Source organism: Heterocephalus glaber, unplaced genomic scaffold (genome assembly GCF_053883595.1).
Source record: "Heterocephalus glaber isolate CG9 unplaced genomic scaffold, H.glaber_assembly_v1.0 deba00001497, whole genome shotgun sequence".
Taxonomy (NCBI): domain Eukaryota; kingdom Metazoa; phylum Chordata; class Mammalia; order Rodentia; family Bathyergidae; genus Heterocephalus; species Heterocephalus glaber.
The window spans coordinates 8,677,680-8,966,037 of record NW_028258320.1 but is presented as its reverse complement, the minus strand read 5'-3'; the positions used below and the strand labels follow the sequence as shown (position 1 = coordinate 8,966,037).

The following is a 288,358-nucleotide window of genomic DNA, read 5'->3' as shown; positions in this document are numbered from 1 at the left end:
AAAATACTGAGAGAGACATACTTTAAAGAAGATAGTGTACAGAGGATATTTTCCCCCTTTGGCCTCCTAGCTAGATTTGGAGAGAAAAGTATCTAGTATATCCAAAATAGCCTGATTGCATAGTTAGATTCTCAAATTCAACAGAGAGTTACAGGATACAATTCCTTTCTGAGGATGATTTTAATGATGAACTGTTTTTCTATGTCAGGAGGTTATATGAACCCAAGATCCTGATATACGTAACTGCAGGATAGGGCAGAAAAAAATGTAAAGGGAAAGACACCTACATAGATATCCTTGCTCTACCAGTAGACAAAGCCTTAAAACAATGAGTCCCATAGTCATGAGCACATCTCACATCTTGATCGTGGCTCCACACACCACCCCCCAATAAAAGGAGCCAGAAAGTGTCAGAGAATGGCTCAATCTGGAGCTGCACCATGAATGCACAAAAGGATGCAAATAATTCCTTTCACAATAGCATCCAAAAAATTGAAATACCTAGGAATCATCCTAACGAAAGAAATCAAAGACCTCTTCTCTGAAAACTATGGCACTCTGAAAAGAGAGATTGAAGATGATATCAGAAAATGGACAGACATCCCCTGCTCCTGGGTAGGAAGGACTAATATAGCGAAAATGGCAATACTTCCAAAACTGCTATATAGATTCAATGCAATTCCAATTGAGATCCCAGGAGCATACTTCATGGTCCTTGAGAAAACAATCCAAAAATTCATTTGGAACAAGAAGAGATCCAGAATAGCAAAAGCAATTCTAGGTAACAGAGACATGGCAGGGGGTATCACAGTACCCAACTTGCAAATATACTACAAAGCTCCTGTGATAAAAACAGCATGGTACTGCCAAAGAAACAGACCTGAGGACCAGTGGAACAGATTAGAAGATGCAGAAACAATGCCAGACACACTCAGCCATCTCATTTTTGATAAAGGAGCCAAACACCCTCACTGCGTCTTTAAAACATGGTGCTGGAAAATCTGGGTTTCAACTTGCCAAAGATTAAAACTAGACTTATATCTCTTGTGATGCACTAAACTAAAATCAAACTGGATCAATGATCTAAATATTAAAATAGAAAAGCTGAACCGGCTGAAACAGAGGTTGGTAGAAGTCTTGAAGACATTGGTGTAGGAAAAGATTTTATGAACAAAACCTCAGTTGCCGGTGAACTAGCACAAACAATCAACAAGTGGGATCTCTTCTTATTAAAAAGCTTCTGCACAGCAAGAAAAACCACCAGCAGTGTAAAGAGACAACCCACAATGTAGGAAAAAATCTTCACCTGCTCTTCCTCAGACAAAGGTCTACTATCTCGAATCTATAAAGAAATTAAAAAGATCAGACCTCCCAAATTTAAAGACCCAATCTGAAAATGGGGATCTGAAATGAACAGACATTTCTCACACAAAGAAGTAGAAATAGCAAATAAGTACTTGAAAAACTGTTCAACATCGCTGGTCATTCAAGAGTTGCAAATGAAAACAACACTGAGATTCCACCTCACTCCACAAAGAATGGCTGCTATCATGAAATCAACCAATAACAAATGCTGGCGGGGCTGTGGGGAAAGAGGAACCCTGCTCCACTGCTGGTGGGAGTGTAGACTGGTGCAAGCACTGTGGAAATCAGTATGGAGATACCTCAAAGAACTAGGACTGAAAGTCCCATTTGACCCCGTTATTCCCCTGCTGGGGATCTTACCCCAAAGAATTAGAAGAATCATACCACAGTGATATATGTGCACCCATGTTCATAGCAGCACAGTTTGTGATAGCTAAAACTTGGAAACAGCCCAAATGCCCATCAACTGGAGACTGGATAAAGAAAATGTGGGGTTTTTTAATAATAAAATGGAATACTATTCAGCCATAAAAATGAGAAATTAGAGACATTTGTAGCTACATGGATGTACATTGAAGTGATACTCTTAAGTGAAATAAGTAGGACACGTGTGTAAATACTGAATAGTTTCTCTGGTGTGAGAAACTGAAAGTGTAAATAAGGACTAAAAGGTATAATAGATAATGTGAAATAGGAAGAAAATGGGCAAAGAGGATGGGGTAGTGGGAGGGGTAGGGGAAAGGAAAGAAGGGAAAGCAATTAATGTGAGAAAATGAAAAAATGGAAACAAAGTCTTTGTAAATAGGGAGGGATGGAGGGATTGAAGGAAGGGCAGGGGAAGGGGGAAAAATAAGAACCAAGAGAGGTTATGTAAAGGTGCAAATTTCCTGTGATGAATGTCATTATATTGTACACCAAAAATGTACCAATAAAATTAATTTTAAAAAAGAATGAGAAATTAGAGACGTTTATAGCTAAATGTATGCACATTGAAGTGATACTCTTAAGTGAAATAAATAGGACATGTGTAAATACCAAATAGTTTCTCTGGTGTGAGAAACTGAAAGTGTAAATAAGGACTAAAATGTATAATAGGTAATGTGAAATAGGAAGAAAAGGGGCAAAGGGAAAGGAAGTGGGAGGGGTAGGGGAAAGGAAAGAAGGGAATGGGATTAATATGAGAAAATGGAAACAAAGTCATAAATAGAGAGGGGTGAGGGGTTGAAGGGAGGAAAGGGGAATGGGGAAAAAATAAGCATCAAGATATATTATATAAATGTACACATCTGTAATGATGAATGTCATTATATTGTATACCTAAAGTATACCAATAAAATTAATTTTAAATAAATGAAAAAGGAAGTCCGTGCTAGTTCTCCTGTTGTATCTCAACAGTTACAGTCACAATGTGTGGTAACTGATCAGTTACAATAATAAGGGCATTAAATGTGTGCACAGAAAAATATGTCACATAGGGTTTGGTATTATCTGTAGTTTCAGTTGTCTATTGGGCATTTTGATACATATCCCCTGTGACTAATGGGGACCACTATAGTTCACTCCTTTTTATTAGCCAGTCCTTGCTATATATTTTAAACTCATTAGTGTGTAGTAAATTAGCTGGTATTTTTATGAAATTTTCACAAAAGTATTTACTATGTTGTGGATGTTGTACAAAGTAGCAGTGGCTCACTTGTGTTATCACTTTCTGTGATACTCTGAACTGTTTTTTGATTTACTATACCAATTTTTTCTAGTTCAGGACTTATTCTGGACTGAGACACTCCTTTGACATGAGGTAAAGAAAGCATAAACCACTGGAATCCCCAAATTACTTCTGAAAAGTGCTCAAAAGTTAAATCTGCACATATCTTTGAGCAGCATGAAGAGCATGCTGGCCTACAGCATCTCCTTCCCCACCTTTCCCATCCCTTCCCCAACTTGGACTCCACCTAGAGTACATGGTGGTTTTAAAATCCATTTTAGGAGATATGGCTGGACAGGATTAGGCACTACATTAAAATGCATTTTTCTTAAAAGTTTGATATTTCCTCCACAACCTATGCTTTCACATATTTGGATGTAATGAGAACATTTGAAATTAATGAATTGAGAAATGAAAGTATTAACATTTTAGGTTCAATCAATCAGAAAGACATTTTCCCCATACTAAATAGTTTTATGTGTGAATTTCCAGGCAAATGCTGGGAACGTTGGCCCAGTGGTATTGAAGTTCAATGGCTTTAGATTTTAGGACCTGAAAGAACCCCCAAGATGATATTTTGAAGGTAGATAGAGGTTGGCCAGTTCCCTTGCACTGGCAGCTTTGTCTCTGAGGAAAAACCTCCCTTTGTTTCTGTCTACTTTCCCTTTGGGTTTCTATGAGCTACTACTGAGCCACCAAAAATTTCAGGGAACCCTGTTGCCTGAGTCTATCAAGATACCAGCTTTGTTTGATTGTTAGGAAGTATGTTATCTTTGGCTATTGACTCGATTTTCCCTGTGGAACATTCTCATTTTAATCCTCTTCTGCCAGAACTACACATTTCAAGCTGCTGTGACACACAATGTTACCATAGTTTTATTTCAGAAGATTTGTTCCCTTCATATCAGGGAAGGGTTGCTACCATGGACAAGTAAACTCAAATACAAAAATGCATTAAAAGTGAGCTATTCGGACTATTTTAAGCCCTGACTCTAAAATGTCATGAAGTTATAGTGAGAAATATAAATAAAGGAAGCAAGCTCTGGAAAGAGAGTCTGGGCTAATCTGGATAGTTTTTGCTCTGCCTGCCTGGTTTCAAAATAAACAAATCTAAACAACTGAGCCATTTAAGAAAAACTCTGTTGTGCATAAATTGAGAGATACTTCCCATATTTGTAGCCCCCTGGGAAGGATGGAGGGGGCCCTCTTTTCTGTGGCTTCTCCATTACTCAGAAACAGAGAATTCAACTTGAGGACTAACAGCCTTGAGCAGCCCCACCCAGGGCTTCCTTCACAGCTCAGGACACTAATGCAGAAAGCCCATAGCTCTGAAGAATATGAGAGTTCAAAAAGGTAACAGGCAAGTGAGGGCCCTAATCAGGATTAATTTGCTATGTTCAAATTATTTCAGTACAAATCAAGAGCCTTTCTGTCTCAATAATAAGAGAATATAATTTTCAATCAACAGTATCATTAGCTTTTCGATACCAACTGTAGCTAGCTCCAGTCATCTCCTAGACACTTGACTGAAGATTAGGGTTGGATAAACATTAGAATTATTTCTCTCTGGTGTTAATTGTATAAATCCAGCCTTTATAAAATCATGGTGCCTTATAGCTATAAGAAGGTTACTAAACACACTGCTGCACTATCATTTTATATGTGAAAACTCCATCTGTTTAAGTAGTAAAGAGAATTCCTTAGAGACAAAAAGAATTCCTTAAAGTTGTTTTTGGGGGGAATGATCACAATGTACATTAAAATACACCAATAATGGACATTTTAAGAAAGAAATTATAAAAATGATCCCATTTAGGATAGTTACAAAAGTTAGCTAGGAATAAATTTAACTAAGAAAGTGAATGATCTGACAGAAAATTACAAAACACCAATAAAAGAAATGGAAGGTGAATTGAAAGTGATATTTTTGTGGGTTGAAAGAATTAATATTGTTAAAGGGACTACCAAAAGTGATTTACAAATTGAATTCAGTCATCATGAACATGGCAATGGCATTCTTCACAGACCTAGATAAAATAACCCTAAACTTCATATAGAAGCACAAGAGGCCCTGAATAGGTACAGCAAACTTCAACAAGAACAAAACTGGAGTCATCACAATACCTCATTTCAAGACAGGCATCAGAGCTGTAGTCTTCAAAACAGCAAGGTATTGTCATAGAAATAGACACAGACTGATGGAGCAGAATATAGATACTTGAAATAAACCCATTCATTTACAAATAACTGATTTTTGACAAAGGTGTCGAAACCTACATGGGAATAATTGTTGCTGGAAAAACTGGATATGCACAGACAAATTACTGAAACTTGAGCTTTATTCTTCTTCACACTGTACACAAAGCAACTCAAATGAACCAAACACTTACATGTGAGAACTGAACTATAAAACTACTAGAAGAAAACAAGAGAAACATTTCAAGACACCAGCATAGGCAATGATTTTTTTCCCTATGACCCCATAACTACAAGCAATAGAAGCCAAAACAAACAAATTGAATCACATCAAACTAAAAAGTGTATGCACAGCAAAGGAAATAATCAACAGAGTAAAGAGACAGCTTCCAGAATGGGAGGCAATATTTGCTTCTATTCATCTGATAAAGGATGCATGTCTAGAATATCTAGAATACATAAGGAACTTAACAAAAAATACAAGAAATCTGATTTTAAAATGGGATCTGAATAGACATATCTTAAAACCAGAAATGCAAAAAAACCCCAGAAATGCAGGTCAACAAATATATTTTTTTAATTAAATATCATTAGCCATCAGGAAAAGAGAAATCAAAACAACAATGACATATCATCTAACTTCAATAAGAATGGCTATTGCTAAAATATAAAAACAAAATTCTGGTGTTATACAACACATCAGAATGACTATAGTTAACAATAACCTATTATATACTTCATGAAAATCTAGGAGAGGAGTTCAAAGGTTCTGAATGTAGTGAAATGAGTGAAAGGGAAATGCTAATTATACTGAGTGGATCAGTAAATGAAAATGTCACACTGAACCCCATCAATATGTACAGTTAATACATGTCCTTAACAGTCTTGAAATTAGCAGATAAAAATCACAAATCATATAAATTCATTTAGTCCTGTAAACTAGAAAAGGAATTGGTTTTGAGTTAGTGGAGGTGATTTGACAAACAAAACTATTTCTGCCTATCTTTTTCAGCATTTTGGGGGTCACAGCATCAGTTACATTGAATTTCATTAAACAAACAAGATTAACACCGTCTGTTGTCCCTGGCAGTGCATTAAACGTGACATTGTACCATGGGAAAAGTGGACACAATCCTTATCTTATAGAGTTTATAATTTAGAAGCAAAACTAAGAGATCAAATACATTTTGCCAAAACTCAAACCTCAGATTTATTACACAACAAAAATGTGATAATGATTGTTTTGTCTCTTGAAAACATAAAAGCATCAATACTTTTTAAGTTCAACAATCAGCTCAGACCTTTTTAAACTTTCACTGTTGTTGGTCTGGGGAAGAAGTCCACCTCTTCCTAACTAACCACACAAATAGAGTATGACTTAAGGTACAAAATACTGTGTCTTTGTCAGGAAGCAGGTAGAAAACACACATCTACTATAGTGGAGAGAGCTGGTCACCTTTGTCATTCAGTGAAAGCAGTTAAAAATTGCCAGCTCTGGTTGGCATGGCAGACACACATTCCTGGCTTGTTGGAACACATAGCAGGTGGATAGTGTTGTATACATGAGAGCCAAATTCTAAGTTGAGCTAATTAGTCTATTATCAAAGTTGGAAGAGAATAAAGTTCCAAGAAAAGAAATGCTGTACTTGACACCTGTGATCTGGGCTTCCATCAGTTTGGGGTCTTCTGGGCAGAAGCCAGCTGTTGCTACCAAGCAGGAGCCAGAGCATAATGAAGACCATGGGTCTCTCCTTTGCTGGTTCACTCTACAAACACCGCTGAGTGTGGGGGAAGCCTGGGGTGGAAACTGGATTGGGGGCTTCCTTCCCCCACACAGCCAGCTGTCATGGTGAGGGGCACTGCGAAACCATGGAGACCTTCAAGGGAGAGAAGGAGACTTCCACCTTATTAATCCCGTCTTCAAAAGAGAAACCATTCTTCATGACTTGAAAAGCAGCCTATTTCTAAACCCCTTGTGGCTCAAGTTCTAAAGAGTTGTCAAAACACTTTCTTCATCAGGCTATAAATGCAAAATAGCCATGACACCCTCCTACTGCCTGTTAAACCAACAGAATTAAGCAATTAATCTCAGAGTCCTCCAAATGGCACTTGTTTTTCCTAAAAAGAAAGAAGTAACATCATCAACTCAATGTATACTACAAAGCTAGAGTAAATTGAAGGGTGAAATGACTAGAGGAGAAATACCAGCACCTTCTGGTTTATTTTCAATTAATAAATTAGTGATGGCATGGCTCACATGTTACTTCCCAATCAACCATATTTGGCAGAGCCCTCTTTGTTCCTCTGAAGGTTAAATATCTATGCCTTTGTGTAGTGGGCAAGGTGATGCATTCCTCTCTACATTTATGTTAACTTCATTGCATCTCAATTATCACAAAAAGGTTTTCCCATAAGTTTTTTGTTTTTTCTCCAACTTCTAATCAATTAAGAAACCTAATGAGAAATAATAATATGAAAACACTTCATGATCAGTTTAAACTTCATGGCCTGTGGTTTCCTTTTTAGTTCAGTCTTCCTTAGTAACAAATGATATTGACAATAATGGTCATTTTCCTTTTTATTCAGGCTCCCTGGGCTCTCTACAATAGTGTCAAATATAAACAAGACTGGTAGAAAACAAAATCTATTTATGTACTTGCTGCCATAAAATAATAAGTTTAAAGTCAAATCAAATTAAAGTCAAGTGATTGATCTACATAGATCAGTTTCACAACATTTTTATGATTGGCCCTCAGGCATACTTTTCAATATATTTTTTCTAATCTCTTCCAGTCACTTTTAATAACACAGATACACTGTGCATGTGTTTATGTATTTTGGTCCTTTTGGGGCACCGTGAACCATCTTTATTCAGCTGCCCAGGCTGGCTGTCTGTGATGGCAGCCTGAGCACATTAATACACTTACTCACTGTTCTTTGGGATCATTTATTCTTCTTTAACAAACGTCTTTTAATAAATATGTTCCTATCATTACTTAAATGGAGTAAACACGTATTTATTTCAATTAAGGGAGCAAAATTGTACCTTTAGTGTACAGGAATTAAAAGAAAGCCTGATGAAATGAAATTGGGTCCTCTTATGACTGATTCTTTAGTTGGATACTCTTTAATGGCTGGATTCCAGTTCGCTATGCTACTTATCTGTGTATGATTCATTAATTACTTAATTAACCTGAGGTATCATTCCTGCTTAAGTGGTAGCTGTAAAGAATACTCTTGGTCTTCCACAGTCTTCTTCCTCATAACTATTTAACATGTGGATGGATATTTTGTCTGCTTTAGACTTCACAATGAAGAGTTCAAGGGCCACATCTGATATATCCTGGGACACAGTGAGACAGAATTTCTAGCCGAACTAAGTATGGAAGGAGAAACACCACTCTGGCTTGATGCCTCTCTTATGCACCATGTTTTACTCAGAATTTTATATTTATGTTCAAGCGATGACTAAGGCTAACTATTTGGGCTCTTAAAATGGAAATGTGTAGAAATTTGCATTAAATTTTCATAAATGTTTACCTTTAAAGATTGGTATTAAGGAATGCCCAATCATATGTGCAAGCTCATAAATATATGGGCAGAAGTTGAGTTTCTAGAGGTTATTTTTTTTCTTTTATTTTATTGGTACATTTTAGGTATACAATATAATGACATTCATCATTGGAAATTTGCACCTTTACACAGTCTCTCTTGGTTCTTATTTTTCCCCATTCTCCTGCCCTCCCTTCAACCCCTCCATCCCTCCCTATTTACAAAGACTTTGTTTCCATTTCTTCATTTTCTCATATTAATTCCATTCCCTTCTTGCCTGTCCCCTACCCCTCCTACTTCCCCTTCCCCTTTGCCCCTTTTCTTCCTATTTCACATTATCTAATATATCTTTCAGTCCTTATTTACACTTTCAGTTTCTCACACCAGAGAAACTATTTGGTATATACACGTGTGTCCTATTTATTTCACTTAGGAGTATCGCCTCAATGTGCATCCACTTAGCTATAAATGTCTCTAATTTTGCATTTTTGATGGCTCAGTAGTACTCCATTTTATAAAAAAAAAACCCCACATTTTCTTTATCCAGTCTCCAGTTGATGGGCATTTGGGCTGCTTCCAAGTTTTAGCTATTACAAACTGTCCTGCTATGAACATGAGTGCACATATATCACTGTGGTGTGATTCTTTTAATTCTTTGGGGAAGACACCCAGCAGTGGAATAGCGGAGTCAAATGGAACTTCCAGTCCTAGTTCTTTGAGGTATCTCCATACTGATTTCCACAGTGCTTGCACCAGTCTACACTCCCACCAGCAGTGGAGCAGGGTTCCTCTTTCCCCACAGCCCCGCCAGCATTTGTTATTGGTTGATTTCATGATAGCAGCCATTCTTTTTGGAGTAAGGTGGAATCTCTGCGCTGTTTTCATTTACATCTCTTGAATGATCATTGATGGTGAACATTTTTTCGTATGTTTATTTGCCATTTCTACTTCTTTGTGTGAGAAATGTCTGTTCATTTCAGATGCCCATTTTTGGTTTGGATCTTTAAATTTGTGAGGTCTGATTTTTTAAAGTTCTTTATAGATTTTAGATAGTAGATCTTTGTCTGAGGAATAGCTGGTGAAAATTTTTTCCCACATTGTGGGTTGTCTCTTCACACTGCTGGTGTTTTCTCTTGCTGTGAAGAAGATTTTTAACAAGAAGAGACCCCACTTGTTGATTGTGCTGGTTCATGGGCAACTGAGGTTTTGTTCATAAAATCTTTTTCTACACCAATGTCTTCAAGAGTTCTACCTAACTTCCATTCTAGTTGGATCAGTGTTTCTGTTTTAACATTTAGATCTTTAATCCATTTAGTTAAGTGCATGGTGAGAGATATAAGTTTAGTTTTAGTCTTTGGCAAGTTGAAACCCAATTTCACCAGCACCATTTATTAAAGAGGCTATCTTTCCTTCAGTGAGGGTGTTTGGCTCCTTTGTTGAAGATGAGATGGCTGAATGTGTCTGGAATTGTTTCTGCATCTTCAGATCAGTTCCACTGGTCCTCATATCTGTTCCTTTGCCAGTACTATGCTGTTTTTTATCACAGTAGCTCTGTAGTATAGTTTCAAGTTGGGGGTTGTGATACCCCTGCCATGTCTCTGTTGCCTAGAATTGCTTTTGCTATTCTGGATCTCTTCTTGTTCCAAATGAATTTTTGGATTGTTTTCTCAAGGTCCTTGAAATATGCTGCTGGGATTTCAATTGGGATTGCATCGAATCTATAGAGCAGTTTTGGAAGTATGGCCATGTTCATTATGTTGATTTTTCCTACCCGGGAGCAAGGGATGTCTTTCCATTTTCTGATATCCTCTTCAGTCTCTCTTTTCAAAATGCTATAGTTTTAAGAAAAGAGGTCCTTGATTTCTTTCATTAGGTTGATTCCTAGGTATGTCAGTATTTTGGATGCTAATGTGAAAGGAATTGTTTGCCCTATTTCTCTCTCAGTGAGTCTGTTGTTCATGTAGAGGAAAACTATTGATTTTTGTGTGTTGACTTTGTACCCAGCTACTCTACTGAATTTGGTTAATAAGTCTAGAAGACTTTTTGTGGTGTTATTGAGGTCTTCTATATGGAGTATTGTGTCATCCGCAAATAATGACAATTTGACTTCTTCATTTCTTATCTTTATTCCTTTTATTTCTTTCTCTTGTCTAATTGCTGTGGCTAATGTTTCCAAAACTATACTGAATAGGAGTGATGATAGTGGACATCCTTGTCTTGTTCCTGATTTAAGTGTAAAGGATTTCAGTTTTTGACCATTTAGTATGATATTGGCTGTTGGTTTTTCATAGATGGCTTTTAACAGATTGACATAAAGACCGTGTATTCCAATTTTTTGTAGGTTTTTTATCATAAATGCATGTTGGATTTTGTCAAATGCTTTTTCTGTATCTATTGAGAGGATCATATGGTTTATGTCCTTGGCTTTATTGATATAGTGTATTACATTGATTGATTTGTGTATGTTGAATGATTCCTGCATCCCTGGGATGAATCCCACTTGGTCAAGGTCTATGGTCTTCATGATGATCTTCTGCATTCTATTTGCCAGTATCTTATTAAGGATTTTTGCATCTGTGTTCATTAGTGAGATTGGCCTAGAGTTCTCATTTTCAGTTGGGTCTTTCTTTGCTTGGGGATCAAAGTAATGCTTGCTTCCAGGAATGAATTCGGGAGTATTGTTTCCCTTTCAATTTCATTGAAGAGTTTAAATAGTAGTGGCTGTAGTTCCTCTCTAAATGTCTTGTAGAATTCAGCAGTGAAGTCATCAGGACCAGGGCTTTTCTTAGTTGGTAAGCTTTTAACTATGTTTTTAATTTCATTGATTGATATTATGTTGTTTATAATTTTTAGGTCTTCTTCATCAACTTTGGTAATTCATATGTATTTAGAAATCTGTCCATTTCTTCTGTGTTATCCATCTCATTGGTGTATAGGATCTTGAAGTAGGTATTGATGATCTTCTGGATTTCTGCTGGGTCTGTTGTAATTTCACCCTTTTCGTTTCTAATTGCATGGATTTGGGCCTTTTCTTTCCTTTTTCTGATAAGGCAGGCTGAGGGTTTGTCAATTTTGTTTACTCTTTCAAAGAACCAAGTCTTGGCTTCATTGATTTTTTGTATCATTCTCTTAGTCTCCATTGCATTGATTTCTGCTCTGATCTTTATAATTTCCTCCTTTGTATGAGCTGTGGGTTTGTCCTGCTCTTCTTTTCCTAGAAGCTTGAGGTTCAGCATCAGGTTGTTTAATTGGGCTCACTCTGTTTTCCTAATATGAATATTCACTGCTATGACTTTCCCTTGTAAGACTGCTTTTATTGTGTCCCAAAGATTCTGATATGTTGTATTGTCATTGTGATTTAATTGTAGAAACTGTCTGATCTCTTCTTTAATTTCCTCTGTGACCCATTGGTTATTCAGAAGTATGTTGTTCAATTTCCACGGGTTTATGAAATTTTTGTGATTTCTTTTGATATTGATCCCCAATTTCACTGCACTATGGTCTGATAATATACAGGGGATAATGTCCATTCCTTTGTACTTACTTAAACATGTTCTATGAGTGAATATGTGCTCTATTTTGGAGCACGACCCATGTGCAGCTGAAAAGAATGTGTATTCTGATTTGGTGAGGTGAATCACTCTGTAAACATCTGCTAAGTTCATTTGTTCAAGATTTTGATTGCATTCTAGTATTTTCTTGTTTATTTTTTGTCTAGTTAATGTATCTATTTGTGACAGTGGGGTATTGAGATCCCCCACTATTATTGTATTAGTGCATATATGACTTTTCCTGTCTATTATTATTTGTTTTATATAGTTGGGTGCACTAGTGTTTTCTACATATATATTTATGATTGTCATCTCTTCTCCTTGGATTGTTCCTTTTACAAGGATGTAGTGTTCTTCTTTGTCTCTCTTGAACAGTGTGGGTTTGAAATCCGCTTGCTCTACAAACAGGATAGCTACTCCTGCTTTTTTTTTTAGTTCCCATCACATGGAGTATTGTTTTCCACCCTTTAACTTTCAGTCTATGAGTTTCTTTTTGAATTAAGTGTGTTTCTTAAGAACAACTTTTTTTTTTTGTACCAGGGATCAAACTTGGGTCCTTGTGCTTGCGAGGCAGGTGGTGAAACCACTGAGCTAAATCTCCAGCCTCCGAGTGTGTTTCTTCTATGCAGCATATTGTTGGATCTTGCTTCTTGACCCATTCTGGCAGTCTATTTCTTTTGATTGGTGAATTGAGATCATGAACATTGATGATTATAAATGATATGTATTGACTTATCATTGTCATGACTTTTTCTTTTTGTTGGATTCTCTCCCTTTTCTTTTAATTTCTTGATGTGCCCAACAGATTCATTCTGCTAGGCTTCCTGGGGTTGTGATCCTCATTGTCTTTTCCTAGGATTTTGTCTAAAATTTTTTGGAGTGCTGGTTTGGTATTCATGAAGTTCCTAAGGTGCTCTTTGTCACGAAAGTATCTTATTTCTCCATCCATTTTGAAAGATAGTTTTTCAGGGTACATCAATCTGGGTTGGAGGCTGTTTTCCTTTAGGGCTTGTAATATGTCACTCCAAGCTCTTGTTGCCTTGAGGGTTTGCACTGAGAAGTCTGCTGTGATTCTGATGGGCTTTCCTTTATATGTGATGTGTTTCTTTTCTCTAAGTGCTTGTAGAACTTTGCTCTTCTCTTGGGTTTCTGGAATCTTAACTATTATATGCCTATGTGCAGATTTTTTTTGAGCAAGGCTAGTTGGAGTCCTGTATGCCTCGTTTGTCTGTATGTCAAGTTCTTTTCCCCTGCTTGGGAAGTTTTCTGCCATCACTTCTGTGAAGAGTATTTTTATGTCATCTGCACTCTCTCCTGTTTCTTCATTGACTCCAATCAGTCTTATGTTAATTTTCTTTGCATCATCTAGCAGCTGCTGGATTGATTTCTCATGGTCCCTTAGTATTTTAAAGAAATTTTTCTTTTCCTGGTCACAAATTGCAATCTTATCTTCTATATCTGAAATTCTGTCCTCACATTGGCTCATTCTGCTGTGTAGACTTTCAATGGAGTTTTTAATATACTGGAAATCTGTTTGCATCTGTTTTATGGATTCTATTTGTTTCCTCTGTTGGGATTCCATCACGTTCCTCAGCTCCTCTCTAGATGTATTAATCATGTCTTGCACTATGGACACAATTTCTTCTGTTATCTGAGAAATTATTTCTGATTTCAATTTTTCCAGATCCTCTTTTGTTGCCAGTTCGGGGAGTCCAGGTGGTTGAGTATCAGTGTTCCATCTCATTTCCCTTTGAAGTTGCTGCTGGTGATCTGGAAGTCTGGTTTGGAGACTTGTTTATGTGTCTTCTTATTTCGATCAGGAGTGGGGTGGTGTTGTGGGGGGGTGCTTCTGGTGCCTGTGCAGCTCACCTCCTCCACACTGGGAGCAGTGATACGGCAGCCCAGAAGCTTCCTCTGTGCTGGGAGTGGTCTCTAGTGCTTATTACAGCACTGGAATCATGTAAGATTGTCCCTGGTCTTTGAGAAATAGCATAACCCTCATACCAATTCAGCAGCTGCTGGACACAGCACAGAGTCATGATGACTCTCCAGACCTTTGAGCTGATGAGACTCCTCACACGCTGAGTTCTCCATGGTCCTCAGAGGTAAAGCAAGGAGATGTACTCACCACTCATTCTTTATTCTAACCATCACAGTATGTAACTTTCAGAATGAACATTGTTCCTTTTTTTTTTTGGTACTGGGGATCCAACTCGGGTCCTTGCACTTGTGAGGCAGGCAGCATAGCTGCCGAGCTAAATCCCTGGCCCCGTACATTGTTCTTATTCCCAGAATGCTACTCATGTTACTAATGTTCATACAGTAATATGCAAAATCTTGATTTATAACAATGCAAAAACCCCTTGAGTAAGTCTATTTAATGTTTGCATTTCCTTTAAAAACATTAAGTGAATTTAAAGTCAACATCTCTACTAGTTCCTTTTCGAATTCCCACAGGCTTACTCATATGCATACCAATACCATTAATATTTATTAAAAATAAATGTGAGAGATTTTATTAATTTAATATAGAATAATCTCCATAGGGCCATTGCCATTTCTTCCCAAACTGAACCCTGTAGAGGATGCCAGGCAGTGCTGTGAATGAGGAGTTTGTGTTTTTATGTCCCTAATCTTGATGTTAAACATCACATTTACTGGAAGAGGATCTGACTTTTTGGAGCATCTCTTAACTAGATCCATTCTCCCTCTGACTTTCATTAGAATTAATTACTTGCCTCACTTCAAAGTGGCATGCATTCTCCCTCCAAAACTGCATAAAATATTTTTTCTGATATTTATAAGATTCTCTAAGAGGTAAATTACTCCAATAAAGCTGAAATCCAGGGATTTTCCCCCAGGTAAGTAGACTAAATTTGTATTGTTGTAATGTTAACAAATGCCATTCCTCAGGTCCTTCCACCTTTGGCTTTTCCCTCTTAATTCATCCCAATTTACTTATTTCTTGCCATATTACTCAGACACACATGCCCACATCCATGCACACATATATCCACACACATTCACACACACACACCCACACACAAAGAGTGACCCTTACCTCTCCAACAAATTCTAGTGGACTGGGAGGGCATAAAAAGAGAAGCTGAATTTAAGTACAGCTGGGAGACACATAGAGACTTTTGTCAAATGTTTATGTGGCACAGTCTCCCCACAAATAGAGACAACTAGCCTCTAAATACACTAGTGATTTTTTTCATTGTGTCCAGCTTGAGATTTGTTAAGTTTGTTGTATATATAGATTTATGTGTTTTATTAAAATCAAAACATTTTCAGAGGCATGCAAATGGGTATGTTCCCCTGGGACAGGGACCGTGAACCTTTTAGAAATGAGTGCCCAAATTGCAACCCAAAACCCACTTATTTATCACAAAATGTCAACATTGCAATTAAATCTGAATACTGAGATTTTAATGTAGATTTTTTAAAAACTCATCAATTAACATATTTTGTTTTAAAAGAAAAACAAATAACATGAATACCATAATTTTGCCATCATTGCCCCAGGAAAAAATGACTTCAGCCTCAATTTATCATGCCCTCTAACAGCTTTCACTTTTTACCTTTCATTTATTTAGAACCCCGCCTCTGGAAGGTTTTTCCTGTTAAGCACCTTGAAACTGCAAGTGTTCCTGATATGTTCTAAGGAGGATGTCACAAGTTAAGGTTCTCCAGAGAGACAGACTAACTGGATGGATGGATGGATAGGTGGGTGGATGGATGAGTGAGTGGATAGATGGGTGGGTGATAGAGGATGGGCTGCTGTGATTATGGAAACTGCTGAATGGCCCTACCACTGAACATCTGTAAGTTAGAGACCATAGGGTGCCAGTAATATATTTCAGTCCAACTCCAACTCCAAGGCCTCGTCACCAGGGAGGTTGATAGCATAATTCATTGAGGCAAACCCTGAGAAGAGGACAATGGGGGCCACTGGGGCAACTCTTGCATCCCAAGAGCAGAGAGCCTGGAGTTCTGATGCCAAAGAACAGCAGGAGGAAAGAGTCTCAGCTTCAGAAGAGACCGACAGGAAATCTTTCCCTCTCTTTTCTTCAGTCCAGCCTCAGCTGTCTGGACCTTTACACTGACAGTAAGTCTTTGTTCAGTTGCTCACTCATGCACCAACCCACCCAGCATTCATGCTCTATCAGTCTCTAGGTTTTCCTCAGTGTGCTCAAGTTGACACCTGAATCAACCATCACAAGCACCTTGAGTCTGCAAGAATTTCTATTCTGTTTTTAAGGAAACAGGAATTTCTATTCTGTTTTTAAGGAAATAGCTCTCTAGTCTCTGTAGCTTGGGAATTCAGCAAAGGTACTGAAGTGTATATTAGCCAAGGACTGAGATTCCTTAAATATCTAGGTATTTTGTTTGTTTCTCTTGTTAGTTTTGGTCCATTGTGACTGCTTCTGAGTTCTCTGTTTCCTTTGTATCCCATCACGGACTCTCTGTTCCAACGAACCCAGATTCTTAAACATTAGTCTGCCGCCCAAGCTGGCAAATCCTCCATTGAGGAGTGGGTCCAGGTTTCCAGTTCCATTCTGAAAGATCTCCCTCTGTAATTTCAGTACTTCTAGGACTCCTTGCTGCTATAGCTCCTCGTAGTTTTCAAAACTGTAATGTTTATAACTTATTTTAATTTCCTAGTTTGTTTGTTTAAATCAAAGAAAATATTGGAATGGCAGAAACTACTCCAAACTATTCCAAGACAGAAATCTATGGTATAGTTACCACTGTCAAAAAAGTCCCAATTGACTTAATTCTGCATAAAATTCCCAAGTCAAGAGTGACTACAAAGTGAGTGAACATTTTTTAAACATACAAATGTATGAATTAGTGAAGCAGAAATAATTCATAACTTTTAAAAATCCTTAATTTGACCAAATAACATTCTTCATCAGCTAACACTACACTTAAGGAGAGGGTATTGAAAGAAGCATGAGTAAGAAAAGATGCATTTTAGTAAGACAACTATTAGAGGAATTAAGGTTATCTCAGTAGTTCTAGTCAACCACAAGACAGAAGAAAAATCTTTGCCCAAAGAGAGTAAGTATGAAGAATTACACACCTCAAAGGGAAAAAAATGTGTTTTGATTCTTTCCTAGTCATCTTGTAGAATGTAACAAGGTCCATAGAGAAAAGATTATCTTATCCTTTCTTCATTCTCAATAAGAGAGTCATAATATTTAAAAATTGACCAAGAGTGGAGGTTTTTCAGGAGTGTCCTTTGGACTTGTAAGAATTATTTTTGAGGAGATGTGGAGGAAGCCAGATGCTGCATGGCCCCAAAGTGGCTCTGCCACCTGATTTCTACACCTTTTTCCTCAGAGGTTTACCAAATAAACAATGAGGCTTGACAGAAGTGGAGTGGGCTGTTTCAAAGCCCAGTCAAAAGGACAAGACAACACCCCCTTGTTGTCTCTTAGATTAATCTCTGTGTGGGAAGCACCTGTTCCTCATGAGACATGTGACATAATGAAGGCACACCTGTGAGTTCGTGGAGCCTCATGTCAAACCCCAGCAGAAACCTGCTAGCTACCAGCCCAGGAGCTGCCGACAAACTGGGTCCCTTGGCCTCAGGCAGCATTCAGATGACTGTGGCACTCGCTGACACTGGAAGTCTTAATGAGACATCAGCTAGAACCACAGAGCTTTACCATTTCTGACCCTCGGATCTGTGTGAGATAATAAATGTTTATTGTAAAAGAACTATTTTGAGAAAGGACAATTTGTTACACAGCAAGAGACTAATAATACAAATAACTAACGTGGGTATTGCAGGGCAATTCAGGAGAGGAAGATAAGAGGCAAATCCATAGATTACTGGGGCTCTTTTTCATCTTAACATTATTTCCAACAGCCCTCAGAAGTAGTCCTACTATCTACATTCTAGATAACTGATCATTGGTTTAGAGTTCTCAAACAAATCCATAAAGATGTTATGATCTCCTTTTCTACCCTTTAAAAATGCCTTTGGCACTACTCCACATATTTCTTCAGCTTTTGGCATGTCATCCTTCTTAACACCCTCTTAACCCAATAAACTTTTTAAAAATTTATATATTAATTGATACATTTTAGGTATACAATATGTTTACATTTATCATTGGGTGCTTGTACCTGAACATGATGTATCTTAGTTCTTATTTTTTCCCCATTACCTGTGCGCCCTTCACCAGCTCCACCCTTCCTTATTTACATAGACTTTGATTCCATTTTTTTTCTTTCACATAATTTTTCCTTTCCTTTCTTCCCTTTCCCCTTCCCCTCCCACCACCCCTCCACCTTTGGACCTTGAACAGCCCAAGTGCCCATCAACTGGAAACTGGATAAAGAAGATGTGGTTTTTTTTATAAAATGGAGTACTACTCAGCCATAAAGAATGAGAAACTAGAGTCATTTATACTTAACCCAATAAACTTTAATGGTAAGGACCAATCCTATGACTTTCAAAATAATTTTCTATTATAGTAAAAAACAAAGTTGTCAATAAAATTACTACATAGGTCATTGTGAAATATAGAATCCAAGGAAATGCAGAGAGCAAAGGAAAAATAACACTCTGGTGTCTAAGTTGTCATATCTGTAAAATGCGCAATTTCTCATGCAACCATTTAGGTCAATATGAGTGTTCAGGACACGCCTGCTGACACTGGATTCGAGTTAAGACCTTCAGAGGTTATGGCTAATTTCAAGGTCCACTCTGAGAAAGAGAGTTTTAGGTGTGGCTTTAGCAAATGTGTTATTGAACTAAAATCAGTAAATAATCTTAAGTACTGGAGGTATCTCTGAAATAAAATTATAAATAGCCAGAGTCATGCATAGCCATTTGATAGATCCTATAGGAAAGTTGAGTTCCTTAACTCTCCTCTGGCCTTGAATTTCTCCTCTGTCTGTCACAGATCAATGGGACATTTGAACAGATGGCCAAAAGCTATACAGCCCCACACAACACTTCCTCGAGACATGGAAAGCATTTCCAGAAGGTCACAAAAGTTTTAGGGGGGATAGTTGCATAACGGATCATCCTAACAATCTACAGTTGAGGTTAGGGGACACAGGGAAGAGCAAAATAAAACTCAGAGGCAGACCGGAGAATGCAGGAGAAACTTGGTTTTTGTTATTTTTTAAAATTATTTTTATTTCCTTTGCCCAAAGCCTTGTGATACAATTTTTTATTAATGATATGTCCTTGAACCACACAATGTCTTTGGCACAGTCCTATTGAGTACCATTGTAGAAATATAGAAACTGAGTTATGGAAGTTTACTTAGGGCTTATAGAAGAGAAAATGTGAATGAATGTCTAATATTCTGCATACATTTTCCTCTAAAGAAAAATTCACCATTTACTGTTTTTTTGTTGTTGTTGTTTTTGTTGTTGTTGTTACCAGGGATCAAACTCGGGACCTTGTGCTTGCGAGGAAGGCAATGGCATCACTGAGCTAAATCCTCAGCCCTCACCATTTACTTTTTAATGTACATTTTCCTAAGATTATTAGTAGACTAGATGAAAGCTGATAAAATTTTATTGATTCTAAAAAGATTCTTTTACCTTTTTCCAAAAAGATAACCACAGGACATGTCTCAATTAGGACTTCTATTCTTTTGATTTAAAAGCTATTTAAATTGGAATTAAAATGCAAACACGGATAAACTAACAAAAAATATGTGCCTCATATGCTGAAATTGACCTTCAATCTGTCCTCTTGAATAACAGAAACATAAAAAGAAAATCATCAATTGTTAGACGCTTGGGAAACACCTAACATATACATTATAATTAAGATGTAAATAGATTGTTGATGGTTAAAATGTTACGATGGAATGAGTTTTTCATATTAACTGGATTAAAAAGTGTTTAGTCAAAATATAAGCCGATGATTAGGAATCTCATTCATCAGCAAACTCTTTGAGTCACTTGCTGTATTCATGAAATAATGGAGCATAGCAGACCACCTACCTATCCTTAATGAATACATTAGACTCTAGATCTCTGAGGAAGGGGAGATGGAGCCATCAAAGGGTCTTGGAGAATAGAATTTTCCAGTCAATTCATCCAATAAAAAAGACAACATCAAAATCCTCATGATTAGAAAGAACGAGAATCAGCTGTGTGCCCTTGGTTCTTTCTTAGTCTCCTTAAATTGTGTTATATATTTAGAATTCTCAAAGCATTTCACAGATGGACTCTGCCATAGCTCTTTCCATTAACTCCTTGCCAAAGGTCTTTAGATGATCTATGACCTCCAAATCACCACCATCAGTCACAATCATTTTTCTAAGTCCAAACACGTACATCCAATCAGCTAGTGACTGTCCAGATGGGATGTCCTAAAAGAAATTCAAACTCAGTAGGTCCAAAGGTGAATTCACCACCTTTTCTTCAAAACTGCTTCTTAGCCAGGGCTCCCTTGTCTCAGCACATGACAGAACTATCTCCTCGTTTGTAAAGATGGAACCATTGTAGTTAACCTTGAAATAGATTGTTTTACACCCATACAACAACTTTTCCATTGCTTTTGACTTTGTTTCTTAAATCTTGCTATGTTGCCCTCTTCTTTCCATCTATAATACTTCCACCACCCTTGTCCAAGTTAATTGCACACCCCACTGAGCTGCCATAGCAGCCTACAGACTGCTTTCTACTCTTCACAAATGCTCCAGCAATCCATTCTCCAAAAACTGTGCAGAAGAAGCTTTTGAGAATGAAGACCTTATTATCCTGCAACCCTAACAACAATCTTACCAAGATACTTCATTGTTACTGACACAAAGGGCAAAGTTCTTAAAATAACTGAATGGCCTGTCTCTTCCTCATCCCTACCTTCCCCTCAGCCTCATCTTCCTCTCCCTGGTCCAGTGGGGCTATCTTTCCTACTATTCCAAGTCCCTGCCCATCTATGTTCCATCTTCTGTCAGTCACCAAAGTGCCCCTCAGAACCACTTTGCCCTGCCAACCCCCACCCATCTGTGAGATCTCCATCCCTAATGGCCCTTCTTTCCTGAGCCCTGGGATTAGATGAATTCCCTCCTCTGTTACTCTGGTGTTATTTTTTTTTTTCAATCATGGTGTTTATCACATTTCCCTATTAGGCATTTGTGGGATTATTCGCTTAGTGTCTGTTTGTCCACCCCCTTCCCATTCTCCTAGTCCCCAAAGACAGGGCCGTGTTTGATCTGATGACCTTGTTCTTGACAAAAGTAGTTGAAAGAGGACAAAAATAAATGAAAAGAAAAGATACAAATCAGTGTATGCATGGTCATCTACAAATGTCAAGTCAAGCCTTGTGAAATTTACAATATGACTACTTAATTCTACTAGAAGTCAACTGAAAGGATTACCCTGAGTTGTAATGCAAATAGAGAATAGATTAATTTGGAAAATAACATGCATTCAATGAGAAAGAGTTAAAGGAAGAAGAAATAAAAGCAAGACTATTTTAAACAGTCTTAAAAATTATATCAGATTCAATTTTGAAAATTCAGTGATATTTACTCCAGGTTATACCTGATTTTAAAGTCATCTTAAGGGCTACTGGGTCACATCAGCTGGACATCCACTTACATGATATTTGTAAGTAAGGTTTTTGTGTAGTATTCCCTTGACCACTATAAGGGAGGACATTCGTTTTCTGTTCATCATTATGACAAATACTACAATTTGCACAACATGATTCTCTTTTTATCTAGAACTACAATGAGACAAAGTCAAGTAAATTATTAACTATGAACCCTTGTCATTCCAAAGCTCTGTCTGATTCTTGATATTTTCTGTGACTTTTCAATAAGATAAACAACATAATTTGGCAAGCAGAAAGGTCATCATGGATATCCAAAGGTGAAATCATTGACACCAGTGCTGAGAGGAGGGAGAACATAGAGTTATTGTTAAGTAAATACAGAGTTTCAGCTTTCCCCGGAGAAAAAGTTCTAATCTGTTAGCATAATGTGCATACAGTTTAGAGTACTGTATTAGACACTTTAAAATGACTATGATGAAAAATTTTGTTATGGGCTTTGTTTTTTTCTTTTAGCATATGTTTGGGATTCATAATGAGTTCACTCATCATGAGGAATGGACACATATACATATCACATCTTAATGCTTTTTATGTTCCTTTCCCCTCCCTTCCCTCCCTTTGTCCTTCATCCCTAGAAACCCTTCTCATTTGCAAGAGATCCACCTCTCTGTTTCTTATCATCTATCTTTTATTTTGCTCTTTAAATTATTTATAATTTGAGTTTCTCATATAAGAGAAACCATGCAATATTTAATCTTCTGTGTCTGATTTAGTTTGCTTAGCCTTGTGTTCTCCAGATGCATCCATTTTTCCTTCAAGTGATTCAGATTTATCCTTCTTTATAGCAGAGTAGTACTCCACTGTGCATATATACCACATTTTTATCTATTCATCTGTTAATAGACATATAGGCCATTTCCAAGATTTAGTTATTGTGAGTTGTGCAGCTATACACATATGTATGTATGTGCTAAGATAATATGATATCTTTAACTCCTTCAGGGAATAGCAGGGTCAAATGGAATTTGTATTTTTAATTTTTATTTTTTTGAACACTCTGCAAACTGATTCCATAGTAGTTGCACTAGTTTACATTCCTACCAACAATAAAAAATAATTCCTTTTCCCCCACAGCCTCTCAACCATTTTTTTTTTAATTCATGATCATAGCCATTTTTTCGGGAGTAAGATGGAATCTCAGTGTTGTTTTGATTTGTATTTCTTTAATGGCCAAAGATGTTGACCATATTTTCATGTATTTATTGGTCATTTACTTTTACTTCTAAGAAGTGTCTATTTATTTCTATTGCCCCTTTTTGATTGGGTCTTTTATTTTGCAGTGTCTAAGTTTTTTGAGTTCTTTATATATTCTAGATATTAGAACTTGCCCAAGGAGCACTTGACAATTTTTTTCTCATTTTTAGGTTGGCTCTTCACTTTGTTGGTTGTTTTCTTTCTTGTACAGATGCTTTTAAATTTGGTATAACCCCATTTGTTGATTTGTCATGTTATTCCTTGTGCAATTGGTGTTCTGTTCAGAAAGTCCTTGCCTATACCTGTGCCTTCCAAAGTTTTGCCTAATTTATCTTCCTGGAGATTCAGTGCTTCTGTTTTAATATATAAATCCTTGATTCATTTTGATTTTATTTTAGTATAGTGTGGAGATATTGGTCTAAACTTCTCTTTCTCCTTCTCCTTCTCTTTCTCCTTCTCCTTCTCCTTCTCCTTCTCCTTCTTCTTCTCCTTCTTCTTCTCCTTCTCCTTCTCCTCCTCCTCCTTCTTCTCTTTTTTTTTTTTTGGTACCAGGGATCAAACTCAGAACCTTGTGCTTGCAAAGCAGATGCAGTGCCACTGAGCTAAATCCCTGGCCAATTTGTTCTTATTTATGTGGATTACCAGTTTTCGCAGTACAACTTACTAAAGAGGCTATTTTTGCTCCAGTGTATGTTTTTGGTCCCTTTGTTAAAGATCAGATGGCTGAATGTGCCTGGGGTTATTTCTGCATGCTCTATTCTGCATGTATGTTTTTGTGCCAGTACCACAATTTTAAACATTCAAAGTATGGGATTCACAATGATAAACTGACATATTTATGTCTGTAGAAATGTTTATATGGTTTAGCTTAAAATCTGCATGTGAACTGCTTCCTAAGAAGGAACTATTAATTTAAATATATTTATTTATTTTAGCCAACATCATAAAGACTTGTCTCATTTGTTACCAATGTGCAGATATGATCATCAAGAATAAAAGGTCAAGGTTTGGACATTTTTGCTTAAGGAAGCCCAATAAAAAATATATTCCAGAAACATTTGCATATGTAAAGCTAGAATTTAGGTCAGAGCTACTGATTAACATATATAGACACGAGGAAGCTGTGGCAGTAATGTACAAACATAAAGAAGAGCAGAAGATAAAGGATCCTTGAAAGGCATTAGCAACGTGTGGTCCTAATAAAACAAGAACTAGTGCAAGAGGAGGAAAGTTTAAAAGGTCATGGAGGCAATTCAGTCACAAATTCAGCTTAGCTAAAAGATCCAAGTCTATTCCAAGAGGCACTGAAGGAGAAATAATTTCTCCACCACAACAACTGGTTTGGTTTTCTTGTTGCTTTCTTATTTTAATCTAAAATAGATAATTCCCTCAAGAGACCTTATCTCCTGAATTTCGGAAAGCATCACTGAAGTTCAACAAATAATACTGCAGGGGGAATGAAACTACATTCAGTTCTAAAGCACAGCTTGGTAAGAAACTATTTCTGAAAAAAAATGGAATTAAAACAAAACTGGTTGCTAAAAATCACACACGACCTGAAATGCAAAGAAAGGGAAAAGTATTAAGAAAATTGAAGAGACATTATTCATGTTTTAGGAAAAAATGGATAAAGAAATTTCCATCTAACTGCTGTATAGTTATTTTTCTAATGATGGCAACCAGTTTTCATTTTTAACGGAAAGGAAATAGCAAACATCTGTATGGAAATAAATGTTTTAGGTTGTTCCTTTTAATAGTCAAGTAGAAGAGTTGCATAAAATCAAGCATTTAACACAGAACAGAGCTATCAACACTCAATTTAACACTGAGCCTGTTATTGTGGTAGTTGTCTTTAAAGATGCATATATATATACACAAATACTTTTTCAAAGGCAATACAATATGTCATGTCTGGGGGAGAATGAAAACTTAAGGCTGTAATTATAAACCCAACTGTCTGACCATTTTGAATGAAGTTTTATTTTAGCCAAAATGTTCTTGTTCTTAACTGCTTAGTTAAAAAAGATAACCAACTGAATATGCATCAATGTTTAACTGTAACGCAAAAAAAGAAAGAACAATTGGTATAAGAATCGGAAACTCAACTTAAAATAATTGAGATTGCTTTGGATTGGACAATTCCCAAAAGAAATAACTTAGTGACAAGTTAGAAACTTCTGTTCTTCTGTCCCCCCAAGATTTCTGATCAAATTTCCCACTAAAATGCAGTAATTGCTCTGCCAGGTGAGAATTTGGGGAGGGAAAATACTTTTAATGAAGTGTGGAGATGCAAGCATAAAATATATAAAGTAGAGAGATGGAGCTGGGTTTGAGAGAGAGGAGTTTGGTCTCTGGCCCTTGGTCTCCAGGTCTCTCATTCTGCATCCTGGACTGGGACATTCCAGCCTTGCCCTCCCATGGAGCCACACAGTGGGCCAGCCTGGGGCTTCCCATCATACTCTGCGCTTACCTACCTGCCCTGTGTTTGTCCTGTTCTAATTATCTACTTGTCTGTTCTTGCTGCTCAAAAGTAAGTTTCTAAAAGACAGGGGCTGTTTTAATTTTTCACCATGCCAAGTAATAAGTAACTTTTTTTTTTTTACTAAATTACTAACTTCATACCATTCTTTCCCCAGCCTAGGAAGTTCTAGGTCAATTTGTTTCCTTCCCAGTCATGCCTATATCCATTTTGGAGATAACTAGCTTCCACACTGATAATGTAATACTTAGCTATACAAGGGCCTACACCTCTAACTTTGCCCTCCAGTGAAAGAATGACCTCCATCCTGTGGCTGTGGTCTGATTATAATGTAGGAAATCAAGATCAACCCACTTTATTGTCATTCCCATAGGACATGACTCTGTGTATTTTTAATCACATTGAAAAGAATCCAATTTTTATATCACAATGACTCTGTATTAAACAATTGACTCATTGGATCCACAACAATCCTTCAATCAGATCCATCATTGGCATCACATTTAGACAGGGAAAAACAGAGAAAAAGAACCAGTTGGCAAACAATTTCACCTGGGTCTATGCTCTCAGTCCCTGCCCTTTTAGGTACGTTTCTCCACAAGAGGAGAATTGCAGCTGCCGCTTGCCCACAAGCCTCTTAGGGGAGAAGCCTCAGTGAATTTGAAAGAAACAGTGGATTTTTGAGTTTAAAGATAGAGTCCTCTAACACAAGCAACTGAACTTTGCTAGATCAGTTACCCACTCCAGGTTGATTATAATATTTGCGGATTCCCAAGGGCTGTTCTTCAATATCTATTCACAACACATGTGATACTCTTTCATGGGGTGCTTCTGAGACTCTGCTTGTCCCACTTTCAAACTGAAACTTTCCGTTATCCTCACAGCCCCAGGTGTAGAGCAGTAAAATAGGTCTTAATAAATACAAGCTAGCTGGTGAATAGCAAATGAAACATAAGGTGCTAAGAATGAGTGGGCCAGCCCACACTTTTGATGTACTTGAAGTCTGGGGTTTGGTTTATATTGTTGTATTTTCCATGCCTGAGGTGATTGATTCCATGAGCATTGTAGATGATCAGTAAATATTTCTTGAATGAATGAACAAAAGGTAAAATGAAGACTGATTTTCTAAAGCTGTCTTCAACAATTGCTAATTTTCATCATGTAAGTAATCAGACAAACATTTAGAAGACAAAGGATTATGAAAAAGAGGAACTACAAAACAAGGGAAAAAGTAGGGTAGGATACTAAAAGCATACACCAGAAAAATTCAATTACATTTTTAATAAAGGTACATGTAAATAGCATAAAAATGAGTGCTTTCTTATAAATATACTTGACCATTTTATGAAGCAGTTAATATTTAACTACAAAATGTACATTCAAAATTACTTTCCATTTTCCATTCCTTTGAATATAAACATGTTCATGTTCATAGATGCAATGCAAGGTGGTCAAAATATTTTTGTAAGATATACCAGGAGCTAGTGAAGGCCAAGTTACAGAAAGAATTCCAAGTATTGATCTGCAGATGAGAAGCGACTCATTGTAAAATTATCTAATGTTCCAAGAAGTGTGGTTCTATTTAGTTTTTAGTAATACATGAATAATGACACTATCTCTCTCAAAATGTAGTTATGAGATTCTCACGAGGTAAACTATGTAAAATATCTAGGACAAGACAGGCCATAGTGGGAGCTCAACATATACAATTGTTACAATATTAACTGATGGGTTAAGGGTACTGTGACCAAGATGAAAAAGTAGATCTCTTTGGAGTGTCACAAATAATACACTCACGAGAAAAATCCATCTCCTAATGTCATGGCAGAATGTCATGGCTGGAAAGCTACGAAGACTATTTGATGGGAAAAATAAATTATATAAAATGGACTTCAAAAGACCTAGAATACTGTCACTGACCAGTTTAGAATTTGAGGTGTTATTAATGAAGAAGCATTTCAATAAGATAGAGCAAACAAAGCAAGGGAAAAGGGGAATACAACTTTTTGCCATTCACAACAGATTTTCTTGTCCTCAGACAAGGGATGAAGAAGACCTCTATTTACTAAAAGATTAAATGGGGCTTCATATTTCCTAGACAGAACAGTAGGAGCAAGATGACTCCACTCTGTGCTGACAGTAAAGGTGAGAACTGATGGCATCTTCTCTACATTCATTAAGTAGGTAGCTTTGGAATAGTTATTTAAACTCTCTAGCCATCAGCTCCTGGATGGATACAATGGTGATTGTAGTAGTAACATTAATGTATAAACACATTAAGGGACAGTAGCTATAATTAGAGATACTGTCAATAAGGCACCTACAAAATGCAAGGACTCTGATAAATGGTCATGATTGCATTATATTGAAGGAAAAACTGCAGTTGAAATTCTGAAATGAGTGCACAGTGTTGGGAGAGTTGCATCACCTCTATAAGCCCTCAGTTTAGTCCTACGACGATGAAGCCTGCAACTGGGCATGCAGAGTCATTTTATTTATAAATGTTCAGGTGCTCCTTCCTCTGCAGAGGAGAGAACTGGGTGAAGCAGCTGCTATCTCTCTATTTAAGAGAAATTTCGTGTTCCTCAGTGACACAAAGATATGAATTCTCGTTTTGACTGTCTTTCCCTCAAACTTTCAAATTCTATCCAAGCATGCATCACTAAGTGTCCATGTATGCCCGCCTTTAATCAGTGTATAGTTGAGCATGTTGTCACTCTTGGAGAGGTTCATAAACAAGAATAATAGAAACATTTAATCTTTAGAGTGACTCAAGGATTTTACTCTGAATGAAAACTTTGTAATATATACCAATTATGATTGTTGATATATGGAAATTTTGAGTGTCTCAATCTTTGCTCAGTAAAGATGTGCAATTAATATGTAACTTGTGAAGTTTTAATATATTAGCAGCTCTTCTATTTAAATTTCATGGCAGAAGATACTAAATAAGATAATTACTAGAATTATCAGGGATAAATATGACCCAAAACTAGTTCACTTTCTCCCTTCAAAGTCTAGCTCAAGTGTGCTTCTGTAGGATTTCTCCTTTCTAATTACCCAGAGTAGTGGGTTTCATTTTTGGCATATTTGTACATGGATAAAACATATTTTGGTCATTGCTCCTCCATTACATATTTTTACTTTTCTCTTCCTCCCCTAATCCCATTCCTCTTCTCAAATAATGCTTCTCGGAGAAAAATCTATTTTAAAGTTTGTGGAGCGCAGTATTTGCTTTTGTAAGTAATAGTGTTTTAAACATGTTCTTCAAAAGTAAAGAATATTTAAAATTGGTTAATTAAACATTTTTTCAATCTTGTATCTTGCTTGATTCTGAAAGATCTTGACAACGACAAAGATGAAGTCACAGTTCATAGGTGAAGATGCTGGTTAAGGTCTAGTACACTCAGGAATTCAGTGAAGATTAGAAGTAGAGTTTGTATCTCCTGTAATGAGTTTCTCTTTACCACCTTGCTTTGGGGAAATCTACTCCAAGACTACTCTCATATACCAGGTAGAAAAAGAGGCTCTATTTTTAGAATGAAAGCAACTGAATTTATTTTCTCATGTAGTTATTAAGCCAACAGACACTGACAACCTTTAGTTCACATAATAAATGTTTTATTGAGTTTAACTTCTTGGGAGTAGGAAAGTAGATATTAAATGAAGTATATTTTCTTCTCTGGAAAAAAAGAACTTATAAAACATGCTGCCCAAAGAAAGCTGTTGGTTTAGAATACTACTGTTTTTTGAAGAACTAGATGGGACCTTAGTGCCACAGTCAGAGTCTTAAGCATCCCCTTTGCTGGTCCCCAGGCGATGAGGCTGAGAGTGGATGGGACTTCTAACGTCACTGAGGCTGCCCTGGAAGGGGGCAGCTTTCCTTGGCTCCTACCTTTGAGCAGATGGTTTTGCTTTGCGTGCCCTTCTGCAACAAAGACTATTATGGACTGCAACCTCCAAAACTGTGACCCCCAAATACCCACCCCACCCCTGCTGCTGCATGCACCCAGCACTGGGGACGGAGCCCCAGCCTCATACATGCTGAGCACACACTCTGCTATGGAGCTACATCCCCAGTTCACACCTTTTCTTTGTATGAGTCAATTGCCTCAGCTATTGGTTATTGTGACAACAAGCTGATTAATATGCTTAAATATCCAATTATCTAGTTTTATAAGACAAGAAAAGCAAGAAAAATAAAATAACTTTTTTCCAAATTACACTACTAATTAGATGCAGAGCTGGCAAGAGAAAATACGTAATTCTTTTTTCTGAGGTATATTCCTGTAACAGGCCTATGACTGTATTATCTCCAATTTCTCTTTAAGGAAGACCAGAAACTCTGCCATCTGAAGAGTAAGCAGACAAGCAGTTTAGTCAAGGGTTAATACAATTTGCTGTTTTAAATTGTAAAGTCAGATTGAAACGTAGGTGTATCTTTTAAAAGAATCACTTCCTCTCAGTACACACACTGAAATAGAGGTGGATTCTGTATCCTCTTTTCTCTTGCAGTTTAATGAACTGATATACTAATTTGTATTTAAGCAAAATAATTACTGAAAATTTCCTTTAAACATGCAAATGTTATGGCCTATTTCTATAGTGCATGAAAGAAAACTCTTGGTAGAATTATATTAGTGCATTTGAAGTTGCCTTGAAGGGGTATGCAATCTGCCTTCTACTTGGAAAAAGAAAAGCATTAATTTTGAGCCTGCTGCAACTGAAATAAGCCACTTTCCCCTCTCAAATATTATCCCTGTGCTCTCTCACACTCTCAACACAAACACACACACACACATCTAAAGGCCTTGGTTTTCCGCACAGATGCCTTTATTTAGTGACTGTGAACTGGAAACAGACTTGGCCTTTTGGGGGTTGTGCAGGGCTGTGAATTAAAGTAAAAAAAAAAAAGATAATGAAAGATGGAAGGAAAGTTCAGCTTACTCCATATTGATCTCTCAGATGGGTTTTGAACTGACAGGGAAACAGCATTGAGAAGCAGAGGCTGGAGATGGGATTTTGGAGGATTCTGGACATGCAGAAGCTTCTTTGGGGGCCAGGACATGAAGGATATGGTGGAGAATGTGGACGTTATTGCTTCTGCAAACAGCCCAGCGTCACAGAACCAGTGTCAGGAGTGTCCAGATGTAACCTCATCCTGGGCACAGTGTCCTCGTGGTGGGGCTGGCTACCATTAGATGGCCCTTGTTTGTTCCCCAGGGGTGTTCAGAAGCCAGGCAAGAAGGGTAGGAACAGAGCAAGAGACTGGTGGTCAAAGTACTGATGGTTTGCTGAGTTGCAAGTGAGATATACTGTTTGTCCCTTGTGGATGTAACTGGAGATGCTCTGAGACAGGGCATTTTCTATGCTATGCTCTTTCTCACTCTGAAAACTTTGAGATATTGTACTAATACTGTTAGATACTATTATTGCTTATTCTATTACTTACTCTTCTCACACTGAGATAACCATACACTGGAGGTGCATCAGAGGTGTGTTCTAAGCATTAGCCTAAGCATAGGCCACAAATGAGAAGATCTGAAGAGGAAAAATTAATTAGCTAATCTGTAAATTATTTAAAAGCTTGCTTTTATATTAAAATAATCAAAAAATATTTTATAAAATAAAAATCACCATATTTTTAGGACATTATATGAAAAAAGATGAAATAGCATTAAACTGTAATGAGGAACAGTGTGTCCCTGTGAGGGGCAGGTGTTGATGGGAGCACACATGGCTGGCAAATGGTTGAGAACTAAACATTCATTCACTGCTGACCAGGCTCTTCTGAGCATATCCACGACTTCTCATAGGGTGACCGAAAGACAGCTTGTGACCCCCATGTACAACTTCACTTCCTGCTAGACCTCAACTTGCCAGAAGATTCTCTGAAATGTGACATGCACTACCAGGACAGGAAGCCAGTCTTCAGCTGAGGGGATGTCACTGGTGGTGGATGGCAGGCATGCCCTCATGGGGATGTCTCACAGGGCGTTTGCCTCTCCCAGGCAGTCCTGGCTGATGCTGGTTCACATGAGGACATCAAGGTTCAAGCCTCCTGCCTAGAGAGCTTCTAATGTGTGAGGACTCCATGCATCCCATAGTGGGCCAGCTCCTCCCTAGGTCCATGCTACACTCATGCTTCCTTATTTATTTATCATGAGAGCACACTCCCCCGACCTCTGCATGCTACTCCATGTCTTAGAGATGTTTCCAGAGAGCCTAAATTAAGACAACTGCTGTATTCATTAGGGTTCACTAGAGGGACAGATTTAGTATAAAATATACTTTTGATTGTAGGAAGTATTTACTAGGTATGCTTCCAGTGACCACCTGTGGAAGGGGGGTGGAGAATACAGAACACCATCTGGATCTAAGAGAGCTGGAGGATCTGGTGGCAAGAAATTCAAAGGGATGGAGCTCACTGCAGAGTCTGCTGTGAGTCCCTGTCTGAAGGTGAAGGGTCTGTGTTGGAAGGCTAAAGAATCTTGGCTGAAGCCTGAAGGAACAGAGACAAAAATTCAAAAGCAGTGGCAAAGACCAGAGCTTCTCCAAAGAAGAAAAAGGAGAGACTTCCTTCCTCTTCCCTTTATAGTCTATCCAGGCTACAAGATTATTGGTTGGTGCCTCCCATATCTGGGCGGGTCTTCCCTCCTCAGTTGGAGTCCTACATGTCAATCCTCCACAGACATGCTCAGAACTGTGCTAATCTGCTGGGTGGTTCTTACTCAAATTGACGTCACAATCAATGACCACAAGTGCCATCTAGATTCTCCCCTCTTGAGGTATGGGTTTCATCATGGATTAAAAAAATAAAAAAAGCCAGACTGCTGAAGGGCAGAGTTAAATTACAGTATACAGACAGGCTCAAGAATAAAATAACAATATTCCAGTTCAATAAACCAAAGGAAAAGTACCCTAATCCATTGCTGAACTATTCGTGACATTGTCTTCACTTTGCATCTCACTATAGATTAATTGTTGCCTGTGTAGTTCCATTCTCACCATTCTCACCCCCATCCCTCAGGATTCCTTTATCTATACCTAATAATAAAAACCTCAGCATTTCCTACAAATCCTTCCCATGTGATAGCAACACTAGAGCATGAAGTGTGAAGCCCAAGTTCCCATCAGAGACAACCATGACTCCAAGACCGGTTCATCTCCATGTGGCCCTAACATGAAGACAGAAATAATGCCCAGCAGCGTAGACTTACAGCCAACCTCGAAGGAGTTACAACACATGAAAATCATCTCTGTATTCTCACATGGGATAAAAGTATTTATTTTGAAATCATTAAAAGAGATGTTTGTAAAGAATACTAAAGATCCAAGACTGATTTTAATTCATGCCTCTAGAAAATTAGGAGTAACTACCACACTGAAAACAATTGTAGATAAAACATGAAAGTCACCTTCATGAATAGTGCACAGAAGGAGGAACCACAAGGCCAGTGCAGATGGGAAAGTGAAAAAAGCAGAAAGTGAATGAATAGAGATGCAGACTGAGGCACATTTGAATTTCTGTTTTAGTGCCCAATCAGAGCAAGACAGACAGAGATCCAAACTGAGGAGTACAGAGGTGGGAACTCTTATGGGACAGGCTGCCTCATGACCTGGAGCAGGAGAGGCTACATCTTCAGAGCAGAGCCAAGTCTTGCAGTCCAAGAAAATGGGTGCATCTAGAGGCCATGATGCTGAGTGAAATAAATCAGACACAGAAGCTTATGAGAAACCCAAAGGATCAATAATTTAAAGAGAAAAATAAGAGAGATGGTGGGAAACAAGGAGGTAGACTCTGGGAAATTGGGAAGGGGATGTGAGGAAAGGATGACAGGGGATGGGAGGAGTAAAAGGGATTAGAATGTAATATACATATGCACCGAGTCTCCGAGAGAAATGCAATTATTATGTATTACAAACATACATTACTAAGAAAATAATTTAAAAAGAACTCCAGACTTTGAACAGGCTTAAGAGGGCTCTGAACAGGTGGCCTCCTGGGCACCCAGGAATGGCTACAACCAGCCTCTCTCAAGACCTTTCATGCAGCCGGAGGTCCAGCGTGTGCACTGTACAAACCCAGGGCAGCCCAGGAGGAAATGAAGACAAGATAGACACAGGAATAGGCTCCAAGGCCTTCAAGTATGAAAATAATCAGGTAAGGACTGCAGATCAACAGTGTTTACTGGACTTAGAAATATAATGAAAAGTGTAAAATATCTCAGGAAACAGGCAACTATAAATAAGAAAATTATCCTGCATTTCAAAAGGAGCTAAATGAACTCCTAATAAATGAAAAATACAGTACCTAAAAGAGACCTTCCCAAAGGTCTCTATTTTAGGATTAGGATTTCAACACACACATTTTGGAAAGACACAAGCATTCAGAGTGTAGCTAGTACACTGGGAAAACATGCATCAAAAGAATGGACTGTATGCACTTTTTTGATTTGTCTTTTTATTTGCATATTAATGTAATGTACTTACAAAATGTATTGCTTTTTTTACACCCACTACAATATTTATGTAAATTTATTTTAAGATTGTATTATACTAATGCTAAAGATCATTTATGAGGTGCTTCAATGTGACCAACATTATTTTAGACTTTTTAAAAATGCACAATTCTACTTAATTATGACAAAGTAGATGTCATTAAGCCCATTTAAAGATAAGGAGGGAGACTTAGGCCAAATACCACACTTCTAGATAATAACAGAGCTAGGATTAAAATTCTGTGTCCTTTACCTTCAAAATGCATCCTTCAAACTAATCTTTAGGCCCTGGGTTTATATTTTTTAATTCATTCCTTTCATGCTTCAGAAACCATAGATGCTACATAGAAAAAGAAGTTAAAATATCTGAAGCAAATTACTAGTCATATTTACAAAGCAGAGAGTTATTTCTGTAAATTATCCTAATTTTTCAAAAATAACAATTTGTAATTTGTTAATATTAAATCAATTTTAAATAAGTAGTCAATTTGCATTCATTGATTAAGATGAGTTTGTTTAATTTAATTTTTTAATAGACACAACTAACTGCTTCACACATCTCCCTATTAGAAAGATAATAAATACTGACATTGACAATATTGGTATTTACTTTTACATTTTTGAAAAGTTACATTTGCACTCTGGAAATCTGGAGAGGCTGTGATTGCCACTGTAATAGTTCCTCATGCACATCACCCCTGGACGGGGTAGGCGTTTCCCTTCGCCAGTCCAGGCCCAAGGACAGAATGATGCCGACAAAGCTGTCCTCAGGAAAGGCCCTGAGAACTGGGAATCGTGGCGATCACGTCCTCCCTTGGCCTCTTCTTGGTATAATGAAATGAGAAAATTTCATAAATTTGAAAAATGTTGCAAATTAGGAGAAACACTTCCACAGACAGTTCTTATCTGAAAAATAAATTTAGGAGTCAGGGATTTTGACCTCTAGGCCCACATCTCTATAGGAAATACATTTTCAATTTATGATCAGTAGAGTGCCCTTCAATTTAAGTGTAACCCAGAACTCTGATCTTAGTACCATACTGAGATGAGGTGAGGCTGCCAATTTTAGACCTCAAGCCAAATCCCAGGCATAGTTGGGATCAAAACAGATCCCAGTTCTTGACCATTAAGGGCCCAGCCCTGGAAAGAGACAGCATGCAAACAGGAGGAAAGTTTGAAGAAACCTGGTCACCTTGTTGTAAGGGTTGTAGAAAGTCCCAGAATGAAGATTTGTCAGTTCTCAAGTTGATCCTTCTGGCAGGTCTACGGAAGGACACCATAAGTCTGAAGGGCCAGCGAAGCTCAGGAAGATTTTGTAGACTGTGGAGGGAACATAGAATGGAAGAGATCATCCACAGTGGTGGTTCCTCTAAAGTCATGAGAAGCTCCTTTGCTGAGATGGATCATCTTGGCTTTGTCAGGCTGAGCAGGCCTTCTTTGCTTTCTTATTAGTTCCTAGGGACCTCGGGATGATGAGAGCGGGTGACATCAGCTCCTGGGAGGGGAGCAGAGTGTTCCTCCAGCCTCCTGCTCCTGTGTGACTTCTCCTCACCTCTGGAATGGTGGGGCCCTAACAGAGGATCCCCAGCTTCATTATCTTAACCTCTCCCATTTCAGCCATGACCTTCACGCCTGACCACATTCTGAGCTGGAAAGCACTGCAGATGAGAAAACCATTGCTTCACAATGTGTATTTTTATTCTTCCATTTGTGCTTCCTAACAGATGCTTAATGCTCCCTGGCATGATTAAAAATACAATGAGGTATAGCGACAATTGATTGGGCATTTCACCATTTAAGAAGTTTGCATGGTCTAATCAATCAGATACTCATCACAGTAAATCTCAGTTACATATGGAAATACTGACAGAATTAAAGAGGAAGACAAAAGATCACTGCACACACAGAGTAGATCTTATTAATATAAATTAAAGTTACATGAGACTTTAGAATACATATGTCCTTATTTTAAAATATTTGGACATCAGTTCATTGCCTTAATCTCCTCCTATCTCCAAAGATTACCAATTCTGTCCTTGACCATGTTTTTAAATTCCTTTATTACACTAGCACATTATCTCTTAGTGAGTGAAACCCCACTCAATTTAAAGGGTCTAGGAAAATATTTACATCTTCTCTCCTGCATTGTTTCAACATCTCTTCTCCCTTTCTCTATATCCCCTTGCTAAGAGAAAATAATAATAATAAAATAGTATTTGAGTTTTGCATTGTTTCTGTCAGGTTATCAAAAGTCTAGGTTTTTCTTAAACAGTCACCTCTTTTGTTCAGCTCATGTTCTTGTGTGCTCTTAGCAAATACAGTTTCTTTCATTGTCACAGGCTGTATACATAGCCCTCAGCACCATCTGAATTTGGCCAACCCCCACCTGGTAGCCCTGATTGAGGGATTCTACTCACACTGACTATTTAGTGACCCTAGCAATCATTATTGAGTGAGAGCTGGGTCACCACAACTGGAAGAGATTCCTTTAATAGAAAAACACTTCCATGAGGCCTCAGTCACACCAAGATATTTTTCTCCAACGGTTTAGACATTTTGCAATCCATATACACTATCTGAGTGAGTTGTCTTACAATGTAATACATATTTGAATTTTTTACTTATGTCTAGATTTCCCGGTGTCTGTGCCCAATTCCAAATGGAGAAGCCTTGACAGCTTCATGTCCTCTCATCTACCTGCCACGTTTCTTCTAGATGCATAAAAGCTTCAGATCATCTTCAATTTTATGAGCTATATGCTAGCCTTAATTTATTTGCCTTAATTATGCTCTTTTTGGCCCATTTATTCTCAATGCCAGCAATTTTGTCCAGATTTACCTTGCTGTTGAGAAGCATCAACGTGGCAGTGCTGTTGAGCTTCCTTAATACGGGAAGTAACAGAAGTTCTTTGGGGAATGTCCAAAGAGGTTGTTAGGAGAAAATCTACCTCTTGTAGACACTTGTTTGCACAATAAACATGCTCTAGAGACTTGGGGGCACATCAGTTCCGTGTGTGAGCAAACTATATAATCAGTTCTGCAACAGAGCAGCAGTCAGGAAGCTGTTTCCAGCATCACCTAGAAGCTCAGGGATAGCACAAGGCTGCCAGAGAAAAGACCCTAGAGACCTGTCCTCGATTTCACATTGTCATGATGCTCTCTGTTGAGAATCTGTAAGTGCCTGGCTTTACTACAGTCAGAAGAACATTGTTGAATGTAAATCATTTGGTTTGGGTCTGAGATAACTGGTATGGATCATGCTCAAGATTCATTATCCACTTCTCTGCTCCAGTGGCTTCCATTTCAGTTCACCTGCCTCTCTGTGGATCTCATGTTACCATCATCCTGTGGAATTGATGTCCTCTATCCAGGGCATAAAACAGAAAAGCAGCAAGCACAGTTGAGTTACCATCAGAAAGCAGAAAATACAAACAGGCATTCTGCAAGTTTCAGAAAAGCAGAAATTCCCAGAGCATTTCGAAAGCTTGCCTTTTTGGAGACTGCACAAGTCCAGCTATGCCAGTGGCACTGACTTTGGAAGCAGATATCCCTTTAAGAATTGAAGCTGCACAGGCTGGCAAGGGACCTGGAGAACGTGCAATTTCCAAAGCCCTGTCCAACTGCGCATTAGAAATTTGGACCAGGTCTGTGCCTGGGATGCCAACCTCATTACTGCCAGGAAGGAAGTAGCTGCTCAAATGAAAAGGAGATAAATAAGCTTCTTTGTCATACTTGTTCCAGCAAAAATATCTGAAATTCTATTTAGCATGAAGCAAATTGCTGCAAGGGTTCAGAGTTTGTTGTCCTTTTAAGGAGTCTGTGTCCAGCTACATAAGTCTCTACAAAGAACACAAGATACTGGATGTTGTTTGGTGAGCAATTTCATTGGCACCATTTTGGGATATCATCCAACTCTATTTTCAATCTTTTGGTGTAGCTTAGATTTGTTGGTAGTTCTTATTTCTATTATTTGAATCTTGTTTTCCTTGTAGCCACTCAAGTGGAATGGAGACAGCACTAGAGCTAGACCCAGAAAAGACATGTGTTGAAAAGATTTCTGCAAGCACCAGGTGGCAATTGATAGTATCCGGCGTGAAGGCAATTATGACAAGGGAAACACTGCTTCCATAGTCATGAAATTCCAGTAACTCCTCCCACCATCCACATTCAGCTGGATGTTTTCCACCCTTTTCCTTAGAAGCTAAAGTAACTCCTTGGATGGTTATTTTGTACCTAGTAGCAGAATTTCAGTCCTTCCTGCAGTAGTGTTTTGTTGGGAAACAGTGATATTAATGACACACGGCCTTCAGAGATGTTTCCCCCTGGGTCTTTTCTGATTCTGAGCATGTTCTTTGGGTAATTTTGGCTGGCAACTTTGAAAAGGCACATGAGCCATCCTTACAGAGGCCATATGACCTGACCAATAATATACAGCAACTCAGCTACTCATCAAGGACTTCAGTGATTAAAGGAACTGATTCTCTGTTCCCTCATTCCTTCTCCTTCTGAGACTGGTGCTAAAGGACCCCTGTGCCTTCTCATCCCTGCTGCAGGGCTTGGCTACAACCACCGTATTTCATGTATATCCAGAAAGGTGAGCTGTTGTTACTTACAGATGAACTGAGTTTCCTTATTGATAATCTCTTTCATTTTTCCCCCTCAGCAAACCTAACTGTAGCATATCCTTCTATTTGCTACCATTGAATCCTTTCTTCTTAGATAGACTGTAAGTCTTCAAAAGGCAAAAGGCTCTGAACTGCTTATTTCAAAATTGTAATTAAAGTTTGATTCTAAGCCCAGGTTGAGGTGTAAAAACCATTGAATATATCTTTCATCAGCAAGGGAGAAGTACTGCACAATTCTAAAAGGCTTGTCATCTTCCCAAAAGAATTTAAAGCATCATACCACAGTGATATATGCGCTCCCATGTTTATAGCAGCACAGTTTGTAATAGCTAAATCTCGGAAACAGCCCAAATGACCATCCACTGGTGACTGGATAAAGAAGATTTTTTTTTTTATAAAATGGAATACTACTCAGCCATAAAGAATGATAAACCAGAGACATTTATAGCTAAATGAATGCATATTGAGGCCATACTCTTAAGTGAAATAAATAGGACACTCGTGTAAATACTGAATAGTCTCTCTGGTGTGAGAAACTGAAAGTATAAATGAGGTCCAAAATATACAATAGATAATGTGAAATAGGAAGCAAAGTTTCAAAGGGGAAGAGGAAGGGGGGCGTGGAAAGGGAAGAAGGGAAAGAAAAAAAATATGAGAACAGAAGAAAAAACAGAAACAGAGCTTTTGTAAATAGGGAGGGGTGAGGGGAGAAATGGAGGGAAGGGGAGAAAAAACAAGAACTAAGATATATGATGTACAGGTACAAATTCTCAGTGATGGATGTGATCATAATGTATACCTAAAATGTACCATTAAATTTAATTTAAAAAATAAAGAAACAATATGGGTAAAATAGCTACCACGGAAGGCTATTTAAAAAAAAAAACTCTTGTCCAATTTTGCTGCTATTTAAGAAGTTATTTTGGGATTAAAATCCATTGATAATCATTACTTTTGAACCTGTACTCACATTTTTCAAATACATTTAAATGTTACATCTTTATTTCCCAGGAGGAAGCTAAATTTAGTCAATATTTTTCTAAGAAAACTTTTTGATCTACAATACTATACTATTAGTAAAACTTTAAATTATATAACAATGAAGTATAATCATGAGATAACTAATTGCCAAAAGTTTATCTAGATTTACACAGCAAAAATCATTTTAATAAGAAATAAATTTATGGGTGTTTTTATTTCCACTCCTCTATCAATTTTGGTTTATATAACTTCAAATTTTTCAGTTGTACAAATCAAATATTTTCACAGAAGTAGAGAATAGAATAGTGGCCACTGGATCCTGGGAAGGGAGTGGAGAGTGGAGAGATGAGAGGTGAGGTAGAATGGGCATGGGGTGAAATTGGATAGTGAGAGAAATAAAATGAGAAGAAACACAAACACCCAAAGCAGGACTTTCATTAAGGGACAGAGCTGCCGGGCTGTCTGGAACAATGGTGAGAACAGCAACCAGGGTTTGGCTGGATGAGGTTTATAAGGGCTGGGGGAGTGTGGTGGAGGCAGATGATTGGCTACAACTGGGGGAGAGGTGGGAAAAACCAGGTCTTTGTTCTCTCTGGAGTGACTCATTTTCTGTAGGCCAGGGCCATTTTAGGATGCAGGGTTGTCAGGGCCATTTTATCTACCAGAGAACTCTATCATCCCAGACTCTTGATATTATTGTGTAATAGGGGCAGAGGTCTCTTTTCTGTACCTGCTTCCTGCTGGCACAGGGGCAGCGATAAAGGGTAACAGGTCTGGGTCCTATGTGATGGTGGTGTGATCTCCCTTGGCGAGAGGTTGATAACCAGCCATAATGAGTTCACCCACTGTCTGATTGGTAAAGGCCCCCAACTGCTCCTGCAAAAACTTTTGAAAACAATGAAACAGGCAGGGTCCAAAAGGTAGGATTATGCAGAGGATAGTGAGGGGTCCCAGGAAAGGAAGAAACCAGGGAAGTCATTGGTTGAAGTAACCTGGTAGAGAGTGTAGCTGGTCTAGGTCTCGTCTACAATTTTCTATATGCTCCCTGAGCTCCTTCACCTTGTTTCCAACAATGCCAGACTGACTGACAAAATTACAGCACTCTTCCCCTAGAAGGAGGCATGGTCACCCTCTTTCTGCTGTTATTGTATCTAGAGCTCGTCTATTTTGGAGTACCACAGCTGCCAGGGAATTGATTTGGGACTGCCAGGTGACCAGAGAGTCAGCTACCTTTTATATCCTCATTTAGCTCTTGAGATAGGGAGTAATAGAAATGTGTTGATGTTGAGATTCCTGTGATCCCTGTGCCTATTCCTGCCAGAACTCCAGCTCCCATTAGGGAAGGGACTACAGGAAGGGCATGCTTGTTAAGATGGTGGATATTGGTTAAAAAAAAAACAATCTAGCACATTTGTTGTCGATATTATCTGTATGACCACTTTAAATTTGGCAGACTATAGGCAAGAATAAACAAGATTTTTAAAGAAATTAGAGCATGGAAAATCTAAGCATGAGCACACTAGAATGGAAGGGCAGGTTGGGGAGAACATCACACTTAGATACTGAAATAGTGAGTGATTGTAACCTGTTGGCTCTTAGATTTTTTATTAATAAAGGTTATCTATAAGCCTGATGCTTTGTTGTAAGTCTCTCTAGTTGTAAAAAGAGACAATTTGAAGAAAAAATCTCACTAAGAAATTTGAAACTCTACCTGAGCTCTTATAGATTTTACCATAGTTTTTAATGATGTATAACTGCAGTCAGCTACCAGTGCAACTGGAAACTGCCAGAAGGCCTCAGTGATTGGAGCCCCCTATTTGTATCTAGCTTTATTATGATGTCATTATTTTTATACCTCTTTTGGTTATTTTGTTGTTGTTGTTGTTGTTGTTGTTGTTGGGTGTTTAAGACCAAGTTAAAGTGAGACCTGTGTCAATTAATGTGAACCTCTTGTTATCTATCAAAGTCAGGTAAGCCTCCTCAGGCCATTATTTTGGAACCATGTGTAGAGCCTCTCTGCTCCTCTGTCAGTGTCAGCCGTCAGGATGGGTCATGGCCTTGGTTGACCATGTAGAGATTTTCTTTCTTGGTGACCCTCCTTTGGCACACAGTACTTTTGTCCTCTGGTGTCCAGCAATCTCACTGCTCAGGAGGTTGAGTGACTTAGGTTCCCTTATGCCTTGGATCTTTGTTGACCTTGAGGGGCTAGGGCCATAATATTGGCTGTCCTCATAGCCCAGTTACCTTTCTAGTTTTGGTCTCCAAACTTTAGCTGTTGAACACCCAGAAGAGAAGATCAATAACATTAGCATTGCAATAGGAGTACTGCACTCAACTGTTATAATCTTATCTGGATATCAACACTTTGAAATATAAAATATAGTTAGAAGACATTGTTATCAATCATGATTGTTGTCGTAGTTGAATTTTTGTAAAATGTTAACAGAGAAAAAAAAGAACTTTAAATCAAGAGCCATAAATAGTATTTTAACATGACAGTCATGATGACCTGATCTTTGTATCACATTTAAATGTCCATCTTGGTATGAAATAGCCATTGTTAAACATACTCTTTAAAAAAAAAAACACCAAAAATTTTTATCTCAATTGTTACCTTTGATAGGATATCATGTAAAGAAAATATCTCAGCCCATAAATGTACCTGTTATCATAAATAGCTGGAGTGTATGAAAAAGGCAAATACCTGAATCAAAAAGAGGTTATACAACATACTAGAGTACAGTCAGAAAGCAAAAATACATTTAGTACACCAGAAAATTAACAATAATAATTATCATAATTATATATATGAGACCTTATGCCCTTTAATTTAGTTTAGTATAAAAGCATCTTTTTAATAAAACCTTGTTATTGTTCTTTTTGTTTGTTTGTTTTATAGGAAATTTAATCTTTTGAAAATGACCAGTGTAAACATATAATAACAACATATTTAGAATTTATCTCTTTGATGACAACTAATGTAAATGTAGTATAATAACATATTTAAGTAATATTTATTGATGTAAGTCTTTTATAAGGCTATGAAAACTATTGGGTCAGTCTGTTGTAAGACAGAAAACTGTTGAGGTCCCCCTAGTGAACAAAGACTGGAAAATCTTTCCATGTGGCCGCTCCTTTGTTCACCAAGGGGAGCATGCCTTGAACTTAATAACCTTTATCTATAAACAAAATAGCTGTACAATTGGACAAACAAACATATAAGGCAATTTATAAAACTAGAATGTGCTCAAATATATTTAGCTCAATTGAATTATAATATCTCTTTATAATTTTTAAGTTTATAACTAAGACTAGTCAAAACTTTTTGTAAGTCAATTAACAGAGATTTCTCGTAGAATTAGAATCAGAAGGAATGAAAGCTCTTTATGCCTGTAAACCTTTTATAACAAACTTGAAACCAATAAGCAAACATACATATTTCGTTGATAAATCACTTCCACACAACTTCTCGACATACCTAGGCTTTTTGGTCCTGTCTCTTTATCCTTTTAAGAAGACAAACATACAAAATCCTTTCATATCAAAAGTATATCTCTTCTACTTATAGCTTTTTAAATATTTTTCCTCCATCTCACTTACTATAAACCTTCTATAACAAACTTGTCTTCAGCTGTTAAAATTTTAAAGTGTCCCTTTTTTCTTGTTCAAATGGTTACATTTTAAAATTTGACTAGCTGCCAACAGTAGTAACCTTGAGCTCTTCAACAACAAAGTACAGAAAAGAGCAAGTTAACCCTATAAGTACAATACAAGAATTTACAATGCACAAGAAATGTTTTAAGCACACCAATTAAACATTAACTCAAATTGAAACAGATACATTTATCAATTAGCTAAAATGTGTAACTTGATTTTTCTTGTAAAATCTCTTTATGTCTGGTAGAGCACAGTTACAATTTGTCTGGCTTTGTTTTGGATTCCAGAACTTTGCAGGCAGCATCAGGCTGATAACATAGCAGTGGCCTTGGCTCTCAAAGCCAGGAGTGTTTTTTCTCATTATTTTGCTTTCTTAAAAGCTATATTGAGGGGATCATGTTGGCTTGCCTGAGGACCCTCTTCAACTTTTTTTTAGCTTTTTTTTTTAATATCAGGGGCTGACTGAGAGATAAAGTGAGTGTTGATGATGATCATGCCAGGCTGGGAGGTAGGATCAACTTTGGTGTATTTCTGAAGGACCTCAGTGAGGTGCTACAGGAACTGTGCTGGCTTTTTTCATGGGTCTGAGTTATTTTTCTAATCTTATCAAAGTTAACAGACTTGTGAGCTGACTTTTTAAAATCTTCTATGAGGCAGAAAGTCATATGGTCTCTGTATCTGTACCCTCTCTCTGCCTGGCCTAGCTGAGAGTCCCATTGTGGATCTCCTCCGGGGCGGCCTGTGTTCCCACTGGCTTGGTGTTATCAGCAGCATGAAATTTACCTGCTGTGGTCTGGGCCACCATCCAAACTCTTTCCTTGTCCTCAATGGGAAGGGTAGAAGTGAGTATCATATAGATACTGCGTCAAGTCAGGTCATAGGACAGAGTTAAGTAATGAAATTCTTTGATATAGGAGCCAGGGTCAGAGGAAAAAGAGCCATGACGGGCTTCAATTTGAGAAAGATCTATGAGTGACAAAGGGACAGGGACTCCGATAATATCTTCTGTTCCTGCCACCTCCCGTGAGGGGGCCGCTGAGGGCACCAAGGACAATGAGCAGAAGGATTGGGCGGGTGGGGCAGGGGGCTTGGTTGGCCCAGTCAAAGTGAGTTGTATCTGGTTCTGAGCTGAGATTGGAAGTGGGGGGTGAAACCGCGTGAGCGAGGAGAATTTGGAGGGGGGAGCAGGACTGACAAAGAGACGGGCAGGTGCAGAGGTGGATGAAAGCCTGCACGTGGGGGATTTCATACCATTTGCCACTGCGATAACAGAAATGGTGGAGGTCCCGAAGAACATTCGGGTAGAACATTTCATTTTCTGACCATAGGGACCCATTATCTAATTTATATAGGGGCCATGTTTGGTTGCTGTAAAAGATGAGCCGTTTGGGCTTAATGTTGCCAGCGAGCCCCAGGGTTTTCAGGTTGGTTAACAGACATCGTAGAGGAGTTGAGCATCGGGGTTTGATTGAGCGGTTCCCATACTGGGAGGAGGCCAGATAGGTAGAGTGAGTATCAGAAAAGCTCCCAAGGAAGAGGGAGAAGCATCCTCATCCCCTTTGACACTCTCTGGAGAGAGAGAGAGCGAGCAAGAGGATCCGAGTCAATGGGGAGTTCCCCAGGGGCAGCGGTCCTGGCCACGGGCTGAGAAGAGTCGGTCTGACTTAGTGCTAAGATTTTTTTGAGTGAGAACACTGAGATTTTTTTGAGTGAGAGGCAGAGGACCAAGAGAGAGAGGCTAATCTGAGTACTCACCCAGGAACTGAAGGCCAGCGTGGATGTTAAGAGTCAGCAAGGGCAGGAGTGAAGGCTCCTGGTAGGGTGTTGGCTTGGCAGGGTCCGACAAGGGCAGTCAGGAGGCCAATCAACCTTGGCCAGTGGGGGGACCCTCGCAAAATCCCAATCACATCCCTCCCCGCTGTTCAGCACCAATAATGAGAGAAATAAAATGAGCTGAAACACGAACACCCAAAGCAGAGCTTTTATTAAGGGACAGAGCTGCCAGGCTGTCTCGAACAATGGCGAGAGCAGCAACCAGGGCTTGGCTGGGTGAGGTTTATAAGGGCTGGAGGAGTGTGATGGAGGCAGATGACTGGCTATGACTGAGGGCGAGACAGGAAAGAGCAGGTCTTTGTTCTCTCTGGAGTGACTGGTTTCCTGTAGGCAGGGGCCATTTTAGGATGCAGGGTTGTCCAGGGCCATGTTATCTAGCAGAGAATTCTATCAGCTAGGAGATGACTTTGCATGGTGTACTGCACAGTAGAATAACTATGACCGACTGCTTCACGCTAGCTAGTAGGGGAGATGGTAAGTGCTCTTAACACAAAGAAATTACAAATGTCTAAAATGATGGATATGCCGATTACCTCAGTCTGATCATTACAAATAGTGTACAGGTACTGAAATAGCACACTGTACCCTATAAATATCCACAATTATTATGTGCCTATTAAACACTAGAAATATATTTTACCAGTCAAATATTTAATCAATGCATTTTTACACTGATGTTAGTGTGTTCATTAATTTTTACTTTTCCAGTGCAGTAATATATTTATGGTAGTTTTACATCGATTACATACTTGCACATTCTCCCAATCCCTTGGCTCAGGTTCTTTGGGACAGTACCCAGGCCCATCCCAGGACTTTCTGCAGTGTCTCCTGCTTCCTCTTATACTCACTGTTTCCAAGAAGTGTGATACATTTCAAAGCATCCCCCAGACACTGTTCCCTTGTATCTCTGGGCTTTTCCACATTTCCTCCAGGGTTAATCTCCATGGTTCTTCTCTGTGTGCTGAAATATTTTCTTTCAAAAAGCAAATAAATGTAATTTATTCTACCCCCAGATAGCTCCTTGTCCTTTGTGCTACTACTCTATATATTCATAACATTACTGGTATTATAAAACTCATGTTGTAACTGATTTGTCTATTGTCTGTCTATCTCTCATTTAACTACCCTCCTATTCATCTATATCTATCATAAGCTTCTAGAGAGAAGCGGCCATATCCTGTTTGAATCCTCATAGTCTTGCATGGTACCAACAAAAGTATAACTATTTCTCAGTAAGGACATCTATTTTAAGTCTGAGAAGTGTGGCACAGATATTTCAACCCCCATCTTTCAGGTGATAATATGAGGGCTGGTTCCTCACCCACAGAGTGAATCCAAACCACCTTTGGCATCAGACAGAAGGCATCTTGGCAGCAGAAGAGAACCTGTCCTATGCCACCAATGCAATGCAGAGGCACTGTGTTTCACAGAGAGGCAATGGTTGTGCTTTATTTTAAGCATTACTATGGAATAAGTGCCTTTGTTCCACAGGAAGTAAAGGTATCCACTGTCCAATGAGCCTGTCTTCTTAAGTACTGTCCAAGGAAGTATTTGTCAAGATTACTGCACAATCTGGGTGCAAATAGACTTTCTGTAATCTACATTTATCTCCTTTAAGAAACTGTTTTAATGAAGTATGGTTGCCACACAAGAAAATGGTGTCATATAACATGTACAATTTGGTAAGTTTTGATGCATATATATCTCCATGAAGCTACCAAGACGTCAAGATGATGAGCATGTGCTTAATCTCCAGAGGTTTCTTCATGCTCCTTTATAAAACACCCTACCCTGAACCCATCTCCAAGCACTCACTCATGTGGGTTCTGTCGCTGTAAGTTAGTTTACCTTTTCTAGGGCTTTGTACAAATGCAATCATGCGTGCGTATTTTTGCTTGGCTTCTTTCACTTGGCATAATCATTTTGAGACTCATTTTTGCTGCTGTATATATCAATAATCATCTCTAAGGTCTTTTCCTCTTCTGTCCCAACATGATATCAGGAATGAGAGGCCACATGTTCTGTATCTGTTATCTTAAAACATCACCATCATCTACTCACATTTATATCGTTATCCTAACTCCCCCTTGTTGTCTTTGGGCATCAATCAAAATCAGTTTTTTGACTGTGTTGTCTTTTGAGATATAAATTTCTGGATTCAGTCATATCTCCTGGAAAAGAAGAATTTGAAAAGTGAGCCCCAAGTACCTGTGGAAGGAAAGTCATTGTAGGATTTGTTCAGATCCATGTGTCTTCCAGTGTTCTTAGTGGATTGTAACACACAATGTTTAGTGGGGCTTTCATAGGCTTCTCAGTCCTCTAATTCACCTCAGCTGAAAATTTTCCCCAAATGCTTCAAATAAATTTCCTCAGTGGAATCTTGTCACTACTCATGATTCATATTTTCATTTATTTGCATTATTTCTTCACATATTAGTCCTTAGGCTTCACCATAACATTGTCATTCATCCCTGGAACCAAAGAGAATGTAATGAATGCTTCAAGTAGAATGTATTCTACTTCATCTCAAATGCCCTTTCCCTTTTGACCTAATTTTGACAACTATTTACTTTCTGAATCTTCTCAAATCCATAAATTTTGAATTCAGCTCTTCTTTTCAAGAGCACTTCTTTATATGCTCTTGTTCCTGGCACTATTTTATACTCAGTACCACTAACTTGAAAATAAATAAGTAGAAGTAGAAGTAGCATTGCTTTTTCTTATCAATGGTATACAACTTTGATCCATTTTAAATTATCTCTCATTATCAATAATACTAACTCACTTGTGATCAGTGCATTGTTTTACAAAACTAGCCTCTGGATATCTGCCAGCCCTTCTTTCTCTTTATAAGAAGGGTAACGAATCTCTCTCTTGAGGCTAGGAAATGGAATTTAAAGTTTCATTTCTGTAATAATTAAAATATATTTCATGGCTTGGAGTAATTCCCCTGTGACCTCACACTTTTAAAAATAGAACGGCTTGGGCAAGTCACTTCACCTTCTGGGATTTTAATTTTTCATCCAAAAAATGAAGGGATTTGAAGTCAGTGATCTCCAAGTTCCCTTTATCTCCAAGTCTCCATGAATCTGTGACTCTATAACATGTGCCTTGCAGGAATTCTGCAAGAATTAATGTTTTTGAAATAATTTAAGAGTCAAGGATGAAAGGTTTTATGCTAGTGCCAAAATCTATTTTTATTAAATGAAGCATGCCAGGGAAGCCTGCTATGCCCAGTGACAGCTGCTATCAGTGGCATCCCCGGCACTGCCTGTGCCCAGCAGAGCTCCAGAAAGGGAAGATGGAGCCAGAATCATGGTGAGTAGGAACACAAACAGCCCTGAAGGCCAAACAGGAGGGAAACGATAGGGATACGCAGGCACAAGTGCTCGCAGAAAAGTCTGTGACAGGCTCCAACCTCGGTGGTCATCCTTGAGGAAAGGGGAGCTGGTGGCTCCCTGTTACCCACTGGCACGGGCAGCCCCTGTGACTGTCCTTTGCTCTGAACCCTTTCTTACCTGTTCTTTCTGCCTGGTTTGTACCAAACTCATCAGTGCACCCGATTTGGCTATCTGTGCACCTGAAATGGGGGCCCAACCATTGATGTTGATTAAAAGAAAACTTATGCATTATTCATTTGATTTTTCTTATTCTTGCTTCAGTTAACAGACTCGCAAAAGTATAGTAAATACATAATTAGCCCAGACTGAATCACTTACAAGCAATGGTTTTTTTCACCTGAGTTTATTATCTTACTAGTCTCTTAGTACCCCTCCGCACTGACTGGTTCAGGTGCAGGGGGTCCTCTAGCTGCATTGACCAAAAGCTTCAATACTTTAGCTCAAAATATTGAAGTGCATCATGCAGGGTTTAGGCATATTCCACCATGCCACCTGGGTGATGAAAGGGCTTCAGCCAGTCCCAGCCCCCTGCACCGGGGCAAGCAGCAGTCACCCCAACGCTGCTGCTTCTTCCTGGGTCATGGGCTGCGAGGCCATGTGTGTGATTCTGGCTGCCTGCTCCCCAACCTTGAAAACAAACAAGCAAAATGCCTCAGGCCATCAGACCATTTCCATGAGGGTAGGTACACATCAGCAATGTTAGGACAGGAGGCAAATGTAGGGTGTAGTCATTTACCCTGCGAGATCTTATCTAGGTCTTCCTTCTCTGTGTGTACTGTTAACCCGGAGATCTTGGCAAACAGGAGTTGTGCTTCGATGGGCCTGGGGTGAGTCTGAGGGGCTGGGCTGGGGTTTGCAGACCTGGTCTTAGGCAGCAGAGCTCTAGGACAAAGTTCTTCAAACCCCAGCACATAGCAGAGTCAGCAGAGAGCTTTGAAAGCACAGGCGGTAAGAACCCCACCACCACCCTGTCTCTAACAGACTTTCAGTGATGCTTGGTTGACTGACTGACTGAAGTCTTTGTTTTGAATACCACTGCTGTACACTCTCAGGTGCCTTGTATTTCATTTTTATTATGATCATCACCAAATACTGCATAAGGAAAATAATAATACTTCTGTTTCAGGTTAAGGATGCTAAAAGCTATAAAAATGGAATACATGAAAGTAACTGAAATATAGATATTTATCTATATTGCCTCTCTATTCAGTTATTCTAAATCAAATTCCTTTAATTTTGCCCAGAATTACCCTGCTCTTGGAGACCACCCCCCAGGAGATGTCAAGCTTTCCAAAAACAGGCACTCTCAGAAATTGTTTACTGTGTGATTTTCAAGGAAAAGCAAACAGACAAGGTAGTTAGGCCAGACACTTGTTACAACTGTGAACCTGGAAATATTGTTGTTACATTAAAGCTGTGGCAAAATGTGCATTGAAATATTATGGAAGCAAAAGATGACTGAACATGCAATTGTGACTTTACTCTGCCAAGAACGAGACGGCTGACCCAGGATTGGGGGGACAGTTGATGCACACTGCCTGTGACTTCTCTTAGTGACTTGGACCAAATATGGTGCCCGAGGCCTGCGGATGCTCACCCCACCACAGAATACTGCTGCACCTCTGACAGGCAGGCTGGGCACCCACTGCAACTTTATTTCCCCAGGAAATAATTATTTCCGCTTTTGGAGAACTTTTCCAGCATAGCATAGCAAAATTGTAAGCACTGGAATAGGTAGGTCTCAGTTCAAATTCGGGCCCGGGTCAGTATCACCAAGAGAATTGCAATGAGCCTGCAAAAAATGGCACCAAATATTCGTGCTCAACAGAGGAGCTATAAGACTTAGAGACCAAATAAGCTAAGTTCCCTTTACTTCAGCAACTTGCCCAGCTGGTGGCAGGTAGCAACATTTTCACAAGCTTCCCTGGGAATCGCTTTTCCTCCAGACAAACATCCAATGATCAAGTGAAAATAACAACTGTTAATTTATTATAAATATTGACAAACAGATAATAGAAAGTAGAGACTAAAAGAACTGTGTGCATTTCTAAATGCATATTTACTTGCTATTTTTCATATTTAAGTTTGAGCAATCTCCCCCCGCCTCTTTCTGCCTTGTTTAATGGTACTGGTAATGGAACCCAGGACCTTCACATTGATCTGCATCCCCAACCCTTTTTAAAAAATAGTTTTAGTTTGAGACAGAGTCTTGGTAAGTTTTCTAGGCTATGTTCCAACTTGTGATCTTCCTACCTCAGCCTCTGAGAATGCTGAGATAACAGCAGCACTGTGCTGCTACTACACCTGACTTCAGTTTGGAATTTATAACATAGAATGTACTACCCAGTCTAAAATTTAAACAGACAACAATGAACTTTTATAATAGCATAGATGCTGAATTAGCCAGTACACAGGTTTAATATATTAAGAAGTAACATATACTGAGCTGGACTGCACGTGGTGAAGCTGACATGAGAAGCCATGGAGAGTAATGACAGACATTAAAGAGTGCAGATCAGTGGAGTCCTCAGCCATGGGAAGATTCTCCATCAAGAAGGCAGATGGAGAAAACAGTGGTGCCTTAGTTCCCAACATCAATTGGTTCTGCACAGTGTGAAGAGTACCAAAACCCTGAGTATCAGACAAATTGTTTGGGCTGAAAAGGGCAGCAAGGCACAAGGCAGTTGATACTGACAGGTTCTAGATGGCTCATAGAATACCAAACAACAAGCACAAGGACAAAATTTTCATGTCAAACTGCACTGAGTACCAAATTTGATGAATTTGAAAGCTGTGAAGTGCCAAGGTATGGCTGTGAAAAAGAAAGAACACATAGCAATAAAAAAAGAGGACCACCAAATCACATGGTGGTTCAGAATGTGGGCAAGCCATAGTCAATGCAGAAGACAGAGATGTGAACATGTGAGACACAAAATTCCCATCAAGAGACAGGGGGAAGAATGTCAAATGCAACTGATATCTGTGCTGAATGCTGCCATGATGAAAAGGTTTTTCTCAACCTGCTCTGTGGAATTTCTGTTTTATTTATATGACTGAGGAAGGGAATTGACACTTAAGAACAAAAGCACCTATAAAATATTGAACAAGAGAGCAATTCAGCAGACAGTTGTGCTGATGAGTGCCAGAATTAAGCCAATAATCTACATGTTTACTTCCCAAAAATGTTTAGTACAGTCCAATGATAACTTATATGAATACAGTTGTCAGCTGTCTACAATGACCATATGGCTAAATGCATCAAAGTGTGTTAATGTTTTTTCCCCACTCACTGGACTCTGTTAGAACAACAATTTTGGTGGATATGGCCAGAAGGCTCTCCACTCTCTGGATACAGACTAACAGGCTTTGTACCTGGGCCACCACTTCATTCGTGATCATAACTTTCTAGGATTTCAGAGTCCAATATTACAGAATGTATTGAATAAACAATATTCAAGACATCCTTTTAGTGTATGTCCTGGTATTAGGACATTGTGAATTCTGCTATTATTGTATTTACTTCCTATTAGTGTTTTGGGGATTTCTAGCCTTGGTACAATTAATATCACTCCATGTGGTATCAGGATTTTATCTTCACCATGGGCAAGTTTTCATCAGAGTGATGATTACCCATGTTATTTAAACCAGAGATGTGAGCAAAGATTATATGTTGGTGAAAAAATATACAATTTCAACTTTGAGAAATTTCTAGTGACTAAGCTAGCAATCTTTTAGTCTCTCAAACACTTACTGGTGTTCTTACAGTATATGGTGAACTTAGTTGGATGTCTGCTGATTTTCAGATCACAGCTTTTAGAAGTCACCTTCCACAACTTAGATTCATATTTACACAGTCATCCAAGCTTGTCAGCGCTCATTTTAAACACTGCTTTTGTTGGTCTATTCCACAGCCACCCTCACACAATCAAGGAACTGTCATTAGAAAGAGAGCAAAAGGTCAATTGTTTTTAATAGAAAAAGGAAGCATCTTAAACTATAAATCACTAGCTCATTTCAGAAATTGGAATTTTCATGAAATAGATTTTCTTAATTCCAATCAAAATATTTGTTGCACAGCTAAGAGGGACAAATTAATCAGTACTGAGGAGACTCATCCTTCCAGATGGGGTGCATGAATGGGTATCTGTGATGACCTCTAAGAAATACAACAGGAATACTTTGTTTTATGAGCTCAGCTAAGCATAGCTGTTACCCCATGAGGCTCCATAAAGGAAATGTCAAGGCAATAATTACCTTGAAGCTTTCTATGTTGATGGTTTTGTAACCTAACATGCCCACTCAAAAATTTATTTCAATTTTTGAAATAAAATACAATTATTGGTTGTAAGCACAATTTGTGTAGCCAAGTGGGCAATATATTATAAAATAAAGCTAATATTGTTACTGATAACTCACTTGTCTTGATATCAATATGTCCTATATGTTGCATGCTTTATCTGAAATGTAACTGCTTAAATACTAATGTAGAATAACTCCACTGGGAATAGAGATGTAGAAACGCTGTAATTGACCCTTGTCTTAGCTGCTTAATTCATAATGACTGAGAGATGAAGGAAATGCTAGGTCACATGACAGCAGGCTTTTTTTGGACAGCAATGGCTTTTCTTCATTTACCTTATCTGCTTTCTCTTTTAAATCAATATGTATGCTTTGAAAGAGATACACCTGGATTTGAATCCAGGCTCTGCCATCTAGTGGTTACAAGACCTTAGGAAAATTATTTACCCTCTTGAAGTCCCAATTAATTCTTCTGGAGCATGATACAATTAACATTTTCTACCTAGGGCTTCTGTGAGGAGCAATAAGAGAGTGTATGCAAAAGTCCTGGCTCTTAGTAAGGGTTGCATAAATGTTAATTATTATGATTAACACTATTGACATTACAATTGCTTTACAACAGCATTGTAATAGACAACTTTGCTTTAGTAAATTTGTTATTTTATTGCTGAAAAATATGAAAGAACTGATTTGAGTACATGTCATACAGGGAAAAATAATGAGTGCTAAATATCAGGCTTGGATTCAGACTGCGGATGGTATTGTATAGACTCTAGGAGGAAACACTGAAAGGAGTTCCAGAAGCTGACACCAAGTCCCATTTTACTTTTTCTAGACTGAGCCCAGTCCCGTCCTGATTGCTGTGCCAATCCCTGCATGAGTGAGGACATGGCATGGGAGGGAGAGGAAGACACACAGGGAGTGGAGCGGGCAGCAGCTGCCCGGCTCCCAGGCCAGGGTTTTAAATGCTAGAGTGGTTCCATCTCTGCTGAAGTCTGCTCTAGAACCCTCAGGGGTTTTTTGTTGGGTTTTTTTTTTTTTTGTATTTAAGATGTAATTTTGAAACTGTATATAAGGCATGATCGAAATATATAGTAAATGTTTCAATTAAAAATTATTACAATAAAAGACACATTGCCATGAATCACCCACAAAATCCTCTCCTCCTACTTCAACCACACTTATTCCAAAGTCCTTACCACTTTTAGGAGCAGATCTGGAATTCCTTGTTCCATAATGTGTTCACAGGTAAAATCAAAAATATGGCTAATGTGCTACTGAGTGCCATCCAATGGACAGGCAGGCTCATAAAAACATAACCATGTGTCTCCATCCATCTTATTCACCAGATACGGAACTGTGCAACTTTTGACTCTTGTGCAAAGTCAAATGACCATGAAAGGTAAACCTTTCGAATAAATTCAGGACAATGAGGGAGCCACAACAGGGCAACTAAAAATACAAATGAGGACTTCCAGACCTGCCTCAGAAAATGGCAAGAATGATGGAATGTATTCAGATCAAGATGGAGTACTTTGAGGGGGATTTATGGCAGTGTTTCTCTTGCTGTAACTTTTTAAGAAAATTAAAGTCACTTTTTTATTATACCTCATAGCAACTAAAGATTTATACTACTAAAGTTTAGTTACTGCATAACTAAAGAGATTCTTCTTATTTGCTCTTAGAAAAGAATAAGAAAGCTGGGTGCAATGGTGTGTACATGTAGTCTGAGTTATGTGAGAGGTTGAGGCGGGGGGATCGCCTGAGCTCAAGAGTTTGAGGCCAGCCTGAGCAATACAGTAAGACCACCATCTTAAAAACCAAACGAACAATAACAAAAATGCTAGGGCACATTTTAACACTTGCAGGATGATTAAAACAGTGTTTCATACCAAAAAGAGTCACAGTGGAAATATTTCATCACCAAATGTGATGTTTTTCTCCACATTCTCACTTTATGAATCAAACTCCTGCCCAAATAAAATAAGAAAAGTTAAAGGGAAATCATACAAATATTATTTTTCATTTGCATTATTCTACGCTCCCCCACTCACAGTGGACATGGAATTCTGAGCTCATTTGTAAGCAGATTTGCTCTGAGACATACATGAATATGTCTTTTGCTTTCCACTTCCACAGTCCTCATTCTGTCCTACCATTCCCTCTGAGGATAGCAGAGCAAAAGCAAAATGGTAAATAGTTGACAGTTTAAGTTTCTTAAAATTATTTTTCAATGAAGGACACATTTCTAGATTTGGAGCTCTACAACCTACAGCCCACAGGCTAAATTCATCCTGCTATCTGTTTTCATATAAATTATAAGCTGTGCAGGATTTTCCTTTTTTAAATAGCTGAAGTAAAATCAAAATAAAATAGTAATTCATGTAATGGGAAAATTCAGGTGAAATTCCAATCTTAGCATGCATGATTAAAGTTTTATGAGAGTGCAGCACTGCTGATTCATCTGCACGCCATAGCTGCTCCTGTGTCCCTGTCACTGCGGGGCTCAGCAGCCACCACAAAGCTTGTGTTCTGCATTCTCCTGACTTTGCTCTGCTGCATGGTCCATGGCAAGTCGCATCACACCGTTGTTGTTCCACTGCATTCCACATGCCATGAATAACACCATCCCATAGCATTTTTATGACTGTTGTAAATCGTATCAAAATTGAAAAATGTGGACCCTGAATTTTGCAGTTACATGGGATAATGGAGTACAGATTATCTCACTGACAAATTAAATGACAAAATAAAATGTTTTAAACAATGACACCATAGCTATGTTAAAAAATAAAATGCTGGCAATGCCAAAATTAAGCACTCATCACATCTTTAACTCAGACAACAGCAACATTTGGAAGAAGTAGATGAGAATATTAAAAGAACCAAGAAAATACTAGTTTAATACTAGCTGAAGTAGAATCTGCTAGGATGTGATTCCACTGATGATGGTGAAAAATATGTGAGGGATAGAAAGAGATTACTTTTTATAAATTTACAGTTTGTGAAAATATCAGGTGTCTAAAGCCTGAGGTCATTCATCAACAGACTCTTCACAGAAAACATCTGAAACTGTGGTGTGTTCCCTTCACTCCTGTGAACTTAACCGTCAGTTGAATTTGAGCTCAGAGCCCAGAGTGAATGTTTTCTGAATGAGTTCATTCAACCACTGTCATCAAACACTGAGCAGTTTTGAAATTAGCTTTTCCTAAGGAGCTGATAGTGTGACCAACTAATGCCCATATTGAAATGTATGCGTCCGTAGTCTCTTTCACAACAAGGGAATTTGTTTCAATCAAATGTATGTCAAATGCTCTAGATGCGTTGCACTGTCAAAAGTGAAAATATTTAGCTAGATCTTCATTCTTATGCAAACTGATGAACTACAGTTCTGAGAGAAAACACACCTACTGCAGCATTTTCCTGGTTGTGATGTGTGTATTCACATTTCAGTATCCATTGAGCCACATTAAAAGCAAAGAATCAAAAGGCCCATTCATCTAGGAGAATACAGAGATGCTTCCAAGATATGAATATGCTCAACTAAATCCTATGCCTATATTGTTATCAGTTCTTAGCAATGCCTGTATAACAAAAACCTTTCATAGATGAAATATGAAAAATATCATTCCAGATCACATTAAGAGATGAACATTTGCCATTTGATACCAGAGGAGACTACATTTCAACCTAATGCATATTTTTTATCATTACTATAACAAATTGCCACAAATTTAGTGAGTAAAGACAACTCTTAACTTATCTCACCGTTTGGTAGGTCAGAAGCCTAAAGCACAAAATGCTTACCTGAGTCCTCTGGGTTGTCTACAAGGACAAAAGTAAGGTCTTAGCAAAGCTGGCTTCATCTCCAGAGGCTCTGGGACTGATTTTCCTTCTAAACTAAGATTTTGGACAAACCTGATAGTCTTCTCGACTACCATTATCAATGTGATGAGTGCTTAATTTTGGCATTGCCAGCATTTTATTTTTTAACATAGCTATGGAGTCATTGTTCAAAAAATTTTATTTTGTCATTTAATTTGTCAGTGAGATAATTTGTACTCCATTATCCCATGTAACTGCAAAGTTCAGGGTCCACATTTTTCACATTTTTTAGTCTTCTCGACTTACATTATCATCCTCATAAAACCTACATCTATGTAGGAAGCAGAAGAGATTACCTCCATGCAAAAAGATAAAAACAGCACTAAACTTCACTGCTGTTTGGCAAAGGAGTGGAGCACGGAAAAGATGTGATCCCACAGAGGGAGATTTCACCTCCACTTCTGTAGGTGTCTACTGGTTGTGCCTGTGTTGACGAAAGAACTAAGTATCTAGATGTTTACATGTTTTCTGGACATGTACGGTGTGTTACTGCATGCAAACAGTCAGGTGGAACTTATTTTTGAAATGTTTCTACTTGAACATTAACTCATTTTGCTTACATTCCTTTTCCTGTCTGAAAGGCTATTTCCCAAAGGTCACAGCAGAATTATTCGCTTTGTTTGACAGGCTGAAGACCAAATTTTTGAATGTCAAACGGTCTGAGTTTGTTTGTTGTCTAATGACATTTCACTTGTTTTTTTTTTTCTGAAGATATCTTTTTTCCCTAGCAAGAAAACTATATATGAATTAATCATATGCAGGTTCTATGGCACCAGGAGTTCTTTCACATCTTCCCTCTCTCTTTCTGTACCATTCCAAAAGGAAGAAAAATCATCAGGACAGGTTGGGGGGAAAACTATGAGATCATTTTTATTCTCTCCCCCTTCTCTTTCTCAACCCCCTTCCCATCAACGTACATGTAGCAATTCCCCAAAATGAATATAATCATGTGGTACACATGTATACTAATTTTTAAAAATGAGTACAGCCATCAATCCTTTATTATTATTGTCTCACATTGACTATGAATCTCTCTCCACCTTCATCCATGTGATCTACCGCAGTGCCAACATGAAGAAACCAGCAACAGGAGAGCACAGCTCCTGGCTCTGGTATGGCAGCCTCATCAGGTAGGGTGGGGAGGGAGAGAGATGCAACCCATGGAGGGGCCTTTGGGCAGGGGGGAACTCACAGATGGATGGCCTAAACCAGGCGGGAGGAGGGCTGGACCACTAATACTTTTAGAAAGAAAAAACGTGCCTCCTTCATGGGTGGGTTTCTCCTTGGGTGCAGAAATAACACTAAAAAACTACGCTTGCTAATCCTCAACCTGAGCTGAATACAAGCACAAGCTTGCTGGAAAATATGTATAAATTTCCAAAACACAGTATGAGAGAAATATATTATATATATTTAAATAAAGCTTTGTTAGACACATTTCAGAAAAAAATAGAATTCCTAGAGGAAGGAAGGTAAGAATGGAGGAAAAAAGAGAAGGAAGAAGGGAAGGAAAATTGTATAGAAAAACCTTCCGTTATTTGGTAGGACAAAACTGATTAACCTGTATTACGTTTGGATTTAAAACAAAAGATTTACAGAGTTTGGGTGAATGATCATGCGACTGCATTGAACAAGTGCATTAATGTCATCTAAGTGTGTAAGTCAGGAAACTGAGGCTCAGAGAACTAAGCATCTGACCCAAAAAAACCCAGGAACTGAACTGTATCTAGCCTAGAATTCCCCCCTCCTGTGTCCAGGCAGTGGTCACTTGGGGTCCCACCCTGCAGAAGGAAGAGTAAATAAATCCAAACTTCTTCCCAAGTCTTGGAAGCTGATATTGACCAAGACATGCACAAAAGATGAATCTGGTATGAACTAGGGAGCACTAATAATTGTGTTGCTACGAATTGGCCCCTAAATGCAATGCTTTGGGCTCTACATTCAGCTTCATTGTAAATTGGACTTGCAAGAAGTAGCATGTGGTTGATATCCACTTATGTTTTGGTGAAAAGTTAAGTTTCTGTACATTGATCTGGAATATTGCTAGCAGATGCCTTCTCAGTGTACAATTGTTCTTTCTAATGGTTCCTTAATAGTATTTAACAGTTTTTCACATGATCAAAATTAAGCAATGATGCTTGTCTTCCTTCATTTAAACCATCTAAAAAAATTTTTTTAAAAATAATAATAAACAAAAATTAGTATGTTTTTGCTATTGAAGAGCAATTTAAAAATTAGCCATTAAGCCAGATTTCCCACTTGTTAAAATGTGAAGCTAAGTTACAGGGACTATAGTGAACTGTGAGGTAAGACATTAGAGTAATAGGCGTCAATATAAACTTTGTTCAGTTTATGATAGCCGTGAATGAACTTCGATGAACTTCTTGTAAAACATGTGTACACACTGATTTGAACACATCCTACTCTGTCAATTGGGAGGGGTTAAAGCAAAGACAGCCCAAAAGCAACCAGGAACTTTAGCCCCCAAATATTTGTTTCTAATATTGTTCTCAAGCATCCAAGACTCCTTGGGAAAATGGTTCCTCCTAGCTGATCCTAGAAAGACACAAGATGAGCCTGGAGTATAGGAAGAAAAGGACCAAAGGGGTAGGGGTAGTGGGAGGGGCAGGGGAAAGGAAAGAAGGGAAAGGAAAAATGATGAGAAATGGAAAAAATGGAAATAAAGTCTTTGTAAATAGAGAAGGGTGGAGGGGGTGAAGGGAGGGCTAGGAATGGGGAAAAAATAAGAAAAAAAAAGAAAAAAGATGAGCCTGGAGTATCTTGTAATACCAGAAATCAAAGAATAATTTTTAAAAATTAGAAAAATAGCCATAATAGTCGAGTATGTTGAATGAACACAGAAGCCCACTGCAAGAGCTCCCAATGGCTAAAACTGAAAACATGTGAACAATAAAAATAGTATTGAATTATAAACCAAGGTAAAAAAGAAATATCTAAAAGACATTTATGAGTCTATATCAGTATAAGGATGAATTAACAGAGCTAAATGTGGTGCCCCATGCCTACAATCCCAGCACTCTGGGAAGCTGAGGCAGAAGGTTCAAGTCTAGCCTGGGCAACACAGTGACTTAATAACACTCTATGTCAACATAAAAAAAAAAATCAAAAAAGGGAAGGGGAGGTAGCTCACCATGAAGGCCTTGGGTTCCATACCGAGTATAACAACAACAAAAAGAATGAATAGAATAGACAAATCGTTGTGCAGAATTAAGAATCACATACTAGACTTCAACCTGAAGGAGGAAGGGGTGGACCCAGCATCCACTCATTGGGCATAAGCTGTGTACCATGATTCCCTCCAAAGAACACAGTAGGAAAGGGGATAAAACCATTCTCTTCAGGGAGAAGCCTGAGGAGCACTACTTCAGGACAGTGGCTGGGTTTACAGAAGGAACACATCAACAGTGTATCCTTGATGTAATGAAATTGACCCTTTAAAATCTGGCTCTTCCCCTCTAAACTCCTACACCCAGTCTAACCCTGAGAGACATATCTTGTAATTCTTAATCAAGGGAAACGCTACAAAAAAATAATACTCCTCAAAACTGTTCAACTAATCAAAGATAAGGAAAATTTGGGACACTGTCCCACTCAAAAGTGGTGGAAGGACACGCGACAGCTGTATGTGATGTGTTGTTCTGGATGGGACCCCCTGTTGGGAAGAGGACAGAAATAGATGCTGAGGAAACATGAGCAAAGTGTTAAAGACAGTGAACAAATGCTGCTTCATGGACGATAACAAATGGACCACACTAAGGGAAGATTCACAATAGGGGAAATTGGATCGGGGTAGAACAGAACTTGCTGTTCTGTCTATAAATTTTCTACAATCTAAAACTGTTCTAATATTGAGCAGTTTTTTTTAAAAATCACCATCAATCCAATCAACTAGTGATAAACAAATATTTTCATGTAGGCTGCATCTTTTGTTTTGATGTGTATAATTTTGTTTTTCAGAGTGGTTTCATACTGTATACAATAATTTTTAACTTGACATTTAGTGAATGTATTTCCATGCACTGAAATTCTGCAACACTATTTCTTCAATTCTACAACACTACGCCTTCAATTATGTATTGGTCTCTCTGTTTTCCCCCAATTTCACTGAATTTGCTGGGGAAAGACCTGTCGGACATGGAAAGAATACAATGAAATGATTCTGACATTATCTATTGGAAAGAGGAGGAGTAGGCCTAGCCACCCTTAACGGGAAACATAAGAGCTGAGAAAGGAAACAGCCAAAGGAATCCACTTCAGCTCTCCAACACTTGGTGTCCTTTTCATAAAAGGGACTAGATGACTTATTCAAGTATCCATTCCTAAAATCTTTTACTGTGTATTTTATAAAGACTATTTCTTTAAAAATTTCATGTAGAGGTTAGGACCTAGCGTAGTTAATATAATAAAGAGGGGATGGAGAGGTTTCCTTTTTGCTAGATAGCCCAAATTCCCAGCTCGTGGAGCACTAATGGAAGGCGTGATATGAAACGACCAGGGGACCTGGCAGTTGGATTGGAAGGGCACCCCCCGACGGAGAGAAGGCTGTGAATGTGGCCAGGAGACCGAGCTCAGCGGAACAGGAGAAGCAGGATAGCAAGAGAACATCTTTCTAAAAAAAAATCCGGTAGATTCCTAGGGGTGGAGAATGCTGCGGCCTCGGCCAGATGGAGACCCAGCAAGGACGTCTTGGAAGCGGCTCTGCACTAATTGAATGGTCACCAATGTGACTTTCGATTTAGTAGGCTGTATGTTTTGCTGAATCTTACTGATAACAGCGTCCTCCAGATTCTGGTCCTCAAGTATCGTCCCCAACTCTGAGCCGGCTGCTCTCTCACGGAAGAATGAATTCCCCCACGGAGAAGCAGCGTCTGAGTGTGGATGAATCCTTCCGCTGACGTGCACAGAGATGCACTGCTCCTTGCTAAGTCTTACGGACGCAGATCCTTCCGCAGTCACTAGTAAAGTCATTCCAAAAGGAAGGGAAACTTGGAAAAGCAGGTCTCCTGCTCACAATCACACTTCAGGACTGGTTCGCATGATTTCTTCATATTTTCTCCACGACGTGAACTTGAGGATGCCCCAACAGGTAAATAAATAAAACACACAAAGACACACTTACAATATGAACGTTTTACAAGCCGATCTGGTCTGCAGGCGAGTTCTGGCCGTCACATGGGGTGAGGCGGTCTGGCAGCTTTCCTCCTGGGTGGTGTGTAAACCCTGGCGCCCCCAGCCCCGATCTTCACCCGGGAGGACCAGGTGTGTGTTCGAAGTGCTGGATTCTGGAATTCCTCCTAGGAGAAAATGAGCCTACAGAGAAGGCTGGAAAGGTCCACAGGGGAGGCAGGAAAGGTGAGTGGTGGTTGGGGTGAGACCCACATTAAGGGCGCCTGTCCTGAAAAGCTCAGAAAACAGCTGAGGTGTTCACGGGACCACACCTTGACGCGGGTCTCCACGTTGTGACACGCACCGTAGCGCGCACACACCCGAGCATACACGCGCACCCACACACGCATGCACAAGCACATACCCTCGCGTACACAGGTGTGCACACACGCGCACACCTAGGCACCCAGCCTCCGCGAGGCGCCCCATGGACCTGGTCCTGGGAGGCCAGGACGCCCGTGCTGTGGTGTAGAGAAGCGTCACCTTTCCCCTTCGTCTCTGGCCGACAGCTGAATGCGGACCGGGGCTGCAGCCCAGTCGGTGCTCTGTCCCCAGCTCCTGTCTGGCGCCCCGGAGGGAGGGAACCCGACCGGAGGACAGCCTCGGCCTCCTGTCCCGGGTCACCGCAGCCGCCCTTCGTGGCCACGTGTGCGCCTCGCGCGGGACAGAACGGCCGAGTCCGGACCCGAAAGTGTACTGCACAGCTACAGTGCATCGAGGTGAGGAGGGCAGGCCAGGGCTGGGGTTTGGAGTTAAAGGTCAGAGGTTGGTGGGGCGGGGCGACCAGGGTTCTGCTGAGCCCCCGGCCGGCCGCGTGGGGCGCCCTGGCCAGATGGGAGGTGGGATATGGAGCAGGGCGCTTAGGACCCGGGAGGTTAGGAGGGGAGACGTGGGCAGGAACCACGTGGAGTGTTAGAGTTTGAGGTTTTAGGAGGGTGGGGTAGGAGTGGGCGGGGTGTCCGAGGTTCAGGGGGTGGGGGTGGGGTGACTTGGAGTGCCCGTGGTCTGGGTGTGGGGATCTGGGAGGCGAGGTCTTAGGGGTGGGAAGGGGGTATGGAGATTGGGGGGCGGAGTGCTTTGGTGCGGAAGGGAGGGAGGGTGTTTTGGGGGGGCGGAGATAGCGGGGCGCCAGGGCCGGGGGGGCGGGGCGTCTCGGTGTCGGGGCGGGGTGTCGGGGTGCCGTGGGCGGGCTGTCTTGGTGTCGGGGGGCGGGGTGTCGGCGTGCCGGGGGCGGGGTGTTTTGGTGCCGGAGGCTCCGCCGGCCGCATGGGTGCCTCGTGGAGTGAAGCGGTGCGGGGCCCGCGGGGCTCGCGGGGGCGCGCGGGGAGCGGCGCAGGCACACGCGCTAGTCCCGGGCGGCCCCGCGGTCCGCACCTGAGAATGCTGCGGCAGGCGCTCCGCGGAGGGCTGCGGGCGTGCGGCCGCGGGCTGGGCGTGTGCGTGGGCCGCCACCCCGTCCTCTTCCTCACCGTGCCCGCCGTGCTGACCATCGCCTGCGGCCTCAGTGCGCTGCGCCGCTTCCAGCCCGAGGGCGACCTGGAGCGCCTGGTGGCCCCTAGCCACAGCCTGGCCAAGATCGAGCGCAGCCTGGCCGACAGCCTCTTCCCGCTGGAGCAGTCCAAAAGCCAGCTCTATTCGGACTTGCACACCCCTGGGAGGTACGGCAGGGTGATCCTCCTCTCGCCACTCGGGGACAATGTTTTGCTCCAGGCCGAGGGGATCCTGCAGACCCACCGAGCCGTGCTGGAAATGAAGGTGAACCACAGGGGCTATAATTATACTTTTTCCCATCTGTGTGTGTTGAGAAATCAGGATAAGAAATGCGTGCTGGATGATATTATTTCAGTACTAGAGGATCTCAGGCAGGCTGCCGTCTCCAATAAGACAACAGCCAGGGTGCAAGTGAGGTATCCCAACACTAAATTAAAGGTATGCTCCGCCTGCATGCTCCTGCCGATTAAAGAGGCAGCACTTCATTTCTTGCCCTAAACAAGCAAAGAAAATGCAGAGGTCTCATCCTTAAGACTCAGAAGCGGATGCTTCTTTCATTTCTGGGGGGAAAAGATGGGCAACTGAGTGAAGAAAACAGGCAATGAATGGCACATCCAGATATTAAGAAATTCGAAGCCAAATCGAACAAATGCAAAAAAAAAAAAAAAAAAAAAAAAGAAAAAAAAAAAGAAAAGAAAAAAAAGTTTCTGAGACCCTGCAATTACATCTTTGTTCAGGGTTAATAAATCAGTGAATGGAAGGGGGTGGGGGAGTCCTGAACAATTGGGGGATTTCTTTTCATTCTGGGGCTCACTGTATTTCTTATTACTGATTACACATCCATCCGGTGCCATGTCCCATGTGTACCTCTCCAGCCTGGCTCGATTGTGACATGCAGGGAGTTTGTGTTCGCTGACCGTGAATGTGTGTGTGCAATCACCGGGTTATGAATGCAGCAGGGATTCCAGGAATTGTGTGTGTGTGTGTGTGTGTACAGCAAAAGCAGCAGAAGGCTGTGTGTGAAAACAGAGGTGTGCACCTAACTGATGGGTTGGCTTGCTGAGTCCTTTCCCATAAAAAAACCAACCCAAGCAAGATATTTGTAACAGGCCAATAACAGAAGGAAAGAAAAACAAATTCCACAATCAGCAAAAATTGCAAAGAAGGATTTGTTCCAGCCTTCGGTGTATGGAGCTGTTTAGTTTTCATTCAAATCTTGTCCCCCAGATGCATTTTCTAAATTCATTTTACACTGTCAGGATGGAGCTGCTGCGGGCAATGAGGCATGCAGTCTCCAGGTGACTGAAGTTTCAGGGACAAATGTGACTTCCAAAAGAGTCACTGCACCATTTGTGTGTTTGACCCTGTGCATGCTTAGAAGCTGCACAGCCACGAGCTCTAAGACAGGTGTTTCCCAAGAAGGAGGAGGAAGAGGAGGAAGAGGAGGAGGAGGAGGACTCTTCCTCCTGGTGTGGGAGAGAACATGGTGTCTTTCAGGGCAGAACTGGACTAGGAGAACCCCAGGCTCAGTAAATGAAGGGCCTAACTTGAAAATGCACCCGTTGCTTATTTATTTATTTAACATAGTCACTGTCCATATTAAATAACTTTTTCAGGATTTTTGAGAGAAAACACCCCTTTTTTTCCTCTGAATTAAAGGAGGATTTGGTGCACTTAGGGGATCTTATAAACTGCCTCTTTTTAAATGTAGTGTCCTTGATTGAATGGATCCAGGGCTAATGAAGATCTGGACTTCAGCTGTGGAGTGAGACAGGGCTTGCCTTCTTCACACTGAATGATGGGCGCATGACGGCTCTGTGTGCTTGGGCAGCATGCTTCTCACCTCCCGAATCCTTTACCGTGACCATTACTGCTTGCTCAAGAAAGGATGTGGTGGAGAGGTAATCTTCCTAGCCTGCAGTCTTTCACTGGGTTCTTTCCTATGCCAATAATCTGGAGTAAAGATTGGAAACCATGTCATGTTTAAACCTCAGTGTGCTTTCCCCATTGAGTCAAGCGTGCAGTTCATTATTACGCATGATGGACTGGATCTCAACCACCTTTATTCAGCAGCACTCTGCAGCTGAAAGAGCTGTGTTCAATCAGTGTTGTCATTCTGATAATCTGGAAAAACCATTTTAACGTGTATAGTACACATACCCGAGGTATTCATTTTACTCATTTCCTACTCATTGGTTGTGTTCAGATGACTTACTGTGTGCTCTTCTAGGCATATGAGACAGAAATTGAGGCAAGAAAAGCAAGGTTCTGGCTTCCATGGGGTCTAAAAGTAGATGCCAGCACCCTCACCCAGAGTTACCTGGAGGCAGGAACTCTGCCATCCGGGATCAACAGCCTGCTGCTGGGCCTGTGACAGGTGCCCCATCCAAACTTTCTGACTGGTTGGTTGGCTGATACACATCTTGGTAGAAGTCAGTGGATAATCACAGAAGAAGATTGGTCTATTAAATGAATACAGGTATTATACATGGGCTGAAAGTCCCTATTCTGCTACCTGCTTACATCAGGGTTTCCTCCAGTGTGTTGGTTTCAGTGCATAGTGGTGGTCTTAAGGTATGTGGAATAAATGAGCCGTTGAGACCCTCTAAGAACAGTGGGCCTCTCAAGTGCAGACACAATCTCACACGTGCTCGTGCAGTGTAAAATGTGATTGAGTAAGGACCATGGATGCTTAGAATTCTGCCAAAGGGATTCTGAGGGGTCCTAGGATCAGAGCTTCCTGGCAGGGAGCAAGTGAGATGGCCTCTTGTTGTGATGGTGTATCATTCAGAAACATCTTAATTCATGAGTGGCAGCAGTGCTCAGGGTCCCCATGATGCTGATGTCTGTTGGTGTCTGATAACTGCTGGTATACGGGCTGTGAGGGAGACTTTATATGTCTAATTTTAGCCCTCTAATTCACTTTGCTTTCCTCCACTGTACATTGGCCACCATTCTTTCCAATTCTGCTCAATATGGAAAATTATAGTGCCAGAAAATTCTATTGGTGGACAAGGGTTGTGAGTTGAGGGAAAATAGAATGAACAGCGGTGGTGGGATGGTGTGGGAAGGGATTCATAATCAGGTCATGAGAGAAGCAGGAGGTCAGTGCTGTGAAGATGTGCAAGCCTGATTGACAGAAGTGGGCACAAACCGGAGTTGTGACAGTCAGAGGTCATCTTCCAAGTACCATTAAGGCATCCAAGTAGTTCTCAGTACAGATAGGTTTAGAACTTCTGATAAACTTGGTATCTTGGCAAGGTGATCCAGACAAGCAGGGACAAAGGAAATTGCCTTCTGTAGGATCTAAACAGAGGCTTAGATAAATCTGGTAAAAAAAAAAAAAAAAAAAAAAAAAAAAAAAAAGCAGCAGGGAGCTTATACTACAGAAAAAAGAATCCTATACAAGTTTTCAAAAGCCTTGTAGAAAAGATGCCAAAATCTGAAGTCCCTACACCTGTATACAATATGTATCCTACAATCTGCCCTTCATTATAATCTGTGTAATAGCATTGATTAAACACAAGGGTTATGTCACATATTGCTTTTGTAGTAATCATTTCCCCCACCCCAACTTTGTCCAGGTCTAGAGTGTTCACAATAGATGCTCATTGATGGGTTTATTGATTAATTTGTGCATTTTTTCTGTAACATCACAAAATCATCACCTTTTCAAACTCTGTGGAATACTTTCATTTAAAGGTATTCTCTGTATCCCAGACTTCTGTGAAGTTCTTTTCACTAAGAAAAATATATATTTTTCTTCTTAATAGGTTAAAAAGGAGTGCCCAAATATATATGCATATATTTTTCACATAAACAACTGCAATGTGGCCAGACTGAATTTTTAAGTAAAATATTTAACATACTGTTGAAATTAGTCTCATTGTTAAACTGAAACAGGCACTCAAGATCCTTAAGCAAGGACTGTTCTAGATTCCAGTGAAGGTTTCCATTGTAACATTCAGGGAGCTCCGGTGGTTCTGGGTGACCTTGCCCTGCTTCTTAGGCTGGCTAGGAACCTCACTTTTCAACTGGCAGGTTCCATGCAAGTAACACTTCCCATATAGTACTTTCTAGTCAAAGACATAAGTGAAAATGCAGCAGACATATGTCTGCCCTTGGAAATGGATTTGATCCCAAGTCTAGATCACAGCATTCTGGCAAACAGGAAGGAAGCAGATTGATTGCCCTGTCAACTGTCCTTCCTACTGAACCCCATCAGTAATGGCACCTCCAAGCAGATGTTCAGGGAAAATCAGCATGGACGTCAGTACACCACACCTGAGGACAGGAACAAAGAGAGACTCCTTCTTCTTAAGAGGAGAATGTTCCTTTGAGAGCATCCTCCATGTTGGAAGATGTAGTAAATCTTCTAATCTCAGTTGAAGGACAACTTCAGTCAACATGAAAGGTGAGCACTGGTATTATTTTTAGAGATTCACAAGAAAAGTTATTCATTTTTCCCTAATTCATTCTAAAAACTCTTAAAATACACATGTCGAGATCTTCTCTTATATTTTGATTTATGATTACCTTTCTGATTCTGCCTCTTAATATGGAAAAACATGAACTTATTGAACATTCAGTATGTAGCATAAGTAAGTCCAGGGATTTTGTATACAGCATGTCATCTAATTTTTATAAGTTTGTGAGTCAAAGGGAGTATTTTTGTTTCCATTTTATACATGAAGACGAAAGACCTTAAGTAACTTCTGTGAGGTCCCCACCAACACATGCTAGAGCTGGAACTCAAATCCAGGACTAGCTGGATCCCAAAACATATTCTTAACCACAGTATGGTATTAAGTGCTATCACCTCCTATGCTGCTCCCCTTAACACCAACCCTTTGTACTAAGAAAGAAATAGGGCCATAGCTAAGCCACCTCAAACCCATGCTAGAAAAGCAGGGCACTACTAATCTACACAGGAGGACTGGCTGGTAGAAAGGGCACGGAGCAGAGCATCGGTCTAGGCAAACTACCATCTGCCCAATGTAGAACCTGCAGAAAGAGTTTAGCAAACTCCTCATTGGCAAACTGTTTCTCCTTTTACATCATTTACCATCGAGCTGAACAAGCTAGGGTAAGGCTCCAGGTTCAGCTGTCCTCTGACCCAAGTTATGTCCCACACACCCTTGGACATCTCTAGCTGAAACTGGTATTAAGAGGAAGGAATTGGTGAGACAGTGTGAGATGGGATGATGCACTTTAAATTCAGAAATGCTCAGGAGACCTGGGCTCTAACCCAGATTTTTAAAGACTAGTTGTGTGACATTATACAGACCTGGTCACCAATTTAAATGTCAGTATTTTCCTCTTGGAAAATGACAGAGCCAGGCCAGGAAATTGCAGGAATTCTTACTGGACAGTGAGATTATCATTCATTCATATGTCACATTCTACCGTGTAATACTCAGATCTATGTATAATGATGGTGAATACAGAGATAATATTCTAGAATAGTTTTCCACTGAGGTAAAGTAGATGTGCATTAGATCTGAACGATACTGTTGAAAAGTGTTAACCACACTGTCCTTAACTGAGTCACTGCACATGTTTCCTGGCCCCCACATCAGGATCTGTTTGTTCCCTAACCTTTTCTGAGTCCCTCAAGTGGATGAAACTTTCTTGGTAATGGACTTTAGCTCCTGCTCTTTGACTTCAGCAAAGACCTACTTTAACTCAAATTAATGTTTGTAATTAAGTATGTTTCTTTCCATTTTTTTGGAATTCAGGGATTAGGGAGAACTTAAAAAAAAAAAAAGAACAGAAATTTTCTATATTCCTGTTCCAATTTCCTTACCCTCAGTGGTTCAGGACTTCAGGGGTTTGGGATTGAAGTGAGGAGAAGTCAGAGCCCTGGGTAATGCAAGTGTGTGGAAGGACAAAGACCACCCCTTCCTCCCTGAGGACAACGCTCCTTTACCTCTCCCTGCCATCTTAGGCAAGAATTCACAGGTGTTTTTCATCTTTTCCACTTAAAAATTATCATAACTGAAGCGTTTATATAATGTTTTTCAAAATATATTGTGTTTAGAGGATGTTTTGCATTTTAATCTGTTAGCTGTGACACCATGACTGGACCACTTTGCTTTTAATTCTGTCTCAGAGTTGATCAGCATATGCTCAGGCCTATTTCACATATGTCCAGGCCTTTCTGCCTGTGCTCAATATAAATTTTTTCAAAGAAGAAACATGAAAATTTCAAGCTTCTAGACTGGTCCAAGACACCTTTAGATTGAACAGCAGGTCAATTTCTTCCTTGACTTAGTCAAACAAATCATCCAGGCCCCCTCGCTAGGATGAAAACATAGGGGTGACTCATTTCTGTGGGTTGTCACTGTGAGGGAGCTGGTGGAAAAGGTTGCATTTGTAAGAGCCCCAGGAGAAAGAAATATTCAGGCAGGGCTCTGACTTAACTCAAAAGCATGCCACATTGCATCATAAACCACAAAATTAACTCTATTTTTGTTTTCTAAGACTTCCTCCTCAAAATGTTGACTGGGCTTGTGGAGTCAGCCTAAGTTGGTGGATTGTTAGAAATTAACACTCCCTCGGCCTCCCCAGCATCCTCATGGAAACCAGCCTCTGTGACACTCACAGCCACCTCAGCACTAGGGAGGCTCAGATTTTAGACTCCAGGTTGAACTCAGTCCTCCTGATCCCTGATTTGAGTTTAAAGAGAGTGCATTGATTCAGGTGTAAAATTCCACGAGAAAAGCAGCGTAGTGGAGCCTCTCTGTGGAGCCATGTGATGGAAACATGAGTCGCGTGTCAGATTATGGAAAGGGTGATCCACATGGAAACTCCTCATGCTGTCCTCCATGGAGGACCTGTCCCCTGGGTAAACTTACAAATGATTACTGTTGTTTGATATTTTCTGAAAAGGTTGAAACTAAACCTAACCATCTCTTGAAGAAGAAAAAAAAAATCAGGATTTTTCTCAAGGTTTTTTGCAGTTATTCCACGACAGTAGCAACATTAAGCCCTAGTTAGCCCAATTATGTTAGCATTATATGTGAACACCAGGTATAGGAATCACACAGAGGAACCAGAAAACTTGGGGGGAAATGGAACACACAGTCACAGTGGAGGGCACCTTTACATTGGCATTGTAACCCATGCTTCCTTCAGATAAGATCGTTAGAGCAAGTTGTTCATTGAAATCAAGGCTCATTCTCTGTCACTCAGACAAATTCGGGGGCTGTGAAAGCTGCTTGATGAACGTCACTTAGCCCTGAGTGGTCTGTGTTTAGTCACAGGATCTGTGTTGGAACTGTCAGCATTTCCTCTTTGAAACCCCGCTTCGGACACAGAGGGCTCAGCTGGGATCCCCGGCATCACTGCTGTCTCCAGAGCTATAGGGCACAGTGCAGTTGGACCTCAGTACCTCTGATCTCCACAACCACAGATTGAACCAGCTGTGGATGGAAAACATTTGAGCAAAATGCATCACTGCTAAATGTATGCATCCTTTTTTCTCATCATTCCCTAAATAATACAGTATAGATACTACGTACATAGCATTTACCTTTTGTTAGATATTACACCTAATGTAGAGATGATTTAGGTCACAGGAAGATATCTGTAGATTATATGCATATATGCTGTTTTACATTGGGGACCTGAGCATTCATGCACTTGGGTATTGGCAGAAGGTTCTGGAACCAGTATCCTGCAGATCCTGTGGGAAAACTGTGTAGACTCTTGAGTTACAGGGAGTCAGAGAGGTGTTGTAAGCATTGTTGTAGCTTTTGGAGATTCTGAAAGCAGACTCAACGGTCCATGGCAGGTGCATGTTTGAATGAATGTGCAGGGGCAGCCCCAGTGTTTACTCCTCATTTTGAAGTATGAGGTTTCTTGTTACATGGAGAAAGAGAATGCTCAGTTCTAACTTCTTTGTAGGCTCTACCTATGTGGGTAAGATGCAGTACTGCTCTGTTGGGTGGGTGAGATTCCAGCCTCCCACACACACTTCCATGCAGGTAACCTTTGTATCCACTGCGTGTCAGGCATGGTCTTAGTGTGGCCATAGAGGTTCCATTATAAACAAAACCCATGTAGCCTTACCCCCATGGAGCTTGGATCTAGTTTTCAAAAATGACAGAAAAATCCATAGTTGCAAATTACTGTGGATGAAAAACGCACAGTACTGTGAGTAGGACATCAAGTCTTGCGGTTTTAAAAGCTGCTGTCCTGAGGAAGTCAGTGTAAGCTGAGGGCCAAAGGATGCCAGGCAAGACCTGGTGGGGAGGACCTGGCACCTGGGCAGCACTGACCTGGAGCTACTCTGGGCAGAAGTTAGAGTGACCGGATGAGGGCTGTGTTGAGAATGTCTTAAGAGTCATTGTATATGGCATAATTTAGATCACTTTTATGGATCCACACTGTCCAAATTTACATCTTAATACTGCCCTCATTAGCTGTATGACGTTGCGTTCATTTCTAACTCCTTTGCAACTCATTTCTCTGATAATGGCCTCCATCTCTTAGTACTGTATTAAATGGGCCTATAACACCTAAAGCAATGCTCTCAGGCCCTGATTGTCACCTGGGGACCCTGTTAAAAGATGCAGTTGTCTCCAGGGTCCAGAGGAGATTGAGATTCTGCCTTTCTAGCATGCTTCAAGTGATGCTAATGTTTCTGTTTCAAGCCCCACACACTGTGGTGGAAGGAAACCGGAGGCTAAGAACAGCACTTGCTTCACTGTAAATCCGTAAGTGCTAGTGGTTAACTCCTTGAGCACTGCCATTCTCCCTTATCCGAAGAATTGGCATTAAACTGGCTTTCTTATGAGCTTACAAACAGATATTTTAAAAATCCCTTCTATTTCAACTCTAAAAGCTGAAACTCCCTCTACAGAACAGTAGTCCTCATGATTTCCTGAGTAAGGGCAGAGTGATGGACACAGACTGCCGGGATCACCATCCTGTTTCCTTTACTAAGAACAGGAAAGAGGAGAAAAAGAAGGGAGCAGCCCTGAGTCTGTGCAGGCACTGGGTCTGGAATTCCTTGGAGGGTGTGTTTTCATTATATGCTCTGTGCATTGAGCTTCCTCGACTCTTGCCTTCTGTGATGTCCTGGTTCTCCTCTCACCTCTCTGGTGGTTCTCTGCAACTTGCCAGCTCTATTTTCATATGTATGATTTCTTTCCCCATAAAATGGTTTTTTTCATTATCTGTTCTCTCAATATTCTCATCCAGCCAAACATTGGCTGTTTTGTCCACATCTGTAAGCCATCTGTGGTGGCAGGGATATGCACAGAGTAATATCACATCCCTATCATGGTGCAGCACAGGTTGCAAGTGGACTCCTTGGACCAAAGCCTTGACTTCAGCTGGAAACTTGTGAGAAAGGCAGATCTGCTGCAACTCTGGAGTTGGGGCCTGGTGTGCCATGCAGGTGACTGGTTTCTGCTGATGTGTGAGAACCCTTGTTCCAGATGCTCAGTCTTAGCCAAGTGTAGGAAACACTGGCAGAGCTTGAAAACACTGATTCATGGGTCCCCTCTTCCAAGATTCTGGTGTAATTAATTGAGGAGCAGCTTGGCATTGTGGTCTTCAGATCTCTGGTGCAGGTTATGATGGATTACCAAGGTTGAGGGCCAAAGCCTTCTCTTCTTTCTATCTCCATTCTCTCAGCCTCTGGCTTGGGCTCATTCTGTCTTACCTATCCCATTTATACCTAGGCTTACAAATTCCAATTTCTCACAAAACCTAGCCTATATAGAAGATCATATACATCTCTTGGTATATTTCTCCTAGCCAGTACTTATAAGAGCTTCCTGAAAAAATGACAATCTCCTTACCAAGACCACTAAGGACTTTCCTTGGCTAAGCGCCCAACCTCACTTCTAGTTTCAGATCATATTAAATCAAATGCTGCAATGAACCAAAGGAAACACATTCTAAACGCTCCTCTTTTCATAACTTCATTCATTCCTTTTGCTTAGAGCATCTTTTACATTGTCAAACCCATCCCCATCCCCAAAAGCCACTTTCTCCAAGGGAGCTTCTTCTCTCCAGAAAGAGAAAGCACTTTCATGTACTTTGGGTAGTTCTCTTAATCTCAGTGTGACGTGCATTATAGATATGTGGGAAGTCTCTGCTAAAATACCACTCTATATGCCTAATTAACTAATAGAGTAGGTAGATTTCCCTGCATAAATTAATTTGCCTGGAGGATCTAGCTGACCGGAAGCAGTATATTGGGCAAACCCTTGAGAAACACTGCAAAGAAACAAGACCAAGGCCCAGTGCAGTCTAACCTCTGAAACTGTGTCTGAGTTCTAGAGTGTTGGCCACAAAAAAAGGCCATGAAAGCTGTTTTCACGATTGGTCCTAAGACCCAGGAGTCACAAGCAACATAACTTTGGATTCAGAGAGCAAAAGGCCACCAGGAGAGTGGGGAGAGCACTTTGCCCACATGGTGCCAGCTCAGGAGGGGCTGCAAGGGAGCGTGACGTCCCTCAGACACCAGCAGGGCTGTCAGAATTAGCAAATGAAATCACAGGACACCTAATGAAACTGAATTCCAGATAGAAGTATATTTTTAATATAAGTATGTAAAAATATTGCATTCTTTGCTTATCTGAAATTCAGGTTTAATTTGTTGTTCTGTACATGACCTAGTAATTCCAGCACAGACTCACATCTGGAGATGTCAGCACAGGCTTCAGAGTGTCGGGGGCAGCCAGTACCTGCTCTCACTTACGGTCAGCACCATCGTCGGAGCCTGAAGAAGGAGGCCAGGAAATACCTAGTTGGAAGCTGGTAAAACATATGCTCAGGACTCCTAGAAAGGCTCAGGGAAAGTCTGCTCTGCCTGGAGTCCTGTTGCAGCAAGGATGCCAACAAAGGGAGCTTTAGTTAATCGTCATCTGACTTAATTGTATACTTTGGACTAAGAAACCCTACTTGCATTTATTGTTTTAATGATATCAAGACTACCAAGGTTATCCTGGATAAAGACTGCACTGATCCCAAATGCCTTTTGTTTCATATTTTAACTAAGAGAATATGAAAACTTTATATGCATATGTAAACTATATAAATATATATAATGAGAATATTGAAACTATACACATATGTACACATGTACAAGAAAATTTTGATTAATATAAACAGATGCTGAGTGTATATAAATAAAAATGGGTAGGGTGGAAATATTAACAATCAAAAACTTCAAAACCTTGGAAGAATAGATTACTCATTTCTTGCATTAAACATAAAGACAAAACAAGCTGCTGAGACTTGTGTAAAGGTATCTATGGGGTCTTTAGAACCTGTCTCACTTTCCTTCAAGATTGTAAAGTTTATGAGGGTGGATGTCATATCTTATTCACATGTTTAGCCTTCTCCACATAATTTAAAGCCACAATCTTGCATGTATGTAAAAAAAGCCTGCAGTAAAATGAAGTAAGCATAGAAGTACTTGTTCAGGATGGGGACCCCCATCAAGTGCTGGCTTGGGATGCCTGGGTCTGGTTGATTCGGTATTTACCACACTTTTCCACTGAGAATGGAGAGCACTGGACACCACCTAAACATCGCTACACAGCTCTCATGTAACTCTCCGTTCTTGTGGGAGAAGCCTGGTATGTCTCCTCTCCCTTCCTTTCCATGAAGGGGACAGCCACTGTGGGGGGACCTTGGGCAAGTGAGGAAGAGCCTGAGGCGCCAGCATGAGGACAGGCTGGCTGGGCACCATAGAGTGTCCTAGAGAAGACACTGGCTCCCCGGAGAGCCAGAGGAGCTTGGGTCTGAACTAGTTTACTGACCCCCTTTTGTAGATAGCACTTGCCTCTCTGAGGGAATGGCACATGAAGCCAGTATTCTAGCGTGGCTCTAATTTTCATCTCGCTCTTTTCAACCGTTGTTTACCTTGGGGATGATTTTTAAGGAACTGACTTCTTTCTAGGCTGTGAAGCTTTGTACATTTTTTATTAACAAATCACATCTTATCAGAGTGACTCTTCGTAGAAAATGTTCACATTTTATATTTTTAGAGTTATCTTTAAAAAGTGTTTACACAAAGATATTATCTTTTCCATATTCCTCGTGCTTCTCTGTCTTTCTCTTGGTTGGTTTTTGATAGAATTAATGGTATTAAAGTTGCCAGTGTTCATGGCATCTGGCCACTGAGCCTGAAGCAACAACTGTTTTTATTGAGGGGGCTGTTTATCTCTATGCCTTGAGATTGGACAGCCAATTACTGAGTCCCTTTTTTAAATTCTTAAGATAATGATGAAGAATGTAGTAAACAGGAAACAGACAAATATACTTTAATTACATTTTTCTATTCACTTGTATGATTTCAAATATGTTGCTTAACATTTTTATCCTTCAACTTTTCTGTAAAAAATAGTTTTGTCAATACTTACCCTGCACATTTTCAAAACACCTAGTACTTGGTTATTTCATAACAACTTGTAGCCTTTTTATTCATTTATTTAATTTTTTTTTTTTTTTTTGGATACCAGGGATCAAACTTAGGACTTTGTGTTTACGAGGCAGGAGGTGGCACCACTGAGCTAAATCCCTGGCCCTGTAGCCTTTTTAAATTAAACTAAACTCAAAATCATGACAATACCACAAAAAGATTAGAAAACCAAAAATCACTCACCATTCCACTCAACAACTCTCTCTCCATTATATAAATTTCCAGTCTTTAACTATAAAATGCACAGTTGTCATCAGAGGGTGCATATCTTTTTTTAATAGTATTTTCATTATTTCTTAAGCATATTCATAATTATTTTACTGGTTCCACAATAGTTCAGGAAGTAGCTATGACACTGTTTATACCAGCCTTCGTTTAATGTTATTTTTAGACTACTTCTGGAGCAATGTTTGGGGGCTGACTTTCACATCCTTAACAAGCATAAGAAAGAAAATAAATCTGTCTTGTCAATAGGATCTAGAGGAAAAGAACATTTTCTTGTGAAGTATACCCATTTGTGAAAGTAAAGTACAAATGTAGATCAACAGGCATTCCAAGAAAACCCTTAGCTAGAAATTAGGAGGACCTGAGTTATTTGTAAATGAATTCCCACATGCTATACTTTGCTTTGTAAAGGACCACACTCAAAAGTATGTTCATAAAGTGTAATGAATATTGAAGCTTCTAAGAGTACTTTGTGGCTTATCATATTAAGAAGTAAAGTTTACTGCTTTCACTAGGTCGGGATCAGTGATTCCCCAAAGAAACACTTCAGGAACTTTTGTGTTACGTGATGGCCAGGGCTCCTCCCCAGACCAATGAAATAAGAAGCTCCTTGAATGATTCCAGTGGAGAACAAGACTGAGAAACAAGGAGGACCTTGGATCTGGAGGAGATCCCCTGTCCCACCTAGCTCTTTTGCAGACAAGGTGAGAGGATAAAGAAAAGCCCTGGTCAGGACCCATGCTGCTGCTTCGCCAGAAACTCAACTTCGCACAGCTTGGGCCCTCAGATGATAGAACAAATGCTCTGACACTGGGGACCACAATCCCATTTCCCCCAGGATGAGCTCCCTCTGTAGGAACTCTGTGGCAAAGGAAGTGTTTCTCTTCTTCCTCATCTTTAATCGACTGCCCGGAGAAATGATGCCTTCATGTATTTGTTATGCTCCAAAGATGTCCTGAATTGCTCATTATGGGGAAAATATACCCCTTGACACATTTAAAGGCATCCTCACTGAATGCATTTCTGTAAGGAGATTAATGAAGAAAAAGCCTGTAGGCACATGGTAAATATTTATTATTATGTGATAGGGTCAAGTGTAATAAATTTCAGTAGCTCAAGGAAGTGAAATAGACTTTCAATTTCTATTAAATTTATTAGGACTCTAATTTTCATCAAGATAACTTAAATTCCAACACATCCAAAGATGGCCAGTGCTTGCTACTGTAAAACCAACTCACTAAGGCTATCCATTGTGAGTTTATACTTTTGATAAGCATGTAGAAGGAGATAAAAGAGTATGTGTCCAAAGAAAGATCGGGTTAATTAATTCTCGCTTTTTAACTGTCACACATTGAGTATGAAAAGCGTGATGTCGAAGAATTTTAAAATACTCTTAAAACTAACTTGGAAGTCTTCAGTCAGACTGAATGTCTTTTGTCCCATCACCTGTGAAAATGATAATATAATTCTTTTCTAGATGCATCTACTGGTTTTAGCAAGCTTGTGATCTCTAACTTCTTTGTAAATAGATTCTGGTTTCCCCCAATCAGTGTGGCAAGTCACTCATATTAAAACAGTATTAACAGAATGTCTCATTAAAGAAAAAGTATGTTCATTAAAGTGTAATGAATATTTAAAGTAGTTCCAGCTAGATAGGAGCCGTAACAATCTAAGTGGCCATCTTGGGTCACTGGAAAGCTTTTCCATTAGCTATCCATTCACAAATCATATACTCTTCTTATTGTTCTTAAATGGGAATTATATATCACTTGATACAGTATATGAAGTAAAAGGATGTTTCTCAGTGAATATGGGCAATGGAGTATGCACCACTGGCTCCTGGTGACTGGAAGTTATTATGCATTACAGAATGAGCACTAACCTTCTAGTACCCCACCAGCATCTTTACATTAAATATCTTTGGCTAGAAAGTGAGAGCACTTTACAAAGTTGAATCAATACCCACCTTATATTGTTAAGTGGTTGTGGCTACCTTAAAGGAATTCAAAGTATTTTGTGCATGTACTTTTATAAGACTCTTACCGAGAGAGACTTTTGGAAGGTTATCTAACCAACACACTTCAGAAAGCTTCGTTATATATAAAAATCTCTCGGTAACCTACCCACTGTTTAATGTCTCTCTAGAAGACAATTGTTCCTGGTATATATTTAAAACAAGATAGTTCTCTTTGTTCTTCCTCCAATAAAGAAAGAGAACTCTGATCTTGCATTTATTGAACCCTCCTCTACCTGTGATCTTAAAAATGGTAAATATATCCTCTTAGCCTTCTCTCTGGCTGAACAATCTCTTACACATAGACTTCATTCTTGACCTTTTACCTTTTTGCTTTTAGTAGCTGAAACAAGAAACTTTTAAATTTAGGGTATTGATGTGTCTCCTAAGTCTCAAACACTTATACGATGTGTCGTTTATAAAGACACCAAGTGTCTTCTTAGCCCAGCTTCCCCTCCCCTGCCTTAACCCATCTCAATGAACAGCTTTTCTCAATAGAGATTTATTCCATGCCTGTTTTAGACTCTGTGCTAGGCTCTAAGGGTCTAGCTTACAGACATAAGGCACAGGCCCTTTGCAGAAATCTAAAGGTAGTGGGAAAGGGAAACAGGTTAATAGGAAGTTAACAGCACATCCTGAAAATGAATCCTAGAGGTTATCCAAGGTGTTCCAAAATTCTGAATAATCTAGAATTGGCACTTTATCAAATTCAGCTTCCTCAAGAGTTCCCTTATAAAATAATTTTTTAAAAACTGCATTACTGATGAGGAGGAATCTTTGAGACATGTGTATTTCAATTGGTAATAAATGTTTTCTTTTCAAAGTGTATTCATTAAATGAGGTCAGTGGAAAGCTGCTCTCTGTAGGCAGGGAAATATTTTGCTATGATCAGTTACTCTGAAGGTTATGAAGTCAGCATAGAATCCCCAATAATGCTATAGACTTAAAAAATGAATGCAAAGCAGAAAAATTTTATGGGTATGAACCAAGAAATATCAAGATGAAAAAACATAAGGGATATTAATCATCCTCAGGACCTAGCTAGAAGATTATTGGACAGTGGAACTTTCCATGACCCCAAAAATCATCCACCCTTCTTTTTTCTTCCATAATGTGTAGTAAATGCTAAGATGTTTGTAGGATTATCTAGTCAGGAAGTAGGAAAGTGTGAACAAGTACAAGACATCTTTATGAATCAAGAAACATCCACGAAGTAGACCACTAAGCTGTTGAGCATTTTTAAGGAGGACAAGGAATACTTAATTTATACCTTTGTGTTGGGCAATATCTGGTTTAATAAAAATCTTTGACTTAGTGCCCACTTAAGTGGTAAATCGGTATTCGTAGTTCCATTAAATGAGTCATTTTTATATCTTTAGCAAAAGGCCACATTAAATCTTTCTGGAATAGGATAAATGAAAGTAGTCAACAAAAATGTCTCACATTTTACTGATCCGCGGATTAGATGATGCATATTCCTGAGAATTAATGTTTATCTACAAATTGTTAAGACTCCAGGTCTTTGTGTTACAAAACTTGCCCTAGAAATGTGCACTTTTTCTTGAGGATTCTGCACTCCAACCCACTTTAGTGCAGCATTAAATGGCTGCCCAATGTATTTAATCATCATGGACAGAAAATCTAGATATTGTTACCTGAATGTTCTGTGACTACACTTCTACTTGACGTATCTCGGTAATTATTTCAGTTCTCTGTTTCGTTGTCATTATTTGCTTTCTTTAATGTAGCCATGGTAAGACTGCAGACTGGGAGATGTGTTTCTCTAAATATTTTGGAGGCAGAGGCAGAGTGAGCCATGTCTTATGTGGACCTGAGAGCAGCAGTTCTACCATGTAATGGAGATGGGGCTCACCTGGACCAAGGGCCCCCATCACTTGGAGCTGGCTCTGCTCCTGGTAACATGCAGGAGCTTATTTGGTTGTCACTAATAACAACCAGTGAGGACACTACTTTATATTGCTCTCATTTTTAACAGCAAAGAAACTGAGGTACAGATAGTTTGTAGAAAATTGTCAAAGCCCACTCCAGTTAAATGGAGCCTGTATTCTTACTGCAGCTCTACATTCTTTATTATTGCACCATGGACCAGCCAATTAGGTCTCTCAGTTTTTAGCTTGGTTGCATATACTATATTTAAAGCTATTCCTAATGATTTTCATGGGGGAAACTCAAGATTAAAAGTGGAAAAAGATTCACTGGATCATCAAATTCATCCTCCTCCAGAACTAATAAAAGTATACTCCCTATAGCATCTTTCTCCGGAAGCAATTTAGTCAGTTTTATTAAGTTCAATTTATGTGCACCTCACTTAATTGATGGAATTTCTGCCACTTTTCTCAGAATACTCCTTCAAAGCCCTAATAAACCTAACTAATAACATGACATGTCTCTATTATAAAACTATTTATTATGATAGTCTATTGTTCTTTTTTCTAATAGCAGTATAGAATAACCTTAAATAATTCATTTTATTCTAATAATTCACACTGATACCTCATTTTTATGAAGGCCAAAAATCAAAGAGCACACCTTGTCTTTGTAGAGCAGAAACCATTGTAAATAGGAACATCTTTGATGTATTTTACAATGCAGTCTTTCTGCCACTAATTTAGACTGGGGGACTTTGGCATCCAAAGCCCTTCTGAAACCACTACTCTGAGGGTACCTAGAATATCTGAGGATATAGTGAATAAACATTTATGGGGTGCTTACTTTGAGCAAAATAATAATGGAGTGTGTTGTTTTCAAAGCTGTATGAAAAGATGTCCCAGCCAGCAAGGAATTTACAACTGAATTGTTATGTCACATATATACAGTGAGTCTACTCGGCAATAAATGTGTGCTGCGGGATGCAGACATCACTGTCCCATCTGCTGCTGCAGTCAGGCATGCAGAGGACTGACTGGTCACCTTCACAGTCCCCTAAAACTATTTGGATGAAGCAGGGTGTGAGCTAGTTCCAAATGCAAAGGTTGGGATCGAGATGGAGAAATGCAAGGGGTGCACTTTGGGCAAAAGAAGAACCAGTCTTTAAAGGGTCTTTACAGCACTTGTAAATCAGTATTTTCATCCTCAGTAAAGAAACAGGAGAAAGAATCTATTTCCTAGATGAGGCCAGATGGACTAATTACAGCCATAGGAAGCACTTTAGAAACAGTTCTTCATGGGACCATCAAGACTGCTGTGATTTAAGTAAACTCAAAAAATGTGCAAGTTCTCCAGAGAGAGTTTCTTAACCTTGCTGCTGTTGATATTTGGGGTCAGATAATTCTTTCTTCCGGGGGCTGCCCTGTGTATGGTTGGATGTTTAGCAGCATCCTTGGCCTCTACACACCAGCGCACGGCAGCATGTCTCTCCTTGCCCAGTTGTGAAAAGCCAGAAGTGTTCCATCTCCAGGTTTGAAACAGATGTCTCCAGAGTGGGACCAGATTCCCACTGAGAACCACTAGCACTTGGAGGGTACAGCTTCACTCAGAGGCCTCTCCTTCTGTCCCCCAGGCCATCAGGAATGTTATCTTTGCACCGAAATCCCTCCTAACATAAGTTGTCATCATCCTCTGCAGAGGCCTCAGTGTGTGCTGTTTACCTCCGGAGCATTCAGCCTGCCTGGCCGAAAGCCAGATACGAATCTCTGGAGTTTCCAGGGTGGCCAGTGAAAGCCACCATGAGATGCTTACTGGGGTTTCTTCTCGAGAGAGGAAACCTCTCCAGGCTTGTTCACTTGTCAAAACTGCGGTCCTATTTAGGTTGCAAACCTATTTCAATTGTAAATCCTGTTCATGGAGAACACTGGGTGTTCAGGAGAGAACACAGCTGGCGCTTCCTGGATGCTAAATAATTCATTTCCCTATTTTGGAGTCAGAAACAGCAAGCTGAAATGCCACATCCTCACGGTAATATTGTGTAACTCTGACAGTGGCACTAAGAAGTTGTGGCATTAGAAATCACCAGGGCATCCTCCCCAGCTTCAGGAAGAGCCACGGAGAAAACCTTCGTTGCCTGCTTGAATTTTTCCCATTATGATAACATGGAGAAGACAGCTTATCCTGGAGAACCTTATGAATCTCAGCCAAGAAAAATCATCCTTTTCATTTTACATAAGGTGACTGACAACTGTCTCACTCATGCACGTAGTACAATTCTCAAATGAAATATTTTGACCTTTCCAAAATATTTTTTACTTAGAAATCAGAAATCATGAAAATAACCATCTGTTCAGTTGCAGTTTGTAGAAAACAGATGACATTTGATCGACTGCTTGATATTTTTCATTTTACTTTCTAGTGTCATACTTTGGTACGTATTGCATGATCCATTTTCATCCAGATTGCCGTAGTAACTGTTCTAGGTTCATCTTGTATTTCTTTATTCCTCTGGAAACTGCACTAAGTTCTCCACAATGCTCACAATGCTTAGCTCCATAAGTGTTCTAGACTAGTTCATGGACACCTTCTTAAATAACAGCTTTTATCTGTGTCTGTGCCTTGGAAGGAGATGACAGCCCTCTCACAGTGCACAATGAGACATGCCCTTATCCATAGCTGACAGCCATATGTGTGCTGTAATATATATGTGCACATGTCTCAGCACTGCAGTCTGCTGTAAAGAAAATATCCGTAGAGTGACATAAACAACAAATCTTCACTTCACACAGTCCTGAAGGTTGGCAAGGCCAAGATCAAGGCTCTGACAGCTAGAATCTGACCAGGGCCTGCTGTCTGGTGCTCCCCTCTCCCCCATGGTCTCTGTTATAAAGGCACTGATCATCTGCCTTCATGACCCAATCACCTCCAAAGACCCTCCCAAGGAGTTTGGGGTCTCAACACAGAGTCCACTGAGGCACAGCAGAAGTAAGTCCTTAGCTGTGGGCAACAAGAACTTACAAGGCCGCAGAACCACTGAGCTAAATCCCCAGACCCTAACAAGAACTTACAATGGTGAGTGATCTCAGAAACCTTTACATTGTAATCTGTACTATATGAGTGGTCAACTCCCTGTGATATAAACAATCAAATGCTTCCATTGGCTAAGCCCAGTATATTTGTTGGGCTCTACTGAGAGTAAATGGAGAAAGGGGGAAACAATAATGAAAGTCTGCTGGCAACAATTACTATTTTCAAAGCAAGGCAAGCTTTTAACCTAAATGATAAAGTAGTTCTGTACCCAGAGGAATTTTCTGAAGGTATATCTACAGACAGAAATTGAATTCCCTAACTGGAAACTGACCAGAAAAGGTTGGTAACAGCTATAGTCTTTCAGGGAAAAAAGCAAAAATATTGTAGCCATCAGGGCAAGGCATAGGGGAGGGAGGGAGAATTCTAGCAAACAAAATCTCAATTTTAGTTCACTTATTAAACTCTTTCACCATCTTATGAAAATAAAGGGGGAAAAACACCTTGGCAATTGGACCTATTGGCCGAACAACCCAATATCCAGGCTCCAACAGTGAATCCGACATCACAAGCAATACTGACTCATGGTAATGGTGCCGGAGGAGGAGGCTCTGGTCACCCACACTTTTGTCTTGCAGGATACTGTCTTCGTAAGTCAAGGATGCTACCTGAGCTACTGTATTTTCTTAACAGTGAAGCTTCCTGTAACATATCCCAAAGGATGACACTTCACTCAGCCTCCATTTTGTTGTGTTCCAAAGATGTCTTCCTTGGGGAATTGCATTTTAAGTGAATTTTCTTTTACTTGAAAAATTGCCAAGTTGCACCATAAATTACATGCCATAATGCATTATGGTATGCATTACTGAATAAATTACAGGGACTTTTACAAGTCAAAACGACTGAGAAAGCATTCCAGCAAGATATTAGTAAATTTAGAAGTCTTTGATGGAATGAAAATAGAAATTGCTGATCTAAATATTAAAATAGAAATGCTGAACCAGTTGGAACACAGGTTAGGTAGAACTCTTGAAGACATCGGTGTAGGAAAATATTTTATGAACAAAACCTCAGTTGCCCGTGAACTAGCACAAACAATCAACAAGTGGGATCTCTTCTTATTAAAAAGCTTCTGCATAGCAAGAGAAACCACCAGCAGTGTGAAGAGACAACCCGCAATGTGGGAAAAAATCTTCACCTGCTGTTCCTCAGACAAAGGTCTACTATCTCGAATCTCTATAAAGAACTTAAAAAGATCAGACCTCCTAAATTTAAAGACCCAATCCGAAAATGGGCATCTGAAATGAACAGACATTTCTCAGACAAAGAAGTAGAAATAGCAAATAATTACATGAAAAAATGTTCAACATCACTGGTCATTTGAGAGATGCAAATGAAAACAATGCTGAGATTCCACCTCGCTCCAGAAAGAATGGCTGCTATCATGAAATCAACCAATAACAAATTCTGGAGGGGCTGTGGGGAAAGAGGAACCCTGCTCCATTGCTGGTGGGAGTGTAGACTGGCGCAAGCACTGTGGAAATCAATACGGAGATACCTCAAAGAACTAGGACTGGAAGTCCCATTTGACCCCACTATTCCCCTGCTGGGGATCTTCCCCAAAGAATTAAAAGAATCATACCACAGTGATATATGTGCACCCATGTTCATAGCAGCACAGTTTGTGATACCTAAAACTTGGAAACAGCCCAAATGCCCATCAACTGGAGACTGGATAAAGAAAATGTGGTTTCTTTATAAAACGGAGTACTACTCAGCCATAAAAAATGAGAAATTAGAGACATTTATAGCTAAGTGGATGCACATTAAGGAGACACTCTTAAGTGAAATAAATAGGATACACATGTATAAATACCGAATAGTTTCTTTAGTGTGAGAAACTGAAAGTGTAAATAAGGACTAAATGTATAATAGGTAATGTGAAATAGGAAGAAAAGGGGCAAAGGGGAAGGAAGTGGGAGGACTAGGGGAAAGGAAAGAAGGGAATGGAATTAATATGAGAAAATGAAAAAATAGGAACAAAATCTTTGTAAATAGGGAGGAATGGAGGGGTTGAAGGGAGGGCTGGGCAAGGGTGAAAAATAAGAACCAAGAGAGATTATGTAAAGATGCAAATTTCCAATGATGAATGTCATTATATTGTGTACTTAAAATGTACCAATGATCAGAATGAATAATCGATAATGCAAAATAGGAAGAAAAGGTCCAAAGGGGTAGGGGTAGTGGGAGGGGCAGTGGAAAGGAAAGCAGGGAAAGGAAAAATGCTGAGAAATGGAAAAAATGGAAATAAAGTCTTTGTAAATAGGGAAGGGTGGAGGGGGTGAAGGGAGGGCTAGGAATGGGGAACAAATAAGAACCAAGATGCATCATGTAAAGGTACAAGTTCCCAATGAGAAATGTAATTGTGTTGTATGCCTAAAATGTACCAATAAAAGAATTTAAGAAAAAAAAAAAAAGAAATTGCCACAGACATTTAAAGGTCCCTGGAAATAATATAGTTAATACAGTTAACTATATAACTTTATTTAACATTTAATATTATAACTCATAAGATAAACTATATCAGTACATCCCACTGATAAAATATGTATTTATTTAAAACAGATTCATGGTGCTGGGCATGTAGCTGACATTTTAATCTGTCAGAATTCCCATCGAAGGAGACAGAATGGTTCACTCCAAAAGCTGGACAGGAACATGGCTGCTCAGCTCAATTCTTTCCTCCTGAATTTTATTCTATACAGGTTAAAGGAGCAGCTTCAGGGAAAATGCACGAGATTGGAGATTTGAACACCAGTGAATGTCTGGGAGTCACTGACCCAACACAATGGCATGAAAGGTTTCACCATGAGGGAAAGACACTGAAAAGTTATTTAAGCTGGTTCAGTGAGGGCAAATGTTAGGATGGTTTTCTGATTTGTCCTGCCACCTAACTTATGTTCATTCATTTCCCTGGAGCCCTTTCATTTACCAGGATATGTCTTCCTCCGTTTTCCACTGTACCGGTTGAATTGTACTGTTTGTGCTGGTTGAATGTCCAGTTCAAATGCATTTTGAAATAGTGATGGCGGGTCAGCTGCAGCTTAGTGAGGACATAGCTCCTATTTGGCATAAGCTCTAACCAACTCATTAAGACGTTAGCCATTTATCCATTCCCTCAACATTCATTTTAATGAGAATCTCCTGTAATCCTGTACCTATGCTTGACCCTAAGGAAACAAGGGTACCTTAAGCCCTGTCTCCCTCTCTCAGATGCAGAGAATTAGTTTGCAGAAAGCTTAGCAAGGGTTTCAGCAGACCAAGGATTGTACCTAGCCTTGTCCCTTCCCAGCTGTGAGGTACTAGATGGGTAAAATCTCTTGAAGATGTGGCTTCCTCATTTGAAAACTGTGATGCTAGAAACTTTTCTATAGATCACCAAAAGGATGGAAATGAGACGCATTTTTCAGTGAATACAACAAAATACACAATGAGCAAATACTAGCTTTTATGCTTGAAGGGAAGAAAAATAATAAATGCAGTAAATTCACTTAGGTCTCCAAGGTGGGAGCACTTAAAATCTCTTGTCACTTAGAGGCAAGAAGAATGAAAATGAACTGATTATTCCATGAATCCTAGATTGAGCTGAGGGATTGCTGGAATAATTAAAACCTGAGATTTAGATAATTACAACTCACACATTTTAAAGTGGAATTAATGAACTACGTTGTTTCTCATTCCTGGTGAGGTAGAAGAGGGAATTATAGCATAGTAAGGCATTAGGCTTAAGGAGAACTTTCTAACTCTAAAGGTTGTTAGTAAAATTTATCACCCTGAAAAGGTATTTTTAGAAATGTGACCTGCAGTTGTCTCCTTGGGTGATTTGGAGGCAGGAACCAGAGGGGTGAGATCGTTTTTTGTTCTTCCTCTCCTCCCATGATTGATCCAGGAATGATATGCAGAGTTGACAAGTCATAATAAAACATGGCAGCAGAGATGGAAAGAGGGTAGGGAAAGGTCAGGAGAAATAGGTGGCAGCTCCTTTTCTATAAGGAATGGGACATGTTCTATAATGTGTGGCATTGCATAGGCTTGAAGCCTTGATGCGGAAACACAGATAAAATTCAGTTTGCAAATTCTGCTCAAAATTGTAGCCTCCAAGTCTTACAGTGCATTGCATTGATGCCCCATAGCACTTCCATTAATAAGGTGCTGTTTGACAGGATTGGGAGAACATCACTTAGAAGACATGGCAAAAATATTTGGAGGTGGAAACATCTAAATTCCTACTTTCTTTCACTTTCAAAATTCATATGATACTTATTGAAATAAAAGAGGATGCTAAGAATAATAAAAAGTAGGAGTAAATAAAATTGAAGCATACAGAGACCTGTTTTCCAGCTGAAGACTAGGTGTCAGTAAACTTCTCTGTAAAGACATTCCCTGAACAAATGGACCTGGCTGTGTACCATTAAGACTATAAGTGTTAATTTGGTAGGGGATGGCTATACATTGCTAACCCCTGCTTTAGGTTGTTTTTTTAATAACTTTTTTTTCAAAATGATAAATGGTACTTTTCCTCTACTGGGTGTCATGTATCCTTGGCCCCAAATTTGGGCTATCTCTTTTCTCTTTGTCTTCAGAATGTATCAGCTAAAACCACAGTTCCATGAGGAAGACCTTGCTCTACAAAGAAATTAGACAAATGCACATCAGGTTCCTATTACATGGATGCATTCCATTTGGAAGTCATTTGCAGTCCATGCAAGGATGGGTGAAAAGATTATAGTCTCAGGTGAAATGAAAGTACCCTCGTGGTGTGTAAAAGCTTTCTGGGGGCTGGGGATTTACCTCAGCGGCACCGAGTCTGCCTTGCAAGCAAAAGGTCCTGAGTTGGATCCCCCATACAAAAAGAAAAAAAAGAAAAAAAACTTTCTGGCAACAGGAAGTAGAAAATGTCAGATTTTTCCTTTTCTGTGAAAAAAAAAAATGTCTCCTTCATGAAACTGCCTCAGGATGTAAGTGAAAAATTAAAATATTAAGCAAAATGCATAAAACAGCAACATTCAGCTCCCCCTAGGAGAGGGCTCATAAAACAAAACTTTCCCTGGGCCCATAATGAGGCTTAGTAGAGAAAAGTGAGATTCCTATTCTAATTACTTTCCCCTATCCTTCTCCTCAAATGTCTACACTTTTACATTCTAATTCTCATATACTGTAGGCAATTTTACCGTAGATTTTGGTTCAAGCGGTTAAACCTGGAAACTCTGCTTCTTGCCTCTGGGTTAAGTAGCTTCTCTTCTGTAGAGCCACTAGAGCTCTTCTGACAGTTACCCTGCATCTGATGAGCTTTATCCCTCCAGGAGGAGACAGCATCACTTTTAAAAATATTTGGCATCTGGGAGCACACTTTCATTTTTGAGTATTGTTATGAGTTGGCACCTATTTTGAGTCACTGTACATAAAATAGCAAGCACAGGCCATAGAATACAAGGAGTGATGATTTTTGGGGTGTCAGAAATGTTAGCCATAGTTTACTGCTGTAAAGAATGTCTTGCCAGGCGTGGTGGCAGCACTCTAGGAGCTTGAGGCAGGAAGATCGCAATTTGAACCTAGCCTGGGGTAAATTAGCAACTTAGAGAGCCCCTGTCTCAAAATAAAAAATAAAAGGGGGGCTGGGAACATAGCTCAGGGCAAAGGCCCTGGTTTCAGTCCCCAGTACTGAAAAAAAATGCTGTATGATAAAACTATGATATAAACTATCGCTCTAATAAAAACTAAGGAAATGATGAGAACATGCAAATATGCACAAGGTAGTGCTTGGAATTAGAATTTTTTAAAAGTCAGAAAATAGAATCTTAACATCCCAAGTTGTAGTCTCCTGATTTTGAAAGTCGAATAATGCTACTTCTCAAAATATGAAGAATAAATTCTTTACAGAGAATGGATAATGAACATCTCATAATTCTAGGAGGCATATTTTTCAGAATGGCCTCTGAAAATTATAAATATTGTTGTGGATATGAGAAAGAACAGTTTGGACCAGAAAGCTATAGTTATTGGATATCCACTTTGGGAAGCCTTAAAGCTAACATGGAAAAGTATTAAAATGCTTTGTGTATTTGTCTATATTAAAGGTCCATGCTGCCCTAGCAGTGAGGACCTTTATCATATGGGTTTGCTTGTATTCTTGGGTCTTTAAAAAGTGTGTGGTGTTTCTCTAATTTGTCCCCACTCTCTCTAATATTTGGTCTCCTATATTGTCAATTTTCCCACTAATACTTCCTGTTCAGTGGACAATCAACAAAGACTTGCTAACATCACTGAGGAACTAGACTCATGTCCACTCACATCTGTCAGATCCCAGGATAGGCAGTGTTTCTTTCAGGCCAATATTTCTTGGGGAAAAAATTAAACCAATGGGTGAAGTCAGGCAGCTGTTTAAAGTACTGGATTTTCTTGGCAGTTGTTTCTGATTAACCACTGCGTTGTTTGATATGATATTTTGAAGTTCCCAGTGTCAGATGTCTGCCTATTGTTTTGACGAAAGCAAGAACTAGAAATTGCCGAACAGATCTGCAGGGTAGAAAAACAAGAGGGTGGAACCTGCAATGTGGTGTTCTGGAGAAGTGGTGTGAAACAGCTGCTGGCAAACAGCCTCTGGTGTAGAGAGACAGGTCAGGGACTTGGCTGGGAAGGGCGGCTGTCCCCCACCCCCACCCCCATTGCTCTGTCCAGAGTGCTGAGCTGACATTGCTGTCCACCTTTCAGCCTCTGGAGGACTGGCTCTGTGGGGAGTAGGGACCTCTGCCTAGACATAAGCTGGACCTTCCATTTTGATTCATTTGGCATGGAGATGGGTGGTGCTGCATTGCAGCACCCTGTATTAGTGCCCTTCTTTTGCAGACTGAAAGATGTCCCTGGAAGGAAGTGATTTCTTCAAGGACACAGGGCTAGGAAGGAGTGAGTGGAACACAAGCGTGCCTCTGTGTTCTGATGTTCACTTCCTGCACATGCCAAGGGAAGCTTTGTGGGTGATTGTCATACCCCAGTGTAGGAATTCCCCTATTTGGAAACTTGAATTTGGATCAAAACTGTTCGACATTCATGGTGATAGTATGAAAACAGATCAAAGAAAGGTTGAAAAGTGCCACATCTTTTATTCTCTTGGAGTCAATCAAGGAGAGTGAAGTCTTTATGCCTAACAATAGATCTTTGGCCCCTGTTAAGAGCCCCAGTGAGCACAGATTGTAGACTTTGAAGGAGCAAAGTCCAGGCTGCCTGCTTCCTACAATCATAACCTTGAGCACCATGATCCTAATTCATCTGTCAATGTTTGTCTGCATGTCTTAAACTCTCCCAGTCAGCAGAGGAATGCTGCCATGTGTAGCCATTTCTTCCAGCACACTGAACACCTTGTGTCTTACTAGTTACATAAATATCTACAAATAATTTCAGATAGATACAAAAGGTAAGAAAAGGGATTGAGTGAAAGAAGAGAATAGGAATGGGGTCATTTGCTGGTAATAATGCTAAGTTTCATCCTTAAATTCAGACCAGTTTTCTGGATAACTGATAAGACTAAAAAGAAAGTCTGACCTTCTCATTAGAAATTAGGGGAGCTACCAGCTTTTCCTATCAGTGAATCATAAAAGTGGATATGCTAGACAGTAATTACAATGGCACTTTAGTAAGCAGAGAGGGAAATTTTATGGAGCTTATATGATGGAATTGGAAAGCTCACATTGAAGGAATTTAATGTTGAATTCTGTGAGAAGGCTAAACTGGTATCGCCAGGTGTATAGACTTCTCACATCCATTGGTGCCAAGCAGGGATCTTAACATATCCTGTGGAGTGAGTGGGCACTGTGTCCTTTAGGATCCTTTACCAAGGTTGCTTTATTTAGCTAAATGTTTGGTAAGAGTTGGATTTCAGAGTGTTTGAAGTTGGGCTCTTTCATAAGGTACCAAGAGCGGTGTCCTACATAAGAGGAGGTGAGTGTGGTCAGAACCAGCAGAAGGAGGAGCAGGATCGGTATTCTGTAGTGAAACTGGGAGTCAAACTTGAGTCTCACCTGGGTGAAAGGTTGCCCCCTCTCTACTGAGTGGCAGGAATTGGTTGACCCACTAAATTGAGCTTGTTACTGCTAAGTTCCCAGGAATCACTCTTCAAAACAAAGCTCATCTCATCAAAAAGAAACTAGTAATCAAAAAAAACTAGTAATTTGCGAATGATGAGTTGGTATTTGGAGTCTAATTAAAACATAATATATTCAGATTGATACCAGCCTTATCACCACAGATTTTCATGTGTATCAAATATACAGAGTTCTCTTTTATTTTGCTTTTGCTTTTGCTTTTGTATTTTTGCAGTGAGAGGGATCAAACTCACAGCTGCACACATGCTAGGTGATCGTTCTGCCCCTGAACTATATCCTAAAGATGTAGTTTTAAAAGACATCTGAATGCCCTAAAATGCCTGGTGCTTCACCAAGATGAGACTTTGCCTCTTTCTAGCTGTGTGGTGAGGGGATGTTGGGGTCCCTAAAGGGGCACTAGTTCTTGAAGTCAAACTTCTGAACTGGACTCTAAGCTTGACTCTGTCTAGCAGGTGGTGTAGTTTCTTGGCCAAGCCCCTTGACCTGTCTCTGAACATTTTGAGTGATAATCATGCCCATTCCACAGAGTCATTGAGGCAATTAAAACATTTGGAAAGTGCCAAAGTATCTGACATACATTAGACAATCATTAGGGTTTTTTTCATTGTTACTTACTCTGTTCAGTGATATAAAGTTGCTGATAAAACACCCCATGCTCATTAAGCCAATGGGTGAAATCAGACAGCTGTTTAAAACACTGGATTTTCTTAGAACCATCCTGATGAGCTTCAAACTGATCATTATGACTCAGGCATCACAGGGACCACAAAACAAGCCAGGTTTTTCCCTCCTTTCCTGAATCCTCTGAGACAAAACTAACTTACAGTATAGGTGTCACTGAAGGAAGAGGAAACTTCCTGTGACCATCAGGGCCGTACTTTCTGCTACTCTGCTACAAGGAAAAAGTTAGGATATATACTTTACAAGGATCCATTCCTGCATTTCAGAATGGAAGAAAATAAAGTCACTATAAATAAAGATGGAAAAGTGTAAATTAGGATGTAAAGGACGGTGGAATAAAAGGACTAGTAGATCATCCTTATTAACCTGACCTCCAAAGTAGGACACTGACTCATGCATGCCACTGAATTAAGAATTGGAACCTTAAAACCATTAAGTTTTAGGATCAGGAAAGGCCTTAAAGACTGCCTCTTCCTTTTCTACCCAAAGGCATATCCACTTATCTGCAACTTCAGTGTCACCTAGGGTGAGTTAACAAATGCAGCATCTCAGTCCCCAAACCAAACCCACTGAATCAGAGTTTGCACCTCCACAAGCTCCCTAGTCTGCACTTCTTCGGTACCTCAGCCTCCTGCTGGCCTCCCTCCCCAGCTACACCCCTTTCCTTCCCTCTAATGGGAAAAACCAAGAAAGCAGATCTTTTGTGATCACTTCTCCTTTGTTTTCTCTCCTAAGCACACATCCCTACACAAGACGATGTTATTTCACCTATTTTTGAACGTTACATGAGTGGCTTGCTTTGCTCTTCATGCTTGTCTGGGTGATGGATCCATGTTGATTCATTTGGCTTTGTTGACCCCTTTGCTGTGTTGCCGCAAAATTTCATTGAGTGCTAGTCGGAGTGTGTCTCTTCTTATGTTCACGGGCAACAGTGTTTGGTCTTTGAGGCTATTAAAGATTGCACTCCCATAAATCCCAGAGCCATAGAATCCCTGCACCTTCCATTTTTCTTGATAATGCTAGAGGTTTTCTGAAATAGTTTTACCAGTTTACATTCACTGCCCAAGAGATGTTTTGGAATATGGCCCTGAAGAAGTCCAATGTGATCCTTTGGCATATCAGTCTGTGGCCTTATTTAAAATCAAAACCAAAAAACACAGCTAAAACTATATTTTCATTATCCCTACATCCTATCTTAATTTCTCACCCAACAGTCCTTAAAATATCACTCCTCAAATCAACATGAATCCTTACAAGGCTAAATAAGAAATTCACTTTCTTCTTTTGTTTTGAAGAATCCAAATTGCATTTGCTGGTCCCAGGCTTCCCATGCCCTCCCTGCTCTCTGTGGTTCCACCAGAATCGTGTGGGCAGCTTAGGGATTTTGTGTTCCCTGAGAACCGTGGGTGGCAACTGACTCAGGTCAAAAGACAGAGATGATCCAAAGGCAATGTTCACTAGAGTTTTCCTCAGCTTCCATTTCTTCTTCAGCTTCCATTGTGTTTTCCCTCTATTCCTCCTGCCCCTTTGTTCTTATTGAAAGAGAAATCAGAGATTGAGACACAGTTTTAGCCTCTATATTTTTTTCTTTCTGTTAACTACCAAAAAAGCAATGGATTTACCTTTTCTCTGTTCTTACTCTGACTAAGGAAAAACAAAACAAATCAAACCTTAATAACAACAAACAAACTTTTTTCTTACTTTTAGCAGTTGGTGGCTCATTTTAAATTTAGCTTTCTGAACACTAGTTTTATAGACCCATTATGACATTTTAAATTGTGTCTTTCTGTTATTTTGGACCTATCCTTTTAACAGTTAAGCTCACTGGACTCATTACCTGCCACTTCATTTTCTATAGATTTTTCTATTTTTCTTTCTATAGTGGAAAAGCATCTGTTTCCATAGATGGAACCATATTTTTGAGACACTGCCAATGTGTGATCTTCTTTTTCTGTTAAGGACTTACATGTCATAGAATCTGTCAACTTTTTTCTTTTAAACCTCTGAAATAGTCTTTTCTAAAGTTCGTAATGCATGTCTAAGCCTAGATTTGATCCAAATGAGGTTTTAAAAGAAGACAAGACACAAATCTGTCTAAACTTACTTTACAACAAAAAGGATTCTTGACTTCTAGAGTTTACACACCTTTACATTTCTTCTGGAGAACATGTCATCTTTAACTACTTTCCAGCCTCCTCACCCATGGCTTTTCCCTCTTCTCCAAGCCACCAATGACCCTGAGTCTACTGCTCTTTGTTCATCACATTACTCCATGCCCTCTTTTCTTAATCTCTTCTGCTTGCATGCTCATCCTTAACTTCTTAGGAACAACAACAAAAGTTCTACTGTGTTTCTGGTGTGGCATTTGACTCATTACCATCAAGCTGACATTGCAAGCACTCAAGAAAGAACTTAGAGGCCAGTGATTCTCAAATCCAAGGGTGCATCTGCTAGAAGGAAAGTGTACTCCATGCACTGCTAAAGAATGACAAGGCAGACTTTTTCAGGGGGGACTATCATGGCAGGAGCAAGCATCACAGTAGTGGAGTTTGGCAGAGAGGGAGATAGAGTGGCCTCAATTCTGAATGCAAGAAGGAAGCATGGAGATTTATAGCTGTACTGGTGAGCTTTCCCATTCCCGGGACAAAAATACTTGCCACTTGAAACTGAGCACAGGTTTACTTGGCACAAGGTTTCAGATCTGTTAGTCCATGTTTGGCTGGCTCCAAGGCAGAAACATCATAGCAAAAGAGCCTGGAAGAACAAAGCTGCTCACTCCATGTGTCCAGGAAGCAGAAAATAGGAGAAAAGCACCAGGAAGAGACCTCCAAAGGCAGTGCCCCCGGTAACCACCTCCTCCAACTGGGCCATACTCCTAGCAGCACACTCAGATGGGAAGGAACTTCAGTCAACTCTACAATGAAGCTTTGCTGGGATAATAGCCAAGGAGCAGGAGGGTGCTGATAAGAATTACTAAAAGGAAACCAGAAACTTGGGAGTCTGGCTAACCAGACCCCGCAGGATTCCTGCTGATGGCAGAAGAGGAGGAACATCAGGTAGCCAGGATGATCGTATAACCAGGTGGGAGATTCTAGCTCAAATGACTTAGGAGGATCCTTAATAAAATTGGACAAATTCATACATAAAAATGTAAGCCAGAGGTTAAAGCCTTCTGAAAATGAGCTTAGTCTAGACAGGTTTAGTCAAGGAGGGGCTCTTTGCCACCTTGAACTCACCTGAGAGCTTATTAACATAGATTGGAATGAGGCCCCACTCTTTGTGTTTCTGACTCAGAGACTCAGGGTTCAAAGAATGTGAAGTTCTGCCAAATTGCCAAGTGCAGTTAAGTGTTTTGGCCCAGGGAACACACTTTGAAAACCATGGTAATAGAGCAAATATCAGCATTTCTTGGAAGATCCATATTCCTTATTTGGAGTAGCCCAACACATCCTCATATTTTATTACAAATGATACAGTTTGAGCCATTTCTGTAAGTACCAGAGTTATCATCTTCTACATGAACATTTCAATGGTATATGTATTAGGAGAAATCATAGCACCTCTGCAATGCATGTCTCTGATTGCAAAACGAAGTCCTGTCACACAAATAATAAGGGCCAAAGATGATTTATGGAAAGAGTGATGTACATTCTCATGTACATTCTGCATTTGAAATACATTTTAATAAACAAGAGAGATCATCGCCATGATGTAGTTTGACCCTTGTGAGAAGTGAGTTTCCTTTTCCTCGTTGGGGTGATGGTGAATGTGGGCTGAAGAACAGCACGTGATCCTGTAACGACAGCTCATGTCCAGATACCTTTAGCCAGCATTTTACTATTACTAACTTCTTGAAGACATTGTTTCTCTTAATCATTGATTGAGGAGTAAGACCATTAAGGAGTGAAAAATGAAATTTTCAATGACTAGGAAGAGAGTTTCCTCTGATAAGAGACGGGACTCCAGTAAGGGGGTCAGGGAGATGGGGCTGCTGCTCAGCTGGGAGATTGTGGGGTCCCTGTCTCAGAGTGAATGACATGGAGATGGGACAGATGTGAAGACTCCAGGACACCCTTTCTCCCACCTCACATCCTCCCTGGACACTGCTCAGTTTCTTTCTATTTTTAAAAAGACTTCCAACTTCCTTTCAAATATCAACAATACTGTGAATCTCTGAGCTTCTAAAATACATACATTTGAATGTTCTCCCACTGTCAGCTTAATCAGAAGGTCCTTAGATAATCTCTGTTTTTTCCAAGGAAATCAGAAAAATGCAGTTAGCAGTCAACTACTAATCTTCTCCTCCAGCCCCTCCTATCCCGGTGGATAGAAGGCCCGCCCATACACCAGCTCTATATCATCTACCAGGTTCCACCTAGGCATCATGTGTGACCTCCCAGTAATGGTTGTCCTGAGACACCACTCCTTCTTCAAGTGAGGCATTGGTGAGACCTCACCTCCATGGTGAAGCCAGGCATTTTAGACTGTGCATACGCATGTGGAATATGCAGTTGTCACATAGAAGAAGTAGCACGGCTAATTTTAGTCAGGTACAAAATGCTTAAGCTCCAGTTTTTTTCCTCCAGCATCCACTGACTTCAGGTTCCCTAAAATATATAGTGCCCAAGATTTTTCAAGAGAAGCCTCACCTGTCTCTCTAGCACTTTATAGGATGGCTACTTCATCTGCATTTTAATGGATGGCTACTTCAGGGTCTCACTCTGTGCTTTCCAAAGAAGCAGTTTTCTCAGGGCTGCTCCCTAATGAGAAAGAAGCAGCATCCAGGTTAGTTTATCCAACTACCCACTTCCACCCGCGTTATAATCCTCAGAGTAGTTTTCCAAGGAATGCTACCCCTCACCTTGTTGTCTAACACAAGATAGTAGTACGTAATATTACAGATTTCAGACCCAAATTAGAGGTGAATTCGAAGCTGTGGAAGCCAATAAAGAAGATGTTTCAAAGAAGGAAGAAACCATATAAACACAGTTGGTGGTGTTCTAGTTACCATTCTGATATAAAAAAGAAAACTTTTGCTGCAATGTGAGGCCACAAGTCTCCACATGTCTGTGGGTCGAGTTTTCAGTAGATGCACCATTTCCTAGCACCTGGCTTCACCACCTTCACAGCACCATGAGAAAGGCTGTGCATAGGGCTGGGTGTTGTTTATGAGGGCGCAGTGCAAACCCTACAGGAAGCAATAGAGAAAGGGCGGGGACTCAGCACCTGGAGGACAGAGGCTTCCAGGACAGAGCTCCTAGGAATGTTGGTGATGGAGGCAGATCTCACAGGACTGGGCTTGAAAGACAGGGGCAGAGGAAGGTACTGACCAGAGAGGGTGAGAAGAATACAAAGCATTCCAGATTCAGAGGCCCTTGGGCTTGTCCCTCCCAGCTTCCTGAAATCAACACAAAAATGAATGAGGCAGATTCCCCCAATTACAGCATTCCACATCCACATAGTTCAGGTAAATGGGGTTTCCATGATACTAGGAAAGAGTATGACTAAGTAATATCTGAGAGATGGTTTGCTACAGTGACTGAAAGCTGATTTCAAACTAGGAAATCTGACATGAAGATTAGAAGGCCAGTTGGTTTCTTTGTATAATCACCACTTTGCTTTTTTTTTTTGTTTAGAAATGGCACATATCACAAAAAGAAAAGATTTTAGCTGATGAGGTCCATACCACTCTGTTCAATAAATACTTGTTGAGAAGATACTCCATTCAAGGCAGTTCCACAATGAAACAAAAACATTTTTCCTGCCTTTCAGAAGTTTCCAGTAAAGAAAAAGAGAAACAAAAGCAAATTCCCTAATACAATTATAAATGTCACATGAATAATCCAGAAAATACCTCAAGACTTCATAACACAGAGATTTCTTCCAGCTTAAGATCCTTGAAAAAATATTTTATGCCAGTTTTTTATTTACACAAATAGGAAATTACTTTGCAAATAAATTGACTTATCTCATAGAATTCTGAAATTTCTTCAGAAATATTGTCCTAGTTGGTTCTACTTGAAAATTTGTCAATTTTGTTATAGCAAGCAAATATATTAAAGTATCAAAATTATTCTTAATGCAATATACTATTATTTCATGAATAGGAGCTTATTTCTTATTAACTCTTTACTATTCAATTTTGGAAACATTCACTCCCATCACACACACACACACACACACACACACACACACACACAATGCTCCCTGTTAAAAATACTCAGCTGAATACTGTTCCCTGTTAAAAATACTCAGCTGAATTCAGTCTGGACCTGAATAATCAATCTCCCCTTAATATATAATTCTTAGTACATTCAATAACCTAGTCTAATACCAGTAGTGTGAATGAATAGTTCCACCCTTGCAGACACCTAGTATGAAACGGGAAATCTGTGAGGTCACCTCCAAGGGTTTTCTGTTATCGCCAACAGAGAAGAGGACGGTTTTTTTTCATGTTCACTTTCTTTAAGCTATTTTCTTAATGCCTGAGATGTTTTCTAGAATCTGTCATTGCTATACATGCTGAGCACATGGTCCAAAGAAGTCTCTGCTTCTATGGAGATTTAATACCCAAGGCAAGGACAGAGGGTACATCATTATAATGAAATGCAAGTTTCTCATTAAAAGGCAAATCCTTCATCTCAAAAGGTTGAACAGGATGCAACTTCAGCTTGACTGGTGGGAATTCTCTATTAAAGAACTGAAAAGAATGTTCCAGCTAAAGACATTTCTTAAGATCTAAATTGCTTTCATTTTAATGCATTAGAAAATTTGAATGCCTTTTAAGCCCATGTCCTAAAAATTATTTTAAGATAGCTAAACAAATATCAGAAAATGGGTTGACATCCATTACAATGTCTCCTTTATTTAACATGTTTTCCCAACCTTTGCTTAATATATTTTTGGTGACTATACATGAGGTGCTTCCATTTTGCAGCGTTTTTTTTGTTTGTTTGGTTTTTTTTTTAGCTTTTTGCTTTTTCATGAATTTTCAGAGCTTATTTTCCTTGTTTTGTGATTTCTCACAAGACTCTCCTCTGCTTGGATTACTCTTTCTCCCTGCACGAATGTGGTCTTAGTCAAGTCTGCAAAGTGATGGTCCTGTAGCTTTTATCTTCTTTTTAAAGTCAAGTTATTCGTGGCACTTTCGAGACACTAAGTGAGACCTTACCCAAGAGGGCTATCATCGTAGGCATAAGGACGACTGCAAAGACATTTCCTGGGGGAGGGGGGACAGGTTAGATAAAGTCTGAGTAAAACAAGGGAAAGTGGGGGTTTATAGCCAAGAAGCAGGTTGGAGTCCAGTGGATGAAAAATTACTAAGAGTAAACCTTAGGTGTAAGGGAGAATTCCACCTAAACTTATGAAACAGGATTCTTGCTGAGGACATGCCAGGGCGATCAGACCTCACCTCAGGGATGGCAAAGATGAGGAACACAGTTAGACACTAAGAGCCAGAGGTTCTTGCTAAATCATCTTGGCAAGATTCTTCCTAAAATTGGATTTCATGAAGAAAGCAACAGATGGCTCTCAAAGAAAATTCAAAAGCCTGACAAAGTTTTGTTGGAGAGAAGAATCTTTGCCACTTTGCAGGCTCATTTTCTCATTCATTCACCTTTTGTTCATTAAGGACCAGCTGTCAGGACTTGGGAGAAAGGAGATGTACTGGATGGAGCAAGCCACCAGGCACCTGGCGAGGAGAATTTCTATGAAAATAAAGAAGGCCAAGACTAGCAGCTGGAAACTCAGCTTTTAAGTCCAAGGGCACTCGGTGGGGAACAGTTCTAGGTGTTAGGCTTGAAGCATCCCTTTGGCTGCTGGATGGAGTAAGAATGGTGGTAACAATCTGATTTCTGATTTGCAGTTGGGATGTCTTTGATGAGGTTAGCAGGTGTTTTGGTGCATGTTTTCAGTATCCACACCACAGAGACATCAAGGTCACCCGGACCTGATTTTTTCTGAAGATGTCCTCGTACTTAACATCAAATTGTCCAATGTCATCTTGCAGGGCTTTGGAGAAAGGAACATTTTACTTTTTAGCAAGCCAAGTCAGGAAGGCGGGAGAAAAATTGAATATATTCGTTTTGAGGTTTGTACCAGTTATTGGTGGAAACTAGAATTTAAATCCTCTCCAGTTTATAGACAAGTAACAAAATTTTAGAGACAACAAGCAGGACTAGAATTTCACATCAACAAAAGAGTTTTCCATTGAAATATAATTTTCTTATTTCTATAGTCACTCCCTTTTCTTTCAAATATAGTTATAGTAATAGTGATTTGTTTGTAAAATAAATATAGCCTCATTAAATGTGTCCTGATTACTTATAGAAGTGCAGTACAAATGCTCACTGACTACACAGGTGCAAGTTTGCTATGTAGTTTAGTTTGCTATGTGAAACTTGACGTAAGAGATCTCAAATTAGACTTAAACCAAGACAGGAATTTCTTAACAGATTTCCTATAGATTTGGGAAGATTCTTATATTCCTGATACTCCTGAGAACCTGACCTGTACACACCTGTAATGCTAGGAACGCTGTAAACCAAACACCAGGCCAATTTTTCCCAGAGACTTTGCAAGTATCAGCTCTACAAGGCCAACCTTAGTTGCTTTAAATTGGGCATATCTGATTTCGTGTATCATAGTCAAATATGACCAGCAAAGTCTTGGTAATATAACGAAAGTTTTCAATTATAACCTGTTATGAGGAGCGCAGAATATTATTGAATTTAGTTAAATAAGTATATTGCCATGAAAATAAGAGCACAGGAAAAGAATTCTAAATTCTATAAGGATGAGGTAAGATGAAAAAGTAATTGTTTCACCTTTGTATTCTCTTCCTAAATGCCATAAGTTATAGGTAGTGTATGAGAAAAAGAAAAATTTCTTTAAATCTGTTAAATAAACCATCAAAGAGCTTCCAATGTTTCAAGCAGAAAAGCCATAAAAATTACAATCAACCTCATCAGTTGAGTCAGTCTCATGTAATTAATCATTGCTTTGCTTGAACTTGGGCTAGCAATTTTATGAGTGCATCAGTTTTTCTATTAGTTCTGGAAATTCTCATGCAGTACATTGGCTTGATCTTCAGGCTATGAGGTTTACATTTCAGAGTACCTGTCAGAGTCTCTTCCGTAAATCCTTTGAGGATAAAACATTTGCCTTAGAGTTGATTGCAAATGCTCCAAGGACAGACTAAGTAAAAAACTACCTGTGCATGACAGATTTAAAATGGCCAAGGTCAAAGATCTGATGAGGTTCATTTGGTGAGGAAGTTTGGTCCCTTCTCTGGTGTACAGCGTTTAAAATAATAACTGGAATTATGATGGATGAAAGTATACCAGGACATATTATATTTCTAGCAATTTCATACAATTTCAGGAACATTTTTGTCCAAAACATACTCAGATAAAATGAAAGTAAAGTTTAAAATCACTTCTTTCATAATGCTTCCCATGGAAATTAACATAAGCCCAATTATTTTTTAATATTAAAATTCAATAAGTTTTATTAATTTCCTGTGGTATCCTTATTTATATAAAGCTTAAGAACCAAGATACATCATGTAAAGGTACAAGATCCCAATGATGAATGAAACCCAATTATTTTTAACATCTTTTCTTCCTAAATGAAGCAACAAATCCTCAGAGACGTTCTAGGAGTCATCCCAGAAGTCTCAAAGTTAGTGGAAGTTAAAAAGACTTCATTTAGAACTTGATTTTGAGAGATTCATCAAAAAATGTAAAAGAATGAGAAACTTCAAACAGGAGCCCAGATCACTGTGAAACAATCCTTAGGATCTCTGAAGTAATCAAGAGTCTGATAAAGTTTAGCATAAGACACAGAAAATTATTTTTCCTTTGGAAAAATAATCACATTGTTTTTAGTTTCACATTGACACTTAACGGTGTCCTGCGATGTCTTGCTCTGTGCTCTTGTGACGATGTTTTTCTTTTTTGCTATTAATGTAAATTTGCAGTACATGATAGTGATGTTCATTTGGGGAACTGGGACATACATATAACATATCGTTATCATTTTCAATCCTTTTAACCTCCTCTCCTTTCTCTCCCTCCTCACACTGGTCCCTTCCCTTACCCATTTCCAAAAAAAAGTCTACTTTCTTATTTCCTACTATCTCTCCTTTATTTTACTCATTTTATGTATTTATATTTTAGGTTTCTCATACAAGAGAAACCATGAAGTACTTAACTTTTGAGACATCATACACAGAGACACCAGCATACCCATGTTTAGAAGCAGTGAAATTCACAATAGCTACACTATGTGATGCCTGTTAGCAGACAAATGGATAAAGAAAAATGTGGAATATATGCACAATGGAATATCATTCAGCCATAAAGAAGCAGGAAACTATGCCAGTTGTAGGGAAAAGGATGGAACGTGAAACCATAATATTAATAAAATAAGTCAGACAAGTAATTTTTTTGGAAAAAACATATGATTCTTATTTCCTAGGAAAATTACTTCAAAGGTAAAAGAGTTTATAGTTTCTTAGTAAGAACAAGTAATCCAAAACTTGTTATTTTAACAGAGAAAAGGCTAAACACTTGCTTTCTTTAGTGGGCTTTGTCCTGACTCTTTAAAAAGAAATTATAAATAAATCCGCTCAAATCTTTGCCAGCTTGACCACACAAAGAATTCCTTTCTTAGGATTTCCTTTGCAAAAACATTCTACAATTTTCTTGTATTCATTCCAGTTTTGTCCTACATTTTTTTCGTCTTTTCTCATTCTCAAACCACAAGTCATTTTACGTTGGGACAAAATTATTGTCTTCTAACATTATCAAAAACATACCCTTTGTATTTCATAAATTTTCTTATTTTAAAAAACCCTACTCTCTTTGTCTGCTTTTCATACACAGGGTTTTCCTTCACTCTAGAATCTCTAGTAGTTGTGATTACATTTGTTGAGAGAAGATTAAAAAGTACACAAATGTGAACTATCTGTCACACAACAGGGCTCCATAGCAAAATAGAAAATTTTGTGAATGGAGAACCTCACATTTTTATAGGCATGCGATTCCTCACAATATAATGTCTCTGATTTATTAGGAGACCAAATATATTTAGCTTTTCTGTACCATATGAAAACAAATGCCACAAGCATAGACATTGAACTTACCATCAGTAATGACTGAGTTTATTTTATTCAGTGATGGTCTATATTTTTAGTGAATAATCATTATTAACTTAACATAACTCTAAATGTACAAGTTACCAAAAATATTTTGGAACTGTATTCAGGCAGACATATTATAACATTAACAAAGCTAGCCATCATTGGAAGTTATTTTCCTGTTATCTATTTTAACTTTATTTGACTAGCACACCCAAGTAGAATAAAAATCTATGTTCATATTATTCTTAATGCTGACAACACTGAAGTCATAGTTGTTTTTATGGGATCAGCAGTGATAAACTAGTCTCATTTATCAGAGATGTTTCCAAGTCAAACAGACTTGAAAAAAATCCTTTGGGGTCATTTACATTTTCATGGGAATTAGGTATATTTAATTTATGTAAGCATTCATTTATCTCTAAGTCAATTTTGCATAGAATTCCTATGAGATTTTATAAACTAATTTGGTGTTTTCATCTACATGTAGAAAAATACTGCATACACATATATATATACACACACGCATATATATATAAACATACACAAACTTACAGACAGATGTGAGTGAATATATGCTTTCATTCTGAAACTTTAGTCATAAATTGAGAAAAACACAGCAAACTTACTGGCTATATGAAATGACTATATTTTATCTCATCTTTTCTTTATGCCGTGTTTGGTTTTGAATTGTATTTCTGACAAAAATGGGCAAGTTGAGCTAAGCTGCTCAGGAGGGGCTGAAGCTCTTCCCCGGCATTTTTGGAGAAGACTTTTCAAATTTCCTGTTGATCTGATATTTGTATGATCCAGTGGAGGTTGTGTGGTATCTTTTTGGCTAAGGATCTACCTAGCAGCTGGCTGGATCCAAGTGGATCCTCCTATCCAAGTGGATAACACAGCCAGTGTATTTCCAATTAGCCTGTTTTGTCTTTCTGCCTCAATGGCTGCTTCTGAGAGGCCTGGAGCACCTTGAGTGGCTCCAGTGAAGGGCAGGAGCTTGAAGGTTAAGCAACTGTAGGGGCTGAGGGATGAAATGAGAAGGGAAAGACTGGCCAGAAGGCACAGCAGGATGAAGGGGACAGGACCTCAAGGGGGACTCATCAAAGCATTAAGAGTTGGGAGTATGAGTGTGGGTAATGGGAAGGGAGAGATCTAGGGCAGGGAGTTTGAGGAGATCTTAAGTCTCCAAAAGAGTCACTGAAGTTCCAAATTATCGTCACCAAAATTATGCCAACAGGAAGGAAGAGGACAGAGCTGGTGGATGGTTGAAAAAGAGAAGATTCTATTGGCTCAGAAGTCTCTGGAGGGAAGCAGGATCAAATAGAGGGAACACAGAGAGCTCACAGAGAGCCCAGGAAGGTGACTTCCAGTTCCAAGGTTCATGGCATAACCTGTCTTCAAAGAAAGCCAAGAAAAGGAGCCAGGGATTCACTCCTACTCAGAACAAAAAGATCAAGCTCAGGAGGAGGGAGCCTTGGGCTTTAACCTAGCCTCTTGGAGCAGCTCACTTCAGGAGCTACACTTGTCCTGACCAGCCTCAACAGGCATCTGTTGAGAACAAGGGTTTGAGTTCACCTTTGGTCCCTGATGAGTCAGTCAAGAGGGAAAACAGAGATTTCAAAGGTTCACCATTAGAGGCCTGGGTGAGAGGGCTGAGAATCCACTAAAAACCCCATCCTACCTCAGTCTTGACACAATAACTGTCAAATGATTCATGATATAGTTCATGTGGTAAAGAAGATTCTACTCAAGGGGGTGCTATTGTGGTAGGGATTCAAACTGCTGCAGTGGAGAAGTTTGTACTCATCTCTGAAGACATCTGAGGCAAGTGGGAATTTATAGCCAAGGATTTGGGTGCAGATAAGTGGATGGAGAATCATCAGGAGGAAACATCAGGACTAGGAAGGAATTCTGCCTAAAGGATCCCAAAGGGATTCTTGCTGAAGAAAGGCCAGGGTGATCAGAAATCACCTGGGGCGTGGTGGAGGCTGAGGACTCCAATGAGATATTGAGCCTGAGAGGGGCATTCTTACTAAAATGTCTTAGCAGGGTTCTTGCTAAAACTGCTATAGCAAAGTGTGCAACTGAGCTAGAAGATTCAAGAGCCTGACTAAAGTTTGGTGAACCACAGAACCTCTCCATCTTTAGCTTCTGTCTTTAGCAAACTATTCCTACTATTACTCATTTGTAAGTTTCTCCACCTTGATGTTTTTAAGGTACCTAAAACTCAATATATAGAGCTCAATCCCAGTTCCCCTAATCCCACACAAATGTAGTCTTCAGCTCGGTGAGTGCCACTGTTGTCCACCAGGTCCCTGAGCCACGACTGTGGAGTCTTGTCCTACCTCCCTCCTGTCCTTCATTTCCCACTTTCACTCACCAGATTCTACCCACTGCACTTAATTATCTCTTTATTAATCCATTTTCTCCTCTGTCTGTTGTCACATGATTAATTCAGGGAGTACCTCACAACTCAGATATCTAATGGAGTCTATGATAAAATCCTGACACATCCATACACATGCATTTCAGATCCTTCTTCACATTGCTACCAGAAGGAACTTGCAGCACATCCATTTCATCAGATAGTTTTAAAGGTTTTCAATTGCAACTGTCACAAATTCCCTAAGAGGGTAACACGGACCCTCTGGAGTCTCCCTTGGGTCTGTCCTTATTCTCCATTCTGGATGCACAATAGCTGTCAGGTCACTTCTCAAACTGCTGATGGAGGGTGTGGGGTGACCCACTGCAAGTCTACATCTCCAGTCCAGAGTTTATCCAACCCCTGTACCCCTGTCTGGAGTGCAATTCCATTCCCTCAGCCTCACTCAGGACTTCTCCATAAACAGATCTGATGAGATTCAGGCAGCTGCCAGATCTAGTTCCAACGGAGTATTGTTTTGGTGTGTGTTATTATTGGTGTTTTTAACAATGCATGAACATAGCAATCAGCATTTGAAGAGCCTTCCCCTAAATACCTGCTTATGTAACTAGTTGCAGTGGCTTCAAATAGCCCTGAGATTCCAGTCAAAGCAGACTCCCACTTACCAAACTAAAGTACCTCTGCATAAATGAAGGATGTTAGTTTATTTTCTTTACATAATCTCTCTAAAGAAGTGAGCCTCTCACCTTGTTCACAAGGCATGACATAGTCACCCTGAATTCTCTACTTGCAAAATTGTAGGAAACCAATTGTATTGCTCTAAGGGAGAGTGACAGAGACTGCTTTTAAGAACAATGGAGCAGGTTTTTATATTTTTGTGCCTGTAAAATGGTTTTGTTTGTAGCAAGTGCTCTCAAAAACCATTTCTTTTTCAAACATGTTAAGTTGGGTGCAGCATAGATTTGTATTTTTTTGTATTTCCATTTCTCCCTGTGTACTTCTTTCAGCTCTTCACTTTAACATAAACAAGTTGTTTGAGTTAAGATAACAGTTGTGGATGGGGACATGGAAGCACCTAGACACAGTGTCCTTGGAACTCTTCAGCAATGGCCATGACACATTGCAGAATACTGGAGAGACATTTAACATCAATAGCAAGCATAAAATATCGTACCAAAACAAATGTTCGGGTCAAACTGATGGCCTCGATGAAATTAAATTCCTACAAAAAGTCCAGTATGGTGTTCAAATAATGGAGCAGTGAGCACAAAATAAAAGAGTAGACTCATTTCACACTTTCATTTTATTTATGAAATTTAAAGCCAAGTGATTTTTTTAAAAAAAGAAGGGGTGAGAGGCCCCTTCATGCCTCACCAAGTGCGTTTTGTTACAGAGGGGCTTTCAGCTGGGGAACCCATGTACTGTGGACTGGGAGGTCTGGTCCTTTTGCCCATCTCCCAGTCTTGCCTGCAGAGAGAGACTCTTTCCACTATGGAGTTTGTCACCACCCAAAGTCACATCTGTTCGCTGCCTGGAATAAAAGCAGATGGCAGCGCTGCAGACCTGACTGGGTGGCAAGGGATCCTGGGTAGAAGCAAAATAAATTCTGTGTGCTCAGTTGCCCCAGCAAGTTTGCCCTTAGGAGAAATTGTTTGCCAGATTCGAGAAAACCCATGGCTAGGGGTTCATTTGGAATATATTAGAGGGAAACTTGAACCAACTCGTTAAGCTTTCCCCTAAAGATACAAGATACACAAAGTCTGTTTCTGGAACTGGCATCTACCCGGAAACAAGCTGTGGGTCATAGGAGACTGGACTTCCAGGAGTAGAACAGGAAAAGTTAGGAGCTTTGCTTCCAACATTTAGCTAAATGTACCCTCCTGAGAGAGTCCTGGGGATGTTCTGTGTCTGTAATATAACCTGTGGGCTGATGGAATGTTTTTGGTGTCAAGAACTATGGTCTGTTTTATCTATTTTATTAAAAATCAAGAATCATGCAACTATTGTTTTGCACTTAAGTAATAATTCTTCATAGAACACTTACAAAATAACACAGGTGCCATTCTTCTGCAAATATCATCAAACAATTCTCATAAGAAAGCTTATGAGCTAGACATTCCCATTTTATAGCTAAATAAAAGGGCTTGAAGAATGGGAGTCCTTGTACAAATCACAGTACTAATAAGTGGCCAACTCAGCATCCATCTGAACCTTGAAGCCAAATCACTGTGGCCAGGAATGTTGCCCAGGGTCCCAAGTGGTCCTGCCATCACTGCCATGTTCCCAGGTCCTGTGACTTCTAGTAACATTTCATACTAAAGACCAGCGAAGAGATCTCAGTCCATTTCTTAACACACCTTAAAAGGAAGGTAGTGATTTGTTTCAGAAAACTGTTGTTGTCAAATTATGAGAAACTGGGCTGGTAAAATTAAAACCAAACTGAAAAAAAGAGTGCAATTTTGATGAGAAGTCTTGTCCCCAAATCCCTGAAACAAGACTGGGTGGTACTAGCATTGGCACAGCTTAAAGGAGATCCATGTGCCACCCTAAGACCCAGCAGTTATATTTGTGTGGTGTAGAGAACTGAGATTCCCTGGCTGGGTTGAGGAGTGCTGCTTAATCCTAGCCTCACTGTGAATAGCACATCCACAGGGATGATTGCTTTCATCATGAGATCGTTTGTCTTAATATTTTTCTCTATTGCATAAAAATCTAAATAAACTAATTGTCATAACCTTTTGGGATTATCTATTTACGCTTTTACTCATGGAATTCACTACCTTATGACGATCAAATGAAGGGATTTAATCTGTGAATATTATTAATAGAAAAGCCTCACAAAGGTATGAAATTAAAAACACCATGTTACACAAATCGGTCTCATTTAAACAATAACATGACATGAAATTCTACCTTCCTACTGAGACTGGCTGTAGTCATTAAGTGTAGTCCATGTGCTGCTGGCTGATGGCTTTGCTTACAGCATACCAGCTTGGCAGAGCCTCTTCTCCCCTATATCAGTGCCAGGCAAGGAAACTTCAGTATTAGCCTCAAATAAAAACAGCCAGAAGGACCCTTTTCCCTCTCAAGAAATAAAAGCATATAGCTATTTTCTAAATATTTATAGTGAATTTTGGTTACCTTTGCAATAGAGCAAATCATCATGCAAAAAAAACTTGCAATTTGCTTTTGAATTAATTTTTTATTCAAGTATCTTACAAGTTTTTTTAAAATATTACTATTCAAAGGGCATCTAGGTGTTTCTTTTCTAGATATCCAGCAGTATAAAATTTTAATACAAGAACTACCCTGTGCTGTCTAAAATACAGCAAAGCAGCTCATAAAATGTTCACATACTTAGAAAGTTGAGCCATTGACCCCTTCTTTACCATGCTGAGAAAATGAATATCTAACTCCCACACCGAGCTGTAAGAAAGGATAGTATTTACTTCCTTGGCTTTATCAAAAGGCTTTCAGTTACTTTGATAATCAGACTGAATATTTTGATCATAGTAAAGAAAGGTTATATAGACTGCATTAGGATGCATATCACAAAGTATATTTTCAAAGCATGCCTGTTCCTTAGGGGATTACAAAGAAGAGGTAATTTAGTGAAGACAAAGTGGACGTAATCAAGTGTGGTTTACCTGGAATTTCACTTCCGTAGTTCAATAATTATCCTTCAGTGAGGCTTCAAGGAAGTTGTCTTTCAAATAAAGGGAGGACAGAAATGAAAAAGGAAGAGGTGGCTTATGGAGTGAGGAGGGACATGGGGAGAGAGGGAAGGAAAGAGAGCTTGGTAAAGAGAGCTTGGATAGAGAGAGGGAAAGGGAAGGGAAAGAAAGAAGAACTAAAGAAGAGGTAGGGAGAATGTGCATATAAAGCAATGAGATCTGAATTATCCTCAGTTACAGATACAAGGGAGGCATTTTTAGCAAAGGATAAAGACTCAGCTAAACTCAGAACTACACATAAAGACTCTCACAATACACTATGGATTTCACATTGTTTCCTAACATTTCCATTCCTCTGCATTTCCCATATTCACTTCCTTTATCGTGAAAAAGATACCATCTTCATTCCTCATCATTAATGAACTTAGTAGTTGGGATTTAAAACAGGCACTTAGATAACAATGATAAAAGACAGCATGTATTAATTATCAGAAGAGGTCCCTTTGAGTGAAAGTTTGATATAATCTTAGAAAGCAAAGCAAAATAAGAATTAGAAAAATGAAATTCAAAAATGTAAGTGCTACTTCCAAATGACATAAATCAGTGGCACGTTTCCTGGAATTTTATTCAACTTTATAATCTATACTTCTGTGATTACAGCTATCCGGATAATTCCAGAAAAAAAATGTATTTCACGTAGTGTAGTGCTATATGCATAGCAAATTCTGTACTTAAAAAAAGATATCAATTGGCCATATGCTTTGACCTTTGTTAATCAAATTAAAGAATAAAATGCCTAGGATAGAAAGATACAAAGGCAAAAGTTAGAACAGCAGGAGGGCCTATTCAGAACTCCAGCTCAAAACAGAGACTGATACTGACCCACCAACTTCCCATCCTCTTTTCTTCGAGAGGTAAACACCATTTATCGCACAGCAAGATTGGATCAGCTGATGGGTTGAGTTAGTATTTTACCTTGTTCTTAGCAAGCCAGCAATCTGCTGTGACTTTACATTGAATACCTCATTATGTCTCAGTGGGGAAAACCACACAATCTATGGTGGAGAAGGTCAGACTGTCATAATTTAGCAGCAGATTGCTTAGAACTTGAGCCTGAGAATAAGGTAGTCCTGTTCTTGATCCCTCCCCCTGCCCCACCGCCTGCTAAGTGAAATTAGGTTAGATATCATCACTAATTCATCCCTCCTATATCCTACCCTCTGTCCATTCCACAAACACACTTACTATATTATTTTCTTTAATGAGATAATAGTGATTTATTTCTACAACAGAAGTATAAAATCTTCCTTAGAAGAAATTTTCTTCCCTTTATTTGTCTTTGTCTTCTTTTCTACAATGAGACTAGCAATCCACCTCTGCAGATACTCAATGCAGATATTTGTTGTCATTTATTAGAATGGTGGCAGTCATTGGAATGAGCCCTCTCACCTCCAGCAACTCTCACCCCTCTGAGAAGAAATTTTTTCCCAAGATGCCTCTAGCACCCCAGAAGAAGCACTACTTTGGAAAAAGCCCAGGTGTGGGGAAATTTTATTTTCAGAATAGTGTGCATTCCACAAGATATGAAAATATCTTTTTAATGCTCATACACTGTTAGGTAAAACTTGCTTTGGAGAAATCTGTGCAAAAGGTTACGTGTATGTATACACATTACAAAGAACCACATGAGGACCCATGTACTTGTGTGAATATGTACATATATGTGAATATATGTCTGTATATATATATATATGTATATATGTATGTGGCATGCCCTTCTCTAGCGCCCATTTCCATCCTCAAGGTCTACCAGAAGTTCAATTTTCACACTACAGCCAAAGAGCACTTTTGAATAAATGAATCTTCACACACAAGACCCATTCCAATCCCTACACCAACACCACCCGAAACACTAGTCTCCACTTATGCTCAAAGTCCCAGGAGGACAACACATCCACTCTCTCAGCCAGGCCTGTGCAAGGTATTCCCTTCCGGGGACCCTTCCTCTTCCTGTGCACCCACCAAGCCCTCCTCTTCCCTTGAATAACCCTGGACTCATGCTCCAGGGCCTTCTTAGCCCCTCATAAGAAGGTGACTCCTTCTCAGTGCTCCCTTGGCATCTTGCCAAGTCTTGGCACCCAGCTGGCCATATATGTTAAAAAAAAAAAAAAAAAGTCCAACCACGTCTCAGTTCATTGATTTGCTGAAGTGCTTTGTTAAGCTCATTTCATATTCTGGTTGACGAAAGTTTTTATTTCATTTCAGTAGCACAGAAGCTTTGTGTTTTTTAACCATTCTCTTTGGGAAAAAACCCTCTGAAATATACCACCACACTTTCCCAGCTTAGTAATATGACAAAAGAAATTCAATTCATACTTTATTTAAGGGCATTTTAATGCTTTAAAGTCTTCATTTTGAAAATGAATTCTGATTTGTTTTAAATGAATACCATGTAGGAACTTGCTTTTTCATTATTTGGTTATTTCTACTACATAAAAAACCCTGGGATAAAAAATCAAGAAAACTGATGGTTGCATTTAATCCTAGTTTGTGTATCTGCCCAACACTGGGAATGAAACAAAGAGATGTCAGTTAGGAAACAAATACAACGAAAAATCTTGTTCAAACAAACAAAACTTTACTGTTCCTTTAGAAATGTCACCATCTGTTATACAGAAAACATTTTATTTTTCAGTAATAAAAGACAACTGACCATCTAAAAGTTCCCAATAAGGGCTGGGGACTTAGCTCAGTGGTTTCACCGCCTGCTGCACAAGAGCAAGGACCCAAGTTTGATCCCCGGTACCAAAATAAATAAATAAATAAAAATAAAAAAAATAAAAGTTCCCGATATCCTTGTAGTACCTACCTCACAAAATCAATGAAATCCGAATTACAATTGCCTTGGATAGCTGTGCTGCCAAATGTCTTGCAGCCATAGAAAAATACCCAAATTTTAATCTAGCCTCTATATTGAGCAGATATTAGACTTGCATCTTATAATGTCAAGCATCATCAGGCAATTTTTTTCTGCACAGTTATCCATTATATTAATGTATCCATCCTCTCCTATCTTTAAAATTTTATTCTTTGATCTTATCTCTGAGAGTTTAATTTTCTTTTCACTGTTTAGGTGTGGACTGGATGAGAGTAACTGTAAAAGCTACAAAGTAATGACACAAAATAGTAACCTCAGACTAAATAAAAGCTGGAGAACCCAAGACTGTTTTTGCAGCATTACTACTGCTGGAGCGAAAACGTAGTGAGATGCTTTATGGCCATGAGATAGCATCATGACCTGCAGTTTTATTGATTCACCTTGAAACAATTTGCCTACCAGAGACTGCCGCTCTGACAGTTTCTTATGCTGCATCAAGAACCTGAAATACTGCAGGGGCTTTCTCACGAAGCCCTTTATTTTGGAGGGACCCCTTCTCCCTAAATCTGTTTTCCCAGTTCAATGTGAGCAAGCACTCCAAAAAGGAAATCAAGTATTTCTCCCCTGAGCCCACCAGTGATTTTTGTGTTGAGGACAAAGAAGCCCCAGAACTTACCAGGGCATTCTTGTTCCTGAACAGCCCCACCCCCCTCAGCCCCACGCCCCAGCCCTCCCCTTAGCTCCGTGAACCTCATCTCCCATGCTAGGTCCTGGGGCCACGAGCAATGCACTTCCTTTCTCCATCACATCCCGTGTCCCCCTCTGTCAAATGCCTTGCTGCACATGTCTGGTACATGGTGAAAATGGAACAGGAACATGTTTTGGGGAAATGTTACATGAGACTAAGCAGATTGAAAAATAGGTAAACGTATGTCTTACATTTCCTGATCTTAGTGAAGCTGTCCCTTAAAAACACCAATGATTAGTAATTTACATTTAAGGTAATTCACTCAGCTAACAAAGATGAAGTGTTTATTATAGAGCAGGCTTGTTCCAGGTACCATACAGGGAAGTTATTAGCAAAACAGGGAAGGCTGGCTCTCAATACTGCAGTCTCTAACCCCCACCTGCCCAGTGTGTGATGCAGGCCTGAGAAAAAAATACACTAAGAGACACAACTAAGAGAGAGAAAGTGGGTGCCAGGATGACCAACTCTGGTATAACCGACAAAGGCTCTGGTCAGTCCTAGGCACTGACTTTTATTGGCAATCAATTGGGGTAAAGGTGATGTGTGGTTTCTATGGAAATTAATGTAAACAAGGCTCAGAAAGGACAAGAGAAAGCATTCTCAAACTAGGAACAGAATAGACAAAATATATGGTTGTAATTAGAACATGGTCTTCTAGTCAGGAGGTTTTAGTCGTGGGAACAGAATTTGGGTGCAAGTGACTCTGACCTTGGCACGTAGGCTTCAGCCGAACTCATTTCTATAAACAAGCCAATTGTGGGGTTAACTCTTCACAGCCTGCTTTGGGCGTAATCAATAGTACGGTCCTCTGCACTGCATGTTCCAGCAAAGACAAAGAGAAGTGGTTAAATTATTAAGTAAGACCATTTCAGATAAAAAATCATTAACAAGGAGAACACAAAATAGAACTGAGAAGTAGAAAGGTTGCAGGGAAGCAGTGGTCTGGTTTAGATTGTATGGTGCCAATGGTTTCTTTAAAGCTGAGACCTCCATGGAAGGAAGTGGTGCTGGCCATAGAAGAGTGTAGGAAATTATTCCAGCAGAAGGAGCCACAGACTCAGAGACCTTGAGATGGAAATCAACTCGATGTTCAAAGAATAGGAACAGAGCCCAGAAGAGGTGGAGCAGAGGGGGAGAGGAAGAGACAAAAATTATACCAAGCTTCAAATAAAAATAAACAAGCCTGAGGAGGGAGCAGTGTGGGTCCACTGGTCAAGAACAATGTGTACTGCACGATCTCTCTCTCTCAGCTCTGGGCAGGATTCCCACCTCCTCCCCAAAGTGTACCTCCTTCCCTTGGGAGCTCATTGGAGCATCCTCAGGGCTTCAGTAAGAGAGAACACTGGGAACGTGGAACCAAACTTTGTTTGATTTTTATAAGAGAGATGAGATTACAAAGATCCCATGAAAGTGGAGGGTAACATCAAGGGGGGAGGATCCTTAAATCAGATTCTTCTTAAGAAAGATATTGTTCATTGGCAATTGGTCAGGTTGAGTTAATTAGAATGACTGCAATTATTTAACATCTAGAGACAAATGAGTATTAGGGCATAAAATTTCTTTTTTTCAATTCTTGATGATTCTAGTAACAGCATTTGCACTCTCCATAAACTTTAAACTTTTTTGTATTTGCAACACATTCAAATATTAGGATGCTTTGGTGGATATCAAGAATACATATAGTTTCTGTGGTGTGAGAAAGTAAAAATGTAACTAAGGATCAAAATGTATAATTGATAATGTGAAATAGGAAGAAAAGGTCTAAGGGGGTAGGGGAAGTGAGAGAGGTAGGGGAAAGGAAAGAATGGAAAGGTAAAAATATGAGAAAAGAAAAAAATAGAAACAAAAGTCTTTGTAAATAGGGAAGGGCAGAGATTGTAGGGAGGGCAGGGGAATGGGAAAAAAAATAAGAACCAAGATACATCACTTACATCATGTAAAGGTACAAGCTCCCAGTGATGAATGTAACTGTATTGTATACCTAAAATGTACCAATAAACTTACTTAATGGGAAAAAAAGAAACAAATATAAATACCTCAGACTTAGGTGTCTGGATTAAGCAAGCCCACAATTACTTCATGTATTTACCATATGCCTGATGGTCCCATGAAACTCCCCCTGCAGTTACCCTTGTCCACTGCTCTGTCCAGAAAGTTTAACATACATTTATAGAAAAGAATTATTTAGTCATTTTAATTTTTTTCCTTAAATTCTTTAATGGTACATTTTAGGTATGCAATACATTTACATTTATCATTGGGTGCTTGTACCTGTACATGATGTATCTTGGTTCTTATTTTTTCCCCATTACCTGTGGGCCCCTCACCCTCTCCACCCTTCCCTATTTACATAGACTTCATTTCCATTTTTTCCTTTTCTTATAATTTTTCCTTTCCCCTTCCCCTCCCACTTCCCCTACCCCTTTGGACCTTTTCTTCCTATTTCAAATTATCAATTATTCATTTTAATCATTTTAATCCTTATTTACACTTTCAGGTTCTTACACTAGAGAAACTATTCAGTATTTACACATGAGTGTCCTATTTATTTCACTTAAGAGTGTGGCCTCAGTGTGCATCCATTTAGCTATAAATGTCTCTAGTTTCTCATTCTTTATGGCTGAGTAGTACTCCATTTTATTTTTTTTTAAAAAACCACATCTTCTTTATCCAGTTAGTCACTTTAATTTTTGAAGTGATGTTAGGTCACACCATGCTTCCCTGAATCATAAGCTTGACCTGTATTTAAGAGCTGTAATAGATTGGTACAGAAGGAAATGGTTGCAGTGAGGGTGTTTGGAGAACACAAAATAGTTGTGAACGTTTGCCTATGCATGCGGTGAGTCTCGTGTAGCTCTTTGGTACTCTTTGCACCTTTTCTAACCCAGATTATCATACATGGTGACCCATATTGCTGTGCCAGGTTGATTATATGAACTCCTGATTTGCCTCTCCACCCACATCAGTTCTGAGTTTCTGGCATCCACCTTTGCCTTTCTTGTGCTCCTTTACTTAGAGTAAGAAACTGCTCCTGGAATGTGCATCCTTCTGGTAACTTAAGTCTCCCCTTTTCATGTTTTCAAGGATGGGAGGAACAGTTTCATTGGACATCAGCTGGGCGGGGTAGTGGAAGTGCCCAACAGCAAAGACCAGCGGGTCAAGTCTGCCAGAGCCATTCAAATCACCTACTACCTCCAGACCTATAGCTCTGCCACCCAAGACCTCATAGGGGAGAAGTGGGAGAATGAGTTCTGTAAGCTCGTGAGGAAGCTCCAGGAGGAGCACCAAGACCTCCAGCTCTACCCTCTCGCATCCTTCAGCCTCTGGAGAGACTTCCATAAGACCAGCATCCTCGCCAGAAGCAAGGTGCTGGTGAGCCTCGTGTTAATCCTGACCACAGCCACGCTGTCCAGCTCCATGAAGGACTGTTTGCGCAGCAAGCCCTTCCTGGGCCTGCTGGGGGTGCTCACCGTGTGCATCTCCCTGGTCACGGCAGCCGGGATCTTCTTCATCACGGACGGGAAGTACAACTCCACCCTGCTGGGAATCCCGTTCTTCGCCATGGGTAACTATCCATCCTTGTGGTAATCGGATTCTTGCAGTTTGGGGGCAAGGTAGTATATTTCTTGAATTCTCAGGTGGAAATTGGTTTTAATTTTGCACTGGCATGTCTGTGTGATGATGTAAAATGTTTCTTGGGACTGTGTCTGTTTTGCCATATTGTGCCTTTCCGGGAATTATGGAAAGACCACACCATTTTCCCCTTTCATTTAACTCTGGCAAATGATTTTAAATTTATACAACATTGGAGTTCTTTACACAGTTTCCTCAAAAATTGTAGGCCAGGGACCATGGGAGACAGAATTGAGGAGATACCAGACCTGTTTCAAATATAACTTGGTGTCTCATATTAATGGCACCCTCATTGGTGGCAGTGAAGAACGATTGTCCTGGGAAGCCATTTCTTAGAACCCTTGATATATCCTGGTCTCAAAGAACTTCCCAAGTCTGCCCTGAATGTTTCATCTCAAAGCTTTTGCACGGGATGCTCTCCATTCCCCTGCTTCTACGTGAGGTGCAATCTCCCTGCTGCCACTTACATATAACCTCCAATTTTATTCACCTCTCAGGAAAATAGCTCATGATCATCCCCGGTGAAAATTACTCACTCTTGTGGATTTTCTCCCAGTCGTACATCAATGACCTCCCAAGAATACATAAAGACTGTGTATGTGTCCTGTGTGTGTGTGTTCTTGTGAAACAGAAGATGAAGTCTGAGAACAGAAGTGAGTGAGGACTCAGCAGGGACATGGAGGAGGTCATGCTGACATCAATGGTGCTTCAGAGGTGCTGTGTGGTGTGGTGTGAGAGCCATTTGCTGACTTGGAAATGAGCAGGTGGTGAGCAGAAACAAGCAAGGGAGTTTCGGTAATCACCGTGACTGCTCAGCTTCACATTAGTTGTAAATTAGTTTTTATTATTAAATGAAGAAAAGATGCTGGCCTGTGGTCAGAAGAGTCTAGGTGATGCAGGCCCCCTCCCCTCTCTTTTAATCACCTTCTCAAACATTTTGGGGAATGAAAGCACAGAGAGGGTTTGTCCAGTGGGTGCTGGGGTAGGCTTCTTTCTCTGAAACATCGTGGCCCAATTATTAAGTTAATTTTTGTCAGCTGGGTGCCGTGGCACAAGCCTGAAAAGAGGAGACAGGATTTGAACCATTTATACTTGTTATGTTTTTTAGATTCAGACTCATAACTTGAGATGATAAGAGTTGTAAGAATTGCAGTGTGATCACAAAGGAAATGTGGTTTCTCAAGGTTCACAAACTGAACTCTAGGAGCCCATTGGGGATCCTTCTAAAACTAATGAAGTAAAGGGCAGATTTTTCAGGAAAAGAATTATATATTCTGTGCAAATTAGTAAAAACACTACTCTACCAGTGCTGGGTTGATACACTGCCTCCACAGGTCACAGTGTTGTTCTTACTCTATAAACAAAGAACAAGAACACCTAACACCACAGTGAATAAAAAATCCCTGACCCTGCAACACGCACTTTGCTCCTCTCCCACGGCCCTTTACAATCCATAGTCCACCCTGGACAGGGTAGGAAGCCTGACTCATGGTTACTCCTCAGTGTGCCTGCCATTCTGAAAGGAACGTTTCTGTTACGTCCTGAAATCATCACAATGAAAGATCCTTAAGATTTTTGATCTACCAACAGGGAGTTTGTTTTGTGCTTTGTTTTGTCTACAAAATGGTTCCAGTAGTAAAGATCAGGAGCCTGAGAACTGGTGAGGTAGAAGGAATGCTCCCAGGGTTAGAAAGCCTGGGTTTTAATCTCAGTTTTTATTGCAACTTTGTGTTGCACTGAGCAGTTGTGTATTGTTCCTTTGCTCAGCTCTTCATATACAAAATGGAGACTATGGACTGCTCACCCTGACATTTTGAATTTAAATGAATTGTATTCATTTCATGGTTTTATTGAAGTTAGAATTTAATCATTTCTTTATAAAAATTGTTAGGGTGTATATTAGCCTCAAACCTCTAATCTCTAAATTCTTTTGTTGCCTTCTAATCTGAAAGAAACAAAGACATTAGGAAAAAACCAAAGCCTTGCACTCAGAGCCTCAGACACACAAGCTCAGTGAAGACAGGGAGACAGAATGTGATGAAAAACACAAACAAATTGAGCTTGAAAAATGTGTGTCTGCCGTAACTGCAGGTGGTACCCGTGACACGGTTGAGACCAGTCCTTTGGTGAATTGGCATCTGTGTCATGATAAGCTACATAAAGTCAGCTCGATGTAAAGGAAGCTCTTTGTGTTAACCTGTTTCAATCCTCCATTCCTATGAAGATGTTGCTGAGGGGGTGAACGTGTGCTATGCCGTGTGCCAGGACTGGAACCCTTCACCCTCATTAGCACAAACTGAACCAGCACAGCTGCCTTGCCTTAGCCCCTGTCTACCCTCCCCACTCACTCCCTGCTCTGCTCTCGGGCCACTCATCCAGTTAATATTTTAACGCCATTTCAGAGACGTATACACTGTGAATAAATAGCCTACATTTTTAATGCCAGGGCCAATTTTTAGACTTTGTCCCAGTGTTCCCTGAAGTAAATTTATATTTGTCAAAGTATATATTCTAGGTTTGGGTTTAGGAAAGAAGGTGATTATAGGTATACATAGTCTCTCTAGAAAATTAGTTAGAGTTAAATCTAGAATTAGAATAAAAATTTCAAATGACTTGAAATGACTTCTTTTAGCTCCAGCCTAACCTCCTTTCTTTATTGGAACATAAAGCAAGGAGAATGCCACTAATTTAATTTCCAGCTCATTGCCAGCCTTTTTAATTCTCACCTCATGTGCCCTCGGTGGATGTGCTTCCTGTATGCAGGAGGAATTCGGGCTAAGAGTGCACACAGGGACCAGGCTGACCCACGCTGCACCATACAGTCTTCTGTAGGTAGCAGCCAGAGCACTGGGAACCAGGGCCCCCTCTTGTTCTTCTCTGTCCATTCTGAGCTTGCATTGCATGCTGTGAGTCTCATCCCGGGCACACACAGATGACTGGCTTTGCAGGTGATCTCAGAGTTTCCAGATAGAGTTTCACTCCTCTTTACCCGAACCCCATCTTCATGTACTTATTAACTGATTCACATATTTATTAAACACCAACTCTGTTCAAGGAATTCTGGGTTTTGGACCAAGCTAATCAAGTTGCTTTCATGGTTGTTTACAATTTGGGACTGAAGAGGGAGGAGTAAGACGCTAACATACAAATAGAATTAAACCATGTTCTATTGTTGCTGTGTGATGGGAAGCATAAGACAAAAGCAGGATAGGAGATCAAGAGCAAAACATTAGCCTTTCAGAAAAATAAAATTGAAGCAGAGAGCTGAATAAGGGGAAAGAGGAGCGGTGGAGCAATCTGAAGAAAGACTCTCTGGCCGCAGAAAGTACACATGCAAAGACTGAGATGGAGATCCCCAGGGAAACTGAGGAGGAAAAGAGAGCAGGGCTACAGTAGACTGGGCAACTGTCTGAGGGTTGGAAGTAGAATGGGGCCAGGCATGTGGGTTGCAAGAAATGAGAGCTTCAGGTGTCCATCTGGATGAGACAGAAAACTATCAGAAGCACGGTGAGACAGGAAAGTGTATTCTGACTTCTACTTTAAAGGCATCTTTGGTTACATTATGTTAATTAGTCTGCAATAGGGAAAGAATGTTTTATAGGGTGACTAAGAAATTATTGCCCTAGATGTCCGCTGACACATGAATGGATAAAGAAACTGTGGTATGTACACACAATAGAATATTAGCACTAAAGGATGAAATCATGCATTTGCAGGAAAGTGGATGGAATTAGAAACCATCAGGTTAAGTGAAATTAAGCAGATTCAGAAAGGTAAATATTGCATGTTTTCTCATATATGAGAAATTTAAAAATAAATTAATAAGTCATTAAAATAAAGAGGAGAGGATGGGAAACCAGGAGGTAGACTTCTGACAAGGATGGGGAGAAGTAGAGTAAAAAAGAAAAGGAAAAGGGAGAGATGGAATTGAAATGGGCTAAGATAGTTTAAATGCATGAATCAACTTTCCAAAATAAGCTCCAACATCACATAATATTAACATGCAGTAGTAAAATATAGCAAAAAAGAAATGATTGCAAATTCTGCTAGGCTATAATGATGGCATAACAGCATGGGAGCAGTGAAGGTGGAGAAAAGAGATTAGACTGAGGATGTATATATGGAAATAGACTTGACAGGATTTGCTGAAGGCCTGGATATGGTGTGTAGGAGAAAGTGGAGTCACAGATAACGTAGCTCGGGGAATCCAGTGCCTGGTGGAGCACAGTTGCTATTTCTGGTAGCAGACAGGGCATGGGAGGAAGGAACTGTGTTGGGCAGGAGAGGGAATTCCAAAGTTCAGTTTTGGGTCTGCTAAGTTAAAGGAACCTGTTTGGCATCAAAATATAGAAATGTGGAGTGAGCTAAGTAAGATAGTATGTAAATCAGTTTCAGAGGGAAAATCTACAAGTCAGAGCTGGAGGTAGAAATCTGAGACTCACATCTGCTCAGCTGAGATTGAGAGCCATGGAATCTCATCAGAACAACCAGAAAGATTAACATAGATGGGAAATTGAAGTCTGCAATTTGAGCCCTGGAGCATTCCAGTACTCAGAAGCTAGGAAGATGAAAATGATTCGGAAAGTAACACTAAGCGGAATCAGGCAACCAGGGAGCGCATGAACCAGAAGAGGCTAATGTTCCCAAGCAAACCCAGCTGATTCACAGAAGAGCGGGAGATCATTTGTCCCAAAGACTGCTAATAAATTGTCTCCAATGAGAACTGCCGAGTGGCCATTTGATTTAGCAGTATAAAGGTCAACAGTGACTTCAATGAGAGATACTTGGGGGAATGTGGAGAGCAAGAGGGTCATTGCAAAAGGGTCAGTGGAGCTTGGAGGAGAGGAAGTAGAGAGTAAAGATAATTCCTACAAGGAGTGTTGCATCGAAGAGAAATTAATAATACTTGTATGATGGTAGAAATGTACAGGGAAAGAGAAACTTTGTAGTAAAGGAGAGAGGGGGCAGAAGTGAAATCATGGAGTAGAAATGGCAGAAGTGACATCATGGAGTAGAAGGGACTGTTAGAGAACAAGAGGGATTGTTGGCTTTACATAAGAGCAGACGGTTCACCTGCCACAAGGAAAGGAAAGGCAGATGGGGACAGATTGGTGCATGGAGGCGTGGGGCATGTAGAAACTGCTGTGGCTTCAGCTTTGCCAGTAAAATACAAAACAACACAACAGCTGAGAATAAACCTAGGGAAAGTGTTAATTTTGGGAGAATAAAGGAAGTGTGAAAGAGTCCCTTGGAAATTGGAGACTGGATAGAACAAGAAAATTTAGAATAACCGGAAAGCACTAATGATCCACTTGCAGTTTGTGTTTATGAGTTAAAAAAAATAAATCAGCAAGCAAAGTTACTATTTATTTTAAAATCTCAAGCCACAAATAGCTAGGTGGAGGAGTTGAGTAGGCATTAAGTTAAATTTAATTAGGGAAAAAACTGGAAAAAAATGAGTTTACAAAATATGCAAAAGAATGACTGTAATAATAGATCATGAAAATTGTACTAGTCAGGGTCAGCAAGAGTATTTTGCGGCAACAATTAATGCCATAAATCTAATTAACACAATAATGATGCATTTCTTGCTCACTCTGCAGTTGGTATGGGGCAGGATAGGATGCTGTCCTCCATAACTCTCTTCAGGCAGAGATGCAGACAGCCAGCAGGCTCCATCTTACATCTGTGCCTCCTTCGAGTCTGTTCTTGTGTCATATACACGGAAGAGAGCAATTAGAGGACGCACATCTGCTCATAACTACCTTGGTCTAGAAGCATCATAGCATTCTACTGGTTCTAACTAGTCACATGGGCATAAGTGACAGAAAGGAAATGTAGAACATTTAAGAGAAAAAGAGATTATTTTATGAGCATTGATGGTCTGTTCCACATAAATGAAGCAAAGTAATACATGAAATGATAAGCTTGCCCCCATCATCACCACGGTAGAAAACTGATGCCAAGCATGATTCTTTGTGGGGCCAAGGATTGGCATCTGTTCTAGTCATTTATGGTGTATGGCAAGTATCACAAAGCCTAGTCGTAACAGCCACTTCACTATGTACATGGATTCTGTGCCTCAGTAATTGAGAAAAGGCACAGTAGCACCCACTCGTCTCACTTCTAAGCCTAACCTCTATGATGCCTGAAATCTCAGCAGAGACCACTGTAGTGGCCAAAGGTGACTTGAATGTTAGGGCTGGACAGCAGGGGCTACAGAAACCACTTTCACAGTGGCTTCTTTGCTCCCATGACTGGTGCCAAGGCTGGGATCTCTGAGGGACAGTAACAGTTTGCACTGTAGAACAGAGTAGCTAATGTGGCCGTGGTGGTCACAGAGAAGTCAGGTGGTTTATATAGTGGCTCTGGGTGCCACAGGAAGGTAGTAAGCAGAGGTTTCCAGGCTCGCCCAGACAAAGGCATCCCACAGCAATGAGCAGCCATGTTCTGCTGGCTGTGTACCAGGTTCTAGGAGTAGACAGCAGGGCTCCACCTCTTGATAGGAGCATGGCAGGGTTCCACTGCAGAGGAGCATGTGGAAGGGAGCCACCACCCTGGCTGTCTCTGGAGATGTAGTTGGCTGTACAGTGAGTGAGCTAGAAAGACAAGTTGGGGTCTAGATGTGCCTCATCTACAGGTTGAGAAGGGATTGTTCTAGTCAAGAAGGCTATAATTTGATATTGGTGTGAGACACAAATGGAAAGTTTGAGAACATTAGAATTTCAAAAGTCCAGGAGGCCTGAGTAGAGAATGAATTTTCCACGTGGAATTTGAAATCGTCAAAACTCATGAGTGTTGTTGTGACAGCCACAGACATAGTGAATTGCATGTTAAATCTTGAGAAAATGGAGAAACTGACCCTGAAGTCTGTCTATGAATGCAGAAGGAAGAGGAGCCATTTGCACAGTTTGTGATTAACACTTCGAAGTGTGGGTGTTAAAGAAATGGGTGATAAAGAAATAATATCTGTGACCTCCTGTGAGAATCAAACACAACATCTATAACACTCTCAGTTCCGTAGAATGAGAACGTTGGGAGAATAATATAACCTCCACTGGAGAGGACTCGAGTGCAGAGTATGCAAGGAGCAGCAAGTTTTCGTTAGAGCAAAAAGGTAAAGATGACACTTGGAGAGAGATTTTGGAAGCAGGGAACCTTGATGATGACAGAATGACTCCCAGAGGACACTAGTTTAGGAGGTTAGAAGGATGAGAAAATGTATAGATCTGTACAGGAACTAGAGTCCCGTGTAAAGTCCTGGATCTCAGGGGCCTTTACCACTGCTCTTTGAGGAGAGATGTATGACAGTAGGAAGAATGGTCCCATCAAGGGCTTCCCCCTCTAAAGAAAAGGAAGAGACATGAAGATTCAGTGACTCCAAGGCCCACCCATCCCACCCTCAGGTTTACCGCTCTCTCTTTCTGACTTGGCTCTTTACCTCCCCCAGGTCTTCACATATGTCACCTTGGTAGTGGGGATGTCCCTGGACAACTTCTCAAACCCCAAGTGCTTCACCGGCACCTCCTTTCTCCCTCCCTGCTTCAGATTTCTCCTGAGAGCTCATGATTGTCTAAGATACATTTCACTTTTCAACTTGCCCTTTATGTGCCTCCCCTCGATAGAACGCAAATGCCACAAGAACACACATTTACTGTTGCCTTCACCACAGTTTCCAGTACTTCAAACAGTACCCATACAGAGTAAACACTCAATGAATGCATGTGTGATTAAGTTTCTCAAGAGGGTTGTGACCTATTAGAGAATTACTGAGTCAATATAATGTGTCATAGCCAGCATTTATATAAGAAAAAGAAAAAAGAATAGATGGGAGTGGGAAATATCAGGAGGGGTTGCACACAGTAAAGTGTTGTGTTCAACTCTGCCTCAGTTTAATAAATAGCAGTACAATAGATCAAGATGTTAAATATGTTTCCTAACATGGGCCACAGTCAATATTTTTTAAAACTCTGTTGAGAAATTTCCTTGGACTGATGTCTTAAAGATGTAACGGGGTCAGGTAGGGATTTATTGATAAGGAAGGCAGCTGAAGAAACCCTCAGAAGCACTGGTAGGTTCCCCTCCACCCTTCTGGGAGTGAAGTTAAGAAAGGGCTCTGTTGCCAGGGACATAGAAAAAAAGTTTTGCTTCTTATACACTTTTATTTCCCTAACAATGTTTTGCACATAGTGGAATCTCTAAGACTCGATTGACTAAAGGTTTTTAATGATTATGTTATTGTACTGGAAAATTTCCCAGTAAGTTGATGTTGCAACAGGGCCTGTTTTACTTAGGGTCATTAAATGCATCCAAATTCTTCCCAAAATAACTCCATTGCTAGAGGGAGAGAGAGGACCTTATTACAGCAAGAAGAGTGTTTAGTTGAAGCTATTTCTCAGCCATGTTAATTGCAGTCATGCTGCTTCTCGTGGTATGCAATTATCTCCTCTGAGAGATGCTGGCTGATGATGTGAAAATGTCCCTATGCTTAGGGGCTTGGAGCCAGAAGACATGGAGTCCAACCAGGTTCCACCTATTAGCTGCTAGATGACTTGTTTCGAGGCCTCCTTTTCCTCACTTGGCCATTAGATGAAGAAATTGGACTGATTGTGCCATGCCATCTCTTCCATTTTTATTCTTTAACCATTGCATCATGCATTTGAAACTTGTGCTACAGAGCGCCTGGTCTATATTTCAACTCTTCATGGGCTAGAATATAGTCTCCTTGGTATCTCTTCAATTGTCTAAAACCACCCTGGTAATAAGCATTTATCAAACATAACTTCTCCATAGCTTTCATATTGATAGAGTTCTTAGGACAAGAAAAGTCCTGTCTTTCATTGTTTTTCAGTGAGATGTTTTAATATTCCCTATTTGTTTCTTCTATTTTGATTTCCTTATATTGATCTGTGTTCTTCTTTTGTAGCTTTGACATAGACTTCCAGAGTCAGAGCTTTTAAACGAGTTAAGGCATTGTCTCACTAATTTTTTTGGTACACCTTTTGAAGGAAGTAAAAAAGGAAGAGAACTTGGCAGAATGAGTAAGATGTTGAAGTTCATGTTGAACATTTGTGGTAGCATTTACTAGTATGTACTTTTTGTTGTATAGCGCTGCCCAACATTAGTATAGGTTCGGCATTATCTATGAAATCTGCCTCTATCTCTCACATATTTGACTGGTAGTGAGCATCCTTAAGTGCTGAATAGAGTTTAGAAATGAGAACAACTACTGTTACATAACATGATTTTACTCAGAGTGAGAAGCATATGGATTTATTTTGGTGATCATGTTTATCTCAAGAGTAGTTGATATGTCAGCTTAGACTTTTTAAATAGAAAGATGTGTAAATATGCTGTATGCCATTCAATATATGCTGTCTTTTGGTTTACATCTTGAATCAGATGGTAAATCAGGATTGAATGCTAAGCAAGCAGGGAAATGAGTTCATCCTCCATTTAATAGTCCACAGCAGTGCCATTTAGGGTGGGTGTTTCTATTTAAAGTATAACATCCTAAACTTAATACTATGTTTAATAATATGTCAGTACTGTATTAGTTAAGAATATTCACCAATAGTATTTGAGATAACATAAGGAAAGATATCAGTAGAGGATAGCCATATTAGTGAATGACAAGAACCATGGCAGGAAAGAAAAGAATGTAATTTTACCAGAAAGAATGGGGTATGATATTGGATCAGACTGCTTTTAAGCAGAACAAAAATAAAATATGTGTGGGAGGACACAAAGAACATGACTCTCTTCATCAACCAAAAACTAGAAACTATCTCAAAAAGATCTCAAAGAAAGAGATGCCTGAAACCTGCGTCACTTGTGGGTTCTGGAGAGAGACTGGGATGAACCTAAGAAAGACTCGTTGTAATGCATAATGGCAACTGACAGATGATGCCCTTTCTGTGATTCTGTCCTGTCCTCTCCTGTTCCTATTATGGTCAAGTGTCAAGGCAAGGTTATATACATTACTGTAGTGTCACAGTGCTTGGCAAATAATATTGATGTGCTTAATGATTTAATGATGGTGAAATATTATTTATTTCCCGAATAAGTATAATTAAAGCTTAATTAGCATGAAATAATAGCTTATCATTTACTAGTTCACAGCAAGGTTTCTTTATGTAGTGAATATAAATCTGAGTACGAAATTGTACATACTCTTTCAAGAACTTCAGAGCAGTGGCTTTTCCACAAAGACTTTGAAAGTGATCAGGTGAGGAGTGAATTTTTTGATTTTCAAATATGAGTGTTTAAAAGTTGTATCTTCTCTTTGCTGCTTTCTTGTGTACTTGGAAGTATTTAAATGGCCACTTCATCATGAGAATTGATTCCTTACTAACCAATAAGTAAATAGGGCAGCTGTTTCCATTACTTGAGCAAGTAGTTATCAGAACCGTATTTCCAAGGCTGTTCTGAACCAGGATCAGAGTCTGTATTTCTTGACTTTTCCTCGAAGGTACCTTGAGCTGTTCTCAGACTCTGCCCTGGGGGTTCTTTGGGATGTGCAGTGGCTCTGCAAGGTCTGAGAAGGGTTGAGGTAGCAGGGGTACTAGATGTTCTCTCAGCTGCTGACCAAAGGATCACCCTGATTTTTTTACATGACAATTTCCCATAAAGATTTAGTTCAAAGAAAAATTGGCATGGATTTTTTTAAAGTGTAAAAACCATCACTCCTCTACCATTTTATACTGCCTCCTTTAGAACAAAATGGAAGGGAGAGGTATCTCCATAGTGACTTCCACAGTGGTTGCACCAGTCTGCACTCCCACCAGCAATGGAGAAGGGTTCCTTTCTCCCCACACCCCCACCAGCATTTGTTATTGGTTGATTTCTTGATAGCAGCCATTCTTTCTGGGGTGAAGTGGAATCTCAGGGTTGTTTTCATCTGCATCTCTCGAATGACGAGTGATGTTGAACATTTTTTCATATATTTGTTTGCTGCTTTTACTTCCTTGTCTGAGAAATGTCTGTTCATTTCAGATGCCCATTTTTGAATTGGGTCTTTGAATTTGGGGCGTCTGATGTTTTTTCAATTCTTTATATATTCTAGATCATAGTCCTTCGTCTGAGGTACAGCTGCTAAAAATTTTTTCCCACATTGTAGGTTGTCTCTTAGCTCTGTTGGTGGTTTCTTTTGCAGTGCAGAAGCTTTTTAATAAGATGAGATTCCAGTTGTTGATTCTTTCTGCTAGTTCCCGTGCTGCTGAGGTTTTGTTTATGAAGTCTTTGCCTATGCCAGTGTCTTCAAGAGTTCTACCTAACTTATCTTCCAGCAAGTTTAGTGTTCCTGTCTTAATATTTATATCTTTAATCCACTTTGATCTTAGCTTAGTGCATAGTGATAGGTATGGGTCTAGTTTTAATCTTTGGCAGGTTGAAATCCAGTTTTTCCAGCACCATTTATTAAATAGGCTATCTTTCCTCCAATGATGGTGGTTGGCTCCTTTGTCAAAGATGAGGTGGCTGAGCATGTCTGGAGTTGTTTCTGCATCTTCTAATCTAGTACTAGAGGTCCCATTTGACCCAGCTATTCCCCTGGTGGGTATCTTCCCAAAAGAATTGAAAGAATCATACCACAATGATATATGTGCACCCATGTTCATAGCGGCACAGTTTGTAATAGCTAAAGCTTGGAAGCAGCCCAAGTGCCCATCAACTGGAAACTGGATAAAGAAAATATGGTTTTTTTAATAAAATGGAGTACTACTCAGCCATAAAGAATGAATAACTAGAGTCATTTATAGCTAAATGGATGTATATCGAGGCCATACTCTTAAGTGAAATAAATAGGACACACATGTGTAAACACCAAAAAGTTTCACTAGTGTGAGAAACTGATAGTGTAAACAAGGGTTAAAATGATTAAAATGAATAATTGATAATTTGAAATACGAAAAAAGGTCCAAAGACGAAGGAGTGAAGGGAGGGGAAGGGTAAAGGAAAAGAGGGAAAGGAAAAACTATGAGAAAAGAAAAAAAATGAAAATGAAATCTATGTAAATAGGGAAGGGTGGAGGGGGTGAAGGGTGCACAGATAATGAGGAAAAAAAATAAGAACCAAGATATTTCATGTACAGGTACAAACACCCAATGATAAATGTAAATGAATTGTATACCTAAAATGTACCAATAAAAGAACTAAAAGAAAAATGAAAAATGGAAGGGAGAGACTAAGTTTGGGAGGAACTAAAAGTGTCTTCTAGCTGGGTGGCTGTGTTTTAATCAACCATTATATCTACATACTTCTTGTAGGCAGTGTTTGAAGTGCTCTAGAGGTGTCATTTTTACTTGACACCTTCATTTTCTCTCCAGTAGACAAGTTAATCTAATTCAAAGGCTTGGAGACAGTGAGGGCTTGTTGTTGCTGGGGAAATCTGAGTAAGATTCAATTACAGAACTACCTGCTCCCTCATTGTAGTACAGATTTAGCAAGTCTGGCTCACAGGTCAAAAAACTGTATTATAAAGGCACAGTGGCAAAAGCCAATTCCCAATGTAAGCATCCCATTAACCTAGTTGACAAATCTGGTAACCTCTCCACAAAGTGGCTTACATAGACCCTCTAACTTGGCTTCAGTTTCTCAAGACATGCAAAGTAACCAATTATTCCTCAGAAGGCCTGTGATGAGCATGAATGAAGGTGAAGCGGTCATGAAGCTCCTGTTGCCTTCAGGAGAACAGAAAGTGCTGACAGAATTCTCACCTGACCTCCCAGACTCCGTCCCTTTCTTCCCTGGGAAGTTCCATGCCCAAGACCCTGTAGCTCACCTCTCTGTGCACCATCCTGTGGAAGCCCCTCCTCTTGAAGATAAACTTTCTCCAAGACAAGTCAGATGAGCAAATAAACTAAGCAAGTAATGCTTTTGTTGGGACCAAGAGGCATTCTTACTCCTTCTGATGACATGAGTTTTATCCTCAAACGGTGATCATTTTTTCAAGATTTCCAAATGTTTGAGGTTCTTCCCATTTGTTCCTCCTGGTGAGCTTTCTAAGATACCTTTCTTTCTGTGTGTGTGTGTGTGTGTGTGTGTGTGTGTGTGTGTGTGTCATTTGTTTCAGCCTTATATCCTATATCCCTTCTCCTATTCTAATTTTTCTTAATCTCATCCTAAAAGTGAAACCCCTGAAACAGTAGCACAGGTATGAGATTCCCACACTGCTCTCACCCTATCTGAATGCCGTCACCAACATGCAGTTACCACACAGCCCAGCAGTCCTCTGCTTTACAGTAGTCCACCCAAGTGAGAGAGGCTCATCTACATACCCACACCTCTGCGAGATAGCACCGAATTCCAATCTCCTCCACACTGTGTTCTTACCAAAATAAATGTGATCTGTGTCCCGATACACAAAGCTATTTCCTGTCTCCCTATGCTCCTGTTTCCTGAAATTCCCTTGAATGTTTCCTTTGTTCTAGTTTCCAAGGCTAAAATGTCCTTTGTTCAATGTCATCTCTTTACTGACCTCCAACATCATGAATGACTGATACAGTTCCTTTTTGGCTGACCGTGTTTACATGTCTTTTGTCCTCTGCCATGCAGGGAAGCAAAGCCTTTATTAAAGAATCAAGACTTACTGTTTTTGTATCCTCAGGCATTAGTAGAGGACTGGCACAATGAGGAAGGCATTTTAGAATTACTTTTGGAATGACAGAGGGGAGGACTGCTCTGTCATTGGCACGCCATGCATGATGGGCCTCTATCTTGGGTCCCTGGCCCAGAAACTGTGTTGGGAACCCTCCATTTACCCACCTCATCACCCCTAGAGTCTTCTCTTCCCTTCACCCTAGAGGACTGACTCCTATTACCTGTACGCCAAGTCTCTCTTGTCATCTGGCTTTTTGTCAAATTTGCCCAAAAGTGTCACTCCCAGAAGAAAGCAGGGCAGAGGGAGACAGAGGTCAAAGCGTTCCCTCCCTAGGGTGCCTGCTCTGACACTACTTCTTTACCAACATTCTGCTCTGACAGGCAGCCCTTCTTCCATATCCACAGAATATTCTACTTTGGTGTTGTTCGTTCCTTCAGAATTAAAACTGGTAACCATTTCTTGCTCTTGACACCCTCTAGGTATCCCATCATCCTTTGTTCCATCATATTTCTCCCTCAGCTCTGCTCACATTGGTAGGAATGGTGCCTTGATACCTGGGTTCTTGTGATATTTGGACCATCTGAGGGATGTCTATGTCTTGCCAAGAATCTCAGTGTTGTACTAGTGCCGAGGGTCCTCTTGGATCAGAAGGCTTGCCCTGACTCTCACCAACCACCCTTTCTCCACGGCAGTGGATCCTGCCCTCTGCCAACCCTACCTCAGCCACCTGGGGACCTGAGAGAGGTCTGCATTGCTTGCCTGATCTCAGATATCAACTGACACCGAGATATATCTGCCCCCATATGTGCCTGTCATTTGGATGTCTCAAGTTCACAATGTCCTCAATACATCATGCATCTTACCTCCTGTCAGAGGCCAGTTTCATGTTGGGATCTACAACACCACTTTTATAATTCTTGGAGTCTGTTCACTCCAGTAAGTTGAATTCTAGAGGGGAAAAGCTGTTGGCTATTGTGATAAATGTCTGCTTTGAGAAAGAGCCTTATGGAAATTTCTCAAAAATGAGTGCTTTTACCATCAACCTTGGAGAAAGCTGAGATGAGTATTAATGGAGACCACCCTCTCTACGAAGTAAGGATTTGAAAATTATCTCATTGGAGAATTCCATTTCCCTACAGTCATTTTTAGGTCATCATGGCTATTTTCTTCCTCTTACCTAGTTTAAGCTAAAAGTAGCTCGACATAAAATTGTTGCCTTTCAGTCAGACTTTCCAATTATATATAAAAGAAGCTGCCTGTCCTTGTTTTGTGCCATAGTTCCTGTGCTTTGCAGCTAAAAATAGCATTGGCACTCGTTTCTGGCACACACATGGAGAGCTTCTAACTAATGTGCTGTCCCTCACCCTGCTGTCCTTCCAGCCTCACTGCTTTCCAAGTATTTCCTTCTCACTGAGTATCTGTGCTTTGCTCCAAACAAAGCTGCTCATCTGCCATGTTCAGGGTTGACAGATATCCTTCCAAAAATCTCTTTTTCTAGAAACCTAATTTCTATTCCTGGAGAGTAGTTGTGGGGTTTTTTCCTTCCTTATTTAAAAAACAATGCATATTCATGCTAGCAAAACATTCAGACAAGTATAAGACCATTTGAGACAAGAGATGACAAAATTTTTATGTATGTTTCTTGAGTACATGTATAAACACTTAGATAGATATGTACATATATAGAAATATAAGACAAAAATGAAGTCACTCTTCATAGATACCATCTTGGAACCTGCTCCTCCATTTAATGGTAAATCAAGAACTTCCATACAAGCAGAAAATTTATAAAACCTCTGTGCATACTGTTTTTACTCACAGCTTCCTGTCAGCACACGTGTGACTACTTTTCTCAGATGAAGGAATAGAACATTGCCAGCATTCAGCAGCCTCCTGAGTTTCTCTTCCTAACCAAAGCCCCCTCTCTTGTGACCACTAGGATCCTGAATTTTGTACTAATCAGCTGTTAGTTTTCCTTTATTCACTACCTGCACAGTGTAGTTAACAATGTTATGAATGCTTACATTTTAAAAATTATTATAGGAAAAGACATATTACCATCAATCCTTCTTGAAACACTTCCACTCCCTTCAAACACACTTATCCCATCATTCTTGCCACTTTCTAGAGCAGTTCTGAGGTCCTCTTTCTGGAGTGTCTTGAGCTGTGCTATCCTAGCTGCCTTGACATCTTTAATGGATTCAAAACTTGACATTTCATGGTCATTTTGACTTGGCGGAGATCTGGAAGTCACATGGTGCCAGATTCAGTGAAGGCGGTGCATGAGGACACACCGTGTTTTTAGGAGGCTGCTCTTCTGTTGGATCACACTCAGCAGCTGCATTCACTGCATCTTTTTATCACACCTTATAAAAACAAGCCAGACCTGCTTCAGACAGTGGCAACAGTGATGAGATGCGTGTGTTCAAAGTAAGGGGAGAATTTTGAGGGAGATTAACGGCAATGTGTCTAACTGTAATAAATACTTTTATTTAAGCACTCACTATATATTTTTTCACTCCTTATATATTACTATGTGCATGCTTTTGTGTGTAAGTGAATGATGGTTTCTTGATGAATTTAAATATTTGATCAGTATAAACTCACTATCTGTAAAAATGGCTTTATTTTAAAGTAAATTTATCAGAATATATTCATCACAGATGTTAAGTATATGTTTGCTATTCTTTCAAGATTAACTTGTTTTCTCAGATGTTACATATAAACTTATAAATTGTGTACAACTGAATGTGGAGGTTTTCCAGGCTAAAGACTTTTGCTTCTCTGCTGAAGAATTTAGTCCTTTTAGCTCTTTCAATATAATTTTGGACGTCTTTGGATTTAAATCCACCAGCTTATTTTTCTGCATTCTATTGTCTCAAAATCAAGATATGTTGACTTCAAGTGATGTTCTTCATCTCTCTTTTTTTGGTCCACTTTTTGGATTGAATTAATATACTTTTAATTCCATTTTTTCCTCTTACCAGTTTCAAAGTTAAAATTTGGTTTTGGTTTTGAGATTGCTTTACAAATTACAGTGAACATACTTAACTGACCAAAATTCAAAATTATGCAAAAACTTCATTTTTCTACCTCATATCAGAAATACTTACTGAATGATTGAACTCCATTTAGACTCCTCCTGACTACATGTTGTTGTCTAGCACTCTAATTCTAGTCTTTTTTTTAACCTCATTAGACAGCACCATTTCTACCTCTACTCATATTTACCACACTTACACTTCCTCGCACATCTCAGTTCTCTCATCTGAGGTCACTTTCTTCTCTAAAGGACGGTATTTAGTACCTTTATGAATGTTTTGCTGTTAATTAACTCAGTTGTTTTGTTTCTTTGTTTGTTTAACTGTAAAGTTCTCTGTCTTTTGCTGTTTTTTTGTTTGTTGTTTTTTGGTGCCAGGGATCGAACTTGGGTCCTTGCGCTTGCGCAGCAGGCAATGAAACCACTGAGCTAAATCCCCAGCCCAAGATCTCTGTCCTTATACTTGAAAATTATTTTTTCTCAGTAGAGAATTCTTTAATTACACTGAAAATAATTCTCTGTCATCTTTATTCCATTATCTTTTTCCTGTGACTAAGATTTCTCTCTCTAGATTTCTAGTTTCACTATGCTATATCTAGATGGGGCTTCTCTTTGTATTAAAGAGGACTTTGCATAATGCCACTGAAGATTCACTGGTCCTGCTGTTTTCTTGGATTGTTGTATTTTACAAATTCTAAAAATTATCTGCTTCATAGAGTCAGACATTATTTCCACCTTATTTTTCCCTTCCCTCTTGGATTCCAATCAAACAATATTACAGCCTCTCCTCTCTCTTACACTCCATTCCGAATTTCCCCTGGTCTCTGTGCTGCCTTCCATTCCTTCAATTCCATAGAATAATTCAGTGATCTTCTCTTTCACTGTATCTACACTATTACAAACATCATCATTAAAATTTTAACTTTTATTAATAGATTTTTCTATTTCTACTAACCTTCTTTAGGTCTTTTTTGAGTCATATCTTTCCTCTACTATTTGCAGACACTTTGAAGGTTAGACATATTTTCTGGCCTACAAGCAGTTTCCTGAGCTTTGTGTAATTACTGTGTCACCTGAGGTCTCCGAGGCTTTGCTGCTGCCTGTGCTGTGTAGATCTGAACCTGCCCACCTTGCTTCCTCATGTGCTCGAGTTCCTATCAGTGAGTGGTAGTCTTTATGCTTGGACAAAAAAATGTGTGAGTGTTTCACATTCCCAGGATAGTATTTTCTTTTCCATGGGCTCTGTATTTGTATCTGTCTGTAACCTAGAGGCCACTACCCATTAGAAACATCTGAAATCTAGCTCAGAACTTAAGGCTTTGTTTAGTGAGTAAATGCACACAAAAACCAATTTATAAATGCAAACTTTCAAATATTTTTTCTCCTTCCAGCCTTTCTTTTCCTGCTCTGCTCAGTATGCAGACAAGCCTCTCTGAGGAGCTCTGTGATTGAGGTGAGGGTAGGTACCAGCTATAGTGTGTCATGCTCCAAAGCCATGACTTTCAGCTGCCAACTTGATGTACAGAAGGTGTCACAACAAAATTTCTCACTTTGGTCAGCCCTTGGAACTGAATGTATGGGTTCTGTCACCCCTTAACGTGACTGATTTGAAGCCTAGTGGTGCAGTATTACAAACACCACTCAGAGAACAAAATATAGTTGCTGGCTGTGAAATTCCAAATAACCCCCCAGATTTGATTCCCCCTCTAAATTTAGTCTTTAAATTCTCTGTTATATTTGCAGCTCTTTGATGATTTCCAGATGATAAAATTAGTGTGCTTGTGTTTATTTTTCACCAGCATTTTTCCTGTTCTGAGCTAACGGGTTGATGTAAATAATAAAATCTCATAATATCAAGCATCAGAAGCAGCTGAGATGACCCTTTGAATGGCTAAATATTGATCTAAGCCTTGTTTTCAAACCATCACTATTTTTAGTCTCTTTCAGAAGTATATGTGTTCTGTCCTTACAATAATAATGTCTTCTAACACAGTTTGTTAATTATCTTTAGTTTTGATACATTAGATAATATTCAAATACAAAATTTTCAAAATTGAAAAATTTTCACGATTGCTTTTACTATAGACCAGTTACTGCTTTCCTTTGATGCCCTGGTATCCTCTCTGCCACTATAAAAATTTTAATCTGAATGTACAAACAAAATGCTTCAAAACATAAGACACAATAAAATGACTTTATGATCAACACTATGATACCACCTATGTGGGGATATTTTACTCAGGTCTTTTGCCATGCAATGACCTTCACATCCATGATCATAAGGTTGAGAAGATGCCAATCTGTACATCAATAGACTGTATCATTGGTAACGCTCTCTTACAACTTGAGATACATTAGGAGAGAAAACAAAAAAAAAGTCCATGGTGACTCTTAGAGCACACAGTTCAAAAGGGTGATTATTTGAAGAATTCTGTGTTGGAGTTCAATAAGAACATACAAATAGAAAACATAATATGGCTCTGACAGAGCCAATGATTTGATGACAGTAAGATATGAAGCATTTCTTGAAAAGCAGATGAAGACAGATAAAAGAAGTTTATATACATCTCCATATTAGTCTCCATATTAGGAGGTTCTGAAATGAAATGGCCCACTAGGCAGGCAGCTGAAATTGATACAGCTGATACTGGTGCATCCAATGGACTCTTACAGGACAAGAGAGAATGGGGATGTTTATGCACTGAAGAGTATGCATATCACAGAAAGCATTTAGATTTAACTTTCATGAATGGATCACTGTAGCAGATACTTCTCCAAGCCAGACTTTGTGGTCAGAGATCCTGAGTAAATAACTGACAGAGGAGTTTTAATAATAAATAAAATTCATCAAGTACTTGCAAGGTACCAATAAGGAGCACTTTACAGATTATTAATCGACTTAATCCTCACAATTATCTAATATATAGGAACGACTGCTGTAAATTGGGACAGTGGTATGCAGAGAATTTTAATAACTAGCTGAAAGATGTATCATATCATCTGTGACACAGTTCTGGCTCCATCTAAGATCTCCCTCCTAAGCATGTTGTCTCTCCATGTCTTCCTAAATAGCTAATTCTTTAGGCTAATTAAAGTTCTATAAACAAAGCTCATGCCATCTACCAGATGCTCTCAAACCTCAAACATATTTCTCACCTCAATTTTTAAAATGGCAGCAAGGTTTTATTAAAGGTAGAAAAAGAAACAGGCTCTGCACAGTGAATTTGGACCAAGTAAAACAGTAGGAAAATCAGTACAACCTACAGTGTGAGGGTGGGCCACCATGCAAAAGTGAACACATCAGCCTTCTCATCTTGTAAAAAGGGAAGTCATACGTGTGTGTGTGTATATATATATATATAATATTGTATTAATATTATGTACATTAATAATGATAGTATGTATATACACTTACATATGCAATTACTCAGCTCAGTATACATTGAAACTTATTATGATGCAAGTCTGCATTAGCCTTCATTCAAAAATAATTTAAATACTGAAAAACCAAACAGGCCAAAAAGACCAAAATTTTTTTTAAAACCCTCATCCCAGTGTAAGATAATATCACTGCCAGATTTTCTAACCTTCCTGGAGATACAGCTTTTGAAAAAAATGTTCAAATGAAAATCTTCATCCTAAAATGATAATCTTCTTTCTTTCTAAAATGAACAATGAAAAATAGGGCACAGCCATAAAAAACTATGTGAATACGGATATAATACATAAATAGCAATTGAATCAGCATGGATTTTATTTACTTGAAAGTAGTTCACCTCTCACTAAATGAAGGATTTCTTCTAAGTGGAGAAAATTAAATGAGGATATCTACATCATAAGTTGTTCTTCCTCTAGTTCTTTTATTATTTCCAAGCAATAATGTTAACATATTTCAAGGCTAAATGAATGGCTTTTATACAGCGTTGTCCTATCTACACTTACGGTTTGTTACTGCAAATAATTTTATTGCCATGTGAAAATATTAGCCCAGTCTAGCTAGTTACTTCACAAAATTCCCTCTATGTCTTAACATCTGTCCTTGTGCCATTTATAGGTTTTAACATGTTTTCTCTATTTTGTGCTGTGTGGCCCTTTTTCAATATTTATTTATGGCACGGAAAACCAGTCCTCTCTTCATGATAATTTTTGTTTAACTGTGTCAGCTCAGAGCAGCAGTAAGACTGAAGCCATGCACTAGGAAGGCGAGACTCAGAAGTTAGCTTCTCAGAATAGTCCCAAGAAAGCACATGACAAGATATGTTATGTTTGATGAATAAAGATTAGTGAAAAGTGAATACAAGTGCAACTGAATGGTCAAATACATTTAAATTCCCATATTATGTATTTCACTGCCGAGCACTAAGCTGACCTTATATTCATATTAATGTCATACAGAAAATCCTAAGATATAACATTCTGTCTTCAGAATTTAAGTAAAATTCTGACATAAATTATCTAATTGTTTTTTCCCTACCTTTGAAACTCTTCTTATTGAAGTTATATTGCATACCTATTTTACTTTAAATCTTAGGCGAAATTATGACAAATTATCTGTGCATGAAAAATTAAGTTTAAAGCAATTTATTAACACTTATTTTCCTTTGTGATGCATAACTATTGGTAAATATCTTCTGAAGCTGTACTCATATAACTATTTTAAATATTCCTCAAATATTTATTGATCTGAACTGAATATTTATATGAAATGGAGGTTTTTTTATTTAAAAGAAGCATTTTAATGTAATCATGCTTAAATCACTGTTTTAAGATTTAGTTGAATATATGGCAAAGTAGAGAATCCTTGTATTTTTGTGTAGTTTAATTATGAAGTGAGTGATAAATGTCAATTTGTAAATATATTTATTATAGAAACATTGCTAAAACAAATATATTTTAAGACACTTATTGACAGTAGTTGTTGCTATTTATTTAAAGGTTGTCATTTACATTCAAATATACTGCATTACCAGGGAAAGGAAATAAATCCTTTTTTGCTTAAATATTACATATGTGATACAGTCACAAATTTACATCGGAATTGGATTAAATGTTATTCCATTTACTGATAAATGTTTGATATTTATGATTTACAGTATTTTATACATGAAAAACTGGAATTATTCTGTTTTACTACATTCGAATGTAGGCCTATATTGCCAGAAAATTCAGTTTTTTAATTTGAACTTCACATGATTTAAGCTGTTAGTATATTTTGCTGAGTTTATTGGTAATTTATTATTCTTATCCTTTTCAAGTATGCTAAAGTAAGTTTAGGCATTTTCCAGTATTTTATCCTGTCATACGCACAGAGACAGGATTTTATCATATGGTTGGCGTATACAGAGCTAAACTTGGAAATCTTAGTTATTTGCCCTTCAAATCTTGAAATACCAACTGTGCCTTCCTAAAGAGAAAAAAAATAACTTCTTTCAAAACCATTTTAATGTCATGCTTTTAAGTTGTTCTCTGAATGTTTGTCTGAACATTAAAAAAACTAAATATATAAACCACCAAGAACTAAGCCTTCTCTTTTGAAATTCAAAAATATGGCTTGAATTGTGCATAAATCTAACACTAGCATTACAAAAGCATCATTAAAACTTCCCTCAATCATATTTTTAATGTAATGAAAACTCACCTTTCTTCTGCAGAATCAAAGAACAAATTAAAAACTTCATATACTTTAGTATGCAAACAATGTTTTCTCTTTCCTCCATTTGTATCTATCATCGTTCTCTTGCCTATATCTTCTTCTTTGATTTTTGATGTCTACATTTTTTTCAGTTTTATCCTACATTTCAGAAACATATATATAGTCTATATAAGAAAAAGTGTTTCTTTATTTATCAGTTTATTTCAATTCATTTATCAAAGCATTAAGAGTTTATTTAGTTCCTATTTGCCATACACATAACATATATAATTTTATTGTCTTTAAGACACATTAAAATCATTGATTTTGATATACATTGGAAGCCTTCCAAGATAATGTAGTCTTGTTTGGGAGTCAGTTTGTGGTGCATTCATGACTTAGTTCATCCTTTCACCCAATATTCTTATTGAGCACTATGCTAGCACATTAAAAGGTAAGCCCTTTGTTGATGGAGAATAAGTACTAATGTTTATATATATATGAAAAATTAGTATGATTTAGGACATAATTAGATACAGAGATCAAATATTAAACATCATGAAGCAGCCAGAAATGTGCTAAGTCAGGTTACAGTTGATTTAGGTGAGAAAAAAATTCAAAGAAAGACAAGACTGGATGTCAGCCTGACAAGTCAGGAATGCATCCAATTAGAGGTGTGGCTAGGGATGTTTTTCATAGCTCCTGTCCTTTCCACACCACTGAAAACCAAAGAAAGACTCACGATCCAAACTATTATGTGGAGAATAGCTGCCATAGTGGTCTAAGATAAAAGAATGAAAGCAGTCAGCATATGTCCATCTCCTTGGATTTACATCAGGCTGGAAATCTCCTGAAAAGTAAATGTGACTGTTAGGGGAAGTACACAAATCATCTTTTAATAGGTAGAGGGATGCGATGTGGAAGCTGGGACAAGCCTTGGGAGAGACAGCAAGAGGACCCAGAAGAACCTGGCCTAAGACTATAAAATGTTAGGGAAAACGGAGATGAGAAGCAGGCTTCACTACTAAAGGTGAGCTGGGGGAGAGCTGGCAGGAAAACAGCATGGACTACATCCTGACTTAAGGAACCCATTACATAGTGCATGTGCACATAGTAATGAATATAAAAATGTGGTGTTTTTTGACCTAAAGATTATGAATTGATCATTTTTCTATATAAGTTCCTGGAAAATCATCTTCCGTCATATTTTAATGTCCCTATACATAACAATAGAATCACTTCCCTTCCGGTATTTGACAATAACATTGTTGGGAAACATTTTGTGATCTGTGCATGAAATAAATTGAATACGAACAAATATTTTTATCGGTCATATTTATCAGGCATATTGGTGTGTCTGTGATGTGGAATGCTAAAGATATAGTTTATTTAAAAAACAAAGTAGAAATAATATTAACATTAGTAAAAGAAATTACTATCTAGCAAAAATCAGATTTTCTAGAGATACATTTGCTAGGTAATAAAAAAATGAACAGTTTTTTGTCATTTAAGAGCTTATTTTTTCCTATGCATTTATTATAAATAATTTAAAACATATCAAAAAAGCTGAAGGAACTGTATCTCCCACCTAGATTTTACAATCCAATATGTACTATATGTCATTGTCCCATGGCTATTCATCGATCAATTCTCTATGGATCAACCATCTTACTTTGATGGATTTTACTCTTCACTCCAAATGTATCAGTGTATATATCGTTTACTAGAGTTCAATGTTGGTTTTCAGTTCTTTTTTGTTTAATGTAAAATATACATACAATAAATGCACATCTTAAGTATACTGTTCATTGACTTTCAAGAAAAAATAATGTATGTATGTAACCCAGAGCTCATGAAGCTACAGAGCATTCCATTACCTCTTCCCGATCAATCCCTACCACTGCCCCTCAGAAGCAACCATGGTCTAGAACATACCTCACCACTGATAAGTTTTGTCTTTTCTAGAATTTTATAGACATAGATTCATATGCTAGGCTTTGGCAGAAGGCTTCTTTCATTGGGTGATAATTTTTTAACTAATATCATTGAATTCATTTTAAAAGCTATAAACTAAGTGCTAATATTTTAATGAAAATATTAAAATGAGTAAAATTTGCTGGTTATCTCTAAGTTTATAAGAATCTTGACACAGCATAAGAACAGATGAGTCCATACACTTCCTAAAATTTTTTGACCCGTGCTATAAATCCCACACTCAAAACATGGAACACTCCACTATTGAATCTGGCTTTATTGTGCCACTGTTGTACTGCAAGATGAATAAGCTAACTTTAACTGCCCTCAGTTTGCTTAATCATCATTGGTGCAATATCCATCTCACAGGGTTATTGTGAAAAATAAGAAAGTGTATGTAAAGTACCTCCAAGGCAGGAAGGATAAATAATTGGTATGGTTAGCATGATTAGAAACCTGTCAATGATTAACATGGATAGTAATGTAGTGTTAACATTTATTGAGTCCTTTAGTACCAGAGTTCTAAGTGAATAAACCCATTTACTTCTCAAGAAAATTTAAAGTGGGCCCTGGTATTGTCTCCACCTTTGCAGAAGAGCTGAGGCACACAGATGTTAAGTTACTTTTCCAGAAAAAACCCTAAGTGATGGAGCAAAATTTTACACTCAGGCAGAATGCCCTTGACCACTGAGGCATACCACCTCTTGGCTGTCCGGTGGTGCAATGTAGCAATAGCTATGGAAAGTGGTCGCAGAGTAAAAACTATGAAAACAGTTAAAAGTAAGAGTGATGGGCTAATGTTAGGAAAAATGGAAAGAAGCGTAAGGATGCCCAATGTCAGAGTGCAGTAAGAAGAAGACTCTAAAACCCGTAAGGAGAACCCAAAAAAATAATAAGAGGGAGAAGACAAAAAAGGAAGAAGCAACTCATTATGTCTAGTCACACTTGAAGACAGTGAGTTACACAACAATGTCAATTCTAGGAGGTAGAGATCATTAGAAATTTCACCTTACAAATGTGCCTACTGTTGTACATATAACTTAATTTCTACAAAATTGTTATCAGACTATAAAATTGTCTTGAAAGTCTTTTTTCATTGACTCACAAATATTTTATAAAATTTTCCATTGTACTTTATTATTTAAAATTATTTAAGAGCCTATGTAAAATGTTATCATTTGGATAAGTGATAAAATGGTCAGCCCGCTATAGTCTTGGTGATTACAAACACAGGAACTTAAAGATAGATTTTCTGAATACCAAATAGTTTCTCTAGTGTGAGAAACTGAAAGTGTAAATAAGGATTAAAAGGTATAATAGATCATGTGAAATAGGAAGAAAAGGAGCAAAAGGGAAGGGGAAGTGGGAGGGGTAGGGGAAAGGAAAGAAGAATGCAATTAATATGAGAAAACAAAAAAAATGGAAACAAAGTCTTTGTAAATAGGGAGGGATGGAGGGGTTGAAGGGAGGGCAGAGGAAGGGGAAAAAATAAGAACCAAGAGAGATTATGTAGAGGTGCAAATTTCCAATGATGAATGTCATTACATTGTATACCTAAAATGTACCAATAAAATTAATTTTTTTAAAAAGATAGATTCTCTGAGTTAAAATCTTGATTCCATTGTTTAATATATCTAAGACCTAGAAATAACTACTTCACTTCTTAGTTTCTTTATTGGTGAAATTGGGCTAGTAATACTTGCCTTGTAGAGTTGAGATCAGTTCATGACACATAGTGAAAACTGAATGAATGTTATTTTCATTATTTTCACCATCATCATTATCACTATTAAAATGATAATGTTAGTAAAACACCGCTGTGACCATCATTGGGTATGTGATTTTACTCACTTCTTTAATTCCTTATGACAGATTCATAAAATTAATATTGCTAGGTCAAATGAATATATGCACCTTTAATACTGTCAAATTACTTTTCAATAAAGTTAAGTCACCTTATCTTCTCGGCAGGGTAGAGCAATGGCTGCTCCACAAGTTCTAGCCAGATCTTGAGAATTTCATCTTCATAAGTGATGATAACTTGATAATCCAGAAACATTATTGAATTTTCATTTTAACATGTATGCCTTTATTATTGAGGATGAACTTTTTAGATTTTATTGGCAATATAAATTTCTTCTTTTGTCATTGACCCATTCATGTTGCTTCCCATTTTAAATGGAATATGTTGTTTGAATTATTAACTTGTAATTATATACTTCTGTAGAATAAGTGCCTCTGGAAATATTGATGCACTGATATTTTAACAGACTTTCAGCAGCACAAGAGAGATCATTTTCTGTAGGGAGCAGAGAACTGAGAAGACAGCTATGGAATTTAGCCTTTTATTCTGGGAAGGTAGAAATGTGACTTTTACCCCACTCATGAAAGACAGATAGGAAAGTACTGGCTTTCTACCTGCTCACCCAAACCTAATGAGGGCTTTTCAAATATTTAGAGGGTCAAGCAACAAACAAGCTGGTGAAGGGAATTAATAGGAAAGCAGTCTCGAGAGTACTTTATTAAAGCAGAGATCTAAAAAATCAGAAAATGATGTGGTCTACAAAAGCATTCATACAGTATTGGCAACCTGGAAAGACTGAATGGCTGAGGCTCTGAGAGAGAGTCTCCTGATGACTGAAAAGAGGCAGACATGACATCAAGGAACAGAGGGATGAAAACTTGGTTGAAGACTAACTTCGATATGACTCACCACATTGACGCTTCTCTTGTGTAGAGATGGCCTGAAATGTGTACACAGAGCTGAAGGAGCACATGGCACACTGTGAATTTCCCAAAGGCAGAGCCTTCCCTGATTGTCTCTGTAGGCAGGGTGCTGAGCACAGTTCCAAACTCACTAAAAGGCCCTGAAGGAAAACTGATTCAACCCAAGCATGCAAGTGGGAGCACAGTCCAGAAAAGGCTTAAGTGGGTGCAGCAGTGATACATGGATGTATGCAAAAAAGGAGACAGCCTGATGATCGATGGTAGAGCAGTATCAAGGTCAGCTTCAGACGATGAAATTGATATGCCAAAGGCCAGGCAAAATTGGTAGCTAGCAAACTGTCAGGAATTGAGAAAGCCAAGGTATTAGGAATACCAGTGTTAGAAAACAATAAAGCAAAACCTTAATATTTGGGCAAAACCCTGCCTCAACCAAAAGAGACCATAAATGTTAGAATGCATAACAGTCATTCATTTCCTTTTTCAATAACTAGACAGCCCTCAGTGTGACAAGTATGCCCTTCACTGGATTAATGATGTGAGCAAGATGTACCCTGTGACTTCAAGAAGAGCATAAAAGCCACATGCAAGGAGGAAGTTTTAAAGAATCCCATGGGGAAGCCTAATCATGCAGGGGATGGAGGCTCCTGAAAATAATTCAACTGTCCCTCTCCCCATTGAGTCCCAATATCTGGAATGGTGCTATATGAATAACAATTCATGAGAGTAGATGAGAAGGTGCTGCTCCATAGCTTGATTATGCAAGTGTGGTTAGTGTGAATTGTTTTAAATTCCAGATTCATTTCTGACTGATATTTTCATATCTATTAGCCAGCTTCTGTGTTTGTCAATAATTTTTGGTTAGCAAATAAAAATCTATGTTGATATTAGCTTACATTAAACAGAATTAAAATGGCAATCTGCAAGGACAAAATGATAAGCCTTCCAAAATCAGATATTTTTCATAGATTCTTACAGTGTCCTCAACTAGAGGTAATTTTGCTCCCTCAGGGATATTCAGCAGTATCTGGAAACATCTGCAACTGTCAGGACAGAAGGAATGCTACTAGAGGGTAAAGGCCAAAAAATCTTTCAACGTGAATGCACGGCCCCACAACAAGGAAATAAACAGCCTGATTATCAATAGTGTTAGGGCTGAGAGAACCCGGATTTTCAGAATCAAGCTCTCTGCTTGCTTGGCACAGGTCCTCAAAAGATAGTTTTAACTTTGAACTCCCAGATCTCTTTTAGGTCTCAAAGTCCATGTTTAATTACAATTAATGCACTTCGCTCCTTAATAGAGCAAGATAGAGTAGGAGGTGTGAGGAGTGGCTCTGAAGCGAAGGATACAAGAAAGATTTGCCATTTGCTGGCTGCTAACATGGCATGAAATATTTGAGCCAACATTTCTCTTACTTTCTGTCCAGAATGGAGTCTGGGGAAAATTAGCAAGAAAAAAATGGTTGCCTCTGGCATTTTTCCTAACTCATTTCTGATTGTTGGTACTCATTTTCCTCCACGTCTCTGTCTTGTCTCTCCATATGCTATCAGCCCATCCATCAAGGGCCCCATTGCCTATACTGTCCCCCTCACCTCCTTCTGTCTTAGTGTCGTGTTCCGAACCGCTTGAGAGAGCCCCGCACCAGTGTCAAGAGCTGACAATAGCTTTGATTTTACTATTTGGTAAATGATTTCATTTTTAAAAGATGGTAATGCTTAACCCAAAATAATTGACCAAGGATGGTGAAATTTCAAATAGTGATTTAAAAGAGCTCTTCAAATCATGGCTTAAAATTTGCCTTTGTTTTTTAGGTTTGAATTTATATGTAATGTCTAGGGGTAAGATACCATGACCAAGGTTGGTCTTCATCCTTGGGATGGTGCTAGATGTGGTCAACCAGTGGTAAGACAGTTCCATGCTAAGGGATTCACAACTGCTGCCCTAGGCTTTCTGAATGCCCAAGAGCATCTCCGTGTGCAGATCCTTCTCCAGCTCCCCAAGGTTCAGCAGCTTCTGCTCTGATTGGCTGATTCCAACTGCCCCCTCCCCTGCTTGTTAAATAACTTGAATAGTGCTTTAATTACATCCCCAACTATAACCATTACCACAGTATTCTTAATGTTATTATCCTTGGTCAAGGTGGAGCTGTCTTCTTGGATTCCAAAAAGTAAAAATAGGTAAATCTCCTTGATAATTGGCTACTTGTTCGGTTGTTTTCAAGGAAAACAGGAAATTCTACATATGAACCAAAATTTGGCTTTCCACAACAACACCTCCGAAAGTGCAATAAATAAATAATTAAATACACACGGAAGTGCACACACAGGCACATGCATTCCTTTTGCTCAAGAAAGTCAATTATGAGAAAATATCCACTGCAAAAACAGGACCATTCTGCCGATGTCCACTTTAAATGTGAAATATGTAGAGGGTTATAAATAACAGCATAGGTTGAGAATAATTTTCTGACTCAGAGGCACATGAAACATAATGTAATGATGTTTACAGGGACAAAAAATAGTAAGTGAGGAAATGAGCCACATGAAACAAGTGGTTTGATTGTAAGCACTAAAAGCATATAATGAGAGATTACAATATAGAAGCATGATAAAAGGGAAATGATATCATTTAACTTGCCAGCCTTAAAATTACTTAAAAGCCATCATTTTAATTTTGTCTCCAAGGTGGTTTAATACTGATACCATGATAATAAAAATTCCAATGAATAAAAAAATGAAAAGACAGGAGTTAAAAATAATTATAAGTCTCACCACTCAGAACAACTGTCATTTACATTTGATGAACCTCATTCTGGATGCTTCTCAATTAGTTTTTATGCCGTAATGGCATGGATGCAAAGACGGATGCATGGATGGATGCATGCATGGGTGGATGAATAGATGGTTGAATGCATAGATGAAAGGATGGGAGCATGCATGAATGGAAGCATGGAGGGTGGATGGATTGATGTTTAGACAGGTAGGATAGGTAATAGTTTCTGGGGGGGAAAGATGACATGAAAGTAGAAGACAGACTATTAGAAAAGAGAAAGGCCTTTCCGCGGAATCCATACAAAATTATTCTAGTTTTTCATGATTGACTTCACAATTGTACCCCATCTACTCATTTCCTACACAGGAATGTGAAGATCGGACCACTTATACCACCTCTACCACACATGTGTGCATGTCCACATCCTCTCATTATGGGTACATCATCATTTTTTAAAAATATATATTAAAAGTTAAGTTACTCTATGTAAGTATCTTTCTAAACTGAGCTATGATTACATTTCTCTGTTGTTCAGTTTTTCAGTTGAGTTAGTAGTTGCCTTGTTTTTATGTTGCTCCCACTAACTCTCCCCAGATCCAGTATTACTTCCCACACAAGTAGTGGGTCGGGTCTATTTTTCCTTCCTGGAGTCGCCTGTTCTCTTGAGCCCTCTTCTGATTGCTGTAAATCTTCACTCTTTCGTCACTTTGAGGGCCCTCTTCTTCTAGGTCCTGGAATGGTGGTTCCCTTTCCCAAATCTCCTGTCCTCTCATTTATATGGAGTGCCTTTTGAGTAACAGAGCTGGGAAAGTACATTTCTGTGGTCCTGTGTATCTGAAAATGTTTTCTTTTTCTATCCCCACATCTTAAAGAAAGTTTGGCTGGGCCTTAGTCAGAAACTTCTGACTGAAATTAGAAGCATTTTCCTGCTGTCTCCTAGGAGCCACATTGTGGCTGCTGGAGTCCCAGGTGACACCGAGATTCCCTGGGCTTTATATATAACTTTTCCTACCTCTCTTAAGCTTCATAGTTCTAAAATTTCAGGACGTGAATAGTGTTGCACCCAGCGAGAAAGAACCGAGACCGATATTAAATCCACACAGGAGTTTATTACCAGCCGGGACCCTAGCCGAGCATCGGACTTGAGTCTCGACTGGGGGGAGATTAATATATTTTATACACGGTCGAGGCCAGCAGTTTCTAGGCCCCCCTATGGGATGGACCTAGTAAAGCAAGCAAAAGGTACAGAAGTGGAACATACTGCTGTTAGAACATTTGTAAAACAATAGTTGATTAATTGTTGTTTCTAAGAGACTCTAAGGGGAGGAGGTTTCTAAGCTTCCTCCTTTTGAGTTCATCTAAAGGGCAGGCAGGTGGGTCTTTCAGCAGCAATATGGAGTCTGTCTTGCTAACTAGGGTCCTTCAAATAGTGCAGGTATTATGTTTTTATTTTCATGTTGCATACATAGGGGTCATTCCAGTTTGGCTGACCTTCAGGCATAATTTTCTCTCGGAGGATTTTCTCTTATAATTTCAGCTATTATAGTTTCAATACCAAAAGAGCTCCTCCTTGTCTTATTGCTGTTCCTTTTTTCTTTGCTCTTGTCAGTGGCACGCTTCTTCTGTTTGGGTTTGTGTATTCCCATGGTTTTCTTCAATGTCGTGTGATCCCTCATGCTACAGGTGTGCACATGGCATGCTGGAAGTTCCATGTGTGCGCATGGGGTTTAGCAGCTGGCAGGCTTCATGGTTGAGTGAGGGCCAATGCAAGATCTCTTAAGCCAATCAGCTTGGCGAGGCCACATTGAGTGCAAAGGAATTGTATTGGATCTCATACAAAACATACCGTAGTTCATCCAGGTAAGTAACGAAATACCCTTTATATTTTTTATTATAACACCGGCAAGTCTGACCTGTGGGCTGCAGGATGGACACACCTATTGCAGCCCTGCTGCTCAAACCTGCGCTTGAGACTGAAACTTGAACATACCAAATCACTCAGAGGGTTTACAAAACAAAACCCCATATTTTGATTCATAAGCAGAGCCTCAGAATCTGCATTTTAATAAAGGTCCAAATGATGCTACTGTGACTGGTCCACAATTTAATAAGCATTGGTTTTGCGAAAACCCAGATTTCATCCTTCCCTGCAAGCGGTCGTTCACCATTCTTCCACCTACTTTCTATTTCTCCTCTTTGTTAATGTTTCATTCATTCTTATTTCTATTTTTCTTTTCTTTCTTTCCAAATTTCATACCTTAATAAAACAATTATGTAATTTTAATGAGGCGCTAGGAGGGAAAAAACATCAATGCATGTGAGCGATCTGCTCTGTCATGTTAGAAACCTCCTCTTTCTTCATTTTTTTCCTCTACCTGCTGGTGACTTCCTAAAATTAGAAGAAAGCTCAGTCATAGGGGTGGACACGAGGTGTCTTTTTATGGGAGTAGTCCTCTCTCACATTCTGTTCCACTCTTCATTCAAGATGTATTTAAACCATAGGGTCCAGCGTTCCCACTTGAGATTTTGGACAGAATTTTGTGCCAACATCCTCAGAGTCTTCATTTACTTTGGTTTCTAAGTGACAAAGTTTTCTGCACAATTAGTTATGTTGTAGATATGCTCATATTTCATTGAGGATAAATTTTTCTCTAATTTTAATTTGCTGTGAAATTGTATTTATTATATTGTATTAGTAAACTTCAGAGAGGAAGATTAGAGTAGAAAATTGCATTATGTCATCTTTAACTGAAATTTCCATTTCTGAGGATTCTTAAATGCCGAGTTTTTATTTAAACTAGCTTGAGGTAAAAATGAAAATTACCTGCTAGGTAATTCTTCAAATTCCCTGAAAAAAAAATCTCTCCTAATAGTTATGTAAATTTCTTGTTTTTTAAAAAATTTCATGCTCTTGAAATTTGAATGACTTAATATATTACTTTAACATTCACACTTACTAATTCTTGAGTTTTAAATAGTAATTTATCTTTACATATACACTTATGATAGTAGTAGGTATAAATTTTTTAATCCTTATAAGGATAGGTAGATAATCATGTAACAAATATGTTTGGCAGATTTTTTTGGTGTGACACCTGCAAGTGTTAGATGCTCAAAAATGTTACCTAGATAGTGAATGCAAAATGTATCCTGTCAAAATGCAATGTCTTGTTTGTACCTCTATCACCATTAGCAGATCACTAATAGTAGTATTCTTTTTCATTACTGGTATATGTCTGTGATTTTTGGATAATTTGTACAGATATATGTCCTATTCTGATCATTTTCAATCCCCTTTTCCTCCCTCCTTCCCTAATCCTTCTTTCCCTCCTGTCTACCCTCTCTCCTTCTGTTCCTCCACTCTCTCCCTAAAAGTATTCAAGAAGAAAGTGAAAGTCTGGAAAAAACTTACTTCTTCTACACTCCAGAATCCCAAAGTTTAGGGGCTGAATAGTTTGATAATCAGTTACCTTGGTTTCTTTTAGTTTGATTAGATTTAATCTGTAGCCTTGCCTATTTTATGTAGTTTTTCTCAAGAGCCAATGAAGTTTTATGAAATAAGAAATCTTACTAATGTCAAGTACAACTCATCTCATGAGAAATAAACATTTCTGGATGGTTATGAGGTTTATGGAATGCCTTTCACTGTTAATTAAAATCATCAAGTGCCTATTAAAATAAAGAACTTACTATGTAATAGTTGGGGTTTTTCTGAGATTGTTTTAAAATAATATGGAAATCCTTCTTTCTCCATATCCTTCAAAAAGTGCCTAGTTGCTTTTAAAATGACAAGACAACGGGCCTATGGAGAATAATGTCAGAACTGCATACTATTTACCTTTGCAACTGATGTTCAGGAAAAATTATTTACCTTCAAACATTCTAATAGGTTTCAGTTAAAACTCAACCTAATTTAATACATGTTCAGAGGATTTACAGTTCCTTATTGCAGCACTCAGTGGAAGAAAATTATACCACAGGGTCTTTTTTCCATTTAAAAAATATTTCTGATTAGTGCCCCATGAAAAAGGTACAAAGCAGTAACAAGAAGAACACAGAGTGCCTGCAATTTCTGAGAGCCCTGAACAGAAACCAGAGCCAAGCATTTTCCAACTGATGACTGGCAGGAACTCCTACAGAGACGGAAATATGCACTGGTACTTATCAATACCTCAGAAGGTACTTCATTACAAAAAAAATAGGCACTTGAATGTGCTATTTTTAAATTTTTGCAATATTCTCCAACACTGCAATGCCACACTCCGTAGGAAATAAAATGTTACTTCCACTGAACTTCAGTGTTGGAGCAGAGCATATTCTGCTAATTATTGCAAAGTTATTGCAGCTCTCAAGCAATCAAATAAACTATTAAACAGAATGTGGGACTTATGGTGTTGACATAACTGTGGTAGGATTAAACCACTCATTTCCAAGATTAAACTACTTTGTGTAAAAGTGCTGTTGTAGGTCCTGAAAATTACATGACTTATGTATGATCCACAAGTGTATTTGAGATAGTTAGAATTGTCAATCTGCCTTTTCTCCAAAATAAAACAAAAGTCTTCCAAGTAGTGGCATTGAATATATTGTTATCCATCTATAGCAGAGACATTTATGCCACTCACTGTGTAGTTTCTAGTCCTAGTAGGGAAGCAGATTCATGTTGTTAGATGTATCCCATAAATGTGAGCACAGTGAGGTGTGTGGTACTTCCGGGCTGGGGTGTGGGACCCCCCGGTGATTCTCCACCCCAATTCTTCCTCAGCCACAGCAGATGTGTGGTCCATAATGCCTCTATGCCACTTTCCTTTTTATCATGGTAAGAACATCACATACAAGTGCAAAAGACAGGATTGCTAACTTTAGGCACAATAGTATAGGATAGATCTCTAGAAATAATGCATCTGTCACCAATGGAATTTTATCCCTATTGAACAACATTTCCCTGCCTGTTTCTGATACCCACCTTTCTATTCTCTGCTTCCAGGAGTCTCTTAGCTAGTGCATTTTGGTGGAATTGTGCAGTTTTTGTCTTTCAGTGGCTGGGTTAGTTCATTTAGATAATGTGCTCTAGTTTCATCCATGTTGTCAAACACAGGGAAGTTTCCTTATTTTTAAAGGCCAATTAGTATTCCATTGCATATATATGCCATATTTTTTTACTCAGTTAAACACATATTGCTTTCACTTCCTGGTTTTTGTGAATAATGCTGTGATAAACATGAGAGTCAGTTATGCCTCTGAAATACTATTGGTTACTTTCTTTGACTATATTACTGAATTACATGGTAGTACTGTTTTAAGTTTTTTTGGAACTTCCATCAGTTGTGCCTACTGGCTAGCATTTTACTTTTCCACCACCAGTGTACAAGAAATTTCAATTCTCCACATCCTCGCTAACACTTACTACTTGTTTTGGTTTTTTTGTTTTTTTTCCCTTAAATTCTTTTATTGGTGCATTTTAGGTATACAATACATTAACATTTCTCATTGGGAATTTGTACCTTTACATGATGCTTCTTGGTTCTTATTTTCTCCCCATTCCCTGCCCTCCCTTCACTCCCTCCACCCTTCCCTATTTACAAAGACTTTGTTTCCATTTCACATAATTTTTCCTTTCCTTTCTTTCCTTTCCCTTACCCCTCCCACTTCCCCTACCCCTTGGACCTTTTCTTCCTATTTTGCATTATCAGTTATTCATTTAATCATTGGTACATTTTAGGTATACAATGTAATGACATTCATCATTGGAAAATTGCACCTTTACATAATGTCTCTTGATTCTTATTTTTCCCTGTTCCCCCGCTCTCCCTTCAACCCCTCCATCCCTGCCTATTTACAAAGACTTTGTTTCCATTTTTCGATTTTCTCATATTAATTCCATTCCCTTCATTCCTTTCCCCACCCCTCCCACTTCCCCTTCCCCTTTGCCCCTTTTCTTCCCATTTCACACTATCCATCATACCTCTTTTAGTCCTCATTTACACTTTCAGTTACTCACACTAGAGAAACTACTTGGTATTTACACGTGTGTCCTATTTAGCTATAAATGTCTCTAATTTCTCCTTCTTTATGGCTGAGTAGTACTCCACCTTATTTAAAAAACCACATTTTCTTTATCCATGCTACCTGCATCCATAGGAGGACAGAAAAAACAAGAAGCCAGCAGCCGCCCTGCTGCTCTCAACACAGCCCTGCTTATCAGCCAGCCCCAGGCTCACCACCCATGGGACTCTAAAATTGATGGGCATCTGGGCTGCTTACAAGTGTTAGCTATTGCAAACTTTGCTGCTATGAACATGGGTCCACATATATCACTGTGGTATGATTCTTTTAATTCTTGGGGGAAGATGCTCAGCAGGGGAACAGCTGGGTCAAATGGGACTTCCAGTCCTAGTTCTTTGAGGTATCTCCATACTGATTTCCACAGTGGTTGCACCAGTCTACACTCCCACCAGCAGTGGACCAGGGTTCCTCTTTCCCCACAGCCCTGCCAGCATATGTTATTGGTTGATTTCATGATAGCAGCCATTCTTTCTGGAGTGAGGTGGAATCTCAGCATTGTTTTCATTTGCAACTCTCCAATGACCAGTGATGTTGAACATTTTTTCATATGTTTATTTGCTATTTCTACTTCTTTGACTGAAAAATGTCTGTATTTCAGATGCCCATTTTTGGATTGAGTCTTTAAATTTGGGAGGTCTGATTTTTTAAAGTTCTTTATAGATTCAAGATAGTAGGCCTTTGTCTGAGGAACAGCAGGTGAAGACTTTTTCCTACATTGTGGGTTGTCTCTTCACACTGCTGGTGATTTCTCTTGCTGTGCAGAAGCTTTTTAATAAGACGAGATCCCACTTATTGATTGTTTGTGCTAGTTTATGGGCAACTGAGGTTTTGTTCATAAAGTCTTTTCCTACACAAATGTCTTCAAGAGTTCTGCCTAACTTCTGTTCCAGCCTGTACAGCATTTCTATTTTAATATTTAGGACTTTAATCTATTTTGATTTTATTTAGTGTACAGAGAGAGATATAGCTCTAGTTTTAATTTTGGGCAAGTGGAAACCCAGTGTTTCCAGTACCACTTATTAAAGAGGCTATCTTTCATTTAGTGAGGATCTTTGGGTCCTTTATCAGAGACGAGATGGCTGGGGGTGTCTGGCGTTGTTTCTGCATCTTCTAATCTGTTCCACTGGTCCTCAGGTCTGTTTCTTTGCCAGTACCATGCTGTTTTTATCACAATAGCTTTGTAGCATAGTGTCAAGTTGGGGATTGTGATACCCCCTGCCATATCTCTGTTACCTAGAATTGCTTTTGCTATTCTGGCTCTCTTCTTGCTCTAAATGAATTTTTGGATTGTTTTCTCAAGGTCCATGAAGTATGCTGCTGGGATCTCAATTGGAATTGCATTGAATTTATATAGCAGTTTTGGAAGTATAACCATTTTCACTATATTGATCCTTCCTCGCCAAGAGCAGGGGATATCTTTCCATTTTCTGATATCATCTTCAATCTCTCTTTTCAGAGTGCTATAGTTTCCAGAAAAGAGGTCTTTGATTTCTTTGGTTAGGTTGATTCCTAAGTATTTCATTTTTTTGGATGGTATTGTGAAAGGAATTGTTTGTCCTATTTCTCTCTCAGTGAGTCTGTTGTTTGTGTAGAGGAAAGCTATTGATTTTTGTGTGTTGACCTTGTATCTAGCTACTCTACTGAATTTGGTTTTTAAGTCTAGATGACTTTTGGAGGAGTTCTTGGGGTCTTCTATATAGAGTATCATGTCATCTGCAAATAATGACAATTTGACTCCTTCATTTCCTATTCTTATTACTTTTATTTCTTTCTCTTGCCTAATTGCCATGGCTAACGTTTCTAAAACTATATTGAACAGGAGTGGTGATAGTGGGCATCCTTGTCTGTTTCCTGATTTTAGTGTGAAGGATTTCAGCTTTTGACCATTTAGTATGATACTGGCTGTTGGTTTTTCATAGATGGCTTTTATCAGATTGAGGTAGAGACCATCTATTCCAATATTTTGTAGGGTTTTTATCATAAATGCATGTTGGATTTTGTCAAATGCTTTTTCTGCATCTATGGAGATAATCATATGGTTTTTGTCCTTGGCTCTATTGATATAGTGTATTACATTGATTGATTTGTGTATGTTGAACCATCCCTGCATCCCTGGGATGAATCCCACTTGAGCAGGATGTATGATCTTCTTGATGATCTTCTGCATTCTATTTGCCAGTATCTTATTAAGGATTTTTGCATCTATGTTCATTAGTGAGATAGGCCTATAGTTCTGTTTTTCAGTTTGGTCTTTCTCTGCTTTGGGGATCAAGGTGATGCTTGCTTCCAGCAATGAATTTGGGAGTTTTGCTTCCCTTTCAATTTCATTAAAGAGTTTAAACAGTATTGGCAGTATTTCCTCTCTAAATGTCTTGTAGAATTCAGCAATGAAGCCATCAGGACCTGGACTCTTCTTAGTTGGTAAGTTTTTAATTACATTTTCAATTTCATTGATTGAAATTGGGTTGTTTAGAATTTTTAGGTCTTCTCCGTTCAACTTTCATAATTCATACATGTCTCGGAATCTGTCCATTTCTTCTGTGTTTTCCATCTTATTGGTGTATAGGTTCTTGAAGTAGATATTGATGATCCTCTGGATTTCTGCTTGGTCTGTTGTCATTTCACCCTTTTCATTCCTAATTGCATGGATTTGGGCCTTTTCTTTCCTTTTTCTGACAAGGTTGGCTAAGGGTTTGTCAATTTTGTTTATTCTTTCGAAGAACCAACTCTTGGCTTCATTGATTTTTTTTTTGTATCATTCTCTTAGTCTCCATTGAATTGATTTCTGCTCTGATCTTTATAATTTCCTCCCTTGTATGAGCTTTGGATTTGTCCTGCTCTTCTTTTTCTTGAAGCTTGAGGTTCAGCAACAGGTTGTTTAATTGGGCTCGTTCTGTTTTCCTAATATGTGTATTCATTGCTATGAATTTCCCTCATAAGACTGCTTTCATCGTGTCCCATAGATTCCGATATGTTATATTGTCATTGTCATTGAATTGAAGGAACTGATTTCTTCTTTAATTTCCTCTGCGACTCAGTGGTTATTCAGAAATGTGTTGTTCAATTTCCACATGTTTATGAAATTTTTCAAGCTTCTTTTGCTACGGATCTCCAGTTTCATCACACTATGGCCTGATAATATACAGGGGATAACTTCAGTTCCTTTGCACTTACTTAAACATGTTCCATGAGTGAGTATATGGTCTATTTTGGAGAACAACCCATGTGCACCTGAAAAGAATGTGTATTCTGATTGTGTGTCATGGAACACTCTGTAAACATCTGTTAAGTTCATTTGTTCAAGAGTTCGATTGAGTTCTAATATTTCATTACCTATTTTTTGTCTAGTTGATTTATCTATTTGTAACAGTGGGGTATTGAGTTCCCCCACTACTATTGTATTAGTGCATATATGACTTTTCATGTCTGTTAGTATTTGTATTTTATATTTGGGTGCACTAATGTTTGGTGCATAGATATTTATGATTGTCATCTCTTCCTCTTGGATTGTTCCCTTTACAAGGATGTAGTGTCCTTCTTTGTCTCTCTTAATCAGTGTTTGTTTGAAATCTATTTGATCTGCAAAGAGGATAGCTACTCCTGCTTTCTTTCTGGTTCCCATCACATGGAGTATTGTTTTCCACCCTTTAACTTTCAGTCCATGAGTTTCTATTTAAATTAAGTGTGTTTCTTATATGCAGCATATTGTTGGATTTTCCTTCTTGACCCATTCTGCCAGTCTGTTTCTTTTGATTGGTGAATTGAGATCATTAACATTGATGGTTATAACTGATACATATTGACTTATCATTGTTATGAATTTTTCTTTTTGTTGAATTCTCCCCCTTTACATTTAATTTCTTGTTGCTCCTGATGGGTTCATTCTGCTTTGCTTCCTGGGGTTGTGATACTCATTAAATGTTCCTAGGATATTGTCAAAAAATTTTTGGAGTACTGGTTGGGTATTCATGAAGTTCCTAAGGTGCTCTTTGTCATAAAAATATCTTATTTCTCCATCAATTTTGAAAGATCGTTTTTCAGGGTACATAAGTCTTGGTTGGAGGCTGTTTTCCTTTAGGGCTTAAAATACATCACTCCAAGCTCTTCTTGCCTTGAGGGTTTGCATTGAGAAGTGTGCTGTGATTCTGATGGGCTTTGCTTTGTATGTGATTTGTTACTTTTCTCTAACTGCTTGTAGAACTTTATTCTTCTGTTGGGCTTCTGGAATCTTAACAATTATATGCCTATGTGTAGATTTTTTTTGATCAAGGCTATTTGGAGTCCTATATGCCTCACTTATCTGTATGTCAAGTTCTTTTCCCCTGCTTGGGAAGTTTTCTGCCATTACTTCTGTGAACAGTTTTTTATGCCATCTGCACTCTCTCCTGTTTCTTCCTTGACTCCAATTAGTCTTATGTTATTCTTCTTCGCATCGTCTAGCAACTGCTGGATTGATTTCTCATGGTCCCTTACAATTTTGAATCAATTTTTCTTTTCCTGATCACTAATTGCAATCTAATCTTCTATATCTGAAATTGTGCCCTCACATTGGCTCATTCTGCTGTTTAGACTTTCAATGGAGTTTTTAATCTCCTGGAAATCTGTTTTCATCTGTTTTATAGATTCTATTTGTTTCCTATGTTGGGACTCCATCATGTTCCTCAGCTCTTCTCTATATTTATTGATCATGTCTTGCACTACAGCATAATCTCTGCTGTTATCTGAGAAAGTATTTCTGATTTCACTTTTTCCTGATCCCCTTTTGTTGCCAGTTCAGTGGGTCCAGTTTGTTGAATATCAGAGTGCTCCATCTTATTTCCCTTTTGGGTTGCTGTAGGTGATCTGGAAGTTTGGTTTTGAGACTTGCTTATGTGTCTTCTCATTTTGACTGGGGTGGGGATGCTGTTGGGGCCCATGCGGCTCACCTCCTCTAACCTGCAGCAGTGGAATGGCAGCCTGGAAGCCCCTACCTCTGGGCTGGGAGTGGTGGAATGATGGCCTAAAAGCCCCTTCCTCTGGGCTAGGAGCACTGGAAAGATGGCCCGGAAGCCCCTTCCTCTGGACTCGGAGTGGTGGAACTGGTTTTTTTGATTTTTGATGGTAGCCATCCTAACAGCTGCGAAGTGATAGCTCATTGTGGGTTTCATTAGTGATGTTCACCATATTTCCATGTACTCAGTCATTTGGATAAATGTTTAGTATTTGCCCTTTCATTAGGTTATTTAATTTTTTACTATTGAGTTGTAGGCATTCCTCATATATTTTGGTGTTAACTCCATGTCAGATATGTTGTTGGAGAGGTTTTCTCTCACTCCACATGTTACCTTCTAACCGCTGACTGATTCCACAGCCTAAATGTGCCAAAGTCTCCCTTCCCCTGCAAAAAGTATCTGTCATGAACAGGGATGGAATCCTGTCTCTTTTGAGTGACTGGGAAGTACTTTTGGTCATTCATATCATTTAAGAACATTTCCATTTTATCTAAAGTGGCTGACTTACAGGCATGAGTTTTGCATAATGTACCCCTTTGTGTACTTGTCTGTGGAATCCTTAGTAAGATCACTGCAGCCCTGATGCTGCTGGTAACTTTTCCCCTTCTCTCTTTTTCCCCTACTACATCTGCATGGAGATTGTTTGAGTTTTTTTAATCTTCTCAATAAAGAGTTTTTGTTTTCATTGATAGTTCACAAATTTTATATTCTATTTTCTTGATTTCCACTCTTTTATTGTTTTCTTTCTTTTATTTATTTTAAGTCTAATTTCATATTTTAAAATTTGCTAGGGTGGAAACTGAGATAACTAATTTGAGATTTTGTTTGTTTTCTAACATAAACATTTAGTGTAGTACATTCCTATATATTGCCTTAGGAGCATGTGTTTTGATAGTACATTTTGTTTTTATTCAGTTCAAAATACTTTGTGATTTATTTTTGTTTCTTTCACAAAGAAGTACATCAGCCCAGAAATAGCTGACAAATGACCTTCATTAATCCGTATACTTTTCTTTACACTAAAATTTACATTGTTGAATATTAAGATGATCATTCCAACTTTCATAAGGATATTATTCATAAGTGTAATATTTATTTAGCTTTCAATGCTGGGGATTGAACCTGGGCCCTTGTCCATGTTGGGCAAATGATCTACCATTGAACTCCACCCCTACCCCAGTTATATTTTTGTGACTGGGCTTCACTATGCTTCCCAGGTAAACCAAGAATTCTTGGTTTGAGCAATTCTCCTGCCTCAGCCTCTGGAGTAGCTGGGATAGGCTGAGCAACACTACCTGGATGTTGAAAAATTGACACTTAAAAGATTTTTCTGCTATTGATTTCCTAACTAAACAATATTTTAGTTACAGCACACACTTTGTAAGCATGGAGCCATTTTAAATTTAATGAGAGTTATTTGATGCCCCACAGTGTGCTGTCTTGGTATATATTCCCTGTAGATTCTGCTGTTGGCTATTCCATACATATCAGCTACTTCAAGATAGTTGGTAGCATTTTTCCAGTCATCTATCACCTTGCCAACTTTTTGTCTATTTGTTCTATCAAAAATTGAGAGAAGGGCACTGAAATCTCTGATTGTAATTATGACCTTGTCTCTATCTCTTTGCAGTTCACTTTTTCCTTCATATATTGTAAAGCTCTGATATTAGTACATAAACATTCAGGGTTATTACATCTTTCTTTTTTTATTTATTTTTTTTTAATTTTTTTTTTTTGGTACCAGGGATTGAACTCTGGTCCTTGCACTTGCAAGGCAGGTGGCAGAACCACTGAGCTAAATCCCTGGCCCCTATTACATCTTTCTGATGTATTGTTCCAGGAATAACTATGAGGTGGCTCTCATTATCTCCACCACTTACATTGAAATTCACTTTGTTAGAAATTAGTGTAGTCACTCTACCTATCACCAGTGGGCTGATGTCAGTATAGTGTATTTTTCTACCTGTTTTCTTTTAACATATGTGTTTGCTTGAATTTAAAGCTATGAGCTTCTCATAGACATCATATAGCTTCTTAGTTTTGCTTTTTTAATCCAACATGATGATCTCTGCCCTTTAACTGGGGCAGAGTGCTTACATTTAATGGTATTTTGATAGGTTAAGTCTGTTATCTGCCTATTTGTATCATCTTTCCTTTGTCCTTTTTTCACCTTCATCAACTTACATGTGTGTGTTTTTTATAATTCCATCTTATCTCCTTAGCATATTAGTTATAATTCTTTGGGGTTTCTTTAGTATTAAGTGGTTACTTCAGAATTTATAGCATAGATTTCTAACTTACCACAGTCTGCCATCAAGTGAGCTTATCCTACTTTGCTTATATTAGAACATTCAATAGGGTATGTCCATCTCACCCACCTGGGCCCTATTATCATTACCATATATTATCGTCATGTATTTTACACACATTATGAACCCCACCTGTGTTATTATTATTTTTAACAGATAATTCTCTTCTAAAATATTTAAATAATGAGAAAAATCTTTTCTATATTTGCCCATTTACTCCTATTTACAGACTTGTATTTCAATCCTATTTCTAGACCTATATTTCCATCTGCTATCCTTTTTCTTCTATCTGAAGAACTTCTGTGGTATACATTGTAAAATCTGTACTTTTCATTATTCTATTTCCTCAAGATATAGAACTTTAGACTGACAGATTTTCTTCTTTATGTCCTTTTAAAATGTTCCATTGTCTTTTCATTTGCACTTTTCCCCAAGAGAGCTCATGTGCCATCTTTATCTCTTTGTACTACATCCTTTTTTTCTGGGTGCTTTCAAGATTTTTCTCTTTATTCCTGGCTTTGAGCACTTTGATGATGACATGCCTTCGTGTAGTTTTATTCACGTTTTTTCCATTTGAATATCTTGGGTCTATGAGTTTAGAGTTTTCATCTACTTTGAGAAACTTTTTCTTTTTTGAGTGGCAACATCCCGACTTTTATTTGTGGTGCCTGTGCTTTGTCTCGAAAATACCTTCTCCCCTTCCTCACACAACAGTCAGTGAGGAGGCAGCAAAAAATAGAAGACGTCCCTCCTATTGCACATGAACTCTATATACAGGCTCACCTGGGGACCGGTGTGACTCTTGGCACATTCCTGGACCCTCCTCAGGAGGGGAGGTTGCTGGGGTGGCATCACTACTTTGAGAAACTTTTGACCATCATGTCTTCAAATAATTTTGTTTCCCTTGATCATCCAAGAACTCCAGTTTCACCTACATCTGGCTGCTTTCTGTGGTCCCACTGCTCACTAATATTCCATGTGTTCTAATGTTTTTTTCTCAATTTGATTCACTGTGGATGGTTTCTATTATATGTCTTCAAGCATACTAATCTTTTCTTCTGCAATGTCTAATCTTCCCTTGATAATATACAGTACATTTTATATTTCAGAAATTTTAATTTTGGTTTCTAGAAGTTGAGTTTTGCTCATTTTTATATCGTTTCTCTGCTTAATTTCTCAAGTATATAAAATACAGTCATAATAACCCTTTTAATGTTTTTGGCTGCCAAATCCAACATCTGTGTCATTCTGGCTTAGCTTCAAGTCATTCATTTTGATGCTCATAATAGGTCGTATTTTTCTGGTTCTTTTAATGCTTGGTAATTTTTATTAGATCCCAAAGACTGCAAATTTTATCTTGGTGGAATCTATGTATTTTTATATCCCTATAATTGTTGACCTTTGCATTAGGACACAGTTTACTTGCTTAAAAATTGTTTGATATTTTTAGTTTTGCATTGGTTTTGTTAGATGAGATCAGGACACTGTTAATCCAGCATGAGTCTCTACACACTACAGATGTAGGCCTTTCTATCAAGAAGAGCTTGTCCAGTGTGGCCTGGAGAAATAAGTACTGCTCCAGGCCTTGTTTGAACACAAGGCTGTTTCCTCTTCCTTTTGAATGTTTTCCCCCAATCTGGTATAATCTCCTTACACACAAGTGCTGGTCAGTGCTTTGCTGAGTTCTTGAAGAAAACCTTTGTGGATCTGCAGATTTCTCCCCATTGCAGCTGTTGCCTCTCCAGGACTCAGATCTGCAAACTCTGGCCACCTTGGTCTTCCAAGGCTCTGAGCCCATCTCAATTGAGGGGTGTGCAAGCATCTTCCTGGGGTTCTCTTCCCTGATAATGGCCTGGAAATTCTCTGCAGGCAGTGAGCTACAAATAACAGCAGAACTCACTGTCTGTATCTCCATCCCTTGAGGATCACTGCATTTTATCATTTGATGGTCACACCTCGAAAGCCATTGTTTCATGTAGCTTTCCAGTTTAGGGTAGCTTTTTGGGGGTTGAGGAGAATGGTAAATCTGGTTATTATATCTTGACTAGAAGGAAAAGTCCAAGTCATTGGGATTTTGAAATTAATTTGTTACCATAACAAAACCTAGACTCTCTTGACTGATACATATATATTGCCCTCAAATCAGAAACACTATAAACAAAGTGTACATGCTTGATTTTAAATAAAAACAAAATCCACCATAATTTATGACTAAAATTTCCAGACTTGTTATACTAAGACATCAAATTTCCTACTAGTGGTTAGAGAGAGGGCTATCTTAAGTACTAAGAATTCTACATTTGGAAACATAATGTGGAGTTGGTTCTCTTGAGCCCCGGTGGACAGACTTGCTCAGCACTGATATAGGTCTAGTCTTAAATTTGAGTGGTAAAAACCCATTGACAGTATTCCTTGGGTGTCCCGGCCCGCGGGTAAGTCAACGGAGACCCTAGAGGGGGAGCGAGGATGAGAGGGGACAGGGGACACGAGAGATGGAGACAAGACAGGTTTCTGATCAAGTCTCGTTTATTGCAGAAGCTGTTACAACATATATACCGTAGGGCTAGAGGGGAGGAGCAAGAGGAGGGTACTGGGGCTACTTCCTTGTTGCCGGGTAGATTTGCAGCAGGCCCGGATATGTCCGTAAAAGGCACTCAAGAGTTCTAGCGGGGGGGCAAGGCCCCCCACAGGTCCTCCCTTTAAAATTATAATTTTAGAAAGGCGTCAGGAGAGCCAAGCCTGCGGGGGCTGAGCCTGTCTTGGGTCAGAGCAACACACGTGTCTGTACCGTGCACCTTACCCGTCATCGGTTAACCAGAGAATCAAGGCTCTGGCACCTGTCTTAGGCGGCACACGAGGGCTCTCTCATTGCATGGCACGCTTGCTCAGTTGCCCGTCATTGGCTTGCCAGCCCACTCACCAGGTGGGGCGAGAACACTTCGCCACGGCAAGGACCTAATCGATGGTCCGACATTCGTCCTGGTCAGCCATTGCCAATCTATTATAGTAGACCTGTATGGGCGCTGTTTTTATTGCCTCTATCTGGGCTCTAAGAAAGGCCATGATTTTGTTATAAAGTACGGGCCCTAAAGAAATGAGCAAGAGTAGACCCAATAAGGGTCCCAGCAAAGGGAGGAGATAAGGGAGGAAACCATTGAGGCCAGTCCAGAGGGGATTTTGAGTGAATTTTTGTCGTCATCTGTTTAAATCTTCCTGAAGTTCGCGAATTTTTCCCCTGACGATCCCAGATTTGTTGGCATAAAAACAGCAATGTTCATTTAAGGCTAGACTGTGAATAAGAGAGTTAAGCTACCCTGATTAAGCTTTTGAAGATAACCAATGTGGACATGCTACAATAACATATTTAGAACTTAACCAATATGAACGTTTTGTAACAACATATTTAGTGCTTAAATATCAAGGACAACCAATACAATCAATTTATAACATATTTAGATAATATTTATTGTGATATGTCTCCCATAAGATTATATAATATAAAATTTACTAGGGGGTCCCTTTAATGAATTAAGACCAGAATAATCATTTTCTGGGTGGCCACTTCTATATTCATCAAAGGGAGTTCCCATCTATAATCGTTTTGACAAACAATTAAGAATATATATCTTTTTATTTTATAACTGTTAATTGTAATTTGATTGTTGCGTGTGGGTAACAATGCACGTCACTTTCATAAAATAAATTTCAGTGGTACTTTGATCAATTAACAACCTGGGAAGAAAAGCATGTCTTTAGTTTAATAATATTATCTATAAGTCAATTTAACAATAGGCGAATATCCTTTGAAGAGGAAGGAACATATTGAGCTCAACTGTACAAACACAAACAACAGACAATAGACAAACATATAAGACAGTGTGTAAAATTAGGGTGCACCCAAATATAACTAGCCAAATTGAATTATACTATACTCTTGATGATTATTAGATTGTAATTGTAGGTGCCATTGTTAACTGGTTAAGATTGGACAACGTCAGGTCATCGGCATCATCAGCACACCTATCAACTTGTTTTACTAGGCGTTCTGGGAGCCACCTGGCTGACTTCATTTCCTTGGAGTAAATACACACCGATCCTCAGCCCCAGATAAGTACAGGATCCGGCCCGTGCCATGAGTGGTCCAGGGGGTCTTTCCACATCACCGAGGCAAATTGTCGTTGCGTCTCTGGTTGCCAGAAACGATTGGCTGCAGATAAACCTTTGGCATCCAAATTTAAGAAGTTAAGAATAAATAGTGCATGTGATATCAGATTTCTAGGAGACCCCTTAGTAGGATACCATTCCCCCTTTTTTATTTTGTCTAAAGTAATTTTAAGTGTGAGATTAGCCCTTTCTATAATGCCTTGTCCCTGTGGATTATATGGGATTCCCGTTATATGTGTTATTGTAAATTGTTTGTAAAATTTGGAGAAGCCAGAGCTGATATAGCCAGGACCATTATCTGTTTTAATTTGTTGTGGGCAGCCAAGCACTGAGAAGGCAGTGAGGAGATGAGCAATGACGTGTTTAGTAGCTTCCCCAGATTGCAGGGTGGCAAATATGAATCCACTATATGTATTAATGTTGACATGTATATATTTAAGATTTCCAAATTTAGGGTAATGTGTGATGTCCATTTGCCATAGGGCATTTGGAATCAAGCCACGAGGATTAACTCCCAGATGAGGTGTAGGAAGGTGCAGAGTGCACGTAGGGCAGGCCTTAACAATCTGTCTAGCTTGTTTTCTAGTAAGCTTATACATAAGGCGAAGCGTGTGAGCATTAAGATGATGGAATTGGTGTGCCTTCTGTGCTTGGTCAATCGGACTGGGGGCATCAGTATTTATTGAATAGGCAAAAGCCTGAGGTCTTGTGGCTAGGTCTGCTAAGCGGTTGCCCTCTGCAAGTGGGCCGGGTAGGTTAGAGTGGGCTCGAAGGTGCCCAATGAAAAAGGATTTGGATCGTTTTCTGATTAGATCTTGTAATTGGAGGAAAAGACCACCAGTCTGAGAGGCAAGTTTGATCAGTCCACATGTTTCTAATAAGGGAACAGATTGGGCAATGTAAGCACTGTCAGTAAAGAGATTAAAAGCTCAGGCAGGAAATGCGGTAAAGACCGCTATGACTGCCTGGAGCTCGGTTAACTGGGCCGAAGAGTGGGCGGTTTGGAACTGGACAATGTTATCATCCCACACATAGGCAGCCATTCCAGTGGAAGAACCGTCTGTAAAAACGGGTAGAGCCTCTGGCAGAGGAAAGCAAGAAGTGATCTTCGGGAAAATGAAGTCATGTCTGTTGGCAAAGTCAATAAGTTTGCTGGGAGGATAGTGGTTGTCCAATAACCCTGAATAAGAAGCAAGAGCAATTGGGCAGGAATCGGTGGTTTGTATAAGCCAATCGACCTGGTCCTTAGGGTAGGGTTGGATAATGACATCAGGTTCTTTTCCAAAGTACATCTTTCCATGGTCTCTGCCCAAGATAACTAGGTCTGCAACTGCAACATAATAGGGGTAAAAGACCCGCTTAGGGGAAACTGGGAGATGAACCCACAAAAGGGGAGCGGTTTGCCAAAAGACAGCAGTGGGAGAGAGGGAGGTTTTGCAGATGATATACTGTAAAGGAGAGTTATAATCCATAAAATTAATTGTTTGATTTTGAATGGCTTGTTCCACTGTACTGATGGCTTTGCGCCCCTCGGCAGTGAGCTGTCGAGGTGAAGTAGGGTGGTTATCACCTTGTAGGGTATCACAGAGAGGCTTCAGGTCATGTTTAGTGAGCTTTAAATAGGGCATAAGCCAATTAATGTCTCCTAGCAATTTTTGGAAGTCATTTAAAGTCTTAAGACCGTCCAGCCGCAAGGTAAGCTTTTGGGAGGAAATGTGACGTCCCTTTATCTGAAATCCAAGGTAGTTATAAGGGTCTTTTAGTTGAACCTTATCAGGGGCAATCTGGAGGCCATGAGATTCAAGTGCCCGTCGAAGGTCAGCATAACAAGCTAAAACCTCACTTCCTAATTGCCCCGCTACAAGGATATCATCCATGTAATGGATAATATACATTTGAGGCCAATTGTCTCGGGTGGATTGGAGTGCCGCGGCTACAAATGACTGGCACAGGGTGGGACTATTGACCATGCCTTGGGGCAGAACCAGCCACTGAAAGCGCTGTATTGGGGTACAGAAATTGGTCGCTGGAAGGCTAAATGCGAAGCGTTTTTGATCAGCAGGATGTAAGGGAATGGTGAAAAAGCAATCCTTTAAATCAATAATAATCTTGTAATACCCAAGGGGAATGGCTACCGGCGAAGGGAGACCAGGTTGTAAAGCTCCCATGAGTACCATGGTTTTATTAACTGTTCTAAGATCTTGTAAGAGTCTCCATTTTTCCGACCGTTTTTTAATGACAAAAATGGGAGTATTCCAAGGGGAGTGGCTAGGAATAATATGGCCAGCATGAAGCTGTTCCTGCACCAACTGTTGAGCTGCTGACAATTTCTCCTTAGAGAGGGGCCACTGATCGACCCACACTGGATCATCTGAGAGCCAGGTAATCTTTTCAGCATGGGCCGCAGGAGTGTCAATGGCCCCTATGGAAAATGGCCTAGCCCTGCCCGAGGGGGCCGAGGGACAGGCTCAATGGGGTGAGTAAGGTTTGTAGGGTGTTTCCCCAGTCCCGTTCCTGGAATGTACCCATTTTTAAACATCTGTATAGTGACAATTTCATTGGGGCTGGAAATAATTATCCCCATTTGTGATAGTAAGTCTCTTCCCCATAGATTAATAGGTAACCCTGAAATGATATAAGGTTGAATGGTGCCCTGATTACCATCTTGGTCTCTCCAGGTCAGATCTTTGGCACTTTGTTTAGGATTTTCACTCTGACCTATACCCCCGAGATGGGTGAGGGTGTCTTTTAATGGCCATGCCTGAGGCCAATCCTCTCCCTTTATGATAGTTACATCGGCACCAGTGTCAACCAGCCCAGAAAATTGTCTCCCATCTAACCACAAGGTCACGAGAGGCTTTTGTGCTGAAAGTATCTCTGACCAGTAAACATCAGATGAGCCGAATCCCTGGCTGCCTCGGGCGTTGTTTAGAGCTTTATTAGAGGTAGAGAGAAGGGGAAGGAGTAGCAATTGAGCAAATCTTTGGCCTGATTGAATGGTATTAATAACTTTGGGAGAAGAAACCATAACTTTAATTTCCCCAGAGTAGTCATTATCTATCACTCCTGGGTAAACCAACAGCCCATTTATGGTACTACTGCTTCGGCCTATTACGAGGCCAAAAGTGTCTCTAGGTAAGGGTCCAAAGACTCCTGTGGCGAGGGCCTGGACTCCCATTTCTGGGGTCAATACTGTGTGGGTGGTGGCACTGAGGTCCAATCCGGCACTTCCTTTTGTGGCTCTGATGAGGTCTGAAATGGATTGCTGTTTATTGGAGCAAAATTGAGCGCCCCGTAAATTTGTTTGGAGTTGGGGGCCTGGGGCTGGCCCCCTTTCCCGTTTCCCGAATTCGAATCCTTAAGAGGGGGAAGGGGTCGGCCCTGGGCATCAGTTTTGGATCGGCACTCACTCGCCCAATGCCTCCCCCGATTACATCGGGGGCAGGGCCCGGGGGGCGGAGCATTGGGGCCCTGCATTTTAGTGGTCGGGCATTTTCTAGCAAAATGGCCGGTGGCCCCACACCGGAAACACTTATTGCCGACGTGGCGTTGCAAAAATTGTTTGACTGTGAAGCCTTGCATGGCGGCCGCCATGGCAAGGCCCTGTTGGTAGGCGGCCCCAATCTCAGAACAAAGGCGAATGTAGCCGGAAAGGTCAGTTTTCTTTTTATAGGGGCGGATAGCGGCCTGACAGGCGGCATTGGCGTTCTCAAAAGCAAGCTGTTTAACAAAATCTGTCCCTGTCTCCGCGCTCCCAAAAATCCGGCCTGCCGCCGTGAGAAGGCGGTGGACAAAGTCCGCAAATGGCTCGTCTGGGCCCTGCCGAATGTTAGTGAGGGAGGCACTCACGTCTCCTTTGGAGGGGAGCTTTTTCCAGGCCCTAGTGGCGGCGGTCTGAATCTGGGCATATAACCCCGCATCAAATTGTATTTGTTGGTCGTTGGCGGCGTAGGCCCCCTCCCCAAGGAGCATGTCAAGCACCCATCCATTCCCCGCCTGAGCATTGCGCCTAGCAGTTTTTCGGCAATTTTTAACATATTTAGATTTCCATAATAAATAATCACCTCCTGTAAGGGTGGCGCGGGCCAGAGTCTGCCAATCAATTGGGGTGAGCCAATTTTCTGCCACCGATTCTAAAATAGCCATGGTGTAAGGTGCAGTGGCCCCATATTGAGCTGCAGCCGTTTTAAATTTTTTAATGACCTTAAAATCAAAACCACTGTGGTGTCTTCACGCCTGTCTCTGTGCGTCAGTAGTTTTAGTTACGGGAAAGGCTTCCGCATTTTTAAGTTTCAGGGATACTCCCGACCCGGATGGCACCCTAGGGGCCGCCCCTCTAACGGGGGGTCGTGGCTTAAGTTTGTCTTCTCTACGGACATTTTTATGGGCTTTGCCTGTTCTTAAGCCTTCAAGCTGGGTAATAAGTTCTTGGTGTTCCTTTTCTAACCTTATCTGTTTTTTTAGAAATTCTATTTTGTCCCGGAGTTCCTTTTGGGGATCAACAACAGGACATGCCAGAGTGGGAGTGTCGGGGCCTGAAGAGATATAAGGAGGGGGATATCCGGAGTCGCCCCACAATGCTCCCCCCGCGGGCTCCTCCGACCCGGAGCCCTCTTGGGGCGGATCTGGGGGCGGAGGCGGGCCACGATAGGCTTGAAGGGAGGGATATAGGGGCGGAACCTTCCGCGAGGGTGGGGCTGTCCTAGAGGCGGTGGCGGAAAGCAAGGAAGCAGGGGTTCGGCGAGGCCCTGCCCTACAGGGCTTGGCAGGGTTCGTGGCCGTTTGGGGTTGGTCCGAAGGGACGTCATGTCCGTCGGGGGCGGGATCGTCGTCACTGTCAAAGGACATCAAGTCCTCTTCTTTGTCTGACAAAGAAGTCGTGGTCTCAACGGGCCTGGGCCCCGGCGCCATATTGGCCCGGGAGACTGCGTCAGAATCACTGGCGGGTGTCAGCCCCTTACCATCTCGGAGAGCTACCTCCCCAGCCTGTATAGCCTGCGCCACCAGTGGATCCCTCGCTTTATGAGAAATAATATCATTAATCAAATTCCAATATGAGAACGCCGCAATAGGGACCTTCCCGGGTCCGCAAGTGGCATAATAATCCTGGAGAGCTTCCCCCACCTTTTTCCATCTCTGTTCGTCAATGGTTCCCTCAGCAGGGAACCAGGGACAGAGATCTTTAATATAATCAAAAAATCTTAACAACTGTTTGACTGTAACCTTTACCCCTCGTGCCTGTAATGTCTTCTTGAGACCTTGCACAAACAATTCGTGCTGACTAATGCCCTGTCCCATAATCGCTGCTCAACTTACCGAGGTGCAAAAAGACGGCAGGTCCACGTCAATTGCAAGCCTCTCCCGTGTCGAGTGTGCTCTTTGTTCCTCAATCTTAATCTTAGGGCCCCTGAGCAGCGTCCTTCACTGGATCCCCCGTTCTCTGGCCGCACGTTGGGCGCCACTTGTCCCGGCCCGCGGGTAAGTCAACGGAGACCCTAGAGGGGGAGCGAGGATGAGAGGGGACAGGGGACACGAGAGATGGAGACAAGACAGGTTTCTGATCAAGTCTCGTTTATTGCAGAAGCTGTTACAACATATATACCGTAGGGCTAGAGGGGAGGAGCAAGAGGAGGGTACTGGGGCTACTTCCTTGTTGCCGGGTAGATTTGCAGCAGGCCCGGATATGTCCGTAAAAGGCACTCAAGAGTTCTAGCGGGGGGGCAAGGCCCCCCACACTTGGGTTGGAGGAAGTAGGACTCAAATGTTTTCAGATTAAACTTCACAATTCATATTAAATGTTGTGAAAGATGCACTGTATGTTCATTGCCCTAAAAACCACAACAGGAATAGAATGTACAGCTTTAGCAATAGGATTTCTATATGAAAATCTGACCTTCAGCAACAGATGTAGCTTAGGCAATAAGCTTCTGCGTAGGATTTGAGAAACTATGTTCTGTGCAACCAGCTAGAATCTTTCTGTTGAAAAATATTTACTATATTAATGGCTCTTTGGAAAAATGATGCAAACCACTAATATTCTACCACCTTAATCACTTCCAAATGTTTTTAATCTTCTAATCCTTATTGGAGGGTCCTAGTTTGAACCAAAAAATACCTAGAATTGTGCTGTAGCTTGGACCTCCATTGTCCCTCCATGCCCACTGCTGAAGACTTGGTTCCTAAAACAGTATCTTGGATGGTTGTGGAACCTTTAAGAGGTGAGGCAAGGTGGAAGGCCCTCGGGTGACTTTGAAGAGGGTAGTGAGACTGCAGTCTCCTATCTCTATCTCTCTATCTCTATCTCTATCATCTCTATCTCTCTCCTTCCCACCACAAAATGAGCAGTTTTGCTCCTCCAACCATAATATGACACCACAGGCCCAGCCAGCCATGGGCTGATACCTCTAACATTGTGAACCCAAATAAATCTTTTGTTTTTAAAATGATTGTCTCAGGGGTTTGTTACAGCACTGGAAAGCTGACTAACACAAACAGTGTTAATGAGTTTGAGTTCCATGCCACACACCCTGGCTTCAAATTCATAACCTGTCGTTGCCTAGCTCTTTTGCCTAGCTCTTGGGAAAGGTTCTATGTCTTTGTGCCTCATCCATATTGTATGGAAAATAATTAGTGCTTGCCTCATGAGGAGGTTTTGAGGATCTAATAGAATAATATTTCTAAAGTGCTTAGACAGGTTGGCACATAATATGCCTTCACTTACACGAGCTACTTATCTCCAGAGAAACGAAACCAGTAGTGGGTACAGAAAAACAGCAAGACTACAAGTGAAGCATCTCATGAATCATGGAGGCTCAGAAATCCCACAGTCACCCATCTGCAAGCTGGAGACCCGCAAAAGCCTGTGGTGTGACTCAGGACGGGTGCAAAAGTCTTGGAACCAAGGGAGTCAGTGGTGTAAACCCCAGGACACAGAGATAGGAGATGAGAGCTCTGCTCACCCAGTGGAGCCAAAATGGGGGCAAATTCCTCCGTTGTCTGATTTGGCTCTATTCAGACTCAGAGGGTGGGGTCACACACCTGCCTTTGGGAAGGGCAGCTGCTGAGTTCCCTGATTTGAAGACTCCTTTCCTCCACCTCCTGGAAGCCTCCTCACTGGCACACCAGACACAATGTGTGCTCTGCCAGCCCAAGGCCTGTCAACTGGACACATAAAAATTAATCATCACAATGTTTGTACATTTCTACCCATTCTTCCCAATTATTTATTTTATTAGTATGTTCTATCATCTTAAGTGTCTGCACAGTAATTTACTGAATTAATCACTAATTTTTATCCAAATCATTTACAAATGTTACTATATATAATATTGCAAGGAACATCTTCACGTGCATATCTCTGCTTTTGTTGAATTATGTAGCAGACTGAGGTTATTGTGTAAAAGACATTATATTGTGGTTCTCTTTTCCAAAAGGACTATAGCAATGTGCAAAGGTCTCTTACACTCTCACATTGTTTTCTTGCATTATTAATTAGTTTAAGGAAAGAACTGATTTTTTTTCAACAGGGTAGATTGAAAATCTCTTCATAATCTTAAATGCTTAACTGCTCAAAATGGTTTAACCTACAAATCTGGATATTAACTTTTTTAAAAAGTAACCACTATGACCAAAATAACCAAATAGACCATTATGAAATGTTAACTAAAAGATATAGATTGCTAAATTTACTCTGCACTCATGTGTAATAATATCTTTCAATGAAAAGAATATCTTGCTGAATGGAAAGAATATCCTGATTCTGTGCTCATTTTTTCTAGAAATAACAGAAATGGGGCTAGAAATAACACAAAAAGGACTAGATACACATTCTCAGATGTCAAGGAGTAACATAGGACAAAAGTTTCATTACGTATTCATTAAAATAAGTGTGCCCTCCTAAGTAAAAGTACTTCATAAACCAATTATACAGAACTTAGGTTCTCATAGAGATGACTCTAGAACCATGGACTTGGGAAGGGTCAGGAAAGTCTCTGGCTACCAATCCAGGTTTATCCCTGTGGCTTTCCAACATATGCACACCACCATGATTCTCAGGCATTTTTTTAACTGAACCACAGTCAGTTATGTCATTGTCCGGGTCACACATTTTTTAATCCCAAGTAAAAATTTTACAACATAACCCGTACTCTTTCAAGATGCAATGCATTCTCTTCTCCTCTCCTCCTTTTCATTACATTCTGGTTCAATTTGTTTAAATGTTAGCTAATGCTCTAAAATAACTTCATGATGCCCTAGTGGTTTTCTGCTTCCACTCGGGAAGTCTTCCTAACCTCAGGAAAGCTGGACCACTCCTCACCCACACCCAGCCCTTATGCCCAGTTACCCCTCATTTCCTTAAACCACACCTGTGTTGCAAATGTCCTTACTCTTCTCCTCTCCACATGCCAGCCCCACCCTCATCAATTTACATGGTCTCCTTTTCATTCAGTCCTACTCATAATTCAAGAGCCTTTAACAGTAAGAATTTAGCTCCATTTTTCTCTCTCTGATCTCAGCTGTGTCTCTGCAGCCATGTTATTTATTCCTCGGTGATATATCTGCATATTATATTAGTGTGTTTCTTCTTTACATGGCAAGTTTCTAACCTGCTATCACATACTACTACTGCCTTACTAAATGCTCCTATTGTTGTGATTGTCTGCTGCACAATGATAAACCATCTTAAAACTTAGCAACTTCAAACTTGTTTACTCACAGCTCTGCAGTGTGGGCAGAGCTCTGTAGAGCTAATTTGTCTCTGCTCCTACAACAAGCAGCTCAAAGGTGAGAGTGAGAACTGTATGAAGGAACGCACTCTTGTGTGTGGCGTCATCCCCTCCACTGGCTCAGGTTTCTCCCCACAGAACAGCGAGGGCAGCACCACTGACTTATGTCCTGGCCTTGAATATTGCACACTGCTGCTTCTTCTGCTTTCTGCACTTTGAACCATCACAGAGGCCTCTTTAAAGTCCAGGAAGGGGAAGGAGACTTCACCAGTGGATAAAGGACTGGCAAGGCTCTGCCAATACCTGTAGAGGATAGCCTGTGGCCACATTTGGGGTCTACAAGGCTAGCACTGCTGTAGTACTGCTAATACCATAACACACTAACAATGCCAACTATTAGACATACAAGATCAATGCTGCAATCAAAGCATTCCTCTGCTGGTGGCTGCTGAAGATTAATGTACCACTTGATGTTCATGTCCCTCCCTTTCACTGGACACAGTTTTCCTGAGGACAGAATTTGTGTCTTAGTCATTTTATTTTGAAACCTTAGAAAAATATTTAGCATGGAATAGGCCAACATATTTGTAATATGAATGAAAAGTCTGAATCATCGAATCATCTCAAGTTTTAAAAAAAGACAATGCATATCTATCTTCCTCAAACAATTCTGATTCATTAGCAAATTTCTAATGACTATCTTTTAACTGTAAAAAGGAAAAGATTATATCAAAAGAAACATTTAAGGAGTTAAGATACATAGCTCTTCTTCAGTGTTGAATTAAAATATAAACACTTTCCAACAGAAAATGTTAGGAAAAAAATTATACATTCAGAAGATACTATGATGCTTGGTGTCTGCTCCTGCAATTCATTTTGGCAGACAGCGTTCAAAGCTTACCGAAGATTCCAACTTAGATCAACATGACAGTGCTTTTTGTAGCTCAGTCATGTAAGCAGTCAGTGTTTTCCTGGGAAATTATGTCATAGTCGTCAGTCACATTCATGCATTACCCACAGCCTCTTTTTCTTAATGGAAGACTTTTGCAGGCAAAGCACATTGGGAAAGATAGGCATAGAGTTGCTCTGCTTCTCTATTAATGCATTTTTATGTGCTTTACGCTTTACCCTCTGAATTCGACTTTTCAATGTCTACCCTGATTTTAATCTAAATCAGTAATACCATCTTGTGTTCGTACTACTGTCTTTTCTGCAAGAATATCTCAGCATTTAGTCTAATGGAATTTCTTCAGAGATGGAGAGTGCAGGGATGGTTTTAGTTATATCAAAAGTAGCACAATAAAGCATAAAGAGATTACTTCTCCATCAAAATCTCATCCAAACTCAGAAACAAATTCCGCACTTGCATACAGATAGTTTCTCAAAATAGCTTTATTCACAAGGCAGCACTGTTAACTTTTTTAAAGGATCTAGACCATTATGAAGTACTTCTTAATCAAAAAAGACCTCACCCTCAGGTTAAAAGCAAACACATGGACATCGGTCTCACAGTCACACATTTTCTGCACAAAGTTGCCAAAAGTTGTAGCATGCCAGGAGAACATACATTATCAAAAATGTAAAGAGGAGTGTAGAGGTAGAGTCCTTTATTCTGTGGGGTATATTTTATCATTTACTTCATCATCCCAATCATTGGATGTTGTTTCTTTAGTAGTTTAGAATTTTCAATGTACTGAGTAAATCTCCATCATTTGTTTTTGAAGAATAACTTTCCATATGTGCATATATAACCATGTACATGTGTTTGTACTTATTCCACAGTTAGTTTAACAAACATTCACCATTGAGTCTCTACTGGGTCCCAGGTAGTCTTGTAGAAGCTAATAATAAAAGAGATAAAATGTATCCTTGAGGACACAATGTCTGATATTGACAGGCTCACAACAAATAATTACAGAGTAATTGGAGCCCTAGGACAAGAGAATTGTAGCAGTGATAGACAAGAAACTGTCACAGCAGCAGAGCCCAGGAGACAATGAATTCTTCCCAAGCAGACTGTATTATGAAAGCTCAATCCAATGAGCAGGAAACAGCAGTATTTTGTCCATGAAATAAGCTGAACGACCTTACCCCACAACCAGACATTTTCACTGTCCTCCTTGCTGGAAGACTTTAATTCTGTCTACTTCATTCTAATTTTTTCTAATCCATTGATACAATTAAGTGTCTCTTTGACCCATATTTGTATAATAAGAACAGTTTTGCTGTAGCACAAATCAAGGCTTTGCTTTGTCCCAATTCTAAACATCTTTCTGAACATAGTGTATATTTTCTACCCTAGAATGTTGTGGTAACTTTAGTCATTGGTACATTATCATGATATGTTATATAATATCACAGTTTGTTTGTCTTTTTTGATTTTGGGCTACTTTTCAAATATTACTGTAATATATTCCTATGCAAATTAATGCTTTTTTGTTTGTACATTTGTGTCTTTGACATTTGTGTCCTTAATAATCTTCTGCAGTTTTCTGCAGACTGATACCTGGACAAACAATATTCTAGAATAAAAAGAAGCATTTTCCAAGGAAGTAGAAGGGCCACCTTAGAAGGAAAAGGACATAGAAAAAATATCCAGCCTTCCTTGTTTCTTCAGTTACTCAACAAATAATTCCTCGGTGCATAACTAGCCACATAACTTACAGAGTTTGGTACTAAGTAAAACTCTGAGGCCCAGCCACATTTTTATGGAACATGACAAGTGCATGCATAAAACTGTCTAAAACATTAAAATTTCACATTATAGCAAGTGTGAGGTGCTTCTAAGAATGAAGTCCTGCATAGCTGCATGAATAGAGCTCTATCTTACACAATGTTAAGTGCTAGTCATTAGGAAGTGTCCAGACCATCAGAAAAATCAGGAAGAGCTCACCACATGCCAAGAAGACAGATGAGTAAACAAAGAACTGCACTAATAATAATTTAGAGCTAATAAATCTGGACTTCACAGCATCACAATCAATAGAACTATTACCTAAACTGGCATCTAAACTTCTTCTGCATCTGCCATCCAAAAAGCACTGCAGAGCAATTTAAGTATCTCCTGAAATCTCTAAAATGCCAAAGGGAAATCGCAGAGACAAAAGTTACGTACCCTGTTTTATTTTGTGTTTGGTATTACAAACTGGATGAGATCTGCTTTAAATTTTCCATGTTAGTACCCAATCTCTCAGAGTCTGAAATCTCAGAACTCTTCAGAACAGCATCTCCAAACTCACTCAGAAAGATGGTACTGAGTGATATTTCCAGTGAACATCAATCTTCTCCCTCTTGCATTGGCCAAAGATGTAGGAGTCCTTCTTGAGCACCTGAGAGGAAAAAAAGACATCATCTTCCCTCTTTCTCCTTGGATGGAATCTGCTGGTAACAAGAAGTGTGCTTCCCCTTGCAAAACAGTGCAACCTCTGCAAAAGAAAACATAAATGTGAAACACTAGTTTGCTAGGAAGTTAAGAGACCTGCTTGGTACAACTAGATGTTTCTCAAGCATGCACTATCAGATGTGAGTCTGTGTTTAACCTTGGGGCACAGCTGGGGCAAAGCAACAGAAAAAGACATCGCCACACTTTCTGTCCTTGAAGCTAGGGTGTGTGAGTGTGTGTTTTCATTGTGTTTTGTTTTGCTCTTCTCTATTCTCACAGAAGCCCTGAGAATTTCTGATGGACAGCCCCCACATATTTATGGGTTATTATAAGCTAGAAAAAATATTGTTCTTGAAATGCATTAACCAAGAGTTCTGTCTTTTACAAGATAGTTCTCCTGAGGCCACATAGGCTCTTGCCAGTGAAAGTTCCATGGTCTAAAAGACATCTGCAGCTCTGCAACACTATTTTGAACACCTTTGAGGGTGGTGATGCTTCATCCTTTGAGACTGTGTTTGATTCTATGTAAACAGCTCTTCATCATTGAGACCACAGCAGATGCGCATGGTGAACAGCCATGTTGGGTAATACAGTGGGCCACCCACAGCTGCAGTGTGTGCTAGAAGGAGACACTTGGGCCTAGGACAGAGAATAGTCCATAGTCTACCATCTGCAATGGCGACTTTTCTCCTGTGACTATTAGATAGGGCAGCATCGCAACACCAAAAATGTCCACCTTCCAGAAATGTTGGCCTACTGGGAATTAGTGTCTAGCTTCCCAAGACACTGATTTTAAGAAAATATCAGTCTGGGTTTTTATTCATATTTTTATTTTTATTTACCTTTTATCATAAATTTATTTTAATTAATACATTAAAACATAAAAACTGTGCATATCTATGGGATATTATGTGATGCTTTAATATATGTATGCATTGTGTTGTGTCTAAATCAGGGTAAACTTTACCAGCTTTTTGAAATACACAGTGCACTGTCGATTTCTGCAGTCACCCTGCACACCACAGCTTCTTACTCCTAAGTATAACTCAGTGCTCCCTGAGCAGATTTTCTTTATCTCTCCCTCTTCTTTCCTCTCCCAGTCCCTGGGAACCACAATGTCTATAAGATCAGCCTTTTATATATTGCACACCTGAGTGAGATCATGTGGTACTTGTCTTCCTATGCATGGTTGATTTCACTTAACATAGTAACCTCCAGATGCATGTCTTCTCAAATGACAAGACTCTGTGGTTTTTGGGGGCCGAGTTCTATTCCACTGTGCACCCATATCACCTTTTCTTTACCCACTCACCAGATGGTGGATGCTGGGTTTTTTCCACTTCTTGTCTACTGTGAACAGTGCTGCAACCATGGAAGTGCAGACATCTCTTCCACGTGCTGATTTCTTATGTATATTTTAATATTTTTGAAAATCATGGTGTGCTAAACTTGTATGAGTTCCTATCCTATATTTTGCAGCTATTAGATCATTAAAACACCTACCAACCCTATGAGGTGTGCACTGTTGCTATCATCACCTTATAGAAGAGCAAGATAAAGTCAAGTAACTTCTCCAAGGACAAACAGCCACGTGTTACATTCCAAGTACTCCCACTCATTCAACTCAAGAGTGCTTAGTGTCTTACCTCTTTGTGGCTCTGCCTCCCAACACACCAACCTATTCAACATGGTCCCCATAAGGAACCTCAGTCTCCCAATTCATCTCTTGCTGCCTAATCTAGATGCACCTGACAGTGTATATTACGGAGAAGAGGCATCTTATCTAGAATACACCTCATAGATGGGGAATTAAGAATGTCAAAACCACTAGAATGACTAAGGGATGAAGGATAAGAAATGTTTCCACACACTTCCAGAAAGTCGGAGATGCCAGCCTGCAGGATGTGCCCACAGTGCCCCACTACCTCTGTTCAAAGGGGCTTTTCCACCAGAGTACACAGCTCTGCTTCCTCTAGAAGAACACATGTATGTCACTTGCCTTTCTTCTCCCTCCCAGGAGTCTCGGCAGTGTCTGTCCTTGGTGGACTTAATCAGCAAGCCAGCCAGCAAGGATTCTGGAGAATGGATTCCCATGTGTAGCCTCATAAGGGAGAGAATAAACACACACAAAAAATGCCATGCTGACAGCAGTCAGGCTCACTGGAAGTCAAGAAGGAAGGTTTGTTCCAAAATTGTTGGCATTGTGGCCATGTCCTCACCAGATGATGAAAGGCCTGTGAGTTAGCCTTAGTGTCAGGGAGTCAATATTTATCACCAATCTGCTATAGGCCAGGGCTTGGAAAGATGCTACAGGAGCTATTAGCCTCACTGCAAGTTCCGTATTGCAATATTAACTTGACTATTAGCTTGGGGTGGCCAATTTCTCCCTCCTGAAATTGGACAGAGAATCATAGGATTCCTCATATTAAGCATGAGTGAAAAGAGAAGGGAAAGAAAAATAGTAACACGAAAGTTGGTTTTTCTCTTGGCTTAGTCTCTGGGTGACTCTGCTTTTAGGCCACATTTTTCAAAATGCTGTTTCGCAAATAAATAAGCATAGCAAAATAGCTGAGGAAAATGTCTATTTTACTAGCTTTTAAAGGGTTGTGGAAGCTAAGGCTTTAAGTATTTTTTGGTTTTAATTTTAGGCTCAGATGGAATACAGTGACCTAGAAAGCTTTGTGATGCAAAGTTTGAAAATATTCAGCTGAGTGACTCTGGGGAAGTCCCTTTGGAAATGGAGGGGGAAAGTCATTTGTTAAATTGCTTCTCTTTCTTTCTCTCTCCACATCTCCCATCTCCACTGCTCCCATGCAGATCCAAGTCAACACCGTCTTTCTTGGGATCCTTCAGGACGTTCCTAATAGTTTCCCTACACCTACCAATGCCGTATACAGTCCATTATGAAAAACCAGACAGAGTCCTCAGAAAACATCAGCATGTTTTGCTGTTCTTTGGCTCAAAACACAACAGTGGGTTCTGATTTTACCCAGAGGGAAGTCTGAGGTTCTCACAGAGGCCTTCATGATATTCTGTGACCTTGCCCCCTTGTCACTCTGACTTTTCTGAGACCAGTCTTGCTCACTCCTCCTCAATGGATTGGGGTCTCTTACTATTCTGGGAATCACTAGACTCACTACCTGGAGCCTTCCCCTCCCATATTTGCTCCACTTATTATCCTTCTCATCCTGCTGGAATGGAATCTGTAAAATAGCTTGAGTTGTTGGTTGCCAGATGTGTCCCAACAACTTAGAACAGTGCCTGGTGCATGACAATCTATTTTTAATGAATGAATGTCTGAGTAAACGAGTGACAAATTGTGTGCTTGTCCCTTGTGGGTACACCTTGACTGGAATTTAGGAGAAAAAAACATTGGGCTGTAACCCAAAAGACCGGGTCTGAAACTCTGGATTTGCCATTACTGTCTGTGGCTTTGGAAAAAATTACTTAAACTTTCTTGGCTTCAGAGTCTTTGTCTATCAAGGGAGAATCATCATGTCTATCTTATCAGAGGTTTTTGAAACTGTGTTGGAGGAAATATTTTTGAGAGTACAGAGTGTTTATAAACAGGGGAATGTGAAATTTAGTCTCCAAATAGAACATTTTTGAGAGTAGAAGAGGGTACTCTTAATAACTATGAATGTCCAGTGAAACCCAGGACAAAAGGTCACCCTATATGCACCAAGTCCTGTTGGAGGCACCTTCTAAGTATATATCTAGAACCTCACGATTCTCATTTCTTCCACCACCACTGTCTAGCCCCAGCCACTGTCTTCTGGCAGTGGTCAAGAACAGTAGCCTCCTTATTCCCTCTCTTGTTCCCTATGGCTCGTGATGGCCACCTCACCCTGAGTGTTGTCCTTAAATGACAATCATATCTAGTCATTTTTCTGCTTCAAATGATTATGGAGCTTTGTCTTTCACTCAGAGCAAGGTTTCAACTACTTAGCATGATGAATGAGGCCCATTACATCTCTGACCTTTTCTCCTCTGTCTTCCCCCAGTGGTTGCTCTACAAAAGTCCCTAGTTGTTCCCCCAATGACCTGCACAAGTTCCTATCTCAGGGCCTTTCTGCTTACTATTTTCTCTACCTGAAATACTTTCCCTTGCATATTCACATGTCTCGAGGTCTCTTGCTTCTCTGCTTACATGTCACCTCACCTCCCTATGTAATAAATGGCAAGTCCACCCTCTTAACGATGCCTCTATCACTCAGTACCCTCTTCACTTGCTGTGTTTGTTGCCTTTCCCCTGCAGCCTTTATCTTCACCTAACACTATATGATTTGCCTGTGCTCACTTGTTGGTCTCACCTATCAGAATGCAATATCAATGACAGCGAGAATGCATCCTTTTCTATTGCTATATCTCAGCATCTAAAACAATGTTCTATCGCTGACAATCTAAAAATTTGTTGAATGAAGAAAACTTGAAGGCATGACTCCATGGAGATGAGATACAAATGAACACGTTCAAGCAATAACCACCAAGCTAGGCCACACAGTGCACTGGTGCTGATGACTCCTCTCACCATGCTTTCTGAGGTCTGAGCCTCCCATGCTGTGCTCTGGTTGGTGAGGAGGGGAAGTGCAAGTCAGCCTTCCCACTGATGTAAACACAACCCGCCAGAAAGTGGTGCTACTACTGTGGAGCTCGTGCAGATGCCCAGGCAATGCAGCATGTTTCTGACAAAGACACCGACATAGCAAGTCCTCCTGATTCACCCTCATCAGGAAGGCAAATCTCTACATACAATTTAAATACACAAGTGGACAGATTGCATAGGGACCACATACTTCCTCAATGTTGATTTGATGGTTTATTTATTTAATCTAGAGCAGAATTGAAAATGAGCCATAAGGCTGTATGCAATATCCAAGAACAGCATAAGAAAAAATGACTTTATTCTATGACAAAACTCCTTCAAAAGATCTCATTTTTAAATCTGTGACTCTATCACATGAAAACAACTTACTAGACATGCAGTACTCACTCTAAACAACACCAAAGAAGTAATTAGATGAGATTTTTCAATTGGATTTATTTTTATTTGAACACAGATTTATTTAATTTTAGACAGAAGTGAGATAAAATATTTTAAATCTTAATTTAATAATACTGTGCATATCCAGTAATTTTAATGGTTTTATAAAGTCCCAAATATTTGAAAATTTATTGAAAATATTTCTTCTGAAAATTGACAGAGGTTTTATAGTCAAATATGAATGAAAATCTTCACCAAGAAATTAAGAAAACAGAATCAGAGTGTGTGAAGTGAGTAAATACATAAATTTACAGTTCTGTAGGGGGAGATTCACTGAAGAGCTGCCATTTCCATTCAATCCCAAACTCTTTATGAAGAAGGTGCAGTTTTAGAAGTTAAAAAAAGATATTTAAAAAGAAAGAAGTTTGAAAAATGAGCCAAATGTCATACTAGCCAAGTTTAACAGTTCATATGTGCTTTTGCAAATAAGTTGTATATGGGAACAAGAAGGAACTCTGGAGGGAGAAGTTCAGCACTTGAGCAGGAACTGGGATCCCTGTCAACTTTGACCTCCATTGCATGGGAGGGTGAGGAGCATGCTGGGTTCTAGTCCTCCATGTGAACTTCAGCAAGTAAGAGATGAAATTTCCATGAGAAATGTGTCCTCCTGATCCCAGAAGGAAAGAGACTTTTATCACCAAGGAAGGCAGAGAGAAATCTGCTTAAGTAACCATTAGACTGACAGCTCCCAGCGCACAGGAGGCTTCCAGGTCAATGTACCACAGCTCCCAGCGCAGAGGAGGCTTTTTGATCAGTGTTCCACAGCTCCCAGCACAGAGGAGGCTTCCGGGTAGGTGTGCCACAGCTCTGAGCACAGAAGAGGCTTCCAGGTCATCATGCCACAGCTCCCAGTGCAGAGTAGGAGGCTTCCAGCCCAACCTACCACCGGTCCCAGCACAGAGCAGCAAGCCATGTGGGCACCAGCAGCAACCTCCCCCCCTCCCCCATTGAAATGAGAAGACACATAAACAAGCCTCATAACCAGACTTCCAGATCACCTACAGCAACCTCAAAGGAAAACGAGATGGAACACTTTGATACTCAACCACCTGGACTCCCTGAACTAGCAACGAAAGAGGATCTGGAAAAAATGAAATCAGAAATAATTTCACACATAACAGCAGAGATTGTGCCCATAGTGCAAGACATGATTAATAAATCTAGAGAGGACACAGATAAAAAAATAGAGGGGCTGAGGAATATGATGGAATCCCAACATAGGAAACAAATGGAATCCATAAAACAGATGCAAACAGATTTCCAGGAGATTAAAAACACCATTGAAAGCTTACACAGCAGAATGAGCCAATGTGAGGACAGAATTTCAGATATAGAAGATAAGATTACAATTAGTGACCAGGAAAAGAAAAATTTCTTTAAAATAGTAAGGGACCATGAGAAATCAATCCAGCAGCTGCTAGATGATGCAAAGAAGAATAACATAAGACTGATTGGAGTCAATGAAGAAAGAGGACAGAGTGCAGATGACATAAAAAAACTGCTCACAGAAGTGATGGCAGAAAACTTCCCAAGCAGGGAAAAAGAATTTGACGTACAGATAAGTGAAGCATATAGGACTCCAACGAGCCTTGATCAAAAAAAATCTACACATAGGCATATAATTGTTAAGCTTCCAGAAACCCAACAGAAGAACAAAGCTCTACAAGCAGTTAGAGAAAAGAAACAAATCACAGACAGTTGGCAGCCCATGCCTCCATGCTCAAGTGACAGAACTGCATGCTTGAGGACTGCCTGCTACTCGAGACAGCTGGAGAAGCATGACTGGAGCATGGTGGGCACATGCTCACACACTCCCAAGTCTCACGAGAACTAACTTGAGCTGAACATTGGTCTTACGCTTGTGCATAGTGGGCCTCGTGCCTTCCGATGTTTTTCTAGACTGTTCTGCCACTGAAAAGGAAGTGATGGGTTCCTGTGCAGGAGTTGGATCAGCATGCCTACCTTAAAGTCCTCAAGGTCTTCCTCCCAGCTGCATAGCTCTTCCTCCCCAAGTAGTGTGACCTATTCACTACAAAGAACTGTGGGAGTTGCTCAGAAGGCCTTGTCAGCTTTTTCTAGTTCTATCAATCTACCCCATGAAGATATGGACTCAGAGCTGGCTTTTGAGGAGGCTAGTCCCTCTTTGTTGGGTGATGAAGGCAATGACATTGAAGACAGCCTGAGGCAGAATGTGAAGAAGAGAAGAGCAAGCTGACCACACAAAACAACCCCAGTGGCAAAACATCCAAAGAAGGGGTCCCAAATTATATGTCGAAAGGTCCAGAAAAAGTCAGAGCTACCAGCCTGTGATCTCTTTGCTGCTGTGAAAGCTGCCAAAAGTGATATGCAGTCTTTGGTGGATGAGTGGCTTGAAAGCTACAAGCAAGATGAGGACACCAGATTCCTAGAACTTGTTAACTTTTTCATTTGATCTTGTGGATGTAAAGGCACTGTGACCCCTGAGATGTTCAAGAAGATGTCCAACTCAGAGATTATCTGGCACCTGACAGAACAGTTTAATGAAGACTCAGGGGACTATCTCCTGACAGTATCGGGTCCATCCTGGAAGAAGTTCTAGGGCAGCTTTTGTGAGTTTGTGAAGATGTTGGTCTATCAGTGCCAGTACAGCCTCCTCTATGACAGCTTTCCTATGGATAACCTCATCTCTCTGCTCATTGGCCTTTTGGATTCCCAATTCCATGGCTTCTTTCACACTAGCACCCTGGCTGCCATGAAGCTGATGACTTCCTTGGTAAGAGTTGCCCTCCAATTGAGTCTGCACAAAGACAACAATCAGCATCAGTATGACTGAAAGAAACAAAGGACCAGGGCACAGATCACCTGAGAGGTTGGAGAGCATCCTAGAGAAACGAAAAGAGCTCCAAGAGCATCAAGAGGAGATTGAGAGGATGATGAACACCATCTTCAGGGGTGTCTTTGTCCATCGGTACAGGGACATCCTTCCTGAGATACATGCTATCTGCATTGAGGAGATTGGTTATTGGATGCAAAGCTACAGTACCTCTTTCCTTACTGACAGCTATTTAAAATATATTGGCTGGACCCTGCCTGATAAGCACTGGAATGTCCGTTTGACATGCCTGAAAGCTCTGCAAGGGCTATACAGCAACCGGGAGCTGACTGCTCACCTGGAGCAGTTCACCAGCCACTTCAAGGACCAGATGGTTTCCATGGTCGTGGACAGAGAGTACGATGTGGCAGTGGAGGCCATCAGGTTGCTGATCTTGATCCTGAAGAACATGGAAGGCATGCTGACCAGTGTGGACTGGGAGAGTGTCTACCCTGTTGTCTATGCTTCTCATCGCACCCTAGTGATGATCCTCCTACTGCTGCAGGGGAGTTTCTGTACTGGAAGCTCTTCCACCCTGAGTTCGAGATGAAAGCAGTTTGTGGCAGAGAGGAACACTGAAGTCTACACGCCCAGAGGACTTTCTTCCACCTTCTGCTGTACTTTTTTATAGAGTGAGCTCCATGACCATGCCATTTACTTAGTAGACAGCCTGTGGGATTGTGCAAGGCCTCATCTCAAGGACTGGGAGAGTCTCACAAGCCTGCTGCTGGAGAAGGACCAGAAGCTGAGTGACGTGCAGGAGAACACAGTGATAGAAATCCTTGTGTCCAGTGCCCGACAAGCTGTGGAGAGTCACCTGCCTGTGGGGCGGGTCAATGGGAGGAAGGGCCTATCTGCTAAAGAATGCAAGGTCCAAGCTGATGACAAGGTGAAGCTGACTGAGCATCTCATACGCCTGTTGCTTCAGCTCCTGGCCAAGTTCTCAGCTGATGCAGAGAAGGTTGCTCCCTTGCTCCAGCTCCTCAACTACTTTGACTTCAGCATCTACTGCACTGGGCTCTTGGAGAAGCACCTTGAGCTGCTCTTGCAGGAACTCCAAGAAGTGGTGGTGAAGCACACAGAGCCCCCAGTGCTTGAGGCTGGTGCACAAGCCCTCTATCTGCTCTGTAAGTCTGAGTTCACATTCTTCAGTCAGGTTGACTTTGCCCGCAGCCAACTAGTGGACTTGTTGACCAACCGCTTCCAGCAGAAGCTTGAGGAGCTGCTGCATCATCCTTCCTAGATGAGGATGAGGTATACAGTCTGACAGCTACTCTGAAATGTCTCTCTGACTTTTACAATGCTCATGATCTGACTTGCTGGGAGCTCTATGACCCGTGCTACTGTCTCCTCTGGAAGGCTGTGGACATGGGAGAGGTTCAACATCAGGTGATTCTACCAGCTTTGATTCTTGTCTATTTTTCCATCCTCTGGACACCAACCCACATTTCTGGGTCAGGTGGTTCCCAGAAGCAGTTGTTGAGTCTGAAGGGCAGAATGGTGGCCATCTGTGAACTCTGCCAGAACTACCTCTCTGATGTGGATCTACAGATTCAGGAGCAAGCTTTTGTTTTATTGAGCAATCTGCTTCTCATCTTCAGCCCTCAGATGAATGCAGGGGGATGAGATTTCCTTAGGCCCCTCATCTTTTTTCCAAAAGCTACTCTCCAATCTGAATTAGCCAGCTTCCTCATGGACCACGTCTTCCTTCAGTATGTAGACCTGGGCAGTGGTCAGACCCAGGATTATCACAAGCAGATAGAGCAGCTGCACCAGCAGCACCGCCTCCTTGCTGGGCTCTGCAAGCTGTTGCTCTATGGGGTACTGGAGCTGCATGCAGCCTCAGATGTTTTCAAACACTACAACAAGTTTTATAATGACTATGGTGACATTATCAGGGAAACACTGACTTGAGCAAGGCAGATTGACCGAAGCCATTGTTCCCAAATCCTGCTACTGAGTCTCAAGCAGCTATACACAGAACTGCTTCAGGAGCAGGGACTCCAAGGTCTAAGTGAATTGCCAGCATTCATGGAGATGAGGGACCTGGCCCAGAAGTTTGCCTTGAGCTTTGGACCCCAGCAACTGTACAAAGAAGGCATCAAGTTCTCGTTGTCTGAGCTTCCTCCATCTGCCTCCTCTGATGAACCCCCAAGTCTGGTATTCCTGGAGCTCCTTTCAGAGTTCTCTCCTGCCTTTTCCATCAAGACAAGCATCTGCTACTGTCCCACCTGGAAAAGTGTCTGCAGCATGTCCCCAAAATGCCTGGCTGTCCCTGGGGTCCAGTCACTACCTACAGCCACTTCCTCAACCCTGTAGAGAGCACAGCAGAGGCCAGCCCTCAGGGCCACTCCCGCTCCAAGAAGAGGCACATTGAAGGCCCCAGCAAGCATCAGGGAGCAGACCAAGAAGAAAACTTGCAGCTCAACAGTATCCCACCCACACCCACCCTCACTTCCACTGCTGTGAAGAATAAGCAGCCCCTGGGGATGTTGAGAGAATCCGAAGAAGAAGATGTCTTGGAATCAGAGTTCAGCCAAAGCCAGCTCCTCTCAGGTACCCAGAGGCTGAGGTTCTCAGGTGCACAGTATTTTCAGACTCCATGCAGCCCTTCAGGGCCTGGTCTGGACAACAAGCTGACCCAACTCAGCCTTATGGAAGAGGATGAAGATGAGCTAGAAAGTCTGGATGAATCAAGTGAAGAATGGCAGAATACAAAGAAGCAACCTGGTAGCCAATCTTCCCTCAGTGAACATGGACTGGACCTATTGGATATTACAGAGCTGAAGATAGAGGATTTCTGACCGGACCCTGTGCCCCCCCCACTTCACCATTCCCCACCTCAAGGACATGACCACTTGGAAAAGACAAAGAGGAGGAAGAAGCAAGATGAAGAGTTCCTTGAGGCCTCAGCTCTTGCCTCTGAGGAGGAGAGATGGCTTTGCCTTTCTAACCAACCATTCTCTCCAGAGGTGTAGAGAAACTGAGTGTCCCCGTCCTCCCTGATGTGCCATGGTGCTGACATCTGTTTTTCTGCTGTGTTTGGAGTGAGGTGGGGCTTTGCTTCCACGTTGGAGAAGGAGGACACCAGCTCCTTGAGTTAAATGAGCCCCTGGTTTCCTGTCTGTTTGGGACTTCTTCCCCAGTTTCCTCCAAGCCCAAGTGTTAGCTCAGTAAATGTGTTTGAATCAGCCAAAAAACAAACAAAAAAAATTAACAAATCACATACAAAGGAAAGTCCATCAGAATCACAGCAGATTTCTCAACACAAACCCTCAAGGCAAGAAGAGGTTGGAATGATGTATTTCAAGCCTGAAAGGAAAACAAACTCCAACCCAGATTGATGTACCCTGCAAAACTATCTTTCAAAATTGATGGTGAAATAAGATACTTTCATGACAAAGTGCACCTTAGGAGTTTCATGAATACCAAACCAGCACTCTAAAAATTTTTTTTAAATCCTAGGAAAAGATAAAGAGGATCACAACCTCAGGAAACCCAGAAGAATGAATCTGTTGGGCTCAACAAGAAATTAATGCAAAGGGAGAGAATCCAACAAAAAGAAAACGTCATGACACTGACAAGTCAATACCTATCAGTTATAACAATCAATGTTAATGGTTTCAATTCACCAATCAAAAGAAACAGACTGGCAGAATGGGTCAAGAAGCAAGATCCAACAATATGCTGCATACAAGAAACACACTTAATTCAAAAATAAACTCACAGACTGAAAGTTAAAAGGTGGAAAACAACACTCCATGCAACAAGAAACCAAAAAAAAGCAGGAGTAGCTATCCTCTTTGCAGATCAAGTAAATTTCAAACCAACACTGATTAAGAAAGACAAAGAAGGACACTACATCCTTGTAAAGGGAGCAATCCAAGAGGAAGAGATGACAATCATAGATATCTATGCACCAAACACTAGTGCGCCCAACTATATAAAACAAATACTAATGGACATGAAAAATCATATAAGCACTAATACAATAGTAGTGGGGGACCTCAATACCCCACTGTCACAAATAGAGAGGTCAACTATATATAAAACAATCAATGAAATACTAGAACTCAAACAAACTCTTGAACAAATGAACTTAACAGATGTTACAGAGTGTTCCACCCCACAAAATCAGAATACACATTCTTTTCAGCTGCACATGGATTGTTCTCCAAAATAGACCACATACTCACTCATAGAACATATTTAGGTAAGTGCAAAGGAATTGAAGTTATCCCTTGTATATTATCGGACCATAGTGCAATGAAATTGGAGAACAATAGCAAAAGAAACCACAAAAATTTCATAAAAACATGGAAATTAAACAAAACACTTCTGAATAATCAATGTGTCATAGAGGAATTTAAAGAAGAAATCAGACAGTTCCTTCAATTAAATGACAATGACAATACCACATATCGGAATCTATGGGACACGATGAAAGCAGTCTTATGAGGCAAATTCATAGCAGTGAATATTCATATTAGGAAAATAGAGCAACTTCAATTATACAACCTGATGCTGAACCTCAAGCTTCTAGAAAAAGAAGATCAGGACAAACCCAAAGCCCACAGAAAGGAGGAAACTGTAAAGATCAGGGCAGAAATCAATGCAATGGAGACTAAGAGAACACTACAAAAAAATCAATGAAGCCAAGAGTTGGTTCTTTGAAAGAATAAACAAATTGACAAACCCTTAGCCAACCTTATCAGAAAAAGGAAAGAAAAGGCCCAAATCCAAGCAATTAGGAATGAAAAGGATGAAATTACAACAGACCCACCAGAAATCCAGAGGACCATCAATACCTACTTCCAGAACCTATACACCAATAAGATGGACAACACAGAAGAAATGGACAGATTCCTAGATACATATAAATTACCAAAGTTGAATGAAGAAGACCTAAAAATTCTAAACAGCCCACTATCAATCAATGAAATTGAAAATGTAATTAAAAACTTACCAACAAAGAAGAGTCCAGGTCCTGATGGCTTCATTGCTGAATTCTACAAGACATTTAGAGAGGAAATACTGCCAATACTGTTTAAACTCTGTAATGAAATTGAAAGAGAAGCAAAACTCCCAAATTCATTGCTGGAAGCAAGCATCACCTTGATCCCCAAAGCAGAGAAAGACCAAACTGAAAAACAGAACTATAGGCCTATCTCACTAATGAACATAGATGCAAAAATCCTTAATAAGATACTGGCAAACAGAATGCAGAAGATCATCAAGAAGATCATACATCCTGCTCAAGTGGGATTCATCCCAGGGATGCAGGGATGGTTCAACATACACAAATCAATCAATGTAATACACTATATCAATAGAGCCAAGGACAAAAACCATATGATTATCTCCATAGATGCAGAAAAAGCATTTGACAAAATCCAACATGCATTTATGATGAAAACCCTACAAAAAAATGGAATAGATGGTCTCTACCTCAATCTGATAAAAGCCATCTATGAAAAACCAACAGCCAGGATCATACTAAATGGTCAAAAACTGAAATCCTTCACACTAAAATCAGGAACAAGACAAGGATGTCCACTATCACCACTCCTCTTCAATATAGTTTTGGAAACATTAGCCATGGCAATTAGACAAGAGAAAGAAATAAAAGGAATAAAAATAGGAAATGAAGAAGTCAAATTGTCATTATTTGCAGATGACATGAAACTCTATATAGAAGACCTCAAGAACTCCTCCAAAAGTCTTCTAGACTTAATAACCAAATTCAGTCAAGTACCTAGATACAAGGTCAACACACAAAAATCAATAGCTTTCCTCTATGCAAACAACAGACTCACTGAGAAAGAAATAGGGCAAATAATTCCTTTCACAATAGAATCCAAAAAACTGAAATACCTAGGAATCAACCTAATAAAAGAAATCAAAGACCTCTTTTCTGGAAACTATAGCACTTTGAAAAGAGAGATTGAAGATGATATCAGAAAATGGAAAGACATCCCTTGCTCATGGGTAGGAAGGATCAACATAGTGAAAATGGCCATACTTCCACAACTGCTATATAGATTCAATGCAATCCCAATTGAAATCCCAGAAGCATACTTCATGGACCTTGAGAAAACAATCTAAAAATTCATTTGGAACAAAAAGAGAGCCAGAATAGCAAAACCAATTCTAGGTAACAGAGACATGGCAGGGGCTATCACAATCCCCAACTTGAAACTATACTACAAAGCCACTGTGATAAAAACAGCGTGGGACTGGCAAAAAAAAGAAGACCTGAGGACCAGTGGAAAAGATTAGAAGATGCAGAAATAACACCAGACACACTCAGCCATCTCATCTTCGACATAGAAGCCAAACACCCTCACTGGAGGAAAGATAGACTCTTTAATAAATGGTGCTGGATAAATTGGGTCTCAACTTGCCAAAGACTAAAACTAGACCTATATCTCTCAGCATGCACTACACTAAAATCCAAATGGATTAAAGATCTAAATATTAAAACAGAAATGCTGAACCGGCTGGAGCAGAGGTTAGGTAGAACTCTTGAAGACATTGGGGTAGGAAAAGACTTTATGAACAAAACCTCAGTTGCCCGTGAACTAGCACAAACAATCAACAAGTGGGATCTCTTCTTACTAAAAAGCTTCTGCACAGCAAGAGAAACCACCAGCAGTGTGAAGAGACAACCCACAAAGTGGGAAAAAATTTTCACCAGTGCTCCCTCAGACAAAGGTCTACTATCTCGAATCTATAAAGAACTTAAAAAAAATCAGACCTCCCAAATTTAAAGACCCAATCCAAAAAAAGGGCATCTGAAATGAACAGACATTTCTCACACAAAGAAGTAGAAATGGCAAATAAACATATGAAAAAATGTTCAACATCACTGATCATTCGAGAGGTGCAGATGAAAACAACACTGAGATTCCACCTCACTCCAGAAAGAATGGCTGCTATCAAGAAATCAACCAATAACAAATGCTGGTGGGGCTGTGGGGAAAGAGGAACACTGCTCCACTGCTGATGGGAGTGTCAACTGGTGCAACCACTGTGGAAAACATATGGAGCTACCTCAAAGAACTAGGACTGGAAGTCCCATTTGACCCCGCTATTCCCCTGCTGGGTATCTTCCCCAAAGAATTGAATGAATCATACCACAGTGATACACGTGCACCCATCTTCATAGCAACACAATTTGCAATAGCTAAAACCTGGAAACAGCCCAAATGCCCATCACCTGGAGACTGGATAAAGAAGGTGTGTTTTTTTATAAAATGAAGTACAACTCAGCCATAAACAAACAAGAAATTAGAGACATTTATAGCTAAATGGATGCACATTGAGGTGATACTCTTAAGTGAAATAAATAGGACACACATGTGTAAATACTGAATAGTTTCTCTAGTGTGAGAAACTGAAAGTGTAAATAAGAACTAAAAGGTACAATAGATAATGTGAAATAGGAAGAAAAGGGGCAAAGGGGAAGGGGAATTGGGACGGGTAGGGGAAAGGAAAGAAAGGAATGGAATTAATATGAGAAAATGGAAAAAAGGAAACAAAGTCTTTGTAAAGAGGGAGGGGTGGAGGGGTTGAAGGGAGGGCAGGAGAAGGGGGAAAAAATAAGAACCAAGAGAGATTATGAAAAGGTGCAAATTTCCAATGATGAATGTCGTTATATCGTACACCTAAAATGTACCAATAAAAGGATATACAGAAAACAAAACAAAACAAAAAAATAAGTTGTATATATAAATACATGCACATGCCTGTAAATATGTATGTGTCCTACACATTTTATATGTATACACACATATATAGATATATAAACACACATGCACACATATGACTATAGTGACTAAATTTAGATCTGCAAACTGCGCTAGAAATCAAGCATTATATTAATTTTTTCTTCACTTAATACATCCAGAAATTTGCATCTCAGACTTCAGTGCAATAGTTTTATGAGGAATTTGGGGACATGGATGCACACATATATAATGTATACATAATGTTCTAAATTGTGAACAGATGATGACCTTGCTGTTCTACAAAGAAAGTATAAAGACAACATCTTATATGTTAAAGTGTAATAATCAAGTGAAACATCAGAAGTTAGTCATTTGACACTTTATAGGAAAAACTCATTTGTTTTGTAATGCATAGTAATCAGAAGAAATGGTTAGCAGTCCAAGAAAATAGCATAATCATCACTTAGATTTTTGGTGTTTAAAATGGAAAGGAAATGCTATTATTGTTGTCAGTGTAGATAAAGCATCTTTCTATCATACATGAAGATCAGTCTAAAAAAAAATAAATAGTACTGATAATTTTTACATGGCACTCACTTAGAAATTTTCCTGGACTAAAATGATTTCAGCCAAGCTCTCTCTGATGCATAGACTCCAGGCCCTTGAAGATCTATATATTTCTTAGTAGACCCAAAACTCTTTCCTGAGGAAAAAGTGGATTCCTCACAAGAATACCTAGAACAACATCTAAGAATAAGAGTAATTTGTTTTCATGCTCATTCTTAAAAATGCATGTGAAGTTATTCACAGCACTGGGGGAGCTGGGGCCGGCGGGGGATGAGCCCTATTTACCACGTGTGCAGCTGGGCTGCTGAATTCTCACTGGCAGCATCCACCCAGGCTTCCCCTTCCTTGATGAACCGAACAGATGGTCCCTGCTTTAGTCCACCGTTTAGAATCTCTGCAGGTTGGGTTCCTGTCAAAAGTATAATCTCAAACTCTCATCTCCTGACCATGACCAAAGTGCAGCAGCAAGAAATGTTTATTATGTGTGGCCTCAATAGCCTTTCTTCTAGATCATCTACACTTTCTTCCTTTGATCGATAATAAAGAAAACTACCCGAGTGCACTATTCCAAGCCATCACTATACCCACTAATTCAATCATCATAATAAACCTCTGAAGTGGATAATACTGTCACTCCCACTTCATAGATCCAGCCAGAGAGAGAAGGTAATTTGTTCAATGGTGTACAGCCAGGAAGTGGCAGTGCTGGGCTCCAACCTCAGGCCGTTTGTCTGCAGAGCCCATGTCTTTTGCCTCACCCTGGGGCACACAGCCAGCCTGTGCTCCTGCCAGGATACCTGGGCCCTGAACACTGCCTCTCCCTAGCTTTGCTGTGGCATTGAGCCACCTGTTGCACTTTGGACCATCCTAAGAAATAACCTTCTGAAACTCACCGTAGCATTTACTGAAAAGCACTGCTCTGAACTTAGGTCACTAGCTCAGCCTGTGCACCCCCAAGGGAAAGAAATTTCCTCAGATGTCAGAAACAAACAAAAAAGTGGCACTTTTGCCCTGGACTTGAACTGGAGCTCTGTGTTTGCTCCATTTCATCAGATTTTAGAAGAATTTTGCTGGGTCAGTTTAGCAGAAATCGCACACCCTTGACATCTAATCGAATTCCTTATGCTCTACCCCTGATATCTTAACACCATGACCTGTCATCAGTGAGATTCCTGCCAAGTCAGTTTAGCTGGAATCCTCTTTACCCTGGGAGGTCCTCTGAGTGATTTTCCATTCATTGAACCCCCAACTTGCTCCTTTGCTATAAATTCGTACTTTTCCTTGCTGCATTTAGAGTTGAGTCCAGTCCTTCTTCCCCAACTTTGGCAAAGCCCCACTGCAGTGGTCCCCATACCCAGCATGATATCCTAAGCGTATGCCTACCACACTGTATCAAGTGTTACTGAATTTTTTTTAACTCTTCTTTGTATTTTGTGGACTGATTACAAATTATTCAGCCTTATTTCTCTACATTTATCTTCTTGTTCCACAATTTGTGCCAAGTGAAATAACTTCCAATAGTGTCCATTTTTAAAGCAAGCATGAAACAAGCATGAAGCGTAACTATTACTAATAGATCCAGCAAAAATGGAAATGTTAGTTGATTTAAGAAGGCATGATTTACTATAAAGTGTGTTAAAATGTAACAGTGTTATTCCAGTGGGTGTAAAAATGTTATAGTGTTTGTGTGAAGGGTCAGCAAGCTGCAAGTAAGGGCTCACTATTGTATATTCTGCTGAGCTCATGACCACCCTGCTCCCTTCTCTAGTAGAGTGCAGGGACTTCCGGCTTGTGTTCAAACACCGAAGAGAAATGGGGGAATCTGAGAGTGGAACCCTATCTGGCCGGTGAAGGAATGGAGCATGCAAGGCTGTAAGAGTAGGAAAGAGCTTTGGAAACCAGGAGATGAAAGAAAGAGATGAAATTCTGGTTTCCAACTTATAATTGATAATAAACAAAACAATCCTGGAACAAAATATCTGCTATGGACTCTATTGGAGTCAACAGAATGTTATAATTGAAGAGAGATGTCTCTAAAATGCCTCTCTCAGCACCCAGAATCATAATATTGGAGATTTGTTTGGGCAAAACACTCTTAGAAGGGAGGAGAGGGCCTATCACATGATTAATGTAGATAACCGCTGCATGTAGTCAGCCTCCTAATGCCTTGCTGAGACTAGCTGAGGGGATCAGAGTGTTGATGGAAGATAGGAGAACAAAAGCAACAGTTTTTGAGCATTTTTGAACAGTTTATCAACATTTTCCTCCCCGCAGAGGAAGTGACTAGGCTCAGTGGCTGCTTAGGGCAGGATCCAGGATGAGCGAAACATACAGGGCACAGTCTGATCATAGTGAGCTTGAGGTGCCTTTGGGAAACCTGGGCAAAGCCACTGCAGTTATCATTTGATCGCACCAGATAAAGGCTCCAAAGAAGGTCTGAAAATAGGTTTAGAAATGTTCAGTGGAAGGGTGTGCAGTCATGGGGTAAAAGAAATCATCCAAGAGTAGAAGTCCATTTGGTGACAAGAGAAAGGAAACTACACAAATCCCTGGAGGTAGGGATGGAGAAAGGGGATGGAAAAGACAGCTAGGAGGGCCGGGGATTTAGCTCAGTGGTTCTGCCTCTTGCCTTGCAAGTGCAAGGTCCCTAGTTCGATCCCCCATACAGAAAGAAAGAAAGAAAGAAAGAAAGAAAGAAAGAAAGAAAGAAAGAAAGAAAGAAAGAAAGAAAGAAAAGGCAGCTAGGGTAGCATGGTCAGAGAGAGAAGAGACTTGGAAAAAGAAGGAGGACTGGAGAGAGGGAGAGGAGAAAAGGAGGGGAGGAGGAGGAAGAAATCAGGCAAGAGGTAGAATGGAAACCAAAGCCTAGTGTGCTCAGCAATGACCTGATTCATTCCAACTAGAGCTGGGATACAACATAACTATTTCTCCCTCTTTCTCTCCCCATAATTATGTGTATATATAAAATATTATAGTATCATATATTTTAATAATATGTAACATAATTATCACATACTATCTATAGTAAGAGGTAGCAGTGCTATGCTGGGTGAAAGGTGAAGTTCACCTTTGGGTTTTGTGGCATTGGTGGGATTCTAGGCATCCAGTGTGTCCCCAGGAGCTCTTCTGTCCCTAGGTCCCTTCACTTTGGACCTCAATTTCTGTACCAAGAGAATCAAAATGATACTGGCTGCTTCTCCCTCCCTGGAACTTTGGGAGGATTTATGACACCCTATTTAGGAAAATCCCTGGCCCCTAAGAGATCGTTATGATTATCCTACTATTGCTTTGCCATCGTTATGCTAATGATACCTTTCATCAGACTGAAGCCAAAGGAAAAATATCTGTTATGTTTATGCAAAGAATACAGTCTAAACTCTCCTTGGACTCTGGCAACGTCTGCAGGCACAATGGTACGACCAACAGCCCCCAAGAGCAGGAACAGGAAGGCAGCCAGGGTGAGACTGGATGGGCTTAGACGTGGGCACAGCCCCGCTGAGTGCTCGTGGTGACAGGAAATGCTAAGCAGGACACTGCCAGCCCCTCACTCAGGACAACAGGAGTCAATTAATGGTCCTCTGGGAAGGTTGCTATCTTACATAAAGTCAGTGTCAAGTAAATCAAAATATTCTTCATAAATTAACTGGAGTAAAGCTGCTACCATTTCCAGTAGCCTGACAAACATTCCATGATTCAGGTCAGCTGTCTGCCCTGCTCAGTCAAAAGGAAATAAGAAGCCTCTAGGGCAGCATCACCAGATACTCAAAGCACTCTCACTCCCACTCGTGTTCTTTTTGCAGGCCCTGGTTTCCAGCAGCTTCAGCATTCCTCCTTGGTGGACACCACCATGCCCAATTCCTTCCCCAGGGTTCCTTCCCAGTCTCCACACTGGAGGGCTTGGGAATCCCACTGACCAACCCAATTAATTTTAGACTAAAATCAGTATAAAACAATGATATTTCAGGTTCAATGTAAAGCCCATTATAAAATCTCTTTCTCTGTAACACACACACACACACACACACACACACAAACACACTTAAAGCTATTTTCTCTAGGGACAGGGATTTAGCTCAGCCCGCACAGTGCCTGTCTGGCAAGTCCTAGGTCCTGAGTCTAATGCCTGGTACAAAAAAAAAAGAAGAAAGTTATTTTCCCTCCCTAGGTAACAGCAAAGAGGTCTTGGATGGTTGGAGGGTAGAAGCAGCCCCTGAAATCAGAGGAGACTCCTAGGAGATGAAAGGAAACTGGATGGAGAATTTATGGGTGATGGAAGTAGTCAGTCTAGAGGTCAAAGTCTATAATTTGCCTGCACATAAAGCATGTGGTACCTTCCTGGGAGTCCAGTCCAGCCTTACTCAGCTGAGGAAAACTCTGCTTAAAAACTGGCTAGGGAGCAAAGAAGAGCTGATTCTGTCACCTGAAACCCACTCTATTAGAGCCCAGTCCTGCCTGGTCCAGAGCTCTGTGGCACGCCTCCCCCAGGATCCCTTCCCCCTGCACCTGGCTGAGCTGACCTCTGCTCCCTTCTGTCCACTTTCCATCTGTGGTTCTGAATGTTTTTAATCTTGTAGAGTTAACACAGGAACTACCATCCTCATGACATCCACATTTCATATCTACCCACTGGAAATAAGTTGATGAGAGGACTACATGTATAAAGTCCTGTATTGTCTTGCTGGATAGGAGTACTATAAAAAAATGACCCCTTAGTATGTTTACTGAACAGTTCTGTCTGGCTCTGTGGGAGGCCCAAAATAGATAAAAGCCAGGGTTCTTTCCTTAAGAAATTTAATTTTAGGACAGTTGCTCAGTCCAGTACCCATGACACAGTTAATAAATAATATTGGCTCGTCATCTTTATGCCATTAAATAGAAAAAGGAAGATGAATGTCATTATCCCAGGAAAAAAAGAAATTGCATTTGCAATTCATGTAGATGATGCAATTCAGAACAGAACGTGTCCTGAGTTAGCCAAATAATCATTGCTCTAAGTCTCTGAATGTTTAACTATTTTTAAACAGGGACAGAAAAAAACACAGAAACTCATATCTGGATTCAATTCTATATGAGTTTTCTAGTGGCAAATACTCCCCCACAAATAGCTAAAAGGGACATTAGCGAATATAATGCACACTTCATGAGTACACTAATTAATTTATGATGCTGGTATTCATAATATGAAAGCAGAAAAATCCCCAAGACCTCCCCTAGTAACATGCAGTTGGGGATGCTCTTAACTGGGGCAGTTGAGAGCTGATACAGAACTCTCTCTTGAAGTAACCATTTGGGGGAGTTCTGGTTCCATCTAACGGTGAAGGCTCCACTTTTAATTTCTTCTAAACATGTTTTCTTTAGTGGATATCATGAATGCCGAGAATGTGTACCTGGGAATACACAGGAAATATGAAAGTCTTGTTCACAGAGGTGGCCAAGATTTGTTGTGAGGATTGATGTTGTAGAGACGAAAAAGATCTTTGGAGAAATTCTACTTTAAAATCTATATCTCTTTTACAGACTTTATCTATAATCCCAAATACCTAGGCACAAAGCAAAATTTTCATCCAAGTACCTGAATAATTTAGAATGGATCTTTGGAATTATTTACTACAGTTCGATGTTAAGATGTAACATACTGTGCCATGTCTTATATACCTGCAATTTTTACCCTTTTGAAGGCTTTACATTTGCCCAAATATATTTTCCTTTTCTCTTTGTTTTTCATCTACTTTAGAAAATTCATATTACTTTCTGACAGCTGGTTTAAGGCCACTGACTCAGCTTCCATGACACATCATAGAGGATAGTGAAGATGGCCAAAACAAGTCTGTTATTAAGTCTGAGTATCTTTAGACTCTATGCATTTATCTTACAAAAAGCAAGTCTAACAAGCTGTAGAAAAGCTGCAAATTCTTTATTCTACAAGAGCAGAATGAGAGTCCCAGCTTCCTTTGTCTCTGACTCATCTGTAAGGCACTCCCTCCAGGGGAAATGGGAAGGGGGTGCATTCAACTGGCAACCAACACTTAACAGTGAACAGGACTATCATGGTGATTTTGGCAGGCGTGTGGTGATTTCACACTCTGAATGTCCACAAATCATCTGTAAAACAGCATCAGAGCATGCGAGACCCCCCACACACACACCTGGTCAGGCAGTGATTCAAACTCCTCACAGCAGCCCAGAGCTCCTCTCTGGAAATTCATGGGATCTATGCACATATCCGGTGTTAGAGTGCCATAAACCAAAAACCAGTGGTGACTTGTCAGCATTTACAACTTTTTACCTCCTGCAAGATGAAAGGGCTGAAATTATGTTTTCTTCAAAGTAGGAGGGAACACAAAGTGCTTGGAAGGATCAAGGAGGAAGAATCATAATGAAGTGCGACAGAAGCACCATCTGGGTTAATCATATACCTTCCCCTTTATGATCTTATTAAATATAAATATAAAAAATTTGATCTTGAATGATCTTTCACATTTTTTAAAAGTCAATCATTTTAACTTCTGTTAAATCTTCTTGTGTTTAAATCATTAGCTCAAATGAACATTTTCATTTTGGTATACAAATTGTCTTCTCTGTATGGATTATTTGCTTGCATTGCTACTTTTTCAATGTACTATTTATGAGACACATATTGCAAATCAAGATGCTTATATAACGTTTGACAGGAATCTACACTAAAATTGTCTAGTTATTAAGTATTAGATTCTAATTAATGATTTTAGTAAGAGCTTCATTCTAAATGCATCTCCATTTAGAGCTCTACTATTTAAAAATGTTCCCCATTCCCCAGATGTAACTGGCTTCAGCTCAAATCTTTTTTTCATTTTGAAATGTCTACAATAATATCAGAAACTCATGAATAATTATGTTACTTCATTTCTCAAGCACTACTATAATAGGTTTCTTATTTTATTGGTATATTGCTCATTAATTACTCATTCAAGATTAAAAATACATTCATTGATTATCACCTTCAGCAAGTACTCCCTTAGTCACTAAGAGGACAAAGATGTTTAAGACATGCTCCTTGTCCTCACAGACTCACAATGAAGGAGAATAAGAACTATGAGAATTGTTATATAGTAGGATAGATGCAATAATGTGATATACAATTATATGTAACAGCATGTAGCCATAACAAAGATGGAAAAGATCAATTCTTCATGATCGCAAGGACACAAGTAGGAAATATCGTTCAGGATAAATTCTTGCAAGGAAAGATGTTAATGATAGGCCAGTTACCCACTGATATCAAATCAATGAAGACCAAAGAAAATGCTAAAAGTAACTTCAGGCCTTTTCTTTCCTTAGTTGTTTAGAGAGACCTTTTTTGGAATGTCATCCCCAGCCCTAAGTCCCTACCTTCACATCAACTCTAATTCGGCATTATTTTAGGCCTTTTGATTCCATTCTCACCAACTTTCCTATTTATAGAAATAATTGTCAGTGCCAGTTATAGAAACTATTTCTTGCTAAACTTGGAATGGAAATCTTTCATTCATCTTAGATAAGGAAAATGCCTTTCAAAATTATTTGGATAAGGTTTCTTTAGGGCCATAGGAACGGTTCTTTAAAGTGCAGCCACCTGGAAATCTTCAAGCACGTGTGTGCCTGGGAAAAGTAATATTCTAGAAGAGCAGAGTCCCCAAATGAGGGGAATGTTCTGCACATTGTTAAGATGAAGAATGAGAGATTTAAAATGCCACCTTTTCATCTAAGTGGATTGAGACTTATACCAAGGATGAAGATGAAATCTACCAAATTTTTACATAATTGTTGGGCATTTCATCTCAGTATATATGAAATGAAAACCCATACCAATAAATTTTCATTTCTGCCCAAATAAAAGGCTCCCAGAAAAGCAAAGAGCATCACTGGGGACAGCGGGACCCAAAGGCAGCAGACTGGCTGGGAATAATGTGGCCACTTCAGCTCCTGCATGGGTGCTGGAGAAGCTTTCTGCCCGGTGACAGCACAACTCTGCCCCACTCCTGGCCCTGGCACCATAAGAGGAAGCAACCCACGCCTTCAGCCACCTGGGGCCCCCTTACATGGGCCTTCTTACCTGGGCGGGCAGGTATCAGGTGGCGCCAGACACAGTACCAAGGTGGGCTTGGCCACTAATTAGGGTGTTCTGGGTCAGCACAGTCAGCCCCTCCCAGAGATAATGGAGAGTGTGCAGCCTTGGCCTGACATGAGGACCAGGCCAGGAGCTGTGCTGGCCTCGTGGGGGGACTCACCACAGGATGCCCCCAAAATGAGCTCAAGGAGCAGAAATTGAAGAGTTCCCTAACAAGGTAGATTTTAATCAAAGAATAACAATCTTCAGGGTTAGTGGCAGACCTTGTCCAGCCTTAAATACATGACTTTAACATGCATGACCATCATGCAAATGATCTTACATACATGCCCTTCACAGTTTATCCTAAGGTGTGCAACCTTATGTGTATAACCTTAAGGATTACTTGTGTAATGCTTGGATGTGTAGCCCTAATGTGCATAGCTCCTATGTATGCATTCCTTTTGTGTATAACCTGATATGCATAACTTTACCTACATAGTCCTTACATGCATAATCTTATGTGCATAACCCTAAAGTATGTAGCCCTAACACTCATAGTTCTTATGTGCAAAGCCCCAGTGTATGTGAGCCTTACATGTTGACCTTACATGCTGACTTTTGTGTACTTCACACAGGTCACCTTGTGTCCCAGCCTCTGCCTGTGTACCCTGTGTTTGTGTCAATATACTGTAATCATTTCCCAGAAGTGGTCAGTGTGGAGCTGAGGCCCAGCACAGGTCTGCATTCCCACTGTGCTCTCCTGCCACCTGGAGTGTTACACCGTTTACTCCAGGAGATAGAAACGTAGAGCTACAAAACATGAGCGCCAGGCACAAGTTCCTCCAGGCACCACTACGATGTCCAAGTGGCCATGACCCTGTGGCCAGGCCAGCCCCAGCCTGACCTGAGCAGCTCCAGCTGTGCACACTCTATGGCCTGAGTCATGGAAGACCAGACACAGCTGCTGAGAAACAAAGGCATGTGTCTGGTGTTGACCCAATAAGTTTTGTCCAAAAGTGGTCCTATCCTATTAGAATAATGTACTGCATCTCTGTAAGTTTTTTGGAGAAAAGAAAAAAACGTGTGTATGTACCACGTGTCAACCTAGGAATCTTCAGTTTCTTTCTTTGCCCTGCATTCTGCATTTGTAATAGGAGGTGAGACTGTCTGTCCTTCACATGCCCTTGGTTACAAGGTGGTTGAGCCGAGCACCTGTGGACACAGCAGGGGGAAATGAAGAGGAGCTTCACTTGCAGTACTTCCAAAGGCCTTCCTGCCAGCGAGGGATAAACCTGTAACCTCAGCCAGACCTGGGCTCATTAGTGAAGGAAGCTCTATAATCCATCCCTGGAAATGGATCTTAGCTCGGCTGAAGATTGATGAGATAAGGAACTCATGTGTCACTGGGAGCAAGTTAGCAAATGAGCCTGATGAATTGTCACTGGGACGCAGAGCAGAGTAAGCACCAAGTGAGGAGGAAAGGCCTGGCGGGTTTGCTGGGAAGGAACAAATGTGAAATCCAACAGAGGCTCACAGGCCCTGGCAATCCCCACTCTGTGGTCTTTGCTGCTGGTCATGGGCTACAAAAGATGGGACTATAAGAAACAAAGGTGCTTCTGTCCTTCTCTTAGGACTGCAGAAAGTCCAAAGGGACCTGTCAGTGCCTCTGGGGAAGAGACACTGTGCTTTGCTGGCATGGGCTGGTACCACTATCAGAGAAGAAGGTTTAAAGCCAGAAATTCTCAGAGTAACTAGTACAATGCACCAGCAGGTGATATGTATAACTCTATGTAAATGTAGCTGCAGATATTCCCAACAGTCTATTCATAAACATAAAGTAGGAATAAATGATTCATGGTCATTCACTCAAATATTCATGAATGCCTTACTTGTCTCAGACATTTTTCTAGTGAGACAGTGGGAAATAATGTCTTTCAAATACAATGCCTTCCTCTTATTCATGTCTCTATAACCTAAATCAGGTGTGGTAAATGGAATTGCACTTCAATGATCATCTTTTCTTCCTTCCTCTTACTATAATCTCAACAGCAATCAGCAGAACCTATTTAGCTGAGCTTAGGAGGCCACAGTCTTCTTGTCTTGTTCTTCTTTTTTTTTTTCTGACACTTGGGTGTTAGCCATCATTCTCTAAGGAATGGGGCTTTAGCTAAAAAGCTATCTGTCTCTCTGCGGGCTAATTCTTCACACTGGTTAACTTGCTGTCCAGACTCCTGTCTTTCTAATGATTCTCTCTAATATGATTGTGTGTAGAAATTTAAGTGTTCTGCTTGCAAACATCAAATATTATCAAGGGATGGCCATGTTTATGAGAAACAGCCCATTCTGTGAATAAAGCTTTGAAATGCAAGTGTTGGTTGAATTCACAACATCAATTGAGTGATTCCAATTTGTTATCTTCAGCCCTTGGTCTTTCTCTGGGATATTGATTCATGCTTCAAAAATTTGCATTTGGATGTCTAATTACAAATCTGAAAATATATCCCACCACAATAAAATGCTTAATTCCCCTCGCCTTCTGTAGACTTGTTCTTCCTGTTCTCCCCACCCTTAACCCCAACTCCATTCCCACCCATACAGTCAAAGAAATTGCAGGCTACACAATAGTTTAAGTAAAAATCATAGAGAATCACTTTTACTCTGCTCTTCTCCTTGCTGTCTCCATTCCACCCATTGGCAAGCTCTGTTTGCTACACTCTCAGATCAGAACTCAGATCCATTGCTACTTTTATTTTAAGCCACCAGGATTTCCTGCTCAGATATCCTTCCTAGCTATCTGCACTAGTAGGTTAGGCTGACTGCTTACACAAATGGCATCCCACTTCAGCTCACCAGACTGGAGGAACATGTCTAGCAGGGAGGCTCTATTCCATACTGACACCCAGGGGCCAGCTTCCTTCAGTCAATGTTCTCTCCATCACCCAAGGCCTCAAAGTCCAGCATCCAACTAGCAGAAAGGATGGAGATCACCCACAGGGATTCACATGAGAAGGTCAGAGGTCAAGACCCTACCTCTTTCCCACCCACATTACACTGGTTCCCGCAAGTCACATGACCCTTGCCAATTGCAAGAAAAATGGAGCAATGTAGTCTTCCTGTCTAGCCAGAAAGAAATTATAGATGTTTTGATGAATAATAGCATTGTTTTGTCACCCCTATTTCCTGCTTCTCTTATCAATTAGAATGTCTTTTTCAAAAAGATTACAAATCAGAGCATATCACTCCCCTGTTTAAAACCCTCCAGTAGCTACCCACTGAAATTATGCCAAATGCAAACTCCTTGCCCTGGTTAAAAATCCTACATGATCAGATACCTATATGTCTAAGCCCAGATATTTCTACATTCCCCTGTGTTTACTGTGTTCTGATGACTTGGGTACAAGCTGATCTCTCTTACTCTGTCTCTAGTAGGTTGCAATGTTTTCTTTATAAGACTTTTAAGATATTATATTATATAGAATTTATTTTTATCTGAAACTCTTCATGTGATTAAGGGCAAGGATCTGGTGGGTTTTGTTTATCATCAAATCCACCATTTGTGAGGACTAATAAAGCATAAAGTATCAATTTATTAAATGGGATAAATGAATAAATGAATGAGTGCCTATTTTACTTAAATATGAATTGAGTTCAATTGCTAGAAAAGAGACCCAAGGTAATAGATCTTAAATATGTGCAAAACTTATTTTCTCTCTCAATTAAGTACTTCTGGGATAAGCACACAGGTTTAAGCAGTCCAGGGTTCTTACATCATCTTCACAGATCAGCGTCCCAGGTCTCTCCACCTTGGGGTTCTGCTGCACCCTAACCTGACAGCTCAGCCATGGCCCACACTGCATCCACATTCCAGCAGGGCTGAGACAGTGGGACCCAAGCTTCTCAAGCCTTAGAAGTCAAACACATCTTCCCCTGTATCCCATTGCCCTCGACTTGGTAAGAGAAGATGAAAGAATACAGATTTAGCCTGTGTAGCCATTTTGCCAAGATTAAAAACGGAGTTATTATTATAGAAGAAGGGGAGATATACTTGGAGAAAACTAACACTCTATGCCATATTTGAAGAGATTTATTTTTCCCATTTAGAATTTTATAGGGGGAAAATATCCATTAAGAAAACTGAACCCACAGTATGGAATGACCTGTAATGTATTTGGAACAGCTACATAGATCTGCAAATAGCCAACTACAACAACTGTGCAAATGTTCTAACACTGGCTGACTACCAATCTCTTTCATTTAATTATGAGTCATAGCAAAAATGGTGTAGGAAAAGCACAGTCCTAGTTCTGATTCAACCTCTCTCCTGTTTTGTTGCCCTGAATCCGGGCTCTTAGTCCTACATCCCACGCAGTGTTATTTCCTCAGGCTGATCTTGATTCTTTCTGGTGTGGAGCTGACTAATTGCTGAGAACTCTCTATTTCAGGTTAAACCTTTGAAATGCAAAGAAATTCTAACTTCATTACAGCGACTTTACCAGTGACCTTTCATTGCTTAGGCTGCTTCTTTCCCTCCTTAAAGATGCACTATTACGTGCAAATGGGAACACGAAGAATAGCTTTCTGATACAAACAGGAACTTTCTTGGCTCTAAATGTCTGTGGACGCAGCTGCTATTGCAGGGGATTTAAGAGGCTTCCCTGTTAAAGAAATCTGTAAGTTGAGGTTAGAAAGCAGGTATTGAGGAAGCCTTTTCCTTTCCTGATTCTTTCCTATCTCCTCTCAGCAAACCCTATCCTGACCCCATACACCCCCAAACACCACCAGGCTTTCCTCCTTCAGCCATTTCAATTACATGTTCCTTGAGGATCATGTTCTAACCAGCTATGGCTTTAATTTTTCTGTCTCCCACACATTTTAAGTGGTTATAACTCACCATCTTACTATTTAGATTTAACTTTTTTTTTTCTGTGCTTTGAGCATGTCAGGAAGGAATTAGGATGTTTCCATTTACTATTCCTCAACTTTACAATGGTCTGAAGGCAATATACCTTCAGTAAAAATCACACTTCAGATTTTGAATTTTGATCTTTTCCTGGAGTAGCACTATGCAGTAGGATCCCCTCCACAATGCTGCCGCCCTGGTGAGCTTCAACCCCAACAACCATGGAAACTTGAGGGTAAATAGCTGGACCTCTGGTGAGTACTATGTTCCTCAACTATCATGTTTGATGGGTTATATACACTTCTGACTTGTGATATTTTCAACTCACAAGGGATTTATCAAGAGTAACCCCATGGTAAGTCGAGGGGGATCTACAGAGTTACAAGACAAAGTCCCTGGTTATATAAATCTTTTAAATTTCCAATATTCTACATTTAGAACACACTTACTGTACACTCAGAATTTGTGAACCTTCCAACCTCTTTTCCTCAGCAAACATCTCAATTTATTTGTGTTTGAGGATATTTACCAAAGATTATGTATAGTAGAATCAAGTATTACCTTTAAGATGATTGATGTTCTAAAAGGACGATGGCATTCTTTTTTTCCCCCCATTAACTTTATTGGTACATTTTAGGTATAAAATACAGTTACATTCATCATTGAGATCTTGTACCATTACATGAGTCTCTTGGTTCTTATTTTTTTCCCCTTCCTTTGCCTTCCCTTCACCCCCTCCACCCTTCCCTATTTGCAAAGACTTTGTTTCCATTTTTTTCCTCTTCTCATATTTTTTCCTTTCCCTTTTTTCCCTTCCCCTACCCCTCCCAATTCCCCTGCTCTTTTAGACCTTTTCTTCCTGTTACACAATATCAGTTATACATTTTTTAAATTACAATATTAAGATCTAGGAGATATTACCACAGATTTAACAGAATTTAAAAGAATATAGAAAGCATATTACAAAAATCTTTTTTGAAATAAATTTGACAATTTCTATGAAGTACCTTGGAAGACAAATTAATGAAACTAACTCTGGAGGAAATATAAAATTTGAATAGCCCCTATTAAAGAAAGTATATTCCTAGCTTGAAAACCTACTTATATGACAACAGCAGGCTCATAAACATTTTAACTGATAAATTATATCAAACAATTAAAGCAGAAAAAGAAGGAACACTTCTCCCCTCATTTTAGGGACTCAATATTGTGTTAATCCTAAAACTGGATAAAAATAATAAAAGAAAAAAGTATTAACATAGATAGAAATTTGTTTAACAAAACAAACTATCAGAAGTCAGATCTAGCAGGATGTAGAAAGTGGTTTTGTTATAGGGATGGCAGTGTTGGTTCAGCATTGGAAGATCCACCCCCCAAAAGTCATCATTTTAACAGAGGAAAGGAAAAAGCCATATGATCCTGTCACTAGTTGGAGAAAAAGTATTGGACTAAATTCTACAGCTGTTCATGGTAAAAGCTCTCAGGAGACTAGAAGTAGAACAGAACCTTCTCAACAGATTAAAGACAGGTACTCCATATTTCCAGCAAGAATGCCTTATACGAATGGAGAAGATACAATGCTTTCTCCTTAAGGTGGGGAACAAGGGCAGATATGCTTACTCTTTATCTGTCCATTAAACTTTGAAACCTAGTCCCCACCAAAATAGTCTGGCAATAAAATGACACAACTAGGATAGGATTGGCATGGCAGAAGCAAAATCTTTATATGTAGATGAAATTATCATCTACAGAGAAAATACTAAGAAATCTCTAGGAGCCCCTAGAACTTGTACTTGAATTTAGCAAGATTAGAAAACACAAGGTACATATAAAAATTCAGGTCTGTGTATACTTGCTATAAATGAAGAACTGTATATTGAAATTTAAAAGTTATGTAGGAGTACAAAGGACCTAGAAAAGTTAAAAACAAAAACAAAAACAGTGTTGGAAGACATTTAGTACCCAATTTTAAGACTTCTTCTAAAGCTACAGTAATCAAGGCAGTGTTGGTGTAAGGAAAGACATATAGATCATTTGAATAAAACAGAGAATCTAGAAATAGAACCACACATATATGGTCCACTGAGTTTCGAAAGATTGTTTAACATTAGCATTTTATAAAATATATCCTCAATTCAAGAGCCAAGGAAGAGATAGTGTTTTCAGCAAATGGCACTAGAACACCTGGTTTCTGCATATAAAAATTAACCTCAACTCTTTTTTTGCATACATGAAAATAATTTGAAAGGATCTATGAACCTAAATGAGAAAGCCTAAAAATATAAAACTTTAAGGAGAAATTATAAAGGAAAATGTTTATGAATTCAGGGTAGGCAAGAACTACCTAGGATACAAAAAACATGATGTATAAAAGAAAAAAATTGATAAATGAGATTCCATCAAAATTTAGAACTTTGAATGACATCATTAAAATGAAAAGTAGTCCTTAAACAGACCATATTTACAATGCATAGAACCTATGACCAGAATATATAAAGAATTCTTAGAGCTCATTAATAGACAACCCAATTAAAATGTAGACATAAGAAGATGATAAATAGCCAGTACAGCACAAGGAATGGTGTGCAACTCTAGAATCAGAAAAATACTAATCAGTACAATAATAAGATAGAATTATACACTCATTAGGGAGATGTAGTTAAAAGTTTTAAAAGCCTTGTCATGACTTTTTCTTTTTGTTGGATTCTCCCCCTTTGTGTTTAATTTGTCACGCCCAGTGGATTCATTCTGCTGGGTTTCCTGGGGTTGTGATCCTCATTGTCTTTTCCTAGGGTATTGTCTAAAATTTTTTGGAGTGCCGGTTCGGTATTCATGAGGTTCCTGAGGTGCTCTTTATCATGAAAGTATCTCATTTCTCCATCAATTTTGAAAGATAATTTTGCAGGGTACATCAATCTGGGTTGGAGGCTGTTTTCCTTTAGGGCTTGAAATACATCACTCCAAGCTCTTCTTGCCTTGAGGGTTTGCATTCAGAAGTCTGCTGTGATTCTGATGGGCTTTGCTTTGTATGTGATTTGTTTCTTTTCCCTCACTGCTTGTAGAATTTTATTCTTCTGTTGGATTTCTGGAACCCTAACTATTATATGCCTATGTGTAGATTTTTTTGATCAAGGCTAGCTGGAGTCCTATATGCCTCACTTACCTATATGTCAAATTCGTTTTCCCTCCTTGGGAAGTTTTCTGCCACCACTTCTGTGAAGAGTTTTTTTATGTCATCTGCCCTCTCTCCTCTTTCTTCATTGACTCCAATCAGCCTTATGTTTTTCTTCTTTGCATCGTCTAGCAGCTGCTGGATTGATTTCTTGTGTTCCCTTACAATTTTAAAGCAATTTTTCTTTTCCTCCTCACTAATTGCCATCTTATCTTCTATATGTGAAATCCTGTCCTCACATTGGTTCATTCTGCTGTGCAGACTTTCAATGGAGTTTTTAATCTCTTGGAAATCTGTTTGTATCTGTTTTATGGTTTCCATTTGTTTCCTATGTTGGGATTCCATCATGTTCCTCAGATCCTCTATTTTTTTATCTGTGTCCTCTCTAGATTAATTAATCATGTCTTGCACCATGAGCAAAATCTTTGCCGTTATCCGAGTAATTATTTCTGATTTCATTTTTCCCAAATCCTCTTTTGTTGCCAGTTCAGAGAGTCCAGGTGGTTGGGAGGAGGCATGGTATATTCCTATCTCTAGCCCCTGGAGGGGTGTGTGTGTGTGTGTTGAAAAGTGCTGGAAGCTGTGGCTCTTCTCGGTCCAGCTCCTCTCTAGTTCAGAACGAGAAGAAGGATTAAGAAGGTCCCATCTTTCTACATAACTGATCCTCCTCCCACAGGCTCCTCCTAAATGCCTCCTCCCACAGACTCAGCTGATGATGCTGATGGGACAGGAATGGAGATTTATAGTGGAAAAGGCTAAGTTGTAACACCAGAAGTTAACCTGAAGTCATAGAACCTGACCAAAATGGTAAGGCTCAATTTGAAGGCAGTAATTGGAGAAAAATAGAACCATTTTCTACTTATATCTCCCTGGGTTGGCACACCTTCCCAAATATTTTAGAATATTTTTGAATAACTGATCCTCTATAAGTGGCAGGAGGAAGCATTCTTCTTGCACTGACTCAAAATGATGCCCTATCTCCTGGAGGCATCCATGGCCATGACCCTCAGAGGTGTTGACCCTCTCTGAAGAGCCCCCCTCAGCGTCACCAGCATATGGTCTGGGTGGCTGTAAGCTCTTCAGGGCAGCTCATGCCTTGACATTGGTGACCCATATCTCTATAACCTCCATGCTTTTGTAGTGAAACTAGAGGAACTAGCTAAGTTCCTTCCCATCTGCTCAGACTCAGGGACCTGGGTGAGGTGCTGCCAACCCTTAGTTCCAAGTCACATTGACTTTAGCCCCTTGTTGCCATGGGGGTGCCAACTCCCCAGCAGCCTTCCAGGGCTCCCTGGACAGATGGCCCAGAAGCGGCCACCACCCCTTGGTTCATGCTCACACCTATTTCACGCCACAGAAGACTCAGCAGGCACAAGGTGACAGCGCAGGAGCGGTTCCAGATTCTGCAGCTCAGTAGCCTCGCCGCTCTGTGGGAAGGATTCTGAGAGCACCATCAGCCACTTGGCCCTAGCTCCTCAGATTTCTGACTTCTTCCTAATGCTTACAGACTCCATGGAGCAGAGTAAGGAGTGTCCCTGATTTTGTGCAAGTCAGGTGTTCTCAAGGAGTGTTGTGCTTCCTTGTCCCAGCGGAGGTAACTCCAAGGAAGCAGGAAGTCTCAGTCTGTGCTTCTAAAGAAAGTAGTGACAATGGATCCAAGCCTTGTGATTTGTTGTGAAGCTGTATACAAACACAACAGCGTCATGAGTAACCTAACTTGAAGTGTGTACCTGTTACTTTTCACTCTTCTTTTGTCTTCAGTTTTCTTAGATGCAAAAAAGAACCTCGTTTGTATCTACTATGAGTCCTCTATCAACTCAGAACCTACTGGAGTGGCCCACAAGTTCACTTCAGAACCCATGCAGCTGTCATTGCTCTCAGAAAGCCACTCTCCACACGTCAATGCATAATTCTCTTTCACACTCAGGAGTTGGTATTTCCAGGAAGTGATCTCTATAAAGAGTTGTCCTCTATTTTGGCATATACTTGACTCTAACTATGCTTCAATAATGGTAAATATTACAATATAGACCTTAAAACATAAATCATAACCAAAACTTAAAACAACATAAAGAAATGCTGACAGACTAAATATATGATTTCCTCGAATAAATAAGTGCTCAGAAATTTAATATCAGCTTTTAATATCCATATTGACAAGAATTTTGGAGACCCTGCAGCAACCCTCTTCGTGGCTTTACATTTTAAGCAGAGAGGTAGTAAAAATGTCTGTGACATTTAATTAGCGTTCCATTCCATAGAATCACCATTGTAGACCTTTCGATTTGTATGGTTAATCACTACTTTAGGCAGACTTATTTTATTGTCCCAGATCTGAAATGAATTCTAATCAGGGCTCCAGAAGAAGCCTTGGAGAATTTTGATAAATTTGATAAAAGAGACAAAAAAAGAACTTTATGATAAATAATGTACCGTTATCTATAATGTTCTTTTTAGACTGATTTGTAGGTACTCATTCCTTTTCAATTTTTTATTTCATTGTCTTAGTTGATTTTATTTAATCTCCAGAGAAACAGAAACAACAGAATTATTAATTGTATTAACAGTAATTTCATATATATTATATGTATACTAGAGGAAGGGAAGGGAAGGAGGGAAGGAAAGAGAGAGAGAGAGATTGACTTACTATGAGGGATTATGTCATAAGTCAGTAGAGGCTGAAGGACCCCACAGTATGTCTTCTGCTGGATGGAGACTCAGGAGACAGTGGTGCAAGATCCGGTCTGAGCACAGAAGCCAACTTTGTCCCAGCTGGAGATCAGTCAAAGGAAGCAAATTCGTCCTTACCCTGTTCCTTGTTCTATGCAGGCCTCCACCAGACTGGATTAAGTCTGCTGACTCAAACGTTAACCCTCACCCAGAAGCACCATCAGACACAACCATAATAACATCTAACCCAATATCTGGGCACTCTGTGACCCAGTCCTGTTGGCATGTAAAATCATCTACCACAATGACACTCAGAAAATGCGTAAATGGTCACTAAAACACACACACAAAATATACTAGGAAGGGGGAAAAAAGGATTCTGTTTTTCAAAAATATTTTGTGTACATAATACCCAACATTCTGACATTTGAACACATTTGGTAAGGTAACTGAATTTCTCCACCACCTGCACAGCCAGAACACCAGGCAGGAAGAAACATGAGAGAGAGGTCAGTGCCATGTTAGCCCTGATGATAATGGAAATTCAGAGACGATCAGAAACCAGCAGTAAAGAATGTTTTAGCATCCCCACCAGAGGCTTTGAGTCAGGATTGCCCAGTGTTTCGTAAAGTGCAAGTTTCTGAACTCTAACCCAATGCACAGAAACATGCCCAGGAGAGGGGCTTTAACCAGAATGTGCATGTTATATACCCCTGCACACCAGCCTCCTCAATCATGCTAAAGCTTGATGTGCCCTTAATGTGAAAGAACTGAAGCCTTAAAATGGGAAGTAATGGGGAAAGAATCTGGTCTCTCTTTGTTTTTGTGCTCTGGGCCCCCTGCTTGCAATGATCAAGGGGTTTCTTCTATTTTTTGGCTACTTTAGTCTGATCCAGAATTTGCAATATTTTCTTCCAGTGAGTTCCTGATTTTCATAGCACCAGTTTGCTGTGGAAATGCAAAACCTCTCAAATCAATCTATTTCTCTGATTTTACATGGAGGGAGGGACATTGTTTCAGTTTTTGGAAATAAGACTTGGTGATGATAGATCATCCAAATTGAAATAAGTTTTTTAAAAAGTGAAAATAACGCATCATGATTGGAGGGGTAGTGAGGTTTTTCTAGATTGGAGGGAGGTGTGATAAAAACGAAGCCATGAACAAAGTTCTTGGAACACACACTACCAGGACACCCGTGAATAATAAAGCCCTTGTGCTAAGCAAAAGAACTCACAGGAACAGACCAGCTGAGTTAATTATTGCTTATTGGAGAAACAATTGTTTCACAAAATTCTGCTTGCTGAGTCTGACATATAGCTCACTGCTGGGAAAAACTATTTGCTTTATTTTGAAATTTTGCAGAACAGAAGCATCCAAAATTATAGGAATGAGGATAAAATGTGAAAATTTAAATATAACCAAAAGTCACACCCTGAAATCCTTCGTAACACCGTAAATGTTTGTAACACTGTCTGAACAGAAACCTGAAACTGCATTTGAGACATTTCCCATTCATATCATCTCCATCATCTCCAATACAATCTAAACATATATCTCAAAGAGGCAATGTAGAGAATTTAATGCAGGGAATTAGGCACAAAAATCTAGGAAGGAGTCTAGTGTGGTGGCGCACACCTGTGATCCCAGCACTCAGGAGACTAGGACAAGAGGATTGGATTGCCACCAGTTTGAGGCCAGCCTGGGCTACACTGTGAGTTCAAGGCCCGCCTGCACTACAAAGCAAGACCCTGTCTCAAAAAACAAAACAATATACTCCTAGGAAGGGCTAGAAGATCAAAAGTAGAAGAAAGATCCTAAAGGAGCAAAAGTCAGGAAGGTTGATGCCCAGAGAGAAAAGGCTGCTGTTGTCCTGGGCTGAAATCACAGTGTGACATCTGGTGTCACACTGCTGGAGAGATTGTCAAGTCACCAGCACTGCCACCTTGGCAGGGACAGAAACCACAGCCAACATGCGTAACTGTCTATTCTGCAGCCACTGTCAGGTGTCTCCTCTACTGCTGGCAAGAACTCCATAGCTCTGTCAGAAAAGAGAAGGTCTACTTCGCTCTCGCCTGCTTTCCTTTCTTCCACTAGCTCCAGCCCCTGCTAGAACATAGCCTAAATCCAATGAGACAACCTGGACAAAACGACCACCCATCTACAACTCACAAGCAAGGACACAGGAACGCAGAAAACAACGAGGCAAATGCAGTGTGGTGCAGAAGGAAGTCAGCCTCACGAGGCTGAGACAGCAAGTGGCTGACAGAGACTCCAAACAAACTGAGAAGAAATTATTTATTTATTCATTCTAAATATAATGGCGATTAATGAGGAAATTTTAATTCTACTTCCAGAATGACTGGTCAATCTGGAGTTTGTGCCTTACTGAAAAATAACCATACCCTATAGTTATTTAAAGAACTTGTTCTTTGAGCTCATATTATGCTTGAGAAACCATGCTGGTTAGGGCTAGTTTTTCTTATAGCTATAGTCAGTGACATTTCAGGTGAAGATATGGGGTCCAGTCAGATCTGTGCCTTCCAGAGATTTCTGAACTGTCACCAGGACAGATCTACAGATGTCTAGTCAACAAGTAGTATTTGTACCTAAGCCAGAACTTTTTCTATAAGGATTATTCTAAAAGGATTAATTTGTTAAAACTTTTTAAAAGACCAGAGCACAGGAATAATCATATTGAATAATAACAAATCATATTAAATAATAAAAATAACTTATTTTCCTTGAGTATTTGCTAATCTCCATTAGTCAGTTTTCTGTTTCTAGGACACGATACCTGAGGCCTACAATTTTAAAAGGAGAGGTTTATTTAAGCTTATGGTTTCAGGGATTTGGTCCATGGTCAGCTGGTTCCAAGGCAGGAACATTATGGTGGAAAGGCGGTGAAGCAAAGCTGCTTAGTTCATGGTGGCTGGGAAGCAGATCAGAGGAAGTGTCAGAAAGGAAAGGATGAGGGACCAGATACAGTCCCCAAGGTCATGATACACCCAGGAGTGAGCTTGACTAACTCCCTAGTTGGCCCCCAAACCAATCAAGTTGACACAATGAAGGTTAACTCTCAAGAGTCCAGACACTCTCTCATTGTCATTATAGGTAGAATCTTATTTAATCTTCATAAAAACCCTATGAGTTAGATGCTAACTAATGAATTCTCATTTTACAGAAGGGGAACAATGAAGCACAGAAAATTAAACATTTTTTCACAAAGTGACGCAACTAGTAAGAGATAAAGAGGACTGACCAAGAACCCAAACAGCATGACAGGAATATGAGTTTTTAACAAATCTAAACCATAAAATTAAGAATAAATTGGGTTTTAGCAGTCAGATCTAGAGAAATTTGTTTACAATGACTTTTAAGAGAGGCTCTCATTCTTATCTTGCATAGTAGCATGGGGAATAGAAACAATGGAACAAAAAGAGCATTTAAATGTTACTCAGGGGAAGGGAGAGGAGAAGCAGTACTTGCTAACACTTCTGCTGGCAACATCCAGGGAAACTGAGGACTCTACATCCTCCTGCCTCCTGCTGTGGGCCCCCTGGGAGCAAAGCCTTGCCGACAGTGGATGGCTTTAAGGTATTGTTGAACTGAATAATATCATTTGACAAGATAAAGAGTTCATTTTACCACAAATTATCTCCCTACCATTGTTATGTTCTTCATTTGTGTATATTAATAATAATGCTGCTCATTTTTATTCATTTGAATTAATAAATATATGGATGAAAAGAGAGCATGAAGGGAAGTGATCCATTATACTGATGAAATGGAAAAGTGGATAGCAGAAATAAACAGTGTATGAAGAGAACGCTGAAGGGTGTTTACCCTCGCATCTAGTGCTGGGGGAAGAGGCTCCACTGAGGACACCAAATGTCCTGTAAGGCACAGGCCAATTTTTCAGGGAATTTTCCTTCTCAAAATGTCAAAACATGCCCAGCTGAGAAATGTGGGCCTAAATTTACAGTACAAGGCATGGTAGGCTTTTCTAGTTCTAGAAACCTACTCTCCACTGGAGTGGGGAGCAGAGTTGCTTTCTTTCCAGATAAGAGTTTTCCAGAAAAGTGGAAAATATGTTTTCTCATGGTTCCCCACACTTACTGCTTGCTCACCCTTGAGCAAACTCCATCACCAACATCACAGGGGCGGCTGTGCAGTAGTTAACACCCAATCTCGTGGTCAATTCTGTGTCACTTCTTTATCAACCTCAGAGCAACCTCAGACAAAATTAATTGTACTCTCCACAGTTGTGTTTCTTTCACCTAGTTTCCTGGATCTACATTTCTCCAATCCTTCCCCACCTTTCTGGATGCTTATTAAACTCTCTTGCAGGACCCTCCTCCACTACCTGATTTGTAAATATTGAGTTGCCTCAAGGTTATCTTTGGTGTTTCATTACAGTTATTCCCTAAATATTGCTCAGTACCCACCTATATATTAATGGCTCCTAGAATTGAGCCCTAGCTCAATCTTCTCCCTTGGACTCTGGACACATGTACCCAAAACTCAGCCTAGCATCTGGGTTTAAACATCTCTCAGAACCTCGAATTTAACATGTACAGGTTCTCACTCACCCTGTAACACCTTCCAAGACTGTTGTTCTTTATTAAGTCTATGTCATTCCTATATGCTATGGTTTAGATCTAAAACATCCCTCCAAAACCTCACACATTTGTAGGTGTTTGGATTATGAGACCATCACAGCCTGACTTGCTGTTAGAAGACAGGGCCTGGTTGGAAAAGGCAGCTCAATTTGGGCTGCCCCAGAAGTTTATATGAGTGCTTCCAGTTCCTACCTAGGTGCTTTCTCAGCTTCCTGTCTGCTATGCTATGAGCAGCTATTCCTTGGCCATGCCCCTCTCTCAGGCCATCCTGCCTTGGACCCAGTGAACTCTCCAATGAAACCTCTATAAATTGTGAGCCAAATTAACACCCCCTCCTTTAAATTGTGGTTGTCAGGTACAATGTCTCAGCAGAGAGGAAAGTCACCAAAACATTGTGCATAGTTTCTAAGCCTCAACCCTGGGGTCATCCTTTCTTTTACAGTCTACATCTAGTCGATCTACTAATTTCATCAGCTCCACCTTTGGAATACCTCACCTGTATCTGCCCTGCCTTGTTGACTGCCCCTTCTCACCCTGCTCTGCAGTGCTGTCAAGTCCTTTCTAGTCAGAGGGCTGTCAGGCTTCTAACTGAGTTCCCTGGATATACTCAGTGTTGATCTAGTCTCCATGTCCCATCCAGGGTTCCTTTTCTGGTCATTCTGTCAGATCTTACACAGCCCTGCTGTGCAGAATCTGGACCTGCCATCCCTCTGACCTACTCTCCACAAATCTTTCTCTCCTGGTTTCTTCCCATTACTCTGATGTGCAGAACAATTTCCACCTCAAAGCCCACACAGTTGCGTGTCCTCAACTCAACACGGTCTCTCCAAGACATCATCAAGGCTCATGCCCCACTCCATGCAGGTCTCTGCTCAAAAGCCACCTTCTGGACAAGGTACTTCTGGCCGCCTCCTCACAGACAGAATCCTCTTCCCTCTGTTCTCTCCTAAGTGATACTTCATGGCAATTTTCACACAAAGTCCACTATGGAGAAGTGTCTATAGGATCCAAAAGAAGAACTATAATTTGAGGAAAGAGTAACAAAGGTGTCAAGAGAGGCAGAGTAGAGATGAGCAGGGACACAGAGCTGCACTGGCTCTCAGAGCTAGCAGGAGATGGTGAGGAGATGATGTCCCCAGAGCAGGTGCTGGGTGGGGGAGCTGGCACACATACAGGGTTGCAGAGCAGAGTGGTGGCTTCCACAGAGCATATTCAGCTCCCCCTTGGGGCAGTGTTTCTGCCTAGCAGAGAAGGGAGGAAAACTCTCTGGATTTCCCTTCCTTTTGTCATCATCCTGCTAATGACCACCTACCGCCAAAACTAGCTGTAAGCCAGAGTGCAACTGACTCTTGGAAATGTGTTTGCAAGATAAAGCCTGGAAAGTGTCCCAAATACAATGAGCAAGAGGCACCACACACACTGGTCACTTCTTGGCTTCAGACATTCAGCTACTTGTTGTTCAGTATCTGTCTTCCCCTTTAGAACATAAGCTTCCTAAGAAAATCTAACCAGCCAATTTTTTTCTCTCCTTTACTTCTGGTGCCTAAAATAGTGACTGATAAAGTGAACTACAGATAGCTACTTACACATGGGAGTATTTTTAACTCAAAATATCGAGAGAATGCCCTTTTATCTGAAGTCTCAATGTGGGTCTTGCCATTCAAAATCTCTTAACACCTTGACACATATGGTTATCACCGGCCAGGGGAGAGGAGTGCATGTCTCTCAGAACAAGTAGTCTTTAGCAGGGAGATGCTGAGGCTTAGGAGAGATCTGTGGATAAAGCCATTCCAGAAAGGAGATGTGTGGGACTCTCAGTAAGCTGGTTGCTCAAAAGGGCGACCTTGAGCTGAAAGACTGGAAGGGTTTCCAGCACAGACAGAAGAATGTATTTTTCCAATGCATTCTCTTTATTATTTACATGGAATCATGCAGGATAAGAAAATTAACTCGCATTAGAAATCTCTTTGAAAATGTTTTAATCAAGTAAAAGGCTTGATTCCAGTTACCTAGGGAGAAATAAGAAAGATAATAAAGATGCCAGCAAATGAGAAATAAACCTGTGCTTCTAGGAGCAGAAATATTCACAAGTTGTGCATCTTCCTTCAGTGCTATCGTTGTCTCCATTTCAGAGTTTGAGACAGTGGAGGGACTGGGAAGCCTCAGAGGTCAGCAGGTATCTCGGGTGAGAAAGCAGGGGATAAACAGCATCTCTTCTGCTGGCCATAACATCAGAATGTGCATAAATGGTAAATGCAAACACTGGAATGTTAGGTAATAAAGCGAGGTGACACTGTGCCATTGTCTGCACCAGGAAAACCCCAGAGGGAGCTGAGTGCTTCACACATCCAGTGAGAGCAATAGCAGAAGGGCCATGGTCTCAGTCACCCCCACTGGGCTCACTACCTCCAGCCAGATTCTGCGACTACTGATTAGTCATTTGTGAGCTCCTAAAAGCAGCTAAGTGCAAAAATGTTTATTAAAATTTTAATAGTGAGTTGTTTCAAGGTACCCATAAATATGAAAAGCGTAAATTTTAGATACAGAACCTCATATTTCCCATGGCACATTAGAACCAGGGTGGTGACATGTAATGTAATGTCCTGAAGGAGAAGGGAAGGATGGGATGGGGGGCAGACTTCACCAAGAAAATCTAAAAAAGAAGCCAATAGCAAGAAAAAATGAAGTTGGGAAGAGACAAGTGTGACATGGATTGCAGAGGGAGATCAAGGCAGTGGAGGAAGAAAGAAATGGGCTTGAGATGAGCTCTCCACGTGCAGTGGTAGAAGCTGTGGGAGTGGAGTAGGGTGAGGAGAAATGGCATGGCTGCTTCCCCTCTGCTGAGTTCTGCCAACACCTCAGGGATGGGGGCTGCAGCAGAAGGAGGTCCTAACCAACAAGCCCACTGGTTTCTAATCTAAGGATCAGAGTACCGACATCTCTGCTTTTGTTATTGTGTTCATTTCTGTTGTTTTCCAAAGTGATCATGGAATAGCCCATCTTAAAGGTGGTGTCACAAGTGTTTTGGAATCAGAAAATCCAGTGCTATTCCTTTGTTCTACTCAGTTTCCAGGACTCCGTTTCAAATCAAAGATATGCTTTGATGGAATGATGAAGAGGTAGTGATAAGTTAACAAACTCCCAATTAATGTAGAAGGTAAAAAAGCTCCTCTAATATATAGCCCTTCCAACCAAGTCCAAGTTCTGGCTAATATTTGGAGTGAGTCTGTGTATCCCTACTGTGTGTGCTATGTGAGCGTGTGTGTGCCCATGCATGTGTGTGTGCATGCAGGTGTCTGTGTACTCCACCCCACCCTGACCACTCTTCTAGACACGCTTCCAGGAGATCCTCAAAACAAAAGAAGCTGTTACCATGTAAAGAGAGCAGATAAAGGAAACAAAAGAAATTGTATTCTCTACTAGTTTTAGAGAATTTAATGCCAGGTGAGCTCTTACAAGCCCTGTAGTGCAAAATTCTACATGTAAGTGATGAATGTCAAAAATCTAAGTGACACCTTCAATCCCACTTGCCTGGAAAAGGAGTAGAGCAGTATTTGCTAGTTGGGGGACTGCAAAGCCAATCCTCCCAAAGAGGGAGCTGGGCCCCAGGCTGAAAGAGTGAGGCCCTGATATTCTGAAGAACCAAGTAGCCTCTGTTCTGACCGCACACGTGTGCAAGGCCTTTGAGCAGCGGACACTGACACCAGCAGGGCTGAGGTATACAGTCATCTGTGTACCACAGTCCAACCTCTTGACTGTTAGTGCTTGTTTCTTCACCTAGAAAAGTCATGAATCAGTTTCTCCTCACTTCAAAGAGCCCTTGAGATGAAACAATACAAAATGGAAGTGGCATAGCAACTGAGTTTGAACTAGAAGCCAATAAACTATAATTAGATGACTGAAGACAAAAAATACCTGTTGTGCGGCTTATAAGAACTATTTTCTTAGTCTTAAAATATTGACCTCAAAACCCCAGAAAGTACTACATCTTAAAACTAGAAATATTAAGCTTTGTAAGCTTTATAAGGTTTTATTCCATATTAGCATTTGAGCCTATGAATGTAGAAGGGAATGTGCACTTTATTCTTAGTGGTGTACTACTGGGGACCCCTGAAATGTTACTGGAAACCTCTGCAGGAGGCTCCAGGCTCCTATTCAGTGTACGATTCAGGCCTGAGGAAAAAAACTAAAAGACAGAACTAAGAGAGCCAAAAAGCGAGATGCCAGGATGACCAATGCTGGTGCAACCGACAAAGGCACTGGCCAATCCACGCCACTGATCTTTATTGGTAACCAATTGGGATAAAGGTGAAATACATGCAAGCGTGGCACTATATGTGAGGATGCGTAATGTGGTTTCTATGGAACCTCATACAGACAAAGCATTTTCAAATTAGGAAGAGAAGAGATAAAATATATGGTTCTAATTAGAACATTGTCCGTCTAGTATAAAGAAGGTTTTAATTGTGGGAATGGAATTTGGGTGCAAGTTACTCTGACCTCAGCACCTAGGCTTCATTGGCTGGACTCACTTCTCAAAACAAGCCAGTTGTGGGGTTGACTCTTTACAGCCTGCACTGCTTACAGCCTGCTTTGCGCATAATCAATATTGCTGTCCCCTGCAGTGTGCAGTGGTATCATGTGAGCTTACTCATCCAACTCCCCCACAAGGTGAGTATTTGGTGCTTATCACTGATCTGCTTCCTACAATGTGAACAAAATATTTAGGTGAGTGTTTCCCTGAGGTTACAGAACTTGCATGGCTTTGCAGGATCTACAATTTCTTGGTGTCATGTGTGTGTTCTCTCTGGTATTTAAGCTACCTAAAACCACAATGCCAATTTCTCTCTCAGAATGGTGCAGTAGTTCTCTTCTTGATTTCTTTTGACCATCCTGATAAAAGTAACATTCAGACTGTACATGAGCGTGTACACATCATCTGAAACATAAGTTGTGGTTTTAATTTCAGTGAATATACATTAGCACTCACCGCATGCCAGGCACCCTGCAAGGCATTTTGACATTTAATTCATATAGTATTCCTGGCAGAGAGGCTTTAAAGTGAGGGAACCATTACATCTTTTCTTTTTACATCACTAGTATTATTTCACTGTTCACATATTGTAATCTCTTTAAGTAGATCATTAACCACCTACAGCTTTACATTCACCCTCGTGGAACGGGGTTTATTAAAATTGGTATTTCATAATTGAAGTTAGTAGGAAAGATATAAGTGGCTGAACTTATAGTTATGGCATAATTAGATATGACCAGGTTTGTTGAGTTAAATTCATCCTTTGTGATATAAACCATGGTATTTCCTTAGGAGAACATTGGCAGAAACTATGTGTGATCTTGGTATCAGGGATTACGTGACAGGTGGAGTAATTCTCACAGACTGGGTTGCCAAAAAGTAGCATCAGGGAACGTGACTTTTTTGGCACTGTGTCCAAGAAGCAGTCTCCAAAATGGGGCAGTATCACAGTAGTTACATCAAGAGGTCACTCGCTGTGGTGTGTTGATTGCTGAGGACATGAAGAGCAGAACAGCTGCTTCTCCTGGAAACATCAGCTGATGTATATAGAGCGTTAAACAAAGTTTTCTCCAGCTGTCTCCTCTCCAGAGTCCCCTCACCCTCTGCATTAGTTACTTTTCTCGACAAAATACCTGACACTCAAAGTTAAAAGGGGCTTACTGTTCATAGAGGTTTCAGTCCATATTCGGCTGGCTCCAAGGCAGGGTGGGAGAGGGGCAACAGTTCATGGTGTCAGAAGACAACAAATGCAACAAGAAGCTTAACGTCTTTCTGCCCCTTTTATCCTATTCAGACTACTTAGGGTGGGTAATGCTCACGGCCTTAACCCTAGTGCCCTCCAGCTGATCCCCACCATGAATCAGTCACACATTCTGGATTCAGCCACTTCCAGAATACCCTATGACCACATGAGGCATTGTGAGGACATCTAGACACAAACCTCTCACACAGCTGGAGATGAAAGCTCGTCTTCCTGGCAACCCATCCTGACACCATCCTGGCTACAGAGAATCCAGGTTCACTTGCTCCCTTGGCACTTGCTTCCCCCAGAAGAACTGGAAGTCCAGACCCCAGCTCTATCTCTGCCAGCACCATGGGAAGTGGGGGAGAACATGGTTATTTTTCATAACATTTGGCTGGAGTAGGATAGATATTGTTCAAAAAATTGCCCCCCACTGGACAGCCCATTTTCCAGTCCTTTGCCTAGAGAAAGCAGCCCTCTCAGGGGACTCTTTGGTTGTAGTTTTGTCATTTCCATGTTAGGGGTTTTCTAGCCAAACCTGGGTATATGAGAGACAAAAAGAAAGCATTCAGCACTCATCCCATGTTGCCAAAGTTCCACTGTATTACTACCCTCTTTGTTCCTCTTTTCAGAGACTTTTTATGTTTGTTATGTCCAGGGTTTTTGTAATTCCATTTAACAGAAAGTAGTCTTCTCCATCTTGTCCAAAACCAGAAGTCTCACTTTATTCATTTGCAATCAACAACAAAACACATTTTGTCTAGTGCTGTGCTTCTGGAACCCTGAACTACCACAAGAATAGTTAGACCAGGTGGCTGCTAGAATCCTAGAAAATTTCACCAGCTCCACAAGGAGGCAAACTGTTTCCTATTGAGCAAAGATTTCTCAGTTCCGAGGTCAAATCAATCTCCAGACCTCTCCCCACCAGGTCCATTTGGTCCCTAGCAACTTTGGACAGCATCCAAGATTTGAAAGTGCCCTTGTGTAAGGGGTATTCTATATGGAGGGAACAAACATGGGCAATATGCTAACATTTGCCATCAAAGTGGTCCTGCTTCAAAAACATGAAGATGGGAGGAGACATGTCAGAGTTGAGGTGTTGACTTTCCTAAACTGGTTTGTGACAGATACCAGGTTTCTGCGTGCATAATGACATCATGGCTTATTATGTAATAATACAGTAAACACAGCATAACTCTGTAAGTATGGCCCAAAAACTCAAGGACCTGTTATTTGTGAAGTTAACAAAATGAGGAAACTGGGCCTGCTGGAGGAGGCTGCCAACTCCCTCAGATCCAGACTTTGCAGAATGGAGGCATATGTGCCACCCCAGCTTCCAGTGACCCGACACCAACATCACATCGAGGTTTCCACTGGGGCTGTATCTTTTATGGGGGATTTCATCGTTCTCCTGCTATAAATACTAAAGATTCAAAGAACTAGAATACTAGGATTCAAAGAACTTCAGAAATTTCCCCAAAATTCTAAAATCTGACTATGGCAGAGCAAAAAGTGAAAATGAGAGAATCTAAACTCTACAGGATTAGTGTTCATCACTAATCCTGCCCTGAAGGAATGTGTCTCCTGGCCCACATGTCTTTTGGTGTTGTAGCTCATGCTAAGTAATTCCATGAGAGCAGAAGTTCTAACCTAGAGGGCAGGCAAGTGTTCACTAGCAGAAGGGTCCATCTGTGAATGGTCTTCACCCTGTGCATGACTATTGTGAATTGACCTAACTGAGACTTCATCACATTTTCCTCCTTAGTTTTTGATTCAACTATTATTTATTAAAGCACAAGACACTGTTGAAAAGGTTGGGCTGTATTACTCTCCTAGAGATCTAATGAGAACTGGGCAGGACTAGGGTACCATCTAGTGTAATCATGTGACATCTGGACTTTTGTAAATTATGTCAACTTCTTTGGAGAATTGGCTTCTTATTCTTGGCTTCTTTTCACACTATGAAGACAGATACAGATTGACAGAAACAAAATTTACTGTCTCCTGGGGGTCCAACAGAGGGCAAGCAAGTGGCTCTGGGAGGAAAGCAAGTCAGCCTTGCTGACACAGAGAGGACACAGTTGGCCTGCAGGCCATCTGACCTGGCCAGGAGAGGATGGGGAGGAGGGCAGAAAGTATTAAAGCATCATAGGGGTAGCTGGGCCTAGAACACCCATCGCTAAATTAGTGTGTCTGGAAATGGTAGCAAAAAAGCCTTGACCAAGGGCATCCTCCTAGTCCTTCTGCAGTCTCTGCTATTCATGAGTGTAATGGTTGATCTTGATTGTCAACTTGTTTGGACTGAGAAACACCTGAGAAATCAAGAAAGCACATTTATGGGTGTCTCCATGAGGGTGTTTCCAATCATAAGTGGCATGTGGGACTGCAGACTGATGGGGAGACCTGCTCTGAATGTGGGTGGCACCATCCATAGGATATAGGCCCAGATGGACAAGAAGCAGGAGGTAGAGGAGACCCCAGCACAGGCTCTCTGCTTCCTGGGTTCCCTGGACTTATTTTCTCCCTTCATACTCCCTGTCATGATGCTCTCCCTCACCACAGGGCCAGATGCAATAGAGCCATGAGACCATGGACTGAAACCTCTGAAACCATGGACCAACATAAAACTTTCCTCCTTCAAGTTGTTTTCCTCAGGTGTTTTGTCACAAGGACTGTGTTCACTGAGGGATGTGTTCCCTGGTGATTCAGTGATGAATGAATGCTCACATTGGTCCACCTAGTATAAACACTTCTTCCCTTGGACTACAATAGTGATTTTCTTCTAAAAGTTATATAGAATTTATACTTTATCCCCGTCAGCCACATATGACAACTATGTACATATTTCTCTTACCCTGGAGAGCTGTAGGTTTATTGAAATCAGAGACAATTTCTCATTTCCCTTGCCCCCCAACATAAAGCAAAGAACAATATTTAATTTATAGCAGAAAAACAATAAATATTTGTTGAACTAAACTATAGACATCAAATTAGCCTAAGCTACCATCAGCACTGATCCCTATGATGCCACAAACCAACCTCCCAGTGGTCTCTGGGCCTTAATTAGTAGCCCCTTCTATGCATACTCTTCACTGCAGCCAGGACACTCTGTAGAAGGTGACACTTCTCATGGTATTGTTGCCTCATACCTTGCAATGGCTCCCAAGTGGATTTACAGTAAAAATCAAAACTCCTTCACATGATCTACAAAGCCCATCATTTTTCAACCCACACTTTGTCTCCAATCCCATTTCATGACACTTACCTCATTCTCATCAAAGGTGCCACGTGCACGTGTGTGGTGTGTGTGTGATGTATTCTGTGTCTGTATTTTCCCTCTAGTTCTTTCACTTCTCCAGCTATTTTACTGCCTTGGTACATTCTGTTCCTCACACAGCAAATGCTCCTTTCTTGTCTTCTCCCCACTCCAGATCTCAACTCAAACAGCATTTCCATCGGCCTCCTCAACATACAGCACGTCCCTTTTGTCCTCTTCATTAAATCTTAGCCTTTGCTTTCCTAGTACTAAGTGCTTTTGTAATTACAGATTTACTCACGGGTTTTTACATTTCCCCAGTACATTAAACTTTAACGGTTCAATATTTTTGAAGACTATTTCCAGAGTGACTAAATGAATGGTATTCAGTATCTCTTATTGAAAGGTGAGTCTTCGTTGCATGCTATTCCACTCAGTGGAAGCCAGAAACAATTCTCCCTGCCTTCTATAAAGTTTGTAGAACACACAGAATTGAAAGGCAAGAGAACAATGGTTTGCACCTCCATTGCTTCATGCATCCAGGAGGTATTTTCCTTGGTTTCATCCCCCTCCTGGGAAAGTCTAAGTCAGAAGTGGTTACATGTTTTCTATAAAAGGGCAGACACTAAAGAAGCTTTGCTTTGCTAGCCATATGGTCTCTGTCACAACTATACAACTCTGCTGTTGCAGGGGGGAAAATCAGCCATTGGCGATATGTAAATGAACAATGGCTCTGTTCCATTGCAATTTATTTCCAAAACAGGAAGCAAGCTGACTTTGGCCCACAGGCTATAGTTTACCAACCTCTGTTCTAAGAGACTAGAGATGCAGCTCTAGGTAGCACATTGCTACTGCCTGAGCTATAACAGAAGCCTCCTCGTCCTTCCCCACTGGTACCCTGCCTTCTACTCTTTTTTAAAATAAATTTTATTTTATTTTCTCCCATTACCCCCTTAATTCTCCTCCCCTCCCTATGTACAAAAGCTTTGTTTCCATTTTTTCTTTCTAATTTCACTTCGTTTCATGTCCCTTCCCTCCTTTCTGCCTTCTATTCCTGTCACTACAGTGGTCCTCTTGCCCAAAGGCCCCTCCTTCTGATGTAAAAGCCAAGTCCTCACTGTGGCCGTCAGGCTCATCTGTTCCTAACCCCCATCTCTCGTCTTCCACAAGGACTTGCTCCTTGGTCCTTCCCAGCTCCACCCCATCCCTGGCCAAGAGCTGCTGCTGGGATAAATTAGGCAGGCTCCTGTTTCAGGGCTTTTGCACTTGAAAGGAGGCCTCCTAGAACACTCCTCCAAAGGACATCATAGCCAGCTTTTTTTCTTCTGGGCCACTTTTAAAACCGATCTTCGTGGGAAAGTCTTTCTTGGATGCCCTGTCTAAAATCTCCTATCAAGGGCTGGGTGCAGGGGTGCACTTGTCATCCCAGCTGCTTGGAAAGCTGAGACAGGAGGATCAATGGAGCCCAGAAGGTAAAGGCCAACCTGGAAAACATAGTAAGACCCTGTCCCAATTAATTATTAAATTAAATTAAATTTCCCATCCTTACCCATATACTTTGAACCTTCCTTCTCTGGTTAAGTTCAATAATTCATCAATATACAACACATGACACTAACACCAGGAATTTTTTCTTTTCCTTTTAATATTCAAGAAAATCAGTCAAGTTTTTAGCTGAAAAGATTTGAACAGTGTGCTCATCTTTGAGTTCAAATTAACAATACAGCCACTTACTTCCTTTTGAACTACCTGGATCCACTCACAGGGATAAAGGGGAGAGGAATTAAATTGCAAAACTGAAAAAAAAGATGTACCTTTTTTATCTCAGTTAAATGAATACACAGAAATTGGGAATTGGGGAATCTTACATAAATATTTTGGGTGCTTGTGAATGTGTTGACCAGACCATTCACCCTGAGTCATAAAAATTCTTCTTAGGGAGCTCCAAGGACAATAACTCATTTCATAACTGTAAATGAAAAGCACCATGTGACATGTTTCCTTTGCACTCTGGAACAAAGAGAAACATCGCTGTTTTTAGTATTCAAAAGTGTACGTGGGTTATTTATGAGTATACGAGATCAGACATATTTCACAATGACCCCATCTGGGGGGGAAACAAAATTAGAATTTGAATTTATTTATATGTAATGAAAAGGAGACCAGAGTAAGGAAATTGGCCACTTTTTCTGAAGAGGAAGGGGAAATCATTGCTAATTAATCTTCAGGCTGAACTTATCACTGAAGTCTCCCACATCCTCATCAACCCATATCCTCATCTTTCTGCGAATATCTCAGTTCTTTTATGTCAACTTTCCCATTTATATATGTCCCTGAGCTTTCAGAGTCTCCCCTCACCTCTGCTTACCTACAGCACCTGGAACATATTAGGTAGACAACATATGTTCATTTCCTTAGATTAAAATGCCTTTAAAATGTCTTACATTCTTACCTAAGTATTTCTTAAATAGATGCTTTCTCTTAATGAGATTGTAAACCCCTCAAAAAGAAAGTGTCTGAGCCTCTTTTCCTCTATAATCCTTCAATAGTCAGAACACAAATATTGCTGAGTATTTGTTCAACTGGATTCCTCACAAAGTTCAGGTTCATCAAACATACAAACTAAAGAGTTGCAATTCTATAATATTTAGAAGGGGATATTTCAGCAAAGCTTAGTACCACTACAGGAGTGAGAACTTTGATTCCTCTAGAATCAAATAGCTTGCTTTGTTGTAAAATCTTGGTTTGTCTAATGTTTTCACTCTAGTAAGGTGAGGAATATGAGGTAAGCTAAGAAAATGACACCTACTCTGCTCTAGGTACTAACCCACTCACTATTTTAATACATCAGTGAGTTATCTGACTTCATTGAAAACTAGTAGCAACTTTAGTTTCAAAAGAAAGGAGGGAAAGGGGAAAACTGTAGTGGGAAAGAAAAGAAGAAGCAGGATTTAAAATTTTAGGTGCAAATACTCTTCCTAGAGCCTAAACGGGGGGGTCTGCTGTTAGCACAACCAGTGATTTGCGAAATCCAGAGATTGCAGTGGGTAAAGTGCCCTTCACTTAACTAGGCACATCTTCCCCTGTGCTCAGTGCATATCTGCACAACACAACTTCTCTGTCTGCCACCTGACATCTCTCATGGGAAAAGTAAATTGCTTTAAATCATGTGGGAGCATTATAAATACTGTTTTGTGATGAGAATAAATTGGTTCAAATCACATAGGTACTTTTCTAAGTACTGACTGATGAGGAATGTGCTATAATTTATAAACAAAATGAAAGAGGTTACCTACCAAGATGTAAGAGAAAGTAATGATTTTGTGTTGAAGAGATTTAAAGAGAAGAGGAGGAAACACTTCTCAAATCATTCTATGAGGACAGTATAACCAGGATACCAAAACCAGGAAAGAAATCTACAATAGTTTAGTTTAGATTCAAAAATCCTCAGGAAATACCAGCTAATCAAATCCAATAATATTTAAAAAGAATTATGCACCATGACCAAATGCCATAGAAGGGATTTATGCCATAAAAGTAAGAGTATTTTAACATCCAAAAATCAATACACCATGTCAATAGAATAAAGGTTAAAACCTTTATGATCACGTCACTAAACACAGGAGAAGGCATTTGATGAACTCCAGCAGTTTTTATAAAAACAGTCAAAAAATTACTAATAGAAGAGAACTTCCATAACCTCAGGAAAGGCATCTATAAAAAACCTGAAGCCAACACCAATCTGAATGGTGAAAAACTGACCACTTTTCCCTGCAAACAGGAATGAGGAGGGATGTCTTCTTTCCACATTGCCCCAAAGATTCCAGCCAGGACAACTGGGCAAGAGAACAAAGCAATGGGAATCCACATCAAAAGTGTGAAACAAAACTATCTTAATTTAGAGACGATATGACCTCATACATAGAAAAATGTAATCTACCAGAAAACATTAGAAAAATTTAATCCACTAAAAATTAGAACTAATTGTTTTTTTTAAAAAAAAAAAAAAAGCAGAACTAAAACAAGGTTGCAACTAAAACAAGGTTGCAGCATACAAAGCCAGTGCACAAAAATAAGTTGCATTTTGCATGATAGCAATAACTAATCCAAAAATGAAATTGAGAAAACAATTCAATTTATAACAGCACTAAAAAGAATAAAAGCTTTAGGAATAAATTTACCAAAAGTAGTGCAAAACTTACTCTCTGAAAACTACACAGCACTGTTGAAAGAAACTTAAGATATAAATAAATGGAAAGATGTTCCACATGCATAGATCCAATGATGTAACATTGGAAATATGGCAATGCTGCCCAAATGAGGATCCCACCTTAATACACTCAGATACTAAGAGTTTGAGAGCTCAAAGGAACACATTCATTGCACAGAGTTATAGTAAATATGAATGAGGTGCCAAGTGCTGCCGTAGGTATCAGTGGCATAAGAGTCATTGGCCAGGACAGTCACTGCCCTCAAGATTGTGCTCTAAACACAGTGAGGTGGGAGGCTGAGAGGTGGGTTCTGGTCCTGACTACTGAAAGAACTATAAACTCTGTGCCCCTGATTATGTTGAATCTTTATTTCTTGACCATCAAATAAGGGGGAAAGTAATATGTCTGCCTCACAAGGAGTTCATAAGATCAGATACAATAGTGCCCCCTTTGCATACATCTCCTGAGTCTGTCCTTTGTGCTCACCCAATCCCAACACACATCTTAAGGAAAGGAATAAACACTCTTTTCACCCAATGGCATAAAAGACCACAGTGCTTTTAAGATGGGTCATCTCAGGAATGTTTACATTTTTATGGTAGAAGAACTCCTTACATTAAATAATAAACTCATTTCCACTGGTAGCATTTTGTCCTGGCAATGTTCTACAGTGACAGGCTACTCCACTGACAAATGGGGTCAGCCCTGCTGTGTGGAGCACAAAGAGCCAGAATGGAAGATCCTCATGGACTCCGTGACTGTGTCTAAGATCATTCCCAGGATACTCTGTCCCCTGAGAGAGATGGAGGCCTTCCTCTGAGGACTCCACAGTTGTCAAGGACAAGCTTTGTACAGCACTAACTTGAGCACATCTGTCACAGAAATCATCCAACTCTCAAATTAGAAGTGTCCTCACCCACCACAGTACAGGAGAAGATGGGAGGGGCATAGCATTCATACCATGTAATCATCAGTCTCTCTTTAGGGTTAAAGAAGATCACAGGGATCAGCACTCCTCCTCCCTGCAGTGCCTCTGTCTGCTTTTGAGCTTAGCAAGTTCATCTAGAAAACACTTTTTCAGCACTAGACTCAAAATACTCCTTTAGTAGCTGCCGCCACTGACATGGCTGGCTACAGAGGGGGAACCCTAATAAGGCCTGGCCTTTGTTTCCTTGCCGTATGTTGCTTCGATGTCACCTGAGTAGCAACGGATGGACAGAGATGTCAGCCTGGAGAAGACTGCACAGAGAAGCACGGGATAACTGACAGGGATGCGACTGGGAACAGATTCTGGAAATTTCTAGGTGACTGACTAATTCTGTATATGGAAGAACTAGGCAGGCATCTGGGCAGCATGTGCACTTTTGAGGGTGCAGGAGGCATTGGCGTGCATGAAGGGAAGGCTGAGAGTGTGCTCGGTGCCATGACTGGTCCGTGGCAAGCTCTCCACTCACATCTTTACTCGGATCTTTGTGGGGCCCGGGGGTTTTCCTGAAGATTCCCACGCCCCTCTTCTCGTACTCAACATCAGGAGGAATCTTGGGAAGGATCAGAGGGATGCTACATTTTACAAGCTGTTCACATGCCTTCATCAACCATTTATTAACATTTCGGGGCCCTGGGTTCTCAATTAATTATAAGTGAAAATGTTCCGAAGAAACGTGAACCTGTCTTGTTTTATTTTGTAATTGCTGAACATCCCCAGAGTTCTCCTATCTCTAGGCATTAAAACTGTCAAACTACTGGCCTCTGCTTTCTGATGGTTGTGTGGCTACATGCATCCTTCCCTAGAGTCCAGCTAGCTGTTTTACATGAGCAGTCTGGGAGGATTTTAATTTGACTATTTCTTCTTCTTGTTTTGTGTTGAATCTCTGCCTAATGGAAACGGGCAAAACAAAGTCCATAAGGATTATCCAGATGGAAAAAAAAGGAATAAGATTTACCATAAGAAGGCAACACATGTCCCAGTGTGTTACCATTACTAACTCATTCCTGTTGATAACTTTGAGAATGAATCTCAGAAGTATGTTTCAGCACACTGTAAACATATAACTAAGGCCAAATGAGTACTCACCCATAAATAAAAAGTGGCGGCTGGTATTTATTGAGTGTTTAGTATGTGCCCAGAGCCATGGTAAATGCTGTATGTGGATTATTTTCTATCTTTCTCAGCAATGCTGTGAGACAGGCACATAAGGAACATACATGGAGAGGCTCCTTGTGGAAGGTTATCTGGGGAGGAAGAAAGAGCCAGGATTTTAGTCGTCCCATCCAACATACCAGAGCCTGAGACTGGCAACCTCTGCCATGCTGCTGTCTGCTCACCCCTTATTCTCAATCCTCCTCCTTTGGACATCACTACACATTTTCTGACCCAACTTCTGTTTATAAATGTGTAGTGCAATGAGGCCTGGCTAAGCTGTGAACCATTGAAGGGGGGAATATTGCAGGAAATGATGGTGAGAAGAAGATTTGCACTGAGAAGGAAGTCTGTGCTCACCAGAGATGATCCTACAGTGACACCCACTCCAAGGTCCTCTGCAGAGATCTCCTCACCCACCCCGTAGCTGGGCTGTGTTCTCCCAGGGGCAACTCCCATTTGCCCTGTGGCCTGCAGAGTGACTTAGAGACTGGAAGGCCATTTTAGTTTCTCTCACAATAGGAATGAGCAACTCTGCTGGCTTATTCTGAAGCACACACCTGTAAATACCTCAATGAGTTGAATCCAGTTAACGAAAACCCTTCATCAATTAGTATTTTTGTCACAATTAACTTCCAAGGAGAAAAAAGCCAAATTTCAAAGCAATCAGAGAAGAAAAGCTTAAACTCTGCTTCTAGGTCCAGTCCATATTCAACCCGAGCTCCCCTTTCCCACAAGCACATCAGGAGAGCTTAACGTTTATGAGTGGTCTAATGGTGTACTGGCGGTTCTGGGAGCTAGGCTTCCCTGAAGCAGCAATCCTCTGACGAAGTTATTATCATTTCCTTTTTCTACAGGTTAGCAAGCAGAGCCATAGAGCAGTCCATCTGCCCCAGCCCACAGGTCTAATAGACAGTAGCAAGGGCCCAGCGCCTTCACCAACCCGGCCTGCTGCCTCCTGATCACTGAATTTTATTAAGCAGACTCCAAAGTGCATTATTCAATAGATAATAACAACAGCAACATTCACAGAATGCCTGCCTCCTGCGTGCCAAAAACTGTCTTAACCACAACTATTGCCCCATTTTAGCATTGATACAGAAAATTTAAACTATAGGTTAGTTATTAAGGTAGCTGAAGTAGAATAAGTAATCTGTTCCTTTAAGATTTACCTTTCCCATAACTATTATAGTTTAAGGTGATGGCTAACTGAGCCTTTGACCTGTAACCTAACTGTAGATAACATTTAACCCAGAGAAAAGCAAAGTAGAAATGTTTGGGTAGTTTACAATGTATGTGTTCTAGGCACCATCTGTTTGTTATATGTCTGTGACTATAACCATTAACAGTAACTAGTTGTAAAAGAGAAACAGAAACTTTACTGACTAAGACCACCAGAAATGAGGTAATGGCTAAAAGAAGATATAAAAGGAAATGTTAAAGCAAAGGACGGGGCAGACATTGATCAGACGAGTTTCTGGCAGTCCCCCTCGCTGTGAATAAGGCTTTGTTTTTTTACTCAACTTCTGTGTCTCCATACATTTCTTTCCACTATTCCGGAACAACATCACATCAGCTCTTTAAACTTTTCCAGACCAGGAAACTGAGGCACTTAGAGATGAATCCTTCCCAGTCTCATGCAGTGACAAAGCCAGTGTTGGGATTAAGTGTTTCACTCCACAGCACATCTTTGTGATTGCTATGCATGCAGCTTTATTTTTCTCTTTTTATAGGACTAGACACCAAAGAGGGACACAGAACAATCTTCTCCAATAAAGTTAACCGATCAATAAAACCAGAATAAAAAGGAAGCTCTGGTTGATTAATTTAATGACTATTCAAATGCTCAGAGCCATCCCATTTCCAAGCATTCTGGATAATTGGGTTTCCACTGGCTTTGGGCCATGCAGTACAGAGAGAATTCCAGCCACAGAATGTTTTCATTTCATCCTCATAGGTGAAAAGAGAGCAAGACATTCAAGGAGACCCTAGAAACTGCCCATTAAAGCATCATGCTGTTGCCAAACATCTGTGATACAACTCTGGAGATTTTCTCTTGAATAGTATTTAATAGAAACTGGAATTGTACATAATTTAAATTTTCTAAGTAAGATTCCTTTCATTTCAAATATGTTTCTTAATGATTGAAGCAGACATTTTAAAAGCATTCTCCAGCTCTTGGAGTTACAGATATCCTAAGTCATTATTGATTTTACTCTTTATAGAATAAAAAATTTCCAAAGCTTGCAATCAATGAACTGTTAAATTCAGACATGTGGATGTGACATGGTTTTCAAATAGAACAAATAGGAATTATTGGACTTCAAGGAGATGGTATTTTACCTTATCTTTTTAGTGGGAGGAACTCAGGAAATAATCTTCAAGAGAATGAATCAAATTTTCAAATCGGTTTTGTTCTTTAAATGTCTTTAGCTCAGTAAATGGCAATTATTTTAATTCTCGTTCTTACAAATTCACATATTTATTACTCTTCTTTAATATGATTGTTTATTCTAGGTCATGATTTCTTTCGTGTACATTTGTGTTTAGTCCATTCCTCTTTACAATTGCATAATTTATCGCCTCATTCCCAATTCTCCTTTTCATTGCTCTGTCTCAAGCAGTGAATTTTTGCTTCCATGTGGTTCTTCCTCCCAGAGGATCTTCCCATCTCTGACATGCCAAATGGCATTCCCTTGCATGAGAACACAGCTGAAATTTCACTCCTACATGAGACTGTTCCCTGTAGTTGCGGCATGGGTTGGGTATTCAAATCCACCTGGGCTTACTTCTCACTCAGTACTCTTGCTATAACTTCTATACTGAAAGAAATCAACTTATAAGGTCAATAACAACAACAAAAATCTAATATATTTCAATTTCCAAAAACACCATCCCCTCTAGCCAGCCTAGCAGAAATACTACAAGAACTAAGCAAAGTTGGAGTTACTGACTCATTGCAATGAGGAGACTCCATGCCACAGAGACAAGAAACATTGGAAGAAGGAATTGACATACTGCATTATTTTGCCAGTGTTAGATGATTTGGAATAGAGCTCAAGGAAGCATGGCTTGTGAGTGTCAAGAAGAAACAGAAATACCATGATCACTTATCACGGTACTTCTCAGATTGCACAGAGAGAATGCCAGAGTCAGTCAGCTGGCTGGAAAAGTTTAAAGCAGTGATATGAAGCCAAATTAGTAAATTATATGTTAATTTTCCATCAAGGTCTCATTGACATTTGTCCCCACCTCCTCCACAAAATCAGAGGGTAAAACTCAGCAAACCTCTTTCTCAGTAAAATGAGGCAAATTTCACCTACTTCACAAAATTTTGCGCTGAATATAGAAATGTTAATAATGATTATTCCCAGAAATAATAGTGAGTGTATTTATTATTAGAGTTGCAGTCCATATTTCTTATTAATCTAAGGCATATAAATTATATAATATATAAATAGTGAATGATATAAAGAAGTTGTGTACCTAAACTATAACTGTATTAAATGATCTATTGTATATTCATTCTTGATAATGTTACAATAATGATATTACAACAATTATTACAAGAAGGATGCATTACAATAGATGTTGACATGGCTAATTCAGTTTCCCAACCATCTATTAAGCACCTACAATATACCAAATAGGCCACAAAAATGAGAAGACTACAAGGAGCTGGAGAGCTCCAGCTGGGTATAGTAATAAGTACCATGAGGGGTGCAGGCCCAGAAGCAGGCTTGAGCAGCTCCTAGGCTGGAGGCTGGGACAAGGGGAGCAGAGGGAAGACACTAGCAAAACGTTGGTGCTCTATGATGAGATTAATCTTGAGACCACGCTAAGTAGGAATCTACCAACTAAAGAAAAGAAGAACGAACAAGTGACCCTTGTAATACAAATAAGTGAGTGATAACTCAAAATACTCATTGACTACCCAGATTTTTTTCAGCTCCTTAGCAGGTTTAATTGACTAAAATTTTATTTTTCCATGTATTATTCGCTTATGTAGTTGGTATAAGGGTGTCACACAGCCTAACACCAAGTCAAAAGGCTCTTTCCACCTGAGCCTAAGCGCACCTTAGCGTGATCTCCACAAATGTAATAATTGAAAGAGCAGCTAGCCAAAGCAGAAATAGCTGCTAAGGGAAAGCAGGAAGCTTTCTTCAGACCAGGCCATGGGAAGTTGCATTTTCTAGCCTCTTTTTCTTCAGTCTCTAACCTAGGTGTCAAGCTGTCATGTCCTGTTAAGAGCGTAATGTGTTCAAGAGAGAAGGGAGGCCCACAGAATGCCCTCCCAAGATAAATGCGTCCCAATTCCACAGATGGAAAAGAACTGGAACCCACAGAGGGTGCTTATTAAACCAACATATCAAAGAAAAACCCAGCAGGGAATACTGATTGAATCAGTTATGATTAGTTCCCATCAGAGCTGATCCTTATTAAAACTATTTTGTTTGGATTCATGGGTTTTGGAGAGGTTGATTTTGAGATAAAAGTGACATCTGTAAAAATTAAAGTACATTTATTGGAGAATGCCGCTGTTCTGAAAAAAGGTGGCACTGTCAGCCTCACCACGTCACCGGAGTTTTCCTGCAACAGTGTGCGTGCAGTCACAGGTGCAAGTTGAGCCAGTTAGAGGAGAAGCTTTCAGAAATGTTGGCTCGGGCGTGTCAGAACCGGTTCTCAGAGAAGACCCACCTTTGTTTTCCTCGTTGGAGGATGATTCCTTGAGAACCGATGGAACTAAAACCATGAAACCTAAGTGTTACCCATCTCACTCAGAACTCGCTCCCTGGGAAACTTTATCTTTTATTTTCAGCATTTGCACATTTGCTTTGATAGACTTGCACCACCATGACCAGAGAGAGAGCCCCACAGTCTTCATTTGTTTATTCCTTGATCAGTGTTATTCCTTAAATCAGTGTTAAATACAGTGTGTTGGCACGCTGCTGTTTAAACGTCCCTTGTCATTGATAAGGCTTCCACCTGCTTCCACTTAGAAAGAAGTGTCCCTACAACATCCCTTAGGACTTTTAAAATAGTCAACTTACACATAGATACACACAATCTATTATTTCTTTTCATCTTCCTCGCTGAATTTTCTTCACAATTCGTCCTCTTTCCAACTCTTTTCCACCCCTGGGAGTCCTTTCTACTGTCTGTCACCAAACTTTGGCAAAGGGATTTTCAGTTATCCAATCCTCAAGTGGGTGACTAGATTGTTCTAATGCAGTTTGAAGATATATACTAATACAGTACAAGGAAATCAGAAACAAACTTTTGAAACATTGAATAAAATATGTATTTGGACAATAGTTTAACTCACTGTACCAGCAAGTTAATCTCTGTTGTGTGAAAAATAATTGCAATTATATATTAATCTCTTTCTTTGATTAAATTCATTTATTGGTACATTGTAGGTATACAAAACAATTACATTTCTCATTGGGAATTGTACCTTTACATGATGCATCTTGGTTCTTATTTTTTCCCCATTCCTAGCCCTCCCTTCACCCCCTCCACCCTTCCCTGTTTACAAAGACTTTATTTCCATTTTTTCCATTTCTCATCATTTTTCCTTTCCCTTCTTTCCTTTCCCCTGCCCCTCCCACTACCCCTACCCCTTTGGACCTTTTCTTCCTATTTTACATTATCGATTATTCATTCTAATCATTGGTGCATTTTAGGTATACAATATAATGACATTCATCATTGGAAATTTGCACCTTTACATAGTCTCTCTTGGTTCTTATTTTTCACCCTTGCCCAGCCCTCCCTTCAACCCCTCCATTCCTCCCTATTTACAAAGATTTTGTTCCTATTTTTCCATTTTCTCATATTAATTCCATTCCCTTCTATCCTTTCCCCTAGCCCTCCCACTTCCTTCCCCTTTGCCCCCTTTCTTTCTATTTCATATTACCTATTATACATTTAGTCCTTATTTACACTTTCAGTTTCTCACACCAGAGAAACTATTTGGTATTTATACATGTGTGTCCTATTTATTTCACTTAAGAGTATCACCTCAATGTGCATCCACTTAGCTATAAATGTCTCTAATTTCTCATTTTTTATGGCTGAGTAGTACTCCATTTTATAAAGAAACCACATTGTCTTTATCCAGTCTCCAGCATTTGGGGTGTTTCTAAGTTTTAGCTATCACAAACCGTGCTGCTATGAACATGGGTGCACATATATCACTGTGGTATGATTCTTTTAATTCTTTGGGGAAGATCCCCAGCAGTGGAATAGTGGGGTCAAATGGAACTTCCAGTCCTAGTTATTTGAGGTATCTCCATACTGATTTCCACAGTGATTGCACCAGTCTACACTCCCACCAGCAGTAGAGCAGGGTTCCTCTTTCCCCCACAGCCCCACCAGCATTTGTTATTGGTGGATTTCATGATAGCAGCCATTCTTTCTGGGGTGAGGTGGAATCTCAGCATTGTTTTCATTTGCATCTCTCGAATGACCAGTGATGTTGAACATTTTTTCATATGTTTATGTGCTATTTCTACTTCTTTGTCTGAGAAATGTCTGTTCATTTCAGATGCCCATTTTCAGATTGGGTCTTTAAATTTGGGAGGTCTGATCTTTTTAGGTTCTTCATAGATTCGAGATAGTAGACCTTTGTCTGAGGAACAGCAGGTGAAGATTTTTTCCCACATTGTGGGTTGTCTCTTCACACTGCTGGTGGTTTCTCTTGCTGTGCAGAAGCCTTTTAATAAGAAGACATCCCACTTGTTGATTGTTTGTGCTAGTTCACGGGCAACTGAGGTTTGTTCATAAAATCTTTTCCTACACCAATGTCTTCAAGGGTTCTACCTAACCATGTTCCAACTGGTTCAGAGTTTCTATTTTAATATTTAGATCTTTAATCCATTTTTATTTTACTTTAGTGCATGGTGAGAGATACAGGTCTAGTTTTAATCTTTGGCAAGTTGAAGCCCAATTTTTCCAGCACCATTTCTTAAAGAGGCTATCTTTCCTCCAGTGAGGGTGTTTGGCTCCTTTATCGAAGATGAGATGGCTGAGTGTGTCTGGCATTGTTTCTGCATCTTCTAATCTGTTCCACTGGTCCTGAGGTCTGTTTCTTTGCCAGTCCCATACTGTTTTTATCACAGTAGCTTTGTAGTAGAGTTGCAGGTTGGGGATTGTAATACCTCCTGCCATGTCTCTGTTACCTAGAATTGCTTTTGCTATTCTGGGTCTCTTCTTGTTCCAAATGAATTTTTGGATTGTTTTCTCAAGGTCCATGAAGTATGCTGCTGGGATCTCAATTGGAATTGCATTAAATCTATATAGCAGTTTGGAAGTATGGCCATTTTCACTATATTAATCCTTCCTACCCAGGAGCAGGGGATGTCTGTCCATTTTCTGCTATCATCTTCAATCTCTCTTTTCAGAGTGCCATAGTTTTCAGAGAAGAGGTCTCTGATTTCTTTCATTAGGATGATTCCTAGGTATTTCAGTTTTTTGGATGCTATTGTGAAAGGAATTATTTGCCCTATTTCTCTCTCAGTGAGTCTGTCATTTGTTTAGAGGAAAGCTATTGATTTTTGTGTGTTGACCTTGTGACCAGCTACTTGACTGAATTTGGTTATTAAGTCTAGAAGACTTTTGGTGGAGTTCTTGGGGTCTTCTATATAGAGTATCATGTCATCTGCAAATAATGACAATTTGACTTCTTCATTACCTATCTTTATTCCTTTATTTCTTTCTCTTGTCTAATTGTCATGGCTAATGTTTTCAAAACTATATTGAACAAGAGAGGTGATAGTGGACATCCTTGTCTTGTTCCTGATTTTAGTGTGAAGGATTTCAGTTTTTGACCATTTAGTGTGATATTGGCTGTTGGTTTTTCATAGATGGCTTCTATCAGTTTGAGGTAGAGACCATCTATTCCTATTTTTTGTAGGGTTTTTATCATAAATGCATGTTGGATTTTGTCAAATGCTTTTTCTGCATCTATGGAAATAATCATATGGTTTTTGTCCTTGGCTCTCTTGATATAGTGTATTACATTGATTGATTTGCATATATTGAACCATCCCTGCATCCCTGGGATGAATCTCACTTGATCAGGGTGTATCATCTTCTTGATGATCTTCTACATTCTGTTTGCCATTATCTTATTAAGGATTTTTGCATCTATGTTCATTAGTGAGATTGGCCTATAGTTCTGTTTTCAGTTGGGTCTTTCTCTGCTTTGGGGATCAAGGTGATGCTTGCTTCCAGCAATGAATTTGGGAGTATTGCTTCCCTTTCAATTTCATTGAAGAGTTTCAACAGTAGTGGCAGCAGTTCCTCTCTAAATGTCTTGTAGAATTCAGCAGTGAAGCCATCAGGGCCCGGGCTTTACTTAGTTGAGAAGTTTTTAATTACATTTTCAATTTCATTGGTTTATATTGGGTGGTTCAGAATTTTTAGATCTTCTTCATTCAACTTTGGTAATTCATTCATATCTAGGAAATTGTCCATTTCTTCTGTGTTGTTCATCTTTTTGGCATATATGTTCTGGAAGTAGGTATTGATGATCCTCTGGATTTCTGCTGGGTCTGTTGTAATTTCACACTTTTCATTCCTAATTGCATGGATTTGGGTCTTTTCTTTCCTTTTTCTGACAAGGTTGGCGAAGGGTTTGTCAATTTTGTTGATTCTTTCGAAGAACCAACTCTTGGCTTCATTGAGTTTTTGTACCATTCTCTTAGTCTCCTTTGCATTGATTTCTCCTCTGATCTTTATAATTTCCTCCCTTGTGTGAGCTTTGGGGTTGTCCTGCTCTTCTTTTTCTAGAAGCTTGAGGTGCAGCATCAGGTTGTTTAATTGAGCTCGTTCTGTTTTCCTAATATGCATATTCACTGCTATGAATTTCCCTCATAGGACTGCTTTCATTGTTTCCCATAGATTCCGATATGTTGTATTGTCATTGTCATTTAATTGAAGGAACTGTCTGATTTCTTCTTTAATTTCCTCTGTGACCCATTGGTTATTCAGAAATGTGTTGTTCAATTTCCACGTGTTTATGAAATTTTTCCAGTTTCTTTTGCTATGGATCTCCAATTTCATTGCACTATGGTCTGATAATATACAGGGTATAACTTCAATTCCTTTGCACTTACTTAAACATGTTCTATGTGTGAGTATGTGGTCTGTTTTGGAGAATGACCCATGTGCAGCTGAGAAGAATATGTATTCTGATTTTGTGGGATGGAAGACTCTGTAAACATCTGTTAAGTTCATTTGTTCAAGAGTTTGATTGCGTTCTAGTATTTCATTACTTATTTTTAGTCTAGTTAATCTATCTATTTGTTTCAGTGGGGTGGTGTGGTCCCCCACTACCATTGTATTAGTGCATATATGACTTTGCATGTCCGTTAGTATTTGTTTTATATAGTTGGGCACACTAGTGTTTGGTGCATAGATATTTATGATTGTCATGTCTTCCTCTTGGATTCTTCCCTTTACAAGGATGTAGTGTCCTTCTTTGTCTCTCTTAATCAGTGTTGGTTTGAAATCTACTTGATCTGCCAAGAGGATAGCTACTCCTGCTTTTTTTCGGGTTCCTGTCACATGGAGTATTGTTTTCCACCCTTTAACTTTCAGTCTGTGAGTTTCATTTTGAATTAAGTGTGTTTCTTGTATGCAGCATATTGTTGGATTTTGCTTCTTGACCCATTCTGCCAGTCTATTTCTTTTGATTGGTGAATTGAGACCATTAACATTGATGGTTATAACTGAAACGTATTGACTTGTCATTGCCATGACTTTTTCTTTTTGTTGGGTTCTCCCCCTTTACATTTAATTTCTTGCCATGCCAGATGGGTTCATTGTGCTTTGCTTCCTGGGGTTGTGATCCTCAATGTCTGTTCCTAGGATATTGTGTAAAATTCTTTGGAGTGCTGGTTTGGTATTCACGAAGTTCCTAAGGTGCTCTTTGTCATGAAAATATCTTATTTCTCCATGAATTTTGAAAGATGGTTTTGCAGGGTACATCAATCTGGGTTGGAGGCTGTTTTCTTTTAGGGCTTGGACTATGTCACTCCAAGCTCTTCTTGCCTTGATGGTTTGTGTTGAGAAGTCTGCTGTGATTCTGATGGGCTTTCCTTTGTATGTGATTTGTTTCTTTTCTCTGACTGCTTGGAGAACTTTGTTCTTCTGTTGAATTTCTGGAATCTTAAAAATTATATGCCTATGTGTGGATTTTTTTTGATCCAGGCTATTTGGAGTCCTATATGCCTCACTTATCTGTATGTCAAGCTCTTTTCCCCTACTTGGGAAGTTTTCTGTCATTGCTTCTGTGAAGAGATTTTTTTATGTCATCTGCACTCTCTCCTGTTTCATTGACTCCAATCAGTCTTATGTTATTCTTCTTTGCATCATCTAGCATCTGCTGGATTGATTTCTCATGTTCCCTTATAATTATGAAGCAATTTTTCTTTTCCTGGTCACTAATTGCAATCTTATCTTCTATATCTGAAATTCTGTCCTCACACTGTTTCATTCTGCTGTGTAGACTTTCAGTGGAGTTTTTCATGTCCTGGAAATCTATTTGCATCTGTTTTATGGATTCCATTTGTTTCCTATGTTGGGATTCCATCATGTTCCTGAGCTCCTGTCTAGATTTATTAATCATGTCTTGCACTAGGGGCACAATTTCTTCTGTTATCTGAGAAATTATTTCTGATTTCATTTTTTCCAGATCCCCTTTTGTTGCCAGTTCAGTGGGTCCAAGTTGTTGAGTATCAGAGAGTTCCATCTCATTTCCCTTTGGGGTTGCTGTAGGTGATCTGGAAGTCTGGTTTTGAGACTTATTTATGTGTTTTCTCATTTCAACTGGGGTGAGGGCTGTTGGCTCTTGCACGGATTACCTCCTCTGAGCTGGGCGAGGTGGGACAGGGCCCAGGAGCAGTGGTAGGGATGGTGACCCAAAAGCCCCTTCCTGTGGGCTGGGAGCAGCGGGAGGGATGGTGGTCAGGAAGCCCCTTCCTCTCGTCCAGGAATAGTGGGATGGCAGCTCAGCAGCCCCTACCTCTGGGCCAGGAGCGGTGGGAGGGATGGTGGCCCAGAAGCCCCTTCCTCTGGGCCAGGAGCATTGGGACAGAAGGTGGCCCAAAAGCCCTTTCCTCTGGGCTGGGAGCAGCTGGAGGGATGGTGGCTGGGAAGCCCCTTCCTCTGGACCAGGAGCAGTGGGACGGCGGCTCAGGAGCCTCTACCTCTGGGCCGGAAGCAGTGGGACTCAGTACTGTGTTCTGTTGGTCCAGTGTCCTCTGCATCTTTGCAGTGTGGAACCAGGTGGCTGTACAGAGGAGCAGGCCTGGGGGTCCAGTGGATTGTTGCCTGGGTTGTGGGCTGATTCTGAGTGTTCCACATGACTCGGGACCTCGGTAGGGCACGCGCAGACCTGCCTGTCTGCAACGGGCTGATTCGATGTCTTCTGCGACTCAGGACCTCTATTAATCTCTTAACTAGTCAGGATCTTGAATGGAGCTCTTCCTAAAATAAGCCATGGATTTGGATGAGGAATAAGGTTTTGGTGGGAAAAGAGCAGTCAGGACTGAAGTGCCAGGAGGTAAAATTCATAATACTGGTCACTGTGCACTTGAGCGAGCGACATTTATATTTGATCTTTGTATACTCATCTAAAGTGGTGCCACCATCTTTTTTGGGTAGACACCAGTGGCTTGGTTTGAGTGCAGTATTTAAATTAGTGTAGGACTCTCAGAATAAGGGTGAAACAATCAGAAATAAGAAAAAATAAGGAAGAAAACAATATTAGAAAAAATAAGACAACATGCCATGCTTGGAGATTATATCTCCAGTCTCTATCACACTGAACCTTAATACCATTTAGCTTTGTTTTCTCCGACATACAGACCTTTGTACTGCATCAAGCAAACATCTGGCCTATATGCCAGTGTCCCTAGGGTCCCACTAAAATGACCTTTAGCAAAAGCAAGCCAAATTTAGAGCAACATGTAGCCTTCCCCCTGGTGAGCACAAAGATAACAAGAGCCTCTGTTTTCAAAGAGAGGTGCCCTAATTAAAGAACTACCTTCCCATTTTCTTGATATTTTATTTTTATCAAGAGAATAAGAGACAAAGTATTCTGTTTTGTCAAGGAGTCCTGCCAAAGATAGAAATGAGCAATTAGTGTTGTTTGTTAAGAATCATTAGACTTACTTCAATTTGCATATATTGAATTCATAATTTAATGCAAGAAGGAATAAATCATTGCCGCAAAAAAAGAATAGAAAATATTTGCCTTTAATCAACCATAGTTTTACAATTCTTTCTACTTGTTGGGATAACTTTGTCTTTCCTTATTAGAAATCCAGGCAGAGAACCCTGGAGAATAAACAAGCTTTATATTTGAGGTAAGATGAACTCTAATGACTACATTCCTTTCACTAACAGTTAATAATAACAATTCTCAAAGGATTGGCCAAGGAGTCTTTAAAATGAAAGATTAGAATCACATACATTTAAATTTATGAATCCTACAATCAAATTAATTATAAAGCCAGATGCCTTAGATCCTCATAAAAGAGATTTGGGTAAGTGTTAACTCATCTACAAAGTATTGTTTCTTAGAGATAGGTTCAGCTGTTTAGCCAAGTGGAGATTTGGTTTCCTTGAAGGAGAATTCCAAAGAAAGGAATGCTGAAACTCTTACTGGGGACACCAAGATACCATTTAGGATAAAGTGCTTTCTGGTTTTCTAATAAGCATCCTTAGATGACTTCTGGTTATGTTGCATTGTCTAGAAATATGTCAGGTGAAACATCCCTGGGTGAAAAGCAGCCTGGGAAATAAAGTTTTTACTGCAATCTCAAAGTAAGGAAGAAGGAAAGGAATTGTGTCAGGCAATTAGCAAAGTCTCCAAGTAGCACAAGTTCAGGAGAACTATGAGAAGAACCTAAAAAAAAACAAAAAAAACTAGCTATTATAATATTTTCATTTAAGCACTACCAAGTGAATTGAGTATATAACACCTAACTCCAATATCTAGACACCACACATGGTTTATTTTCCAGATTTTTGTGAACGGAATCATTTTGTGCCTTTAAGCTGAATCACTGTCTAATGATTTCCTTACAGAACAGCCCAGCCACATCTTGTAGCCATTCACAGAAAAGGTTCATGTTTAGGATTGCAAGATTTCTCCTCACTCAGAAAGCTACCAGTTGATGTATTGAGGATGGTGATTGACAGAACCAATTCAGGAAAGTGGAGAAAAGCGAAAATTATAGATCTGCTGTAACATCTTTGCTTTCCCAGTCAGTTTCTTTTGCCAATAAAGAAGTGGTGGTATTTGAAGAGCTGTCAGATTCCTAAAAATAATAGCTCAGAAGCTAACAGTCTGCCACATAATTACTTTACAAGGAATATTTGTTGAATAAACCTTTTCCCTATTTACCCATATCAGAATGTGCACAGAAGTTGGTTAAAAAGAAGCATTCTTCATCAGTGTAAATCGAGTAGTAAAGGCAGTCAGCATAACTCCTTTCAAATAAAAGCTCTTTTAGGAACCTGGAGGAATTGTTTGCTGTGACCTCTTACCCGGAAGATCTTTCCTTGTCTTTTGTGTGACGTGGAAGATCTTTGGGGGGCATGCATCAATTGTTAATTAATTTACCTGTTGAGTATGAATTGGTTTATGACCCATTTGGCCACCAAGCAAGTTATCAACATTGCAAAATCAATTTAAATCCATTTGAAGTGTTTAAAATCATCTTATAATTTCCTAGATCAGCACATAAATCAGCCTGAAATGAAGGTTAGAGGGGATGAGTCAATGAATCAGTTGACTGAGTGCTGAAACTGACGTTGAGGATGTGCACATAACAGCCCTGCTCTTGGAACTTGTGATTCATCTAGGAAGACGATGTGTGTGCAGGGGGGAGGCATGTGATAATGTTACATCGTGTCTACAACTTGTTGGGTTAATAGAACAGACAACCAATGCTTCGTTTTGCTCAGAATATCAATAAATGTGGGCTTTGCTAAAGTGGAAACAGGGACCAAATATATCCTGTGTGTAACCCAAATTTTGAGATGCCAGTGAGAGGATCCTAGCACTTTGAAGGTCAGACTATGTGCTGCTAGCTTAGATAATCTGTAAGGAATTCACCTGAACCATAGTAGAAAATAATGACAGCTCTTCTTTTTTTTCTTTTTTTTAACATTAGGACATGGGACAAAAGGTGTGTTTGAGCTTCTGTCTGGATGGCGGAGAACTAAAGAGAATTTGTCCTTTAAAGATAGGGTCGCAGATGCCTACTCTGATGTGATGGTTACCTACACTATGACCAGCTCCCTGTACTTCATCACTTTTGGAATGGGTGCCAGCCCTTTCACAAACATAGAGGCTGTGAAAGTCTTCTGCCAGAACATGTGCATCTCTATCCTGTTGAACTACTTCTACATTTTCTCCTTTTTTGGCTCCTGCCTGGTCTTCGCTGGCCAACTAGAACAAAACCGCTATCACAGCATCTTCTGCTGCAAGATCCCCTCTGCAGAGTACCTGGACCGCAAGCCCATGTGGTTCCAGATGGTGATGAGTGACGGACACCAGCAGATGTCCCACCATGAGACAAACCCCTACCAGCACCACTTCATCCAGCACTTCCTCCGGGAGCACTACAATGAGTGGATCACTAACATCTACGTGAAGCCATTTGTCGTCATCCTCTATCTCATTTATGCCTCCTTCTCCTTCATGGGGTGTTTGCAGATCAGTGATGGAGTCAACATCATCAACCTTCTGGCCAGTGATTCTCCGAGTGTTTCCTATGCCATGGTTCAGCAGAAATACTTCAGCAACTACAGCCCTGTGATCGGGTTCTACATCTATGAGCCCCTTGAGTACTGGAACAGCAGTGTCCAGGAGGACCTCCAGAAGCTCTGCAGCGGCTTCACCACAGTGTCCTGGGTCGACCAGTATTACCAGTTCCTGAAAGCCAGTAACATCAGCGCCAGCAACAAGAGTGACTTCATCAGTGTCCTGCAAAGCTCATTTTTAAAAAAGCCAGAGTTCCAGCACTTTCGAAACGATATCATCTTCTCCAAGGCAGGGGATGAAAACAGTATCATTGTTTCCCGCATGTACCTGGTGGCCAGGACCAGCAGAGACAAGCAGAAGGAACGCATAGAAGTGCTGGAAAAGCTGAGGCCCCTGTCACTTTCAAAGAGCATCCGGTTCATTGTGTTCAACCCCTCCTTTGTGTTCATGGACCACTACAGCCTGTCTGTTACCGTGCCTGTGCTGATTGCAGGCTTCGGTGTGCTGCTGGTGTTAATCCTGACGTTTTTCCTAGTGATCCACCCCTTGGGGAACTTCTGGCTCATTCTTAGCGTCACCTCAGTTGAACTGGGTGTTCTGGGTTTAATGACACTATGGAATGTCGACATGGATTGGATTTCTATCTTGTGCCTTATCTACACTTTAAACTTCGCCATTGACCACTGTGCACCCTTGCTTTACACGTTTGTGTTAGCCACTGAGCCCACGCGAACACAATGTATAAAAAGCTCACTGCAAGAGCATGGAACAGCCATTTTGCAGAATATCACTTCTTTTCTTATTGGGTTGTTCCCCCTCCTCTTTGTGCCTTCAAACCTGACCTTCACACTGTTCAAATGCTTGCTGCTTACTGGGGGTTGCACATCTCTGCACTGTTTTGTTATTTTACCTGTGTTCCTAACCTTTTTCCCTCCTTCCAAAAAGCACCACAAGAAAAAGAAACGTGCCAAACGAAAGGAGAGAGAAGAAATTGAATGCATAGAAATTCAAGAGAACCCCGATCATGTCACCACAGTCTGAGGGCAGAGTCCAGCGGATTATTTTTATTTTCCAGTATTGCACACAAAGCAGGAGGAGGAGCTCAGACCTCGGCGGCTTGGGCTGGCCAGGGGTAACAAGGCAAGTCAGACAAGAGCACCCCCGTGACATGCAGTGTCTGCCTCACAGGGGGAAGAGAGAATCAAATGGGGGAATGTCCTTTACAACCTTGTTCTCCATGAAAGATAAATCTCTGGATGTGATCTTAGAGCTCTTCCAAGGAATGGCAAAAGAATCAACTGCTTTTAAAAAGAGAAGCTTAGAAAAGATGGAGAAGACAGTAAAAGTGCTCTCCAAATAGGGAAAGTGACTTAGGAAATGTCCAAATTGCCATGTCACATTCCGTGTTTGCTTTTTGAACGGGTTGGTCAAAAGAAACCTATGCAGTTGGGAAGTACATATTTAATCCCGTCTAAACCAAAGCACTTCCCAATCCATTGTATGCGTACATATATATGTATATATACCATATATACATATGCTCAGACTCTCATGTTCATTGATGTTTGTATGCAGGAAGGTGCCCATTTGCAGACAGGCTGGCCTAGACCAAGAGCGTCCAATCAACTTTAGCCAAATACACACATTCATCGACTGCCATGCACAACTAACCCCCGAGTCTCAGCAGCAGCAAGGTGGCACTCAGCTGTGTGATGAGCGAGGCACATGGAGATGCCATATTGGATTTCACATATCACATTGCCCGTCATTAGAATTCTAGCTTGGGATGCCTTTGCATTTGAAGTACTTACCATACAGGTGATGTTTAAAGTCTCCTCTTAAAGCTACATAGTTGATAGGGCTTTCCATTGACTTTTAATCATTCTCTGTATTTGGAGGGGCTGATGTGGCTACTTGTAGAGAGCTCACGCACCTGCAAATGAGCACTTTACACACATTGTCTGTAAGGGTACACAGTGTGCGTGTGTTTGTGTGTGAGAGAGAGAGTTGGGATATTCCATAATTACAGCTTTCTTATTTTAGCTGGTGAAAATGTACTGCTATGGAATATAATTGACACAGAAGAAAAGAAACATAGCTGGGACTCTTGCCATAGAGCAAAGTGGACCATCGCCACTCATGGCGCACCATCAGTGGCTCCTAGTATAAGGAAAGTGTACTAATATCATTAAGTCTAGTGTGCTTGCACTGATATTAGGAACATGTACCCAGGCCATGATCACTATAGTGTCACCGTAACTGCTGCAGTATCACTTTGTAGCTTCTTGCAACATCATTGTACTTGTCACTTAGGAAGTAAACCCTAGGTGATCACAGCTCTCTACAGATGGCATGATAACTGTAACTGCTGCTGAATTCTTTCTTTTAAAAAGGGTACTGAGGTAAATGTTTCCTTTGGGTTAAACATTTAAACCTTGCAGACAGATTCAGTCTGCTGGGTGCTTGTTTGGATTAATGCTATGCTTATTGTTGAAGAAAAACACTGGGAAATGCCTTTTCCCATGCCTTTATTTCCAGGTAGGACAGAACAAATGTCCAGTGATTATAAAATCTGCTTATTAAGCTCTTTTACCTGAAGAAAGCTGCTTTTCCCCACCAATTTTGATTATACATTTTAATTGAATTACCTAAAACAAAACTCATGGACTCAGAGAGGTTCTAAAAGGAGATATAAAACCTTTCTGTCCTTATTACAATCTTTGGAGGTGGAGTAGATAGGCTTAACAAATGTTTTCAATGTACTTTTAACAACAAAGAGTTTGTAAGAACATGAAAGGAAGAGGGAACATATTCTAAATATGTATTCTGAAAAACCTTTGAGTAAAACATTTATTTATTGAATGAAGTTTGTTTTGTCCTACCTTAAAGTTATTGAGTTTCTAGTAGAAATGATCCATGTATTCAGTACCCTGGGCACAATATCAGTAGATGTGAGGTTGGAAAAGAATTACCCATAGCCATAGATCTATTGTTCTCACTGTGTTTGTGAAGTTTGTGTCCAGAGAAGCCTAGCCTTTACCTCATGAACTGCTCTGCTAGGATGGACCAGTGGACCTCCAGGTCATGATCTTGCATTTGAGGTGGAAGTTTCTGAATTGGGGTTTTGGGTTTTAGAGTTGGGAGGTGGTCCTCTTTCACAGACTACCTATCATTTGTGAATATTTTGGGTACCTCTTTCAATAGATGGAAGGTACTAAGCTTCAAAGTTCTGCATTTCTTTCCATGGTGTGCACATCCCATACACTCATCTGTTTTTAAGTCTGTCAGTTTTGATGGGTTTTTTTTCTTGATTACCATAAACCATTCCAGACGCGAAGAAGTTGGCAGGATGATTTATGAGAAACTCACCACCAAATGCAGATGGGACAGTGGTGTATCCTGCCAAACCTGCAGGGCAGCTCTATGATCATGTTTGTGTCCAGACTGTCTCTGTTTGGATGGCAAAAGTCTTCTTTTTAGGTGTCTTCAAGGATCAAAGTATCTAAGATAAATAAGATTTTCTCACTGTTCAACTGACTAGAGAGGTGGCAGTTTGGAAGGGACATTATCTTTTCCAGAACATCATGGTACTCTTTAGTGATCTGTAGCAATAACTTACTGAAATGGAACTCTTTGTTCTGGAAGAGTTAATACACCACCCCAAATGCCTTAACTAAGTCCTAGGAAGTAATTGAAGCCCCGAAGAATCTAAATGAGCATTATCTAACTTCCCAATTTCATTATGAAACAGATATTTCCAAGAATCCCATCTGCTGAGTGCCAATATGAACCCTAAAATATGAGATCATGGTTTTCAGGTGGCCCCCAACCTCAGCATTGTTTGCTAGCTTGTGTGTACCTCCCTCTAGTTTTTCAAGATTCCTCTTATTGTTTTTTTTCCACTTGTGAACTACTGATGGTGTTCAAATTAGGAACATGTCCACTATCAACAGATCACTAATCAAACCCAAAAGAGAAGAAATCTGTGGGAAATATCTCAGCGTTGTGGAATATTTTAATTGAAAGTGTTTTTCCCTTAAAGAGAGAAATTTTTAAAGTTTGCAAAAAAATCACACCTTTTTGGTATTTGAACTGGAGTGTGAATTTGTGTCCCCTCCCCCATCAGAATTTAAACTGGGAATAGGATGTACAATATAACCTCAACTGTCCAGGTTCATGACATTCTTAAAGTTTCAAAGAGGCACACATCTAAATTACAGAAAGAGATTTGGCTGTCAGGTAGATTTCTAACTTCAATGGTTAAAGGCAATCATAGACTGACTTACACCATGCTGAACTCCTTTTAATGAAGGGCACCATTGGATGAGAATTCTCACAGTGACCCTGAGCCACTTGGAAGGCCATATATGAATATTCGGTGGTGAAATTCTTCTCATCTGTTATGTGAGCTCCTCTCTCCCATTCATTCCTATTTATTTCCACAGAAATACATCCATTCATAGGTTTTAACTTGGGATAGAAAAGGAAGAATTACAATCTGTGAAGCCCCTCTGATGCGGTCATAGCCATCCTTGTCTGTTGGACTCAAATATGAGAGCTTTGTCCATTTGTAATTACCCATACACTTTCACTTTCCCAGAATCAGCTACTCCTTCTAAACTTGTGGGCAACGCTAGAGGTTAACTATTACCATTCAGTACTACACGTATTTTTATAAGTTGACTATAAATTTCATAATTACAGTCACATATTTTTATGACCAAATATTTATAAATGCATGGCACTATGCATGGATTGTTACTAATAGTACATAGATTATTAAAAACACGATTTTTCAGGGTTATTACAACTTTTATTAAAATGTTCACATCACCTATCATAAATGCCTTGTGGCTTTTGGTCTCCATGCCCTAAAGTCCACAGAAAGTTCTATTGTAAGAGAAATAATTTGAAAATTGCCTTCCCTTGTCAACAGCAGCCACTATTCTAGAATGTCCTCTGGAAAACTGCAGGGATCAACTTCAGCTTCCAGGGGAAGGGTCTAGCAGATTTCTCATTAGTCAGTCATTAGACATACTTCCGTATCTTGCATTTGCTAATGTCTCAGTGAACCAGTGGATATTTGAGACTGGAATGTAGATATTTATGTCCTATTAGAGAAGTAAATGATTTGCTCAGCATCCTAGCTGAGGAATCTCTCTGCTGATTCTATTTTGTTAGTGTTTGCGTATAGTACTGATAATCCTTGCAAATGTGAACCTGAAACCTTCCATTGATTTCAAAAGAGATTTAGCATTTTCATTGACTTTAAAACAAGTCTTTTTTTGTTAATTATATTGATACATTTAAGGTATACAATATAATGACATTCATCATTGGAAATTTCCACCTTTACATAATCCATCTTGGTTCTTATTTTTTCCCCCTTCCCCTGCCCTCCCTTCAACCCTTCTACCCCTCCCTATCTACAAGACTTTGTTTCCATTTTTTCTTTTTCTCATATTAATTCCATTCCCTTCTTTCTTTTCCCCTACCCCTCCCATTTTCCCTTCCCCTAAAGTTTATGAAACATGTTGACTGACTCAAAACATACTGATGACTGAATTGGTTTTTCCTTGAAATCTCTCCATCCTGAACCTGAAAACAAAACTCAACACCATCCCTGTGCTTCAGTCTTTTATGCCAATGCTTTTAAGCAATGATTGGCAGATCTATTGTTGGGGGTGGGGGGGATACGCTAGTTTTTTTACTGCTTTGCCTTCCAAAGGAATGCAATAATACATTGACCCAAATGAAAGCAGCAAAGCCTCTGTGCCTGAGATCTAGCATGGGAGACACTGTGTAGCAGTGTAGCAGCAGTGACTTATTTTGATTCCTAAAGGACTAAGGTTGAACCACCTTCATGTTTTAGCAAGGATAACAAGAGGTAATGCTCTGCATCTGAAGTGTTGTGGAGTTGAGTTAGATGATATCTAGACTGATATTGTAAGAATATTGAGAGCTGAGTCCACATCTCAGAAACCATGAAGTCTGATAGGACAATTAAGATAACTCTTGGTATTGTGTAGGTTAGGATACAGCACAGAGAATTGGGTGGTATCTCTCAACTATAGATTGTTAAATGCTAAACAGCTGGATTATATGAAAAACTATCCCACTTGAAGATTGTGTTCTCACACTCAAACCCTGACCTGTGCAGGGAAAGTGCTCCTGAATTCCTATGCTTGAATCAAACCCTTGGACCCTTTTGTGAATGGAAATGAGATGCTAAGGACACTCTTTGAAAGGGGGCTCAGAGAAACACTCAGGAAATTATTATGGACTGTGACTGCCAGAATTTCTTGAATTTGGGGAGTTTCTGAGAATAATTGTTTTGATCCGTCTTCTCTACACTCAATGAGGACCTCTCTGTGGCTGATGGAGAAGTCACTTGCTTTTCTTGTGAAATGGAAAACAACTGAAGGAGAGCAATATTTGGGATCTGATGTGTATTGACAGGGGAGATTGTTGGCTTACAGATCACATCTCTCTCCACACTTCTAAAGATTCTGTCAAAATAAAACAGGCTTAGACTATACTGAGAACCTGTATAGATAGATATTTTTAATACAATAAAGTATTTATAAATAAAATCATTACTAATTTTTCACTTTTATAAATTAAAGAAAGCCAGTGCATACTATTTTTCCCAGTTGAATTTTCCCTAAGAAAGTTCTTATGGGTCACACTAATTATGAAGTCTTAAAAATCAGAAGTAAAGTGCAGGAGCCATACAGGTTATGGGTGATGCCTGCTTCAAGTTGTGTGTTTTTATTTAACTGGGTTTTTGCAAGTCACTTGTAACTGTGTTCTAATTTCTTGTCAGCTCATGACATAGCCCAGGATGGCTTCTTTCTGCTCTGCATACAGTTATTGGAGCAACCCCTTATCCACAGGGCTCTGTTAACCCCATGGAGAAATATGAATTTTAATGCTTTGGGAGATGTTATGGAAGAATTTCCTGAGAATAGCTGGGAGAGACTGTCACAGATAAAAAATAAGTGAAGTTTTTTTCACAAATTGTCACATTCCAGCCTGGAGTAGATTTAATTTAGGTTCTTAGTTAGAAGTATGTTGTAGGGGCATTTAAATTATCTGAATGTAAGATGGTCTATAGGCTCTCCCCCTGGAAACTGAAATCATTTCCATCATTACATTCAGTAGGGTCACAGATCACTGGTAGCTATATTGAAAGAACTGCAGGGGGGTGGGGGGAGCAGACTGTCATAGCCTTACCTCTCCCACTACAGTATGTAATATCTATTTTGATGTAGAATCAGGAAACTGTAGCAGCTTTTCTTCCCAAATATAAAAGTGCTAGATGCTGGTAAATTAGACCTTAAGCTCACCAGTGCAAATATTCTGAAGTTTCAGAAGAGTTTAAGCAACAACTTTAATATACTTTCCTGTTAATTATTCATATTTTTCAGCAATAGACTTTTTGCTCGTAATAGGAAATCTGTCACCGCTTGAAAAGGGCAGAGATCTCTCCAAGCTACCTCAAAGGATATTTAAAGACAAAATGGAATCCAATCTTTAAATGGCAATATATTACATCCATAAAGCAGTATTATTTATCACCTCTCCTGATGCCCTTTCACCCAACGGTGCACATTTTATCAGTGAAAAGAAAAAAATCAATTTGTTTAATTTTCTCAGCCCAACAGAAAGAGACAAAGTTACCATTATTTGGCATCTTAAGTTTTCTTCTCCAATGGAAGCCGTTGCTACTATTTTCAGCTAAACCATGGTCTGAAATACAGGTCACTTGAAGTCAGTGAGAAGAAACTAGTGGAAGGAAATCTTCTGCCCACAGAAAAATCATGGGCAGGAGAATAGAAGTTGAGCATTTTTATTTCCTTTTCTTTCTTAAAACAAAAACTTGTTTGTTCTTGATACTGGCTAAACAAAATGCTAATTTCTACAAGGAAATTAAGAAGAATGATAACAAAGACAAAATTATGAGACTTCCATGTCCCAACAAGCTAAACCTCACGGCAGACCACCATTTCCAGAAGGCTTTCCCATAAGAACATTACATTATTTTTTAAATTCTCTATTGCATACAAATTCTTACTGCATACTATTCATGAACACAGCTTCATTTATCACTCCCAAGAGAGTAAAAATAAGCTCATAAACCATTTAAAACTCTCTGTTCTATAATTTTGCACTTTGGGCTCTAAAACCAAAGCTACTGGGTTGTGGAAAGTTTAAAAAAGAATTTTTAACAAAAATGTCTATATCAAAAATTTACTTAAATTCTATTTTGATCTGAAAATATCCTCTCTAAAATAAGGAACTATTTGGATACCCATTTTAGATCTTTTTTTATATTATATACATATTTTATTATATATTTCATATTCTGCTAATACTTTAGATGTTTATCCATAAAACTCTTACTTTTTTACTTAAATTCTTTTATTGGTACATTTTAGGTATACAATACATTTACATTTATCATTGGGTGCTTGTATCTGTACATGATGTATCTTGGTTCTTATTTTTTCCCCATTCCATGTCCTCCCTTCACCCCTCCACCCTTCCCTATTTACAAAGACTTTCTTTCCATTTTTTCCTTTTCTCATAATTTAGATCTTAATGAGCAGCAAAAAATAAAAAGTCATTCCAAAGTTTCCAAATTGCCCAAATTTGGTCCATTATCAAAATTTATCTCTTCCTCATAAGTAAAAAGAAAATATGACAGGTATTTATAACTGTAACATGAATGAATAAATAAATGACTCCTTGTAGATTAGTGCCTGTAAATATACATTTAGTAATTAAATGAATCTCATATACATTCAAGGGAAGTTGTGTTCCAAATATTTCCTTATCTATTATTATTTCCATACTTTGGATACAATGAAATAATATTTTAGCAGAATTCCTCAGGATTGCTTTGCTTAGGAAACCTATGATCCAAAGTCTACAAGTAAAACTCTGAAGAAAAGTAACAACAGACTCTTAGCTACTTGGGAAAATGTTCTCCTATTTACTATAGAGCCAGTACATAAAATTACTTATAGCATTTCTGGCTCCCTGGACCTTTTATAACAGCAACAACAAAAACCTAGTTCCATTAGACTTAATAAGGAACACCTAGTGTATTAAAAACAGTGATAAATTATGCAGCTATTTCACTCTGTGGTTGCTGAGGGACATTGCCATTACCAGTTCTTTCTTGGTCCCAACCTCAGGCACGAGGAGAGCAGGTTGTTCTGAGGTTTGCTGTTGCTCCTTCATTTCCTGTTATTAGTAGCAAATGCCGCACAGAGCACACTAACATGACTCACGCATCTGACCTCAGTGAGAGCTCTGGGCTTCCTAACTTCTGCGGAAAGATTGCTCTAGGATGAGAATTAAACTTCCTAAATATGACATCTCACATATCACAATGTGACATATATAGTCTGTATATTTTTAATCCTTTATTGATTTGCAGGTCCTAAAAATTATATTTTATCTTTCAAAAATTAGAGATATGTGCATTAAAAATAATACTAAGATAACACTTCTCAATTATCTCTGCATGGTTAAGGTAGGACATTATTTTGAAATAAATACAAAAGTGTATTTTCATCCCTAAGAGGTATTTTTAATGATTCCTTAAATTTGTAAATGTCTCTGGAACATGTAAATCAGTAAAATATTACTGAAATACCCCCATTAATCATATTAATTTCAAACTGAAAGCAATTAATAATTTACTGAAATAACCCCCATAATTTGATCAACATGACATCTAAACCACCTTACCAATGGTTCAAATGAATTCATGTAAGCCTCTTGCAATTCATTGTCCTTTCTGATAAGATGAAATGCTACAGCCTAGGACACACTTTATAGTTAACCAAAAGAGAATATGAATTGGGCCCGGGATTTAGCTCAGCGGTTCTGCTGTGTGCCTCGCAAAGCACAAACTCCCAAGTTCAATCCTCGGTACCAAAAAAAAGAATATGAATTGACACAAAAAAAAATGTGTAAGGACCAGGTGATTTTTTAAAAAAGATATAGGCAAGAACATCTTAAAAACTAATGCAAACTTTCAAAAAGGAGACTATAAACATCTGAGCAAAAATGGGGGGGGCGGTTCTTTGGTTTCTGTTTGTTCATTTAGTTTGGCACTTCTTTGTTTATTTTAAACATGTTGGAAGGAGTCAGAAAAATCTTGACATATATAACACTCTAAAAGGCTCTAGTATTTCAAGACTGATTTGCTTAGGATGATTTCTGAAGTTCTCCTCAATTGTCTCGGATGATGTTCATTTACTTAGCAAATACTTAGGGGCACCTCATTTGGTCTCTGTGCTAAACTCTGAAAAACACTACAGTCAGAACTCCTGACTCTGAAGCACATATCATCTGTTGAAGAAATTTCTGCCTGAGGTGGGTGCTCAAGGAAAAGGAGGAAGGAGTCATGAATGGATCCCCTAGGAAGCTTCAGTGAGCTGGCTGCTGCATCTGGGGAAATGGAACATCTGAGAACGAGCAGGTGGTCCAGGAGGAAGGCTGCAGCTCCTGAGACAGCAGGAGCCCAAGGGGAGGAACAGCAGGTGGGAGTGGAAACGAGAATCCATTGTGAATGACACTGTGAAGGATTACAGGTCATAACAGCTTCTGAGGAGAGGTGAATCGTGAGGAAATAGCTCCATTTCTGTATCATTAAAATCAAGGATTCAGAACTTCAGCAGCATCACGTAAATCTGTATCCTCTGTTGCTTAGAGTATAGATCTGATTAGAAGAGCCCATTTATCGCGTGTGTTTGATTCTTCTGATTGTGGAGCCCATCTGTGTTCTGTCACAGATGTCACAGCTATCTGATCACCTCAAGCACACTGACAACCTCAAGGTGCAAGAGGAGAGACTGACATGGATCTGCAGGATCCCAACCCTCCAGGAGCTCAGCTCCAGTGTTACACCCAGACTAATCACCTCTGGTAATGTTATTTCACTAGCAATTCAGAGTATGCCTGCCTAATATGCTAGACATCATCCTCCCTGCCCTGGAGATTGTTTCCAGAAGGAATTGGTTGTAAATAAGTCCTATGTTCCTGTGGGATGATGCATTCTCTTTTATCACAAATCAGGATGAAAGTTGCCTTACAGACCAGTCCAAATGCAAAGCTTACGTGATGAGAAATAACTGCATAGATTTCTCCCCACAAGTCCTTTTCTAAATGCAAATTTTAAGACAATGCATTAATTAAAATGCTGAAAATATTTTTTAAATAATTTGTTTATGATTCATTCGTTCTTCTTTGAAAATCATAGTAAGGTGTAATATATGTATATAGTTTTTAAGGTCAGAGTTAACTCATTTATATACTTCCCTTTTCCTTTTTATAGAGTCTTAGTTATGATAATTGGTGCTCCCCCAAACTAGCAGTCAGGATTAGAATGAAGTTTGGAGGAATACATTTGAACCTTTTGATCTGAAATAAGCCTTTCTTGGTGATGTTGCTTTGAGTTCTAGATAATGTGGGGGTTGGTCGGGGGAGGCCCTGTCAGGGATATGGTCCAAGAACCCATCTGTTCAGAGGTAAGATAAACAAAAGCATCAACCAAGAAACTATAGAAGGCTGTGGCAACAAACAGACTCCAAGAAACACTTTAGATAATCTCAGGATTAATACAGCTGGTGGTTCTCCAAATCTGCTGATATCAGAATGATTTAGAGAGATTTTTGACCTCTCAATCCCCAGAGTGCATATAAGGCCAACTAAATCAGTGGCTCTGGCAGAGGGAGTTAGTCTCAGTATTCTTGCAAGGTCCCCTGGTGATTCCAAGATGCAGATGAATTTGAGAATTAGTGGCTTAGATCACCAAGCCAACAAATGTAACCCAATAACTACTAATAAAACCCTTACAGTGAGTGAAGATTTAAAAGAATCCCAAAACAATAGCATCTATGGCATCTATAATTAGAATACAATGCAGAGCTTATAGAGCACCAAAGGGGATCCCCAATGACAGAGAAGTTATTTCTAGTAGAGTCAAACATGGTGGGAGTTCTTTGCATTCACAGATGCGTCTAAGGTGGGTTAAGACTTTCAGCCTGAGGGTCCCACAGTGGTGACAGCCCAAGCAAAGCCCTAAGAGAGCAAAAGCACTCAATGTGTTCCTGAGTCAATGAACTGAGCTTGAGTGTATGTTACCAGTAGAAAAGCTGAATTTGCACAGCCAGGAAGCTCAGTGTAGGAGTCCATAAATGTGGGCTAAGAATTTGTATTTCATTTGGTGGGCTCAATTATTTTTTAAATTATTATTATGAGACTCAAGATTTAGAAATATCAATCTTCAATTTTACAAGCATTGGATGGATGGAACATCAAAGACCTGAACCAAGAATGTAATTAGGACAGTGTTATCGCCACCAGAAGAAGTTGTGCAATTGTAGATTTTAAGAAGGAAGAAATGAATAAAAGGAATTCTGTGGCACAAAAACCTCTACTCATAATATAATCTGGACACCCAAGACCTTTTGAGTTCTTCTACCATGAAATTTTCAAACTAATATATGTAATAAATTAAATTAGTGTACAGTACCTTACAAATAAGTATTTAAATCCATGGTCTTAGTAGAGTATTACAGTAACCAATTGTTCACACCTCACATGAACTACTTAGAATACTCAGATGTGTATTTTAATAATTATATGTCTGTGGTTTTGACATACAAAGCCACGCATTTTTATTTACAGAGTTACAGTATTGCCACAAAATATCAGGAAATCACTCTGTCTTCATAGAATGATTGATTTGTTTCTCTGCATATTTAGCTTGGGAAAAATGGTTCACTTTATTGATATCATTTAAATACAGTAAATAAAAGATTAAAGAAGAAATTCAATTCAAAGAAGAAAGAAGAAAAATATTAGAAAAATGAAGGTACATCTGACCTTTTGAAAGATTGCTGGGTGGTCAGAGAACTACATATGGTACTTATCTGTATGTATATGTTATAGCTAGAGAATCTACAATAAGATCTCAATCAATCTACAGATCTAAATATTTTGATTAACAAAATTTGTTTGCATTTCAGGGAATTTAGCAATTCAGGTAACACACATGTGTAAACAAGATCACTGTTCTTCCCACAATTAGAGATCTGATTTTCAGTCACCTTTTCAGAGTTTTGTGTAAGTCTCATATCTTTATTCCATACTTATGTATGATATTAGCATATTTAACCATCAGCATTGGTTTATGTTCGATATGTATGTAAAATGTAGTTTCACAATGTATCCTACACCTAAAGCAGCGATAGAATTCAAAAGATGAACTATCTGACCCTATTTAATCCAAACCTTTTCCTATGGAATAATTTTCCTGTCAAATATTTCACATTCATATATATACACTAACATTCACACTTAAATGTAATTCGTATGCTCTTTCAGCCCTCAAAGAACAGCTACAATACATGAGGAAAGAGGGTCCAGATGGCAGATTAAAAGCCATAAGAACAGTTGGATCTTGGAGGCACTGTCATGCCATGTACCCGTGAGTCATGGCTTTCACCGGATAACTTATTGCAAAAATATGTAATTCTCTGTTAATTCATTGGCTCACCAAGTCTTTCATTCCACAAGCATCTTAAACATCCTCTACATGCCACACTTGAGAAGGAGTACAGCAAACTCCAGGGCAGCCGCTACCCACCAAGGGATTCAGAACTAGACTAGTAAGTACAATCACTGTACACGGCTGTAACGAAAGGAAAGAAATGGGTGTCACCAGCAGGCCATGATTCTCAGGGTGAAGCTGGCATCAGACCACCTGGGAGGCTCATCTGGTCACAGGTCACAGACTGCATGGGCCCCTCCAGAGCTTCTGATTCATTAGGTCTGAGATGAGACTTGAAAACTTGCATTTCCAACAAACTCTTGGGTGGTGCTAGTGGGACTGCCCTGGGGAGTCATATTTCACTATGTGAAGAGCAGTGGTGTTCTGAGAGTAACTGGATTAAATCTACCCAGAAGAGGAGGTGAGGACCAGGTCAGCTCCTCATCAACAGGGCTGAAAGACCGCATAAGCTCAGTGTGCAGCAGCATCCTGGCTCCAGAAACAAGGCCCCCTCATTAAGGCTGTGCTGGCCAAGTCCTCCTACAGATGGGACTCATTGGAAGGCTTGCTACACTCTGGGCTGGACCCATAGAACCTCCATTTACAGCAAGTCACCCAAAGGGGTATGCTCATACAGAAAACTTAGGACACATGGAACCAAGGTGTGGAGTAGGACAGAACACATCATTGTTAGACAACTGGTAATGTAGAAAATTTGGCTAAAACACTGAGGTTGCCAGCTAATTTACAGGACATGAGTTAACTTCCAATATAGATAAATAATGGATAATATTTTCAGTACAAGTAGGTCTTGTGCAATATTTGGGACCTATTTATACTAAAATTATTTGTTGTTTATCTGAAATTCAAATTTTATTGGACCTCCTGTATTCCTATTCCCTGAATCTACCAGCTTGGAAAATGTAGGATGTATGTCAGATGGGAGGAAGAACCAGAAGGAATAAGGCTGAAACAACATTATGTGATGCTAAACAATAAAATATTGTTGTGCACACAGTGAATATCAGTGAGGTTCAAAGGGCTTTGCTAATGTCAGTCCTCCCAAGCCCTGGGATCATCCCTCACAGCCCTCACACTACCACATGCCTGGGCAAAGTTTACAGAGCAAGGTATTTTTGTATTCTGTTTCTTAAAAGAGGACCATCTCACCATTCAGTCAAGTTGACAGCCAGGATTCACCACCACAGACTCCACACATTTATACACTTCAGACTTTACAAAATTTGATCTGCCCCTGCATGTGGGATCACCAGAAGTATCCAATAAAGCACAGAAAGGACACTGATAAACATTTACCTTGGGCCGCAGGTTAATGCTAAGTTCAATCAAACCCCAGAGCATTTGAAGGTCATTTTGTTCCTCTCTCCCCAAGAAGCATTTCTTGAAGTCCAAATGGTTCAATATTGGCAAAATGTAGCCTACTCTTTGAAATAACCTAGATAGGTACAATGAATTTCCTAGTTGCACACTACTGAGTATTCCACTTCCCAAATATATTTGACTGTGGGACATTATGTTCATGGAGGATCTTAAAGGACCAGGGTTCCATAGAGCACACTCTGGGTAATGTCTTGCCAGAGAAGTTTATCTTTGCTATCAAAGTACAAAGGAGTATATGTTAAAATACCAAAGGAAGTGGTATTAATAGGCCAATGTGAAAATCAGTTTTAATTTCCTATACAAAATTGTTCTTTTCTAGATAGTCAACTGATTCACCACCTCACAGGACACTTCATAGAAAAATAACTTAACAGCACGGGTAACTGGATTAAGTGTCTGAGCTTCAATTAAAACAAGACAGAACTGATTTTTCCCATGTGTTCCAGCAGAAATTCAGGGAGTAATAAGTGAGTAGATAGAAACCAAGCTGAACTAGGCCAAAGGAGTGAAATGTGAAGAAAAAAATTGCCAGGTGGCCTGAAAGCTAAATGCACTAGTAGTTTGTTTTATTTTTCACTCTTTGAAAAATTCTGTAGCATTTTGGCATGATTGGAAAATTATGGTTTTAAACAAAACAAAGTTATTTCTTTGAGAACTTTAATAAGGGGGGAAAGGGTAATGGGCCTACATTAAAAATGTATTTTACATGTTGAAAATGGCTGTGAGCAGATCTTTGGTCTCAGCACCACAGGTAAGGAACTATGGTTGCCAGACTAGGTCTATCGAGAAAGAAAAGAAAAGACAAAAAGAAAAAAGAAAGGAAAGGAGAGGAAGAAGGGAAGGGAAGGGAAGGGAAAGGAAGGGAAAGGAAGGGAAGGGGCCTAGTCTAACAAAAGCAATAGTTGGAAATCTCCAAAGTTATTAAAAATCTTCCAGGCCTCCAAATGGCCAAGTTGGTCATACCAAACAAGTTTCGATAAAGAAATGTTGAAACTCAGAGTCACACACAAAATCTGTCTAGAGGTCAAAGATCTCTTACCAAACAAACATTCCAGTAGGTTTACTTTATGTATGATATATAAATTCTTAGAGTTCTTGTTTGTTTTCAATAATAAGAAGTTAAAGCTAAATGTTGCTAAAGAGAATAATTATTGATTGGAAGAAATTTTTCAACAATCAGAAATATGAGCAGTCACTTAAAAACTAGGCAAATAAAAAGAAGAAAGAGAAATAAACTATTTGCTTGAACTGAAATACTGAATTGTGAAACATTGACAAGATCAGAAGTATTAGATGCCTGCTCTTAACCTAACCTAAAAAATGTTCAACATTATTATTTAGTATATGCATGCTATAATGAATATAAATTATTCTAGGAATTTTTGTTGTTGTTATTGCTGTTGTGACTGTTGTTTTTGTTTGTATGAAATGTATTTTGGACAGACTATTAAGGTAGGCCGGCAATGATATCCAATCAATTGAGTAATGTATTAACAATATAGAAGATACAAACTTGAGAGTATAAATCTTTCTGCTTAATATTAAAACAAATTAGTAAATACAAGTACAAAGAGATTCCCAAACTCGTAATTTGACCCAAAGGAAGAAGTACTTGTAAAATACAACAATCAGGCAAGAATCAAGAGAGAAATAAAGGAAAAATCATTTTAAGAAAGGACATCAGAAAAGAATGTGAACAAGAACATTTCCCAGCCTGTTGCCACCTCTACTCCTAAATCACGGCAACAACCGCAGCATATTTCAGAAGGATGGCTTAAAGGAAGGAAGTTATGACCAATTTGGGAAAGAAAAATTCCTTTAGGGATGGAAAGCAAAACAATCTTGCTCCTTCTAACACTAGGTTCAATGGCTTCTCTAGCTAGAAATTTAGCGCTGAAGGGCTTATGAAATCCCAAGCATTATACTGAGTCTAAAATAGGGGTTGGAGAGGTATCAGGGCTTTCTTTCTTTCTTCATTCAATCATCATGGAGCACATGAACTCTGTACCTTAGTTGGGCGAGCCTTTCTTAAAGAACCAATGAAAATATGCATACAGTTATCTCAAGTATGTAAATTATAAAGGCTTTACCCCAGGACAAATGACTAATTTTTATGAAAACATTTTTAATATCATTGTTTATTCATGACCTGATTACACAACTTACATGAATCCCAGGCAAATATTTGAACTAGTTCCAACAAACTAGTGGGCTAGTAGATGTTAATTCTTTTGTTCATCTGTCTTATGTATTTATAAAATATCTATGCTTTACTGATAGCCCTGTGAGGTATAAGTATTCTGGGGATTTGGAGATAAGAGTTCAAAGACAAAGATCAAAATGAAAGCAGAAAGTGTGGAGGTTGGGTAGAAGTATTGAGAAGAAAAAAGAAAGTTGTATACATGAGACCTCCATTTTCTGCAGAAAAGAAGAAAAGTCCAATAAATGTAGAGACGCAATCTCAAGATTAAGATGGGCAATGATATCATCGTCAAACAAATTCAGAAGAGAATGTGTCTACAGATCTGCAAAGTAAAGCTTGTCTTTTCATATCTATAGACTCAAAATTCCTTGATTTTCTCATTTTAAATTGTAGGTTTCTTTATTTTCTCTTAATAGATAATTTTCTGTATTTATTTTATTTGATTACCTTCAGCTCACTATAAAGCCCTGTAGGGGATAGAGAAGATGTATAATGTGAGATCCACCCCCAAGTCGCTTGTAATCTCTATGAAGCTGCTAACACAGGAAACAGGAAAAATGACTGATGATGACTTTCGTGGTTCATACTTGAGAGGTCAGAGAATTGACAGCAGAGAATATTGGCATGAAAGTGAATCCCTTTATGAAGAACACGCCAACTTCAGGAGCCTCAAATAGGGCATGGGATCTAGCAAAGCAAAAGACCCAGCTGTCTCCAGGCAATAGCTAAGGTAGAAGAGTCACAAAGGAGGGGAATCCCTGCCCAATCTGGCCCCCACCTCCTCCTCCACCTCCTTGCTTCGGTCTCCTTCATTCTTTCTTCAACAAGCATGAACCTCTAGGAGATGCTTCTTTTGCTCAGATACTGCGTATAGGTCTTCCTCCCTCACTTCCGTTAGGATTCTTCTTAAATAACAGATAAATATTTGTCAGTGAGTTGGATCACGGCCATCTCATAAAAGTGCAATAAATCTCCTCCCCTCCTTTCCTACTTATCATGGAATCTGTTGACCATCTTCCCCTAATAGATGAAAGTCTATGAAGGCAGAAAAATGTTTCAGCTTTATATGTAACTCCAGTCCCCCAGAAAAGTGCCAGGAACATAATTGGCATTCAATAAATATTGAGGAAGTAAGGAAGGAAAGGAAGAAAGGAAGGAAGGGGAGAGGAAGAGGGATGGGAGGAAGGAAGATTAAAGTGTGGATGCATTTCCTGAAGACCTTGAAGGCAAGTGCTTCAATTGTAAAGTTGATGTCATTAGACGAATCTAATTATTTAGTAAATACTTTTAAGCTAAATTCACTGATCAGTTAGAAAGTTTCCTTGCTTTTTAATTTCTTACCCAGTAATAGTCACATATAACCCCTCAGTCTCTTAAATATTTATCAGTAGATTCACTTTTAACAAAAGCCATGCTTTCCTTGATAGAGCAAGGGCTGTGCTCACTACCAACCTGCCAATGGAAAGAAAAAGAAATGTAAATGAAAAGTGAAAACTCATCATGATAACCACAAATTTAAATGAGTGCAATAGCTATGCTGCTTCTTCTCAGGCTAAGGAAGTGAAGATCTGGCCCAAACCCCGTCCTTACTGGAACATTAGCAGTATGTACGGAGCACAAAAAGGCAGCCTGGCATAAGCATGAAGAAAACACCTCACTGGATACTCAGGAACATTTCCTTCTTCTCCAGAATGAATAATTCCTTGGCATTCTACATGCTGTTTCCAAGTTCATATTAATGATTAACTAGTCTCAAAACAGATGTTTATAATTAAATCACGGGTTATATAAGATGGTTAACTGGTCTAATGGCTGAAAGAATGAAAGAGAAACTGAGTGTTTAAATTCACTGTTGCAAGAAGGGATACAGGAAGCATTTCTTGTACAGATGTAATATTTCTGTATTGTTTTTCTTTCTCATAGAGATTCCTCATCTTCTAAATATTCTCTTGTATGAAACTTGTTTTAGTTTCCTTCACACCAGCAGATTTATTATTCACTTCTATCCCCAGAAATTCTGACTCACATGGTTAGGGAGTGTAGCCTTGCCTGTTCAAATTTCTTACAGTGCTCTTTTTTATGTCTTAGGTTTTTCTTATCAGAATCTCTCCAAGATATCACATAAATTATGTTGATGATGGCTGGGGTTTTAGCTCAGTGGTTCAGGTGCCTACCTCACAAGTGCAAGGTCCCGAGTTCGATCCCTGATACCAAATAAATAAATAAATAAATAAAATTATGTTGATGAGCTAATACTGCATTGTTTGTAGCAGAAAATACATTATTAGTTATACCACATGGGGTTCAGCATGCACAATATTCTCTGCAATTATTGTAGATGACGTTGTTTGCAAGTCATAACTTCTATGTCCACCAATGTTTTAATTTCGGCCTCACTTTCAGTTGAAATTTCTACTAATATTTTTATCTACTTGAATCTTGAAGTTGAAGTAAGCTGATTAGATCCCATTTTTTCACACACATTATATTGTCCGACATAAAGAATTTATTTATGAAGTAAATATTATAAATTAAAATCAAATTTTCTTATGTCTGCCTCTAAATCCAAAACTGGCAGAGGGGGTACAAATAAAACTAAGTGAATTTCTGTCTGAGAACCCTCCCTCTCCTATAATCCCTGAGGTATTCATTCAGGCCTGTCACTTGCTGTTTTATTTCTAACCAAACACTCCCTAGGCAATGTACAGAAGACCACATGGATGACACTCAAGTTCAAATGTCTGCAGAGGGTGAGATTATGCCACTCAATCCTTAGCTTATAAGTCAATCAACTGAAATGTCTCAGAAATGTTTGTGTTTGGATTTGGGTTTGAGACAAGAGCCAATAATATCCTTCAATGTGTTATCCTCAGTCCTCAAGATACTGATACAGAATTACTTATAATTACAGTTTGGTCAAAAACTATTAGAATGAAGCAAACTGGAATGTAGGTGTTAAAGTACCATCCTGTAGAAGAACACGTAAAAGCAATCACTTGTGTGTTTAGTATGTTTGTGCTCAATGTAGCACCATCTTTGTCAGGTGATTACATCACAATTTTCTCATTACCGCTTACCAGATGATAATAAGCAACCCATTAACTGGCTTATAGCCCTTCCGCTTGGATACTGCTGAGGTGGGAGCAGGACAGGTATTTTTAACTGAAAGCCTGAGCTAAAATGGTTTGATGACAGTATGAAATTGGATCTGCACTGCAATGCAATACTGAAAAAAATAGAATGCAATAAAGAACTGTAGCCATCACATGTGATTACTTCAGGCTCTACAGCTTCTCCATTGGTTGTTTAGACACAGAAGCTTTTCTTTTGCATTGCCAAAGGCCATGGTCAGAAAATCAGTATGATACCAGCTTACCTCAGGACGGAAGCTCTAAGAAGCAAGATATTTTTAAAAGCTGTAGAAGTTACCACCAGGCAGAAGCTAGCCAACAGATGAAAAGCTATATTCACAAGACATATATATGGCCAGTGTGCATGGGTTCCTGACAGTCTGGGGAGAAAATAAAATAAGATTTCCAGTTTTCTGCTGATCCAACACCATTTCCCATGGGTTGCACAATATACCAGCACCTAGTTAGCACGGCTGTGGTACAAAACCATTGAAAGAAAAGAAAAATGAGTTATTCTTAAAACATGTAAAAGCAAACTGATTACAAGTAACATTTTTCAGGTGGGGCAATACTAATAAGAATTCTTGTGTCTAGTTTTTCTCCAAAAGATCGTTTGGGATGGATCCAGAAGATTCAAAGATTCTCTAAGCAATCTGGATTTTATATTTTGTCATGCTTCAGCTTGTGGCAGTTTGGAGTCATCATCGACTATTAATACCATTATTTAAACACAAATATTGTCCCTTTCCATTATGAAAAGCTATTATAAACATATACGGATTTATATAAAGTTTGATGACTATATGCTTTTTATATTAGAAAACCATGTGAAAAAAATTAATCTGATGAATGCTGTTAATTATTTTCACCTTTTTTATTAGGTATAAAATGTTCATAAAATTATTCTCTCTATAACTTGCCAAGATTTATCAGCTTGTGTACTTTTTATAATCAGAGGAGTCTGGTTTTCTAATTAAAGTTTTGTCAAAGAAAATGAATTGTGTGGCTGTTTCCTTCCTTGGAGGTGTATTACTAAAATGCCCAAAGTGATGTTCATATTTCTCTCTTCCTCTATGTGGTATGCAAATAAAATTGCATGCAGTCTACATGCCAGGATGTGAAGCCATTGTAAATCTTATCACTGGGGTAAAAAGGAAAACACAGCTCCCTGAATACCACCTGAACAAGCTAGAACAAGAAAATCCATGTAATTTAAAGCTGATTATATTGGATTATATTGCAATCATGCTTCCTTGAAAGTTGCTCTTTCTATCTACTTCCAAACTGGGGAAAAGTCCTGCATGATATCCTAAGCATTATCAGTCTTTCTCCAAACAAAGTCATAAAATCTCTGCATCTTGAAAGATTTCATTATTCCATTCCAAACCCCAAATGAAAACAAAAATTACTAATACCAGGAATCTAATTGTGGAATCTCAAAACACTAATAGTTGAGGAAATAACAAGAATAAGCTCAAAAACAAAAAGAAATAACAAGCACTAAATTAGCAAGATCATTATCAAATTGCCTATGAAGTGAGTAACTAAAAATGAAAATATTATCAGGCATTAGACTTTTCTTCTCCAAAAAACCCACCTTACCTATCTGTTGGAGCAGTTTGTATGAGATAAATTAGATGAGTGGCAAACAAAAAATAAAACTCCAAAAATATGAACTTCAGGACCATGTATCCTGTGATTTTACTCCTCTGTTCTTGAAAGTTAACCAATTCCCTTACAGTTTCCTATCAAAGTCTTTTGGAAAAGGTGATTGATACTGTAAACCAATAGAGGTAAAGATTAACAGCTGCATTATTCATTTATTCATTACCACTTTCACTGGGATTAGCAAAACTGAGAATTGCCTTTCCCCTCCTTGAAAGAACAAGGGATTATTGCTCTAACTAGAAGATGAAAGTTTAGAGTGAGTCAAGTTTCATCTCCTCCAGAATTTGCAGAATCAGAATTCCTTTTTCTTCTAAAGTCAGTCAATTGTAAGGATTTGCAAGACAGGGGTCATATGTCTTGAACACTCAAAGCTGCATAATTAAATGCACAACAAGGTACCAAGTAAATATTTTGATATGAAAAACCTGAGGTAAATTAGCCGTTATTACTCACCATCCAGGCTTGTAATTTCGGTTACAACGCCTGGGTCTGTATATCTACACATTAGATCTTTCACAACCACCAGCAGCCTCAGCGTGAGTGCTTCTCTAGGTGATACTGGGCTCACCATATCACAGTATTTCAGGATAAATGCAATGTTTAGTGCAGAAACAAGGTAATAAAAATCTGTTGATCCACAGAGACCTCAATAATCTCTGGTAAGGTTGCGATCACAGTTCTGCAAAAATATGAATTTAATAGTAGAGATACAAATTGAGGAGTATCTAATTAATTGCAAAAGAGCACATAAAGACCACACAATTTAAAAATTCAAGATGGGAGAGAAAATGAATATGTAAGCATTATGTCTGATTTCATGAATTCAGATTTCAGGAAACATTTTAGATAATATTACCAAAATCCTACTTGCAAATTCCTTGCGTTCTGCCCTTCCCCATGGTTGGAAGGCTGGTGACAGCACCAAATGAATAGAAATGAATCCTACTGAACAGAGGTGCCGTCTGCCGCCTCCAGAGTCAAAGATGTTTTACATCTTCATTATTGATCCACAGCCACTGGTAAATGAAATGTGCATAACAAAGCAGGTGGTGTTCCTAAATCTCATAAGAGAAAAACATCAAAAAAATATAGGCACAAAGATGTAAGCTTTGAGGAACTCAAATAAATTTTGCCATGAAACACACAATGGAATTTACCAGAATCCCTGATTTGGAGGCAGAGTTAAGAGAAACACACACACATACACACACACACGTGTGCACAATGAAACTAACAGAGCTGAACAAAGATAGAAGAAAGCAAGCTGAGAATGTGTTTGTAATATTTATAAGCCATAAATAGGCCAGTGCTATTTGGGATCACTGGCAGTCTAAACCTGAGAGATGAAAATGGTTTTTATATACCACCAAAATGGAGAGGGTGGGCCACTTCCAATTTCAGAAGCTCATAGGAAGAATTGGAAGGCTCCATAGTGAGAGAAAAGGTTGGAGTATACATACAGAAATAGACTCTGGCTCAAGGGAAGTGGAGCAGTGATCCAGGTAGCAGTGCAGGTCGGGAGGGACAACCGATCAGAGCCCTGAGCACAGGATATACACTGCCTGCTAACTCTGTTGTTCCTTCTCCTGCTGAGAGTGTTGAAAAGGTGTCAATGGCATTTCCAGAGGAGGGAGTGTATGCCAGCACCCACTGCTGTGAGAACCACAGCACATAGAAGCAATGTGATTTGATAAACCAGAGTCTCTCTCTAAACTGCCCACTGTGGAATCCTGAATGTGTGGAGCAGATGAGCCCTGGAGCTGGGGGCCCAGGAGCCTGTCACCCCACCACTTTGCTTCCAAACCCCCAGGCTTCTGGAAAATGTAGAGAACCATTGGCAAATGAAAGAGCAGAGGCTCTAGGTTAGATCAGCCTCCCAGGGGTTGGATGACATCAGCGAGCTTGTCTATGAAGCAAATGAATTGTACCAGTAGCTTCTATGGGCCTTCCTCTCCTCTCTGTTCCTGCCAGAGACGCTTCTGCTAATCTGGCAAGTGAAAACCATTGTACTCTAACTCCGATGGGCTGAACTATGCCGGAAATGGAGACCCTTTTCCTGAGTCACCTTCCCCTCTACACTACACACTGTTCATTTTATTGCCTAGCCCTTCATCCTTTCTATGAACACCCAGCTTCTGCTTGGATGTGCCCTTTCATGGAGGGCTAGCTCCTTTGTGAGTGAATACATTGTCTCCCCACACAGCTGCTACCAGGAGCAACGTCCTTGCAGTGCCCTGTTATGAGCATTCACTCTTTGGCCTAATAAGAATAAAGCCAACTCATCTTTCATGTAGCAGATGCCCAGATATTTGGAGAGAGCTCTCTTGTTTCCCTAAGGACTCTCATCTTAGAGAAAAACACAAGGAAATAAAATTTCCATCCCTCCGACAACTGGTCAGATGATCTGATCTCCAGGCACCCTGTTGTCCTGGTGACTCTGCTTCCCCTGCCACCAGCTACTCTCTGCACACATTTTGGCCACCACGGCACCCAGAGCTTCAGCTGCAGTCTGACTGCTGAGAACCCAGAGGGAACATTCATCACCTCCCTCATGCAGCCTGAGGTTGATCAGCTGTCTCAGCAGCCGCACCTCCCTGCTGGCACAAGCACAGTGTCATTATCACACGAGTAGAGCTTTATTGCTATTCGGCTGCTCTTTGGCTGTCATCTTACTGATGAGACTGTGAGGACCCATTGCTCTGTGATTTATTGATAGGTGCAGAATGGGGAAAGTCCCGGGTGACCATGCCAGAGCTAGCATAATTTCCTGGGAAACCAACACCTACCACAGAGAGAAGCTGTAGCCTGCCAGCTTCCGTGACTCAGACCCTATGTAACATCTTCCAAAAGTCTGATCCAAAAGCAATTCAGGTTGGCCTGCTCTGTCAGCAGTGACACACATTTATTGAGGCAACCAGTGTTTACTGAGTGTCTCCATCTATCCTCACAGACTTGGGGAATTAATGCCTGATGTGAAGAAACCCTTCATCATTTCCAGGCCATGGAAGGGAATGAGCATTACACTAATCCCACCTTCTATTTTATAATATATTTTCAGAATTGCCACACATTTCTTAACAAAGTTCTCCTTAACACAGTGCTGTATGCTTCCCTTCTCATCCTCAGGTAGGTACAGCTGCTACGTACACTGTGATCAATGTTTGAATTTTAAAAAGTATTCATTACAGTAAAGAACACATTGTTATGAATTCCCTTGAAAACCCTCCCTCTTGCTTCAAATACACTATTCCCTCACTATTACCACTTTCAGCAGCAGTTCTGGAAGTCCTCTTTCCTGTGTGTCTTTAGTTGTGCTGTTGTGAATGCCTCAATGTCCTGAATTGATTCAACACATTTACCTTAATTTTAACTTTGGGGAAGAGCCAGAGGTTGCATAGCATCAGGTCTGGTGAATAAGGTGGATGAAGACTCCATGTCTTCATTGTATGAACTGCCTTTCTGACATATGGCACTCACAGCAGCATTCACCATATTTTTGGTCACACCCAGTAAAGACTCACGAAAGAGGACTTCCAGAATTGCTGCAGAAAGTGTCAAGAATGATGGGATGAGTGTGTTCAAAGTGAGGGGGAGGATTTTCAGAAGGTTAATGGCAATGTGTCCTTTACTGTAGTAAATTTTTTAAATGTAAGTATCCACTGTATATTTTCATCCTTCCTCTTATATTGTGCCTGCCACATCTCAAGCAGGCATATTCTGAAGTATTTGTCTTTAGATATCAGAAGCCAAGTTCCATCTCACATGTGAGGAATGTCTTCTTAGAAATGTTGTCCATAGCAGCACTGATTTTCTGAGAGACAGGTGGCAGGCTGTGCTGTGTGTCCCAGAACTCTGTGCATGTCCTGGCTCTATCCATGCTCCATCCAGTGAGGATGAATACCTGACAAACCGCCCAACACCTCTGTGCTTCTTGTCCTCACAATGAAAGCAGATTTAGTAGTAAATATGCAGACAGAACTCTGTCTTTGTTTAATTCTCCCTTCCCTCTGTTACCTAGAATTCCACCTCTCAGTGCTGTTCAGACAGATGACATGCAGATGTATTTATCACTATCCTCATGACCTGAAGGTCATGGGATGCAGCTCCAGGTGCCTCCTCAAGAGGGCTGCAGAATGTGGGGGAACCTATGAACACAGAAGGCAGCTTCCAGGCAGCATGCATCCCAGGTCCTTGGTGCTGCCTTCCTGAAATGACTTCTAGACTTTCATTCAGTCACCCACACCCACAAGGCATTCATGGAGCACGGACCTCTGGGACGAGTTCTGAGATACGCACTATAGAGATGAGCATCTTACAGTAAGTAGCACATGTGTTAGCAGAGAGAAATCAACACAAGTGTTTTTTTCTGTATATGCTTTTATTGGTACATTTTAGGTATACAATATAATGACATTCATCATTGGAAATTTGCACCTTTACATAATCTCTCTTGGTTCTTATTTTTCCCCCTTCCTCTGCCCTCCCTTCAACCCCTCCATCCCTCCCTATTTACAAAGACTTTGTTTCCTTTTTTTCATTTTCTCATATTAATTCCATTCCCTCCTTTCCTTTCCCCTACCCCTCCCACTTCACCTTCCCCTTTGCCCCTTTTCTTCCTATTTCACATTATCTATTATACCTTTTAGTCCTTATTTACACTTTCAGTTTCTCACACTAGAGAAACCATTCGGTATTTACACATGTGTCCTATTTATTTCACTTAAGAGTATGGCCTCAATGTGCATCCATTTAGCAATAAATGTTTCTAATTTCTTTTTTCATGGCTGAGTAATACTCCATTTTATTTTTTTAAAGCCACATTTTCTTGATCCATTCTCTAGTTGATGGGCATTTGGGCTGTTTCCAAGCTTTAGTTATTACAAATTGTGCTGCTATGAACATGGGTGCACATATATCACTGTAGTATGATTCTTTTAATTCTTTGGGGAAGATACTCAGCAGGGGAATAGCTGGGTCAAATGAGATTTCCAGTCCTAGTTCTTTGAGGTATCTCCATACTGATTTGCACAGTGACTGCACCAGGTGACACTCCCACCAGCAGTGGAGCAGTGTTCCTCTTTCCCCACAGCCCCGCCAGCATTGGTTATTGGTTAATTTCTTGATAGCAGCCATCCTTTCTGGGGTGAGGTGGAATCTCAGCATTGTTTTCATTTGCATTTCTCGAATGACCAGTGATGCTGAACATTTTTTCATGTGTTTATTTGCCATTTCTACTTCTTTGTGTGAGAAATGTCTGTTCATTTCAGATGCCTATTTTTGGATTGAGTCTTTAAATTTGGGAGGTCTGATTTTTTTAAGTTCTTTATAGGTTTGAGATAGTAGGCCTTTGTCTGAGGGATCGTTGGTGAAAATTTGTTCCTGCTTTGTGGGTTGTCTCTTCACACTGCTGGTGGTTTCTCTTGCTGTGCAGAAGCTTTTTAGTAAGAAGAGATCCCACTTATTGATTGTTTGTGCTAGTTCATGGGCAACTGAGGTTTTGTTCATAAAGTCTTTTCCTACACAAATGTCTTCAAGAGTTCTACTTAACTTCTGTTCCAGCCAGTTCAGTGTTTCCGTTTTAATATTTAGATCTCTAAAATCCATTTTGATTTTAGTTTAGTGCATGGTGAGAGATATAGGTCTAGTTTTAGTCTTTGGCAAGTTGAAACCCAATTTCTCCAGCACCATTTATTAAAGAGGCTATCTTTCCTCCAGTGAGGGTGTTTGGCTCCTTTGTCAAAGATGAGATGGCTAAATGCAACACAAGTTTTTTAAATGCTAAATGAAATAGTATGTTATTTGCTTAACTTTGTACAGAGTCAAGAACAGCAGAAAGAAAAGACGCTTAGTTCTACCTGGATAGAGGAAAAAACAAAACAAGAATGACATCCTAGAGCCTTTTGGAATGAGACCATAAATTCTGGGAGGAAAGAGATAGGTCCTGCTTGCTATGGTTCTCCCCAGAGCCTAACAGAGGCTGAGTCAGAGCCTGCAACCTTAAGGAGACTGAAACAGAGAGTTTGTCTACAGCTCCATGCACAGTTACGAGAAAGAGAAAGACCTTGACACAAGACCTCAGGGAAGGCCTGGAAATCCACAAAGTCAGGGTCATCCTCATGGAGCCCTTGTTCCTGACCAGGATAAGTCCCTCACCACCTTGTCCCTTAGTGAGCATGAATTTTAATGTGAAGAAATTGTGTGGACTATGGGTGTGGTAGAATCTAGTGGGCCACTGCCTGTTGCTTTCAGCCAGCACTATTGTCACCTGTCATGCCATCTGCCACCCTTGCCTGGGCCCACTGGTCTCACCCAAGCCATCTCTGAAGAAGGTCTCAGCATATCTTTTCAATCCTCAGAAGAAAAAAAGCTGTTCATATCCTAAGCATTATGAGTTTAGGATCACAGGGATAATTAGAAAGGGAGATTAAGGTGTACCTTTGCTTAAACCTCCACACCACACAGCCAGGGAAGCCCTAAGCCATACACTTTTTTCCCCACATCCCCAGCCAAGGAGCCTCATTCAAATTTTGGCCTCTTCAGGGCTCTGTTGGTCCCTTGATCTTCTTTTGTAGGGAATAATTGTTTGTCTCCATGCCATGTCCTCCATCTCACCTAAGCACAGAGAAGAATTTTCTGTCCACCAACCCTTGCTCACCTGAGAATGCAGTTGGAGGTTATAAATAACGCTTCACTGTTTACTTCACTGTATTTTACTGAATAATACTAAAATTTTGCTTGACAAGATTTTCTGTGTTCGGTGTTTCTCTTTTCCACATTTCCAGTTTTCATTATTTTACATTATGGTAGTATGTCATTCTAAAGTTGAGCTTGGGAATTAAGCACACGGTGTTTGGAATTTGAAATATCTGGATTCATTTCAAATCTTTTATCTGCTGCTCACCTACTTGCGTCTGACATTGGGGAAGACATTTCACCTTCAAATGCCTCTTTATCTCTTAAAAATTGTGAATGCATGGATTCAACAAATACATATTGAAAAATTTCTGTCTTCTACATGTTGGTTCACTTACTCATTCATCATATATTTATCCCATACATTCTTATCATTGCTCTTAGGTTTGTATAAAGTGGTTAATATAAAACTCTTAATATAGAGTTTTATGGGGGGGGTTACTCATTAAGTTTATTGGTACGTTTTAAGTAAACAATACAGTTACATTCATCATTGGAAATTTGTACCTTTACATGATATATCTTTGTTCTTATTTTTCCCCATTCCCCTGCCTCCCTTCAACCCCTCCACCCCTCCTATTTGCAAAGACTTTGTTTCCATTTTTCCTTTTCTCATATTTTTTTCCTTTCCCTTCTTTCCTTTCCCCTACCCCTTTAGACCTTTTCTTCCTATTTCACCTTATCTATTATACATTTTGATCCTTATTTACACTTGCAGTTTCTCACACCAGGGAAACTATTTGGTATTTACTTAATATAGAGTTTTGTAAGTGTTGAGTAAGCAGCCATCATTGTTGCTACTCTAATTTCTTCCATTCTTGAGAAGGGAGATCGGCATGATGATGAATATATTTCTGTTGATCTTTGAACCTGTAATCCATTCTATCAGTTTCCCTTCTGCTTCTTCTCATCTGTTCATCCTAGCCTCAAATTTGAGGAAATCAAGTATATTGTACTTTTTGAGTATTTGAATCTATTAGCTTGTCTCATATTTTCAGAGTTAGGAGATGATCACCTTCATTTAACCTCAATGCCATATTAATTATACCACAGTCTTTCTCTAGTTCCTTGAAGTCATAAGCCACACTTTTGTTATCACTGTCTTAGGAATATGTAGACTTTGAAGTATCCAGTTGATCGAGTTACAAATTAGTTTTATGTCCATCAATAATGAACAAATGACAAATTTTATCAGTTATGATAATAGATAATGATTTTAAAACCTCAAAACTCAGGTTTTATTTCCCTTTCTTCTAACTTAACCTTTCAATGTGGACATGAAGCCAACCCAAATGGTGCTCACAAGAACACAGATTAGCTTTCCCCGTGAATCCAGGGTCAGACGCCAGATCTCTGAGCAAAAGAAATTATTGCCTTCAACCATCAAATCTTGGTGTGGTTGCTGTGCAGTAATGGATTACCAAAGCACCATTGCGTTACAACCTTCAAAGTCATGAAAGGAAGGACACCAGGACTGGCAAAACTCTGAAAGCCATCAAGGAAAGTCTTTTACTCTTCATACATGCTTTTCTAGGCTCAAAGAAGTGGACTGCCCGTGATCAAAGCCAAATAAGACATATGTGACTCTTATTTTTTCCATTATTTATGACCTTTGCTTGGACTGACTCCATTTTTATTTTGTCTCCTCTTTTGTTTTATGGAATAATTTTCACTTATTTGAAATATTTTCCTCCCCGAAATGATTCAGGATTTATTTTGACTCTAGTTAAATATCCATAAAAGGTATGATATACCTGACATGTTTTTTTTGGCTTTTTAAACATTTTCATTTTTGTGAGTACACAGTGATTGCATTCACTGTGGGGAACTGGAGTGTACACAGCAGAGCTTAATTCTTTGCACTTCTCCTTTCCCTTCTCTCCACGCCCCCTCCATCTCTTGAACCTCTTCTCATTTGCAAAAGATCTACCTTCCTGTTTCCTATTGTCAATCTGTTGTTTTGCCCTTGTACTTATTTCTACTTTGCCTGTTCTGTGGTCACCTATATCAGAGTCAAAACTGGCAGAAGAAGGGTTTTGTTTCACATAGTTTTGAGTCAATACTCTTTCACCTTTAAGGTAGAGCTATGAAGCTTAATGTTCCCAAAGGAATTTACCACAAAGGGGAAAGACTTACACCCTGTCCAGGCTAATTTAAATGCTGAGAAAAGCTGACTCACATAGAAGGTCACACCAGGCTAGTGTATTTGTTAAAGTAGAAAAGTAACTGAGACATGTAAAGTCTCTTCTCACTACATCATTGTGCAGGAAATGTAACTTTCTGTAATCTCCTGTAAGGGAAGTAAACCTCTGTTCCAGAACTCCACTTCACCAGGCAATGGAAGCTTAAAGCCAGTCAATTCAGGACCTTCTTCTTGTCATAATGTTTATTTTTGATTCCTGGCATGAGCTTGGTGTTTAAATAGTGCCCGGGCATGAACTGTGACCCAGAGGTTATCAAATCCATTCTGACATCCACAGAGATGTCTCTGTTCCTATTTGGTTTTGACTCCTGAGTTCACATCAATCACTTTAAAGTTGTCCCACAGGTCAAGCCACAAAGCTCTTCAAAGACATTATTCTGAACTAACTTTGTTCTGCTACGAAACATGAGGCCATTCTGCAACTGGAAGTGAAGACTTCAGAAGTGCTGATGTCAAGGACTGGGGAGGCAGGTGGAGGAAAATGTCACTTGATATGTGGCTATTAAAGAACTGAGAGCTCGAGTGTTCGGCGGCCCACTTAGATGGATTTCACAGTTGGGAATCCTAAGTGATGGGGGAACTAGATATAGAGAGGAAACCAGGAAAGAGCTGAACTCTTCCAAGACAGTGAAGACACAGCAGCGGGATGAAGATCAATGATAAAATAGCCAAATACCCCAAGTTTCAAGGGGAGGAGAGGGAGCCCCAGCACACTCTTCTCTGAGCACTCCATTCTTCTGCCCTCCCATGATGCACTCTGAGGAAGAGTGCTACACCTGCAGCAGCCCTCTCCTTGGAGGACCCTGATCCATGCTCTCTTTCACCATGCTCACCTTTACCCAGGATCTGTGTTCCAGATCTAATTAGTCCAGTGCCTCAAAGCTAAGAAGGCTTCTCTCTGACTTGCTGTGAGTACTCTGACACCCTCTTCCCATCTGCATCCGCTCTTCTTGTTATTCCCCTTCGTGGACACATTTTCTATAGTGCATGACTGTAGTTTGATGCTCTATTTACTCTGAAAGGAATAAGCAGAGGTTACAAAGACAGAAATGAATCTTTAAATGATCCTTTCAAAACTTAACACTCTCTCCGTTCCCCTCCCCTTCTAGCCCCTTATCAAATGAAAGATAACTGCCACTTGTCTAGAGATCACAGAGAGCCAACCACCAGCTTCAATGTTTTCAACATTTCACATCATTTCATCTTCACAAACACCCCACAGAACAAATACTAGTCTTATGTCTATTTTCCCAATGATGATTCTGGGGTTCAGAGAGGTAAACACATTTTGCCAGGGTCACTAACCTAGGCAAGGATAGAGCCAGGGCTTGAACAGCCATGTTCTTCTAGCTCATGCTATTATGAGCCTGAATACAGGCCCTTTCTGACTCCCAGGAGTCAAAGGGAATTTGAGTTCATGCTCTTGTGTCTACACGAGACACAAGGGGTCAGTTTTACAGATCTCAGAGGCTGCTAATAATAGGTCACAGGAGGTGACTGGAGTGACTGAAGGCTTGTTGAGAAGGTTATCTGAGAAGCCACTTGATCTTCTGAATGCAAGCAGCCACAGTGATCACTCCACCATATGCCCCAAGATAAGGAGCATCAATCTTCCATGGATTTTCTAATATATTCTCAGGCCAACTGGAAGGTAATGCCTAAAATTAACATCACAGATGAAATCTTCAGAAGAATGTTTTTGTTCTGCCTCTGAAATCATGCTTTCAAAGGAATTGCCCTCCTAGCATTAAGTTCATTGTTATGATAGAAAAGAAAAAGAAATCTAGTTATGATGGCTCTAAAACTTTCCACCTATCTGGTGGCAGTTTTGCTTTCTTAAGCATTTTGATGAGTTAACTTTGCTCTTGTGCCAAAAGACTCTGCCAAGAAGACCTAGCTATTAGTAAAAATCTAAGGCACCATCACACTGTCCTATTTCCTGTTGAATTGACCTTGAAGAATATTAAACTATTGCTCATTTGGAAGGGAGTAGGAGAGAATCCCTTCACCCTCCCAGCTCTGACAGCTCTTCTTAATCAGAGGATCTTCACACCCCGAGAAACCATAGGTGTGAAACCCTCCAGGCAGTGTGTGCTGCTTCAGGATGATGGGGCTGGAAATGGTCTCCTCTAAATAGATTTTCAGAATTCACCCTTTGCCTTGGGAAATGAAGTCATTTCCCCATCACTGAATCTTTAGATTGGACCTGAAAGAAAAGTGAGAAAACTCTTGGATCTATTTTTAAGGAGAATGGGTTTTTATATTTCACCTTCAATTTGATCTTCAAATTACACAAAATTTTTATTACTTACATTTTACAATTACAAAAAGAAAACCAAGAAAAGTGACAATCTTAGTGGCTACAGATATTTTTAAATTTAAAAAGAAAATCAACTAAATATTTTTCACTTAGGATTCTTCAAAGGCCATGGCAATTTCCTCTGTGTGGGATCCTCCACACATGGCAGACATCAACCCCTGTCAGATCCTTTTTGCTTTGTCTCTCAGGATAGTATCATTGACTCCATCCTCACCTTTATCTAGCACATCTTGTCAGTTCCCTGGTCCCTCACACTACTCTGCAGGTATCCTCCACTTAGTCCATGTGTGCTGCTATAAAAGCATTCCACAGACTGGGTGATTTATAAAGAACACTTTACTTCCTAAAGGCTAGAATTCCAAGATCAATGGACATGCTTGTTTTCTGCAATAGATTAGGGTTAGGATTAGGGTTGGCTTTAGGAATCTAGGTTTTTTATTGTTGGGGTTTTTTTAATACTTTTATCCTTAAAGCCTAGCTCAACGACAGGTTCACAGCAGGCACACAATATATTAAATAAATAGATGATTAGATAAGGTAGACTAACATTTATCAAAAATGTTACCTCCAGTTTTTCTCCCTGCTCTTGCCATGTGCAATTGGCAGAATAATAGCCCCTAAAGATGTCCACAGCTTCATCCCCAGGTCCTATGAATATACTGCTATACCACAAAGAGGAATTAACATTGCAGAAGAAAGTAAGGTTAATAATGAGTTGATCTTAAACTAAAGATATTATTCCAGATTATCTGGACCCAATATACTCATAAACACCAGAAGTTAAATGGGGAAGAGGGAGACAGGAGAGGCAGAACAGAGAGATGGCACCATGTGGAGATTTGATGCTCTGTTGCTAGCTTTAAAGAGAGAGGAGAGAGTGGAAGGGAAGCATGAGCCCGGGACTGTAGTCAGCCTCTGGAGCTGGAAAAGGCAGGAAAATGAGTCTTCCCCCAAAGACCGAGAAAGGAATGCATCCTGGGGAAGCCTTGGGTTTAGCCCAGTGAGACCCATTTAGAATGATTAGCCTCCAGAACTACAAGATAATACAATCTTGTTAAGTTTGTGCTAATTTGTTACAACACCCATTGGAACCTCATACAGGCTTCTGACCAGTTTCCATCTTGGCTTGAGTTCTCACTGTGGAGAGATGTTCAAACATCCCTAAGAATGACAACTGCTTATTCATTTAAAACCCCTGACAGAACTGAATTGGGGTCCTCAGAAACCACTGAGTCCAAAGCACTCATTTTGCAGAACAGGAAATCAAGTTGAGAGAGGGTACTTGTCCTGCTCACACATGTGTGGCAATGTAATTCTAATTCTGGTTTCAGTGCCTTCTGTCGCTACTCCACTCCCTATAATCAGAAATGAAGGGCAAGTCATACAAGCCTCACTATCAAGAGTATGTGACTCTGATACTTAAAACAAAACCCCAAACTTCCAGCCTGGACCATCAGGAAGAGGGCTTGAAACCCTCTTTAGCCTTGAGGATGCACACATACTCCAGTGCATGCTTCAGATTTAGTAGCAGACAATCAAGTGCCTCGGGGGACTCCCACAGGACAAACCAGGGTCCACAGGGGTCAACTGAGAAGGGATTGTTTCCAGCAGGAAGAACCAGAACTCCTAAGGAATTCACTAATTAAGCTAATTAAGGAATTTACTACAATCTAGTGCAGGGGAACTTTGAAGTGCCTGTCAGTTGTAAATGCCACCGCTCTGTGGTTCAAGATTTTCCATCCTTTTATGAATGAGACTTATGGAGATATCCAGGTCCTACCTCCATCAGTGTCTCTGGTGTGGACCTGGGAAGTCTAGGTTGGTCCTAGACCCCAAAAGCAGCTCAGAGCCTAGAACTTGCAGGCTGTCCTGGTGCATGAACCAGAGGTATCTTTGGAGCTGTTCGTTGGGTGGAGTGGGGCAGGGAATGACATGGGTGCTGATGGTGGAGAACAGGGTGCCTGTGGGCATCTGGTTGGCAGAGAGATGGGCTAGGGTAGGACTGCTGTTTGTATTGTGTAGCCTCTCTCTCTCTCTCTCTCTCTCTCTCTCTCTCTCTCTCTCTCTCTCTCATGAAACTCCAAGCTTCAGCCACAAGAGGACACGTTCCTCAAACATGAAAAAGACCACTTTTTCTGGTCTTCGTTTTCACTAGATATGACCATATGACTATGATCTGTGATCTGGCCAGGGGGTTGTGAAAAACAAATGACAGGCAGGACTCTCTTCTCCCTGCTCTGTGGCACGTGGAGGTGATGGGAGGAGCTGCAGCAGCTGTCTTGACATTGAAGTGGATGCCACACCTGGAGACTGGCAGAGCCACAGGTGGAAGGAATATAGGTCCCTGATTGCAAAAAAAACATGCGCCAGAGAAATAAACTTATGACTCCTTTGACCCATGTCAATCTGTAGTCTCTACCTTAGATGATAGGAGACCCACAGATACACCTGCTGACTGTCTGCAGGCTTGTACTGTTAATTCAGAATTAAGCAAAATAACACAAACTATAGTACACATTGATACTATGTCATCTAACCTAGCTTCATGAACTTTATTTGGAGCCATGATTCCTTCTGAACATATTATAAAGAATAGAAATACAAATCATTGTTTGGATATTTAAGCAACTGGATAGACCAAATATCTAAATAATAGTGGACCCAGCATAAGAATTTTTCAAATTTTATGCTCCTGATCACAACTTCACTTCTTCCTTCCTTCTAGCAGTAGCTTCATTCTGAGATGGTCGACACAACATTTCCTATCTCAGTCTTTATCATGACAATCAAGCTGTACACTACCAAGACTAAGATTAAATTCAGTCACTAAATGCAATGACATTGATTGAAATGTTACCTTTAGTTGTTTATGGCATCACTTCTAAGAATCTGAATTATATTCATACCATGTGGGAAATTTTGAGAAGATTACCAACAATTTAAATGTCCACCAATACTGAACTGGTTACACAAACCAGGATCCATCCCTACCACTACTAACCATTTGGCAGATAAAAAGAATAAGTAAGCTGTGTGCACAACCATAGATTGACCATCGAACCAATCTATTCATTTTTTAGAAAAGCAAGAATTGCAGAAATATAACTCTTGAGAGAATGACATAAAATTTTTACAATGAATACAATATACAATTATACAAACTAATCCAGTAATATTGATTGCCTTTGTGTGGGGTAAATGGATAGGGAGGTTAGAAGCAGTTGGGAGAATTTTCACTCTAGATCCTGTGTTATCTTTCACAATCTCAGCCATGCGAATATATTATCTTAAAAAATAAATCACACTTAAATTATAAAGGCATTGTGCATTCTTTATGGGAGAGAATTTAATGTGCTTTTCAGCTGTTCCACACTTAGTGTGAAGTACTGAGGGAGTAGGAGGCACATATTTTCCCCTCTCTGTAGATCAAGAGGATCAGGCACCTGGTTCTGCATCAAGATGCAGTAAGATCTCAGGCCCTGGATCCAAACCCAGATCCAACACTTACCAAACAAGTTCTCCATTAAATCTCGCCTTCCTCACCTGTACGATGAGTGATCATAATAGTATCTACATCATACACATAAGATCATTAGAGGCTGAATTCAATAAACAGAAGCCCCAATATGTACCAACAACATACATATACATATACATACTGGATAACAGTCTTTATCACCTCCTGCTGTATTTTAACATGGGCTGAAAAGGATTGGAAATAATACTGAGTTGATATCTTTACTGATACCAACAAATAAAATAAGAACACAAACCATTTGCATTATGTGTTCAACAACACCACTTCATTTTTCTACATTTAGGCCTCATTTTTCTGTACTCCATTGCAGTCAGGTCAGGCCCCATACTTCCAAGCCAGCCAGCAGAGGGAATGGAAGTAGCACTTGAAACGCAGGGCATGGCAGAAACTCTGCCCCTGAGTGTCCATCCTTGGGGCAGCTTGAGGGGTGACCTTTGAACAATGGAGGTAACATAGTGGATAGGAGGAGCCTGACCCGAGACCCTTTGTCCTGAGGCACTGGATTATGACACAAGCAAGCAGTAAAATTTTATTATGTTAAACATTTGGACTAGGGCATTTGGGCTGGAGAGTTTTGCTTGTTTGTACGGTGTTGTTACTGCATCATAGCACACAGAACCAGTTGTAAGAGACCACTGCTTGTCAGGGGCAGTGTATTCATGCCATCACTGAAAATATGGCCATCACTTTATTAGAGTGGGTTTATTCCTGCCTGTCTGTCTGTCTCTCTCTTTCTCTCTGTCTCTCACACACACGCGCGTGCTCGCACACACTCACAGACATCATATACACCTCCTCTTTTCTTTAGTACATTCTCCCATTCTTTTTGTTTCTTTCTTAAATAGCCAGAATATAAAGTTGGGCTGGCTTTTGAGGCACTGAGATTACAGGACAGTCTGTCTCTCTGAATTTCTGGGGCCTTTGTACAGTATGCGATGCCTGCTCCAAATAATTACAAAATCAGCCCTTCTCTCTAGAAAATGGTGCCTGCTCAGAAGCAGGAATAAAGATTACAATACCACATGTACTCATTGTTCTAATTGTTAGGGTGTGACCATGGGAGATTCCCTGTGGTGTAGATAAGGAAATCAGTCCCCTAACTCATGCATATACTTTGTTCTGAGCTGCTTGGATGACCCAGTGCTGCCAAATGTTTAGAAATATTCCCAACCAGCGAGCATTTCCATCGAAGCCCTGAGGTTTTAGGAAAGTCCACACAAATCACCATTATGGGCGAATGGAGAATTACTGAACTGTGCAATTTGACTGGCTCCTTTAATTTAAGGTGCCTTTATTTTAGCCCTGTCAAAGCTCCACATTTATTCCCTACCGTTTTACTGAATGTTTATATTTAAGATAAACAATGCCAACCAAACCAAAATGATTCAGAATGCCAGTGCCATATATTTTCTTTATTGAAAAAGAAGTACTTGAATAACACAGCTGTGGCTTAAAAAGAAAAAAGGGATAAATTATTTTAAATGTGTGGATAAAGAGAAACTGACAGAGATGAAAAGAACTGATCCATCTTGCCCAGTGCGGTCATCAAATATGTCCTTCATATGTCAGATGTCCTGACATCGGACTGGGTTTGAACTAAGGAGTCAAACACAAAGACAGCTTCTGCATATTCTCATAGAGATCACTTACAAATGCTGTACACAAGTTGACTTGACAGATTATGCTTCTAGAATTTTCCCAGATAATATTCAAAATCTACCCATCTACCGGAAGAAATAATGGGTGGTTTCAAGGGCGTGTTTACAATGGTAAACTCGTGAAGAAGCTCAATTACAATCACAGTGAGCACAATGCTCCAGTTACTGTCCCCTTCCCACCATTTAGGATGTTCCTTTCCACCTTGGGTCACGCTTTTTAAATCATTTTAAGAACGGAGGCGTGACCAGTTAATGTATGTTATATACTCAGTATTAACTTCAATATCAACACATCAGTTAACATTGACCATGTATTTCCTCAAGCTTGAGAAATAAAAATGTATTGTATTTGTCATTGTATTTGTCTATTTACACTCATCTCAGTGATGCACTCAGGGATGAAGCCAGGGGCTCGTTTGATTTTTCACAGAACAGCAAGTTCAATGCTTGCTTAGCAAACTTCAGATAGATCCTAAAGTTGAAAGTCCTTTGAGAAGGAAAGAGCATCAAGAGTAGATTCTGAACTCAGCTGAACTCATAACCAGAATGGCTCTAGTGGATTTTGTGCCTCACTGAGTAATCTGTAGACATAGTCTATGCTTCTTAAATGAAACCAATGACCACAAAACATAATTTCCGATTTCCCCATTTCAGAGAACTCCAAAAATAATGAAATTACAGTGGTACCTCAATTCATGAACTTAATTCATCCCACAATTCTGTTTATGCAGGAAAGATGGTCACAGTTGTGTTTGCTACCCGACGCAGAGTTCACAAAAATAAAATTGTGCCAAATGCTTCTGTTTGTGAACCAAGAGTTCATGAACTGAGGTACCACTGTATTACAATATGTCCTTATAAAAATTTTAGATGGGACATAGATCTATTATCCAGGTATACACATGTGTATATAAACGTACATACATACATACACACATACATGTACAGTACATGATACATAAACGGATGGGGGGAGTTCCCTCATAGTCTCCATGGAGACTCCTCCCATGGAGGAGACAGATACATTGTATAGCTGCATATAACAGTATTTGTCATCTTACAATTCAGATCATATGCTTCATGTCAACACCTCCAAATAGATTGAAAAACAAAAGTAACCCTAGCACAATGGGACTGCGCCCCATTGGACTGAGATTGAGGTTTCCTCTCTCTGTGAGAGAGCCCCTCCCATCCCAGCCCTTCTCCGTGTCACCTGCTCCGGGCAGAGGCAGCAGTGTGTCTAGAAGTGAGGCTGGCCCAGCTGGTCCAATCCACTTGCTTCAGATACCCTCCCTCCCTCTCATCCCAAGAGAGCAAACCACACATAGGCAAACCACTTAGTCCTGGCCTCACCCTTCTACTTCTTCTACTTATTTATCCTCCCCTGGGCCTCTGTTTTGTCTTTCTATGCACTGGAAGTCAGGGTTGTGTGTCTTTAGCTTGATCTCCTCACCACTACACCATCCACCTTGTCCACAGTTGCATGACAGCCATCCTGAGGACATGTCAGTGGTTGACGTGTCATCATAGATGACAGTGCAGTCACTCATGCTTCTCTCTGTCAATTACTGCTAAGGAAATGGGAGAGAGGGTTGGGGGAGAAAACAGAATGTCCAGCACTTAGGGTCCTAGAAACACCTCCTGAGTACACCTCTCTCGTTGCTCTTCCTTGACATCCACAACCTCTAGCCCCAAACCCATTGAGATCCTTCTATACTAAGATTCAACCCAAAGGAGCTACTTCTGGTTATCTCTGATTCTGCTGAAAAGTCTCAAGCTCCTTGAGCTTTTCTGGTTTTGTCTAACATTTTGCCACTTTTAATTTTCTCTCATGGGTAGGAATGAGGAGTGATGAGGAAGGGTGCGTATCCTGTGCCACTAACACTGAGATACTCCTGGGAGCCAAGAGGTTGGCTATCTTGGGTCTTCTATCTCTATGTGCAATATCATTCCCATCGTCCCAGTGAGACTGCGTCACTATTTTAATTTGAAAACTTTGAGGAAAAAATTTTCTAAAATTCTTCCTTGTATTTTTTATAGTATCGTTAACCTCTTCAGGGTGAAGTAAAATGTGTATATACTTTCTCTCATTATCACATAAGAGATAAACTTCATTACACAGAAAGTAGTTTTGCCCCAAGAATTCAATCTGCCACTCAAATTATTTGTAAGCTACCTAGGATTTGCTCAGAAAAAATAACTGGAAATGTTACTTTTGGGGGTGTAGCAGTAGAGATTCCCAAATGGCAAATGTACCCTGACTGGCATGAGGATAAGCCAAGGATGGTTGCTGGGAATAGAACTGCCAGAGTTTATTCCAAGACCAGGCTTGCCGCCCACCCCCATTACACCCCAGCCAGGATGGAATTCTGCACAGAGCCGACTGACTCGCCTGAGACTGCCTGAGCCTTTTCATCTCTCCCCAAACAGAAGATGCCTCCTCCCATGGCTGTGGTCATGAGACCCCCAGGACTCCAGTCAGGCATCCTCTGAACTTCGGAAAGATCCTGAAACCTATCTTCTCATTTAGGAAGCAGTTCCAGCAGACTTTCTACTTCTTTCCCCAAGTTTCCACCAGTCCGCCTGAAAGTTCCCCTCAGCACATTAACACATCCACCTACCTTGCTACACGCTTAGTCTCCTTTACCCAGATAACAGTTATGATAGGGAGCAACAGATACTTTACAAAACAGTCTTTTAACCTTTAGGCAATAAAGCAGGTGGGAACGCCCTGAGCCATAACACTTCTGCAGCTCCACCACTAACTTCCTGTGCTATTTAGAAACTCTGGGGCTGCTCTCTGAGCCTTGATATCTCAGTAGATAAAGAGCTGATACCCCATGGCAAGTGGGTGCTTCAGACTTTAAATGACTTCAGTGTTTGATGTTAGCTTGGAGCGCACAGAATGAGCACTTTTAATTCTGGATTACCACAAATTAATTAAAGCAACCAGAAAAAGAAAACAAGATCTACTCCCTTACATCACAATGACCGCTGACTGCCCAGTCTACACGAGGTGGCCAGGCTGGGTGGGGAGGCCTCTCTTTCCTCTCAGTGTCTCAGATCCCAAAGTCAATACTGCCTCTCAGGCTGATGCTCAGCAGGGGGCTGGCTGCCTCCCTCTTCCCTGGCTCATTTCCCTGCACACACTGACTTTCTCTCAGCGGTAAAGCCAAGCTGCCAGATAAGCTCCTTGCTGTCCCTGAGGAGCAGGTCCCCTGTTTGCACACTAAGACACCACAACTTCAGCATGGACTCTTGTCATTTGTTGCTTCCCTTCCTCTCAGTTTAGTGCTCTGATTTCTAAACCATTATTGTTACAATCATGCATTTAGAATTTCACAGGTCCATATCTTATTCGATTGCCAAAAAATATTTTCAGGATTTGTTAATATCTCCCATTTTCAAATAAGCAAACCAAGTCTTCGAGAGATAATTATTTTTCAGAGGCCACACTGTGAAAGTTCAAGAAATGCTTTGTGAACCCTGGTTATATGATGCTACAACCACAATTCTGGCTATGCCATAGTACTGCCACATTTTTAACAGTAACTTCTAAGTTTATCCCTTCCTTAATGATGACAGTGGGCTGAGTGAAGGGCAGGATCACAGCTCTCCACTTGGCAATCTTTCCCCTCTTAATCTGTCCAGAGACATTTCTTTTTTAATCACCTGCAATGAATGATTGCTCATTACATAATTTTATGATCCAGATATATACAGGACACAATTTACTGAATTAGTCCTGGTAATTACAGCTTGTGGGAAGAAAGCCTGTCACATTTGCTTACCTTGACCTATTCAATGAAGTGATAATGTTCATTACTTCCAGCCGCATATCTAAATGTTTCCTATCTCCACACAAGTGTGTCTCAGCCAGAATAAATGACCAGTTAATCAGAGGTGTTTGCATTGCCTTGCAAAAGCTGTAATAAGCTGGCATTTAAATATCCGTGGCTGTTATATAACTGTCCTGCTTCCCGTGATACACTTGAAATAATTGTATAATTATTTATAATTTTTGCATAATTTTGTACTCAGGAAATAATAGGCTTAACATGTCACCTTGAAGGCAATACTTTGACCTTGACAAGGAGCTAGATGGCAAATAGCTGCTCTCCAATATTCTACTCAGTCCTCCTCCCAGCTGTACCCTGGGCAGCTTCACTAAGGAGTGCCTGGCAGGTTCCCCAGTGACCATCCCAACACAGATGGGACAGGGACCAGGGCCTGACAATGGACAGCATCCCCAGGTGACCCATGGTCCACTAGAGAAAAGGGACAGATGGCTCTCAGATCGTCCTCAGAAGACTAAATCTTTAGGTGCCTCATTCCCTACCCTAAAACATGCAAAACATGACCTAGATGTGAAGGAAACCCCAGACTCTGCCTCTAGC

The 288,358-nt window shown here is 39.9% G+C and overlaps 1 protein-coding gene, 1 long non-coding RNA gene and 1 pseudogene across 5 annotated transcripts; 2 read left to right on the top strand and 1 right to left on the bottom strand.

Moving 5' to 3' along the window:
• Positions 1–45,194: 45,194 nt before the first annotated feature.
• On the bottom strand, positions 45,195–62,964 carry LOC147825544 (uncharacterized). 3 transcript variants are annotated; one of them, XR_015440272.1, is made up of 5 exons: positions 61,615–62,964; positions 47,571–47,713; positions 47,304–47,413; positions 46,091–46,215; positions 45,195–45,629 (listed from the first exon to the last, which is right to left on the bottom strand). It is a non-coding gene; the product is annotated as an uncharacterized LOC147825544 (long non-coding RNA). The 3 variants fall into 3 exon arrangements; XR_015440271.1 differs by lacking the exon at positions 61,615–62,964 and adding an exon at positions 52,395–53,906 and having other exon boundaries at positions 45,195–45,616; XR_015440270.1 differs by having other exon boundaries at positions 45,196–45,616.
• A 295-nt stretch (positions 62,965–63,259) lies between these two features.
• Ptchd4 (patched domain containing 4) lies at positions 63,260–262,209 on the top strand. Of its 2 annotated transcripts, none has more exons than XM_004847138.4 (3): positions 63,260–63,943; positions 115,854–116,334; positions 244,981–262,209. In XM_004847138.4, the coding sequence occupies exons 1-3, from the start codon at positions 63,281–63,283 to the stop codon at positions 246,612–246,614; spliced, it is 2,778 nt and encodes a 925-aa protein (XP_004847195.2). In that variant the 5' UTR covers positions 63,260–63,280; the 3' UTR covers positions 246,615–262,209. The 2 variants fall into 2 exon arrangements, with proteins under 2 accessions (XP_004847195.2, XP_021115354.1); XM_021259695.2 differs by having other exon boundaries at positions 63,262–63,769.
• Positions 183,292–190,342, top strand: LOC101712014 (cohesin subunit SA-3 pseudogene; annotated as a pseudogene).
• Positions 262,210–288,358: the final 26,149 nt, after the last annotated feature.

Excerpts from the sequence above, each read along its gene's own strand:
- Ptchd4 (XM_004847138.4), top strand. The coding sequence starts at position 63,281 with ATGGGTGCCTCGTGGAGTGAAGCGGTGCGGGGCCCGCGGGGCTCGCGG. Across the intron at positions 63,944-115,853 it reads ATCCCAACACTAAATTAAAG|GATGGGAGGAACAGTTTCAT; the intron begins GTATGCTCCGCC and ends CATGTTTTCAAG. Across the intron at positions 116,335-244,980 it reads AATCCCGTTCTTCGCCATGG|GACATGGGACAAAAGGTGTG; the intron begins GTAACTATCCAT and ends TTTTAACATTAG.